The sequence below is a fragment of the Eptesicus fuscus genome, chromosome 6 (genome assembly GCF_027574615.1).
Source record: "Eptesicus fuscus isolate TK198812 chromosome 6, DD_ASM_mEF_20220401, whole genome shotgun sequence".
NCBI classification, from domain to species: domain Eukaryota; kingdom Metazoa; phylum Chordata; class Mammalia; order Chiroptera; family Vespertilionidae; genus Eptesicus; species Eptesicus fuscus.
In genome coordinates, this window is record NC_072478.1 from 27,385,808 (window position 1) to 27,668,922 (window position 283,115).

General features: G+C 50.6%; 9 protein-coding genes, 4 long non-coding RNA genes and 2 other non-coding genes across 19 annotated transcripts; 6 read left to right on the forward strand and 9 right to left on the reverse strand.

Annotated features, from left to right (window-relative positions):
* Positions 1–3,087: 3,087 nt before the first annotated feature.
* UHRF1 (ubiquitin like with PHD and ring finger domains 1) lies at positions 3,088–42,442 on the reverse strand. Its single transcript, XM_054717489.1, has 18 exons — positions 42,392–42,442; positions 41,595–41,761; positions 28,427–28,705; positions 27,587–27,719; positions 27,409–27,439; positions 25,285–25,500; positions 18,649–18,749; positions 18,363–18,549; positions 17,481–17,604; positions 17,279–17,386; positions 16,904–17,008; positions 15,772–15,878; positions 12,523–12,685; positions 12,308–12,445; positions 10,696–10,858; positions 10,478–10,620; positions 7,618–7,716; positions 3,088–3,434 (listed from the first exon to the last, which is right to left on the reverse strand). Exons 2-18 carry the CDS (start codon positions 41,745–41,747, stop codon positions 3,288–3,290), a joined length of 2,397 nt encoding a protein of 798 aa, XP_054573464.1. The 5' UTR covers positions 41,748–41,761; positions 42,392–42,442; the 3' UTR covers positions 3,088–3,287.
* A 3,735-nt stretch (positions 42,443–46,177) lies between these two features.
* LOC129149418 (uncharacterized) lies at positions 46,178–46,853 on the reverse strand. Its single transcript, XR_008556308.1, has 2 exons — positions 46,625–46,853; positions 46,178–46,459 (listed from the first exon to the last, which is right to left on the reverse strand). It is a non-coding gene; the product is annotated as an uncharacterized LOC129149418 (long non-coding RNA).
* A 67-nt stretch (positions 46,854–46,920) lies between these two features.
* On the forward strand, positions 46,921–57,284 carry ARRDC5 (arrestin domain containing 5). The gene is made up of 3 exons (XM_008150786.3): positions 46,921–47,226; positions 48,569–48,768; positions 56,714–57,284. The coding sequence occupies exons 1-3, from the start codon at positions 46,974–46,976 to the stop codon at positions 57,266–57,268; spliced, it is 1,008 nt and encodes a 335-aa protein (XP_008149008.1). The 5' UTR covers positions 46,921–46,973; the 3' UTR covers positions 57,269–57,284.
* Positions 57,285–58,892: 1,608 nt separating this feature from the next.
* On the reverse strand, positions 58,893–59,717 carry LOC129149417 (non-histone chromosomal protein HMG-17-like). Its single transcript, XM_054717488.1, has 2 exons — positions 59,426–59,717; positions 58,893–59,058 (listed from the first exon to the last, which is right to left on the reverse strand). Exon 1 carries the CDS (start codon positions 59,697–59,699, stop codon positions 59,427–59,429), a length of 273 nt encoding a protein of 90 aa, XP_054573463.1. The 5' UTR covers positions 59,700–59,717; the 3' UTR covers positions 58,893–59,058; position 59,426.
* Positions 59,718–75,028: 15,311 nt separating this feature from the next.
* PLIN3 (perilipin 3) lies at positions 75,029–96,229 on the forward strand. Of its 4 annotated transcripts, none has more exons than XM_008150594.3 (8): positions 75,029–75,119; positions 78,357–78,438; positions 80,710–80,908; positions 81,075–81,157; positions 84,920–85,205; positions 90,527–90,726; positions 92,295–92,420; positions 95,395–96,229. In XM_008150594.3, the coding sequence occupies exons 2-8, from the start codon at positions 78,373–78,375 to the stop codon at positions 95,737–95,739; spliced, it is 1,305 nt and encodes a 434-aa protein (XP_008148816.1). In that variant the 5' UTR covers positions 75,029–75,119; positions 78,357–78,372; the 3' UTR covers positions 95,740–96,229. The 4 variants fall into 4 exon arrangements, with proteins under 4 accessions (XP_008148816.1, XP_054573462.1, XP_054573461.1 ...); XM_054717487.1 differs by having other exon boundaries at positions 75,068–75,144; XM_054717486.1 differs by lacking the exon at positions 75,029–75,119 and adding an exon at positions 76,004–76,415.
* Positions 96,230–104,078: 7,849 nt separating this feature from the next.
* Positions 104,079–110,842, forward strand: TICAM1 (TIR domain containing adaptor molecule 1). Its single transcript, XM_008150787.3, has 3 exons — positions 104,079–104,221; positions 107,374–107,684; positions 108,336–110,842. The coding sequence occupies exon 3, from the start codon at positions 108,472–108,474 to the stop codon at positions 110,572–110,574; it is 2,103 nt and encodes a 700-aa protein (XP_008149009.2). The 5' UTR covers positions 104,079–104,221; positions 107,374–107,684; positions 108,336–108,471; the 3' UTR covers positions 110,575–110,842.
* Positions 110,821–119,143, reverse strand: LOC129149419 (uncharacterized). Its single transcript, XR_008556309.1, has 3 exons — positions 119,095–119,143; positions 118,429–118,580; positions 110,821–111,077 (listed from the first exon to the last, which is right to left on the reverse strand). It is a non-coding gene; the product is annotated as an uncharacterized LOC129149419 (long non-coding RNA).
* On the forward strand, positions 118,236–171,979 carry LOC129149421 (uncharacterized). The gene is made up of 3 exons (XR_008556310.1): positions 118,236–118,475; positions 119,757–120,034; positions 171,824–171,979. It is a non-coding gene; the product is annotated as an uncharacterized LOC129149421 (long non-coding RNA).
* FEM1A (fem-1 homolog A) lies at positions 121,291–125,044 on the reverse strand. Its single transcript, XM_008150597.3, has one exon. It carries the CDS (start codon positions 124,835–124,837, stop codon positions 122,849–122,851), a length of 1,989 nt encoding a protein of 662 aa, XP_008148819.1. The 5' UTR covers positions 124,838–125,044; the 3' UTR covers positions 121,291–122,848.
* On the reverse strand, positions 135,278–135,356 carry MIR7C (microRNA mir-7c). The gene has a single exon (NR_129273.2). It is a non-coding gene; the product is annotated as a microRNA mir-7c (primary transcript).
* A 301-nt stretch (positions 171,980–172,280) lies between the features above and the next one.
* Positions 172,281–172,352, reverse strand: TRNAG-UCC (transfer RNA glycine (anticodon UCC)). Its single transcript has one exon. It is a non-coding gene; the product is annotated as a tRNA-Gly (tRNA).
* A 298-nt stretch (positions 172,353–172,650) lies between these two features.
* DPP9 (dipeptidyl peptidase 9) lies at positions 172,651–211,260 on the forward strand. Of its 2 annotated transcripts, none has more exons than XM_028159413.2 (21): positions 172,651–172,762; positions 176,173–176,264; positions 179,427–179,680; positions 184,966–185,078; positions 186,502–186,675; positions 186,757–186,925; positions 187,634–187,747; positions 189,668–189,796; positions 191,500–191,561; positions 193,168–193,268; positions 194,507–194,684; positions 194,858–195,020; positions 197,496–197,575; positions 199,615–199,767; positions 200,176–200,311; positions 202,169–202,314; positions 203,237–203,383; positions 204,241–204,393; positions 205,010–205,152; positions 206,347–206,458; positions 208,183–211,260. In XM_028159413.2, exons 2-21 carry the CDS (start codon positions 176,206–176,208, stop codon positions 208,273–208,275), a joined length of 2,679 nt encoding a protein of 892 aa, XP_028015214.2. In that variant the 5' UTR covers positions 172,651–172,762; positions 176,173–176,205; the 3' UTR covers positions 208,276–211,260. The 2 variants fall into 2 exon arrangements, with proteins under 2 accessions (XP_028015214.2, XP_054573465.1); XM_054717490.1 differs by lacking the exon at positions 172,651–172,762 and adding an exon at positions 173,680–173,733.
* A 3,289-nt stretch (positions 211,261–214,549) lies between these two features.
* Positions 214,550–226,676, forward strand: MYDGF (myeloid derived growth factor). Its single transcript, XM_008150601.3, has 6 exons — positions 214,550–214,771; positions 215,802–215,852; positions 219,754–219,815; positions 223,133–223,214; positions 224,433–224,505; positions 226,046–226,676. The coding sequence occupies exons 1-6, from the start codon at positions 214,595–214,597 to the stop codon at positions 226,123–226,125; spliced, it is 525 nt and encodes a 174-aa protein (XP_008148823.2). The 5' UTR covers positions 214,550–214,594; the 3' UTR covers positions 226,126–226,676.
* Positions 222,295–224,434, reverse strand: LOC129149422 (uncharacterized). Its single transcript, XR_008556312.1, has 3 exons — positions 224,219–224,434; positions 222,906–223,022; positions 222,295–222,509 (listed from the first exon to the last, which is right to left on the reverse strand). It is a non-coding gene; the product is annotated as an uncharacterized LOC129149422 (long non-coding RNA).
* A 7,491-nt stretch (positions 226,677–234,167) lies between the features above and the next one.
* Positions 234,168–245,762, reverse strand: TNFAIP8L1 (TNF alpha induced protein 8 like 1). The gene is made up of 2 exons (XM_028159461.2): positions 245,638–245,762; positions 234,168–236,627 (listed from the first exon to the last, which is right to left on the reverse strand). The coding sequence occupies exon 2, from the start codon at positions 236,620–236,622 to the stop codon at positions 236,062–236,064; it is 561 nt and encodes a 186-aa protein (XP_028015262.1). The 5' UTR covers positions 236,623–236,627; positions 245,638–245,762; the 3' UTR covers positions 234,168–236,061.
* Positions 245,763–283,115: the final 37,353 nt, after the last annotated feature.

Sequence of the window (283,115 nt, forward strand, 5' to 3'; positions counted from 1 at the left end):
GAGTTCAATTCCGGTCAAGGGCACATGCCCGGGTTGCGGGCTCCATTCCCAGTAGGGGGCGTGCAGGAGGCAGCTGATAAATGATTCATCATTGATGTTTCTATCTCTCCCTTTCCCTTCCTCTCTTTTTTTTTTTTTTAAGAAGTGAGCGCTGACCCATTGTCACGTGGTGCCCTTTATATTTTATTTTTTTAATATATTTTATTGATTTTTTACAGAGAGGAAGAGAGAGGGATAGAGAGTTAGAAACACCGATGAGAGAGAAACATCGATCAGCTGCCTCCTGCACACCCCCTACTGGGGATGTGCCCGCAACCAAGGTACATGCCCTAAAAGCAGCCACGTCAAAACTGTATCAGAGCCGAAACCGGTTTGGCTCGGTGGATGGAGCGTCGGTCTGCGGACTGAAGGGTCCCGGGTTCGATTCCGGTCAAGGGCATGTACATTGGTTGCGGGCACATCCCCGGTGGGGGGGGTGTAGGAGGCAGCTGGTCGATGTTTCTCTCTCATCGATGTTTCTGGCTCTCTATCCCTCTCCCTTCCTCTCTGTAAAAAATCAATAAAAATATAAAAAAAAAAAAAAAAAAAAAACTGTATCAGAGGGTTGTTCTGAGGTTAAATATTACAATACTAATACACATACATGTACAAAGCTTGAAAATTGTAATCTGCTAGGTGGCAGGATTATGTACTTTGACTTTTTCTTCATGTAGTCAAGTTTCCAAGTTGTTCTAAAGGGATTGTGTATGAATTTTGTAATCCGGGATGAAGGAAAAGGAAATTTTACATTAAAAAGTCAACCGGATTGAAATATGTGGCCCACCCACACAGTGGAATATGAGCCACGAAAAGAAATGAAGCACTGACCCTCGCTATATGGATGAACCTTGGAAACACGAGACCACAAAAGTATTTCATGATTCCATTCATATGAAGTGTTCAGAACAGACAAATCCAGAGAGTGGATTTGTGGTTGTGGGGCTGGAGGATTATGTGAGGTTGCTTTTGGGGTGATGGAAACCTTCTGGAACTAGAAAATGGTGATGGTCACACAAGGTCGTGAACATGCTAAAAAACCAATGAACTGTACACTTCAAATAGGTGAACTTTATGGCAGCATGAACTATATTTCAATAAAGCCATTTTTTATATTTTTATAAATCTACCAGGAAAGAAATATACCCAATATTGCGATTATTTCTGCATAGTGGTTCCACAAATATACTTTTTGTTGTATGTGTTAACTTTGAAAATGAGAGAATCACCCCAAAATTCCAGTCTTGACAATGAACCCACCTCAGTGTGTTCTGTCCCGTGTCAGGCCCACCCAGGGACACACTAATCTGTCTCTATGGATTCCTATATTAGAGATTTCATGTGAAATCATATACGACCACTGTGACTGTCTTCTTGCACTTAGTATGTTTTCAAGGGCACTCATGACACATTTTTAAGGACCAAAGAGGCAGTACTCTCTTATTAAATCTGCCCATGTCATTACCTAGCTGTCAATAAAAGGCACCGGGTAATAGGTCAATGTAAATAAAAGCCTCTTCAGAATTCAGCACTAGTACCTTCCCTCATCCTTGTCCTGAATTCTGTTGGAATTAGCATTTCAGGTCATCAGTCCCCACACACCCGGTATACCCAAATTTCCCCAGGCCTGCAGACTCCCAGAGACCACTGAAGCCTAGGTTCCTCAAATGTAAATGGAGACAGAAGCACATTTGTGAGAATAAGTAACCACCCCCATTCCAAGCTGTAGTTTGCTGACCCCTTAAAGGTCAAAGCCAAACCCCTCCTGAGCAGGAGTTAGAACCACTGCCCATCACTTTGGGGCTCTGTTTTCTCATCGGCCAAGTGAGGACGATGCTACCCTGCCTAGTCTGTCTCCTGGGGTTTTTGTGAAAATAAAATAATAGGAACAGAAGTACCCGGTGGGCTACAAAGCAATTTGCAAACAGGAGAAGACAACCAAAATGCATCTGTAAAAGACATTTATTCTGAAAATCTAAAATCTGGACAAAGAATATTGAACTTTTTAGAAAATGCCTACACAGGATTTTGTCATTTCTTCCTAATACATTAACAGCCTAATAAAGAGAGAGAAAAAACTTCCAACAATATTGTTCCAGTTTTTCTGTAGTTATGTGATTTAAAATATCCCTGTTCTGTTGAGGTATGAGCTGCAAACTTTGGTCAAGTTTGTAGAAAAATTAACAAATAATTCCAAAAAATAAAAAAATAAAAAATAAATCCCTAAGTTATAGATTTCTTGGCACATATACAGTAACTACAAAAAAATTCATTTAGAAAAAGTATTTATTTTAAAAACAAATTCCCTCTTATAATTCTCAATTGGTGAGTTGAAAATTCAATGTAAAGGAAGAACAAAACTCAACCTATCCCCAAACACTCACCCAGATTTGGAAAGAACTGGTTGGCAATCTGAGAATCTGGTTGGCATTTTCAATAATTCAGTGCTAAAAAAAGAGCCCCGTGTTTAGAAAGAAAGAACCAAAGGCACTTGAACATGGCTTAGTGCATCTACTTCTGCGGCGTTCCAGATTGGACAGCGTTTGGCTGCACACCCAGCTCCACATACAGGACAGTCCAGCGGAGGTAGCTTCTGTGTGGCCTCAACTCTGTTCAAGGGACACAGGTCTCTGCTTGTGGGTCTTAACCACGGAAGCCGGCTGGTGGCAGATGGCTTTGAGGCCAGAGTTTAAACTGGGCTGAATGGGATCTTTTCCTTTTTCCCTTTCAACAGGTCCTGATGAATGACTCCTGGGCCATGCCACACCCAGGGCCACCACCAAGTACCACCCTGCTGAGTTCTGGCGATGAAATGCTGTCAGGAGGTGTGCTCGCTTTCAGCTTTGGGGCCAAGCCCACACACCTGGAAAAGATTGTTCTAGGCAGTCGATGCCTTCCTGCAGGAGCCTCTGAGAACTCGATGTTGGCAACATAGCGGCCTTCAGGCCAAGTAATTTCTAATTTCATCTTCAGAAAAAACATGTGTGTTTTTGCTCATACACTGCAGGCTTTATACTTTTTAAAAAAACCAAGATAAAACACTGAGCAGTCTAACTTTCCTTCTTTCTTTCTTTGAGCCATAATACAAATTCCTATAAATTTATAGATTAAAAAAACAAAACCAGGAAGACAAGGCTTTTTAGGAAGTAGAGGAAAAACTACATACTTAAGTTAAGCCCACTAAAAACAAGAGGGGCCGAGGACGCCTCTGGTGCGTTTTTTAAAAACGCCCGGCAAGAAGTGCTTGTGGATCACCGTCCATTGCCATAACCGGGGAAGAGCTGGGTGAGGATTGCCTGCAGCGGCTGGTTCACCTTCATGGAGTAGTTTCGGCCCAGTTCACAGCGGCAGGCGGGGCAGCTGAACACCTGGGCTCTGAAGGATCTATCCAGGCAATTCTATAAGAGAGAGCAGGAAGGTGAGACCTTCTGTCCATGTCAGCGGAGCCACTCCTGGCCACCCACTGTCCCCCCTGACAGAGTTGAGAGCAATTACTGACTTCTCATGGGGTCCAGAGGGCCCCTCCTAGTCCTCAGTCTCACTTTCTACCACTCACTGCCCATTGCCAGCCTGACCTCCCAAGGACCCCTCAAAGTCTCTTAAATTTATCCTGGCCCCCAGGCCTTGGCACTTACAGATTACACAACCTAGCAGGTCTGTCCTCTGGCTCTCCCGTCACTCATGCCTTGGCTCAAGTCACCTCCTCAGAGGACCCTTCCCTGACAGCCCTTGAGCATCATCGTAAGCAGCCCCACCAGAGCCAGTCCTATCATCTCCCCAGGCTGTCTTAAAACAGCACCTTTTTTGCCTTCTGGCATCGTGTTATTTACTAACGTTTGTCTCTAACAGGCCAGATGCTCCCTGTGATATGGAGCTGTATCTTATTGACTTTCCCAGCACCAAGCATAGGTCAAAACACATAGGTGATAAATATGCATCAATGAGAATAAAGGAAGAAAGGAAGGAATTCTGGCACTGAGTCAAACTTCTGGGCTCAAACTAAGCCAGGTGGAGACAGAGTTATGACTCGGACAGGCCCTGGAGAGCCAACTTCCCAATCAGAGAAACAGGGAAGACACCACCCACCTGGGCAGAGACAATGCACACATGTATGCAGACACCTGCATAGGTGTGCACACATGAAGGATGACATCAGGCAACTGGGTAAATGTGAACACGATGGAAAGCCTGCTGACGCCATGGCACGTTCCACCACGAATGCATGCTGAGGCTTTTGTTTGACATTCTTTCAATTCCTAAATTCCTTTTTCAATAAAAAGTTTATAGCCTTGATTCTGGGGACAAAAGGTAATTCTTTCTGCTCAAAACAACTAAGATTTGGGACTATGTTCAAAAACCAGGTTCTGGATCACTGCCCCCAAAAGGTGGGAACAACTCAAGTGTCCATCAACAGATGAATGATACAGAGAGTGTGATCCATCCAGACAAAGGACTAGTATTTGGCCTTAAAAAGGAAATTCTGACACTCACTACAGTGTAGATAAGTCTTGAGGACATTATGCTCAGTGAGAGAAGGCAGACACAAAAGGACAAACATTGCAGGAGGTTCAGTCATAGGAGGTCCCTAGAAGAGTCAGATCCACAGAGAGAGAAAGTAGATGGTGGTCAGTAGATGAGTGGATAAAAAAGCTGTGGTACATTTACACCATGGCATACTATGCAGCAGTAAAAAAGAAGAATCTCTTACCCTTTGAGACAGCCAGGAGGGACCTGGAGAGTATCATGCTAAGTGAAATAAGCCAGTCAGAGAAAGACAAGTATCATATGATCGCACTCATATATAGAATCTAATAAAAAATAAATAAACTGATGAATGGAGTGGATCCAGAGACATGGAACAGAGTGCAGGAACTCAGAGGGAAGGCGGGGGAGGGTGGGTGAGTGGGAGGGGAGGTAATCAACCAAAGACCTTGTATGCATATATGCATGGCTCATGGTGGAGATGGTTCCACAACAATATGAATGTACTTAATACTACTGGACTACACACTTAAAATGGTTAGGATGCCCTAGCTGGTTTGGCTCATTGGATAGAGCGTTAGCCTGTGGACTGAAGGATCCCGGGTTCGATTCCGGTCAAGGGCATTACCTTGGTTGCAGGCTCCTCCCCAGCCCAGGCCCTGGTTAGGGTGCATGTAGGAGGCAACCAATCAATGTGTTTCTTCATGCATCGATATTTCTCTCTGTCTTTTCCTTTCCTTCCACTCTCTCTAAAATCAATGGGAAAATATCCTCGGGTGAGGATTTTTTAAAAATGGTTAGGATGGTAAATTTTATGTTATGTGTATTTTACTATAATACAATGATTTAATAAAATAAAAAACAGGTGCTGGGACATCAAGGTGGAGGATCATTTTCCCATAACCCTCACATGCTGATGTTCTGGGACATTGGTTGGCAAACTGCAGCTCATGAGCCACATGCAGCTCGCGAGCCGCGGTTTGCCGCTCTGTTGACTAATGAGTTTGCCGACCACTGTTCTGGGAGATGTAACTACAGTTGCATGGACAGCTGGGGCTGACACATAAATGTCGGTACCCTCTTTCTTCATAGCCTCGGCACTTTGTTGTTTTTGGAGAGAGAGGAAAGGAGAGGGAGAGAAACATTAATGTGAGAGAGAAACATCAATCTGCTGCCTCCTCCACAATCCCATTAAGGATCCAGCCCACAATCCAGGCATGTGCCCTGACCAGGAATCGAACTGGTGACCTTTTGGTTGGTGCATGGGACGACACTCAACCGAGCCACAATGGCCAGGGCAGCCTTGGCACTTTAATGACACATATGACTGACCCTTGAGACGCTTGGTCCCTGAAACCCCATCAATGCAGTCCATTTCTGCAGTGCTATCCAGGACTGACGTTTTGTAAGCTCCCCCTGCATCACATGGCCCGCTCTGCCTGCTTGCCTAAAGCACTTTAGCATGTGTCACCTACAGCTAGAAGCAGGCCAGAAAGGCACTGCTACACCCCTTTTCACTGAGGGGCAACTAAGGCTTGGAGAGTTGGGTGGCTTTCCAAGGATTGGAGGGGCAGAGCTGGGTGGAGGGGCAGACCCTGGCTGCTGGCTCCAAAGCCTTTATCTCATCCCCAATCCCAAGCCGCTTCTCCAAGTCACAGAGGTGAAGGAACACCATCAGCCCATGAGACACGGTGGCAGAGCCCAAGAGCAGAAAAGTGGAGGCCTGGCTCTGCCGGCCCAACGACCACGCTGCTTCATGTTCTCTGAGCCCCTCCCCGAGGGTGACAGCCGAGGGACTGTGACAGCCTCAAGGCAAGGAAGGGGGCCAGATCGGAGAACCAAAGAGCCAGGAGCTCAGAGACCAAGGGTGACCAGGGGGTGGGGACAGTCACTTCTAACACCATCTGCCTATACTGCCCATAAGTTCCTATTGACAGACTTTGGCTAAAAAACCAGTTCCACAGGCCAGTGCTTCCCACCTGGACAACTCTGCCCCCAGGGGACACTGGGCCATGTCTGGGGATATCTGGTTGTCATGACTGGAGAAGCAAGAGGATGGGGGTCAGGGAAGTTGTTCAATCTCCCCCCAGCCCAGTGTCCAAAATGCCCCCCTCCCGCCCCCCGAGAATGTTCTGGCCCCAATGTCCACAGTGCAAGGGGGAGGGGAGACCCTGGTCTAATAAGATCTCAGCTCCCCATCTCTCTTCAATCATACTGTTTCTCTCCTGAAACTGACCCTCCTCCCAGCCCTACATCCCCTCCAGGCTCCAGCTGTTCAGGCACGCCTGCCTGTCCAAACTTCTGCACATGCCATCCTGCCTGTCTGGAATGCTTCCCGGAGGCCCTCTTCAGGTAACAGGTAACAAGCTAAGGAGCTAAGGCCCCCTCCTCCAGGAAGCCTTCCTCCTGGCTTCTCTAGGAGACAAGCACCTCATGCCTCTACAGCCTGCTCTTTTTAAAAATATGTTTTTACTGATTTGAGAGAGAGAGGAAGGGAGAGATAGAAACACCAATGCCTCAACATGGATCAGCTGCCTCCTCCACAACCCCCACTGGGATTGAGCCTGAAACCCAGCCATGCGCCCTGACCAGGAATTGAACCGGGGACCTCTTGATACATGGGTCAACGCTCAACCACTGAGCACACCAGCTGGACTCTACCGCCTGCTTTACAGACATTTATTATGACAAGACCTCAGGCCAGGACTGCCGACTATGCTCTCCCACCCTGGACCCCAGGTACATGAGAGGCCTGGGGAGAGTGTTCCACAGGGAGGAGAGAACCAGCCAACACACAGCAGAGAGAATCATGAGAAGAGGTAACACTGGAGTGCCAGGCGGCCCAGGTGGGCTCAGTGACTGGGGCAAGGATTTGGCATTTGATTCCACAGCACCAGGGGAGCACAGGAGGGTGGGAAGTGGGAAAGTGGGGCGATGGGATCCCTTGATGAAGGCCGGAAGACAACTATAACCAAGGCTATTGGAAAACAGACAGTGAGGCCCTGCAAAGGGAGCCAAGAGTGTGCAGAAGCCAAGCCAACAAGCCCATTCTATGTGCTGGGTGTGTGGCAGCCCAGCTCCCATGCCCACACCTCTCACCTTGCACACGTTGTGTTGGCACCCGGTGGTGATCGGGCGGAATACCAGTTCCTGGCAGCAAATACACTGGAATGTTTCTTCTACTTTATTCAGGAATTTCTGAAACCAGAAAAGACGATGCATGAGACCAGCAGAACCTTACACCGAAATGAACCACCATGTTGATGGAATCCTCAGAAAACAGGGCTCCCTACTAGAGCCTGGCCCTGGTTCCCTAATTTAATCCTCCTCCTAACCCTACCCCAGGAGACAGGAGTGGCTGTGATCCCCATTAGGATGAGAAAGCAGAGGCCCAACAGGTGCAGGCCCTGCCCAGGACCTGGAGATGGGCATAGCCTGCCAGGGTCACAGCCTCCATAGTGCCAAGCAGGACACCCAGGGTTGGGATCAAGAGCAGCCTTAATCTGAGGGCATGAATCTAGCTCACTCTGTAATAAGGCTGAGTGTCTTCGATGTGCTGCCTGGGCATGGGGCCCAGCAGGGGATTAAACAGAAGAACCCTATGCCTTCATGGAGCTTGGAGCCCTGTTGGGGGTGGGGAGGGGGCAAAGATAAAACAGGGAAAGACAGAAAAGTCACAAAAGTGCTAGGAAAGATAACAGGGAGCCTGGAGGGGCCAATCCAAAGTGCAGGTGGTCAGAGAACACTGTAGAGAAGGTGACCTGAAGGACGTGTGCCCCGCTAAATCATGGCCCCTAAAATACCACATCTGAACCCCAGGATCAGGTTATACGTTCCCTTCCATAGCAAAAGAAACCGCAAACAGAATTAAACTGAGGACCCTGAGGATGAGACTACATTAAACTAAAAAAGGTTTTAGCCCAGCCCGGTGTGGCTCAGTGGTTGAACGTCAACCCAGGAACCAAGAGGTCACAGGTTCAATTTCTGGTCAGGGCATATGCCTGGGGGGCGTGCGGGACGCAGCTGATAAGTGATTCCCTCTCATCATTTTTTTTTAAATATATTTTATTGATGTTTTACAGAGAGGAAGAGAGAGGGATAGAGAGTTAGAAATATCGATGAGAGAGAAACATGAATCAGCTGCCTCCTGCACACCCCGCACTGGGGATGTGCCTGCAACGAAGGTACATGCCCTTGACCAGAATCGAACCTAGGACCCTTCAGTTCGCAGGCTCTATCCACTGAGCCAAACCGATTAGGGCTCCCTCTCATCATTGATGTTTCTATCTCTCTCTCTCCCTCTCCCTTCCTTTCTGAAGTTAATAAAAATACATTTTAAAAAGGTTTTTGCATAACAAAGGAAACTATCATCAAAACAAAAAGATCACCTACTGAATGTGAGAAGATATTCACTAATGAAACATGATAAGGGATTAATATCCAAGACATATATATAAAGAACTCAGACAATTTAACACCAAAAGACAAACAATCTGGTTTAAAAATGGACAGAGAACCTAAGTAGACATTTCTCTAAAGAGGACTACAGAAGGCCAATAGACATGTGGGAAAAAATACTCAATATCACTAATCACCAGAAATGCAAATTAATCATTTCACACCTGTGAGAATGTTTATCATCAATATATCAACAAAAACAAGGGTTGGTGAGAATTTAGAGAAAAGGGAACCCTTGTGCATCGTTGGTAAAAATGCAGACTGGTATAACCACTGTGGAAAACAGTATGGAGTTTCCTCAAAAAATTTTAAAACTAGAACTGCCATATGACCCAGCAATCCCACTTCTGGGTACAGACAGCCCCAACTTACGATGGTTCAACTTACAATTTTTCAACTTTGCAATAGTGTGTAAGTGATACCCATTTAGTAAAAACCATATTTCAATTTTGAATTTTGATCCTGTCCTGGGCTAGTGATACGCAGTCTGATACTGACCTGTGGTGCTGAGCAGTGGCAGAGAGAGGCTGTTGCCCAAGTGGAGGTTAATGTACGTGCCTGAGCACATTCACAGTGGGCTGAGCTAAACTGTGATATTCAGTAGGTTAGATGCATCAAATGCATGTGATTTACGATATATTTATTGGGACAAAGCCCCATGGTAAATTGAGGAACAACTATATATATATCCAAGAGAATTGGAAGCCAGGACTCCCAGAGATGGCTGCACACCCATGTACATAGCAGCATGATTCACGCTGGCCAAAAAATGGAAACAACCCAACTGTCCACTGACAAACGACAGATAAAGAGAATGTAGTTTTTCCAGACCATGGAGTATGATTCAGCCTCAAAAAGGCCATTCTGACACCTGCTACAAAGTGGATGAACCTGAGGACATTATGCTTAGTGAAATAAGCCAGGCACAAAAGAACAAATACTGTGATTCCACTTTCAGGAGGTCCCTGGAGGAGTCATTCAGACAGGCGGTAGATGGTGGATGCCACGGGCTAGGGGAGGTCATGGGCAGTTAGTGTATAATGGGGACTGAGTTTCAGTTTGGGAAGATGAGAAATTTCTGGAGATGAATGATGGGGTGAATGCATGATGATGTGAATATCTTTTAATGCCACTGAGCTGTACACTGAAAAATGGTTAAGATATGCACTTTATGTTATCTCTATTTTGTTATAATAAAAAAAAAAATGCCGAAACCGGTTTGGCTCAGTGGATAGAGCGTCGGCCTGTGGACTGAAGGGTCCCAGGTTCGATTCCGGTCAAGGGCATGTACCTTGGTTGCGGGCACATCCCCAGTAGGGAGTGTGCAAGAGGCAGCTGATCGATGTTTCTCTCTCATCGATGTTTCTAACTCTCTATCCCTCTCTCTTCCTCTCTGTAAAAAATCAATAAAATATATATTTTAAAAAAAAATGGTGGGGAAAGGGGGTAGGGGTGCAAGCTAAGGGTTCAGGAAGGCCGCTCAGGCCATATGGGTGCTCACCGGCCCATCCTTGAGTGACTTGAGGATCTCGGTCCACAACTTAGTGTTGCTCTGGTCCTGCTTGATGAGGCTTTTCTGCTGGGCTGTGAGGCTGTAAGGCTCCACCTTGGTTTTCTTGGGTGTAACTCTTGGGGAGCAGGTACCTGAGACAGAGCAGAGTGGTAAGGGCGGGAAAGCCCAAGAGCACATGGGCAGGCTGCCCATGGAGAGAGACCTACCTTCTGACTTACTCCTCCGTTTGCCCTTCCTGGGGGACGTGAAATCTTCCTCCTCTTCCTCCTCTTCCTCTTTCTCCTCTTCCTCTTCAGTCGGCCTCTTTCTGTTCTCTTTCTCCTTCTCCTTCTCCTTCTTGGCCAGGGCCTCAAGGTAGCCTTCTGGATACTGCGAAAGGGCAAAGGCACCGGCTGGAGAACAGGCTGGAGCGGTGGGACTCCTGGGTGATCCAGACTCCCTATGGGGTTGGGGACCGGCGACTGCCCCCACTTTGACAACTGCCACACTGGCTCCACACTTCCTGCCATCTCCCATCTCCCCTCACCTCAAAGTCACTCCCTCCCCTGGCCCCTTACCAGCCTTAAAAGCCTAAACTCCATCTACTTTTACAGCCTCAGATCTGAGGCCTCCCCTCAACTCAGGAGCCTGGAGCAGCAATCTCATCACCGCACTTACAAAGAATGCAGGGCTAACCTGCCCTGGCAGGGTGAGAGTGACGCATTAAATGAGACCGTGCAGGTAAAATGCTTAGGATCAGATCCAGCCAACATGATAATTTTATTACCTTTATTATTTCCTTTAAGGGGTAGGCAAACTTTCCCAAAGAGGTCGGGTGGTAAATATATTTCCAGCTCTGCTGTGGTTGCACCCTGAGAAAACTTTTTTGCTAAAAACTGCCCCAGGCGACCTTACTGACATCCAACCTCATTTCGATGGCCCTTGGGCTCCAGGTCCGCACAAGCATTACTTTGTTATAACCCTAGATCTAAGGCACCTAGAGTCACGTCTGATTCGGAAATATTTCATCAGGAAACTTCCAACCTTTTTTAAAAGAAACACTAAGTTGCAATGGAAACTGAAATCATAAATAAAAACCCTACTCCCATCAGAAGCTGATGTTCCCGTCCCACAGCTATTTTTCTCCCCAGTTCCTCAGCTTCTGAAATTACCCACGTACACACGTTATGTTCAAAAGACAACTCTTGTGACGCTCCCCAGAGGGTAGGCGCTATCAGATTTCTCAGTGACAAGTAAGGCTCCTTAAATAGTCCCAAAACAGTTATCAGCTGTTAGAGCACCTCACAATAATAAACAGAAAACACCATAATTATAGTGCCAAAAGCCCTATTCCAGCACAGGGTGAATTCTTGGAAAATAGAAGATTCCATTTCTGTAAAGAGGCAAGCGATGGCCGGGAGGGACCAATCCTCCTTATCTTTAGAACTGACTTCTCTACATTCCACCAGTTCTGTTGGGTTTTGTTTTGTTTTGTTGTTTTGTGTGTGTGTGTGTGTGTGTGTGTGTGTGTTGTTGTTGTTGTTTTCAGATAAACCCATCTACTAACACAGGTAAGACAAGTCTGGATCTCAACTCTAAAACTATGAACACAATCTGCCCATCCCCAATCTCCCCTGGCTGCAGCAAGGTGTGGCCAGCTCGGCTCCTAGACATCATTTAGGATGAAAGAGAAACCCCGAGAGCTTCCAGGCCAAGAAGGCAGGCTCTGGCTAGCTGAGCACTCACAGCCCAGTTCTCCTGCCATGATCCCAAGTGACTGACCAGGAAGATGATGCTCAAAGCAGGACTGGGGGCCAGGTGAGCACGGCCTGCACGCACCTGCATGGTCAGTCCCAGCTGCTTGATCCGGTTCTTCCCTTTCTTCGTCCAGGGGCCAGGTTCATCGTCGTCCCTCCGCAGAAGATATCGCCATACCAGGAAGCCGGATTTCCCCTTCTCAGGCCAGTACCTCACAACCTGTGGGAAGTGAGAGCCCACATCAGTGTCATCTGGGACTGGAGGTGGCGCCGGTGGGGGCAGGGAGGACCGCTCACCTTGTAGATGCCGTCGTACCGGTTGCCCTCAGTGGGGGCATATTTGCTGTGCTTGCGGCCCTTGACGTTGCGCACTACCCGGACCGGCTTCCCTGAGCGCCAGTCCTTGGCCTCGGCCCCTTTGCGTTCGTTGATGGGGGCACTACAGTTGAGAGCCAGTGCCCTGCAGAGGGAGTGGGGGGTCACATGCTATAGTATGGACGGTATCCCCCAAAAAGAAAGGGCATCCTAACCCATGGAACCTATGAATGTGACCTTCTTTGGAAAAAGGGTGCTTGCAGATAAAGTCAAGTTCAGAGGAAGTCAGAATGAATGAGGGGAACCCTAAATCCAATAACTAGTGTCCCTAGAAGAAAAGGAAATTAAGACACAGACACACAGAAGACACCATGTAAAGACGGAGGCAGGGGTTGGGGTGATGCCGCCACAAGCTAAGAGACCAAGGATTGCTGGTAGCCACCAGCTGAAGAGGCAAGAAGGACCCTCCCACAGAAATTTCAGGGGGATCATGGCCCTGTAACACCTTGATTTTGACTTTGGGCTTCCAGAAATATGTGAGAATTTCTGTTGTTTTAAACGACCCAGTTCGTGGTATTTCATTACTGGAGCCACAAGCTACTAGCACAGCATGTGGGGAGGACATCATCAAGAAAAAGAGGAGGACCTAACTGGTTTGGCTCAGTGGATAGAGCGTCGGCCTGTGGACTGGAGGGTGCCAGGTTCGATTCCGGTCAAGGGCATGAACCTTGGTTGTGGGCACATCCCCAGTGGGAGGTGTGTAGGAGGCAGCTAATGGATGTTTCTCTCTCATCGATGTTTCTGACTCTCTCTCTCTCCCTTCCTCTCTGTGAAAAATCAATAAAATATATTTTTAAAAAAAAAAAGAAAGAAAGAAAAAGAGGAGGCAGCAAACAAGGGCTGGCCAGGCAGGTCTGTCTAGCCCAAGGGCACAGGGGCCAGGACAAGCCAACCAGAGGTCAGGCTCATCACTTTGACCTCTTTATTGGGTGTGAAAGAAAAAAGAGCTGCAACTATGTAACTGTTTTCTAGATGCAAACAGTAATTTTTAAACAAGTTTCTTAGTTTGTGTGCAGCAAGTATCACTTAATGTTAGCTTACGGGCAGTTCCTCATATTAAATCTTTTCTGAAAACATGATTTTTAACAGCTACTGAAATTAAAATATTCCACTAAACAAATGTACAACAAACCCCTCCCTTGAAAAAAAAAAGAATTCAGGTACTAATACTTTGCTATTTTACATATTGATAAGATAAATATTACTGCTTACAAGATTTTCCCCTCCCCATGTCTCATCATACACTTTCGAAGTAGAATTGGTATCATAAGATCATTTTCAACACCTTTCCAGAAAGAAGGTACTCATTTGTATTTCTACCAATAAGGGAACACCAGTCTATGCCTTGGCATTTCACAGGGGAAATAAATAGTATTTCACCATCACTTCAATTTGTATTTCTTTGATTACTAAAGTTGAACAATTTTTCATGGTCATTAGAGATTTCCATTTCTTTTGTGAATGATCTCCATGGCCTTTTTTTAAATTAGTTTTTCTTGTTGATTTGCAACAGCTCTTTGCATAACAATCATGTGTCATGTCTGTTGCAGATTTTCTCCCAAAGAATCATCTGCCTCTTCTTTTACTTATGGGTTTACTAATGCAATTTCTAATATTTAGGTCATCAAATCTATCTTTTTCTTTGGGCTTTATGATACATTTTTTTTAAATATTTTAAAATTGATTTTAGAGGGAAAGGAAAGGAAAGGAAAAGGAAAGGAAAAGTAAAGAGGATAAAACATCGATGTGAGAAACATCCATCAGCTGCCTCCTGCACACCCCTTAATGGGGATGGGGCCCGCAACCCAGATATGTGCTCTGACCTGAATCAAAGTGGCCAGGGCAAGGCTTTATGATACTTTTTATGCTTACAAAGACTTTCCCTCCCTGGCCAGCTTGGCTCAGTGGATAGAGCACCGGTCCTCGGAATGAAGGATCCCAGGTTTGATTCGGGTGAGGGCACATTGCAGCACCTCAGTTGCAGGCTCGTTCGCATACAGGAGGCAAACAATTGATGTAACTCTGTCACATCAGATGTTTCTCTCTCTCTTTCCCCCTTTCAATCTCTCTCTCAAAAAAAAAAAAAAAAAAGGAAAAATATTCTGGGACGAGGATTAACAACAACAACAAAATACCTTTCCCTATCCTACAATTGAGGGGTCAGCAAACTTCAGCCTCTGATTGGCTTTTCAGATCAAGTTTTATTAGACCACAGCCATGCATGTTTATTTATGTAAGTTCTGCAGATGCTTTTGTGCTATGATGGCAGAGGTGACTGGCTGCAACAGAGACCATGCAGTTCAAAAAGCCAAAAGATTATCTGGCCTCTTCAGGGAAAAATTCACTCTAATGCAAGCATGTCAAACTCAAAGGCTAACATGGGCCAAATAAGTTTAAGTTTATGTGGGCCACAAAAAAAAACCAAAAGCTTCAACTTTCCTAGAAACGTAGGTTTATTTCAATAGAGACATGCTGAATACAAAGGGCTGAAATAAATGAATAATCATTAACATAAAATAGAACATTTTAATAAAAATTAATATTTTTCTTGAACATTAACTTACCAGTCACTGAATAACTGCACAAATTAATAAGCGTAACACAAATAAACCTATTTCTCTTGTTTTCCCAAAGTGAAATATTTCCTGTTATGCACACCAAACAAGTCAGTCCAAGACTAATAACATGGCAATCAGCTGCTAAAATATTCGCTGCTAGAATTAGTGGAGAGAAATGGTGCGCCTGCGTGTAAGACGCTTAAGGGAAATGAATGCAACACGATTATAGTGATCAGTCATTAGCGAACTTTGTAGTTTGTTATTAATAATTATGTTATTATCATATTATCCCCATTAATATTAATTATTAAAATGTTTCTTACATACCGTTATATTGGCTGGGCCGAAAAAATATTCGTTGTGGGCCACATGTGGCCCATGGGCCTTGAGTTTGACATGCTTGCTCTAATGCACTGAATGACTCACAAGTCTTTAGCAGACAGAGACAGAAAGATGTGGATTTTCAGCATCCATATGTTCTACTACACTCTTAGAGGGAATCTTCCTGGACGTGACACCCTAAAACAGAACCAACCCCTTTGCCTGGGTAGCAGCTAGAGGATGTGGCAGAAGTGAGTTGGTGAAAAAATAAGAAAATCTTGTTTCTACAAACCTGTTGGTGTTGGTGAGTTTCTGATCACAGGACTGTTCTGCAGTCCGCTTGTTGCCTGAAAGATCTCGACCACCGCTACCAGTATACGTGAAAGACTCCCCATTGTCCTGCAACAGGGAAGGGCAAGCTGAATCCTCCACAGAGGAAAGACTCCACTAAAAACAAACCCACAACACCCCTAGAATGTCAACTGTCAAAGAAACAGAAAATAACCAGTGATGAGGAGGAGGAGGATGTGGAGAAATTGGAACCCTGTGCACTGCTGGTGGGAATGGAAAATGGGGCAGCTGCTGTGGAAATGCTATGGAGGTCCCTCAAAAAACGAAATGTGATTCAGCAACGCCACTTCTGGGTCTGTCTCTACCCAAAAGAATGGAAAGAAGGGCATTTCAGAGATATCTGTACACTCATGTTCACAGCGGCGTTATTCACAATATCCAAGAGGCGAAAGCAACCCAAGTACCCATTGATGGATACACACAATATGGTCTGTTCAGACAATGGAATATTATTCAGCCTTTAAAAAGGAAGGAAATTCTGCAATATGCTCAGCATAGATGAACCTTGAGGACATTATGCTCAGTGAAATAACCCAGTCACAAAAGGACAAATACTGTGTGATTCCACTCATAGGAGGTCCCTAGAGGATTCATTGAGACAGAAAGTAAGATGGTGGGAGCCAGGGGCTGGGAGAGAGGGATTGGGAGTTATCATTTAATGGGGACAGAGTTTCAGTTTGGGAAGATGAGCAAGTTCTAGAGATAAATGCTGGTGATGGTTACACAACAATGTTAATGTATTTAAATTCCATTGAGATGTGTACGCTTAAAAATTGTTAAGCCGAAACCGGTTTGGCTCAGTGGATAGAGCATCGGTCTGCGGACTGAAAAGGTCCCAGGTTCGATTCCGGTCAAGGGCATGTACATTGGTTGCGGGCACATCCCCAGTAGGGGGTGTGCAGGAGGCAGCTGGTCGTTGTTTCTCTCTCATCGATGTTTCTAGCTCTCTATCCCTCTCCCTTCCTCTCTGTAAAAAATCAATAAAATATATATTTTTAAAAATTGTTAATATGGCACATCTTATGTTATGTTTATTTTACATTTAAAAAATAAAGAAAACAACCCCTACTCACCACATCGTCCTCATACCCCCCAGATAGGACCAGGGAGTACGCCCCATCATTGCTCCGGCCATGGATGCCTGCCACATGCGGGCGATGGACTCCTGACTCACTGACCTGTGAAAACCACCGAGAAACAAATGGCACCTTCTGGACTGGCTGCTGTAGAAAGCTCACCCCCACCCGCCTGCTGCTGCTGCAGAGCCAGGGGCCTGACTTTCGCTCTGAATGTAACACGCCTGTGATGAGAACCCTGGTCTGGGCCACAGCACAGGAGGAGCTGGCTTTAATTCGAGCCATGCCACCTGCTCGAAGGGTGGCCCTCTCCGGCGAAGGGGCTTCTGGAAGACCAGTGCCTGAGGCCGAACTCCAGGTGTTTACACGTACCTGGACTCTGAACCTCCACATGGTGCCCACAGGGATCCCTGGGATGGGTCCGTAGTGGTTGGATGGAACGATGGTGCACTCCTTGGTGCGCCCCACGCACGCCATGCCCTGTCCAGTCCAGAAAGAGATGGAAGACAGTGTGAGTGAGCACAGGAGGGCGGGCAGAGCTGCTGGGGGTGTACAGAGCAGGGGGCCACCTCACCTTGCCCCAGTCCCGCTGCGAGGACGATGTGGCCGATGCCATTTTCGATTTCTTTTTACTCTCTTTCAGCTTCTCCCCTGCCAACACCACCTCGCTGGAGTCATTTCGACATTTAGGGCAGAACCTGTGACAACAGGGACATCACCCTCTGTCCTTAGCCCGCCCCACTCCTATTAGCCCTGCAGACACAGCCAGCTCCTTCCAGCTCCCAACCTCCTGAGCTGTCCGAAATGGGAAATCTTTTACATTTAAATTAATTAAAATTAAACAAGAAATCCAGTTCCTCGGTCATACGTGCCACATCTGAAGTGGTCAGTAGCTATGTGTGGAGTGTCAACCGTCGTGGAAGGTGCAGAGTGAGAACCTTGCCATCATCACAGAACATTCTACTGAACAGACTCTTGTCCCTCTCCTGCTGGGAATTTCACAGCACCTCCCCAAGGGAAATTCCATGGGCACCTCCTCACTGCCATAGACTCAGTTTCCCATTCTCCACAAAGAGGGGTTATAAACAACAGCCACCTCCAAGTTATAGCGACAACAGTTAACAGGTTAGGGTGCTAACACCAGAGCCTGGTGTAACCCCACCTTTCGATGACGTCAGCCGTTACTAGTCTGTGCCAAGAGCATCATGGCCAACAAACCTGCTCTTGGGCAATGCAGAGATGCCCGGCTCTCTGCCTCCCCTCAGTTACCCAGAGGCCTAGGCCACACCTGGGTCACAGGATGTTCCCTCACCCCATTTCTCTCACTGCCCCTCGTGCGTTTACCAGGGACAGACAACATTCGTGTTATTTATTGGCACCCGCCAGCCCCCTCTCCTGGATAGCTCAGCACCACGGCCCCAAGCCCGCCACTGGAGCATTCAAGTCATCCACTCACCACTCCGTCTCCGTGGGAACACTGCTGAGAGGCGGGCTGAGACAGTATAAGTGAAAGGCGTGGTCGCAATCATCACACATGAGCTGCTTGTCAGGATCCTGCTTGCTCCCACACAGGCTGCAGGAACACTCATGGCAGGGCTTGCTCGGGTTATCCTTGCATTTATTGCAGAAGGGCTTGTTCTTCCCTGGACACAGCAGCTGGGGTCAGCTTAGGCAGAGCCAGCCAAAGAAACAGGAGCCCCACCCCCCATGCGGGAGACAGAGGGGGCAGAATCAGAACTCACTTTTCACTGGGTTTTCAACCATGGGGCTTCCCTCGCCCGGACGCTCAATCTTGAAAACTTCATCCACGAACATGATCCGACAGTTGCTGAGAGAACCACTCCTGTGAGAGACAAGCCATTAGAACATTCCAGCTGGCCAGCCCTGCTAAGGCACCTCCAAGAGGACTTGGCCACCCAGCACATTCTCGGAGCATATGAGCACCTCTCTAATGACACTGAATAAGAGTCTCCTCAGGGCCCTAGTGCATTCACGTAGCTACTGCCCTTGCCAATTCAAGTCCTACTAAATCAAACACAAGATAAAAGAAAGCAGAGTATAACACAGTTTCATTACGTGATACAATGAGAGTAAGTTCTAACCTTCGGGCCAGGAGAGGCCGATTGAACAGGGCCCATCATGCAGGAATCACCAAGGTAAAGTCTGATCAACTTGCTGTCATCAAAATACAAAAGCTCCTCTAAGTTAAAATGACCCCACAGACAGTCAAACCTGTTTCTCGGATGTGGCTGCCTAGACCAAAACTTCAGTTTTCAATCTGACAACCCTTTCATGTTGATACCTCAGCATGACAAAAAGCATCTCTCAGGGAACAAAGGAGAGAATGCTTTTGTTGCTGGTGAAATCAATGATTAGCACAATTTTAAAACATAAAGAAACCAGCAAGAGTGCTAATGTTGCTAAGGATGTGAAAGTGCTCACAAAACAACAATCACAGGCAATTGAATAGGTAGAAAAACTGTTGTTGATTGGATAACTGATAAGCAGTTAACCAGTGATTGCATTTCAGAGGCAGCAATACATTAAAAATTCGTTTAAGGCTAGTGGGAGGTGCTTTGATAAATTTGAGTCTTTATAGATTAAACAGTGCATTAGACATGTGCTGTATATAAGAAAGGTTAAAACGGAAGCATTTGGGGGTCTGGAACGGATTAATCCCATTTACATTATTTTTGATGGGGAAAAATGATTCGGTTTTCGAACAAATTGCTTCTCAAATAGCCTTTCGGAACCAATTAAGTTCAAGAACTGAGGTTCCATAGTACATCCACAAAGTCCAACAGAAATGACCACAAGCCACGAACAGGTGCCACATGGGTAATTCCACATTTCCTAGGAACTACGTTCAAAAAGTTAAGAACAGATGAAATTCATGTGAATATGTTTTATGTAACCCAATGTACACAAAAGAATATTTCAATATGTAATGAATAGTAAAGAATTATTAATAGCCTTTTTTTAAATAGTAGACTTTATTTTTTAGAGCAGTATTTGGTTCACAGCCAAATTCAACAGAAAGTACAAATTAATAGCTTTTTTTCAAAATACAGTCAGTGTTGCATACTCAGGGCACATCTCAGTGTGCACGGGCCACACTGCAAGAGCTTGGCAGCTCGCCGAAACCGGTTTGGCTCAGTGATAGAGCGTTGGCCTGCAGACTGGAAGGTCTAAGGACATGTACCCTGGTTGCGGGCACATCCCCAATAGGGCGTGTGCAGGAGGCAGCTGATCGATGTTTCTCTCTCATCGATGTTTCTAACACTCTATACCTCTCCCTTCCTCTCTGTAAAAAAGCAATAAAATATATATTTTTTTTAAAAAGAGCTCGGCAGCTCGTAGCCCATGGCTGTGGGACTAGACAGCATAGGTCCAGCTCTACCTGCCAGTTCACAGGAAATGACAACATGCAGACTGCAGAAGTTCTATGGGAAAGACCACCAGGAAAAGTGAAAATAAAGGGAAAACAGAAAGCCTAAAGATAAAAGATTTAAAACATACATATCGACCTAACTGAAATCTCTACACATTACTTAGATTCTAATCAAAGAAATGGTTAAAAAAACAAGTGAGCCCTAGCCGGTTTGACTCAGTAGGCAGAGTGTCAGCCTGCAGACTGAAGGGTCCTGGGTTTGATTCCGGTCAAGGGCACATGCCAGGGTTGCGGGCTCAATCCCCAGTGTGGGCCATGCAGGAGGCAGCCGATCAATGATTCTCTGTCATCATTGATGTTTCTCTCTCTCCTTCTCCCTTCCTCTCTGAAATCAATAAAATAATATTTTTAAAAAAATGAAAGGCAAAGACTGGCAAATTGGATTAAAAAGTAACCCAATTAGCCATGGCTGGTATTCTCAGTGGTTAGAGCATTGGCCCTCACATCCAAGGGTCATAAAAGGCAAAGACTGGCAAATTGGATTAAAAAGTAACCCAATTTGCCATGGCTGGTGTTCTCAGTGGTTAGAGCATTGGCCCTCACATCCAAGGGTCATGGGTTCAATTCCCAGTCAAGGACATGTACCAGGGTTGCAGGTTCAATTCCTGGCCCTGGTAAGGACACGTACAGGAGGCTTGAGTCTCTCTCACATCCATGTTTCTCTCTCTCCTCCCCCCCCCCATTCTTCCCTTCCTTCGGCTCTCTTTAAAAAAATAAAATAGCCGAAGCCGGTTTGGCTCAGTGGATAGAGCGTCGGCCTTTGGACTGAGGGGTCCCAGGTTCAATTCTGGTCAAGGGCATGTGCGTTGGTTGCGGGCACATTCCCAGTAGGGGGTGTGCAGGAGGCAGCTGGTCTATGTTTCTCTCTCATCGATGTTTCTAACTCTGTCCCTCTCTCTTCCTCTCTGTGAAAAATCAATAAAATATAAAATAATAAAAAAAGAATCTCTTTCTGTCTTGATCCATCTTTAAAAAAAATAAATAAAATAAAAAAAAAAAAATAGCCCTAACCGGTTTGGCTCAGTGGATAGAGCGTCGGCCTTCGGACTGAAGGGTCCCAGGTTCAATTCTGGTCAAGGGCATGTGCCTTGGTTGCAGGCATATCCCCAGTAGGGGGTGTGCAGGAGGCAGCTGATCAATGTTTCTCTCTCATTGATGTTTCTAACTCTCTATCCCTCTCCCTTTCTCTCTGTAAAAAATCAATAAAATATATATTTAAAAAATAAATAAAATGGAAAAAAATATCCTTGAGTGAGGATTAACAAAACAAAGTATCCAATTAATTATATGATGTTTACAAGAAAATCATTCAAACTCAACTACATAGGTTGAAATAAAAGAATAAAAAGATACACCATGCAAACAGTAACTTTTTTTAAAAAAGCAGGTGTATTCAATACATACACATACCTTAGATAGACTTCAGAGCAAAGAAAATTACTAGAGACAAAGAGGGACATTACATAATGATAAAAAGATCAATTAACCAGGAAGAGATAACTATCCCAAATGTGTATACATCAAACAACAGTCTCTTAATTATGAAGCTCAAAGGAGAAATAGACAAATCCACAATTATATAGCTGAGGACTTCCATCAGTTGATGAGGTACTAGACAGAAAATCAGAAAGAATTAGAAGATGCAAACAACAAACTCAACCAATACAATCTAACTTGATATATAGGTCATTCTACCCAACGACAGAAATACTTTTCCCCCAAAAACCATGGATTATTCACCAACATAGAACCTCAAGAAATTTATAAGAACTCAAATCACACAGAGTATGTTCTTTAGACATAATGAAATAAAATATAAATTAATGAGAGGGTCCTAACCGGTTTGGCTCAGTGGACAGAGCGTCGGCCTGTGGACTCAAGGGTCCCAGATTCGATTTCAGTCAAGGGCATGTACCTTGGTTGCGGGCACATACCCAGTGTGGAGTGTGCAGGAGGCAGCTGATCGATGTTTCTAACTCTCTATCCCTCTCCCTTCCTCTCTGTAAAAAAATCAATAAAATATATTTTTAAAAAATTAATGAGAGAATTCGTGCACCTGTGGTGTCTCTTGGCCAGGCCTGGGCCCTCTTGCAATCTGGGACCCCTCAGGGGATGTTGGAGAGCAGATTTCGGCCCAATCCCCGCAGGCCAGGCCGAGAGACCCCACTGGGGCACGAATCTAGTATGCATATAAGATCTTTGGTTAATCTCTTCCCACCCTTCCCCTCCTCCCTTCCCTCTGAGATTCATCAGTCTGTTCCATGTTTCCATGCCTGTGCATTGAGCATCTGCCCTCTGGTGGTCAGTGCACATCATAGCTATCAGTCAGACGGTCGGATGGTCACTTAGGCTTTTATATATATAGATAACAGAAAAACAATGCAAAAATCTCTAAATATTTGTCAATTAAACACCTTACTTCTAAGTAAGCCAGGAGTCAAAGGGGAAGTCTCAAAGGAAATAAAATAGAGCCCAACCAGCATGGCTCAGTGATTGACCTTTGAACCAGGAGGTAATGGTTCGATTCTCAGTCAGGGCACATGCCCGGGTTGTAGGCTCAGTCCCCAGTTGGGGGATATGCAGGAGGTAGCCGATCAATGATTCTCTCATCATTGATGTTTCTCTGTCTCTCCCTCTCCTTTCCTCTCCGAAATTAATAAAAGTATATATTCTTAAAAAAAGAGAGAACTGAATAAAAATAAAAATATAACATAGCAGAATGTGTGGAAAGCAGTTAAGGCGCTGCTTAGAGGGGAATTTATAGCACTACAATGCTTATAATAGAAAAATTTCTCAAGATCATTAGTCTAAGTTGCTACCTCATGACACTAGAAAAAGAAGAGGAAAATCAATCCAAGGAAAGGAGAAAAGTAAAAGAATGAGAGAAAACCAATGAAATTGGAAACAAGAAAACAATAGAGAAAAGCAGTGAAACAATAACATCACTGCAGCCTCCTCCCTGGTGTCCTGGCTGCCATGCTGCCCCCCTCAGTCCATTCCCTGCTTGGCTGCCAGAGTGATGGTTCTCAATTATAGGTCAAAGCATGTGGTTCCCAGGCTCAACATGCCCCAATGACTGCCAGCAATAGAGACTAAACACCAGTTCTGTAGCACTCCTGGCCATACTCTGAACATCCAAACTCATGGAGGGTTCTAGTCTCCACTCCTCACTCCCTCCCTCCCTCCACTCCAGCCCACTGGCCTCCTCGCTAGGCCACAAGTGGACCAGGAATGGGCCTGTTCCAGAACCTTTGCACCTATCTGTTTGGGACACGGTTGTCCAGGTATGTGTCTATAGTAACTATATACAATGAAATATTATCCAGTCACCAAAAGGAAGGTCTGACACAAGTTACTACGTGGATGAGATTTGAGGACATTATGCTGAGTTAAATAAGCCAGATGCAAAAAGACAAATGCTGTATGACTTCATTCATATGAAGTCCCTGGAGGAGGGACAGAAAGAAGATGGTGGGTGTTAGGCTGGGAGAGGGGGATTGGGAGTTATTGTTTAATGAAAATAGTTTCTGTTTGGGATGATGAAAAAGTTCTGGAAATGGGAAAGTGTTGATGGTCACACGACAATGTGAATGTTCTTAACGTCCCTAAACTGTACACTTAAAAATGGTTAGGATGGCCCTGGCTGGTTGCTCAATGGTTAGTGTCGACCCAGAGACTGAAGGGTCGCAGGTTTTATTCCAGTCAAGGGCATATACCTTGATTGTGGGCTCAATCCCCATTCCCACCGCTCCACTCCCGCCTGGCCAGAGCTCATGCGGGAGGCAACCAATTGATGTCTCTCTCTCACACTGATGTGTGCCTTTGTCTTTCTCCTCCCTTTCACTCTAAAAAGAAAAAATCAATGGAAAAAATATCCTCAGATGAAGATTAACAACAAAAAAACACTGGTGTGGTTCAATTGGTTGAACACCAAAAGGTTGCTGGTTCAATTCCCGGTGAGGGCACATGCCCAGGTTTCAGGCTCCATCCCCAGAAGGGGGCATGCAGGAGGCATCCATCCTATCACATGGATGTTTCTCTCCCCCCCCCCAAAATCAATAAAAACATATTTTTTAAAATGATTAGGATAGTAAGTTTTCCATTATATACTGTTTTAACACACACATAAGAAAGGCAAAGTAGGACAGAGCCTGGCAAATATTTCCTGCAAAAAAGTCAAGCAGTACATGTTTTCTGTCTCTTTCCCAACTACTCAGATGTGCACTTCCAACACAAAAGGAGCCACAGATAATCAGCAAACAGATGGGTGTGGCTGTGTGCCAATAAAACTTTATTTGCCAAAACAGGCGAAGGGCCAGCTCTGGCCTGCAGTTTGCTGACCCTGGATATAGAGCACACCACTATGTGGGTTGGTGTGTTTGTATATGTTTATGCTTGTTTATGCACAGAATGTTCCTGGAAGTTCACGGGAATTTTTTTTTATTTTTTTTGTGATCTTCCCTGAGGATATTTTTTTCCATTGCTTTCCAGACAGTGGAAGGGAGGGAGGGAGGGAGGAAAGAGAGATGGAAACATCGATATGAGAGACCATCCCACAGGCACCCCGACAGGGTGAGGAGCAAACCCACAACCCAGGTATGTGCCCTTGTCAGGGAATCAAATCCGAGACCCTCTGGTGCACAGGCTGACGCTCTAACCTCTGAGAGACACCAGCCAGGGCAGTACCTTCTGACTTGGATGCATTTTAAGTTCTTACCTCTTTGCCAAATCTAAAACAACAAATAAAAGAGAACAAGGTAGGCCGACTTTCCACCTGAGCTCAGAGATGGTTCCCAAGCAGGGGCAGGAAGGGTCAGTCTCAGAAGATCACCAGTAAACAGCAGGAAGTTGGAGCGGAGCCCCAGAGGGGAGGACAGGTGGAGGCTGAGGGCCTTGCCCACAGAGCGCTGGCTGGATAGCCACTCACCCGAGCCTGATGTTAGCATACAGCTCCCGTGATGTCCGGGTCTGGTTCTTCCGCATGATCACTGCATCGTACCAGAAGCCCCGCTCCTTCGGCTTGTCAGGGTTGTAGTTGAGCATGACCTCCTGGCCCTCCTTCAGGTCCTGCCATCTGATGATTTGTCGGGCTCGGGCCCGGACGTTCTGTGAACTCATCTGGACCACACCGTATTCCGGGTAACTAGGAGGCAAACCCCACACTCAGATCCCAGGGCAACACCAGACCCCTTTCCCTCCAAAGAAGAGAGAAGCGAGGAGGAGAAAGCCACACACAACAGAGGTGTGGGTTATCTCATCGAAGAAGCAAGTAAATTCCCCTCTGCTGGTGTCGAAAATACACAGGTGCAGAAGACAGGTTTCAGTTACAGAAGGTGTTGTGGGTTGACCTTGTGTCCCCCAAAAAGATATGCTGGTGGTCTAACCCTTGGCACCTGGGAATGGCACCTAATTTGGAAATAGGGTCTTTGCAGATGTAATCAAGCTAAGTCACACGGCCTTAATCCATTATAATGGTGTCCTTATAAGAGGGAGCAAGTCAGACACAGAGAATGACACATGAAGCGGGAGACAGAGACTAGAACAATATGGTCACCAGCCAAGGACTGCCGGCCACAAGCAGAAGCTGGAGAGGCGAGGAGGAGTCTCTCCTACAGGTTTCGGGAAAATCATGGCCTGGCTGACACCTTGATTTTGGCCTCTGGAACTGTAAACTAACTTTTTTTCACATTCTGAAAATGATTTTTGCAGAGGGACATGCATTAACTCATTTATATAAATATAATGCATTGGCTATTAGGATACAATAGGAAGTCATTAGGCTGTATATACAGAAATATTCCAGCAGCCTCATAAAAGGCATAAAATAATTGGTCTGAAAGAAACAAATTCTACCAGAAACAAATTTAAACCTCACCTGTGGGGGACAATTCCAAATCTATTATGAGTAGCTATATGCCTGGCGCTCATTATTTTCGCTAGTAAACCACCAAAGGCAAGTGTTGCCAAACTTTTCCTGTAAAGGGCCAGATAGTTAAATACAGTAAAACCTCGATATAACAGACTAATTTGAGCAAGGGGGTATCCATTAAAGCTGAAAGCCCGTTATATAATAGAGTATGTTTTCCGAATATGTACGTTAAAAAATGTGTTGTGTTTTTCAATACAGCTTCATTGGCCCTCGGGCCTTAGGATGGGAATCTTATGTCTACTGTGATTCATTATTCAATTACTTCAATAATTTTTATAGAGCTAATAAGCTTAGTATGTGCCAGAAACTGGGATAAGCAGTGGGACCCAGCAGAGAACCAAAGGAAGCTCTTGTGCCCTTTGGAATGTGAACTCCCTATAGGCAGGCATGCTTGCCCTATTATGGACTGAATTGTAACCCTCCCCATACAATGTGACTATCATTCGGAGATGGGGCCTTTCGGGAGATCACTGAAGTTAAATGAGGTCATACAATTGGGTCCCTAATCTGATGAGGTTAGTGTCCTTATAAGAGGAGACCAGAGCTCGCTCTCTTTCCATGTGAGAACACAGTGAGAAGATAGTCAAGAAGGAAGCAACCCTACCAATACTTTGATCTTGGACTTCCCACCTCCAAAACTGTGAGAACATAAATGTCTGCTGTTTAAGCCGCCCAGCATGTGGTATGTTGTTATGGAGCCCAAGCCTACTAAGATACCCTCTGGGTTAACAGACAAGAATTCCCTGTGGCCAGCACAGGGCCTGACACACAGTAAATGCTCAATAAATATGCATTACAGTGAGGGAGAGGACAAACACGTAAGATGGTTTCATGTGGTACCAATGATACGTGGTATGAATAAAATAGAACAGGAAATAGGGAAGGGGGGGGGTCTGACTGGAAGGTCAGAGCAGAGTTCTCCAAGGAGACCTGAGGAGGGGTTGGCCTAGCTTTGGGTCCCCGTGACACTAGTCTTCTAGGTGTGGCCTCCTGTGTTGTTTGGGAGCATGAGGGTGGGAGCCTCGAATCCTGACCATCATCCCCAAGGCTGTACCAAACTCCAGGTTCTATATACACAGAACCAACAGTGTAGGCCCACCACCTCCCTGCATTGACACTCACTCATCATATGTCACATGATAAATGACGTCTTCTTCTTCTTCCAACGTGGAGGCGGAGCTACAGGGTGCCTCCTGGGACGAGGCGGAGCTACAGGGTGCATCCTGGGACGAGGCAGAGCTACAGGGTGCGTCCTGGGATGAGGTGGAGCTACAGGGTGCGTCCTGGGACGAGGTGGAGCTAGAGGGTGCATCCTGGGATGAGGTAGAGCTACAAGGCGTGTCCTGGGATGGTGGCTTCTTTGTCACCCTGACAACCTTCGCCTCAAACCAACTTCCCACATCCGTGTCCCGAGCATCAACGTACTCATTGACCTGCAAGGTAAAAGGAAACTCTCTTATCCAACCCAGGGAAGGAATTCTGATCAGCAACACTCACTCCTCATAGGTCAGGGCCTGTTTTGATCCTTGGCACTGGCTGTTTCAGGCCTGGGACGCAAATCCAAATGCCGGAATCGGGTTTCTTGAATGCAGCACTTTGGACATTGGGACCCCTCTGTGAGGGACCATCCTGGCCATTGTTGGGTGTTGAGAATCTCTGTCCCCCATGACTGGGGATACTTGATGTCAGCAGTATCCCCAGTCATGATATCCACAGATGTCCTAAGATTTTGCCAATGTCCCTGGAAGCAGAATCAGCCTAGAGAGGCCAGAACTGTCCCATTTCTCAAGAAAAGCTGAGAATTCAGATCATTATATGAAATTTCATGATCTTAGAAGGTGGCAGAGAATTCAGAAATTTTACAGCCACTACAAAGGCCATAGCAGACACCTGTAGGCCAGGCCCAGGATTCTGTTTCAGGGATCAGAAAGAAATCTGGAGTAGCGCATGTTTCTGCCAAAGAAACTTCAGGTTTTCACGGCAGGACTGTGGGTGCCCAGCCACCGGGATGGAGGGGAGTTGACCCGCCTTCATGAGCTCGTGGCTGGGTGGTGGGGAAGCCAAAGTCAGTGGAGCATGAGGAATGATCCTCAGGGGTGCAGAGATCGGCCAGACCCCAAACCTTCTGCAGGAGCCTCACCTTGTACAGGCCCAGCTCCGTCTCATCATACACTGCCTCCTCTGTTAAGCCTGAATTTCTGTCCGCCTCCGCAGCCACCTCACCGCTAGTAGATGACTTGTCCGACTCGCTCTGGCCCAGGCAGTAGCCAGAATCCGTGTCAGAAAGCTCAGAGTCTCTCTCCTGGTTGTTGCTGCTGCTGCTGCTACTAGGGGGAGGCATGAGATTCTGCCGAACCAGTAGCTGGATGGTGTCATTCAGGCGAACATCGTAGTCAAAGAGGGTGTGGCCATCCTCCATCTGCAGAGATACCAAGACAGAGGTCACTTACCTGCCTGTATTTAGTGTGTCTTCTGGGTGCCAGGCACAGGAACATGCTGTGAGCTAAGGATGGAATCTGCCCTCAGATTATGGGACAATAAAACCTGTTCCCTCCTGGGCATGCACACTGATACCCCTTCCCCAGGGTCCCCGGACCCTCTCAAATGAGGACTCCCGGTGTCATCAGGTAAGTGTCCCCATGAGCACAGCATAATCCTGCTGTGCTGCGGACACACATCAGATGTCAGGGGAAGTTCCCTTAGTACTTCATGTGTTAACGTGCTTTGCAACTTTTGTTACAATAAACACACATTGTCATTCTCAATTGAGGGCAATCCAGCACACAGGTGCCACTGGCACACAATGTTTGGGGACACCTATGGTTGTCACGATGGAGTGCATAGGGCCAGAAATACTGCAAAACCTTCCCAGACAATGACCTGGCCCCAATGTCAGCAGTGCGCAGGGAGGAGACCCAGCCTATGTGAGCCCAAGGAGACATACACCCCAACATCCACAAGTCTCCTTTGTAAAGCTCTAGCTCAGGTCTTATCCACACAGGGCAAGTTCTCAGATCCATTAACTCTGCCACTCTCTATTAACTCCTTGAGGCTAATTCCACCCACACTAGACACCTGCTAACAGGACACTGTGGCCAGCACAGCTCAGCAAGCTACACCTCTGGGTGTGACTCCGCAGGTGTGAAGGAGTTTTGTCTTCTGAGTTGCATCCTGATGGCATAAGGCCAAGGAGTTACCTTTTATTAGAAACTATCCCACAGCACTCGGCCAACATCCAACAAGGACCCGCAAGCGCACCTTGTTCTATCCAGATGCCCCTAAGGCAGGTCTGTGTAACACTGGGGCTGGATCCTTCTCTGTGGAGGGCCATCCTGAGCACTGCAAGGTGTTGAGCAGCACACCTGGCCCCTACCCCCAATGCCAGGAGCTCCCCCAGTCATGCCAACCACAGATGTCTCCAAACTTCCACTGTCCCCTTGGGGCAGAACAACTCTAAAGAAAAGGGAAAAGAGAGGAAAACATACACTTCCCTCCTTCCAAATTTTTACCAAAAGCTGATGTTTCAAAGGGTTGGTTGCAATTAATATGCAAACAGCATCAGGGGTCACAGTGGAGGCAAGTTCCAGGGTCCAAGGTCATCCTTCAGTCCAGTGGTTGTTATTCTTTCTTCATCACAAACCTCAGAATTTGATGGATGATGACCCCTCCCCAAAAAAATGCATCTGAACACACCATCACTTGCTTACAGCTGCAGAGATTGCCAGGGCTCCTCTGAAATCCCCCTCGATGTCACAATGTTTATCCATTCACACGATGGAATATTATTCAGCCATGAAAAGGAGTGAAGCACTGACACTCACTACAACGTGAATGGACCTTGAACACAGAATGCTCAGTGAGAAGCCAGACACAAAAGGCCACACAGTATGTGCTTTCATCTACGTGAAATGTCCAGAACAGGCAAATCCACAGGGACAAGAAGTGGGTGACGGTTGCCAGGGGCTGGGGGAGGAAGATGGGGAATAAGGCAGTGATCATTAAAAGGTGTAGTTTCCTTTGGATGAAAATTTCCTAAAATTTACTGTGATGACAGTTGCAAATCTATATATAGAAAGTAGAATACTGAATTGCATATGTTAAAGAGGAGATTTGTATGTTATGAGTTCAATCTCAAACAAGCTGCTTTTTTTTTCCTTAAAAAAAAAAAAAGAAAGAAAAGACCCTAGATGGTTTGGCTCAGTGGATAGAGCATCAGCCTGCGGACTGAAGGGTCCCGGGTTCGATTCCGGTCAATGGTACATGCCTGGGTTGTGAGCTCGATCCCTAGTAGGGGGCATGTAGGAGGCAGCTGATCGATGATTCTCTCTCATCATTGATGTTTCTATCTCTCTCTCCCTCTCCCTTCCTCTCTGAAATCAATAAAAATATATTTTAAAAAAAGAAAAAGAAAGCTACATATATATAATCCCATCCACAGATGGTCCTCGACTTACAATGGCTCAACTTGCAATTATTTCGACTTTTCGATGGTGCAAAAGCAATACGCATTCAGTAGTAGCTATACTTCGAATTTTGAATTTGGATCTTGTTCCAGGCTGACGATATTCAGTCTAATACTCTCAGGTGGTGCTGGGCAGCTGCATCAAGAGGATTTTGCCCAACTGTAGGCGAATATAAGTGTTCTATCACAACGGGCTGGGTTAAACTGTGTTCAGCAGGTTAGGTATACTAAGTACGTCTTGTTTTATTTTTAATCCTCACCTAAGATATTTTTTCCATTGACTTTTAGAGAGAGTAGGAGGGTGAGAGAAGAGAGAGAGGGAGCAGGAGAGGGAGAGGAAGAGAGAGAGAGAGAAAGAAAACATCAATGTGAGAGAGACACATCGATTGGTTGCCTCCTGCACACACCCTGACCGGGGTGAGGATAAACTTACAACCAAGTCAAGTGCCCTTGATCAGGAATCGACTCTTAGGTCCTCAGGCCAACGCGCTAACCACTGGCTAAATATGTTTTTCACTTACAATATTTCAACTTCTCAGGATATAACAACCCATCACAAGTCGAAGGGCATCTGTGTATGATATTCTGGAAAAGGCAAAACTATGGAGACAGTGAAAGGATCAGTGGCTGCCAGAAAGTGGAGGGAGGATAAATAGGTATAGCACAGAGTATTTTTAAGGCAGTGAAACTACTCTGTGTAGTTTCCAACCCTATGGAATTTATGACACCAAGAGTGAACCCTAAGGTAGCCTATGGACTCTGGGTGACTATGATATGCCGATCTAGGTTCATGGATTATAACAAATGCACCATCTGGTGCCCGATGCTGACAGTAGGCTGTGTGACTACACAGGAAATCTCTGAACCTGCCTCATCATTTTGCTGAGAAGTTAAGATTGCTCTCAAAAATAAAGTTTATTAATTAAAAAAAAAAAAAAGATGAAGGACAAATGCCCCCAGTGTAACTGTGACAAGGAAACCAGCAGAGGGCAAGCCAAATGGCCTTAAAAAGGATAAACAAAAGACATTCACACCTAGGGCCCAGCACCTCCATGGTTAGGCAGACATCCCTCATCCGCCTGGTCATTCTGTGGGGAGGGGCCATCCTGGGCACTTCTGAGCAGCATCCCTGGCCTCCACCCACACCTAATTCCATGAGCACCCCCAGTCATGACAACCACAAATGTCCCCAGACATGGCCCAGTGTCTCCCGGGGGAGTTGCCCTCAGTAAGAACCAGTAAGCTAGAGAGACCCTCACATGTGCTTGAGGAACATGGACACCAATGTTCCTACCTGGTATATTCACAGAGGCATTATTTGCAAGCAAAACTATGGCTTATGCATGCAAAGGAGTATTCCACAGCTGCATGTGACAATGAAACACAGCAAAAGTAGATGTGTCTCCCAAACACACATCAAGGGAAACGAGGACAACTTCGGTGGACGAGAAATAAACCTATCCCCTATCCGCCTGGGCAACAGAGAGGCAGTGGTAGGGCCGAGCCAGAAGGGAACACGTGATCAGATTTCTGTTTCACAACGAGCACCGGACAGAGGCCAAGTTGGAGAGGAGAGAGGCCAAGCTGGGAGGCTGAGGTAAGAGAGGAGGTAGAATGTACCAGAATGGCTACTGGGGGTGCAGAGGAGGGGTGGAAAGGGTCACACAGACACTGAGGCAGGGGGAATCCTGATTTGGGTTCAACACTCACACCACTCCTCTCTCATGGTATTTTTCTGACATCTTCCACAGGTTGAGCCCCACACGGGGCCTGACCTGGCCCCTCACCTCCATGACAGGTCAGGACCGACAGAAGCCCACTGACTTGCTCAGGGCCTGAGCTCCCTGGAGGAGGCAACCTGCGTGCCCGCACAAGGGTGCAGACAGAGGCACAAACAGGGCAGGACGTGGGCAGGAAAGGGGGCACTCGGGTTGGGCCAGGCTGGCACGAAGCTCTGCCTGCAGGACACGATTCACAAGCTAGTCTGGCTGCGTCCAGAGGCTCTTTCTGGAACTTTCCAGAAGGGTCCTACAGTCAGCAGGAAGCAGCTTGCACAACTGTTTGCTACAGTGAGGAGGTGTATTGTGTGTCCCTCTGGCCCCACGTGCTTCCCCAAAGCTGTGCAGAAACGTTCAGGAACCACAGGGAGAGAGGCTGGGCCCAGGCCTACCTCATGCTAACATGTCCGCATGAGGTGACCAAACAGTCTAAGATTTGGGTTCGTTATCGAGATCCTTAATTCCAACCAAGGCTAACAGCATTAATAAAAGCAATAGCTTTTTCCGCCAGAAACTAAATCTGCTGGCACCTTGATCTTGGACTTCCAGCCTCCAGAACTGTAAGAAATAAAATTCTGATGTTTATTTAAAAAATAAAAATAAATAAAAGCTATAAAAACTGAATGACAAGTGAGCACCACCTTCCATTAGAGCAGTGGTTCTCAACCTTCTTAATGCCGCGACCCTTTAATACAGTTCCTCATGTTGTGGTGACCCCCAACCATAAAATTATTTTCGTTGCTACTTCATAACTGTAATTTTGCTACTGTTAATGAATTGTAATGTAAATATCTATGTTTTCTGATGGTCTTAGGCTCTACAGCAGCAGTTCTCAACCTGTGGGTCGCGACCCACAGGGTCGCCTAAGACTATCGGAAAACACAGATATTTACATTACGATTCATTAACAGTAGCAAAATTACAGTTATGAAGTAGCAACGAAAATAATTTTATGGTTGGGGGTCACCACAACAGGAGGAACTGTATTAAGGGTCATGGCATTAGGAAGGTTGAGAACCACTGCGTTAGAGGTTCTAATGTTAAAATTAAACCTGAAGTTAAAATCCTGAATAACCGCCCTAACCGGTTTGGCTCAGTGGATAGAGCGGTGGCCTTCGGACTCAAGGGTCCCAGGTTCGATTCCGGTCAAGGGCACGTACCTTGGTTGCAGGCACATCCCCAGTAGAGGGTGTGCAGGAGACAGCTGATTGATGTTTCTCTATCATTGATGTTTCTAACTCTCTCTCCCTCTCCCTTCCTCTCTGTAAAAAAATAAAATCCTGAATAACCAAAATTTCCACTGACAACCCCTTAAATTGCCTGTTTAAAATATACAGTTGTACCTAGATATCTGCAGGGCAGGGGGTCCTGAACCCCCAAGGACACCCAAATCATGAGATGCTCAAGTCCCTTATAGAAAACTAGTGTCCCAGTGCACAGATTCGTGCACATTGAAAGGAAACTAATTAGAAGAAATATTTTAATGTCGCTATTCACCCTTTCTCTACAATAGAAGTGTCAACCAAATTCACAATCAACAATGACAGATCGAAATATAAGCATGCAATTGGTGCCGAGAGCTTTATATGTATTGTGCATGCACAAATCAACTCAGCCTTTTATATATAGAGAGTAAATTTGCTTAATTAGACCTGGTTTCTGATTTAGCTAAACTTTTTTCCAGCCCAGTAAAACACCCCAACTTCTCTTTCAGGTAATTGTCAGCAACACAGCAGTAAATATCAACACGAAGCAGATTATTATTGTAGATCATGCAGGGAGAACAAAGGATAAAATTTTTAACTGCAGCAGTGTTTGACTATATTCTGAGCAGTGAAAAAACCTGGAGTCATTTTCAAGGTCCACCATTTCTTACTTCTTTTCAGTCGGGTCAAGTTTCTAAACTTTCTAAATCTCCATTTTTCAGCAAATGAAAAGAAAATAGGATTCTGAGTCTCCTACCTACCTACTCCAGGACTTCTGTGAGTATCAAATGAGATGAGGCATGAGAAAACGTTTCAGACATCTGGTTAAAGTGTAAAATGTTTGCACCTGGCTATAAAGCAAGTCGTGTCCCTGAGCTGAAGAAACTGCAAGGAGGCTAGTCCCTAGGGAGAGGAAGCCAGACGTTGCTATGTGACATCATTACCTGGCACCCACAGCTACCATTTCTGGGCTGGGCTGGGCTGTGGGCCACATTTTGCACCATGGGGTCTGAGCAGCATTGGCTGTGATTTGGTGGGCTGTCGCTCCAGGGTGGTGGCGGGGCCTGTGTCCCATTTGGGGGAGGCCAAGTGTTGCTTTGTCAGCGCCAGGTCCACAGTGTCATTTCTTTGTAAATGACTAGTGTGTGTCACAGCAGCTCCTGCGTTGAGCATCTGCCCCTGGTTGTCAGTGTGCATCATAGCGACTGGTCGGACAGTAGGAGGGACACTTAACATATTAGCCTTATCTATATCTATAAAAGGCTAAGCAACTGTCTGACCGGTAGCTATGACGCTCAATGACCACCAGGGGGCAGACGCTCAGGGCAGGAACTGCCGAGCTGCAGTGACTTGGCAGTAGTGGTTCTCTGGTGATGCACCCCAGAACCAGAGAGGAGGGAGCCTGATTTCGGGGTGCCTCACCCGAGAACCACCCTCTCGCAATCTGGGACCCCGCAGGGAATGTCAGAGAGCTGGTTTCGGCCCGATCCCCGTAGGCCAGGCCGAAGGACCCCATCTGCCAGAGGCACCCTGCTCACTCCGCAGATGCCCTTCGAGCCACGGTGCCGCCCCAGGTGTGGCCCATCTCTCCCAGTCCCACCCCACCAGCCACCTTCTAATTAATTTCCTTTCAATATGCACAAATCTGGGCCACTAGTATATAGATAGCATATTTGCACATAATAACCTACATTTACATGATCCCCAGGGACACCCAAATGGTTAGATGCTCAAGTCCCTTATAGAAAATGGTGTAGTATTTGCACAGAACCTATACGTGCATACAGGCTACAGCAGAGCAACATACAGCAGGGCACCTTACACATCCCTTCAATTGCGTGGATTCAGCGTAGTGCTTGGCATGCAGCAAATTCAAGTTCTGCTTTTTTAAACTTTCTGGGATTTTCCCTCCTAAATAGTTTTTATCTGTGGTTGATCAAATCTGCGAATACAAAACAAAACCTGCAGAGATGGAGGACTGACTGTGTGTTTGGAGGCACATAACCCTGTACTGCAGATTCAGGTCTGACGGCAAAACTGCAAACAGTATTTTTTAAATTGATTTGAGAGAGAAAGGAACGGGGGAGGGAGGGAAGGAGAGGGAGAAAGAGAGAGAAACATCAATTTGTTGTTCCACTTATTTATGCACTCATTGGTTGATTCTTGTATGTGTCCTGACTCGGGGATCAAACCCACAACCTAGGCACATCAGGACAACACGCTAACCAACTGAGCTATCTGGCCAGGACCAACTTGCCTACAATATTTAAATTATGTCTCTCTCTCTCTTTTAAACCAAGTATGCTTCCTGGACATTTGGAATTTTATGCCATGGGCATCATGTAAATCTAAATAAACACATATACAATTTAACAACTAAGCACCTGGTTCCTTTTGGAAACTTGTATTAAAAGCTCACCATGCCCTAGCCCAGTGGTCGGCAAACTCATTAGTCAACAGAGCCAAATATCAACAGTACAACAATTGAAATTTCTTTTGAGAGCCGAAAACTGACTTCTGCGCATGGGCCACGAAGTTTCAGTCACACTGTACGTGCGCGCCCGCCGCATGTGGTATTTTGTGGAAGAGCCACACTCAAGGGGCCAAAGAGCCGCATGTGGCTCGCGAGCCACTTTGCCGACCACTGCCCTAGCCTGTTTGGCTCAGTGGATAGAGCGTCAGCCTGTGGACCAATGGGTCCCAGGTTCAATTCCGGTCAAAGGCACGTACCTCAGTTGCAGGCTCCTCCCTGGCCCTGGTGGGGGCGAATGCAGGAGGCAACCAATTGATGTGTTTCTCTCACATTGATATTTCTTTCTGTCTTTCCCTCTCTTTTCCACTCTCTCTAAAAATCAATGGAAAAATATTCTCGGGTGAGAAGTAAAAAAATTAAAGGAGCCCTCGCCGGTTTGGCTCAGTGGCTAGAGCGTCGGCATGTGGACTGAAAGGTCCCAGGTTTGATTCCAGTCAAGGGCACATGCCTGGGTTGCAGGCTTGATCCCCAGTAGGGGGCATGCAGGAAGCAGCCAGTCAATGATCCTCTCTCATCATTGATGTTTCCATCTCTCCCTCTCCCTTACTCCCTGAAATCAATAAAAATACTTTTTTTTTTAAATTAAAGGAGATGCTCTTTAAAAAAAAAAAGCTCACCGTGTTGTCTGGCCAGGGTAGCTCAGTGGTTGAACGTCAACCCATGAACCAAGAGGTCACCAGGTTCAATTCCTGGTCAGGGCACATGCCGGGGTTTCAGGCTCAATCCCCAGTAAGGGTGCACAAGAAGCAGCCGATCAATGTTTCTCTCATCCATGTTTCTATCGCTCTATCCCTCTCCCTTCTCCACTCTCTAAAATCAATAAAATACAGAAAAATAAAAAGAACCATGCTTTCTGCCCTTCCTGACACTTTGGGGGGATACTTTTCAGGATGCCGTTTGCTGCCCCAAAACACAAGAGAGCAGGAAATAAATGTCACCAGGTTTGGCACGTGGTGGCAATTTGGGTGAGAAGTGGAGAGGACATAAACCAGACTGCGGGGTCTTAATGAGGGTGGTGTGAGCCTGGTACCAAGAGGGACCCAGAGCTGGAGGAGAAAAGGGAACTTGGAGACAGGAAGTTAAGAAACTGCTCTGCCCCTCTTCCAGGGGATGCGGCTTACTCCACCCCCATCTTCCCATCTCAGCCTCCAGGCCTCCGCAGAGCAACCTAAGGTGCAGGCCAGACAGAGGGGTGGAGCGGCGGAAGAAGAAAACACAGGGGGCAGGGTCCCAGATGTGGCAGAGGTGACACAACTGCCCACTCGGGAAGGAATAAGCAGAGTGAGCGCCTCAAGCACGACCCTTCCCTCACATCCTAGCCCCTCTCAGACATGGAGAAGGCAAATCAGGCACAACAACTGAACTCTGTCCTTTGACCCTGCAGGGCCACAGCTGACCATATGCCCTGGAGCAACATTTCAGTGGTCTTTAAGGCCAAAACTCTTGTGATGTCTCCACGCTGACACTGGCCATTTTCACTCCTGTAGTCTCCCAGGGGTAGAGGAGCCTTCATAACGCAGGATGATGCTACCATTCTGATGACCACGGAAACGTGCACACATGAATTCTAATTTCTAATTTCTACCACACAAAAAACGATGGAAATAATACCATCAGAAGCTCTTCGGGGTCCTCAACCACTCTAGAGGGTGGAAAGGGGGCCTGAGACCAAACAGCCTGAGCACCCCTGCCCTGGAAAAACTCCTGCAACCAAGTGCCCTGACACATTCCACAGCAATGCTGTTCCTGAGAATAAAACCTGGCTTCACCAACCCGGAGCCTGATCACAGCACAGGGTGACTGGCACACCACCGCCCTCGTGACAGTTCTGTCCCGCATTTGGTTTTGTAAACAAAATGTATTGTGACTCCTACCGAAACATGTCCATTCGTTTACATACTGTCTATGGCTGCTGTCCTGCTCGTGGTGGAGGTGAGCAGTCCCCAGAGAGACAAATATTTACTATCAGGCTCTTTACATACAGAACCTACCGACCCCCGGCTTAGAGGGCATGCCCTCTAGCTGGGAGCTCTCCATGGGAAAAGGGACCTTCCCTCCAGCAGCCCGAAGAACAAGTCTCTATTTGCTGCCTGACCCTGCCCTTCAGAAAGACAGGTAGCGTTCTGGAAAGGCCACTACAGCAGGGACACTTGGTAGGTTACTGTGACATGAGTGACCCTTGCAAGGCCATTCCCAGGATATCATTTCAATTGATCTTTAAGACTGACCTTAACAGAGCCTTTGAGCCCAGCAAGGCCAAGTTAGCTGTTTTCCTAAATTATCTACAAAACTACTAGGGGTGATTTTGTCCCCAAGAGGACACTTGGTGATGCTGGGGACATTTGTGGTTATCACAACTTGGGGTGCTCCTAGCATTGAGTGGGTGGGGCCAGGAATGCTGCTCAACACAGCACAGCCCCCCCACAGAGAAAGACCAAGCCCCTCACAAAGAATGACCGGCCCCCATGTCAGGGGTGGCCAGCGGGACAGACCCTGAGCGATTTATTGCACCTTTATTGTGAGCCAGACATGGGCTCATTCCTTCACGTCTATTACCTCACTGAATTCTTACCATGCCACAAAGTCGTGGGTCCACAATTAGCTCCGTCTGAACAGAGTCAATGGCCAAGACGCTGGGACAGGGGACTTGGGAAGATTATGTAAAGCACAAAACAAAGCATTGTACCTGAGCTTGTTCAAGGCTATGGCACAAATAACAGCTATTATTAATTTTATGGGCAGCAAAAAAACAGGCGCCAGATGCCTCTCTCCTTGCCCAGGCTGGGCCTGCCGCCGAGGTCCCATCCCCCCATGCTCCCTGTATTTCCGCCAATCAAGCGACATAACCGCCAACCTATTCAGCCTAAATCAGCTGCCACAAAACCCTCCCATATCCTGAAGAAAGACTCAGCTATGTTCTGCTTTATGGTCTCAGTCAACCTCACTGCAGAACTTGGACTGCTAGGCCATATTTCTCTAAAGGGCAGGGCGGGAGATTGTGTAGACTCTCTAGAACATTCTGGAAAACAACAGCTCTCTTGCACCCACTGGAAATTGCACCGCTTCCTATCACTATTAGTCCAGTCTGTTTGCAGACTTGACTTGCTTTGAGCCGCTGCTTGTGAGCTTTTGTCACCCACCCTCCTGTCAATGTCCACACCTCCTAGCCACCAGGCCAATTCCTGGGCAGGCAACCTTGGGGAAATTGCATCAGGCTCTGAGGCCTGGCTTCCTTACCCGGAAGACAGAAACAACTACACAAAGCTGCTGAGTAGCGCAGCAGGAAGGAGAATGGGCCACACTTCGGTAACTATAAAAGCTGCACTGTGAGAAAGCAGTGTTAAGAGCCCTGTATCTCATCGCCAGCAGCCTTAAGACTAAAGGCACTACGTACGGGTCTAACGCACCTTGGTGTTGCTGTCATCATGCTTTATACTGACACAGATGTTAGCAAGACTTTTGAATGGATCAAATATTATATGATGAGTAAAGGGAGATAGGGGCTTGGTTATGTGGGTATAGACATTTGTCAGAACTCCAAATGGTCTGCTTAAGACGTGCCTCGATATATACAAATCTTACCTAAAAAGACAATGAGAACCCCAATTGTGAACTCCTGTTCATGACAGGCATGCTGAGTGTTTAAAGGTGATATGAACTAGTGTCTGCAAACTTACTTTGAAATGCATCCCAGAAAACAAGACATATTGGTGGATCGATAGAACAAGACAGAGCTGAGTGATAAAAGTGACTACACAAAATATTAGTGGTAAAACCTAGGGGTAGGTGTTCATGTGTTCATGGGTCTTTCAATTGTTCTGCATGTTTGCAATGTAAAAATTGAAATGAACAGTGTTTAATAGAATATAAACCCACTGATGTTAAAAAAAAAAAGTGCTTGGCACACAACAGGCAAATAAACATAGTGCTTCCTTGAACTTTGTGAGGACTCCATTCAACCTGCTTTTGAACTACACCATGAACTAACTGCTTGCTTAGTAGGCACATGCGAGAGGTTTTCAGAAAGGACCTTCGCTGAACAAACAGACTGAGTGGCAAATCATAACCAGCGTAGATGCCACAAAATGAGGCACTCTTAAGAGGCAGGAGATAGCAGCCCAGCGGAGCTCGCCTCAAGCCCTGCCTTTTCTCAACACGAACGCGACTGCACAGTTAAATCGCGAAGTTTGCAGGATCGGCTTTCCCTCCCCAGGCAGGGCGGGTTAACTCAGATTCTTAAGACGTTCAAGTCATCCTATCTCTCACAGGAAGGAGGCTAAAGGTCTTCCAGGGCGCTGCAAGCCCAAGAAATTAATCATCAGGTCTCATTTCAAGTAAGCACACAGGATCCTCCCAACCCCCAAAAAATCATGCCCAGGCGCGGACGCGGAGTGTTTATTTTTCAATCTAGACACCAGATGGCGGCAGGATCCAGTTCAAAACGCGACAACAACAAAGTCCGGCGCGCAGCCCAGTTGAAGACTTTTAATCCAGTACAATCGCTACACCGCTGTCCCTACGGTCCACCCAACTCCAGGATGGTCCCGGCAGACAGGACCAACACCTCCTTACACCATCTCCCACTCAGGGAAATTTCATTCCCAGCAGTACAATCCGCCATGCCCTCAAGGACAACTACAAAACTGGAAACCTCCCCCAGTGCCACTGGAGAAAGCGTCCCAACTGCGAGCAACCACTAGAGCCAGGGTGGCCATTTTAACTGCTACAAGGGTCTGAGGACAGAGCGCAAAGGAGAGAGAGGAGCAAGGCCGCCGACCACCGCACCAGGCCCCGTTCACAGGCAGCCCCCACAAGAGCAGGCCCAGAGTGGCAGAAATTCCAGACTGGCAAGCACCATCTCCCGCCTCCGAATACGCTGATCCAAATTTCTAGAAAACACACCCTCTGGGGACAAACTCTAAATGGGTGCAGGCCGTGGGCCACGGTGTGCGTTTCAAAGAACAACGCGGTCCCTTCTGCCCTAGTGTTGGAGGAATGATTCTAGGCTCGTCCTTGAAATTCATCAGCTCTCATTCAGCCACCTCCCAACTTCTTTTCCTAGAAATTACTTTGAGGGGCTTCAAAAACAATAAAATAAAAGGGGAGTTTAAGAGCCCCAGTGCTACAGATTTGAGTGCCAGCTGCCTGCCCAGGGTGTCAGTCCGTGAGTTGGGCCTTTGTTCCTGGCTCAGGCATTTTGAGTTTTCTGTGGAGACACGAAGCGGACCGGATGAGGGGGGAGACTGAGTGTGCTGGCGGCGGAGGAGCGAAGCCTGGACGAGACAAGAACAAAGGTGCTGGGCGGCGGGCAGCCTGCAGGGCGGGTTTACCTGCTTGCCCCTGTAGAAGAGCCTCTGTCGGCCTGGCTCCACGTGGAACAGCTCCTGGATCTTCTCCCTCAGATCTTCCACCTTGGTCAGCCTGGAGAGCGAGCCCACGCTGTGGGCCACCTTCCCATCCATGGTGCGAACCTGGATCCACATGATGCCTGCTGGTGCTGAGAGAGCCAAGAGGGGATCCTTCGGTCAGCACTGCCACTGCCATACTTGGGTCATCCTTGCTTTGTCCAGTCTGTGGACACCCACAAACTCCCTTAACGCCCTCTCTGAGCCCCTAGTCCCCACAGACTGCCAGGCTCGCCCCGGGCCTGGCAGAGTAAATTAAAGGAGTTAACGCGTAAATGACTAACACCAGTGTGGCGTTTAGGAGGAAGGGGAAATTAGGGAAGGCAAACGGCATCTTGAACCACTCAGTCCAACCCACACACCCCCTCGGAGGAAAAAGACACCAACGTCCAGAGGAGGAAGGACACAGCCAAAAGGTGAGGGGTCGAGTTTGTTCGTTCGTTCATTCATTCATTCATTCACTGAATTAATACTGACGCCAGAGGGAAATCCAAAAGTCCGGCGCGGGTCGAAACTTCAGAAGTCCCTGGGAACTCAACCAAGTGCAAAGGGGAAGAACTCCCCCACCCCCACCCCCGAGACACGCGAGGCTCTGACCCCTCGGTGTCCGCGACCCCCGCCGCCCACCCCCCGCGCGCGTGCGCGACGCGGCTGGCCCCCGCGGTGGCCATGGCAACCAACCGCCCCGTCCCGGCCACCCCCGCACACGCCGAGCGTCTCACCTCAGCCCCACACCGTCCACGCGCGCCGGCTCCCGCTGCCCGGACTCTGACTCACGTCCTCGGAGCCCCTCTTATCCTCCTCCCTCCCGCCGGAGTGGGCCACGCCAGCGAGCCCACGCCCACCCCCACCGCCGGACCGACGGAGGGGCCCCCTCGCTCGAGCCGCCTCGCTCATTGGCTCCACCGCTCCAGGCCGCCCCGCCCCGCCCGCTCCCCATTGGCCCAGACGTGCCCGGGGAACGAAGGGCGCGCGAAACCGGGCTCCGGCGCGACAATTGAATCGCGGGGCGCCCCGCGCGCAGGCGCGGAGCCTGACATGCTCCCCCGCGGCCTTCCCGGCCCTCCCCCACCCAGCTGGCGAGACCCCCGCGGTGCTCCGGGGACGTTCCGCCCGCCCGTGCCTAAGTCCGGAATTCCGAAGGCGACCGCCCAGGGCGGACCGAGGTTGGGGCAGAGCCGAGTCCGCGTACAGGACAGCCCGGTGCCGGCGTGGGCGCGGGCACGCCGGCACCGGTGCTGACCGCGCCTCTCAGGCCGCTCCTGAAAGTTTTGCAAAGTCTCAGCGCCCGGTGCGCTGGGTTTCCCACCTCCCCTCTCCCCCCCCCCCACCCCCGCCTCCCCCCCCCCATACACACACACATCGGCCCGGGCTGGTGCCCCAATTCGCCTGGCCACTCACCTCTCCGGCCACCCCACCACGCTCCTGCCTGCGCGCTTGGCCCTGAAAATGGCGATAGAGCGGCGTGTGTGGCCCAGACCCCGCGCGGACGTGCGTGCGACCCGGAGCGCCCAGTCTGCCCACGCTGCCAGCTGCTCTGATTTTTTTCCCGCGAAAACTCGGCGTTTAGAAGTTGTGGGAGGCCACGCAGGAGGCGGGCGCCTGCATGGTGATTGGCCGCTGCAGTGGCGCGAAGCAAGAAAGGGGGTGGGGGGGGCGCCCCCGCTTCAATCCACCCCCCCTTCTTCCAGCGGGCCACGGCCCCGCCCAGGCCTGCGCGCTCTGCTGGTGTGCCCAGCGTATATGGGGCCCAGGGTCCCCCCACATGCTGCCCTCCAAAGAGCCCTAGGGACACCCAGAGTAGAGACCCCCTTGACCTACTAAGTCGGTTCCTGCAGCCCCCCCACCCCCCTCTACCGCCACCCCGACCTGGGCACGCATTGACCAGTAGGGCAAGGAAGGCTGGAATCAATGTCAACACTGCAGGAGAATGTGGGGGCCAACCGGATGGACAGGCTGATTGCCCCCAGTCCCATTTCCTAGTGTCAGGGCCCGCCAGCACTCCCACTCTACCCACCCGTGAGACTTGTTTATTTGCTGGTTCCCCCCCGCTCCCGCCCCCCCCCCCCCCGCCTCTTTTTCCCGCCTTTTCCGGGCTGTCCAGGCGGAAAGGGCTGCCCTGCCTGCTCCGCTCTGGCCAGTTTTGGCGGGCATCCATGCTGGGCACCTACAAAGCGTCTAGACGGAGGGCTCAGAGCTCGGGGCCCAGCAAGTGGGCAAGGCTGGCCCTGTGGGTGGTCTCCAGGAGGGGACATTTTTATCTGAGGAGACAGGCAAGAACTGAATAAATGAAGCAAATCATTTCCGACACTACATGCAACAGCTGGAGAGTGACCAGTGGCCATGAGGGGGTGGGGAAAGAGGATATTCTGGTGGAGGTGGAGAGGTGGGCCCCTCTTGGAACATGACATTTGAGCTGAGATCTGAGAAGAGAAACCAAGGCCAGATGGGTTCAGGAAGGGAGGGCAAGCTCCGAAACAGGAAAAGGCTGAGAGGTGTAGGGGGAGCAGCAAGGAGGCCAAAGCAGCTGAACAGACGCCGCAGAAGGGAGGTTAGGAGAGGGTGAGATCAGAGGGGTGTCAGATAAGACCTCACAGGCCTCTCACAGGACTTTGGTCTTTCTCTTGGGAGCAGCAAGTAGCATGGGAGGGCTGTGAGGAGAGAAGTGAGGAGTTACCATTTATGCTTTTACAAGGTTTCTCTGACACGGTGTAGAGTCCGTCCCATCTTAGCATTGATACTTCTGCTTTGATTTTCCCAGTGTGGACAGAATCCTGCCTCCCCAAAGACGCCCACATCCTAATCCCTGGAGCCTGTGACTAGGATACCTTCCATGGTAAAAGGGACTTTACAGCTGGGATTAAATGAAAACTCCTGAGATGGGGAAATATCCTAGTTTGTCTGGGCTGGCCCAATGTCATCACAAGGGTCCTGATAAGTGGAGGAGAGAGGGTCAGAGTCAGAGAAGGAGATGTGACAACAGAAGTGGGGGCGTGGAATGATGAGACCAAGAGGCAAAGAAGGTGGGAAGCCTCTAAAAGCTAGAAAAGGCAAGGAACAGATTCTCTCCCAGATCCCTAGAACACAGTCCTCTCAACTCCTTGATTTAGCTCCTGAAAACCCGTTTTAGACTTCTTACCTCCAGCACTGGAAGAGAATTAAGTTGTGTTGTTTCAAGCCACTAAATGTGGGGTAATTTGTTATAGCAGCCATAGAAAACTAATACACTCCAATACACGAAGTCCAGATGCTAACTTTCTCTAACATCAAGACTATTACCAAATGCACTTCTGAGTGCTCAGCATTCAGCCACGAATAGACCATGTCACAGGTGTGAGCAGGTCTCAATCAGGCCTACTGGAGCCTGTGAAGCAAATGAGACCTTCCAAATTGAGAACGCCTGCTGCAGGAACCTGGCCTGTTCCTGCTGCGCACATATCATCTGTTGAACCTGCTGTTGCAGAAACTCAGCATGGCCCGAAGGGGTAATACATTCTTTCTGTACATTAATACAGGGCACAGTCCAGGCTCCTTGGAAATCTGAAGTTAAGTAACACGGAAAGAAGCATCTGGCTTTTCCTGCAGAAATGTTCACAAGAACTGGTGACACAGGTCCCCATTTCTCTAGTCATTTCGAGACAGAGGGGCTGCTTGGGTTAATTAACAAACATGGATAAGCTCTTGCCAGTGTTGCTCAGTGATTAGAGGGTCAGCCTGCGGAACAATTGGTCTCAGGTTCAATTCCCCATCAAGGGCACATTCCTTGGTTGCAGGTTCCCCAGACCCAGTAGGGGTGGGTGCAGGAGGCAACCAATCACTGTGTCTGTGGGTGGTTTCTGTTGATGTTTCTCTCTCTCTCCCCTCTCTCTCTCTCTATCCCTCTCTCTCTCTCTCCCTCTCCTTCTCTCTCTCCCTCTCCCTCTCTCCCTCTCTCCCTCTTTCTCCCTCTCTCCCTCCCTCCCCACCTCCCCACCTCCCCACTCCTCCCTTCCATCTTCCCCCCTCTCTCTGGACACCAATGGGGAAAATATCCTCAGATAAGGATTAAAATTAATAAATAAATAAACATGAGTAAGATACAGGCCAGGTGGCTCAGCTGGTTAGTGCTGTCCCGATGCACCAAGGTTGTGTGTTCCATCTCCGGTCAGGGCACATACAGGAGTCAACCAACGAATGTGTAGATGAGTGGAACAACAAACTGATGTTTCTCGCTTTCTCCCTTTCTCTTTCTCTTTAAAACACATTTTTTTAAAAAGATACTATGCCACATTTCTCCAAAAGACACTTACAAACCGTTTAGGGTGACAATATGTCGATGTCCACAAAAGAGATCATGTAAACTAAAACAGCTAAGATGATGAATGAGACCCTCCCAGAGTCTGGGGAATGGACACTTTCCAATGCCTCTTTTGCTTTAGTGTCACTCCCACTTAGGCACCAGGAATAACCACTAGGGCACAAAGGACCTCAATTTCCCTTTTGCAAAATGATACACTCTTGAAGGTCAGTAAGATGTTCGGCAAACTTTTATTGATCTCCCTGGTGCAATCAGGTCCTGGATCCAGCAGACATTGGTGGACACAAAGCTTACTGAGACGAAGTCCCGCCCTGGAGGCACTTCCCATCCAATGGGGCAGACACGGGCATAAAGAGAAATGTCAGTGGTGCAGGGAGATGGTCCTTCATGGTGGCATCCACGTGTAGGTAGGACCACACAGACCTCTGAGCAGCTTCAGTTCACATCAGATTTCATGTCCTGGCCACATCTTTAATCTTTTTTCTAACACAGACTGGGAAGAATATAGAACCATTAAAATGAAAATGATTGTGTCTGACCCCAAAACAATGTGTGAATCCTGAGGGGCACACATAGCAAATTTGGGGGCCATCTGATGGGGCAAAAAATACCTCTGGGCTCATTTGCTCCATCTGCACATAGAGCTCACAACACCTACCTCAGCAGAGTGGTTGGACGAATTCTTCCCACCCAAGGCCCCTAAACCTCTGGCATGGTGACAAGTGTTCCCTGGGTGGCAGGAAGGTTGGCGTCTTAGGGTTGTTTTTGTTCACTTGCTTGTCATTTTCTAGGAAAGGGTGTTCTTTCCCAGGCTTCCATTTTACAAACCAGGGAGGACTCCGGGATTCCCAAGCTGCTGCCTCCCTTCCTCCTGGTCATTGGGGATCCCTTCCCAGAACCCTGGCTGGATGATGTCACAGACAGGTGACCTCACTGAGGCCAAGGAACCCGGCATCTCAGTGGCATGGAGGAGGGGGGAGGATGTGTCTCCACCCGCCCAACGCTCCATGTCTGTGGTGAAGTCGATCGAATTAGTGCTGCCCAAGGATGCGGTCTACCTGGCCGGCTCCTGCATAAAAGGGCAGGTGGTTCTCACCCTGAACAGCACCCTGGTGGACCCCATTGTGAAGGTGGAGCTCGTGGGAAGGGGTTACGTGGAGTGGAGCGAAGAAACCGGGGCATCCCGTGATTATAGCAGAGATATTATTTGCAACAACAAGGCCGACTATGTACACAAGTCAAAGATGTTCCCAGTGAAGGGTAAGGATGAGGCCAGCAGCCAACCCTAAACGTAATAGGAACCTGGGTCTGGAAGGTAAACACATGTTAGTCAGTCAACAAACCCCAGGGATATCAGAAATGGGCAGAGATGTGGCTTCTCCCTAAGAGGGAATCCATGTAAAACAATGACCATCAGATACACGAAAATAAGATATAAGGAGCTGGTCATGGAGGTCTTTCCAAAGAGGTGACAGCAGAGCACAAATATGAGTGATGGGAGGGTCAGGAGCCATGCAGACGTCTAGGGGAGGAACAGCAAGATGCCACCTCTTAATACTCAGCAATTATGTGGCCTCTCTGTGTCCCAGTTTAGCCATCTGGAAAGTGGAAATAACAAGTCCTGCCTCGTGGGATTTCTTTGAGGACTTAATGACTTAGTGGCTTAGATCGTGCGGGGTATACAGTAAGTGCTTGATAAATGTTAATGTTTTTCAACCAAAACTCTCACCTGCCCAGTACCACCCCAGCATTAGGCACCACCCGCCCTTCCCCGTTTCCGAGAGACTGTATTCCCCCACAAAAGCATCAACCTTAAGCCTGCAATAGGTTCATTCATTTATTTCACCAACATTTAGTGAGCACCTGCTGTACACAACACTGTGCCAGGTGCTGGGGATACAGCAGCGAAGAAAACACACATGGTCCCTGCTGTCATTTGGTTGCCTTCAGGCGGGAAAAACACAACCATAAGAGGGTTTTTGGAGAAATGCAAAAAATAAACAGTAAGGTCACAGAAATGGGGACAGAGTGAGTTTCTCCCTGGTCCTCAGTGTCCACTCAATCAACAGATATTAAGCACCTACTGTATGCTGCTGTTTACAGTGCACTGAAGACTGAGCTCTGTGAGGGCAAGGAGATGTGGCTGCCTTGATCACTGCTGCAAACACTGCCTAAAAGAGCCTCTGGCATACAGCAGGGGCTCAAGATGTGTTTGTTGAATGAATCCCTCTAATTCCCAGTAGCGGGATTCAGAAGCCATGTCCTCCTGGGGACGGAATCATGAGGACCAGTTCCTCGGACCCAAGGCAGAACTGAGTGAATCCTGCCATTGTTTTGGAGCAACCACACCAGCCGTGTCACCCACCTGGGGCACCCCCTTCCAGCCCCCCTGAAGCCAAGGCCTAATGTTAATGGGCCATTCAGGTCCCTAAAAGCACCTAGCTCAGCCGAGCTCTGGGACAGGCAGGCCAGGTCCAGAACAACCTCCCCAACCAAAGCAATAACTAAAGAGGAAAACAAAATGGAAGAAAAAAAAAAAAAAAAGAAAAGGGAAAAAAAGCTTCTAGAACCTTCTGATGGCATCGGTGTGTTTTGCTTTCAGATAATTGGTTAAGTGCAGGCAGCCACACCTTTGATTTCCATTTCAACTTACCTCCCAGGCTTCCTTCTACCTTTACCAGCAAAATTGGCCATGTCTTCTACTACGTGCAAGCCTCCTGCATGGGCCGGGAGCACATTCTAGCAAAGAAGAGAATGTACTTGTGGGTTCAAGGGACTTCGGACTTCCGCAGAGAAAACCAGGTAGTAATGGGGAAGGAGCCGTGGTGGGGCTTGTTCCTCAAAGCTCCAGGGAGGCAGGGGGCATGTGTGCGACTGAGAAGGCCCTGGCAGGGGAGAAGGGAATGGTGGTGGAGGCTCCCCAGGCCCAGTGAGTGCACAAGTGTGAATCAGAAACCAGGGCAGGAGCTACGCCGTGGGTCTCAACCGGGGTGATTCAACTGGGCAATGTCTGGGGACATCTGCGGTTGTCACCATTGGGTGTGCTCCTGGCTTTGGTGGATGGCACCCCACAGAGAACGATCAGGCCCCAATGTCCTGGACCCTACAGTAAGTGAAGACTGAGCCGAGGTCCCCTCGTCACCCCCTGGGTTAGAGAGAGACTTGGACACGCAGTGCCTCTTCTTGGGCTTTGAGCCCTCAGACAATGCAGGTGGTGTCCCCCCCCCCCCCGCTCCCCCCGAGAAGGAAGGGAAGGCCGTGGCCTCCATCCCAGGGGAAGGAAGGGCATGTGGCATCCGTCGGCCTGAGCGGAGAAGGATTTCTGGGTGGTTTCTGGAGGCCCAGGTGCAGAGGCGGAAGTTGGGCGGGTAGAGGAACGTTGACCACAGTCACTTCACCTTCCTGGGGACTCATTTGCTATCAGTGTGGTGGCTCAGGGAGCTGGCATTTTCATTTTTGAGGCCCTGATTAAAATCCCAGACACCCACCCACCCCCTTTCCTGCTGTGTGACCCTCTAGAAGTGACCTTGCCTCTCGGTGTCTCCTTGTCCTCGTCTGGGAAATGAGCAGAGAGCCAGTGCCTGCCTCCTAGGTCAGTGGTCGGCAAACTCATTAGTCAACAGAGCCAAATATCAACAGTACAACAATTGAAATTTCTTTTCAGAGCCGAAAACCGACTTCTGCGCATGGGCCACGAAGTTTCAGTCGCACTGTACGTGCGCTCCCGCACGTGGTATTTTGTGGAAGAGCCACACTCAAGAGGCCAAAGAGCCGCGTGTGGCTCGCGAGCCGTGGTTTGCCGACCACTGTCCTAGGTCATGGAGGGAGTAATGAGTGGAGTTAATGCACGTCAGTCCGGGGCTTCACAGAGTGCCTGGCAAGGGGCAGGAAATCTTGTCACTGTTGCCAGCACCTATATTTGTTACCTGTGTGACAAGGAGGTCCTTTCTAGTCCAGCCAATCTCATGGGATGGTTTGGGGAGGCTGCCAGGAGAGGTAGATGCTTGGAGGGGTGGATCAGCCCTGGGATGAGCAGATCTAAGCTCAAGGCCTGCTTAGCCGCCTGCTCCCTGTGTGACCTTGAGCAGGCCATGTCTCTTCTCTGGGCTCCTCAGAGGCAGTCTGGGGCACCAAGGGCACAAGGCAGGAGCTGGGGACAAAACACTGGTGTTGGGTCCGACCCTGCTTTATATCTCCGCCACCAGACTCTTTGTGAGCCAGATAGCCTTACCAGCACCTTGCAGGGCCTATATTTTCCCGATCTGTGCCATGGGAATAATGAATAACAATAATAACAGCAACACTTTCCTCAGTGGGTGCCTGTGTGGACTGCTATGCACCCAGCACGATGTCTACACGTGGGAGGCACCCAGAAAGTGGGAAGAGCTAAAATCGCTGTCATAGCAGCAAAGAGAGTTATCACAGATAGGTTTTGAGAGTATGAAAATACCGTTTTTCCAACTACTCAGGACTGTTTTAACCAAACTGGTCAAGGGAGGCCTCTTGGAGGAGGTGACATTTTAGTAGAGAATTGAAAGAGGAAGGGGGAAGCCATGGCGGTAGAGTGTTTTAGGCAGAGCGCACAACACGTGCAAAAGTCCCGAGGCAGGATAGAGGCAGGGTGAGGGCAGGAGCTGGGGGGCCAGGGCAGAGGCAGCTACTCTGATTCAAGTAGAGGCATAGTCTTAACCCCCAACAGTCTGTCCTTCTCAGAGCAGACTGAGGAAGTCAGGTGATGACCTTCCTCTGCCCACAGCCCTCCAGGGTGCCTACCTTCCTGGGGGGAAAAGCCCAAGTCTTCCCCACGGCCCACAAGGTCCTGCATGACCAGCCTCCATTTCCTCTGTACCTTCATGTCCTCCCTCTCGCTCGGCACCGCCCCCCTCACTCTGCTCCAGCCACACGGGCCTCCTCACTGTTCCTCCAACACACCAGGCACAGTCCTGCCCCAGGACCTTTGCACAAGTTGTTCCCTCAGCTTGGAACACTATAATGTGACCTTCCTACCCTTCTGATCTTTGCTCAGAAGCCATGTCTTCATCCACCTGCATTGCCGATGACCGAATAAACGGCCACAAGCCCATGCAGGGCAACTTAGCTGCATCTATCCATATTAAAACAAACATGCACTTTGCCCCAGTCGTTCCCCTTCTAGAAATTTCTCCTAATGATGTTCTTTCACATGTGTGACATGACTCCCCACAGCACTGTCTCTAGTGGCAAAAAAAATTGGAAAGTCTAATGTTTGTTGCTTAGGAAATTGTTTTCGTAGGAATACCCAGTCAAAAAGACATATTCTATGCGGTAAAGCAGAAGGGACAGACAGACAGGGATGGAATGAGGCAGCTCCCCTTGTCAGGATCTCCAAGCCCCTGGGATGAATGAAGAAAGCAAAGTTCAGAGCAGCAGGCCTCGCCTGCCGCTGTTGGTGGTGAAAACAAATTGCTTCCTTGCAGGAAGGAGAGCAGAGCAACTGGCCACAAACGCTGCCTCTTGGGAGGGGGGAGGGGAGCTGGAAGCAAAGAAACTTTCCCCTTCCACTTTTTATTTCTAACAGCTTTATTGAGATGTAACTCTCATGCCTTATAACTCACCCACTTAAAGTGTACACAGAGTTAGGCAACCATCACCACCGTCGATTTTAGACCATTTCATCACCCCCAAAAGAAATGTTTGCACCCCCTAGCTGTCACACCCAGCCTCCCTTTGCCCGGACCCCAGCCTCCTGACAACCACTAACCCACTCTGTCTCTGTGGATGTGCCTGTTCTGAACATTTCACATCAGTGGAATCACACACGGGGTGGCCTTTGGTGTCTGGCTTCTCTCACTGAGCGTCCTGTGTTCAAGGCCCATCCGTGGTGTAGCGAGTGGCAGTGCTTCACTCCTTTTTAAGGCTACCTCAGTGCACGGGTGGGCTGCATTTCGTGTATCTGTTCCCCCACTGACAGACACTTGGGCTGCTTCCTTGGTTATGGTGAATCATGCTGCTGTGAACATTCAGGTACCGGTGTTTGTGTGGGCGTGAGCCTTCCCTTCTCTGGGTGGATTCCTGGAGTGGAATTGCTGGGACAGACGGTAAGGCTGTTGCACCTTTTGAGGAACTGCCTGTTTTCCACGGCGCCATCTTACCTTGCCACCAGCAATGCACAGGGTTCCAATATCTCCACATCCCCTCCACTCTTTGTACCGTTAGGGTTTGGAAGACATGACTCATCCCGTCTTCCAACACTCAGTACCATTTGGGAGAGGAGCTTGTCCTAGAGTCCCTTCCCAACTAGCAACTCTAAGGGCGCCCCCATTCCAGCTCCCCTTATCTCATTATTTCCCCCATTTGCATCCCATCACAGCCTCATCACGGTCTCAACCAGAAATGACCTGGTGTGTTTCACACGTACCATTTATGTCCATCTCCTCAACCAGAGCAGGTCTTCATTGCTATGCGTTTTCCCTAAACTTGGCACCAAGTAGATGCAAATAAAAACCAGTTGAATGAATGAACCCACCTCCCAAAGTTTCATATATGCCGAAGAAATACAGGGTCCCAAAAAAACTCTCAGGCCTAAGAACTCCAATGTTGGCTTTGCATTGGAAATGTTACTGGTCAGACGTGGAGGTCTCCTGGGCCTCCGCTGGTTGCTCTCCACACCACCTTCAGGGCCAGGACAGAACTACAGCCTATGCTGCTTTGAGTTAGAGCAGGGAGTTCCTTAACACGCGCAGGGTCCTAACGCATGCCACGCAATTTCGAATAACAGTAGAGGGATTTAGAACCTAAACTCCCTGCAACCAGCCTTCCTAGAGAAAGGGAAGCACGTGAAGGCTAAAGAGAAGTAGGGGCCACAGGCAGAGGACAGGAGCTGAGGTCCAAAGGGGTCGGGGGTCACCCGAGGTCTCCAAGGGAAACACAGTGGACCTAGAGCAGTGCTTTTCAAGTCTCAGATCATGACCCATTAGTGGTTTGCAAAATCAATTCAGCCGGTTGCAAACACGTTTCTGTAAAATGAAAGAATAGGCAAGACCAAAATAAGAAAATATCAATGTTGTGGGTTGCAAACACACACACACACACACACACACACACACACACACACACACACACACATACATACAGTGTATATATAGTATATATATTTATAAAATCATTTCTATATTTTTATATATGAAGAAAGAATAGAGAATAAAATAAGTAGAATAGAAATATCAGAAAAAGTCAGTTTGGTGGGTTGCAATAGACTTTAAGTGAAAGAATAGAATAGAGTTTTCCAGGAAAAAAAAAAAACTTGGTGGATTACAACTAGCTAATTTTTATAAAATTTTTGTTTTATATATAACAAAATTATAGGCTAGAGTAAATAGACTAGAAATAACAAAAATAAATCCGGAGGATTGCAACCAACATTTTTAAAATAAATCAAATAAATAGAGTAGAACAGGAAATATCAGCAGGCATGTAACAAGGATAAACAGAAGTTCATAAACTTGCTTCTCCTTCACGGACCTAGGTGAAGATGTACATACAGATTTGTATTCTTTGCCTCAATGTTAAAATCTATGTTTTAACTGTGTGGGTTTTTTTAAAAAGGAATAATATAAATACTGTATATGGCTTGCAAAATCTAAACTATAATTATTATCAGTTCCTTTACAGAAAAAGTTTGCCAATTCATGCCCTAGAGAAACTCGTGGTGTAAGCCCAAGAAAATTGTCTTCAGGCTGCTCCTTCTAGCATTTTTATGATATCAAACTCATGGAAAAATATAAATGTCCATCATAAGAGATGAATAAATTATTTTGCAACATGCTCAGTTGCATTCCTGAAGACTAATGAGCCAGAATGGCAGGCACCAATGTGAATGCATTTCAAACACAGAATATTGAGCTGGAAAAAGCAACTTGCTAGGAGACATATGCAGTTTGACTTATTTAAAATATGGGGGGGGGGGGGAGATGTATTCCTAAATAATGTGAAAATTCTCTGAGAATCACAAATGCCAAATTCAGATTATGGCTGGCTGTGCAGAGAGAAGAGAGGGAGCAGTGAGGGGAAGCCCACAGAACACAGGAGATTTCAGTATAATAGGTAATGTTTTATTTCTCAAACGTATTGGAAGATACATTTTAGGTTTTTATATTATTCTTTTACGATTATTATTCTTTACATGCTTTTTTCCTAAAACAATATATCTTAGTTAGGACCCTACACATACACATGAGCAGGTAAAAGAAAGTGATTACTATAAAATTCAGAATTGGCCCTCGCCGGTTTGGTTCAGTGGATAGAGCATCAGCCTGCAGACTAAAGGGTCCCAGGTTTGATTCCAGTCAAAGGCACATGCTGGGTTGCAGACTCAATCCCCCCCCCAATAGGGGACGTGCAGGAGGCAGCCAATCATTGCTGCTCTCATCATTTATGTTTCTATCTATCTCTCTCCCTTCCTCTCTGAAATCAATAAATATATATATATAAATAAATAAATAAATAAAATTCAGAATTATTGTGCCCTGGCCAGTGTGGCTCAGTTGGTTGGGCATTGTGCCATGCACCAAAAGATTGCCAGTTCGGTTCTGGTTCAATTCCAGTCAGGGCACATGCCCAGGTTGTGCACTCAATCCCCGATGGGCAGGAGGCAGCCAATTGATGTTTCTCTCTCTCTCTCTCTCTCTCTCTCTCTCTCTCTCTCTCTCTATAGAAATCAATTTTTGAAAACTTAAATAAATATCATAAAATTCAGGATAGTTGCATTTTGGGCATATATGAGGAAGTTTTTTTGGGGGGGAGGGGGAAACAGGCAAATTCCTACTTCTTGACTTGGGTGGCTGTTATAAGAGGGTTGGCCATATAATAATTCACAGGGTTATACATTTGTTTTGTGAAGTTTTCTGTATCTGAGTTGTATTTTTTAATAATGTTTGGGGTTTTTAAAAATGCATAGATATAATAAACCCCAAATTCAAGATAATGCTTACCTCTAGGGAAAGAAAAGGTGATGCATTGGGGAGGGGTCCACAGGGGCTTCAATGAGATGGCTGATGTTTTATTTATTTATTTGTTAATCCTCATCAGAGGTTATGTTTTTTTTTCTATTAACTTTTAGAGAGGGGGGAGTGGCAAAGAAAGAGAGAGAGAAACATTGATGTGGCAGAGACATATTAATTGGTTGCCTCCTGAAAGCGCCGCACTGGGGCCAAGGATCATACCTGCAACCCAGGTACATGCCCTTGATCAGAATCCAACCACGACCCTTTGGTGCAGGGGCTGATGCTTTAACCACTGATCCCACCAGCCAGGGCTATTTTTATTTTAAATTGTGGTAATAATACATAACATAAAATTTGCCATCTTAACCATTTTTAAGTGTATAGTTTACATAGTTGTGCAATACTGATGTTTTATTTCTTTTTTTTATTATTGATTTCAGAGAGGAAGGGAGAGAGAGAGATCGAAACATTGGTGATGAGGGAGAATCATTGATCAGTTGGACACACCAGGGATTGAGCATGGCAACCTGGGCACGTGCCCTGACGGGAATTAAACCGTGACCTCCTGGTTCACAGGATGACGCTCAACCACTGAGCCATGCCCACCAAGCCTGATGTTTTATTTCTTAAGTGAATAGAGCTCTGAAACAAATTGGGAGAAGTCCTACCTGCTGATAAAGCAGGACGAGGCAGTGCTGTTCTAGTAAATGATTAACAACCTGCTCTGGTGCAAAACAGCCCTAATATGTAATGTTTGCCAATTTCCATGGTGTAAATACTCCCATCATAGTCAATTTCAAGTTACTAACCTCATGTCACTAATGGAAAGTTTGAGGGGACTTTGCAGCATTTGTAACACTATTCTCTATCACTCTGATGCTTAAAGGGAATAAGCATGCAGGCAAATTCTAAGCCCACCCACATTACATCAAGTCTTTTAAATATTATCCACAAATAAAAAAAAAATGTAACTCAAGCCACACATTAAATATAATGTATATGTGACTTTATTTGCAATCCAGCAGCTGACTAGTAGATATAAAGGCTGCATTTTGAAGCATTTATTTTAACACATTACGTAATTTCAACCCTACAGTTTTCTTTTCATGATTCAGAGCCCATCATAGTTCCTCCTTAAATCTGAGCAACTTGGGTAAACCTTAGTCTTGGGCTTAGATTGTAAGACATTCCCTTTTTCCCAGAAAACCAAGGCTCAGAGAATTCAAGCCATTTGTTCAAGTTCACACAGCAAATGAGTAAGGGAGCTAGGGATAAAGCTAGGATCTTGTGGATTTCTTAGCCCTATCTATATATATAAAAGGCTAATATGCAAAGTGTCCCCTCGGAAGTTTGACCAGGAGACTGGGAGTTCGATTGCTCCCTATGATGTGTGCTGACCACCAGGGGGTGGCGTAGAATGAAGGAAGGCCCCCGCTGGAAGGCCCCAGTCGGCCCTGATCACCGGCCAGGCCTAGGGACCCTACCCATGCACAAATTTGTGGCACCGGGCCTGTCGTTTTACATATAAGGAAATTGATACTTAGAATGGCAAAGGGCTTTGATTAAAGGAAGCTGGGAGGTGACTCCAGGCTTTTGGCTACAAAATCCTCAAGATTCTAGATTCCATCTCCATGCCTTTTACTAGGAATGTCCCAAAAGGCTCAAGCCTTACAAGTGCTAAAATAGTGGGATGTTAGGCAGATGAGTGGATCTCGTGGTCACAGTGCCTCACAATTGTTCATTTCCTCCAACCCCATCCCTTCTAGAGTCCGCTGTTTGTGGAGACTGAGAAGAAGGTCTCCTACAACTGCTGCAGCCAGGGCACCATCTGCGTCCAGATCCAGATGGAAAATAACACCTTCATGCCAGGGGAGAGGGTCCTCTTCACCACGGAGATCAACAACCAGACCAGCAAGTGCATCAAGACTGTCATCTTCGCCCTCTACACCCACGTGCAGTACGAGGGCTTCACACCCAAGACGGAGCGGCGGTCACGGGTGGAGAGCTGTGAGCTGCTCCGGCAGGAGGCCAACACCCAAATCGTACCTTTCAACACCACCAAGATCGTCAGCATCTTCAACCTCCCACCGGTTTTGTCTGTGAGCAGCGACATGCAGGAAGGCGAGATCATGAGCACCCAGTACGAGCTGGTCAGCACAGTGCACCTGCCCTGGTCCCTGACCAGCGTGAAGGCCAAGATTCCCATCATCATCACCAGCACCCTCCTGGACTCAGACAGCTGCCAGATGCAGGAGGGGGCAGGCAGTGTTAGCCATGAGCAAGGATTGCCAAAATTAAGTGCCCAAACTTCTAAATATTAAGAGCTTTATCCCTCTACCAGCAGCCCTTGCTTTGTCTTGCACAGATGGGTTTCACATGAGTCTGGTGTGGGGAGCACACTATCTAAACCTCCCCAAGCTCCAGCCTTTTGGGCACCCACTAAGGAATAATATAAATATTATCCCCAGAAAGTTCACCGTCAGGAGGGGACAAAGGGAACTGACAAGACTTCCAGGACCCCAGCTCCAGACCCATCTGGAGTCTTTCTTTTTTAAATATATATTATTTTTTAAAAATATATTTTATTGATTTTTTACAGAGAGGAAGGGAGAGGGATAGAGAGTTAGAAATATCAATGAGAGAGAAATATCCATCAGCTGCCTACTGCACACCCCCTATTGGGGATGTGCCCGCAACCAAGGTACATGCCCTTGACCGGAATTGAACCTGGGACCCTTCAGTCCACAGGCCGACTCTCTATCCACTGAGCCAAACCGGTTAGGGCTAAAATATATATTATTGATTTCAGAGAGGGAGAGATAGAAACATTAATGATGAGAAAGAATCATTGATAGGCTGCCTCCTGCACGCACCCACACTGGAGATGGAGCCCGCAACCCAGGCATGTGACCTGACCTGGAATCAAACCCCAACCTCCTGGGTCATAGGTTGATGCTCAACCACTGAGCCACGCTGGTCAGGCCTCACTGGGGTCTTTTGGTGCCTGGACCAGGGGTCCTCAGCCAGGGGTGGTTCTGTCTTCCAGGGGACACGGGACCATCACTTGGGGAGGGGGTGCTTCTGGCACTAAGTCATTGGGACTTGGGGATGCTGCTCAACACCCATCGTATCCAGGAAGGCCCCAACCCAAAGACTGACTCACACCCAAATGTCAGGAGTGTGGAGGGAGAGACCCTGGGCTGGAGCAATTCAGAGGGGAAGGTGGTTGTTGAGTCCCAGGACTGCATCTGCAGGCCTCTTACCCACATCAGCTCCTGCCCCTCCTCTACTCAGCCCACCTGGGCTCCAGGGCTCCCCATAACCGAAGTCCCCCCAGCCAAGGGCATGCTTATCTGCATGTCCAATCCATCAGCAAGACATAGGGGCTCCTTCTCCTAAATCTACCCAGAATCCTCCCATTTCTCTCCACCTTGCTTCCATCCATCCATCCATCATTGCTCACCTGGACCAGTGCAGTGACCTGCACCTGGATCTCCTGCCTCCTGACCATGTCTCCCTCCCTGCAAATAAAATCCAGGATGCCCACTTAAATTTGAATTTCAAAGGGACAAAAAAATTTTTTAGCATAAGTACGTCCCACACCATTCCTGGGATATACCTTTATTTTATTTTATTTTATTTTATTTTATTTTATAATTTTAAAAACTGTATCCAGCTTTATTAAAGATACTTTTCATAAACAATCATGGTATTTCAGGCAGAACATGGGTAGACAATCGTGAACAGTATACAACAATTTTCAAACTCCCTTCTTCAATGAACTACCAAAATCAGAAAGCCACTAAAAAACCCAATGAAGTCTTAATCTGATGCTCTGAACAGGGAAAGTTTAGAGTGAGGGTTGACATTTCACATTAAGCATGTTGTTTAACAACTTTTCACTAGCCGACCCTGACTTTCAGGAAATGAAATGAAAATGGCAGAGAATATCCATCGGTAGATCCACAATCTAAAAAGGAACTGCTGCTCTTTTGAGGAATGCCATCTCAATGGTGACACTGGGAAGTCCAGATTGCCCAACATACTGGAAATCAATTTTTTGGGGTCAGGTCCCAATAGGTCTCTGGGCTTAAGACAGCCAAAGTCTATGCTTCAAGTGGAGAGGGAGAAAAGGACATAAAAACGAATTTTGGTTTTCCCACACGACAAGGTGTTTGTGCCAAGATGGCTAATGTGTGTCAACATCAAGAGATGCCTCCTCCCAGGAACCAAGAGGAAGTTTCTCAAAACTAGAAGGGAAATGTATTTCCCCCTCATGTCAGTCCAGCTTTGGAGACATTCTATTAGTACTATATGTCCTTCCCCCACAAAATAACAAGGAAGTGTTCTGTGTGCTAACAACATAGCTTAAAAAAAAAAAGTAAAACAAAATTCTGCATTTTTATAAAACTTGATAAAAAATAGTATTTCAAACTGTACAGTCACCAGAAATACACAGTTATCAAATATGTGCACACTTCACCTGGCATCTCCAGCACCTTCAGCTTTCTGTGCCTGGTCTGTTTTGGCATCTCCATTTCCTGCAGGGTTATTCCCATCTTTGCCAGCATCAGCTTTCCTCTTTTTCCCTTTCGGTACCTTCTGTCCCTTCTTTGCAGGGGCCTTTTTAGGCTTGGGCTCTGGCTTTGGAGGAGCAGGTTTAGCTGATAACCTGGCGGATCTTCTCTGTGGTTCGTCCTTCACCTTGGCTTTATCTCCTTTAGCATCCCCTTCAGCCTTTCTCTTGGGCATGATGGCGATGGTGGCAGGACGTCCCAGCGGGACACAGGGATGCAGCAGTGCGCGGACCTTGCTCAGTCCGGGGGTCGATCTCGTCTCCTCCAAAACCTTTATTTTAAAAACCTCACTCAGCACTAACCGGTTTGGCTCAGTGGATAGAGCATCGGCCTGTGGACTGAAGGGTCCCAGGTTCGATTCCAGTCAAGGGCACATGCCTGGGTTGCAGGCTCGATCCCAGTAGGGGGTGTGTAGGAGGCAGCCAATCAATGATTCTCTCTCATCATTCATGTTTCTCTCTCCCTCTTCCTTCCTCTCTGAAATCAGTAAAAATACATTTTAAAACTTCATTCATCCCTGGCCGGCGTTTCTCCGTGGTTGGAACATCGGCCACACACCGAAGGGTCTTGGGTTCAATTCCCAGTCAAGGGCATATACCTGGGTTGCAGGTTAGATCCTCTCCCTGGTTGGGGGGTTGGGGTGCAGCTAGGGGGTTGGGGTGTGTGCAGGAAGCAACCAATCAATGTGTTTCTCTCACATTGATGCTTCTCTCTCTCTCTCTCTCTCTCTCTCTCTCTCTCTCTCTCTCCGCCCCCTCCCTTCCACTCTCTAAAAATCAATGGGAAAATTATCCTTGGGTGAGGATTAACAGAAAAAAAAAAAAACAACTTCATTCATTATTTGTCTGATATTCCAATTTAACTGGGCAGCCTGGATTTTATCTGACAATCCTATTCCCCAAGCAACTCCAGGACTCTCCACACAAATCAGGCCACCTCACCCCTTGACTTAAAACCTCCATCAGGTCCTCACAGCAACTGCCTTGGCCAACAAGGCCCTGCACAGTCAGGAACAGAGGAGTGGACCAGAGTGTGTTCCCTTTGGCTAAGGACTCTGAAATATTTCTCCAGGCAACCACAGGCTGCAAAATACCCACACTTGCCTCACCCATGATTCAGGCAGGAGGCATATACACTTGAATAGCAGCCCTCCTCCCCAGCCCTTGGAAGATTCCAGAAGAGAAAGTGGGTAGCTCCAACTGAGCCACTGTTTTAAATAAAACTTTGTGTGTGTGTGGGGGGTGGGGGGGGGGGGGGGAGACAGAGTGAACAGGATGTACAGATTTAATTATTTTATCTTTCGGGGAGGTCGAGGGAGAGGCCCTTCATAACCACATTCTTAGGACATCTGCAAATGAGCTAGTTGGGGGGGGGGGGGCTGGCTCCCGGTGCTGCTGGGCTGGGTGGGATGTACCCCTGCTGGCTCGGGTCTGTGATCTTCCCTCTGCAGAGGACAAAAGGGTCCACCCCTAGGGTGGCATCATCTGTCTGTTCCGCTTCCCGGAAACTCACAAAAACTTTTGTGGGGGCAGGAAGGGGAGATGGGGATGGCCTTGCTTGCCCTCATGTCCTCAGCCCCGGCCTGAGCATCCTCGAGGCTCCGAGGCCAAGTCTGGGCCATCCCCATATCCTCGAACCATGTCCAGAAGGGCTGTGTTCTTCAGCGCTGCAGAGCCGAGGCCCCGTCCCCTTCCTGCACCTAATCCTGACCGCGTGCACTGCAAAGGCCGTGTGTTGCGCTGCTCTATGCCTGGGGGAAACTGAGCTGGCGGAGCCATGCAGAGGCCTTCTCAGGGCCCCAGCACCACCCAGCCCCCAAGTGTTTGTAGAATGAAATACAGTTGCCCCTTGAACAACACGGGTTTGGACTATGTGGGTCAATTGAAACAATCTGGGTATAAGTGGACCCTTGAAGTTCAGACCGCGTTGTTCAGGGGTCAAGTGTATAACGACGGCGTTCAGGACAGGCAGCATTTCAGACACCAGAGGTAGGTCCTAAGTCAGCTGGTGAGTGCCCCTCACAGGGGGTGGCATCACTCAGGAGGGGGCACTTTTGAACCAGGAGCAGGCCTCAGATTTCGTTCGGGGTTGTTTCACCTCACTATACCATCCCTACTTCTGCTGTAGGGCAAGTGATTTCTCCTCTCTGGGCCTCAGTTTCCCGATCTGTAAAATGGAGAGAACAGGAATATTCACCTCTAGGGTTTGGAGGACCTTGTCGCCTCGCTGTCCTTGTCTTCTTATTATCTTGGGCTTTTTATTTGGAAAAATTCCAATCCTAAGGAAAAGAGTTGCAAGACCGATAAAATAGACACGTGATCTTCCCCCCCTCTGTTCTCCAAAGGTTGATATTGACCATTTTCCCTCTTCCTCTCTCTCCCTAACTGCTTTGAAGTTGCAGCATCATAGTCCTTTGTTGCGATGCTTTGCGCTCCACCCCGTATGCTAAGAATCAGAAGTCTCTCCGAGGAAAGGACAGTACCACGATCACACTCTGGCTTTCACAGAGGCAGCACGGCCATCTCAGGTCTGTGCTCCATATTCCAATTCCCCACTGTCCCACGTATCTTTATTATTTTAGTAAAATACACAATACATAAAATTTACCATTTTAATCATTTTCAAGTGCACCGTTCAGAGGCAGTAAGCACATCCACATTATTCTTTTTTGTCATTGTTCTTGTTAATCCTCACCCGAGGATATTTTTCCCATTGATTTTTAGAGAGAGTGGGAGGGCGGGGGAGAGACAGAGAGAGAGAAAAACATTGATGTGAGAGAGACACATCGATTGGTTGCCTTGACCGGAATCGAACCTGGGACCCTTCAGTCCACAGGCCTTTGCTCTATCCACTGAGCAAACCGGCTAGGGCCACATTGTTCTTTAACCATCACCACCATCCATCCCCAGAACTTTCTCATCTTCCCAAACTGACTCTTCATTCTCCTCCCCCTCCCCACCTTCCCGCCCCTGCCTCCCACCATCTACTTCCTGTGTCTATGGATCTGACTCCTCTAGGGACCTCTTGTGAGTGGAATCACACAGTATTTGTACTTCACTGCGCATAAAGTCCTCAAGGTTCATCCACGTTGCAGCATTAGTCAGAATATTATTCTTTCCCTTTAAGGCTGAATAATATTCCAGTGTGAGATGGGGACCACATTGCGTTTATCCATTCATCCATCCATAGACATTTAAGTTGCTCCATCTTTTGGCTCTTGTGAATAATGCTGCTGCTATGAACATGGGTGCACAAATAAATAATCTGGGGTCCCTGCTTTTAATTCTTTTGTGTGTGTACCCAGAGTGAAATGCTGGCCCATGTGGTAATTCTATGTTTAATTGTTGGAGGAACTGCTTTGCCATTTGCTACATCAGCTACATTATTTTACATTCTCTTTGAATGTATCTTTTTTAAAAATATATATATTTTATTGATCCTTCACAGAGAGGAAGGGAGAGGGATAGAGAGCTAGAAACATCAATGAGAGAGAAACATCGACCAGCTGCCTCCTGCACTCCCCGCACCGGGGATGTGCCCGCAACCAATGTACATGCCCTTGACCGGAATCGAATCTGGGACCCCTCAGTCCGCAGGCCGATGCTCCATCCACAGAGCCAAACTGAATGTTTTGGCTGAATGTATCTGTTATAGTTGGGACTTTTGTGGGGGGAGGAGTGGCAAGGAGGTGGAGACAAATCCAGGCTCCAATAGGGTTCACACATTGCTTTTTTTTGGTCACGTCTCTTTGGCTCTTTCTTCATCAGAACACTCCCCTTGCCTTGCTTGTGTGCTTCACAACTGTCGTCGTTCAGGGGTCTGGGCCAGTTGTCTTAGAGAGTCACCCACCATTTGGTGTTTCCTCCTGATTAGGTTCAGGCTGAGATTTCAGAAGTGATACTGCGTTCCCCTCAGTGCATGGTACCAGGAGGCACACGATGCTGCTTTGTCACGTGACCAGTGATGTCACCCTTGACCACTTGGTTCCAGTGGTGTCAACCGGATCTCCCCATTGTAGGTTCCTCTTGCCTTTATAATTATAATTAATAAGCAGTGTGTGACCACCTTGTCTCCTACAACCTTTCACCCGGTGGGTTTTGCCTCCATGGGTGCCCTTTGCTTGAATCAGTTATTTCATTGGTGGTTGCCAAACAATGATTTTTCTAAACCTATAGATTTCCTTCTACATCTGCTACCTGAATTGTTCTGCAAAGAGGAGCTTTCCCTCTACCACCTCACCCCACAACCCCGCCCCGTCATCTTTCTAATCTCTGCCCAGCATTCCTTAGAGCTGATCATGTCCTTTTTCCTCAATCATCCTCTTCCCTTGACTTTCCTGATGCCACACCCTTCTCATTCTCCCACATCTCAGATTTTGGATTTTGGGCTTCCGCTTTCTTCAAAGACACAGCATCAAGGACTCCTCTTTCAGGAAGCCTTCCAGACATGACTGGCAGAGCCACTCCCCTTCCTCTCCTAGGACCTGAAATACAGATGACCTTCAAGGTTTATTTCCACAGGCACCCATATTCCACTGTTTGATCAACATTTTGAACTCTGGAAACGCTAGGCCAAGGGCACTGAACTTGGCTTGAAATATTTGAAGTGTTTTTCTTTCTTGAAGGGATAGAGAGTGAGGATTTCATAAGATAGGTTTGAAAATCACTCCACTGATCCTGTGGATGGAATAGAGTTGAGAAAAAACATGGGAGTAGAAATGTGTTCAGGAAGCTGCTAGGTCTGAATAATAACAGAAATAACTAGGACAATAATAATACTGTGGCACCACCCTAGCTGGTTTGGCTCAGTGGATAGAGCATCAGCCTGCGGACCAGAGAGTCCCAGGTTTGATTCCAGTCAAGGGCACATGCCCAGGGTTGCAGGCTCGATCCCCAGTAGGAGGCAGCCAATCAATGATTCTCTTTTCTATCTCTCTCCCTCTCGCTTCCTCTCTGAAATCAATAAAAATATATTTTAAAAAATAATAATACTGTGGCACCAACAGGTTCAATGTCAAAATATTTCCTTCTGGGCACAGGGCTAGACTACATTTCCCAGCATCCCTTGCAGTTAGGTGAGGCCATGTGACTAACTTGGCCTCTGACTTGGAATGCAAGAGGAAGTGATGTAACTCCCAGTCAGATCCATTAAAAACTTTCCAGAGGTGTCTTGTTCTTTCTTTCCCCTTTTGCCAAATGCTTGGAAAGGACTGGAAGAGAGCTGCCCAGGAAACTTGATCTGCACTTGATTGTCACATACAACAAGAAATAAAACTTTATTGAGTAAACAAACTCCACTGAAACTGAGATTTGCTTATTCCAGCCATTGGTCTACCCTAGGATTTCTCCACACATGACATTTGGGGTCAGATGATTATTTTTATAGGGGAAAGTCCTGTGCATTGTAGGATATTGACCACCATCTCTTACTTTTTAAAAAAATATATATTTTATTGATTTTTTTACAGAGAGGAAGGGAGAGGGATAGAGAGTTAGAAACATCGATGCGAGAGAAACATCAATCAGCTGCCTCCTGCACACCCCCTACTGGGGATGTGCCTGCAACCAAGGTACATGCCCTTGACCGGAATCAAACCTGGGACCCTTCAGTCCACAGGCCAACGCACTATCCACTGAGCCAAACCAGTTAGGGCAGCCACCATCTCTCACTTTTACCCACAAGATGCCAACAGCAATTCCCTGCTCCACCGCCCCACCCCAGTTGTGACAACCAAAAATGTCTCCATACATTGCCAAGTGTCCCCTGGGTGGGCAGAATCACCCCCAGTTGACAGCCTCTAATCTATTCTTATAGCTACATTTATGGAAGCCCTTGGACATGTTGGGGACATGAACTCAATGTGGCCACAGCTTAGCCTGTCACCCCATCTTCTCCCATCCCTACTTCTACCTGCTTCAACCTCAGCCCTCAGCTCTCCATTGCACTGAAGCCCCCACCTAAGGGTTATTACTGACCTTTTATTCTCCTAAGTTCTGTTTGTGTTACTTCTTATATAATAATAATAATTTTAAAAAAATATTTTTTACTGATTTCAGAGAGGAAGGGAGAGGGAAAGAGAAATAGAAACATCAATGATGAAAGAGAATCATTGATCAGCTGCCTCCTGCACGCCCCACACTGGGGATCGAGCCTGCAACCCGGGCATGTGCCCTGACCGGGAATCGAACCATGACCTCCTGGTTCGTAGGTTGATGCTCAACCATTAAGTCATGCCAGCCCAGCTATTATTATTATTATTAATATTATTAATTAATTTTAATTAATTATTTTTTTTTTTTAGAGAGAGAGGAAGGGAGAGGGAGAGAGACATCAATTGGTTGCTTCACACACTCACCACAACCAGGGATGGAACCTGCACCTGGGTATGTACCCTGACCAGGAATCTAAACAGCAACCTTTTGGTACATGGACAACAACTAACTTGAGCCACACTGACCAGGGCCTAAATAATTCTTAAACCTATTTCTTTCCACCTCCTCTGCCACTACCTGAATCCAGGCTACCCTCAATGCATGCCTGGACCTTTCAGGTAGCCTCCCCTAGGTGGCCCTGCTTTCACTCCTTCCCTCTACAGTCAAGTCTCCAAAATGCATTTACAGGCTTGGCTGGGGCTGCAGGAGCCGCTTCCAAGATAGCGCCCTCACATGGCTGTGGTGGGAAGCCTCCATTTCTTACCAGGGGGGCTTCTTGGGTGTCCTCACCACAGGGTAGCTGGCTTCCTCTGGAGGAAGTGATCCAAGCAGAGAGAAAGGAGGCCAGGAATCAAATGCCTTTTATGACCTGATCTCAGAAGTGACAAACTCTATCACTTCTACCATATTTTGTTTGTGAGACACAATTCACTACATTCAGCTCACGTGCCTGAGGAGGAGAATTAACCTCCACCTTTAAAAAAATTTGTGGATCAAAAATTTAAAAAATAATAATAATAAAAATTTGTGGATCTATTTTTTTCTTACTATTATTTTTTAATCCTTACCTAAGGATATTTTTCCATTGATCTTTAGAGAGAGAATGGAAGGGAGGGAGAGGGGGAGAGAGAGAGAGAAACATTGATGTGAGAGAGCTACATCGACTGGTTGACTCTGGCACGTGTCCTGACTGGGGCCAGGGATTGAACCTACAACCAAAGTATGGGACCTTGACGGGGAATCGAACCCACGACCCTTCAGTCTGCGGGCCGATGCTCTAACCACTGAGAAACTGGCCAGGGCTGTGGATCTATTTTTAAAAAACACATTTCCCAACCAATTTCTTGTCATAACCCATTGGATCCACCTTCAAAATTCTTTCAGATTTTCAACCTTTACATTGTTATTACCCTGGTCCAGCAACCTGAGTGTCCACTGATGGATGAAAAGATACACACAATGTGGTCCATCCAGACAATGGAATATTACTCAGCCTTAAAAAGGAAGGAAGTTCTGACACCTGCTACAACACGAACGAACCTCGAGGCCATTATGCTCAGTGAAACAACTCAGACACAAAAGGACAAATACTGTGTGATTCCACTCACAGGAGGTCCCTACAGGAGTCAGATCCAGAGACAGAAAGTAGATGGTGGGAGAGGAATGGGGAGTTAGTGTTTAATGGGGACAGAGTTTTAATTTGGGAAGATAGAAAAGTTCTGGGAATGGGTGATGGAGATGGTTGCATAACAATATGAATGGTACCGTTAAAAATGGTTAAGTTACATTTTATGATGTGTGTATTTTACCACAATTTTTAAAAATTTAAATAATAATAGCATCCAACCATTATATGGTACTTACTGTGTCCCAGGCACTGTGCTGAGATATGTATTGCCTCATTTAATTCTCTCCATTGTCTTTGAATTCAGGACAACAATCATCACTCCCATTTTACAGATGGGGCAACTGAGACATGCAATGATTTGCCCAAGTCCTCACAGCCGGAATTAGACCCCCTAGCCACGGTACTACCACTTGTGAACCACAGAGCCTCTTACTGTTACTGCTTCAGCTAAAAAGGAAGGGAAATGCAATGCTGAGGCAGGTGACATCGCTGGCTCGGGTCCCTCGGCATCAGTTCCGAGCTGGGATGGGGACCCAACAGTGTGTCCGAGCCAGCACAGCCACTGCAGGCTTGAGGTGTGAAAAGGGACTTCTACACCAATAGAGCAGAGGAGCTTGTGCTGATGTTGTAGGTTCGAGCCTTCATTTAGAGCTTCGCTCTGGGCCTCAGTTTCCCTTACTGCAAAGCTTTAAAAAGTGCTACGGAAGCAGCTAAGGATAGTGGGTACCTGGGGAGACCCAGAAGTCTAAATAAAGGCTTTTTGAATCTCATTTTCCTCATCTGCAACATGGATATAATATTTAATAAAAATAACTATTACTATTAATGTTATTACTTTTTCACCTCTGCAAGACACTACATTTGGGGCTGGATTATTTCCTGGGTGGGGCCATCCTGGGCACTGTGGGGTGTTGAACAGCATTCCCTGACCCCATTCACTTGATGACAGGAGCACCCCCTCGTCAGGACAACCAAAAATGTCTCCAGACACCCCCAGGGCGCCAAGGATCGCCTTGGCTGGGACTCCTGTTCACGCCATAGGGTTGGGAGCCTGTTGAGTTAGAAGATCTGAGAGCAAATGCTAATGAGAATCCCAGCTCTGTCCATTTGCTGTGTGACCTTGGGCGTGTCACTTGTTTCTGAGCTTCATCAATAGCCCATTCCTCCTGAAGAACGTGGGATTAAGTGAGCCAAAGTCTATAAACCTTATCAGCCAAAGTAAGTGGTCACTGCACTTACCACAGCGGGGGTCTTCTGGAAGATTCGGACCCACAGTCTCGGCCCCTGCACCCGCCCCGCTGGCCGCCACTCCAGGCCCCAGGTTCAGGGCACCACACAGGCGGGCGTTGGGAACACTTCCTGTGCGGCGGTCCGTGGTGCCCGCAGGACCAGGTGGGCCAACCAGAGAACACAGCTGGGGCCGTCCTACTTCCTGCCCGGGAGGTATGTCTCACGCTCCCTTGCCTCCACCCTCAAAATAACATATCCCACCCATCCACCCCTCCCCCTCCCCAACCAAAGCGACCGCCACCAGCTGCAGCCAGGGCACACAGATCAGGCAGGGCCCGCAGCTGCCACCACAAAGCCTGCCCACTGGGAATGGCCTCCCCTTCACCAGTCTCCAGGGGTGACCTGGCCTCCCCCTGGTCTGAGCCTCATGAGCTCTGAGCAGACAGGCTGGCTGGAGGAGGGGCCTCCTTTGCCACCCTGGGGGACAGGGGACCCTCTCTGGCCAGAACTCCCAGGTCCCAGGTGCCTCCAGTCTTCACCTCAAGACACTCTTTGGTGTAGGGGGGGAGGGCTGGTTGCCAGGACAACAGCCCCCCATCTCTTCCTGGGAACAAAGGGGCAGCCAGGAGAGCCAAGAACTGCGTGTTCTTCCCCTGCCAACGTGACTGGCACGTCCCGGCAGCTGGCACTGGGAGAGCCGTGTCCTGAGTCTCCGGGCCTGGCCACCCTAGACAAGGCCTTCAGTGTGGGGGTGGTGGCTGTAGCCTGGAGGGACCTAGTTCCTGGTGAGCGGCCCCCAGGCCTCTGTCCTTCCGGTGCCTTCTGACGAGGAAGTCCGCCCGCTCTGCCTCCCGAACTTCACTTTAAGGCCGGGGGGCCTCAGATGTCTGGCTGGGAGCTGGAGGGGCCACCAAGGCCAGGAAAGCAGGGTGGGTGAGGGGAGAGGGAACAAAAGCCCTGTGGAGACGTCCCTGCGGCCAGACCCCTGGCCTGGCGTGCTGGGGCTGAGGGTGCCCAGCGGGACCCGCCTAGCCTGGAATGGGCTGGCCCAGGGACAGTGTGTCTTAGCACATGTCCCCTCCCCCTCCTCCAACCCAGGTGACCAGGCAGGAGGCTTTGGACAGCTGGCGCCATGAGGGAGGGGCAGGGTGGGGGGAGGGGCTCGGAGGTGGCGCAGGACACAGGCCAGGCCAGGGCCCGCCTGTTAAAAGACCCCCAGCTTCCTTGGCTAGCGGGCCAGAGGAGACAAAACCTTGCCTTCTGGCCGTGGGGCAGCCGCACCCGGTCAGGCCGTCCCCCACTGGCTGGTTCTGTGGCTCAGGGGAAGACATGGGCAGGCCTGTAATGGCGGGGTTTGGGCCACCAGAAGAAAATACAGGACACATGGGTAAACAAGTCATTTCTTAGCATTCATATGTCCTTTGCAATATTTAGGACAAACTTGTGCTTACAAGTATTTTTTGTGTATCTGGAATTCACATTTTAACTGTGTGTCGCATATTTTTATTCGATAAGCCTGCCATCCTAGGCCAGGGGCTCTGGGAGAGGCAAAATTGGGCTCACCAACATCCCCCCAAACTTGCTCTTCAGCTGGTTCCAGCCTCAGAGATGGCCCTGCTGTCCCCCCTCCCATACCCAAGGGCCCCCAGCCAGAGGCCCACGTTAACCTCACCTTCTGAACCATGGCCTTGTCCACTCTTTCTCTGCAGTCTCTCTCCCATCTGCCCTCTCTCCCTGCACACACTGCTAGGGGACATGAGCTCCCACCTGCCCCCCACTCTACTGCTCTTCCTTGCTTTGCTCTGCTGTCTCAAAAGCTTTCTGTCCTCTCAGGACCCCAGGCATGGCCCATGGCCCCAACCTGAGTCAGGTCCTGTCCCTCCATCCTCAGACCTCCAGTACTCCCATCTTCCTCCTGGTAGAAGCCCAAGTCCTCCCTGCTCTCCCAAGGCTCTGTAGGACCTACCCCAACTCCTCCCTGGCCTCCCCTCTTCTCCCCCTCCCCTTCACTCACTCTGCTCCATCCGCCCGGCCTCCTCCCTGTCCCTGCAACAGGGCAGAGTCCTACCCCAGGACCTTTGCACCAGTTGTTGCTGCTGCCTGATGCACACCTCATCCAGAGAGCCACTTAGGTAGTTCAACCACCTCCCTCCTGTAGGTCTCAGCTCAAATGCCACCACCTCAGTGAGGTCTCCCTTGTCCACCTTATTTAAAAATCACAGACTGGCCCTGGCTGGTTTGGCTCAGCGGATAGAGCGTCAGCCTGCAGACTCAAGGGTCCCGGGTTCGATTCCGGTCAAGGGCATGTACCTTGGTTGCGGGTACATCCCCAGTAGGGGGTGTGCAGGAGGCAGCTGATCGATGTTTCTCTCCCATCGATGTTTCTAACTCTCTCTCTCTCTATCTCTCTCTCTCTCTTCTCTCCCTTCCTCTTTGTAAAAAATCAATAAAATATATATTTTTTAAAAATCACAGACCGCCCCGACTCTCCATCCTCCTTTCTGCTATAGTTTTCTCCATAGCTCACACCACCTTCCAATAGACTCTATAATGTGTACTTTGTAGTTTTGTATTTCCATCTCCCTCCAAGAGGGCAGGGGGTTTTCTCTTCCTGGTTCACTGCCACCATATCCCCAGAAGGGCACACAGGAGGCACTTAATAAATACTTCCTCAAAGAATCAACATCGTGGCATCTGGAATGTCCTCCTACACCCCCCTTCCACCTTCCTAAGTACTACCCTTTCTTCAAGCCTCGCCTACAAAAGGTGGGCATGCTCTAGCCAATTTGGTTCAGTCGATAGAGCATAGGCCTGTGGACTGTAGGGTCCCAGGTTCGATTCCGGTCAGGAGCACATGCCCGGGTTGTGGGCTCGATCCCCAGTAGGGGACGTGCAGGAGGCAGCCGATCAATGATTCTCTCTCATCATTGATGATTCTATCTCTCCCTCTCCCTTCCTCTCTGAAATCAATAAAAATATATTTTAATAAATAAAAATTAAAAAGGTGGGCTTGTTTTCCTTTTCCAGGTCTTTCCTTTTGCAGGGCCTCCACAGGGAGGCCCAAGGGATCTTTCGAATGTTCCAACCTGTCTTCCTGACTCTGCTCTAGAGTCTTCTGTGGCTCCCCAGTGCCCTCAGGACTCTGTCAGTCTGGCCCTTGCCAACCTAACTCTGACTCCATCTCTCCTCCTTACACCCCGACCCCCACAACCTTCTACCCTCCAGCCTCACCTGTACCTTCACTGAAGGCACTGATCCCTCTGCCTGGAACAGTTCTCCAATCCTTCACCTGCCTGAGGCCCTATTCTTGTCTTGGGCCTCAGCTTAGACATCACCTCCTCCTGGAAGCCTTCCAGGACCCCCCATGCCCCACCCAACTGGGTCCAGCCCCTCCTTTGGGCTCCACCATGCCTGTGCACCCCCTTCGCAGTCCTGATCACTCTCTATTTCATCCACCTGGTCACCAGAGCCAACTCATCCATCAGACACAGGAGACTCAGTTCCGCAACACTTTTAGGGATGAACAAAATGGTTTTATTTCAGTTTCTCTGAAAATCAGGAGAGGAAAAAATTAATTAAAATGATACCAAGGCAGCTGTAAAAGATCATTTGTAGCATTTTTTTTCATGGAGGGAGGGACCTGTGTTGGCAAAAGTGCCCTGGGCCTGGGAAGGTCTTAGTGTGGTCCTGCTGGTGGCACGTGTGTCTCCCTGCTGGACTCCGAGTGCCGGGAAGGCTGAGGTGGACCCAGGTCCCCAGGGCTGCCTAGCAAGGGCCTGGCACACAGCAGGTGCTTAATAATTGTCTGTTGAATGGAGGAAAATCCAATGATTACTGGGTCCTCAAGGCCAGGCCTGGTATGGCTTACACATAATAGGAGATGCTTGATAAATGGATGAATGGACGAGGCAAGGGTCAGAGGGCAGACAAAGGACACCTGGACCAGGCAGAGACCAACCTGGGGCCAGCAGCACCACCTTGTGGCACACTGCTGGCCTGCTTCTCCCTCCACTGCACTCAGTTGAAAAGAACCGAAGAGTCTTCAGAGTCCTCCCCTGGAAGTGGTGGAGTGGAGGAAGAAGGGAAAGGAGGGAGGAGGAGGAGGAAGAGGAAGAAGGAGAGAGGGAAGAGAGAGAAGGGGGGGGGGAGGGACGAGGGAGGGAGAAAGAGAAGGAGGAACTGGAAGAGGGGGAGGAGGGGAGGAGGCAAAGGAGGCAGCAGGCAACAATCTCAGAAACGATGACCTGGAAGACAGACAACTCTGGGTCCAAACAGAGGTATGACATCACCTTTCCTTGAGGGCAGTGCCTGTCCAGGAGCTCCCCAAGACTGGGAGGTGACAGATTTTCCATGAAGACATGGCCGGGGCAGAGAAAGGGAAATGGGTTTAGGGGTAGAGTTGTCAGATTTCTCAAAACCAACAAAATAAAAAGGATCAACAATGAATAAGTTTTTAGTATAAGTATATCCCAAATATCACATGTGATATACTTATAGCCCCAAAAGGTCTTCCTTCTGAATTTGAAGTGGACTGGGCGTCCTGTGTCTTATCTGGCAACCCCAACGTCGGGGAGGCTGGGGAGGCGGGCAGGAAGGCTCGCAGGAGGACTGGGCAGTGGTGGTGAAAGCGGTGGTGCAGCCGCCTTTTCCTCCCCCTCCTCCACCACACGTGCACGCGCCCAACAGCAAACGTCCTTGACTTCGCTCACTGGGGACTGGAGGGTGGGGGTTGAGCCCCACACCGAGGAAGGAGATGAGCAAGACTCCTCTTTCTGTTCAGAAGGAGGTGGGGCGAAATCACTAGGACATTATTTTCAAATCAGAACTGGGTTACAACCCCCTGACCAAGGACATTTTGGCCACGTCCCGGCGCTGAAGGCCACTCAGAAGCGGAAGACTACCAATTACTTATTTATTTATTAAGAAACACAATTTTATTTTTTTAATTTAAAAAAATATATTTTATTGACTTTTTACAGAGAGGAAGGGAGAGTCAGAAACATCGATGAGAGAGAAACATTGATCAGCTGCCTCCTGCACACTCCCCACTGGGGATGTGCCCGCAACCAAGGTACATGCCCTTGACCGGAATAGAACCTGCGACCCTTCAGTCCGCAGGCCAATGCTCTATCCACTGAGCCAAACCGGCTAGGGCTATTTAAAAAAATTTTTTTGTCTTTTTTAAAAAATAAATCTTTATTGTTCAGATTATTACAATTGTTCCTCTTTCCCCCCCCATACCTCCCCTCCACCAGGTTCCCACCCTACCCTCTGCCCTTACCACTGCCCCATTTTTTTAATTTTTAAAATATGTTTTTTTTGTTGTTGTTTTTAGAGAGGAAGAGAGAGATAGAAACACCAATGAAAAAGAAACATTGATCAGCTGCCTCTTGCATACTCCCTACTGGGGATCCAGCCTGAAACCCAGGCATGTGCCCTGACCAGAAAGCAAACCTTTGACCTCTTGGTTCATGGGTCGACGCTCAACCACTGCACCACACTGTCAGGGCTACCAGTGACTTCAGAGTTATATAACTTTAGAACTGTGTGACTTTGTGTGTGTGTGTGTGTGTGTGTGTGTGTGTGTGTGTTTAAATATATTTTTATTGATTTCAGAGAGTAAGGGAGAGGGAGAGAGAGATAGAAATATCAATGATGAGAGAAAATCATTGATTGGCTGCCTCCTGCAGACCTCACACTGGAGATCTCACCCACAACCCAGGCATGTGCCATGATGACCAGAATCGAACCTGGGACCCTTCAGTCCGCAGGCTGATGCTCTATCCATTGAGCCAAACTGGCCAGGGTTCCATATTCTTTCTGGAAGTTCCAGAAGTCTCACCTCAACCCACATAAGTTAGCAGAGGTGGCAAACGGGTGGCCCCTGACGGGGTGTTATTTGGTCCGGTAGTTTTCTAAAAGGCAGGGCAGTGCTTGTACAGCCTGGAATTCCCGAGGACCTACCATCCCTAGGTGGTTCTCCGCAGGACAATGCTCTGCCCTGTCTAGGCAGGGCATGCTGCCACCCTATTTACCTCCCGCCGCCCCTGGGGACATTTGAGCCGAGAACTTGGTTTATAGACCAAGAGGACAGTTATTTTGGAGGGGGAGGAAACCCAAATGGGTGTGGCTTCAGGAAGGGATTGATCCAAAAGTCATGCCCAGGACTTCCTCCCTGCATTGCCTAGGCGGGCGGTCTCTGAGCCTCAGTTTTCTCCCCTGTAAAATGGGGACATGGGGACACAGGTGCTGAAGAAGTAGGTGGCGCTCTACAGCTCAGGGAGGGCAGAAGGCACTAGATATCTGCTCACCGTTGTGGTTAAAACTGTTAAAATGTTGGGTCGGGTTTGGCTCCCTCACTCTTGTGCCCACGGTGGGGACGTGGTCCCTGACACACAGAGTTCTTACAGCCTCGGTTTGGCCACCGGAGAAAGGGGGGCCCGGGGGACACCTGGACAGCGCTCCCCGCCCAGGGCCAAGTTCTTCGGGTGTCTCGATGGGGCTGGGGCGCCCTTGGCTGGATCCGGCGTCGTACGGGGTCTCCCCAACCCCCGGCACGTGCAGAGGGCGCGTGCCCGCCCCCACCCCCCAAGTCCGGCCCTTCCCGGACTTCACTAGGGGCTCCAACGTCCCGGTGCGAAGGGGGGCGTGGCCCGGGCGGCCCCCAACCGGATTGGTCCTTCGGACCGTCACTCCCGGGCGCCCGGCCCCCGGTATAAAAGCCCTCCCTAGGGCCGGCCCCGGACGGTTTTGGAGTTAGCCTCCAAGTCCTGGTCGCTGCGCCCCGGACGTCCCGCTGACCGCGGTGAGAGGCGGGGTGCCCGGTTAAGGTGGGGGACGGGGCCCGCCGAGTCTTGGGGCGCCCTAGGGTTGGAAGCAGCGGGGAGGGCCTTCCTCGGGGCCCTGCTGGCCTCTGCGGCCTGGGGGAGGGGTCTCCGGGGGCTGGGGGCACCCCGCCCCCCATCCAACTTCTGGACCGGGCTCAGACTTTCAAACGCTCCCCTCCTCATTCCTGGGACTTCCGCTCTCCTCCTCATTCCTGGAACTTTCGGGGGGAGTTGCGAAAGAGCCCCCTAGAAGTGGCAGTATTAAGGGGTGGGGGACAAACCCCCCGTCCCAAACCACATCCTCGCCACATTTGAAGTGAATCTGCCTTCCAAACGCCGTTTGGAGGCGAGCCGCAGCCCGTCCTGCCCCGGAATTCCGCCCCCTCTGGGACTTCCGAGCCCAGCCCGCCCTCCGCCTCTCCCCGGGGAGCACAGCCCCCGCCCCCGCAGATGGTCTGGCCCCCCGCTTCTGACCCCAGAGGACAGTGACACACCCGCCCCTTCCCCCCTGGGTGGGTGCGGCCAGCGGGTTGCACAAGGGGGCGGGGGGAGCGCTGGGGAGGGAAGGCCTACCCCTTATCTGAGGCCTGGAGACCTACGTCAGGACGGAGAGGAGAGGCTGGGCCTGGAACCTCGGTCTCCGGGAACTTTGGATCTTGGCGATCCTGGCTGCCGCTGGACGGCTGTGCGACTCCACTCCGTTCCAGCCAGCTGCAGGCAGGTTGTAGACCCCGAGGACCCTAATGGGGTGCTGGCTGCTGCTGCAGTGGTCGTCCTTGGCTACACCGGTTCCAGCGGGTGGGAAGGAGGACCTCTAAGCTGCCTAGGGGAGCTCAGGGGAAGGTGAGGGGGACTCAGGTGACGACCAACAGGGACAGTGTGTCTCCTCACCCCATGTCCCAGTTGGGTGAGGGCCTCTGTAACAAGCAGGAATCTCATTTCTGATGGTTTCCCCTTGCACACCGCAGCCAGAGTGGTGTGACAGGGATCTGTTTATTGAGCACCTCCTATGTATGTGGCAGGCTAAGCCCCACAGGTGCAGCATCTCCTCCAATCTGTGGGGACTCTGAGCTAGGAAAGGTTGTCCAAGCTAATAGGTATAGCTGTGGAAAGCGAGGCTCCACGGAGGGGTGCTGCCTTTCCCAGCTCCCACTGCTGGTGAGGAGCAGAGCTAGGATCAGAACCCGGTTTTGCCCTGGCTCAGTTGGTTAGAGCGTCATCCTGATACACCAAGGTTGCAGGGCACATACAAGAATCAACCAACCTATGGACAAGTAAGTGGAACAACAAATCGATGTTTCTCTGCCCCCTCCCCCATCTCTCTCTCTCTCAAAATCAATACAACTTTTTTAAAAAGCAAACCGGGTTACGACTCCAGAACCGGTGCTCTCAAAACATCAAGTTGGCCCAGCCGGCTTGGCTCAGTGGTTGAGCGTCGCAAACTTTAAAAAATGCTAGATTATGCCCTCGCTCAGTGGTCGGCAAACCGCGGCTCGCGATTGAAACTTCGTGGCCCATGCGCAGGAGTCGGTTTTCGGGCCGGGCGAGTCTATTTTGAAGAAGTGGTTCTAACGCTGAGCCACACTCAAGGGACCAAAGAGCCGCATGTGGCTCACGAGCCGAGGTTTGCCGACCCCTGAACTAGGGGGTCACAGTTGGATTCCTGGTCAGGGCATATGCCCGGCTTGTGGGCTCAATCCCCAGTGTGGGCATGCAGGAGACAGTCCATCAATGATTCTCATTATTGATGTTTCTATTTCTCTCCCTCTCCCTTCCTCTCTGAAATCAATAAAAAGGTAAATACTTTAAAAACACACAAACATCAGTTGCACTTTGGGGATGGTGAAACACATCTGGGCTTCTTTCCTCTAGAAGGAAACTCAGAATCCAGGTCAGGCGTTCTCAGCAGGCTCACTCCAGAATTGCCGTGGGACCAGCCTTTATACCGTTAGCCCCGTTTTACGGGCAGAGGACTGAGGCGAGCGGAGGGGAAGCTCCTTGCCCAACACATGAGCACAGACAGCAGTGTGGGCAGAGCTGAGGCTCCTGGAGTCTATGTGAGGATATTCTATCCATCTCGTCTCACCGGGCCCGGAAAATGAAGCACATCTGTGGCTCCCGTCTCACCTGCAAATGTGTGATTAGACTCGTCTGAGGAGCCCCCCTCGCCCTTCACACACCCGAGTCTGACCTGCAGTGGAGCCAGGCATGGTCTTTCTAATAGCTTCTTTTACCTTTTTTTTTTATAAGCTTAAATTTAAAAAAAAAGTAATATTATCTACCTGGCTCCAAAGTCAGAAGCCTGCTGCAGCTACCCGATCTTCCTCCCTGAAAGGTGGCCACCTTGAACAGTTAGCTGTGTCTCTTTAAAGATTCTGTGCAGCCTGGCCGGGTGGCTCAGTTGTTTGGAGCCATGTCCTGTGCACTAAAGGGTCTCAGGTTGGATTCCTGGTCACGGCATGTACTGGAGGCAACTGATCGATGTTTCTCTCCCTCCCCCTCCCCCTCCCCCTCCCCCTCCCCTTCCCCCTCACCCTCCTCCTCCCCCTCTCCCTCTCCCTCTCCCTCTCCCTTCCTCTGTCTCTCTAGAATCAATGAAAAACATCCTTGGGTGATGATTTAAAAAAAAAAAAAAAGATTCTGTACAAATGCAAGTAAACTCTTATTACCCCATTCAAACCTTTGTCTCTTTGCAGTATCTTGGTCCATGTCAATTATATGTAAATACCCTTTTTTTCCCAGACACTGGGCTAATCTGGTATTTTCTTTAGTCCCCTTCTGCTGGGCAAACAGGTTAGCAGTGTCTTGTTGTGGACAACACATGTACACCCGTCTCTGCCCACTTGGCAGTCCGAGTGTGGGACTGTCCTCACAGTGAGGTTTCTGGGTCAGAGGGGAGAGGCGTCTTGAAACTTGGTAGCTGCTGGCAAATTGCGGTCCACAGAAGTTTTGCTCCATAGGTGTCTCTGGAGTAATGATACAGGTGAGCCCTCGGGGGGCTGCACCCTGGCCGTACCCTTCAAGCGAAAGCCCTGGGTCAGCTGCAGCACAGCACCTGCTGAGTCATCACCCACAGGTGCCTGTTAATGACCGAAAGGCAGGGCTCTCAGAATTGGGGTGTGTTGGGGTTGTCAGAGTGCAGGTGTGAACTTCCTGCTGGAGGGAGGGAGGGGTGGGCCGGACTGTACCTGACTAGTCCGTCCATCTGTCCACAGTGCGTGCTTCTGAGAAATGTCTACCAATGAGACAGAAGCCCCTGCCAACACCCAGGTGACGGCTGAGGAACCTGTACAGCAGGTGAGGAAGGTCCGCGACTACTGGTGAGGCTTGCCACATCCTGATACCGTGGAAGGGAGCCAGGGCGCTGCTGGCAGCACGTGGGGCTTAAGAGAGACTTTCTGACTGGGTGGGGAGAGCCAGCCGACAGACCTCTAACAGATGCCCCACTAACAGCTGGGGGCAGGAGAACTGGGAATCTCAGGGGCTCTTGGGAGAACAGGGGTACAGTTTGAAACTGCCTGGCTCCCCACCACCCAGAAAAATGTTCTCTGCCTCTGGAGGTTCTCTTCGGGTCCCCCTTCCAAGAAGTCAGTCCCTGACCTCCTCCCTCCCCCCGCCCCCAGTTTAAATAAAAGCCCCCCCCCCTTTTTTAAAATATATTTTTACAGAGAGGAAGAGAGAGGGATAGAGAGTTAGAAACATCGATGAGAGAGAAACATCGATCAGCTGTCTCCTACACACCCCCTTCTGGGGATGTGCCCGCAACCAAGGTACATGCCCTTGACCGGAATCGAACCCAGGACCTTTCAGTCCACAGGCCGACGCTCTATCCATTGAGCCAAGCCGGTTTTGGCATAAAAGCCCCTTTTAATAGACTATTGCGGTATCACCCACATAGCATTAAATTCACCCTTTGAAGGGTGCTACTCAGTGACTTTTAGTGAACTATGAAGTTCTGCAGCCATCACCACCATACAGTTTTAGAACATCTTGCCCCAAAGAGACCCAATACCCAGTAGTAGTCACCCCCACCCCACTCTCCTTCCCCCTCGGCAACCACTCTAGTTTCAGTCTCTATGAGACCCTTGGTGTCTGCCTTCTTTTACTGAGTGTGATGTTTTAGGGGTTCATCCATGCGGTGTGTGTCAGCGCTTCATTCCTTTTTTTAAAACTGGTAAAATACACAACATAAAAATATGCCATTTTAACCATTTCAAAGAGTATCCAGTGCAGTGGCATTAAGTACACTTACAAAGTGCAGCCATCCCCACTCTCTAATCCCAGAACTTTTTCATCAGCCCAAATGGAAATCCCATCCCCATTAATAGTCACTCCCATTTCCTCCCCCCCGCCCCAACTCCCTCTCCCACCCCCGGCCTCTGGCAGCCACCACTCTGCTTCCTCTCTGTGGATTTACCTATTCTGGCGTGGCTGTGCACCAGTAAAACTTTACTTACAAAACCAGGCAGCAGTGGAATGGTATTTCGCCATATAAAGGAATACAGTTCTGACATGTCCTGCAACATAGATGAACCTTAAAGATATGCTCAGTGAAATAAGCCAGACCAGAAAGGGCAAGCACTGTGTGATTCCACTTACATGAGGTTCCCAGGGGAGTCAGGTCCACAGAGACGAAAGTAGATGGTGGGACCCAGGGGCCGGGGAGCTGGTGTTTAATGGGGACAGAGTTTTAGTTTGGGAGGATGAGAAAGTTCTGGAGACGGATGGTGGTGGTGGTTGTGCAACAGTGTGAATGTACTGAATGCACAACAATGTGAATGCTGCTGAACTATACACTTAAAAATGGTTAAAATGGTCAATTTGATGTTGTCTACATTTTCCCACAATTTAAAAAAAAATGAAGCATTCATGTATGCCACTACATAGATGAACCTTGAAAACATCACTCAGTGAAAGCAGTCAGATACAAAAGGCCACAAAGGATATGATTTTGTTTATGTGAAATGTTCAGAATAGGCACATTCACAGAGACAGAACGCAGACTAGTAGTAGCCAGGGCTGGAGGGAGGGGAGAATGAGTGGCTGTTAATGGGTACAGGGTTCCTTTTTGGGGTGATGGAAAAGTTCTAGAATGAGTGGTGATGACGGCACAACCTTGTGAGTCTACTAAAAACCACTGAATTGTGCACTTTAAAAACAGTGAAATTTATGATGCGTGAACTTGATCTCAATAAAGCTATTAGGAAAAAAACAGACTAGAATAAAAGTATCAGGTGGTGGGACGACTTGGCCTGTGGGCCTAGTTTGCAGACCCAGCTTTCGACCGTAAGCTCTGCGAGAGTAGGGCTCTTGTCTCTTGTCACTACCTGGCGCACACTGGGTGCCAGAGACACATTCACACACATGGGCCGCAGAGCTAAGACAAAGGAAGCTCAGAGTGCAGCCCTGAAGTTCCGGGTTGGGCAGCTTCGTGGATCAACCTCCAGGGTGAGCTGAGCTGTTTCCTTGGCCGTGAGTGAGAGGGAAAGTGCTGGTGCCCGAGTTTCGGGCCCAGCACCCCCACCTCGCCACGCCCGGCCCGGCCCACCTCAGCTGCTTCTCCCGTAGCCCAGCGTGGTGGACCGAGTGGCCAACATGCCCCTCATCAGCACCACCTGCAACATGGTGTCGGCAGCCTACACCTCCACCAAGGAGAGTCACCCCCACGTCAAGACAGTCTGCGACGCGGCGGAGAAAGGCGTAAAGACCCTCACGGCGGCTGCCGTCAGTGGGGCCCAGCCCATCCTGTCCAAGCTGGAGCCCCAGAGTGAGTGAAGCCCCGAGAACATGGAACCTCCCTTCCTGGCTGTTTTGGGAGGGTCTGCCCCACCCTTGGCCCTGTTCCCCCAAACCAGTGGCTGACCTTCCCGGGACCCCTTGGGATGCTCACGTGCAGTAACCATCATATTTCTGTCTTGTTTCACCTCCTGTAGTCACATCAGCCAGTGGATATGCCCATAAGGGGCTGGATAAGCTGGAAGAGAACCTGCCCATCCTCCAGCAGCAGACGGGGAAGGTATAGACTTCCGCCACCGCGAGCCCCGTGGGCACAGGGACCTACCTGGGTATTGAGTCTGTGGTCCACCTGAACTACCAGTGAAAGAGACAGTGTGACAGCTTACTTCCTGACCCCTCTTCTGCATGCCCCTCACACCCCAAATCTATTCCCCACTGAGCAGGTGGATGAATGACCTCAATGCCAGCCAGATCTGCTCAGAACCCCCTCATATTCCCACCTGCCCAGAGAAAAAGCCAAAGCTCCCCCCACACACATACACACACATCCCACATGGCCCCCCACACACACACAGCCCACATGGCCCCCCCACACACACACACAGCCCACTTGGGCCCCCCCCCACACACACACAGCCCACATGCCCCCCACACACACACATCCCACATGGCCCCCCACACACACACAGCCCACATGGCCCCCCCCCCACACACACACACAGCCCACTTGGCCCCCCACACACACACACACAGCCCACATGCCCCCACACACACACACAGCCCACATGGCCCCCCCACACACACACAGCCCACATGGCCCCCCCACACACAACACAGCCCACATGGCCCCACCTGATCTGGCCCCACCACCTCCCTGCCCTCATCACCCACCTCCCTTGCTCCATTCCAGCCACATTGCCTTCATACTCAGTGTTCAGTAACATCAGTGCCTGTGTATACCAGACACAATGGTGGGACACTTGTTGCCCTCATGGAACTCACTCTGGGGAGGTGAGGGAAGCAACGACAATGAACACCTGCTCAGGCCTAGCCCACGACCTTTGCACATGCAGTACCGTCTTTGTGGACCAGGTTTTTCGATTTTATTGTTATTTTTAAAAATATATCTTTATTGAGCCCTAACTGGTTTGGCTCAGTGATAGAGTGTCGGCCTGTGGACTCAAGGGTCCCAGGTTTGATTCCGGTCAAGGGCATATACCTTGGTTGTAGGCACATCCCCAGAAGGAGGTGTGTAGGAGGCAGCTGATCGATGTTATATATATATATATATATATATATATATATATATATATATATATATATCTTTATTGATTTCAGAGAGGAAGAGAGAAGAAAAGAGAGATGGAAACATCAATGATGAGAGAGAATCATTGATTGGCTGCCTCCTGCATGTCCCCTACTGGGGATCAAGCCCGCAACCCAGGCATATATGCCCTTGACTGGAATTGAACCTGGGACCCTCTGTCCACAGGCCAACACTCTATCCATTGAGCCAAACCAGCCAGGGCCTTCCTTTCCCTCTTAAAGATTCTAGCTCCGCACTGCCTAGTAGAACTTTCTCTGAGGTATATGTACTTTCTCTTCACTGTCCAATATGAAAACCACCAGCCGTATGAGGCTATTGAGTCTTTAGACTGTCTAGTGCAGTGGTCGGCAAACTGCGGCTCGTGAGCCACATGTGGCTCGTTTGCCGCTCTGTTGACTAATGAGTTTGCCGACCACTGGTCTAGTGTGATTGAAGAACTCAGTTACTAACTTTAATTATTGTAAATTTAAAGTTACTTTTGTTGTTGTTAATCTTCACCCAATGATATTTTTTCTCATTGATTTTTAAAATATATGTTTTTATTGATTTTTAGAAAGAGACGAAGGGACAGAGAGATAGAAACATCCATGAGAGAGAAAATCAATTGGCTGCCTCCTGCATAGCCCCCACTGGGGATCGAGCCTGAAACCTGGGCATGTGCCCTGACTGGGAATAGAACCGGTGACCTCTTGGTGCATGGGTCAACACTCAACCACTAAGCCACACCAGCCAGACTTTCCCATTGATTTTTATAGAGAATGGAAGAGAGGAAGGGAGTGGGAGAGAGAGAGAAACAGTGATGTGAGAGACACATCGATCGGTTGCCTCCCCCAGGAACCCGCCCAGGGCCGGAAGCAAGCCCAAAATCCAGGTAACGTGCCCTTGACTAGGAATCAAACCCACAACCCTTCAGTGCTTGGGTTGACACTAATCACTGAACACACCGGCCAGAGCTTAAATAGCTACTTTTATTTTTTATTTATTTATTGTTAAACCTTACTTAAGGATATTTTCCCATTGATTTTTAGAGCAGAAAGGAGGGGAAGAGACAGAAACATCGACGTGAGAGAGGCACATCTATTGGTTGCCTCCTCCTGCATGCGCCTCAACCAGGGCCAGGGATTAAGCCTGCAATGGGTATGTGCCCTTGACCGGAATTGAACCTGGGACCTTTCAGTCCGCAGGCCAAAGCTCTATCCACTGAGCCAAACTGGCGAGGGCTTAAATAGCTACTTTTAATTTATAACCATCACCATCCATTTTAGAACATTTCGTCACCTGAAAAAGAAACTTCACACCCCTTAGCTGTTATTCTCCTTCCCATCAAACATCCCAACCCCTGGCAACCACTAATTTACTTCTTATCTCTATGGATTTGCCTGTTCTGGACATTTCGTATAAATGAAATCATATAACATGTGACCTTTGGCGTCTGGCTTCTCTCACTGAGCATCGTGTTCAAGGTTCATCCACGTTGCAGTGAGTGTCAGAGCTTCTCTCCTTTTCATGGCGGAGTAACACTGCAGTGCGGGTGGACCACGTTTTGTCTGTCGTCTGTTGATGGACATTTTAGGTTGCTTCTCCTTCTTGGTTATTAAGAATAATACTGCCATGAACATTTGGGTACAAGTTCTGTTAATTTTTTTACAACATGAAATTTTCCATCTTAACCACTTCTAAGTGTACAGCTCAGTGGCATTAAGCACATCGACATTGTTGTGCAGCCATCACTTACCATCCATCTCCAGAACTTTCTATCTTTCCAACTCTGTCCCCATTAAACACTACCCCTCCCTCTCCCCCAGCCTGTGGCACCCACCATCCACTCTCTGTCTCTATGGATCTGACTCCTCTAGGGCCCTCCTATGAGTGGAATCACATAGTATCTGTCCTTTGTGTCTGGTTGATTTCACTGAGTGTAATGTATTCAAGGTTCATCCATGTGGTAGCATGTGTTAGAATGTTCTCCCTTTTCTTTTTTGTCCTCTCCTGAGGCTATGTCCACTGATTTCAGAGAGAGAGGAAGGGGGAGAGAGAGAAACATAAATTGGCAACCTCACATATGTATCCCAACCCCACAACCTAGGCATGTGTTCCCGCATGCACCAAACCCCCAACCGTTGGGTGCATGGGACCAGGAATAGAACCCACAACCCTTTGGTGCATGGGATGATGCTCCAACCAACTGAGCCACTGACCAGAGCTGTTCTTTCTTCTTAAGGCTGAATAATACTCCATTGTCTGGATGGACCACATTGTGTTTGCCCATTTATCTGTCAATGGATTGTTTGGGTTGTCTTTATGTTTTGACTCCTGTGAATAATGCTTCTATGAACATGGGTGTACGAATATCTCTTTCAGACCATGCTTTCAATCAAATTTTGTGGTGTTTTAATTATTTTAAATATAAATAGCCACATATAGCTAGTGGCTACTGCATTAGACAGTGTGGCTCTGGAAGGATTGAGGCACAGAGAAGTGGAGCGACTTGCCTGAGGCCACACAGCTAAGACATATCAAGCCAGAGATTCTAACCAGGCCAGCTGGCTCCTGAGCAGGTGGTCTTAACTGCAATACTGGATTCAATGTTGACCTTTTGGGATCACCCAGGAGCTGGAACTCCTCCCTTGGGCCTCCGTGGAGGTTGGGGTGCAGGCGTGGGGCTACCTAGGTACAGAGGGAGTGCAGAGATGCTGATGCTGGCCTGCCTTGTAGGTCCTGGCGGATACCAAGGAGCTCGTGTCGTCTAAGGTGTCCGGGGCCCGAGAAGCAGTGGCCAGCGCCAAGGACACAGTGGCCACCAGAGTGACAGAGGCAGTGGATGTGACCCGGGGAGCTGTGCAGAGCGGCGTGGACAAGACCAAGTCCGTGGTGACCAGCAGCGTCCAGTCGGTCATGGGGTCCCGAATGGGCCAGATGGTGCTGAGTGGGGTGGACACAGTGTTGGGCAAGTCGGAGGAATGGATGGATAACCACCTGCCTATGACAGACGCGGAGCTGGGTGAGTGTGGCCCATGGGCCTGAGACCCCTCCCTGGACTTTCCAACCTGGGCCCCTCTCAGCTACCTGGAGTCTGTCCACTTGAATGAACATTTAAAAGAACAAACAAATGCCAGAGGGGGGGGTGGTGGTGGTGGTGGTGGTGGTGGTGGTGGTGGTGAGGGAACAACAGAGGAGAGTCTGGGTGATTTCATTCAGGATTTAAGCACCTGCTGAGCACCAGGCCCTGTTCTAGACACAGGGACACAATCAGTGAGCAAGATGGAAGCCTCCTTGCAGAATTGATAATAGAACCATGACCAGTGTTCGAGAGAGAAAAAAACAGCGTGCCAGGAGGGGGTGGGAGAGGGTTTCGGGACACAATATGGATGAGGAAGTTTACATTGTTAGAGGCCCCATGGGAAGGCAGCATTTGAGCACAGAGCTGGAGGCAGAAGGGAGCTAGCCATCTGATGTCTAGTTTGAGAATGGTCCCAGGAAAGGGAACAGTCCATGCAAAGGCCAGGAAGCAGGACCTTGCCTGGTGTGTTGGAAAAACAGCCATGAGGAGAGAGAGAAAGTGAGGGCAGGGGGAGGGACAGGAGCAGGTCTTGCAGCGCAGTGTAGGCCAAAGTGAGGAACAAGGGTCTGACCCTGAGGAAGGAGCCTTGGGGATGGAGCTGGGGGGTGAGGGCAGAGGAGCGACTGGACCTGAGGAAGGTGCTTACAGGCACCCTCTGGTGGCTGCTTCTGGGAGGACAGGCTGGGAGGCAAGGGGGGAGGTGGGAGAAGGGGTGGGCGGGCGAACGGAGCTGAGAGACCAGGGTAGATGCAGCTGTCCTGGTTCAGGCCCCATTTTCACGGGGGTAGAGATGAAGACACAAATAGACAAACTGGGGATAAAACCATTGGAGACCAAGCAGCCAGTCCTGCTCATGGGCTGTACTTGTCCTCTCATGCCCATGGCTCTTGCGGTGGCTCTTGCTGCCACATTGGAAAGATGGCCTCCTTTGGCACATGCCTAGGACTTTCGTGTGCCAGTCTGTCAGCTTCCAACGCCCATGCAGCGAGGCCCATGAGGGCTGCAGGTAACAAGGCCCCATGCTCCTTCCAAGGGCAGCTTGGCCCGGCCCACTGGCCAGAGCTGGTTTGTTTGAATGAGGAGCCAGATATTTGGGAGAAAAAAAAAAGTTGAAGATGGGCCACATCAGGGTTTCCCAACTGCTGCGCTGCTAACACTGGGGCCGGGTCGCTCTCTGAGCGGCCATCCTGGGCACTGTGGCAGCCTAAGCAGCATTTCTGGTCCCCACCTACTCGATGCCAGGAGCACCCCCAGTTGTGACAACCACAAATGTCCCAAGACATTGCCCAGTGTCCCCTGGGGGGCAGAATTGCCCCCAGATGAGAATGGCTGCATTGCCTGTTCTGGAACTTCATAGACAGCATGTGGAATCATGTGAGTCCCTGATGGGTGAACAGCCAATCTTTATCTCCAGCTCTTTTTCCATTTGGGATTACCACAGATCGCTCGTAAAAGTGTCGCTTCTTTCTCTGTAGCTGGAACACTTCCGTGGAGAAAGTTCTCTCTAATTTTGATTACCCCGAGGTACAGCTTATTGAGGAAGAGCAGGGAAAATGGCATGATGGGTGGGCTCACCAGCGCCCTCCATGGGTCCGTAGTGGTTTTTGCGTTAAAGGTTTGAACACATGGATTAGCACGACATATTCCAGTCTGGAGTGTTAATTTGTTGACACTTCACTTGTCCCATTATTTGCGGCCAATGGGAGCCCTCTTCCTGAGAACTCAGTGGGAGGGCAGTCCCTTGTGTTCCGGAGGCACCCCAGGAGGGCTGGCGAGCTTCAGTCCTGCAGCATGTGGCTTGAGCGTGGCATGTCACTTGTCCTTTGGGTTTCCAAAACCCAACTCTGAACCTCTTGAAGGATGGGACCTGGCTGATGTTTTCCCTGCTGAACCCCAGGTCAGTGCCTGCTGCCCTAGTAGGAGCTCAGCCTCTTGGCCCCTGAAGGCAGGAGGAGGAAGCAGGGTCTGCTGGAGGAAGGTCTTGAGCCAGGCCTGAAGCCACAGCAGAGAACAGAACCGTCTGAGCAGCTTTGATTTTTTGCATCCATCCACTAAGGATGAAATCACTGTGCACACCGTGCTTAAGGTACTAGGTCGCCTGTAGGTATGAGGGTATGAGGAGCTGTTGCAGTGTCTTATTAGAACTAGGTGTGTCCGGGTGCGGTGGCTCAGTGGTTGAGCATCAACCTATGAACCAGGTCAGGGTACATGCCCAATTGCAGGCTCAGTCCCCAGTAGGGGGTGTACAGGAGGCAGCTGATCAGTGATTCTCATCATTGATGTTTCTGTCTCTCCCTGTCACTTCCTCTCTGAAATCAATTAAAAAAAAATTTTTTTTTTTAAGAAGAACTAGGCGTGTTAGTCTGGAGTTCGGGTTAGGAGAACAGCCCTCCCCCCCGCCCCCAGGATTCTTCCCTTTGCCCAGGGCACCCGCCCCCTCCATGGGCTCTTGCCAGCTTCCTCAGACATGCCAGGACTTTGCCAGATATACTTGGCCTAAATGACAAAGCTGCTTTCACTTCCAAGGGCAGAGCTCAGGGGCGCCCAGAGAGCCATGGAGAAGTTCTAGACATCAGTAGAGTTCAACGTGGTGCTAGTTTTGGTTAGTCTTTGCAAACCCCCTTTGGTGAGAGAATAGGGAGGAATCCATTTTTCTCACAACACAGGCTTTTATTTTTGCTACCTCAAATTGTCGCATGTCTTTTTTGTTCAGGTTTTTAAATGTCAGCATGAAATAATTCTTCTAGGACATCCTTTCCCAAGCTGACTATGAAGCCCATCTACTCTACCACCTGCTTTTATAAATGAAATTTTATTGGCACATAGCCACACCCATTTGTTTACATTCTTGTCTATGGCTTCTTTGTCATGGTAAAGGTAGATCTGAGTAATTGAGGCATAGTATAGGCTACAAAACCAAAAATATTGACTGTCTGGCCCCGCACATTAAAAGTTTGCCAATTCCTGGATTACAGTATGTTTCTTCCAGAATTTCATGTTTATAAAAACAACTGAATTCCTCTGATTGAAGGCTTACCTTTTTTAAAAAATATATATTTTATTGATTTTTTACAGAGAGGAAGGGAGAGGGATAGAGAGTTAGAAACATCGATCAGCTGCCTCCTGCACACCCCCTACTGGGGATGTGCCCGCAACCAAGGTACATGCCCTTGACCAGAATCGAACCTGGGACCTTTCAGTCCACAGGCCGATGCTCTATCCACTGAGCCAAACCGGTTTCGGCTGAAGGCTTACCTTGATCACACAACAGGTCAACATAGGATTTCATTGCTTTATTTTCCACTGTCTTTCACTTCTGAAACAGTGCCTGACCCAGAGGATCTGCACAAATATGTGGCTAAATGGAGGTTTCACTTTATCATCAGAACAGCTCTGCTGTCCGGTCTGACCAGAGCACCTCTCTCGTGTTATCTTGGTCATATGTTTGTGTTCCCTGTATAGTTTATTTTATAATCTTTTTTAAAATCCGCATCTGAGGATTTTTTTTCCCATTGATTTTTAGAGAGAGTGAAAGGAAGGGGAAAGAGAGAAACATCAGTGTGAGAGAGAGGCAAATCGATTGGTTGCCTCCTGCATGTGCCCCAAACTGGACCAGGAATGAACCTGCAACCCAGGTACGTGCCCTTGACTGGAAATTGAACCCGCGACCCTTTGTGCCAATGCTCTACCACTGAGCCACACTGGCCAGGTCTATTTGATCATCTTTACATCAATTTTTCCTGATTGTTTTAGAATCTTTATCACTTACTATAAATAAAAAGCCATATAATCGGCTGTAAATAATAAAAATAGCTAAACTTTAATTTGTGTGCCTCTTTTGAGTACAGGATAGTCCAAATTTCACACTTCAGGTGATTCTGGCTTAGGTGGTGGTACAGAAGGAGAAACTGAGGCTTACTGGCAAAATGGCTTCTGCATAGACTATGGGATAGCAAACATTTTCTTAACAGGCCAGGTAGTAAATATTTTTTGGCTTTTTGAGCCACACAGTCTTTGTTACAACTGCTCAACTCTGACATCATAGCATGAAAGCATAGATGACAGGTAGATGAATGTGTGTGACTATGTGCCAATAAAACTTTATAAGGGCAGGTGGCATTTGGCCCAGGCCATAGTTTGTGGCTCCCTGCCATAGGTCTTTACAAAGCAAGTGAGTTAGTAAGTCTGGATTTAAACCCCAATCAGGTTACTTAAAATATGCGAAGTTGTGTTTTGTTTTAAGATATGTTTTTATTGATTTCAGAGAGAGGAAAGGAGAGAGAGCTAGAAACATCAGTGATGAAAGAGAATCATTGAAGGCCTGTCTCTTGCATGCCCCCTACGGGGGACTGAGCCTGCCACCCGGGCTTGCGCCCTGACTGGGAATGGAGTCGTGACCTCCTGGTCACTAAGTGCAAACTTTTCACTGCGATGTTCAAGTTTAAAGGAGCAGGATAACATCACCAGGAAAGGCAGTTTCCATCCTCTGTCTTATACCCACATGAGCACTTTCTGGACTAGTTATCACTGCTTATTAAGAAGCTTCTCGTGTAGCTCAAACTTCTCTCATCAAGTATGGTGGAGAACACGGGGTCAAATGGCTGAGCTCCAAGTCCCGATGTGCTCCTTTCAAGCTGTGTGACCTTGAGCAAGTCGATTTACCCCTCTGGGCTCCAGTTTTCTCAACTGTAAAAGTGGGAGAACAGTGCCTTCCTCACAGAGCTGTTAAGATTTGACAAGAATTCATAGGAAGCACCTAGAACATTGTGAAAGATTGGCCACTATTAATATATTCCAGGCACTAGCACTGGGTCAGCTGACATTTTCTATGAAGGACTCGATAATAATTATTTTAGTCTCTGTTGGGCAAGAGCCCACGTACTCCACTGTTGTAGTTTGAAAGTAGCCAAAGACAATATATGTATAATGAACATGCATAATAGTATTCACTGATTGTACAAAACAGGAAACAATTTGGATGTGTCCCGCATGCTGTAGTTTGCAGACCCTCATGCTAGCCTAAGGTCTCTTAATCCTGGGAAGTTTGGTTCTCATCATACCCATTTTGCAGGTGGGGAAAAGTAAGGCAAGGAAATCCTTCACTCTGAGGCCTCAAAGCTTGCAAGCATCAGACCCGCATACACTTTTGGGCAGGCCGTGCGAGACCAAGGCCCATACTGAAGTGTGCACCAGGGGAGCCTGAGCTGCTTGCTCTGTCTGCATCCCAGCCTTCCTAATGCTTCTCCTGCCTCCCCCTGCAGCCCACCTGGCCACATCTCTGGAGGGCGCCGACGTCGCCTCGGTGCAGCAGCAGCGGCAGGAGCAGAGCTATTTCGTGCGCCTGGGCTCCCTGTCGGAGCGGCTGCGCCAGCAGGCCTACAAACACTCGCTGGGCAAACTGCAGCACACCAGGCAGAGGGCCCAGGAGGCCCTGCTGCAGCTGGCGCAGGCCCTCAGCCTGGTGAGACCCCGCCCACGGCATGGGGGCACGGCACAGCAGCATCCGCTTTCACACACCTTCCCCAAACCCAGTGGCCAACGCTCACCATTCTCCACGTCCCCCTGGGCTGGTTCATGGGGCTGTGGTCCTGCGTGAGTTTGCAGGGGCCGCCGTAACAAAGTCCCATAGTCTGGGCAGCTGAAACAACAGACATTTCTTATTCATTGTCCCAGTTCTGGGGGCTGGAAGTCCAAGTTCAGGTGTTGCCAGCATTGGTTTTTCCTGAGGTCTGTCTGTTTCGCTGCAGATAGCCATCTTCTTCCTGTGTCCTCACATGGTTTTCCCTCTGTGAGTGCCTGGTCTTTTCTTCTAAGGACACCAGACACACTGGAGTAAGGCCCACCCTCTTTAGGCAACCCGACCTGCAAATATAGTCACATCCTGAGGGCCAGGGGGTTAGGGCTTCAGCATGTGCATGTGGATGGGACAGAGTTCAGCCCCTGACAGGCCGGCTGGAGGCTGGGCCTCTTGTGGGCTCCTCCTTCAAGACAGCTCTTCCCCTGGAAGTGGTCTGAGGGACCCACGTGCGGTGAGAGCACATAAGCACTTTTCCTTGTTGTGTTTTGTTGAAAGTCAGTTTCATAGACGTGTAATTGACGCACATTAAAAACCACCCCTTTCAAAGTGTAGCACTTGAGGAGTTTTATAAATACAAATGGCCATATCACTGCCACCGAAATCGAGATTTGGAATATTTCCATCACCCCATACAGTTCCCCTGCCTCTTTACAATCAAATCCCCCACCCAGGTCTTTTATTTTTCTGTTCCCTAAAGAGCTAAATTGCTGTTATTAACTTCCTCTGCTAACTATGTCTCCTTTCTTTTAAAATATTTTTAATTGTGGTAAACCACACGCAACTCAAAAGTTTACCATCCTAACCATTTGTAAGTACAGCTCCGTGGCATTAAGCACATTCAAACTGTTGTGCAGCCATCACCACCTTCCATCTCTAGAATTTTCTCATCTTCCCAAACTGACACTCCGTCCCCATTAAACACTAACTCCCATCTCCCCTCCCTCAGCCCCGGTCCCCACCATCTACTTTCTGTTTGTGGATCTGACGCCTCTCGGGTCCTCCTGTGAGTGGAATCACAGTACTGTCCTGTTGTGACTGGCTTATGTCACTGAGCATAATGCCCTCCAGGTTCATCCCCACTGTAGCAGTTGTCAGCATTTCCTTCCTTTTTAAGGCTGAATAATGTTTCATCACAAGCACTTTTAAGCCTCTGCTCTTCCATCTGCACATGACCTGTTGGCCACAGCCTGCCAGGCAGCCAGGCCTGGTGCAAGGGGAGGGGGAAACAGACAAAATGGGAGGAGCTGCAGAAAATTTGTGGCCACCTGGTAGCTATGGAAACAGCGTGTAAAAACAGCACCCTCCTCCCTTACCTCCCCATCTTAGATAAAAGGAGGAAGGAGGGCTCCCCAGGTTCCTGTGGAAACCCCCTCCCCCGGAATGTGCAGGGGCCCTGCTGAGCTTGGCCAGGCACCGGAGGCAGCCTCTCACTGCTCTCTGTCCTACTCCAGATGGAAAGTGTCAAGCAGGGCGTCGATCAGAAGCTGGTGGAAGGTCAGGAGAAACTACACCAGATGTGGCTCAACTGGAACCAGAAGCAGCTCCAGGGCACAGAGAGGAGCCCAGCGAAGCCAGAGGTATCCATTGTGGGGTGGGGCATGGTGCTTGGGGCCCTGACTTCCCTCTCCACACCTGTGTTTGATGGACCAACTGCCTGAAATGCTTCCCCAGCCTCACCTCCCATTAACTGCTTTCAGGACTCACCGACACCTCCCCTGGGAAGCCTGCCTGGTTTCCTGCTCTTGGGTGTGGGTGTTGCTTCTCAACCTGGGATGTGTCTCAACCTAAATTCTAAGCTGTGTCTTAAAACTTTTGTAACCTTCCCTCCCTTATCTCAGTGTCCCATCGGATCTTCATTTCACCCGCCTGGCTCCTAGTAACTGGTTCCTCCAGTCTAGCCCAAGCATTGGCCCCTTGTACCCTGCTCTGACTTTTGCCACCTGTACCATCATTCATCTCAGCTTTCATTGAGTCAACAACACCTAACAGTTCTCACGCCTCATTCTGAACCATAACCCCCCAGTCTTAGGCCTGTACTGACATTAGAGCCTCTCAGCTGTAAACGGACATAGGATCTTCTGCAGGGTTGTTAAGGTGAAATTAGCTCAACTTGTACTTGGATGTTCAGAGCAGCATTATCCACAGTGGCCACAACGTGGAAACAGCCAACAGATAGATGGATGGATGGATGGATGGATGAATGAATGGATGGACAAAATGTGGCCCATTCATGCAATGGAATGTTACTCAGACATAAAAAGGAATGAGGCACTGATACACACTAGGACATGAATGAACTGTGAAGACAATAGGCTCAATCAAAGAAACCAGACAAAAACAAACAAAAAACACCCACTGTATGATTTCATTTATGTGAAATGTCCAGAACAGGCAAATTCACAGAGAGAAAGTGAATTAGTGGTTGCAGGGGCTGAGGAGAGAGTTCCTTTTGGAGGTGATGGAATGTCCTGTAATTAGAGGTGGTGGTTGCACAACCTCATGATTATACTAAAAACCACTTAAAAGGGTGAATTTTCTGATATATGAAGTGTATATATATATGTATATGTATATATGTGTATATATATATATATGTATGTATATATATGATTAAATGAGTTCATAAGTGAAGCACATACTGCTATAAAAGTGACATTTATAAAAACTCCATGACTATCTCTATAAATGCATAGCTGCTCAGCATTCAGACCCAAACTGCCGAAACCGTGTCCCTTCCCCCCACGGCTGAATGCAGCAGCAGAAGATGCAGATTTTGACTCTTGTCAGCACCTCCCTTGCAGGTTCAAGTCCAGAGCCCTCAGCTGACAGCGCTCAGGGCAATCCTGCTCTATCTCCTTCCTGGTTGGGAAACTTCTGCCTAGAACATTCTTCTAGACCTTCTCTTTTTTTTTAACTGTTAAAAAATCAATTTTGAGATATAAAAATGTTTTGTTCTTTTTAAAAAATATTGTAATTATTGAAATATAGTGCACATACTGTACAATTCACCCCTTTAAAGTATTCAGTGGTTTTTAGTATACAGATGCTCCTCGACTTACAATGGGCTACTTCCTGATAAATCCATGGTAAGTGGAAAATATTGTCAGTCGAAAATGTATTTGATACATCTAACCTACCGAACATCACAGCTAAGCCCAGCCCACCACAAACATGCTCAAAGCACATACATTAGCCTTTGGTTGGGCAAAATCCTCTGACGGCCACTGCCCGGCACCACGGGACAGTAGTGGACCACACATTGCTAGCCCAGAACAAGATCCAAATTCAAAATTAAAAGTATGCATATCGCTTTTGCACCGTCCTGAAGTGGAAATCTCAGAACCATCCTAAGTTGGGGACTCTTACTGGGGACAACATCCTCACCTAGTTTGCTTCCCACTTCTCTGACTGGGCCTTCCCAGTCCCCCTTTTTTTAGTCCCCTTTTCTGATTTCTCCTCATCTCCCTAAGTTCAGAATGTTGGAGCGACCCAGCGCCCAGGCCTCGGATCTCTCTTTCTTTTTTCTTTAATATGCACGCACCCCAACCAGGCATCCAGCTCACAGCCTGGGTTTGTGCCCGGCCTGGACCGGAACTGCCGCCTTATTGGTGTTCAGGACAGCGCTCCCACCAACTGAGCCACGTCGGCCAGGGCAGCACTTCACTCCTTCCCGTAGCTGAGGAATATTCCTGCGAGGGGCCACACTGTGTGGGTCTGTTCACCAGATGGTCGGCCTCCGGCTTGTTCCCGCTTTGGGCTGTTGTGAATGGTGCTCCTATGAACACGGGGGTACAGGTTTTTGTGTGGATGTATGTTTTCATTTCTCTTGGGTAGTTACGAGGCGGAGTACTGCTGGGTTACGTGGTAACTGTGGTTTAACGTCTTGAGGAACCACCAGTCTGTTTTCCACAGTGACTGCACCACTGGCTCCCCGTCCTTTCCCCATCCTGCGGACTCTTACTGCCCCCCGTCTTGGGGTCCTAGCTGTCCCAGTCAGCGTGAAGTGGTGTTTTATTGTGGGTTTGAGCTGCATCTCCCTAATGGCTAAGGAAGTTGAACATCTTGTGCTTATTGGCCTTCTGTGTGTCTTCTTTGGGGAAATGTCTGTGCCTGTTTGTCAGTCTGACCTGTGTATATCTCACGGTTCAAAACTCTTAAGAGCCGGCCCTGGCTGGTGTGGCTCAGTTGTTTGAAACATTGTCCCATACCCCAAAAGGTGGAGGGTTCAATTCCCGGTCAGGGCACATCCCCAGGTTGTGGGCTTGATCACCAGTCGGGCGCGTGCAGAAAGTGGCCAGTTGAAGTTTCTCTCTCGCATAGATGTTTCTCTCTTTCTCTCCCTTCCTCTCTCTAAATCAACAAAATTTATTTTTTTAAAAACCCAAAACTCTAAGAACCGGTATTCCGAACGATAGTGCTAGGCGGTCTCCCTGTGGAAGGTTTTCCTAAAGGTGGGCGCTAGAACCCCCGTTTCCTTTTTCCCTGGCTTTGGGCCCAGTTTTCCCCAAAGCAGTGATCCTGATCGCCCCCCGCCCCACTCTCCCTTCTCAGCAGGTGGAGTCCCAGACGCTCAGCATGTTGCGTGACATTGCCCAGCAGCTGCAGGCCACCTGCACCTCGCTGGGGTCCAGCATCCAGGGGCTGCCCACCCACGTGAAGGACCAGGTGCAGCAGGCTCGCCGCCAGGTGGAGGACCTCCAGGCCACCTTTTCCGGCCTTCATTCCTTCCAGGACCTGTCCAGCTCCATCCTGACTCAGAGCCGCGAGCGCGTTGCCAAGGCCCGGGAGGCCCTTGACCACATAGTGGAGTATGTGTCCCAGAACACGCCCATCACATGGGTGGTGGGACCCTTCGCCCCTGGAGTCACTGAGAAAGCCCCAGAAGAGAAGAAGTAGGATGAGCAGGAAGGGGGTTCAGGGTCTCAATCCGTTCCCGAGCAGTCAGCAAGGAGCACTGGACCCCCTTGCCCCCCAGCTCATCTCAGCTACTGCCTTGGGAAGCTGGGATCCTCCAAACAGACCATTTTGAGCCTGGAGGAAGAATGTTCTGAGCCTTAACTCATCAGTCATTGATGTGAGGTTTCTGAAAAATTGTTCTCTAGAAGGTTTTAAATTGTTTTAGAAGAAGGTTTCAAAAAAGTATTTTTTTTCTTCCCTAAAAGCCAGGGATCTAGCTCTTCTACCCCACTTTTTCTACATCAAGGGCCACAGACCTCAGTCTTTGGGTCCCGGACGTGGACTTCTGGTCTGTGAAGTGGGCCTCCTGCGGCAGGGAGGGGCTGCCTGGGTGCATTGTAGAGCAGGAGGGGGCGAGGCCTGCCTGGCAAGCCGTAGGTGCCTGGAGCTTCAGTGTTGCCTTAATAAATTTTATCTGCAGCTGAGTACAGGCATGTGTGTGTGTCTCTGTGTGTTCCCAGCAGCTGAGCAATTCTGGCCGGAGTTTTTGCGTTGCTCACAAGGGTGGGATAGGGATGGACTTGCTATCGAACTTGAAGTTTGGCGCTCGGTGCCTCAGACAGGGCCCATAATGATTATCAGCCATGTGCCCACCACCCTTGCTTGGCCTGAGTCATCAAATGTCCTGGATGTTGCTGAGAAGAGCCAGTGCAGGGGCCTTTCATCCCTGCCCTGGCGTGCGGGATCTTGCCCGCGTCGACGTATTGTAGGTGTGTGGGGGAACAGTGTGGCAGGATGGCCCCCCCCCCCGCAAATGTCCACATCCTAATCCCCAGGACCTTCCATGGCAAAGGGACTTTGCAAATGGGATTCAGTTAAGGATCTGGAGATGAGAGATGACCCAGGATTATCCAGGTGGGCCTCAGCGTCATCACGAGGGTCCTATGTGAGCGGGAGGCTGGAGGGTCAGAGTTGGAGGAGATGTGAGGACAGAAGCGGAGATGGGAAGATGCTCTGCTGTTCACCTTGAAGATGGACGAGGCCACGAGCCAAGGATGCAGGTGTCTTTAGAAGCTGGAAAAGGCAGGACACTGATTCTTCCTTGAACGTTTCTTCTGGAGGAACCAAAAGGAACCAGCCCTGCCAACACCCTGATTTTTGCCCCATGAGTCTCATTTTGGACTTCTGACCTTCAGAACTGTAAGATGAATTGCTGTTGTTCTTTCAGCCTCTATGTTTGTGTTCATTGGTTACAGCAGCCTCAGGGAACTCCCACCAGGTGCAAAGAGTAAATGTTGCCAATGAACCTGGCTGCAGTGGCTCAATGGTTGTGTCGACCTATGAACCAGGAGGTCACAGTTTGATACCCAGTCAGGGCATATGCCTGGGTTGTGGGCTCGGTCCCCAGTAGGGGGCGTGCAGGAGGCAGCCGATCAGTGATTCTCTCTCATGGTTGATGTTTCTATCTCTCCCTCTCCCTCTCTGAAATCAATAAAAGTATTTCTTTTAAAACGTTACCAATGAATAGAACTCCGCTTGTCCACTTGTATCACTGGCTGTGTTCCCACTGACCTTTGCCTACAACACTGAAGCCGAATCCTCTCATTTCTCACTCTGGCCCCGGGCTGTTCCGTTCACTCCACGCACAAACACCTCAGCCTTGCAGTTTAGGTGCCCCCACTTTACAGATGACAAAATGGAAGCGCACAGCTGGGGAGCAGGGTTGCCTACTCTCAGCCACGTCCGCAAAGCAACAAATCAGCTCGTTCTCTTTGCTGCCCGGTCCTGAGGGCCAGGCAGTCTGCTCCGCGGTGCTGTCTGGGCGATGCCTGCCCCCAGCTCAGTGGTGGACATGGGTCCCTGGTGTGGGACACAGGCGGGGGCCTTTCCCTCTCTGTCCCACAGTGTCATCCCCTGAGACCCAGCTTCAGGTGCAAAGATGGTGTAGTAACCGAGCCTGATGCTTAGGTTATCTCAGGGTCACGTCGCACATTTGAGTCTGGGTCATTCTCAGTGGGGGGCCATCTTGGGCACTGTGGGGTGTTGAGTAGCATCCTTGACCCCCATTCATTCGATGCCAGGAAAACCCCTCCACAGGCGGGACCCCACAGGTGCCCTCAGAAATTGCCCAGTCACCCCTGGGTGAGAACTACTGAGTTAGTTTCATTCCAAACACTTATTTTCCTGCCTTTTGCTTAAATGAATCACTGGGGTTTCCCAAAGTGGGCTGTAAATCTGGCAGGGAGCAAATCTCTTCGTACTAATGATGCTAAGCTAGTATTGGGCATAGTCCCGAGTCAGGTGCTGTCTGAGCACTTGGTGGATGTCAGCCTCATCCGCATCTCAGCCCTCTGGGGAAGCCGCCACTAATCTTCCCATTTTACAGGTGGGAAACTGAGGCAGATGGAAAACACATAACTTGCTCAAAGTCTCCTGGTCAATAAGTGGACCTGGGTCTCAGACCAGGGCAGCTGGCTGGCCCTGGAGCCCATGAGGGCCTGGCAAGCAAGTTGGGGTTTTTCTTTCTGCATGCACCCCAACTTGCTGGAAGAGCTTGGCTGACCAGCTTCCCCTTTCTGCCCATCGTTGCTCCCTCCCCTCTGCAAAATGGGATGTATTAATTAGCTATTGCCATGTGAGAAGTTAACATTAACTCGGTGGCTTTCAACACATTTTCCCACATTATTTCATAAAGTCAGTTGTGATGTAGTTAGAGGGCTGTTTCTTCATCACAGGCAGCAGCCAGTCTGCTCTTTTGTGTTCATTCCTGTTCTGATAAGCGATTGTAGGCTTTTCTTTTCTCTCTTTTTTTAATTTAAGAGAGAGAGAAACATCGATGTGCTATTCCACTTATTTATGCATTCATTAGTTGCTTCTTGTGTGTGCCCTGACTGGGGATTGAACCCGCAACATTGGAGTATTAGGACAAGGCTCTAACCAACTGAGCTACCCAGCCAGAGCCTGAAGGCTTTTCTTTTTAAAAATCTATCTTTTTTATTGATTTCAGAGAGGAAGGGAGAGGAAGAGAGAGAGAAACATCAATGATGAGAATCACCGACAGGCTGCCTCCTGCACGCCCCCTACTGGGGATCATGCCCGCAACCGGGACATGTGCCCTTGACCAGAATGGAACCCGGGACCCTTCAGGCCGAAGGCCAAGGCTCTATCCACTGAGCCAAACCTGCTAGGGCAATCCCCTCTATCTTAAAGAGTGGGATGGGAAGAGGGAAGATCTCTTTTGCCAAGTCCATGGCCCACAAAGCCAAAAATGTTTACTATCCCATTCTTTGTAGGAGAAGCTTGCCAACCTCTGCTTGAGACCCCTCTGCTGTACTTCCTGTTACATCTTGCTGCTTAGATTAACTATTCCAAGATTGAAAAGCTGAAATGTGTTTTGCTATAGTAACTGTAATCATCGTGCCACACTAAAGGCTAATGGTGTGGCACATCTCCAGCAGTGGATGGCAATGGTGATGTTGGGGGCCAGGATAGCAGATGCTTGATGCTGGAGCAATGGGATGAACCAGCATGATGTCTGTCCACAACTGAGGCATGGAAGTGAGAGGGGGCCTTTGCTCCCCCCTCCCCCGGCACCCCCCTACCCCACCCCACCCAGGCCCAGGCCCACTAAAAAGCTGAAATGACCTTCATGCTTTCTCATTAGCAAGGACAGGGCAATGTCGCTTCCTCCTCAGGGCTCTGGGTCTGATGGGCAAGGATTTACAAAGCCTATTTAAAAAGCAACTGGGACACCTCCCCTATGTTCAGTTTTCTCACCTATAAAATGGGCACATTCAAACCTACCTGGAAAGGTTAAGACATGAATCAGATGTGTTTGGCTTGGGGGCAGGTACCAAAAGTTGGTGATGGTGGGGCAGGGGGGAGAGAGACATGGGAAAGTGGGTTTAATGCACCTTCCCTTTCCAGCTCCAGAAGCCCCAAAGGCAGGCACCACTTCTTTCTTCCTGATGTATCCCCAAAGCCAGCCCATGCCTAGCACACAGTAGGTGTTCAATAAAACTTCTCCCTTACCAGAGTCGGGCACTAAGTAAGGGCCCCATGGGGAGTTTGCATCCATATAACTTCCTTGCAGCCTCGCCCCTGCCCCCATTCCTGTATTTGTAGCCAAGTTCTATGCAAATGTCCACACAAAAACTTGCCCCCCAAATGTTCTCAGCCGCTTTATTCCTAACAGCTCCCAACTGGGGCACAACCCAAGTGTGCACCCAGAAGAGAATAGATAAGCCAAACAGGGTGGGTTCATTATGTGGAATACTATGCAGCGAGGAACAAGGCTACATTTTCCACATTTGTAACCGTATGGATGAAACTCACAGGCATGATATTGAGTGAAAGAAGCCAGACAGAGAATCCATACTCTGGTCCCATTGCAGTGAAGTTTCAAGACAAGGTGACACTAAATCCGCGCAGTGGTTGCCCAGTGGGTAATGATGAAGAAGGGGTGGATAGGGACTTCTTTTTTTAAAAATTTTAATATATTTTTATTGATTTCAGAGAGAGGAAGGGAGAGGGAGCGAGAGATAGAAACATGATGATGAGAGGGAATCATTGATTGGCTGCCTCCTGCTCGCCCCACACTAGGGGTTGAGCCCACAACCCAGGCATATGCCCTGACCAGGAATCGAACCGGTGACCTTTTGGTTCCTGGGTCAACGCTCAACCGCTGAGCCACACCGGCTGGGCGTTGGGGACTTCTTGAGGCTGAAATGACCCCTACATCACGATCTGGGTGTTGGCTACAGGGAGGAGTGTGTACATATGCAAAAATCCACTGAGCTGCTCATTTAAGGTTTATATACTTCAGCACCTATGAATTAAACTTCAACACACATTAAGAAAGTGAAAGCAACACGCAGCAGTGGATGGAGGAAATGAGCCCTTTCGTTCCCGTCCAGTGGGAGTGCAAACAGGGCGCACCGATTTGGAGAACCATCAGCAGTGTTTAGTAAGAGCGAGAATGTGTCTTTTCCACTTCGGAGGAGAAGTCCCAGAAGTTCCCCTTCCCACAGCTGCCCTACCGAAACCCTGTTGATAGGTACAGTGATCACCTCCAGGCACAACCCGGAGGGCTGGCCCTTGGCCCATCTCACAGCTCGTTAGTGTCAGAGTAAGGATTTGGACTCAGCACTCAGATCCCCCCACCCTGACCCAGCACTGTGTTCATAACCTCCACCTTGTAAGGTAGCAATGCCTGTTATTGGGGAATAGCAGAAACAACAGCATGTCCAATGATAGGGGACTCAATAAACTGTGACACAGCCATGCTTAGTGAGACCATAACACTTCAAAAGAACAAGATTGGGCTACATATAGTGGATTAGAAAAATGTTAGAGATGTCAATGGAATAAAGCTAAATATTGATGCCGTCTATGTCCAGAGTCAGTGAACTACAGCCTCTGTCCAGCCTGCTGCCTGGTTTCGTAAATAAAGTTTTATTGGCACACAGCCACCCTCACTTATTGATACATCTGTGACTGCTACTACGGCAGCGTCAGATGGTTGTAACAAAGATGGTCTGGTCAGTAATGCTGACAATTACTATCTGGTCCAAAAAGTTTGCTGGCTTCTGGAAGATATGAATTATAAAGCCAAACCAGACTGAAGAATACTAAATATCACACTTATCAGCCCTGGCCAGGTAGCTCAGTTGATTAGAGCATTGTCCCCGTATACCAAGGTTGCAGGTTCAATCCCCTGTCAGGGTACATATAAGAAACAACCAATGAATGCATAAATAAGTGGAACAACAAATCTATGTTTCTCTCTCAAAATAAAAATTTTAAAAATCATTGTTCATTATTAAAAATAAGTATAACATCAATGGATATGCATATACGCAAGCAAAACTAAAGGAATGGGCACCCAAGTGGAGGGCCACCTTTCTGGTGCAGGAAGAAGAAAAGCTGGGTGGGAACCTAGACCACAACTGGAATGTGTTTTTTCTTTCATTGAAGCAGGGAAGCAGGCAACCTGTCTGTAGGTGGTAGATTTATCCATCTGGAGCCCAGGGTTTCACCTGGAAGCCAGCGTGCTCCAGCCCTGTTAGTTCCTCAGAGTCTCAGTTTTCCCACCTATTAAATGGGCACATTCAGCCGAAACCGGTTTGGCTCAGTGGATAGAGCATCAGCCTGCGGACTCAAGGGTACCGGGTTCGATTCTGGTCAAGGGCATGTACCTTGGTTGCAGGCACATCCCCAGTAGGGAGTGTGTAGGAGGCAGCTGATTGATGTTTCTCTCTCATCGATGTTTCTAACTCTCTATCCCTCTCTGTAAAAAATCAATAAAATATATAATCTTTAAAAAATGGGCACATTCAAACCTACCTGGAAAGGTTAAGACATGAATCAGATGTGTTTGGCTTGGGGGCAGGTACCAAAAGTTGGTGATGGTGGGGAAAGGGGGAGAGAGACATGGGAAGGTGGGTTTAATGCACCCTCCCTCTCCAGCTCCAGAAGCCCCAAAGGCAGGCACCACTTCTTTCTTCCTGATGTATCCCCAAAGCCAGCCCATGCCTAGCACACAGTAGGTGTTCAATAAAACTTCTCCCTCACCAGAGTCGGGCACTAAGTAAGGGCCCCATGGGGAGTTTGCGTCCATAGAACTTCCTTTGCAGTCCCGCCCCCTGCCCCAACCTTTAGGTGAACTTTTTTGTCCTGAGATCCATGGACCTCTTGGGGGACCTGATGATGGAATTCAGGGTGTCCATAAACTGCTGGGCGGTGTGGGGGGGGGGTTGCACATCTTTATTTTCACTGACTCTAACCGCTATTTATCATTTCCTTAATTATGAAAGAAGACAACAGCAGGCGTGTGACTTTGTCCCTAATTGAAAACCACAGGTATTTTCACATCAGCTTGCACTGCTGCAGATGGCTCGACATTCAGCGGACCCTCCTCACCCCCGAAAAGGCACTGCAGTCATCAGCTCTTCCCAGTGAACACGGGGATAGAGGCGTATCCCTAAGTGTTGTGTGTTTCAGTATAGCTCTATTTCAAAAGTATTTTTAAAGTGAATGTCTTACACGTTTTTTTAAGTTTTAAAATTGTAGTAAAATACACTTAACATAAAACTTACCATCTTACTGTTTTTAAGTGCACAGCTCAGTACATTGACATTGTTGTGCAACCATCCCTATCACTCATCTCTGGAGCTTTTCCATCTTCCAAACCGAAACTCTGCCCCCGTTAAACTCTGACTCCCCCTCCTCCTCCCCAAGCCCCTGGCTAGCACCGTCTACTTCCTGTCTCTATGGGTCTGACTCCTCTAGGGACCTCCTATGAGTGGAATCACACGGTATCTGTCCTTCTGTGTCTGGCTTATGTCACTGAGCATAATATCCTCAAGTTTCATTCATGTTGTAGCAGATGTCAGAACTTCCTTTTTGAGGCTGAACAACACATAGTTCATTGAATTGATATACCACATTTTGTTTATCCATTCATCTGATGACAGATTACTAATTTGTTTTTAAAAAATATTTTAGTAAATGCATTTCAACATAATGTCCTTTGTCCCTCCTGTATTTTGTTTTATGAATCTACAAATGTTACTTTGAGAAGAGGCCCCTAGATTCTCCAGGCAGACAAAGAGGCCCAGACAAAGGCAATTATAATTTTGTGGGCCCCTTTCTTCATTTAAACAAACAAACAAATAATAAATGACATGTTACAAAAGCACTGGTATAAAGACAAATACAATCCAGGCTGCAAGTCTATTCATTTTTTTTTTTTCTGATTTTAAAAGAAATGAAAAGTATGTGCCCCTAAAAGTATGATAGCCCTGAGTACACGTCTTCGCTATACCCCATGGATCTGTCTGCTCTGGGTACAGGACACCCAAAAGGTTAGGATCCCTGCGAATTCTTAAAAGTCGTGTTTGCAGCTTCAAGGTATGGCATCTTGCTTCCCCTCTCCCCAACACATAGGTTTCCCCAAACTCCTCCAGGATGGCCACGATTCCCTTCCTCCTAATTTTGGGGCGCCCCCACCCACAACTTTCCCAGCCCCTGTTTTATTTCCTGGACAGTCCTGATCACTAATGTCGAAGACCTAATTTTAAATTGTGGTTCTTTTCTCACCAGACTGTCCCCCCTTCCCCAGGGCAGGACTTTGTCCCTCTTGTCCCCGTGTTGTGGGCCCCAGGGCGCCGCGTAACGGAAGTGCCCAGACTGCCGTCGGGGCAGCGCACCGAGCGGAGGGGAGGAGGGGGCGCGGCGGGGCGTCTCGGGGACTTTCCCGGTTCCGCTGGGAAAGCGTGACTTCACCTCCTTCCCTCCCTCCCTCTCCCGCCCCGGAAAGGGCGGGCAGAGGCCACGAAGGCGGACCCATTCCCGCGCCCTCCGTGCTCGGCTCCCCGCGGGCACCGCCGACAGGCCCACCGGCCACAGACCCTGGCCCCGAAGACGCGAGCGGCGCGCCCGGCCGCCCCGGAAAGTGAGGCCGGGGTGAGGGCCGCTCCGGGTAAGGGGAGAGGGGGCGAGGGCCGGCTGGGGAAGAGCGGGGCGGGGCGTGTGTCGGGGCGCCAGCTGGTGGCTGCGCGCCTTGAAGGCTGGACGCCCGGGCTCCTCGCTTAGGTTCCTGGTCCGCTGCCCGCGCCCCCGCCCCCCCCCCCCCCGTCCCCACCTCAGAGCTTCTGGCGTCCCCACCTTCCCACCCGCCAAGGCTCCGGCTCTCCTCCCGGTGACTCAGGGCCTCCCCAATCCCCCATTTCTTCCACACCCTGAATTTCTTTCCAACTCCCCTACTTTCTTCCCACCCCCCCCAGATCTCTTCCTAGCCTTCCAGATCTCCCCCAACTCCCCATTTCTCCCCCAAGTTTCTGATTTCTTCCGAAATCTCAGAGCTTTCTCGGTCCCAGCCTCTGTACCTCCTGCCCCAGGAACGCTGGCCCTCCTCTCAGCCCCTTCTGAGCCCTGAATCCCCACCTTTCCCAGGGACCCCAGAACCCCCTCCCACGGTAGATCCCGTGGCCCACCCTGGGTCAGCTGAGATGGGGAATCTCCAGGCCCTCACCTCTCATCCTTTCCCGTGGGGCATGCGGGATTGGTACTAGGAGCCGCTGCAAGTCTGCCCTGTACTGGCACTGAAGTCAGAGCCCAGGTGGCCCCAGCTGGACAGGTCTGTCTTCCTTCTCAGGTGGCTGAGGCAGGGGGTGGGGGAGGGGGTACCAGTGTGACAGGCAGGCTGGAGGTCTCCGAGTGGCTTCCACAGTTTGGGGGTGGATAGGTGAGTGGGGCAAGTTCCCGAAACTGCCCGGGTCTCTGTTTACTCCTCTGATAAAGGGGCAAACATTAAATCTCCAACAAACGGTTATGAGGTACCCGCTGTATGCCAGGAGACACTGTTCAGTATGTTGGGCACACAGTAGGGACCAAGTAGTGCCCTCATGGAGATCACAGTCAAGACAATAAGCAAAAACTGAGAGGTCACAGGAGTGTGTGCCAAATGTAGATATCAGATACCTTCCCCACTGGCCTGGCGTGAGGATTCCTCTGAGCCGGGCGTGGGAAGGGGTCAGCACGTAGTAGGTGCTCAGTAAACACTTATGAATAACTGTCCCTTCGGTTTCCTATACATCTTTCTGAGGCAGTCTGGTTATGTTTTGCCTCCCAGGTCTTGTAACATTTCTTTTTAAATATATACTAGAGGCCCAAAGCACAGAATTCGTGCAAGAGTAGGCCTTCCTTCCCCTGGCTGCCGGCACCAGCTTCCCTCTGGCCACTGGCAGGTACTTGGGACCCGGGCTTCCCTCGCAGCCCCAGCTTTTGTCCGGAAGGTTGTCCGGAAGGACGTCTGGTCTAATTAGCATATTACACTGTTATTATAGATTTGCTTGCTTATTTATTTATTTATTTATTTATTTTTAATCTTCACCCAAGGATATGTTTCCATTGATTTTTAGGGAGAGTGGGAGAGAGAGGGAAAGACAGAGAGAAACATTGATGTGAGAGAAATGCATTGATTGGTTGCCTTCTGCATTCGCCCTGACCAAGGCCCGGCCGGGGAGGAGCCTGCAACTGAGGTACATGCCCCTGACAGGAATCGAACCCGGGACCCTTTGGTCTGAAGTCGGACGCTCTATCCACTGAGCCAAACCAGCTAGGGCTTCTAACATTTCTTAATTAGCCAAAAGGAGTGACTTGTGCCCCTACTATGCACCAGTCCTGGTGGTCACAGACCAGGCTCACTGTTGATTGTCCCCCACACTAGGAAGTCAGCTCCACTGTTTGGGTCTCTGCTATTTCCTTCTCCCCATCAGCATTTCAACATGTGAGGCTATTTCCATTTTTGAAACAGCCAGGCAGCCACGTACTTCCTTACATCCTCTCCCCAGCGCTGCCTTTCTCCTCTGCACCAGTCCTGTCTCTGCTCAGTCATGCCCCCTTGTGCCCCCACTTCCTGAGGCCGGCACTCCCCATGCTCTCTCTGCCCTGCGCTGACCTTCCTGGATACACCGACCTTGGCCCTGGTGCCCCAGTGGGGACATATGACATCTGCTTAAAGTGAATTTTTAAGAAATCCTGAATCATAGACTGGGATCCCTCAAAATCAGCACTTAGCGACATTTGGGGCCAGATCATTCTCTGTGGAGGGCTGTGCTGGGTACTGTGGGGTGTTGAGCAGCCTCCACCCCCTTGATGATTCTCGGACACTTTCTCCATAGTCATGACAACCAGAAATGTCCTCAGACATCGCCCAGTGCCCCCTGGGGGAAGGGGTTGTTCCCAGTTGAGAAGCACTGCTCTAGGCTGTAGATTCTCACCGTGGGGACTAGGGAGAGACAGACTGGTATGGGAGCTTAAGTGATGCTGGAGGGCTCCACTGTACCTGAGGTGATGCCATGGGACCTGAGAGTGGGTTTTGAGAGTAAGGTCACCCAGGCAGAGGTCTGGGGATAAGGTGCTCCAAGCAGAGAAAACAGCACCTACAAAGAGTCTGAAGTGGGGATCAGCATGGCATTTTTTAAGAAATAGAGAGAAGAGGACATGGCCTCCATATGGAATGGCAATGCTGTTAGGCATAGAGCCAGCATGCAGTAATGGTTAGTGCACCATTTTAACAATGCTACTTGTATCAGTTAGCTACATACAGCCGTGTAACAAACCACCCCAGAACTCTGTGGCTTAAAATAAACAAACACATATCATCTCGCACAGTTTCTGAGGGTCAAGCATCTAGGGGCAGATAGGTGAGTGGTTCTGTCTTGGATTCTTTCATGAGGTCACAGTCAAGCTGTCAGCTGGGCTGCTTCATCTGAAGACTTGCCTGCGGCTGGAGTCGATGGGGCTGGAGTCCAGGCCGGCTCCCCGTGTGGCTGGTGGCAGGGGGCCTCAGTTCCTTTCCACATAGGCCCCTCCACAGGTCTGCTCACAGCATGGCTTACCCCTGACACATGACAGAGAAAGAAAGTGACTGAGCCCAGCTGGTGTGGCTTAATGGTTAAGCATTGACTCATGAACTAAGAGGTCCCTGGTTTGATCACATGCTGGGGTTGCTGGCTTGATCTCCAGTAGGGGGAGTGCAGTAGGCAGTCCATCAATGTTGCTCTCTCATGGATATTTCTCTCTCTTTCTCTCCCTTGCTCTCTCTCTAAAATCAATAAAAACATATAGAGAGTGAAAAGAAGAAGAAAGCCAGTGTGTTTTATAACTTAACTAGAGGCCCATTGCATGAAGATTCGTGTAATAAACCTTCCTTCCCCTGGCTGCCGGCACCAGTTTTCCTCTGGCACCTTGGACCCAGGCCTTTGCTCCAGCTGCAGCGGAGAAGCCAAGCCTCTTTAGTCTTCAGTCTTCAGTCTTCAGTCTTCGCTTGGGCTGGAGCCTTCAGTCTTCGCTCCGCACCTGCGTATGCAAATTAACCCACCATCTTTGTTGGGTTAATTTGCATGCTCACTCCTGATTGGCTGGTGGGTGTCACGGAGGTACGGTCAATTTGCATATTTCTCTTTTATTAGCGTAGATGTCATGAGTGACACCCCATCCAGGCTGCTGTTTTCTCTCGATCAAAGATCAGCTCTGGCAGTGTTGGAAGGACTACCTACAGCTAGGAAAGCCAGGGTGTGGGGCTCATGGGGGGCCATCCAGGAGGTGGACTGCTTTCTTTTCAAACATGTGTTGAGCCCCTGCTGACTTCCAGTCAACGGACCCAGAACTTTCCATACAAGAACACAACTCAGTTCCTTGAGACAATCTATAAGTGGGTTTATCCTCATCTTAGGCAGTGGAGTCTTGTGGTCAGGCACACACCCTGTGGAGCCAGACTGCTGGGGTTTCGATCCCAGCTCTGTCACTCACTGGCTGTATGACTTGGGCAAGGGAGTCCACCCGTCTGGCTCACTTCCTTCATTTGCAAATGGGGGAATAGCAGCATCTACCTCTAGGGTGACACCAGGCAAGTGTCAGCTGAGATCCTCTCGCAGAGGAGGAAACGCGTTGGGGGAGGGGACACATCTTGCCCAGGGTCCTCCTGATGCGAGAGGTCATGGTGGCCTCTGCAGGCAGGTGGGTGTCTGGGCTGCTTCCCAGGCCCCCCTCCCCCCTTGGTGATGACCATGTGTTTCCTGCTCCCACAGGTCTGCTCCCGGAGTTCCCTGGAGTCCGGTATGGTGAGCGGGTAGGGGACGCCGGGCGTGCAGGAGGCAGGGGTGTGGAACATGCCTCCACCAGCCAGTGCTTCTCCTGCCACTGGAGGCCGCACCCAGCCTGCCCATGGCCTGCACGGGCCCGTCGCTCTCCAGCGCCTTTCGCATTCTAGGCAGCGCAGGCCAGGACAAGCTCCTGTATCTTAAGCACAAGCTGAAGACCCTGCGCCCCGGCTGGCGGGGGGCGGACCTCCTGCACGCCATGGTGCTCCTGACCCTGGGCCAGGAAACCGAGGCCAGGATCTCCCTGGAGGCCCTGCAGGCAGACGCGGTGGCCCGGCTTGTGGCCCGCCAGTGGGCTGGCATGGACAGCGGTGCCGAGGCCACGGAGGAGCCCCCCGACGTCTCCTGGGCCGTGGCCCGGCTGTACCACCTGCTCGCCGAGGAGAAGCTGTGCCCGGCCCCAATGCGGGACGTGGCCTACCGGGCAGCCCTCTGCGTTTTCAGCTCCAGGGATGACCCCCAGCTCGGGGAGCTCCAGGAGGAGGCCCGGGACCGGTGCGGGTGGGACATGGTTGGGGACCTGGGACACTTCCAGCCGCTCCACTCTGCCCTGGGCTGCCTCCCGCCCTCCTCCGCATCACCCTCTGGGACGCGCAGCCAGCCTCAGCCCATCGAGGACCCCTCGGGCTGGAGCAGAGGATGCTCCCTCAGGTCCACCGGCAGCCCGGTTTCCCTGGCCAGCAACTTGGAAATCAGCCAGTCGCCCACCATGGCCCTCCTCAGCCAGCACCGCAGCCCCCCTGGCCCCAGCAAGCTGTGTGAGGAGCCCCCGGTGCCCGAGCCCGTCCCCGCAGCCTTCCAGGAGCCCGAGGAGATGAGCTGGCCCACGTCGGAGGAGATGGCTGACACCCTGGTGCCATCAACTAGCCCAGCCCCCAGGCTTCCTGAGGTGACCTTGGATGCAAGCCCTGCTGGCCTGTCCAACGCCGCTGAGGCCCCAGGCACCAGCACCCACTACCCAGTGGAATGTACGGAAGTGTCACCAGCCCCCAAATCTCTCCCCTCGCCCCCCAGAAACACCTGCCCTGTCGAGGACCAGGTGCCACTACAAATTCCCGTTGAAGGTACTACTTCCCCAGCAGCCCAGCCGTGCCCACCAACCTCCTCAGCCCCCAAGACGTCCCCTCCCAATCCTTCCCTCCCGACTCCTCCTTCCGCTCACCCGGCCTCCTCCAGCCCGTGTCCCCCTTCTCCCGAGCTCGAGTTCGAGCCGTCCGAGCAGAAATTCTACAACTTCGTGGTCCTGCACGCCAAGGCGGACGAGCACATTGCCCTGCGTGTCCGGGAGAAGTTCGAGGCCCTGGGTGTGCCCGACGGAGCCACCTTCTGCGAGGATTTCCAGGTGCCCGGGCGCAGCAGTCTGTGCTGCCTGCAGGACGCCATCGACCACTCGGCCTTCACCATCCTGCTGCTCACGGCCAACTTCGACTGCTGCCTGAGCCAGCACCAGCTGAGCCAGTCGCTGATGAGCAGCCTCACGCGGCCAGGGTGGCAAGACTGCGTGGTCCCTTTCCTGCCCCTGGAGAGCTCCCGGTCCCAGCTCAGTCCCCACGCGGCCAGCCTGCTCGCCGGGCTGGTGTGGCTGGACGAGCACTCCCCGATCTTTGCCAGAAGGGTGGCCAACACCTTCAAGCCTCATAAGCTCCGGGCTCGCAAGGCCAACTGGAGGAAGGAGCAGGATGCCCGGGCCCTGCGGGAGCGGCGCCAGCACCTGGAGGGGGAGCGGCAGCGGGCGGCCGCGGTGAGCGCCGCGTACTCGACCTGCGTCCAGGCCTACGCGTCCTGGCAGGCGCAGATGGAGCAGCTCCAGGCAGCTTTCAGGAACCACATGACATTTGGGACTCAGTTGCCCTCTGGGGCTCAGGGGCCCTATGGGGGCCCGGGGCCCCTGGGAGCCCAGCCACCCTTTCCCACCTGGCCCAGCTATCCGCCACCACCCACCCTGCCTCCCTGGCTGGTTGGCACCCCCAGCCCAACCTTCCCGCAGCCTCCGGCCTTCGCGCCGGCCTCGCCTGTGCCCCCTCAGAGCCCCGGGCTGCAGCCCCTCATCATCCACCACGCACAGATGGTGCAGCTGGGGCTCAACAACCACATGTGGAGCCAGAGGGGGGCCCCGGCGCCCGAGGATCAGACACGGGAGGCGGAATGGCCGAGTGACAAAGCCTGACGGCCTGGACCCCAGACCCCCTTCGGGCTGGATCTTGGAGACCCCCCGAAGTTCAGGGGGTGCAGTAGAAGATGGGGTTCCTCTGCTGTTTTCAGGACATTGCTGGGGGCACCTTGGTGTCTCAGGAAATGGTGCAAAATGGGCCCCAGTGACTTCCTGGCTCTTGGGGAGGCCGGGATTGGACACGGTGTTGACAAACTGTGTGGATGGTGGTGGTAGGGAATGGCCCGGGGACAGGAGCGCCGTGTTTCACTTATAATAATTATTTATTGAGTGCTTCTCTAGCACTGTTCTCTGCTAGGCGATTGGTAAAGATAAAAACATGCCTACTGAACAAGAAAGGGAAACTGAAGAGAAAAACACGCTTCTCCTCATGAATGGCGTGAACCGGAAATTTCCGGTATTTGCAGATTTCATTGGGCTTGGCTCCTCTCCGGCTGCAAGGGTAACTGGGAAGTGCAGTCTTCTGATGGGCCATGTGCTTTCCTAAAACACTTCTAATCCTAGAGGAGATGGAGAGGAAAGAGATTGGGGATGTTTAGCAGTTCCTGCGGCGGCTCTTTTGGGGGCGGGGGAGGGCGGGGTGGCGGGGGGGGGGGGGGTGTGGCGAGTGTGCCCTGATGCCCTCAGCAAGGCTGGGCTCAGATCCCACTGTGTGATTTGGGGCAAGTGTCTTCACCTCTGAGCCTCTGCTTTCTCAGGAGTGGCATTAGGATTCCTGTGTTTCAAGGTCATCAGTAAGGTGTCCCTAACACTGCAACACCAGGGTCAGTGTAAGGGCTTATTAGCTGCATACGTGACAGGGAGGGGATTCATCTTTTCTTGAGAACAGGATTTGTTGAGCACTGACCACTTAACGATTCTGGAGGCTTTAAAAATCTAAGCATATGTTAATCTCCCCAGATGACTTCCTGAGGTAGAAGTTTCTATGGTTGGGCCCATTGTCCAGATGGGGGAAACTGAGGCCTAAAGAGGTGAATTCTGGATTGGAACCGGGGAGATTACAATGGAAGAAGCCAAACTTCCAAGGGAGGAGATGATGGGAGAGCCCAGGAAGGCGAATTTGGGGGGGGGGGGCCTGAGCCAAATAACTGGAGGCCCCCTTCACCCACTGTCTGATTTGCATAGTTACTTTGCATGGCCTTTCCTTCAGAGCTTGCCGCCCCGAGGGCAGGCCTGGTATGATTCACCCGGGCTGTCATCCCCACTTGCTTTTAGTGGCTGACTCAGATTTAGTGAAGGCTCTGCGCCCAGCCTCCAGAAAGGTGAAGTGAAACCTGGGGGAGGAAAGCCTGCGATAGGGTTCTGGGGTGGGAGGGGCAGACGGGGTTTTGGAGGTGAGAGCCAGCTGCAAATAACGACAGTGGCAGGGAGTATTTGGCTCCTCTGACCAACATTGAGTGCCTGCCAGGATTTTCCCAGGCTGTGGGGTGCAGTTGGAGGTGGAGGAGTGGGGAGTAGTGAGTGAGTCATCAAATAAGGAAGCAAGATAACAGGGCCAGGTGATGGGAGTGTCTCGGAGAGGGACCTTTGGCCCAGGTGCCAGAGAGGCCTCCCTGAGGACGTGGTGTTGGAGCCAAGATCTGGAGGAAGAGAAGGAACTGGCTATGGAAAAGTCGGGTGGGCTGGGGTGGGGATGATCTGGGCAGAAGATACAGCCAGTGCAAAGGTCCTAGGGTAAGCCATGTCTGACCTGTTGGAGGAACAGCTCGGAGGCCCTTCTGGCTGGAGGGGAGGGAGGGAGTGGGGGAGGGAGGGAAGGAAGGAGGAGTCTAGGAGAGGCAGGTCGTGTACAGCCTTGTGGCCTTGTGGGCTACAGGGAGGACTTGGATCCCGCTGCTCCCCACCCCCGACCCCACCAAGGGAGGTGGCAGCCCTGGAGAGCTGTGTGCTGAGAAGAGCCGGACCTGACAAAGGCGCTCACAGGCGCCCTCTGGGGGCTGCTGTGGGAAGGACAGACGGGGCCAGGGTGGCAGCTAGAGGACAAGGGCAGATGGGCTTATTTCATCCTCCCAACAGCCCCAGGAACTGGAGACTATCATTGTCCCCCATTTACAGATGAGGAGACAGGCCCAGAGAGGTCAGGTTCCTTGCACAAGGTCACACAGCACATAAGTAACCTTCAGGAGCAGGAGAAAGAGCCAGAGGTCTCTCTTAAACTCTAGCCCCTACAGGAACCGAGCAGCCTGTTAATTCATTGTGCTGATTTTTAACTTCTTTGAACTATTCTTGTTCATTTCATTATTTGTTAACTCACGGTTTCTCCACCACACCGTGCCCACCCTGAGAGGGCCGGGACCGATCTGTCTTGGTCTCTGTGGTGTTTTCAGAAGCCAGTACAGGGCATGGTACATATTAAGTGGGTGGTAATTTTGATAGTTATTGAGCACCTGCTGAGTGTGAGCCTGTGGGGGACTGTGGGTACACAGACCTGTTACCTGCAGTGAGGGAGGAGAATGTCGATTCATCTGGCCACGTAGCCAGCCAACATGTATTGGGGTCCTGCGTGTGCGGGCCCTGTGGGCACAGTGATGACTGAGTGGTCACCCTGGAGGTGACCCGGGACGATGCTGTTCTGTCCGTTCAGTGTATATGGCCCAATGCCAGAGACAGAGACTGTTATGGGGTAATGGGGGCTGTGATGGGGAAACGCAGAGGGCTGCTGGAGCCCAAAAGGGGCCCTTGGTCAGCCTCGGGGAATTGAGAAGCTTCTGGAAGGAGGAAGTTAGCTAAGACCTGAGGAACGGGCCGTGGGGTTGGGAAAAGAGCACAGCAAAAGCCTGCAGGGGCGGCTGTGTAGAATATGGCGACTCCAGCCAGGAGGGCCACGGTTTCCCAGAGGTGGGGGCTCAGCTATAATCCCTGTTGCACCAGCGCCCCCTGGTGGCCACCATGGGCCTGGGTGTTTCCTGGGGGACATCCCATGTCCCCTCTAGGCCAAACAGCCTTAAAGAAAAATAGGGAAATTCTCTTGAAATTTTTCCCCTTTAAAAACTGTGAGATGTGAATAAGTAACAGATATTTGGTTCTGGAGGTCAGTAGGGTGTCCCTGCTTGGAACGATGTCTTTCTGAGATGGATAGATAGTTTACAGATGCTCTCCCACCTCTGGGCCGCAGAAGCTAGTGCTTTACCCAGTGTCACAGCACATGCGCAGCTGTGGCTTGGCTCGGGCAGAACGGGGTGGGGGCGGGGGGGGGGGGCGGGGGGGAGAGGAGGTAGGCTGCATCTGAATCTCACAAATGTACGTATTCAAGTCTGGTTGTCCCACTGCCTGGTGAGACACAGAGGAGGTGACAGACCTCCGCCGATCCCCACCCACAAGCCTCCCCAATCATCAATGTAGCACTACACACAAATGCACAATCAACAGATGTGTATCTAAGTTTACATTCTGTTGAACAAGGAATACATTCTCATGGTTCAAAATTCAAAAGGCACCAAAGAGGAATCTGGATAAAGTTGCCCCCACTTCCCTGCCCCCAGCCACCCACCTTCCCATTTCGGAGGCTCTATCTATTGATTTGTATCCAATCCCTGCCCTAGCAGCGTGTTCTCCCTGCAGCAGCCAGAGGACCCCTCTGAGCACCCAAGTCGGGTCATTTCTCCCCTCTGCCCACAGCCCTCCAGGGACCCCAACTCCCTCCCTCAGGATACAAGCCCAAACCTTGCCCTAGCCCAGTGGTCGGCAAACCGCGGCTCGCGAGCCACATGTGGTTCTTTGGCCCCTTGAGTGTGGCTCGGCATTAGAATCACTTCTTCTAAATAGACTCGCCCAGGCCAAAAACTGACTTCTGCGCATGGGCCACGAAGTTTCAATTGCACTGTACATGCGCGCCCGCACGTGGTATTTTGTGGAAGAGCCACACTCAAGGGGCCAAAGAGCCGCATGTGGCTCGCGAGCCGCGGCTTGCCGACCACTGCCCTAGCCGATTTGGCTCGGTGGATAGAGCATCAGCCTGCGGACTGAAGGGTCCCAGGTTCACCTCTGGTCAAGGCCACATGCCTGGGTGTGGGCCCAAACTCCAGTGTGGGGTGTGCAGGAGGCAGCTGGTCAATGATTCTCTCTTATCATTGATGTTTCTATCTCTCCCTCTCCCTTCCCCTCTGAGATAAATGAAAAAAAAAAAAAAAAATATATATATATATATATATATATATATATATATATATATATATATATATATAAAATATTTTTTTTAAAAAAAAGCCCTACAAAACAAACAAACAAAAAAGCCCAATCCTTCCCAGAGGCCCACAAGACCCTGCAGGACCTGCCCCCATCCCCTCCCTGCCCTTACTTTCTCCCTCTCTACCCCTCGCTCACTCCACTCCAGCCACACAGGCTTCCTCACTAATCCTCCAACCTGCAAGGCCTGGTCCTGCCCCAGGGCCTTTGCACAGGCTGTTCCCTCTGCTTGGAATGTCCTTCCGCCAGAAACCTCCATAGCTCCCTCCTCACCTCCTCCAGATCTTTGCTCAAATGCCACCCTCTCAATGGGGGCTTCTCTGAGCACCCCATTTAAAATTCATTTACAGTCGCACCCACCAGATCCCCCTGACTCTGTTCTATTTTCCCATAACACTCAGCACATTTGGACAAAGTAAGTCACATATTCATTGCCCACATTGTCACCTGCCTTCTCCATGAGGATGTGAGTTTTGTCTGTTGACTGCACTGCTGGATCCCAGGGCCTGGCACACAGGAGGGGCTCAATAAATGAATGCGAATTACGTTTAAGTCTGTTTTTATCTTTAAAACACCCTCTTGCTCCCATGTTTCCTTCCTGCCTGCTGGCAAGCAGTTCGTTCATTTATTTATTAAACGGTATATACTGAGCACCTACTGTATACCAGGTTGGCTTCAGACTCAGGGGATACAGTGTTGACTAAAGCAGACTCTGTTCCTGCCCTCTTGGGGCTCACAGCTCTGTGAGGGAGTCAGACATAAGACCTGGTGGTTACAACTTGGGTAGTCCTGGGTGTGATGGGGCACACAGAGGTTTCAGGGGTGTCAGGGAGGGTTCCTGGAGGGGGCAGTCCAAAGCCCTGTGGACGGAGAGGAGCCAGTGTGGTTGACCTGGGTACAGGACGGGTGTCTCCCTGGCCCAGACAAGAACAGGATGCTTCCTTTGTGTGGACTCAGTTGAGGCGATGAGCACTCATGGCCACCAGGTGGCGCTGACGGCCAGTGTGTCCAGCCTCTCCTGCTCAGCGCTGGGGTGGGAATATCCTCCCAAGAGAACCCTGAGGGACAGGGACCCCCAGAGAGTGCCCCCTCTCCTGGCTTACAGCCTCCTTAAGGCAGCAGCCCAGCCATATAAATCTCCCCACTAACTGGGTCTTTGGAAATCGTCAGTCTAGTGCTGTTGGGGACCAGAGACCAGAGAGGGCAGACACATGCCTTAAGTCACAGAGCAGGTCCTACCCCTGCCCAGCCTACACGGTACCTCCGCCCAGCCCAGAGTGCCCCTGGGTGGGGATCTTTTATTTTTAACTTGGTCAATGGACACGGCCTTATTATAGCCCTGGGAGGCGTCCAGGGTTTCCAATTTCCAAGGGAAGTTACTAGTGAAAAAATATTCTTCCCAAGAAAAGGAGCTGCCTGAGACCTCTCAGCTGCCCTGGCCCAACCACCTCTCCTCTCCAAGGCTTCCCTGGGGCCCCTCAGACCCCCCTCACTGGGCTCTGTGCCCATCCCCACCCTGTAAACACTGCCTCTGAGCCTGACTCATCCCTGGCAGAGTCCCCTTTTGTCATGTGGAGTGTTGATGCTCCGTGGCATCCTCCTGCTGATCCCCAAACTGTGCTTACCTGTCTACTGTCCTCTTATTAATTTTTTCCTACTCCTTGAGTTGTTTGATAATCTTCTTTAAATGAATCTCCCCCCCCCCCCCCGCCCCAGAATTAGATAGTGGTGATGTTACACAACCTTGCAACTATACTAAAAGCCACTGAACTGTACACTTTACAATGGTAAATTTTATCTCAGTAAAAAAAAAAAAATTGTATAAAATACGAACTAGCCTTTATTTTTCTTTTTAAATATGTTTTCATTGATTTTTGAGAAAGAGGGAGAGAGAGAAACATTGATTGGCTGGCTGCCTTCTGCATGCCCTCCATTGGGGATTGAGCTTGCAACCCAGGCATGTGCACTGACCTGGAATGGAACCGTGACCTCCTGGTTCATAGGTGGACGCCCAACCACTAAGCCACTCCAGCTAAGCTCATCTTTATTTTTAAACTTGGGTCATTTGCAGTATTAACATCTGTGAACTCACATGTGGGGGGGAGCTAGCTATGCTTTGTTCCTTAAGACACATTCAAATAAATACATAACTATTTAAAAAATTTAAAACTTTGTCCATGTATTAATGTACAAATGGGTGTGCATATAGGTGCCCTATAACTATGAGAGTGCTACTGAGTACTTACTGTGTGCCAGGACGTTTTCATGGGTAAACTCATTTAATCCTTCATACAACGCCAGGAGGCAGCTGCTTACCATTACCCCATTTTACAGATGAGGAGACTGAGACACAAGGAAGGGAAATGAGGATACCAAGGTTATGTGGCCTGTGCACTAACCACTACTCCACACTGCCCAATGAGCATGCCCATTCTCTGAAAGAGGAAACAGCTAAATCAGAGAAATGATTGGTGGGCTGAGGACCGAATCTGGACCCCCCCACCCTCACCATGTGTTTTCATTTAATTTAAACTTTTTTTTTTTTTTTTTTTTTTAAGAAAAGCCCTGGTGGGGTAGCTCATTTGGTTAGGGCCCCAAGGTTGTGGGTTTGATCCCCCGACAGGGCACATACAAGAAGCAACCAATGAATGCATAAAGAAGTGGGACAGCAAATTGATGTTTTTTCCTTTCTCCCTTCTCTATTTCTCAAATCAATAAACAACTGAAAAAGAATTTAAGCAGCTTTTGGTTTCAATTAAACCTTATTTAAAAAAGGAGGCTGGATTTGGCCCAGGGACCAAAGCTTGCAGACTCCTGCCGTAGATCATGGATTCTCCATTTTCACTCTCTTCCAAGCATTCAGAGCCCAGTTCTCTCTAGCACCGCTTCAGCTGCGGCAGTCCACACATTTCATGTGTTGTGTTTTATCTCAGTTTAAAAGATTTTCTAGTTTTGTTTTCTTCTTTGACTGAAGCTGGGCCACAGGTGCCCACCCACCTGTGTTACCTTCCTGTCCCAAATGACATCGGAGGTTGAGGTCCTTTTAGAAGTCAACGCTAAGCCACTTCAGCAACTCACAGGCCTACCTTCCCTGGACTGAGAGCCTCTTATTGGTCACCAAAGACTGAGTGCCGCTATGCACCAAGCACTATCCTGTGGTAAACAAGGCAGCTACGTGTGGCTCCCGGGAGGCCCTAGAGCCACCTCGGGTCCAGACCTCTGCTCCGTTTCTCTCCAGCCCATTAAACAGCTCCACCATCCATCCACCTCCTGGCTCTGGCTCAAGACCTAATCCATTTGGACTCCTCTTGATCCCTATTCTCCATCCTAGATCATCTGCCAGCCAACTTTAAAGTAGACCTGACATCTGTCCACCCAGGGCATGACTTGGTCCGGCCCTCTTCTCCCCAGTGCTCCCTGGGACACCTGCATAGCTCACCCTTCCACACCCCGCCCCCCGCCCCTGGTCTCTAGATCCACCCCAAACGTTCCTCCAGCCTCACCCACAGGGATCTCAAAATTGAAAGCAGGTCACTCCTCTCCTTGGCTTGAAACTGCCACGGCTGCCTGTCTCCCTACGGATATCACACCAAAAGCTCCCTGGGGCCTAAAGGCCCTGCACCATCTGCCCGCACCCCCCAGCTCCTCCTGCTCCCCCTCACTCACTCTGATCCGGCCGCACAGGCCTCCCTGCTCTTCTCAGAAGGAACCGTGTGAGTTCATTTATTCATTCAGCGAATACTTAAAGAGCTCCTCTGCGTCAGGCCTTCCCTCACGCACTGGGAACACAGCCGGGATGAGCCTGTGTAGTGGACGTTCTAGGGGAGGGACATGATGAAGAAAGGACGCTTGTAAAGGAGAAGACGGTTCTAGGAGTTAAGGCTATAAGGGTTGAGAAGGAAATGCTAGCACACGAGGGGGACGTGGTGGAAGGCGGCGGGGGCTGTGCCTCCGACAACCTGGGAGGGCTTCGCAAAGGAGGTGACGTTGCTCGGTGGGCTGTAGGAGAGCACATTGGGGCATAAGGCAGGGGAGAGGGTGGCCTGGGGGGTCTCAGATGTCCTGTTCAAAGCCTAAGTTCAAAGTCTCTTCTGTGACCTATGAGAACCACAGGGGCTGGGCCGGGGAGGGAAGGCTTCTCCCCCAGCCCTGCAAGAGGGGCTGCTGCTTGAGTTTGGACTGGGAACTGCCTCACACATGTTGGGACAACCACTGGCTGGAACCACCCTCCCTGTCCAGCCCTCACAGCACCTCCCACAGGAATCCACACCCCACCCATCCTTTCCCCGGGCACATGTAGTGCCCTTCGGTGCCAGCGGTTGGTCATCTCACCTTTCCAGCCTGTGATGTGATTCGGAGCTGTGCTATCTTTAACTTCGGGCCAGGACGATCTGATCCGCTCCCCGCCCCTCCCCTCTGGTAAACACTGCTCAGATGACAGTGCTGGAATCCCGTGGGGGTGGCGGGTTCTGTGCGTGACCAAGCCATCGGGGCCTGCCCCCCGTGTCCCCTGCTGCTGCCTCAAGTAGTCCAAGGACTGGGATTTCGGGAGTTGACAGGCATTCATCCATTTCCTTACTCAACACATGGGTGCTAAGGGCCGGGCAGTGACTAAGACAGACCCTCACAGGGATCTGGAAGGTCTGGGAAAGGCATTATTAAGCAAGCAAATGAGCAAATGAGCAGAATTTCAGTTCTATGGAGGCAGGAAGTAAGGTGGGAAGTGACAGTGAGTGGGGGTAGTGGCTTCCACTGGTGAGGCGGGCTGCATGCTTCCTGGCTGAGTGAACTTGGGCAAATCCCTACCCCTCACTGAGCCTCCATTTGCTCAGCTATCAGTGAAGTGGGTCATTATCCTGGCTGTGTGGCCTTGAGCAGGCCACTTGGTCTCTCTGAACTTGTTTCTTCACTGATAAATTACAGGTAATAATTTTATCATGTGCTTTCTTGTTTTGTTTTTTGCCTTCCTCCATCAAACCTGTTCCATTTTACAGAACCCCAATGTCACTTGGAGTACAGATGTTTTGGGGCGGCGGGCTCCTCCTCCACCCCCCATTTCTGGGCTACTGATTGTTCCAATCCAAGTGAACGTGAACGCTGGGTCTTTGGCAGAAAGGTGCCTTCCATTCTGTTGGCTGCCATATCAGGACACCCGGAGTAAGCAGGGCATCCCCGTTTTGAGCTGCTGAAACCACCCTCACCTGACCCGGGGAAGGCTTTGACTGGGAAGTCTGTAAGGACAGCATTTGGCACAGATCCGTTTTCCTTTTCGGTGAGCCTCCTAACACCCTTTGTCACCTCAAAATAGAAAGAATGATACCTACTTGACCGGGCTGTGGTGAGCAGTTAAGGAGGCAGCCCACTAAAGCACGTAGAATGGTGCCAGCACAGTCAGGGCTCCATAAATGCTTCTGCAGTTATGTGTCTCCCAGGACACGGCTCGGAGAGCACCTGTTGATTTGAAATCCACTCCTTTAAGGCAAGGATATATTCATGTTGTACCTGAGTGGGTATTAGCTATTGAGGGTTGTTGGGCACCCAGTGAAATCAGGAGAGGGAGAACCCTCCAGCCCAATGAACTACTGGAGGCAAAATGTCACCAGGGCACAGGAGGCGAGAACATGGAAATCATCAACCTCAGGAATAACAGCTCAAGCCTTCCCCCTAAGGGAACTGGCAAACAGTGGGTGCTTGGGAAAACCCAGTCGGGCGGTGCTTTGGGTAGGAGTTTGTGCTAATGTGGAAAAACACAGAATTTCACAACTGAGATGGCAGTAAAAAAAATAAATAAATAAAAAATAAGAGGGGAGGCCTGGATTTTCCTAAGCTGGAAGCAGCTCCAGGAAACCCACCAAGTTCATGAACAGACCTCTGGGGCCACAGCCCCCCACCGGTTCTACCTATGGGTCTCATTGAGTTGGCAGGCTTTCCTGTTTCCTAGCCTTTCAGAAGGGTCAAGCCCACCCTCTTTTCCATGCAAAGGGAGGGGTTTGAACTAAGGCAGGTGGTGTTCACTTTTCCTTTTTGTGCAGTAATACTCCATTTCTGAATGAAATCTTACACAGAGCCCTAGCACATAAAGAAAAACTCCTGCATGGAGGCATGGAACAGACAGACATACTTTGATGTGGGGATGGAGGGGGGGGATGGGAAGAGATAAACGAAATAACTTATATACTTATATGCACAGCCCATGGAGACACAGGCAATAGGGTGGTGAAGACCTGGGGGGCCGAGTAGGGGCTGGGAGGAGAGGCGTAAGGGGGGGGGGGGTAAAATGGGAAATATCTGTAATACCATCAACAATAAAATGTGTGTGTGTGTATATACACACACACACACACACACACACACACACATACATATAAAAACTCGTTAGAGATGGCAGCAGCCTGAGGCATCTCCTTTAAGTGGACTTTTACTCTCAGGGGCACCCTTTTCCTCCCTTCTCCCCACCTACCCCAGCAAGGAACTGTTGGGTGGTTCTCTTCTAATGTTCTTTTTAATGACAAACACCAGCATCAGGACTCACAATTTAATGGCCTCATTTCTTTATTCTGTGCTGTTTCCCACCTCCACGGAGGGTAAAACCTGGTCTTGTGAATAAATAACATCCTTAGTAACACTGCAAATCCACACGAGGCCTAGTCTTCTCAGAGGGCAGAGTATCCATGGACCTGCTGTGGTGTCCGAGGCCTCCGTGTAGCTGCCATTTGACAAGGCTGCAGGAGAGGTGTGGGTAAGGATGCTGCTGTCCCCTTCTGCTATTCACTCTTGTTCAAATAGGCCAGGAAGAGTCCCCTATTGCCTGTCAGGGCATAAGCAGTACTACCCAAGAAAAACCTCCCTGCAGCAGGTTCTCGAACACAGGCACTTTATACCCTGAGTGATGGAAAGCCAAGATTTTGTATCATCTCAGCTCTCAGCATTCACTGTCTCATCCAGCTGATTTATGGAGTTAATGCTGCACTTAGGATTTCCTTAGGAAGACCTGAGCAGTGGTAAGAGTAGCTGGAGCCACTTAGGGTGGCTATACCCACAATACTGTGCACTTGTATATGATTTGTGGGGCTGACGTGGCCTTCCATTCTAACTCGGAATCTGTGAAAAACCAAGCCCCAAACCACCCTGCTAGTTCTCCCTCAGTGAGAAACACATCAAGCTCAGCTCCTTGGGTGTTTGGCCTGAACCTTCTCTAATGAGGATGGAAACACGAGAGGCTCAAGTAAAAGGCAAGTGAGTGAAGTTTTAAGAAACGTACAGCCACCTGCATTTTAGGAACCGATACTGTGGTCTTCTACCTCCTCCACCGAATTCTTCACACAACAAAGCTTGCTCCTGAGGGCCTTGGGAACCTCAGGCATGACAAAACCCTTGGTGCACAAAAGTAACCTGTCAAGTCTTAAAAGAAAATTTCAAATTCTTAAGAAAAAAAAAATATGGCAGCAAAACCTCAGAACTCCTGTGATGCCTGTAGCCTGCCCACCTACTAAATAAACAGAACACCAAACCAGCCCAAGCTATGCAAGCAGCAGGCTACCCTAAACAGAGAGTCCTTGCCTGTGTGGGATAGCTATGGCGACGTGGGAGGAAGTGGGGTGCAACTGTGCTGTAAGAAGTGAGAAATGGTCTTGCTTCTTGAGTCCCCAACTTTCCACTTTGGGAACCCCCATTCCTAACACTGCATTTTGTGGCTGGGTTTATCCAGCCACATAAGGGGCAAAGGACAGACCCAATTTTCAGTTTCTGCTTGTTTCTAGTACAGGAAAACAATGGCTTCGATCCCTCTGCCTCTCAGGAAGCAAAATCTTCCTAGACCCAGGCAGATGGGATGTGCAGAAAGTAGTGCATCTTCTCCCAATGAAGGACGGGTGCATGTCCTCCTGGAGAAAGACAGTTCTCCAAGCACATGATCCTGAAGGCTTCTAGCACCAATAGCGAACTCCTTTCCCCACTTTCTGCTGGGTGAAAGGCCGTGGGGTTGGGAGAGCCCTTCTTCCTGTTTCACGCCACCTGAAGTGCTCACCAAGAGATGGCAAGGACTGGTGTGGGCACCTCTCCAGGTTTCTCCCCTCTCAGAAGCCTCTCAGTGCAGTTCAATGAAAGCCTCCAGCTCCTCAGGGATGAAGCCTTTGTAGGGGATTTTATTCTTGTCCAGGGTGCGGGCTGCAAGGCACTGCAGGGTTACATAGTTGAAGGGCTGGATGGTGCTCTTAGCCAGCAGCTTCTCATCCAGCAGTTCGTAGGCTGTTTTCTTGAAGGCATTGGTGGCATCCATGTGGGCCCCCGCTTCAATCAGGGCATTCATAATCCCCGGACAATTGTTCTGGGCAGCTATGTGCAACGGGGTGTTGTTGTCAAAGTCCCGACTGTCTGGGTCGGCCCCACAGTCAAGCAGTACCTTGACCACCTGGAGGGAGGGGAATCTGCCCACTGGGTATCGGCCCACATTTGTGGTGTCCTTGTCCACGGCCATGTGCAAAGGAGTGAAGCCATTCTTGCCCCGGGGGGCACACTTCAACAGCCGGTAGACGGTCTGATGCTTCAGATGCTCCTGGTCAGGCGTGCATTCCACTTTCTCCAACAGATAGAGCAGGTGGAGGATGATGGCCAGGGCCTTGGTGAACTGGACAGAGTCCCCAGGCTCCTTGGGCAGTTGCAGGGCCCGTTCCACTTCCCGGACCCCCTTGCAGAGCACCCCCATGAGGTCAGCAAAGCCAATTTGTGTGCCCAGGCTGCCCTTGGCTGCCCGGTCCTGAAGTACATAAGAGAAGAGTTCCGCAAATGAAAGGAAGCTGCTGGCCGTCATGGGGCTCAGAGGCTCCAGGTTGTTCTGTTGCATGTCTAGGGCATATTTCCACAAGCGGATACAGCGCTCAAAATTGCCCGAGTCGGCATACACGGCACCCCTATAACGGATATAATAAGAAGTGTCTGGGTGAGAGGGCCCCAGGATGCGCTCTCGGATCAGCAGGGCCTGCATGCGCATCTCGTCCGGGTCGGTTATAAGTGCTTCCAATTCCTCGGCAGTGCTCACCTCCCTGGAATAATCATAGGCCAGGACCAGCTGCGGGGGCTCGGGTTTGGGCAGATACTCGCCCCCCTGGTGCCGCAGCTCCATAGCCCGTCTCCAATGTTTCAGGGCCCCAAGCAGATCACGCTTCTTATCCACATATGTGGCTCCCAGCAATTCCAAGGCCTCCACAGCAGCTTCCCGGCTGGTGGGGCAGCAGCTCTCATAAGTTTCACTAGGTGGTTCCTCTGGGGAGGAATTGCAACAGCTGGCCCCCTGGGACTTCACGCATCCCAGACTGGAGGGACCTTCTTGGGCCAGCCCTGGCTGCACCTCCATCCCAGCAGGCTGCTCCTGGATAAGGTATTCCACGATGTTGGTGTGGCCGGTCACACTGGCAGCCAGCAACGGGGTCATGCCGTAGCCATCGCGTTCCATGCGAGCGTTGCACCCGAGCAGCAGCTGCAGGATCTCCAGGCTGCCGGATTCGGCGCAGTCGTGCAGGGCGGTGTTACCCTTGGCGCTGCGCCGGTTCACCTGGGCGCCCTGCTCCAGCAGGTAGCGGGCGATCTCACGGTGGCCCTTGTAACAGGAGATCATGAGGCACGTGTGCCCGTGCCGGTTAGCCACCTCCAGGTCGGCCTGGTGCTCGCCCACCAGGTAGCGCACCACTTCCAGGTGCCCGTCGAAGCAGGCGGCGCGCAGGGGCGTGGAGTTGGTGCGCGTGGTGCGGTTCACCGAGGCCCCGCGGCGCAGCAGGCTCTGCACCACGTCCAGGTGGCCGGCGGCCGAGGCAGCCCACAGCGGCGGCGCGCCCTCGATGGTCTCGCCATCGAAGTGCACCGAGCCGCTCGCCTCCACGCTCGCGCCGCACCGGTCCACCAGGTACTCGACCACGTCCAGGTGGCCGTAGCGGGAGGCGATGAGCAGCGGCGTCCCCTCGCCGGCCACCTCGCCCGTCAGCTCGTCCAGTTCCTCCCGGCTCCGGCCGCTGAGCAGCTTTTGAAGCAGCTGAAGCTTGCCGTCGCGGGCGGCATTGTACACGACGGTGCGGAGGTCCATGGTCCGGACCTCTGCCAGGCCATGGGCTGGCCGCCGGGAGACGGGGAGACGGCGGGCTAGAGCCCGGAGGGTCCGGCTGCAACCTTCACCGTCTCCCCCGCCGCCATCTTAGGGGCTCCTTGGGCGGAACAAAATGGTTGCCGCTGCCGGGAGCCGTGGTCTAATGGGAGCTCATAGAGAAATGTAGTCCTCGGAGCCGGCCTGCTCTATAGGATAGGGAAGGAACTGTGAGGTTTGAGAACTATATCTCCCAGAAGTTCGCGGGCTAGCCCCAAGCGAACTTTTAGCACGGCGCATGGTGGGAATTGTCGTTCCATTTGCCGCCGATTGTAGCGGAAACTGTCAACGGAGGACTACAATTCCCGAGATGCAATGCCATCGCGATAGCTTATGGGACCCAAGGAAGTTTTGTGACTGTCTCACTGCCGAAGCCAACAGGAAACGCAAGCAAGCGCCAAAGACTACATTCCCCAGAAGTCATCGGGAGCAACTCGGCGCCTATTACCGAGAGGGAAAGCTGGCTTAGCCGGCCGAGCAGTCTGATTTGGGCTGCTGACAGACAGGGGGCGCTCGGAAAGGCAGGAAAGCCGGCAGGGCGAGGATATTAGGGGTGCAGTAAGTACAGGTGGCCCTACGGGTCAATCTCGTGCATTCACTTCTCATGCATTTATTCTTTCAGTCACTCACCCTTTACTACTGTCAACTGAAGGTGGTGGCCACCAAGGCAGTACCCCCAGAAATTCTCGGGGTGCAGTAATGAGGGGAGGCTTTAGTGATACAGCTTCTGTGTGCACCGGCTGGGCTGTGAGACAGCTTAGGTGTGAGGCCGCTCAGTCCATTCAGCTCCAGTGAGGGTCTCTCACTGCTTCAGTGCTGGTGTCCCAGGTCCTGCTGAGGGAACGCAGTCTTGGAGGGAAACTGAAAGGGAACTCTGTTGAGGCCGAGGTGAAGCTGGCACATTGAGCGGGCTCATTCGTGTGTGTTTTTGGTGTTTTGTTTTGTTTTGTTTAATTGTTTGTTTTAAGGTTCTGAAGGAATTTTTTATCCAATTGGATTATAGGAAAGTCTTTCTCTCAATTTTGGTACTAATTATCCACTATCCTCTGGGGAAGCCAGCCCCCTTGAAAGAAGTCAAGACCGTCATGCTGGCTAGACCAGTGCAGACCCTCTTGTTCGCCTTACCACCAAGCTGAGCCCTGCCCAAATTCCCGACCTACCGACTCCAGGACATGTAAGAAAATGGTTGTTTTAAGATCGTATGTTCTGGAGTAGTTTGTGATGCAGCATTAGTAACTGGAACCGGGTTCAATGTAGCCTGTGGCTTTAATTTTACTGTCTATACTTACTAACCAAATCACACAGTTCCCTAAGAGTTTGTTTACTATGTCTGTTTCCTCTCTGGGGGACTGCCTGCTCAATGGGAAAATATGCCTTGGTTTAGATTCTAATAAACAGTCTCACTCTGTTCTTGAAGGGACTGGATAGATCCATGCTGCTTCCCTCAGCCTGAGGTATTGTTATATGTCTTTATATAATTAGTTCAGCCACGTTTATTGATATTCTAAGCACCGACTATGTTTTGGGTTCCTTGCCACAAGCTGGGGGTGCCGCAGTGAGCAGGCAGACAAGTGTTCTCAAGAACCCAGAATCTAATCAAGGGAGGGAGGCTAAGTCAGGGTGTGTAGTCAGGGATGTGGGAACCCAGAGGAGGAATAGGTTAGACCTGGCTGGGAGGGAAGGAAGAAGTTGGGAGGTGTTTCACTGATAGGGAGTTTTTCAGGTAACGTTGTTGAAAGAAGCAGTGTTTCATATCATTCTAGTTATCTGTTTGGCTTAATACATTACCTCAGGCTTGGTGACTGCTGTGGACTGAATTGCGTCCTCCCAAAATTCGTAGGTTGAAGCCCTAACTCCCAATGCGACCGCATTTGCAGACAGAGGCTTTAGGGGGTGTCACCGAGCCTTGACAGTCATCCAGGGGCACTTCCACCCCATGCCATTTTCTGGGAGAAGCTCGCTAAGTCTGACCCACTTCAAGGGGAGAGAATTAGACACCACTCTCTCAAGGGAAGGGAGTTAGATGTGGGAGGGATGTCAATAAGTTTGGAGATATGTTTTAAAACCATACACAGGCCCTAGCTGGTGTTTCTCAGTGGTTAGAGCGTCAGCCCGTGCACCAAAGGGTTGTGGAGTCAATTCCTGGTCAAGGGCACGTACCTGGATTGCAGGTTTGATCACTGGACCACTCAGGGTGCATGTGAGAGGCAGCCAATCAATGTGTCTCTCTCACATCAATGCTTCTCTCTCTCTCTCCTCCCCCTTTCCTCCCTTCCACTCTCTCTAAAAATTTAATGGGAAAAAAAAATCTTCCATGAAGATTGGCAAAAAAAAACCCACAACAAACAAATAAAAAAAGACCACACACAGAGCACAGACCCAGGGGATAGACCCTAGCATAGGCACGATGCAGTCAGAACCTCATTGACTCTCTCACTCCATGCCTACAAGACAGCCTTTCAGGGGAATTCTTCGACAGCTCGAGGGCACAGTCCCTTCTCTGTAAAAGTGCCTAAATCAATTATGCAATTGGTTCTTTTTATAACATACTGGATAAAACATTCAGAGCTAAGCACATCTATCAAAAGGACATTTCATCAAGTCCTCTTGATTTTTTCTACAAGATAAGACATTGCTGAATAAAAAACAGACATTGTCCACACTACTTTCTTAGCTGTCTCTGGTGAAGTGTACTTTTCTTTTTTTTATAGCAGAAGTCTGACTTGTGAAGATACCCATGCACACATGAAGTTTGGGGAAAGAGGGAGGAGTCTACCATGGGGAAATTACGTGGGGGCATTTTATTCATTTATTTTTTATTTATTTTTTATTGATATCAGAGAGGAAGGGAGAGAGAGTTAGGAACATAATGATGAGAGAGAATCATTGATCGGCTCCCTCCTGCACACCCACACTGGGGATCGAGCCCGCAACCCGGGCATTTGCCCTGACTGGGAATTGAACCATGACCCTGGTTCATAGGTCGACACTCAACCACTGAGCCACACCGGCCTGGCTATGGGGGACATTTTAGTCACCACTTCTCAAGCAGAGATGACTGATATAGGTGGCACTCAATATGTATATTTTCTTTCTCATTGAGGGCCTTAAAGGTGACCTTTGCTCATTTCTAATAGAAATGTTGTTGAGTAGCAGGAGTGCATGGTTCCCTGTGACAACAAGCAAGAGAGAAGCTTTTCTTTGAGTATGTAATTTAAAAAATTGAAATAAGATTATCCCTGTTAACATGTGCAACTCATCGCATTTAGGACATTCACAATGTTGTACAACCATCACCTCTGTCTAGTTCCAAAATACAGGGGTGGGCAAAAGTAGGTTTATAGTTGTGAGTATGCAAAACAGTTTATTTTTGTATTATTATTTATTGTATTATTTTTCCATATGAACAACTCTAAACCGACTTTTGCCCACTGCTGTATTTTTGTTACCCCAAAAAGAAACCCCTTCCCCATGAGCAGTCACCCCCCCAATCTATATATTTATTATATATTAGAGGCCCGGTGCATGAAATTTGTGCCATGGGGGTGGGGGCCCCTCAGCCCAGCCTGCACCCTCTCCAATCTGTGACCCCTTGGGGGATGTCCAACTGCCTCTCGCAATTCAGGACTGCTGGCTCATAACCACTCACCTGCCTGCCTGCCTGCCTGATGGCTCCTAACCCCTCTGCCTGCCTGCCTGATCGCCCCGAACTGCTTCCCTGCTAGCCTGATCGCCTCTAACTGCCTCTGCCTTGCCCCGCACCCAGGACCCAGGATTCCCTCCTCTGGCCAGTCACAGGCACCTGGGACCCAGGCTTCCCTCCCTCTGGCCGGCCGCAGGCACCCAGGACCGGGCTGGCTTCGCCCAGGCCGGCCGCAGCTGCAGGGGACTGTGGGTGGGCTTGTCCCTCTCCCAGGCCATAGATGCGGACACTGGTGCCCGGGACCATGGGGCGAGCGGCTTGTCCCTCTCCTGGGCCGCAGCCTGGCTGGTCCCCATTCCTCTCTCAGAGCTCATTTGTGCCTGGCTGGTCCCCATTCCTCTCTCGAGAGCTCATTTGTGCCTGGCTGGTCCCCATTCCTCTCTTCCCAGTGTTGAGTGTCTGAGCAGTTAAGGTGTGATGGCATGAGGGCGTGATGACCATTTACATATTAGCTCTTTATTATATAGGATTATATATGTACATAAATGTGATATATAAGTATATATGATACATGTTTATATTATATTAGAGGCCCAGTGCATGACATTCATGCATGGGTACGGTCCCTGGCCAGCAATCAGGGCTAATCAGGTTCCCAGGTTCCCCGCCTCTCCGCCTCCCCACCTCCCTGTCTCCTCCTTCCCTCATTTCCTCAACACCCTGCCTCTGCTGCTGATCACCTGCCATGTTCCATGCTGCCCCCTGGTGGTCAGGGCACATCATAGCATGTGATTGAACTCCCAGTCTCCTGGTCGAACTCCCAAGGGGACACTTTGCATATTAGAGAGAGAGAGGGAGAGAGAGAGAGAGAGAGAGAGAGAGAGAGAGAGAGAGAGACTAGAGGCCCAGTGCACAAATTCATGCACGGGTGGGGTCCGGCCAGCCCGCCCCTATGGGGTTTGATTGGGCTGGGCCAGTGGGGGGGAGGGGCCACAGGCAGTTGGCCAGCCGGTCCTGCCCCCTGGTCGAACTCCCAGTCAAACTCATGGTGGAGACGACAATTTGCATATTAATTAGCCTTTTATTATATAGGATAATGATATATCTATAATATAATTTATAACAAAATATAATGTATTATAAATATCACATATATGTATAAGATACATAAAATATAATGCATATGTATATATACACACACATATAATGTATATATAATGTTTTCTGAATAATTTGGGGAAGTAATTTGGAGTCTTTACAACCTGTACTCTTAAATACTTCAGTGAGCATTTCCAAAGAACAAGGACATTCTCTCACAGACCCACAGTGTAATGATCAACATTGGAAATGTCACACTGATAAGCCCGATCATCTAAGCCACCATCCAGATTCCAAGACTTTCCATTGTGCCAACAGTGTCCTTTCTAGCTGCCCCCATGGAAGTCAGAGATGTTCACAACCCTTTCCTGCTTCCCTTCCCCTGACCCAGGCTGGTTTGTCACTGAGTCTGGGCCAGGTGGGATCAAACGAGGATGATTTTTTTCTCCAATTATTGCCTCCCCTGCTCTCTTGTCAAATCTCCCTTCTCTGCCCTGAGGAGCACATTCTGTAACGTGACTGATCACTGTCAGTGAAAAAGTCTTGCCCTGTCCTGTCCTGTCCTGTTAGCAATTTCCATCTCAGAGCTTTCTTCAACCCCTTGCTGATTCGTGATGCTACCGGGAAAACTTGGGGCAGCTCCCTGCTCTGCCTAATCCCTTCTGCCTCACTTCGCACATGTGCCAGTGTGTTCTGTTTCTGTCCACCCCTCTGCCGCTCGGCTGAGGCAGGGCGGTCTCTGAGAGCACCAGCAGGTGTGAGCTCTGACCACCCACACAGCTGCTCTCTCCGGGTCCAGAAAGGCAGGCATGGAGAGCACAGATTCCTGAGGCAGATATGGGTTGGGGGAGGAAACTCAGCTATCTCCTTGTGATGCTGCCTGCCTGTTGTCATGGAAACCCAAGCCACTCTCTTGAAGGACCCATTAAGGTGCAGGATATAATCAGCACCCTCTCTGGCAGACCCCCACCCTCCCTGGACAATGCAGCATCTGAGTTCTGCCCTCACCACCCCTCTCCAGCCCTGTCTGGGGATGACTCGCTATGTGACCACAAGTCTCCTTTCCTGTCCACATCTTGGCCTCCTCCCCCATGGAAATGACTGAGGGACATGTCGCAATTGCCACATTGTCTCTGTGTATCAAACTATGAGAAGGGTGTAAGATAGTGGCTGAAAATGCAGATACTGTATGCAAACTGCCAACAGTCAAGTCCTGGCTCTGTCACCCACAAGCTGTGCAACCTTGAGCAACTTGCTTCAGCTCTCTGAGCCTCGGTTTCCTCTCCTATAAAATGGGGAATGATAATGGTACCTACCTCATAGGAGCTAATATATCTATAGCTGTTAAAATAGTATCTGGTTGTTTTAAAACCCTAATATATCTATCTGATGTACTATTATTCAGCTACACAAAAGGAATGAACCATGGACACAAGCTATAGCATGATGAACCTTGAAAACATGCTGCTCCGTGAAGGAAACCAGACACAAAAGGCCACCTAGTGTGATTTCATTGATATGAAATGCCCAGAACAGGCAAACCCACAGAGACAGAAAACACATTAATGTTGCCAGGGGCTGCAGGAAGAGGGGGGTGGGGAGTGACTGCTTAACAGAAACTGTGTTCTTTTGGGGGGCGATGGAATGTTCTGGAATTAATCAGGTAGTGGTGATGGTCGCAGGACTTTGTGAAGTATGAAATGTCACGAAATTGTCACTTTAAAAAGGTTACATGCAAATTTTATGCTCTGTGTACTTGCAAGGTTTAAATATTGTTCTGATGGAGGGACACAACACAATGACACTCACATAGAAGAAAGGCAGAACCCTTTGTCACTTGGAGCTCCAAAGAAGAGGACGTAAGCCTTACACCAGGGACAGGGTGACAGTAAACTGGAGCTGTAGGGGGCAGCCCATACAGGGCAAGCCATTGGGGTTAGCTAGGTTTCCCCGGCTTCCTGAAATGGGCTCATTTGAATAATTTTCCAAACTCCAGGACAATAGGGCTGTCCCTAGTTGCCTGGTTCCTAGCTCTTGGACAATTGAAGGAGGTGTCTAGTGGCCCTTGAGTATGAGAGTGGATAAGGGAAATAGTCCAGATGTGGACTTAATCAATTGCTCAAGAGGACCTGATCGGCCTCTGAAATGGGTCCTTCCCTCTCTCCTTTCCTTCCTTCGTTCTGTGGAAGTAGATATTAATTTCTCATCTGTGAAAGTCTAGGCACAGAATTGCTGAGTCAAAGGGAAAAAAAATAAACGTCTCTTTTGTTTAAGCCACTGTTATTTTGAGTCTGCTAGAGTAATTGGACCATATCCCCATACATTGGCAATCCCCGCTTCTTTGCCTCACTCTCTGGCACCTTTGCTCCTGGAATCACCATCTTGTCTGAGACTCCACTTTCATGAAATCCCAAATGAAAATAATTGGACAGTGACCGATGTAATAAGAAAGTTGAATGGGTGGTCCCTTCAGTTCAGATGCCTTAAGCTCCATTGCAAATGATGGCTCATCTTTAAAGTGCATGTGGCTTTCATATTTGTGTCTGACAAAGGGGCTCAGACACCAGCATTTATGTCAACTGAATACTTATCAGGTGCTAACACTGATCTGGGCATGGACGGGAGAAGGATGAAACTGATGAGATTAAAGGAGGTGCCCCCTCCCAGAGGTCTGTGGGAGAAATGAAAGCTTGGTGGGTTTTATGTACTTTTATTTTTATTTTATTTTTTTTTGCTAGAGGCCTGGTGCATGAATTCATGCACAGGTGGGGTCCCTCAGGGTGGCCTGCAGGGATCGGGCCCCAGCTCATGCCCTCAGGCTCACAGCCCCGCAGTTCCTGCCTGGAACCCCGCTGTGGCCTGGCACTGCCCCCTCACCTGCTCCACCATCCTGCTGCCGCCGTCCAGCTGTCCAACTCTCGCCATCCAGCTCTCCTTGGGGCCCATCAGCGTCAGCAGCACCTCCACTACCACCTGCTGCCAGCGCAGCATCACAGACTCCCGCGATGTTCCACCCTGCCCCCTGGTGGTCAGCGCACGTCATAGTGAGCGGTCGAACTCCCCGTCAAACAATTTGTATATTAGGCTTTTATTATATAAGAAGATTGATTTCAAAGAGGAAGGGAGAGGGACAGAGAGATAGAAACATCAATGATAAGAGAGAACCATTGATTGGTTGCCTCCTGCACATCCCACACTGGGGACTGAGCTTGTAACCCGAGCATGTGCCCTGACTAGGAGTCGAACCATGACCTCCTGATTCATAGGTCGATGCTCAACCACTGAGCCACACCAGCTGGGCTATTTTGTTTTTTATATCTAAGGAAGGATTCCCCTAAATAAGAATCAGTGCAGCCATGGCCGGTGTGGGTCAGTGGTTAGAGTGTCGGCCCACACATCAGAGGATTGTGGGTTTGATTCCTGGTCAAGGGCACAAGCCTGGGTTGGGGATTCACTCCCCTCCTCCACTGAGGGCCCATACGGGAGGCAACCAGTTGATATGTCTCTCCCACATCAATGTCTCTCTCTCTCTCTTTCATTCCCTCCCTCCCTCCCTCCCACTCTCTCTGAAGAGCAATGGAAAAAATATCCTCGGGTGAGGATTAACAACAACAAAACAGAATCAGTGGGGAAGCTCATCAAAATGCAGATGCTGGGGCCCGCCCCCCTCTGGCTTATTCAAATTGGTAGGGTCCTAGGAGTCTGCATTCTCTATGAGCTTCCTAGAGGAATCCAAGGTGCTTCTGGGTGGGCCAGTTGTTCAGGGCAGCTGGTGGGGAAATGACAGGCAATACTCTCAACAGGATGAGCCAGGCTGTGTTTTGAAATTTGAATTTCATCCTTCAGTCAATGGGAGTCTTGGAAGGGTTAAAGGCAAAGGTGGGACTTGATCAGATCTGTGTTCTAGAACAACCCCTCACTGTATGTGGAGAATAAATGGACGGTTGTGTGTATTTGGGGGAGGGAAGAGACAACCACGCAGTGATTGCGGCAGAGGGCTGGGGAAGAGGCTGGATTTGCCCAGAATGACTTGCCTTGGCAAATACCGGGTTGGGGAAATGGATGACAAGGGGAGGGACCCTGGGATGTGTAGAGGTTGCCACATTGATGGGGACACGGAAGGAGGGGAGGTGGGGGCTGGGTGGGCTGGGTGTTCCGTGTGAAATGATTAATGTAGAGTGGCTGTGAGAGACCCAGGGGGAGACATTTGTAGAAATACCGGGGCAGAAACTCCTCTTTCCTAGGGGTCCCTAAAAGGCAGTATCCGGGTGCCTTTTTTAAAAATCCAAAAGCTCTTCCATTCCCAAAGGGAGATCTATATATAACACAAAAACTCTCACAATTAGCCTTGATCCAGACATTGAACCCCTCTCCCCACCCCATTCTCAAAGTGCCTCTGGCATGTAGGTGTCTTGTAATCATATTTCCTCTGCTTGTTAATGAACTCACTGAGGCAGTACTCCTGGAGAGAGAAAGATTTCATTTGTCTGGGGCTGAGAAGGGAGACGGGGTTGCCAGAGCTAATGAGGAATCAATGCCTCGTAATTGCTAATTAAATGAGCTTGGCTCTCTCCTGGGGCTATTAGTTGGCTGGCTGGCCCTTGAGTGTCCACAAATTTAATTATACTCCCCAATAAACACCCACAGCACCCACCACCCCCCGGTATCTCTGTGGGGGAAACCAAGGAGAAGCAGGATCTTCATGTGTGTGCTGAAACCATCAGTTCATTTGTTAATACATTGATTTATTCTCTGATGCCTTTATTGATTCAACCAATGTTTATTGAGCACCTGCTGTGTGCCAGGCCCTGGTTAGGTGCTGGGGCCACAGCAGTGAAAAATACAAGTGCAGTCTCTGCCCTCATGGAGCTCACAGTGTAATGGGGGTGACAGACAGTCCTGTAAACAGTTAACAATAATCGGAGTAAGTGCTGGAGGGAAGACACCCCAGGTCTATGAGAGTGTATAACACAGACTTGATAAGGTGGGTGTGAGGCAACAAGAGAGGTTTCCCTTGGTGAAATAAGGCTGGGATAAGAAAGGAGAGGGAGCTCGGGGGGAGCTCTGGGAGGCAGAGCTCTGGGAGCAGCAAAGACCAAGACTCTGAGGCTGGAATGACTTATTCCTGGAATTTTTATTGACAAATCTCCAGTAGTGTCCGTGACTTGATTAGGATGTCGAGAAGAACTGGGGGTGAGCCTCACTGATGCCACCACTCACCTACACAAGTTTACACCTGTCCTGTAGTTGGTCCATGGAACTGATGGTGAGGTGTGGGAGAAAATAAATGATTCCTGGAATTTTTATTGACAAATCTTTTTTTTTCTTTTTTTTTTTCTTTTTTTATTGACAAATCTTAGTAGAATCCTGGTCTAGAGAGACCATCCCCTCATTGATTCCCAAGGCCCTGGGTTCAGTCAGATATTTTGTATTTTCAGGCCTGTGGGCGGCATATGAGTGACATGGCCAACACCATGCATGGCACATTGCTATGTGATCATGGGGTGCATGCCCCTCTTTTAGTCCCTTCCTTGCTCTTGTCCCATGGAATTGGCCAGCTCACTCCCCTGGGTGGAAGTGATTCCTTCCTGGCCTCCCCTGCCCCACAGTTACTTGTCCATCTCAGGTAGAGGTTGATGGGAGTCCGCGCTATGAGGAAGCTGTGACTTGTTGTCATAGTACACCAGAACAACAAAATCACTAGTCTTCCACACAGCACTAGACCACAACTGCTCCAGTCTTCTTTGCCACCCTTTGCCCTGTGTCTGCAACCCCCCAGCCCAGCTCTTTCCCTTCACCTGAGCCAAGTTGTAATATATGGGCTTCTTGCTTCTCCACCACCTCCTGTCTTCCATTCCTGGTCCTCCTGGGGAGAGGACGGGTCTGGTCTGGAAGGGCCCAACTCCCACCCACGAAACATGGAATTTGTAGTTGAAAGGATGTGGGGTTGACTTGCAGATTCACCCTTGGCCTGAGACCCCTTGACCTGTCCCTCTCTGGGTCTCAGTTTCCTCAACTGTCACCTGGATGTAATAAATCCCATGTCCCGAAGTTGAAGATGGCATGTATAATGTATGTAAAACGACTGACACAATGTTTCTCAAAGAAGTCTGGAAAGAGCACATTAATGTCATCTTGGCAGGCACCCCTTTTGCCCCACAATCCTACAGATGGATCATTGTACTTGTTGGGAATTACAGACTTCTGTGTGCTGTTTCATCTCATCTAGAAAATAATGCATTGGAAAAAATCTATTAAGCGAGGGGGCAAGTCTCCAGAAGCGTCAGACACCCCAGACCACCACCCTCTGTTCCCCCATCAAGGTACAAGGCTCTCCTTTAACCTGGGAAGCTGCCGGTGTCCTGCTGCTGAAATGAAGTCGGCCCGGACCTGCTGGGAGCTGTCCAGAAGCGGGTGCTGAAGCAGGTCGCGGTTCCCCCTCTGGACCCCGAGAGGCGCTGTCCGGAGTCTCCGTGCTGAAATAAATAGCAATTTTCTTCCGTGGTCCTCGAAGAGCTGTCTCCAGCCTCGGTGCTGAAGAAAACTTAACTTTCCTCTCTTTCAGGCTCAACCCACTCCCCTGCCTTCTCTGTTCCTCTGACATTGGGGAACCCGCCTTCCAAACATTTCTTTCCTCTCCGACCCTCTTTCCCGGGCGCTTCAGAATGGCAAGGGGGCCACTTGGAGAGGTCGCAACTAGGACTCATACCGGCTCCTCACCTCACGGCACGTCCCCAGGACTTACCTCCCAGGTAGTCAGCCTGGTTGGTCTCTGCTTTCCAGACCGTCAAACTTCGCCCGCCGTCTTTGTCGCTTTCTGGGAAGATGTTCATGCGCTGACCTGCAAACCCGCCCCATCCCCGAGGTACCGGGTCCCCAACCACCCCTCCTTCCACGCAGCTTAAGTCCTTCCCCTGTGCCCTTCCCCTGTGCGTCTCACCTGCTCCCAGTCTTGTAGGCAGATGCAGGTGTCCAGTGACTGCCGAGGCAGTGACTGCGCTTTTATGGGCTTTGGGGAAGGCGGGGCACCGGGAACCCGGGGAGGGGCTTTGCCAGCCGGCCAATGGGACTCCGCCTCGAATGCAGCTCCAAAGATTACCTCATGGGTTGTGGCCTCAGCTTCAGAATAAAAGACTGGCATCTGCCCAAAATCTAGGTTGGGGTTTTCTGGAGGGGGAGGGGCCACTCATTGTAGTCCCCAGGATCTACCCACTCGGCCCAACCCCCTCCTGGGTCTCTGAGCTCCCCACCAGTTTAGCAGCTCTGGCTCAGTCAGTACTTGTTTCTCCAGCTTGTGCTGTTGCTAGATCAGGAGAGATAAAGCTGGTAAATTCTGTTGTAAAGCTGGTAAATTCTGTTGCGGGGAGCAGAGGGGGGACAGGGCAGGTTCAGAATATTTAAATCTAGTTTCAGATTGAGAAACTGAGGTCTGTGTGAATGTAGGGCTCAGAGGAGCCTGGAGCAGAGGTGGGACTCAAGCCTAGGCCTTCTGATTCCTTGACTCACAACCCAACTCATAACTTAGTTTATTGTTTTACTTTACTGAGTAGACTCTGAGCCAAAAAACACACAAACTTGGGTTCAAGTCCAGATTTTCCTCCTCCTTGCTGTGGGACTTTGGGCACAGTTGAACCTCTCTGGGCTTCAGTTTCCTCAACTGTGAAATGGTGATGACTGTAGTATCTTCTCAGAGCGTTGTGATGAGGCATTAATGCTATGGTGTGGATTGCATGTTGGAAATAAATAATTAGGGCTAGGACTAAGGTGAGGGAGGCACTTGCCTCAGGTACAAAATTTAAGGGAGCACCCAAAAAAACCTCAGTAATTAAAGTAAACCATATTTCAATGCAATGTGTTTTTTTTAAAAAATCAAAATTAATGAAAAATCCACAATAAGCAAAATATCATTTTAAATAAAAAATAGCATTCCTGATTTTTTCCTTTAGCCTCAGGCTCCAATGCAGCTTGGCATGACATTAGAAAAAATGTCTGGACCTGGTAATTTTTCCAATAATGTAGCTATTGTTATTTCCCAAGATGTTCCATCCATTTTCTCAAAACACCTTTACTGTATTATGCACAGCGTTGGGGGAGGGGCACATTCATGAATTCAGCAACTAACCTTCCTTTAGGGAGGGTGAAGACATGAAAAAGTAACTCTTCTCCAATATAGCATGCATGGCAATAAAGGGATTTGTGTTCTGGCTTGTGCTTTTCCTAGTATGAAAGTCCCCTAAAAGAGCTGCTTATTTTGTGCAATGTGAGCTCACAAATGAGCTACCTGCAGATCACCCTTGGATCCAGGAACGTCAGATAAGGTTTGTCAACCAAGATACCCAAACCAAGGTTTAACTCCATAGATGCACCGGGGGAAAGTTCGGTCACACCCAGGGGGAGTGGACACAGAAGCTGTTTGGAATTCTGACACATAGTAGGTACTCAACAAATTCACTGTCAAGTGCAATACTCATCTGAAACACTCTAACTTCTGCATTATGTCTCCACTCAGAGGCTCGTCCCCAGGACTCCTTCACAGTTCCAAAAGAGGAGCAAGGAACTTGCTACCAAAGGAAGAAGAAATGGGAATGTAGCCTAGAAATGGCTGCTTTATTTATTTGCTTCCTTGCTTTTCCTTTTCACCTTTTTATTTTGGGGAAAAAAAATTCAAACCCACAGGCAAATAGCAAGATAGTGCAATGCACTTCTGAACATAATCGTCTTTACCTAGATTCACCCACCCATTGTTAACATTTTGCCACATTCACTTTATCTTTGTCTTTGTCTCTCTTCCAACCATATAAGTGGCAGACACAGTGGCCCCTTCATTCCTAAATACTTCAGCATGCTTCCCCCATGGTCAAGGACAGTTTCCTATGTAACCATAATGTGATCATCACAACCACAAAGTTAAAATTGTGACAATACTATTTATTATCTAATCTCTAGGTCATGTTCCAGTTTGACCAGTTGCCTCAATACTGTCCTTTATGACGTTTATTTCCAAGTTGGGATCCAATTCAGGATTGTGCAATGTATTTCATTGTCCTGTGTTTCCCATCTCTTTTGCAAAGAGGTGAGCTTTGTAGTAGCTCTATCTTGTTAGACCCCAGGGTTCTCCTCTCAACTAGAGATCTGACTGCCTTCAATGAGAATGTGCACTACACACAGTGCCTGGCACCCCTTCGTTACAACACAATTTTATTTAGAGGATTTTAAAAGTCACTTCCTCCTTCAACATTCTAGAAAGACATGGCCAGAAATACACACCTCAAACCTACTTTATGCATTCACTTCACAATGAAAATATTTGCACTGGGGATTCAGCAGGGAACAAAGCCAATCTCATTTTTGTATTCCATTTAGTGTAGAAGATAGACAGTAAACAAATATATAAAGGAACAAAATAACCTCACACAATAATGACAGCTAGAAGAAACAGACTTGGGGGGGGGGGTGAGGTGGGGTATGATAGAGTAGGAGTCTGCTAACTTTTCTGTAAAGAGCCAGAAAGTAAATATTTTCTGTTTTGCAGGCCAGCTGGTTTCTTTCCTGGCTATTCTGTTGATGTAGCTCAAAGGCAGTCTTGGAGGATATATATGGGTGTGACTGTGTTCCAATAAAACTTTATTTACAAAAATAGTGGCAGCTTTGCCTTGGCTGATGTGCTCAGTGGTTAGAGCATCCGCCCTTGCACTGAAGGGTCGCAGGTTTGATTCCCAGTTAAGGGCAAGTAGCAGGGTTGCAGGTTGGGTCCCTGCCCCATGGGGTGTGTGCGGGAGGCAACTAATCAATGTGTCTCTCTTACATGTTTTTTTTTCCCCTTTCTCTCTTCCCCTCCCTCCCTCCCTTCCACTCTCTCTAAAAATAAATTGAAAAAATATCCTAGGGTGTGGATTAACAGCAACAAAAAAATAGTGGTAGCTCATTTGGCCCAAGGGACATAGTTTCTAGTCCCTGCCGAGTTAGTGACTGGCTGGGGTAAGACACATAGCTTTAGGCTGGATGGTTGGGGCAGGGCTCTCTGAGGTGGACTCATCTGAGCTGAGACCTGAAAGGTGAGAAGAAGACAACCATGGGAAAATTTAAAGGACAAATATCAGGCTGAACAGTGAGTTTGTTGGGTTACTGTTTGTAGGAACAGTTAGTTCCTAGAAACTGTGTGTGTGTGTGTGTGTGTGTGTGTGTGTGTGTGTGTGTGTGTGAGAGAGAGAGAGAGAGAGAGAGAGAGAGGCCCTGAAGTGTGTCTTGGAGGGGACTCTCAGGAGTTATACTCAGAAAGAGGTGGCCAGGCTTTGGTCATTCAGGCCAGGAGCAGATCATACAGGAAAACCTCCCCCCTTTCTTTCTCTCCCTTCTTGAGCTTTTACTTTGTGTTGGGCTTGGTGCCAAACACTTCACATGCCAAGTGTTCCGAAGGCTTCAGGACAACCCCATACAATTGCTGTCATTGTTGTGCCCATTTTGCAGATGAGGAAACTGAGGATCTAAGGAACGGTCCAAGGCCACCAAAGCAAGAGGCAGAGCTGGGATTTGAACACAGCTCTTGCTTGGCTGGCGTGGCTCAGTGGTTGAGCGTTGACCTAGGAACCATTGGGTCACAGTTCTATTCCGGGTCGGGGCACATGCTTAAGTTGCGGCTCGATCCCCAGGTGTGGGTTGTGCAGGGGGCAGCTGTTTGGCGATTCTCTCTCATTATTGATGTTTCTATCTCTCTCCCTCTCCCTTCCTCTCTGAAATCAATAAACATTAAAAATAAATAAGTAAACATAGCCCTGTCTCTTGGCTCCAAAGCCCGTGCTCCTCAGCACTCTCCCTCCCCAACATTGCCTTCATTTGTGGTCTCCTTCAGACCTTCTGGACAGAGAAACCCTCTTCACTGGGATTCGGAGGCTTTTCCATTCTAAACCGCGGAGCAGATGTGAAATGCCCTGCTTTAAGGACGTGGCAGAGGCAAACCGCTTCCCCCACAGACCACAATAATTGGGGGCTGGAGCTGGGATGGGGACCCCCGTCTGCTGACTCCAAGATCTAAATTCTTGTTAACTGTCCATTCCTTCCCCTGTCCTCTTCTAGAGTCCTCATACATATATAACCTTATCCACTATTCTCCGCACACACAACCTTTTATTTATTTACTTACTTTTTAGAGAATTCCGCTTTAAAGCCAGGTGTATTGAGGTATAATTTCTATACAGCAAGATTCATATTTTTAGGTGCGCAGTTCTGTAAATTTTGACAATTGCAGTTATGTATCCACCACCATAGTCAAGAAACAGAACAGTTCCCTCACCCCAAAAACGTTCTCTCCTGCCCCCTGTATAGTCTATCCCTACCCTGATCGCTAATCCCTGGAAACTGCTGATCTGATCTCCATCATTATAGTTTTGCCTTTTCCAGAACATCATTTAAATGGGATCACATGGCGTGCAGCTTTCGATGTCTGGCTTCTTTCATCTTCACAATGCATTGGAGATCCATCCCTGTTGTTGTGTGTCTCGGGAAGTAGCTTCTTCTCATTAACGAGTAGCATTCCATTGTGTGGGTGGAGTAGGGCTTGTTGAGTCACTAGTGCAGGGACCCTGGGTTCAAGGACATCTCTAGGTTTGGGGGATTATGAATAAAGCTGCTAGAAAGGTTCACGTGCAGGTGTTTGTGTGGACAATATGTTTTCATTTCTCTCTGGAAATACCTAGGAGTGGGATGTCTGGGCCATATGGTCAGGGTATTTTTGACTTTTGAGAAGCTGCCCAACTTTTTTCTCAAAGTGACCACACTATCTTGCATTCCCGTGAGCGGTGGATAAGCGTTTCTGTTGCTCCGCATCTTCATCAGCACTTGGTATTGTCAGCTTTTTTTTTTTTTTTTTTTTGAGCCACCTAAGCAGTGTGCAGTGTCTTTTTCTTTCTTCAGTGTCTTCTTTTAATACATAAGATAGCATTCTATATATTCCGTACAGAACGTGCTGTTTTTCACTTAACAGTATCTATAGGAGAACACAATCCTATGTAATCATCAGCAAAAAGTCTAGTTGGAGAGACAGACACTCCCAGGTCATTACAGCTCAGAGTGGACAAAGCTGTGAGGGAAGAAACTCAGGGTACTGTGGGAACCCAAGGAAGTCACCTGCCCCAGTCCAGGAAGATGGGGGATAAACCAAAGAGGGCTTCCTGGAAGAGGCACCACTGTAGAAATTGAGACCTAAGTCTGAGAAGGAGTGAGCTGGGTGAAGTTGCAGGAGTGTGTCCCTGATAGAAGGAACATCATATACAAAGGCCCAGGAGAAAACTCTGGATTTTGGCACGTTTAGATTCAGGACCCACTTGGCTGCAGAGTCCTTCCTCCTCTTGCCTCTTCTGCCTACTTTGGGGTCTAACTGGCCCATTTAAACAGAGGCAGCAACTTTCCCTTGCAAACACTGGCACCTTACAAGGCTCCATTCTGCCTTCCAGAATAATCATAGCTGGTGTTTTTTAATCACTTACTGTGCCCTTGCTAATTTTGCTCTGCCCTTGTCATCTCCCTGGGAATCTCAGCTTCATAAACAGTCCCCTTTGACTGTTTTCTCCCCTTTGGGTCCCTAGGATCTGCAACATTTGCCTATGTCCCAGGAGACAGGCAGGTGCAGGTGGACAGAAATGAATGAGTCTCATTAGAGAATGTCCCCCACGAGGCTCCAGTTAGGAACAGTAGCTAATTATCTCCGGGGATAATAAGCCAACAATGAGTATTAATTAATAGCTCATCACAGTAGAAAAGAAGGTTTAGGAATAAGGGTCTCCAGTGATTCTTCCTCCCTGTTCCCTGCCTGACACACACACATGCACAGCCCCTTCCTCAACCGTTACTATAGAGACCTCTTTCCTGCCACCCTCATGAGCATTCATAAATCAAGACTGCACAGATGGTGGCCTCAGCAAGCCTGTTGTTCTCTCTTCTAAGGACAGTTTCTGGAGCCCTGAGGATTAAGGAAACAGGGCTACTCTGGACAACATCTGCCTGGTTCTGAAACCTGACCCTCCAGCCCAGGCAGGAGGAGATTAATGGAGGCATTTGCTTGGAAGGGGCAGAACACACAAACAGGACCACACATAGGCCAACCTCCTCACCTGAGGCCTCCGGGGAATCCCTAATGAAGGTCTCAGCCCCCCCTCCCCCGCCCCCAGTGAGAATCACCCCAGGCACTTTAACACTTCAGACCTGGGGGAAGAGGAGACTCTTGCAGTGTGTATCCTGGAATTATTGCAATAATACCAGCTAGTGTTTCCTGAGCATCTATTTCGTGCCCATCACTGCACATTTTATGTATATTAAGTGCACACTGAAACACTATATATAATAATTATAATGCTGATGCTCATTTATTTGTCTAAGAGCTTTATGTATCGTACAAGGGCAAGGATCTTGCCCATTTTAATCCCACTGTATTTCCCAATGCCTGGAATGGATAGTCATTGAATGAATGAATGATTTCATTTACTTCTCACAGCCACCCTGCAGCATAAGTACTAAATCCCATTTTTTGGGACATGGGAACCAAAGCTCAGAGAAGTGGAGACATACCCCCCAGGACACCCAGCAAGTAGGGGGCAGAGAGGTATCTGAAAGGAGGTCTTCCTATTACAGAGCTCCCTCACCCTCGTTTGGATGAGGTCCAGAGAGGGAAAGTAACTTTCTGCAGTTCACAAAGCATGTCAGGGACCAGCCAGGACTAGAATACAGCTTTCCCACCCCTCTCTCTGGCCCTCTTTCCCTTGGCTCTTCCCTATTCCCTTGCAGCCTTAGCAACAAGCACAACATCTCACAAACATTGTTTCTCAAAAGTAGATATTAGTGGATGATGCTGTATGTACCAGAGTCAGGCCTTTAAGAGGCTTCTGGAGCCCTTTTCAGGTTATCTGCTGCAATCTCACATCTGTCTAAGAGGCCAAGACATAGAGTTTTGTCCCTGAGGGGAAAAGGGAAGCACACCAAGGCCAGATTGCTAGCTGATGGTCACACCAAGAGAGGGTGGCTGTCTGGGACTGGATGTCCCCTCCCCCCATGCCATCCTGCTGCTCCCCTGAATGACTCCTCTCTCACACCTGCCAGTTTCCAAAACCGATTTTGTGGCTTTTGTGTTGCTTCTCTGACCCTCACAACATCCTTTCAATAAAACCCTTTTCTGTTTAAGCAATACTGCCAGCTACCATTTATTGAGCACCTACTAGGTGAGGGCTCTCTCTACCTTGTCTCATCCTTACATTAACTTCCCAAGCTTGATGCGATTAGCCCTGTTTCTTGGAGTTGTAAGTGGGCACAGAGAGGTTGGGACACTTGCCCAGGCTCACACAGCAGGGAAGCAGGGAGAGCTGTTGTTCGAAACCAGAGCCCCCACTCGTAGCCGCGGTGTGTGGTTGGTGTCTGTGTTCTGAGAGGGACCAGCTCCCAGTCTGCCAGGGGTGGTTCTCAGGCTGCAGAGTCTATGAGGAAAGCCACGCCTCTCGGGACCTGGTTTCCTGTCCAGCCCTGAGTCCTGGAAGAACCGTGAACACACACCGAACAGCGTGTTCTCCTTTCTCAGCTTTTGGAAGTGCTTCATGTATTGACAAAATTCCTGGTACAACCCTCCCCAGCAACGGTCCTTCCTTTGACTGCACATCCTAGCAGTGGGGGATGGGGCAGGAACAGAATTCTTGGTAGCCACAGAGGTGGAAGGGAATAAGATGGGTGTGGGTCAGGGAGGCCGCTCGGAGGCTGTGCCATTTGTGTAGAGACAGGAAAGGCGAGAAAGAGCCAATCAGTGACAGGAACCTGCCAGGCAGCGGGAATAATAGGTGCAGAGGGAGCAGCAGAGGCAAAGGCCTGCAGGTGGGAAGCAGTTTTGGAGAATCTGAAAGAAGTCCAGGTCCACCCTCCTGTCCACTGGGATCCCGGCCATTCACTGTGGTCAGTGATAAAGTTGGTCCTTGGAGCCTGTGTTCTCTATAAGGAGGCTGAAGACTCAGACCCAGCGCAAGCCAGGGTCACAGTACGTGCTCAATTAATGTTTGTTGATGAAAGAATGAACAAAGCAAAAAACTGGTAGGGATTTAAGAGATCAGACAGTCCAGGAATCACAAACTCAAATTCAAGCAGAGGTGTTTCATGTTAACATCCCAGTTTGGGCTCTTTAAAAAAAAATAAAATAAAAATTGCCCTAATCAGTTTGGCTCAGTGGATAGAGCATCGGCCTTCGGACTGAAAGGTCGCAGGTTCGATTCCGGTCAAGGGCGTGTACCTTGATTGTGGGCACATCCCCAGTAGGAGGTGTGCAGGAGGCAGCTGATTGATGTTTCTCTCTCATCGATGTTTCGAACTCTCTATCCCTCGCCCTTCCTCTCTGTAAAAAATCAATAAAATATATTTAAAAAAAATTTTTTTATTGTTGACAGTATTATAGATGTCTCCCATTTTCTCTCTTTTTGTCCCCCTCCACCCAGTCTCCCCAATTTGGGCTCTAAAAAAAATCATGCAAGGAAACAGACCCCAATGGCTGCCAGTCGGAATGCCTACCCAATCTCTTCATTTGATCTGTGGGAGAAACTGAGTTCAGAGCCATCACATAACACTTGAAAGTCTCACAGCTCATAACTAAGAGCTGGGACCATGATGATAATGAGCTTCTATTTATCGAATGCTTACTGTATGCTTCACATACATTCTCTCAATAAATACAACTCCTGTGAAAAAATACTGAGATCCCCTATTTGTTTGTTTAATTTTTACTTATTAATTTTAGAAAGAGGAAAGAGAGAGAGAGAAACTTGGATTTGTTGTTCTACTTATTTATGCCTTCATTGGTTGTTTCTTTTATGTACTCTGACCGGAGCTCGAACCCACAAGCTTGGTGTATGCAGACTACGCTCTAATCAACCTGGCCAGGGCCTTTTTGTTTTGTGTTTGTTTGTTTGTTTAATATATTTTTATTGATTTCAGAGAGGAAGGGCGAGGGAGAGAGAGACAGAAACATCAATGATAAGAGAGAATCGTTGATTGGCTGCCTCCTGCACACCCCATACTGGGGATGGAGCCCACAACCCGGGCATGTGCCCTGGAATCCAAAGATGACCTTCTGGTTCATAGGTCGACCCTCAACCACTGAGCAACACCGGTCAGCCCCCCCCCCCCCTTTTTTTTTAATTGATGAGGAATCGAGGAGGGTAAAGGACTCATCTAGAATCCCAGGGCAGTAAATGGCAGAGACTGGATTCTAACTCAATCTGCTTAGAGCTAAGTCTTTGTATATACTCCCTTCAAGAGTGCATTTTCCCTATATTTGTACAGGAGGAAACTGGGGCAGTGGAATGTGGTGTGTGTGTGTGTGTGTGTGTGTGTGTGTGTGTGTGTGTGTGATTCAATACAGCCAACAGTGATTGAGCCAATCCTTTGAAACCCCAAAAGTTAAGAATTAACCCATTGATTTGATTCGCGCCCCCAACTCCAGATTTACCCACGCCCGAGGCTGCGGTTTCCCACTCCCACAGCAAGTGCTCCAACCTTCCTCCCCTACAATAAGTGTACGCAATAGGCGCTTAATGAGCTCTCTGATGGAGGTTGTGGAAGCAGCGGCGAAGCTGCAGGAGGGAGAGGGTTCTGCTTCCCCGCCCTCCCCCCTCAACTCCTCGGGGTCTGCCCAGCCCCCAGCCCCAGCCCCAGCCCCAGCGCACCCGGAGCTCTCCCACTGCAATTACGGTAATTAGCTCCGAGCCTCCAGCCCCGGCGGGAGGAGGTAGGGAGGCGGACTTTGGCCCAGACTGACCTGCTTCCAGGCGGGCCCTCGGATTGGTCCACTCTGAGCACGTGATGCGCATAGTGGACTTGTTGCTGGGCATCCCAGCGTTGCCCAGGCAACGCCTGCCGCGCGTCCTCTCTGCCAAGTGCCTGAGAGAAGTGGCTGTGCAGAGGGTCTGGAGACTTGGCAGGAGAGAGAGGAGGAGGAATCGGGAGAGGGAGGCAAGCTGCTTCCCTTCCCTAGCTTTCCCAGGCCCCAGCCCCCCAAACCCCTGGCCATGAGGCCCCATAGACTTGACATCCAGGTGGGTGCACACAGCAGGTTCAAGGTCACAGACCTGGCCAGGGGGAACGCAGCCCGCCAACACAGACAGGACCCATGCCAGGGACTATCCCATGAGCAGACAGGGTGTATAGACAGAACACAGATATACAGATCTTGCATTAACAAGTAGTTGCTGAAAAGCCCACCAGGCTCAGAGCTTGTGTTCAGAAAGGTATGATATTAAACAAGACGGAGATGAGACAGTCCCTGTCCTTGAAATCATCACCCTCATCACAGTTGCTTCTACACCTGATCACTTCCACATGCAGTGCCTCAGCCAAGCACTTGACCTGCATTTCATCTTCATTACATCCCATTTTACAGATGAGGAAACTGAGGCTCAGAGTGGGGCCAGCTAGGAGGCAGGGACCTAACTAGAAGGTAGGGACTCCACCCTCCAGGAGTGTCTATTAAAGCCCACATTCTTATTCACTTTATAATACTTGCTATATTAATCATAATAATGATAATAGTGTATTAGTTAGCTATTGCTGTGTAACAAATTACTCCAAAGATTAGTGGCTTAAAAACAACAATATTGAACATGATAATATATACACCTTGTTGTCACCTTAAAAGATGCTACCTCTAAGAAAAAGGTTGGTGTGTTTTTTTTTACATAATTAGAATACAACAAATGCATGAAATTGAACACTGATTCAATGTTATTATCCAATATATAAGACCTATTCAAATTTTGGTGACCATCCACATCATGTTCTTCATAGTACTTTTTTTTTTTTTTTAATCTGGGATATAATCAGAATCATATGTTGCATTTGGTGTTCCTGTCTGAGTTCATTCTCTTTGACTTCCATACATTTGGAGAGAGCAGAGAAGTTGTTTCATAGATGCTTTTGGTTTGGATTTGTCCTATGGTCTCTCTAATTCATTTCATTCATTCCACAAGCACTTATTGAGCTCCTACTGCATGCCAGATGCTGGCATCTCAACAGCTAAGAGGATTTCCTGGTTGTGCGATAAAGCCATCAAGTGGGTGGGTAGTAGTGATGGCTTTGATATGTCCAGCCCTTCCTGGCCAAATATCCAGCTCTATTATACACTGGCTGTGTGACCTTGCATTGGACACTTTCCCTCTCTGGGCTTTAGTTTTGCCACTTGGAAAATGTTGCCAATGCTAGCCTTAACTACTTATGGGGGTTCTGAAAATTGAATGGCACCACACATGGCTAGACTGGTAAATACCAAATGCACAATAAACAAAGTTAACTCTTATGATTTTATTATTCTGTGAATCTAGTTCACAGTTTCGCCTTCTCCTTGGCTCTGCTGACATCGGGGCCAGATAGTTCGCTGTGGCGGGTCGTCCTGTGCACTGTAGGATGCAGAACACATCTCCACCTACTTCGTGCCAGTAACAGACTCCCCTAAGTTGTGACAACCACAAGTGTCCCCAGATATTGCCTGGTGTCCCTGGCGGAAGAGAATCACCCCCTAGGTGAGGATATGTGATATATGATATATGACTTTAAAGACGATAATTGAGGCAATCTATAACTAGGAGATCAAGCACTCCATTCCCACACAACTAAGGGTTGCGAGATGCTAATGAGTCTAAAGTCCCTTTCTAAGCATCTTTGAGCTTAAGATGTCTGGTTTCACAAGGGTAAGATTTCCCACGCTGTGGTCAGACACTTCACTTGCCACCCAGCCTGCCTGGGCCCCTGGACACCTCCCCTGGCCTATTCCCTGTGTCTCTGTGGATCTGAGTGCGCCTACCCACCCAGCCATGAGAACAGGGACTCAGGTTTCGGCTTAGGACAGCTGCTGGGAGGCCCTTCTAGGCAGGTGAGGGGCTTGGGAGTGAGGCCTCTCTGATGAAGACTGAGCCTGATAATCCTTGTGTCACTCTTGCCCCCAATGTCAATAGTGCTGAGGTAGAGGAACCCTGGTTTATATTAGGAAAGGGATCAGGACTACACCTCCACACACATACCCATCTTCATCCATGCACATACACACACAACCATTTACCATTGCATTCATTTCATCTTTTCAAAAACAATTTTATTTGTTGTCTTTTTTTTTTTTTTTACTACATGCGTGCATATTCCCTGCAGACAGTTTAAAAATTAGAGAAAAAAACCAATGAAGATCAAAGTCACACACTACGACCCCATGCAGAGGAAATTGCTGCTAACAGTTTTTAATATCCTCCCCCGCCTTTTCCCCAATGTGGCTGTGTTCTCATTCATATATTTACAACAATGGAATCATCCAGCACGTTATTTCACTTAATAGATGGGAAACACTTTTTCATGTTTTGAAATTCTCTCCTACGTTGTATTTCCTGATACAGCTGCCCCACATTTTTAGTAACAAGTGCCCCAACATTGGAATTGCTGGTTGTTCACAGTTTAGGGCTAAAGCAACTTTGTGGTAGAGCTCTTTGGGATTAAATCTTTGTACATGTTCACATTTATTTCCTTAAGATAAGTGGTAGGAGGCAAAATGGCCATATCAACAAGGGAGCCATTTTAAAGTATTTTTTAATGACAACTAATGAAATTGCATTATCAACTACAATGCAATTTGAAAATGCAGCTTGTGAAAGAACTGAAAGAAGGACATGAAGAGGAAAAGTGTTTTATTTATTCCATCACTTAGTTCAATGTCTCTTGACAGTTTGGAGCACACCCTGCCAGAGGTTTTTCCATACGGACACAAACCTATGTTCATAAATTTCACTTTTCAAAATATGAGATCACCCGTTCTTAACCATAAAATCCTCTTTAAAATGAGTAAGATCGCCCGGTTGGCGTGGCTCAGTGGTTGAGTGTTGACCTATGAACCAGGAGGTCATGGTTAGATTCCTGGTCAGGGTGTATGCCCCATTGCAGGCTTGATCCCTGGTAAGGGGAATTCGGGAGGCAGCTGATCAATAATTCTCTCTCATCATTGATGTGGGTTTTTTTTTTAATATATTTTTATTGATCCCAGTGAGGAAGGGAAAAGGAGAGACAGAAACATCAATGATGAGAGAGAATCATTGATCGGCTGCCTCCTACACGCCCCACACTGGGGACCGAGCCCGCAACCCAGGCATGTGCCCTGACCGGGATCGAACCATGACCTGCCGGTTCAGAGGTTGATGCTCAACCACTGAGCCACGCCAGCTGGGCTCATCATTGATGTTTTTATCTCTCCCTCTCCCTTCCTTTCTGAAATATATATAAAATGGGTAAGATCATCTCTGTTCCCTCCTTTTTTTTTTTTAGTTCTAATTACTTCAAAAGCCTGGACCCACCTGACTCATTTTTCTGTTGGTTGTGTGACCTCAGGGTTAAAAATGTCCTCATTCATTTGTTCATTCAGCACATATTCATTGAACATCTGCTGTATGTCATACATTTTTCTAGATGAGCGATGAAGACAGACAGACATCCTTGCCTTATGGAGTTTGTAACCTGAAAAGAAAGAAAGACAGACACTAACTAAACAAGGAAGCATTATAACACAGGGTGTTGGAGAAAAGCATAGGGCCACATGAGAGAACATATAGCAGGTGACTAGGGTAGGCTTTCCTACAAACATGTGAGCTGAGACCGAAGGATGGATTGGCACAACTAAGAGACACAGAGAGGAAAGAATGTTCTGGGAAGTGGGCACAGCATGTGCAAAGGCCCTGAGGTGCAAGGGAACACGGCCCATTCTAGGCACTAGGTCTGTGTGGAAAAAAGTGAGGATGGAGATGTCCCTGCAAGGGTCCTGATTCTGATGCTGGCTGGGACTAAGCTGGGTGTGAGGAGGTGGGATTTGGGTTAGGAGCAGAGAAAGTGTCAAGGAGACTCCCCATAATTATGGCCTGTAAGACAGGATGGATGGTGTGAGGCTTGGTGAGGGTCAGGTTTATAAGGGATGGATCATGAGTTCAGGTTTGGATGCATCAAGGTATCTGTTAGTGTTAGAAGTTTTTGGGGGTGGTCAAGAAGTCAGGTGGGAAATAAGTGGGGGCAAGCACAGATAAGGGGCAAGGTATCCTAATGGCCCAAGCACCTGCTATCAGACCCAGTAAGCCAGCCCCAAGTTACCCACCCCCACCACCAGGACCCCCTTCTCCAATACTAGAATAAGGCAGAGCTTGGGGAAGGGTCTGTGAGGGTTACAATTGCAGGCAGTCCTTGGTACAGCCTCCTTCCTCTCCCCTTCTAGAACTTTGAATATATTTCTATGATTATTAAATCCAAAGCCAGAAAAACTTATACCAATGTAAGCAAGTCTTTTATTCCAACAGAGAGAGAGAAAGAGAGAGAAAAGTGTGGGGAAGGAAGGGGAGAAAGAGAGAGAGAAACTGGCAAGGGCAGACAACATCCTCCTGAAACCATGGTGACCAGTACGACTTAGGAGGGGGGTGCTGATGATATTAATAATAATCTATGTAGACTTTTCCAGCATGAGTTATTATATGTGTAAGGCAACATGTGTGCGTATGCACATGCGAGTGCATGCATGAGCGTGGCTGTGTGTGTGCATATTTGCAGAGGTGTCTGAATATGTATGTGTGAGTGACTGCATGCATGGGTTGCAGGTGTGAATCTGCATGTGTGTGTTGTGCGTGGGTGTGACTGCAGTGGTGTGCAGTTTTCTATACCAGTTTAGAGCTCCTTATGGGCAGATGGTGAGTCCCATGTGTGTCCCAAGTGTTGCTTTACATGCATTTGTGCAATCAGCTCTGTGCACCTGTGCATGTGCCCACGTTCGTGCAGGTATTTGAGTCCGCTTGTACATATATGTGCATGCAATGCTGGATGTGAGCGACTTGTGCACTTGGATGCAGGTGAGTGCTCCCATGCGTGCCTGTGTTGGTCATGTGTGTGTTATTCCAGAAGTGTGTATGCACACATTTAGGTGCATGTGCATGATGGGAGCTTAAGGTAAAAATGGGGAAATGAACATCTATAGTCTAAATAATACCATTGTAACAATGTTAATTTCCTGATTTTGATAATATTTCTAGAGTTTCGTAAGATGGGGAATTTGCAACTTCCTGTAAAACCTATAATTACGTTTAAAATAAAATGTTTTAAAATCTGGAACTAAGAAACACCAATTTCACACATTTTTGTGTCTCCTCAAAACAAGCAGGAGAAAATGCAAAATATCTGGGCAGCCAACCTATGATTTTTTAAAAAGTAAGATTTCTAACTGAGAACATGGTTGATTTTCTAAGTCTCCCAGGCTCCATGGGTGTTGTGAAACAGGGGGGTGCAGGGGGGTGGGGTGAGGAGACTCAGACCCAACCCAGACAGGTGCAGCCATGTGGCCAACTGGTGACTCAGGAGGACCTGGGAGGGGACTGGGAACATATAGAGTGAAACACAGGATCAGGTGCATTAGCAAATGCACGGCGCTTCACAGGTGACGACGAGGAAATTTAATCAAGGTGGAGTGGAAAAGCCAGTGGCATTAAATCTCTTGGGGGTATCAGGGGAATGAGAGGCAGAGCAGCTAATCCCCAGGGGTGTCAGGTTGTCTGACCACCTGCTGCTATGGGGGTCCTCCCCAAATCCCAGGGTTTGGAGTTGAAAGGGGGTGGAGAGGCAGAGACACGGAGATGCAGAGAGAATAAGGCAAGAAGGGAGAGAGACAGAGGCCAGGAGGAACACACACACACACACACACACACACACACACACACACAGAGAGACTGAGACAGAAACAGTGAGAGACACAGAGGCAGGCAGATAGAAAGACATAGAGAAACACACACACACACAGAGACAAAGGGAGACATAGAGACAGAGAGGGAGAGACATAAAGAAATGATTTAAACATTTGCTGCCTCTATTAAGCCACTGTCTGCTTGCTTAAAAGGATGGCTCGATTAATGGTGCATTCAACAGTCTTCTCTCAGCAGGCCAGTAATGTATCACTTACATATTGCTGTGTGACAAAACACCCCAAAACGTAAAGGCTTAAACAACTTCTGATTCCTCATGGTTCTGTGGTTTGGCTGAGCAGTACTAGCCTGGGCACATTCACGCAGCCGCATACAGAGGGTGACTGAGCTGGTCTAGAAGGTCAAAGATGATCACATCTACATGTCTGGGGCCTTGAGGGTGGCCTGAAAGTGGGGATCTCTCTCAACATGCTGTACTGCTGAGGCTGGAGGCCTCCAAACTGCATTTCCCAGAATTCCTTGCAGCTAAGCTCTGGATGCAGTCAAGTTCTGTTGATGAATATCTATATATATAAAAGCCTTAAGCGGCCATTATGACCGGATGACCAGATGACTGGATGACCAGCAGGTAGCTATGATGTGCCCTTACCACCAGGGGGCAGATGCTGGAGCTGCCCCCTGGTGGTCAGTGCGCTCCCATAGCCAACCTCCCATGGTCGGCCAACCTCCCGCAGTCCCTTCCCCAGCAGCTGGCCCGATCGATCGGGAGGGACCCCACCTGTGCAAGAATTCGTGCACCGGGCCTCTAGTAGTCATATAATGGTCTATGCAGAGGCTGTGTTTGTGGCACACCTGCTCTGTATTTCTTGGCAAACACGGTGGTGACATGGTGTAAATAAAGGTGTGAGGGTATCATTTTTTGGAGGACATTAAAAGGCAGGGCATGGGGGATCCAGTTTTGTTGCTGTCCTCAGCAGTTGTCCACCAGTTAAATCTGCTTAACATCTGTTTTCTGCCACTTGCAACCCAAAGAGTCCTAACTGAAGGTAAAGTCTTCATGGATGGATATTTTACACTGAAGAAAGCAGAGAATTTAGTTTAAGGAAAGGAATTTCTGTGAGCAAAAAAGGCAATAACGCTGGAGCCATGCCAGAGTAGCCCTCAGAAAAAAACATTGCTTGAACCACAGTGAGGTAAACTGAGTCCAGCAGGCACAGAAGGGTTTGCCCAGCATCACACCATGGTCCCTGATGCAGCTCTTTTCCTCCCGGTGGCCGGGTGGCGGGGGGGGGGGGGGGATGCGGGGAGGGGAAAAGGTGTGGGAGGGGTTGGGGGAAATTTCTGGGTGTTCAGGATTGCAACTAGAACAGGAATAAAAAAATGAGTCATCAACAAGACGGTGAGGCAGAGTCTTAAATTGTCACTGGTCTGAAAAGGGCCAGCTCAAGAGAGGATGCAGAAATGTGCAGACATCAGGGGACAATGTGGCACGGACGATGCTTTTTAAAACCCTCCACTCAGTCTGAATTTCCGAACAAAGAGCACACAGTGGCTGATGTTGCCAGGGTCAGAGGGCACAAAAATTACCTCTGCTCAAATGTTTACTTTTCTGTGAGGCCTACTTTGGGCACATTAAGATTTTTTTTACACCCTCTTACCCTACAGTCACCACCCCTTTTCCCTGCTTTATTTATCTCCTTAGTATTTAGCACCATCTAACATGATACAGGTTATATACTGCTACTGTTTCCTAACTACCTCTCCACTACAGGGTGAACTCCAGCAGGGCAGTGATTTTTTTAAAAATATATATTTTATTGATTTTTTACAGAGAGGAAGGGAGAGAGATAGTTAGAAACATCGATGAGAGAGAAATATTGATCAGCTGCCTCTTGCACACCATCCACCGGGGATGTGCCCGCAACCAAGGTATGTGCCCTTGACCGGAATCGAACCTGGGACCCTTGAGCCCGCAGGCCGACACTCTATTCACTGAGCCAAACCGGTTAGGGCAGGGCAGTGATTTTTAATTGCTTTGTGTATTGCTGTATCCCCCATAACAGTATCTGGTACACAGCAGGCACTCAATAAATATTGATTAAATGAGTGAGTGGATTCTATATGTGTATATATATAATTATAATTATATATATATAATTATATATATAATCTGGGGGGTGGAGGGGATTGGAGAGATGTTGTTTGAGGTCACAAGCTTGCAGCCAGTAGCAACTAACTCCTGCAGATCTAATGCACGGACGGCAGGGTGGGTACAGACAACAATGCTGTGCTGTAAACTTCAAAGTTGCTAAGAGACTAGATCTTAATTGTTCTCAGCACAAAAAAGAAATGGTAATGATGTGCCAGGGTGGAGGTGTTAGCTAACTACGGTGGTCATCATACTGCAATACATAAATGTATCAAGTCAACACATTGTACACCTTAAACTTATACAATGTTACTTGTCAATTATATATCGCAATAAAATTTGTTTAAAAATAGTTTATTCATAGAAACACCAATCAGAAAGGATATATGCACCCCTATATTTATAGCAGCACAATTCACCATAGCTAAGATTTGGAACAGCCCAAGTGCCCATCAGCAGATAAGTGGATTAGAAAACTATGGTACATCTACACAATGGAATACTACGCTGCTATAAAAAAGAAGGAATTCTTACCATTTGCAGCAGCATGGATGGACCTGGAGTGCATTATGTTAAGTGAAATAAGCGAGTTAATAAAAGAAAAATACCACATGATCTCACTCATTTATGGAAAATAAAGAACATTATAACCTGATGAACAAAATGATAGATACAGAGGCAGTAAAGCACCAAACAGACTGTTAAATTACAGCAGGAAGGCTGGGGAGTGTTGGGGAAAGAGGGAAAGAGATCAACCAAAGGACTTGTAATGCATGCACAACCAATGGACACAAGACACTGGGGGGCGGAGGGGGATGAGGGCACGCGACAGGGGGTAGGGGAGGCTGGGGGAAGGTCAATGGGGAAAAAAAGGAGATATATGTACTACTATATGTAATACTTTAAACAATAAAAAATAAAAAAAAATAAAAAGAAACTAAAAAAAAATAGTTTATTCAACTTTCACTAACTGTCCTATTAATGTCTGGCACAATACCTTCCCCCCCCCAGATAGGCAGGTTTTAACAAGTAAGGGAACTTATATACAAGGCTCATCTTGGGCAGCTGAACGATGAGTAGATCTCTGCACCACCCACCAGAATCTCTTTTTTTTTCTCCCCATTTTAAATTCTTTATTGTTGAAAGTATTACATATGTCTCCCTTTTCCCCCATTGACCTCTCCCCAGCCACTCCCACCCCCCAGCACATGCCCTCACCGCCCCCCCCACACACACACACTGTCTGTGTCCATTGGTTATGCTTATGTGCATGCATACAATTCCTTTGGTTGTTCTCTTTCCTCCTAGCCCCCTGCCTTCCCTCTGAGGTTGGACAGTCTGTTCCATGTTTCAAGGACTCTGGATCTATTCTTGTTCATCAGTTTATGCTGTTCATTATATTCCATAAATGAGTGAGATCATGTGAAACTTACCTTTATCTGACTGGCTTATTTCGCTTAGCATAATGCTCTCCAGGTCCATCCATGCTGTTTTGAATGGTAAGAGTTCCTTCTTTTTTACTGCAGCATAGTATTCCATTGTGTAGATGTACCACAGGTTTTTAATCCACTCATCTGCTGATGAGCATTTAGGCTGTTTCCAAATCTTAGCTATTGTAAATTGTGCTGCTATGAACATAGGGGTGCATATATCCTTCCTGATTGGTGTTTCTGAGTTCTTGGAATATATTCCTAGGAGTGGGATTACTGGGTCAAATGGGAGTTCCATTTTTAATTTTTTGAGGAAACTCCATACTACTGTTCACCACAGTGGCAGCACCAGTCTGCATTCCCACCAGCAGTGCACGAGGGTTCCTTTTTCTCTGCATCCTCGCCAGCACTTGTCGTTTGCTGATTTGTTGATGATAGCCATTCTGACAGGTGTGAGATGGCAGCGCATTGTCGTTTTGATTTGCATCTCTCAGATGATTAGTGACTTTGAGCATGTTTTCATATGTCTCTCGGCCTTCTGTATGTCCACTTTTGAGAAGTGTCTCTATAGATCCTTTGGCACAATACATCTTAACTATATACACCGAATTCAAATTTCACCAGTTTTTCCTCTTAATGGAATGAATAGTGTTAAATTACTAATCCTTTTATTAAATTAAATTAAATTTATGAAATTAATCCTGTTACCTATTAATAGGATTCTGGCCTAGGCTCCCACAAAGCATTTAGTCTCCTCCAATCTGAGACCGTTCCTCAGTCTTCCCCTGTCTTTCATGACCTTGACACCTTTGAAGAGAACTGGTGAGGTATTCCTCAATTTAGGTTTGTCTGCTATTTGCTCATAATTAGATGGAGGTTATGCGTTTTTGGGAAGGAAACCATAGAAGTCATGTGTTTTCAGTGCATCGTATCAGGAGGTACATGATGGTCATATGTCTCATCATCGCTGATGTTAACCTTGATCCCTAGGGCAGGGTTGCAGACGGAGCACCTCCACTGGGAAGCTACCATTCCCCCCTTAGTTATTCATAACCAAGTGTCTTGGGGAAGGTACTTTTGGGACCATGCATGTGTGTGCATGCTCAAACTTCTGCTCACTGATCTGAGCATATGATAGATTTGGAAGGTAAAGCCAACAGATGATTCTCAAGTTTCTAATTTAGGTGCTGAGGGTGCCCCACCCATGTCCCCTCAGGCCACCCCAGAGGTCACCTGCTATCAGTTCTTGAATCCTGCAAGGTGAAGGTGTTCTCTGGTCAAGGTACTGAGCTTGGCTAGGATGTGTGTGTCTGGGGGAGCGGATGCCCCAGGAGGGACACAGCAATGGATGGATAAAGGGAGGGACAACTCCGAGAACCCACGATGTAGTCTTCCTGTCGCCCATGGTGATCACGTCCTGCTTCACCCCTTCCCTGCCTCGTCTCACTCCCCACCTTCTCTTGGCGGGGGGATTCCTCTGCTCCCACATCAACTATTTGTCCCCAGACCTCTGTCTCAGGGGCTGCTGCAAGGGCTGGTATGGAGGGCACGCTCATGAGTTCTAGTTTGGGTTTGGGGATTTTAAAAAACAGCTTTATTGAGATATAATTCACATAGCATATAATTTACCTCTCTAACGTACTGGTATGTTTTTCTGTCTGTTTTCAGTATGCTCACAGAGTTGTGCAACTATGGCCACAACCTAATTTACTTATTTATTTTTTTAATGTAACATTTTAAAAATGTTTTATTGATTTCAGAGAGGAAGGGAGAGGGAAAGAGAGATAGAAACATCAATGACGCCCTGACCGGTTTGGCTCAGTGGATAGAGCATCGGCCTGCGGACTGAAGGGTCCCAGGTTCGATTCTGGTCAGGGGTGTGTACCTTGGTTGCGGGCACATCCCCAGCGGGAGGTGTGCAGGAGGCAGCTGATAGATGTTTCTCTCTCATCGATGTTCCTGACTCTCTGTCCCTCTCCCTTCCTCTCTGTAAAAAATCAATAAAATATATTTTTAAAAGAAAAGAAAAGAAACATCAATGATGAGAAAGAACCATTGATTGGCTGCCTCCTGCACACTCCCTACTGGGAGTTGAGCCCACAACCCAGGCATGTGCCCTTGACCAGAATCGAACCTGAGACCCATCAGTCCACAGGCTGACGCTCTATCCACTGAGCAAAACCAGCTAGGGCAGCCACACTCTAATTTAGAACGTTTCATCTTCCTGGAAGAGATCCCGTCCCCATTGGCAGTCACTTCCCATCCCTCTCCCCCGGCCCCTGGCAACTACTAACTCACTTCCTGTCTCTGTGGACTTTTCTATTCTGGACATTTCATGTAAATGGAACTACACACACACTGTGTGGCCTTTGGTGTCTGGCTTCTCTCACTGAGCATCATGTGTTCAAGGTCCATCCACCCGGTAGTGAGTGTCAGTGCTTAGCTCCTTTTCATGGGTGAGTAATATTCCAGTGTGTGGGTGGACCACATTCATGTGCTGATGGACATCTGGATTGCTTGCACTTTTTGGCTGTTGTGAATAGTGCTCCTATGAATATGGTTGTACACATTTTCATGTAGGCTAGGGCCATGGACACAGTCATTCCCTGAGAAGTGCCTGAGGCCATGTGCAAAGGTCTTTGCACAGGATCTGACACAGAAAAGCAACACCCATTTTCTTTTGTCTTGGGTCTAGACAGGAGTGGAATGGCTGGATCACCTGGCAACTTCACATTTAATTCGTAGAGGAGGGAGATGCTCTGAGCCCCTCACCCCCCGCCTCCGGGTGTAACCACTGTCTCTCATTACCTGTTTCTTGTAGAATTGCTGGTTCGCCTTTCCCACTGGAAGGTCAGCCCCAAGAAGGCAGGGACTTCTCTCGGTTTTTTCATTGCTGTGTCCCCTTTGCCTAGCGCTGTGCCCAGCAGGCAGCAGGTGCTGGATAAATATTTCTTAAGTTAAAGAAAGGAAGTGCGCATGGCTGGCATGGCTCAGTGCTTCAGTGTTGACCCACTCAATTCCCATTTAATTCCTGGTCAGGGCACTTGCCCGGGTTGTGGGCTCGATCCCCAGTAGGGGGTGTGCAGGTGGCAGCCGATTAATTATTCTCTCTCATCATTGATGTTTCTATCTCCCTCTCCCTCTCTCTTCCTCTCTGAAATCAATAAAAAATACATATTTTAAAAGTTTCTTTTTATAGAAAGGATGCGAGACCTGTGGAGAGCTTAGCACAGTGCCTCGTACACCCTGTTAGACAGACGCGAGCGGAGCACGGACGATGGGCCAAGCACCGAAACTCACCAGGGCAGAACGTCCTGATGCCCCGCGGTAACCTGGGAAAATGAGAACCTCACCCCCAGGTAACCTATCCTCCCCCAGCATCTCTCTAGTCATGTGGTTTATTTTTTAAAAATATATATTTTATTTATTTTTTACAGAGAAGAAAGGAGAGGGACAGAGAGCTAGAAACATCGATGAGAGAGAAACATCGACCAGCTGCCTCTTGCACACCTCCTACCAGGGATGTGACTGCAACCAGTGTACATGCCCTTGACCGGAATCGAAACTGGGACCTTTCAGTCCCCAGGCCGACGCTCTATCCACTGAGCCAAACCGGTTTTGGCTAGTCATGTGGTTTAGACCCCCTGACCTTTTCCTCTCTAAGGATAGCATCTAGGCCTCAGTTGCATTTCAGCTCCAGGCCCAGAAAAGCAGCAAAACCAGAAAAGTGACACTGTGGCTGCCTCAGGCCTAGCTACATTGACTAATGACCCCCTGCCCTGGCGCCCACCCGTCAGTGGAGACCATAACCCTTAAGGAGCACACCTGGAAAGCCGATGAACGTTCTACTGAGACCCTCCCTGGATACCTCCCCTAAGATTTCCACCTGCAAGAACGAGATAAATATGCTCGGGATGAAGGACCCAGTGCGTGCTCGTCCTCTAAGGAGCACCGCCATGCCACTCCCTCCCCCACCCCCTTCCCCACAGGCACCTACCCCTAACCTCTAAGGGACCCCCTGAGACTTGCAACCAGGGGAGCAATGGGCAGCGAACCCCCTGAACCTGTCTCCAAGGGCCCCTTCTCTCTGGCTTCTCAGTGAGCCAAACCAGCCAGCCCAGCCCAGCTCTCCTGTTGCTTCTCTCTGCCCTTCCTTGTTTCACGATTCCAAGTATATTTTTGCTGCCATCATGGACCCAGTACCGCTTGGCTCAGTGCTGTGCAGCCCTTCCCTTGGGATATCCCCACGCCCCATCCCCTTTCCTTAAATAAATTCAATTTTCTTTATTTACCGTCTTCGGTGGCTATGTAGCCTGCCCACACGCCATGCACCACCGACTTTAACCTTTCACACCCAACACCTGTAGCTACTGATTTTACTGCCGATGCCCTGGGCCCCAGGGCCTGGGGGTGGGGAGGGTGGGGTGCCTGGGCCAGGGCCTGGGCTGGGCCTGGACCGCTTTCTCTTTGTATGCTTGGTTGTTTGGGTCTTTCTGTCTCTGCTTCCCTCCCTCTCCTTTCCCACTGCCACCTTCCTTTCTCTGTCTCGGCCTCTGTCCGGCTGCCTCTCTCTCTCTTGCTGTCTCGGTCCTGTCTCAGTTCTCCCTGACTCCCTCTGGGCGACTCTGTGCCTACGCTTATCTGTTCAGTCTCTTTCCCTTTCTGTCTCATTTCCCTCCCTCCCTCCTCTCTTGACGTTCTGTCTGTCTGTCTGTCTTGAGCTCGATCTTGTTCCCTCCGTCCTCCTTCTATGGTTAGCTCCCTTTCTGTCCCTCTGTGTCTCTGTCCCTTCGGATCTGTCTCTGCCTCTCGGGGGCAGGGGGGGTGGGTCTCACTCTCCACTCCCTGCTCACCTCCAGGCCCTGTAGGTGCAAGCCCAGGGACCTGCAGCCTATAGGTCTGGGGACACCCTCCACCCTCCACCCCCCTCTTGGTTGCCAGGGCACTGGGGCCAGGGAGGAGCCTCGGGTTCATTACCCTAATGGTGTCTGCCAAGGGCACCCAGCTGGCCCAGGAAATGGGCCACTTAAGCCCTTTGGAGCTAATGGCAGTCCATGGCCATATCTCCTGACCGCTTTTTGGGGTGTAAGAGGGGAGAGACGAGGGGAGGAGGAGGAAAGATGGGGGAGATGAGGGATAGGAAGTGAGATGGAGAGGGAGGAGGAGAAGCGAGGAAGGTAAAGTGGGAGGGGTTGCAGCTCCACTTCAGGACTGGGGTGTCTTTGGAAAATGCAGAGATGGCTGGAGGGGTGGGAGGCTGGATCCTGGACCCCAGGATCAGGCCACCCCCCTACACTTACACACCACAAATTCCCACTCGGAGGCACCTCAGAGCCACACAGGCCCTTAATCACAGGCAGTTCTTGGGACCCCCAGGATCCTAGGACACTGTCCCAGAGTCACACAGGTATACCCCCAGAGCCACAGAGATGCAGGCTGGGGCCATGGACACAGTGATCCTAGAGAAGTCCCTGAGGCCGCGTGCATAGGTCTTTGCAAGGATCCAACACAGAGAAGCAGTATACATGAGACAGCTCAGCCAAGCACACACATAGCACAGACAATGGACACGTATCCACACACGTGCACATACTCACAACCACAGACACACAAAGTACAAGCAAACTGTGCGTCACACACACACTGCACAAGAGGCACGGAGAACTCCCAGGACACGCACTCACCAGTAAGTAAGCGGTCGCACACACAGCCACACACACAGTACACTGCATGTGCACCGGAAGCACACAGCTACCAAACACCAGGGCATGTGGGCTGGGACGGCACCTTCACACACTTTCACACCCATGATCAGGTGCAACCTGTCATGAGGACATGCACAGACTCAGGTTCACAGACACGCAGACACACGCAGAAACAGACCCGGCAGCTCCAGTGACAGACGAAGCCGCAGCCAGCGGTTTACTAGATCCTCTCCGCCTCCCGCAGGGCCACATGCTGCTGGCGGGAAAGCCAGCCCAGCTCAGCCCGAGCCACCGATTTTTTCTGAAGAAGCGAGCCTTCTGGATGTTTCTGTGAAACCAGTTACATAAAAAAAGAAAGAAAGAGAAATGAACCAAGAAGTTATATGCATATATGCATAATAATAGACAAACATGTAAATAGACCGTACCTTCACTACGCCCATAGCCAATCAGGGTGACTATGCAAATTAACCCAAAAATGGATGGCGGTTAATTTGCATACATAGGCGCCCAGCGCCTGTGTCCCAGGAACATCCTGGCACCCAGGTCACTCTGAGGTAAGGCCTGGTGCGGGAGCAGACCCCCAGTGATCGATCGCAGGGAGCTGGGGCTCCGCTCCTGCACAAGGCCGAAAGCGGACCCCCTGCAATCGATCGGCCTGGTGCAGGAGCAGACGCCCCTGAGATCGATTGCAGGGAGCTGGGGGTCTGCTCCTGCTCCAGGCGAAATCCGGAGGCTTTCAGCCTGGGGCAGGAGCAGACCCCCAGAGATCGATGGCAGGGGGCTGGGGCTCCGCTACTACCCTAGAGGCTTTTGGCCTGGGCAGGCCTGGGCAGGGGCAGAGCCTGTGATCAGAGGGAGCTGGAGGGCCCCTGCCCAGGCCTAAAGCTTCGGCCAGAGGGCCCAGCCCGCGATTGGTGTGAACTACAAAGGAAACACCTTTTCTGACTACTGATTGGCTAAGCTCCTGTATGCCACTGGTAATATTCTTAGTAACTTGGGTAATAAGAATCCAAAAAGGTGATCTAGGGTTTTTCCACCACACTTCTGGGGGAAAAAACGAAGGTCCGCTGCTGGAGGGCTAAGAAATGCCATATCCTGCCCTAGCCGGTTTGACTCAGTGGATAATGCCTCGGCCTGCCGACAGCAGGGTCTGGGTTTGATTCTGATCAAGGGCATGTACCTAGGTTGCAGGCTCCTCCTTGGCCGGGGCCCAGATCAGGGCTCATGCAGGAGGCAACCAACCAAAGTGTTCCTCTCACTTTGATGTTTCTCTCTGTCTTTCCCTTTCTATTCCACATTCTCTAAAAATCAATGGAAACATATCCTCAGGCGAGGATAAAAAAAAAAGAAAGAAAGAAATGCATATCCTATGAAAGACACATCTTGAAAATGCCTAAAGAAAGTTGTCATTTTTTCTTGGTGAAGAGACTGGAGTCCGTGTTGATGAAAACACCCTGGTGGCTGTGGTGACTGGCAGTGGCTGCAGCAGTGGGGTGATGGGGCTGGTGCCTTCCCCTGATCAGCCCGGTTGCCTCCCACAAAGGGGAGTATGACATCCCCTGAGGGCTCCCAGTATGTGAGAGGGAGCAGGATGGGCTGAGGGACACCCCACCCCCAGTGCATGAATTTCGTGCACCGGGCCCCTAGTATATGCATAACCCATGAACACAGACAACAGTATATGGTGAAGGCCCGGGTGGGTGTGGGGGTGGGCTAGAAGGGGTCATGGTAGGGGAAAAGGGACATCTGTAATACTTTCAACAATAAAGATAAGTTATAAATAAATAAATAATAAGCCTGTAATATGCTAATTAGACCAGACGTCCTTCCGGACGACCTTCCAGACGAAGCCAGGGCTGCGAGAGAAGCCCGGGTCCCGGGTGCCAGAGGGAAGCCGGTGCCGGCAGCTGGGGGAAGGAAGGCCTACTCTTGCACGAACTTTGTGCATCGGGCCTCTAGTAAATAAATAAATAAATACAGTGTGTAGCCCAAACCGGCAGAACTGATGGTCTAGATCCCAGCCTCCAATGTGCAGAGGAACTCCAGCCGCCAGTTGGGCAACCTCTTGGCCTCTCTGAGCCTTCATCTTCTCTTTTAGGACATTTCCATCGTAGCAGGCCTGTTTGGAGGGCTGTGGTATGATGCCAGCTCAGCTAGGGAGCAGAGGTGGGGGGCTCCTGCCCGCCCCATCTCCCCATGTCTGCCGGCCTCTGTCCCTGGATTTCTCTGCCCTTCTTTGCCGTGGTCTTACCCCATCCCAGTCTTTCTGTCACACGCGCACACACCAGCCAGGAGAAGGCAGGGAGGCCTTTTGGCCGAGCTGAGTTCTCACAGGTGCTTTGATTTTGAAGAATCAGAAGTGGAGTGTGTGTGTGTGCACTTCTGTGTGTGTGTGCACCTGGCGGACCTGGGTGCTGGGGGAGGGTCTAGGTTTGAGACTAGCCTCCACTATCCCAGGAAACTGAACGCTTCATTCCTCTAAGTGGCCTTTTGTGTTGAGCTAGAACTGAGGCGTCTTCATCCGTCTTCCGCGTGTGGAACCCCCATGCAGGAGCCCCCACCCCCTTTATTATCCTCTGTGGTCACATTGCCTTGACTTCCAGTCCCGGCTGCCACTTGTTCTTGTTCTGTGACGTTGGGCCAGTCACTGCCCTCTCAGTGCCTCAGTTTCCTCATCTGTATTCTCCTAATAGTCCCTATCAGGCAGGATGGTCACCTTCCTCCCCCCTCCCCTTCCCCCCTCCCTCGTGACCCACTCGGTCCCCTATCGTCTTTAATTGGCTCTTATGGTCCTGAATTCACTGGGCCTCTGCACAGCCCTGCAAGGTGGGACCGGGCCACAGCTTCCCCCACCGCCTCCTGCCTAGCCCATCGAGGGTTCCTTCGTGGAGAGGTGGCCCCCAGGCCCTGCCCCCTCCCTGCCCCTGCCAGCTTGCTCGGCAGACAACCCCGGAGCCCATTGTCCTTAAGGGCTGCTGTAATTTTGTCTAATTCAGCCTGGGAGACCGCAATTAGAGCTAATAAACAGACCCCAGACCCCTGCTCCCCCGAGTCTCCATCCCAACCCTGCTCCCCTCCCTGTCACCCAGCTCCTCCACCTCCCTCCAAAACAGGGGAGGGCCGAAAGAGCAGAAAAGCCCTCTGAGCCTCAGTTTTGTCCTCTAGGAAGTGGCTATAGAATGGGTCCCCAGACTGTGCCCACCTGTCTGTCCTGCTCTATTGAGCTGGATGGCCTGCCGCTCAAATCAGCCTTTCCCCATAGCCTTGAGACACCAGCCGGCCCCATCCTCCCTCTGGTCACCCTGCCTTCTCTCCCCCCAGCCCAGTCTCCCTTTACTCTGCCTCAAGCTCAAGGTCATGGTTTGTGATGAGGTTGGGGGTGTATTCCACGCGGGGCAGGGTCCTGGCAGGGGAGATGGCATGCTCTAAATGGGGACCGGAAGAGAATGCCACACGGGGCTCCTGGACTTAGCGGTGTGGGCGGGGCTGAGGGGAACCTACAATCGGGTGGGGGTCACAGGAGTGAGGAGAGGGAGGGAGCAGATAGCGAATCTCCAGAGAGAAGCCTAGGAAAGGCCTGCGCGCCACCAGGTGCCTGGGCATCCCATGGCCCAGTCGAGCTGACACAAGAATAACCCTTACATCAAGTCACTGTTCATGCAGACGAGCTCATTCAACTCTTCACAACACCCAGACTTGACCAAGGAGAACCGGAAGCACAGAGAGGGCTGGTAGTTTATCTGATGTCGTACAGCTATTAAGTGGCAAGCCTTAGATTTGAACCCAGGTGCCAGTGCCTGTATGCCTAACCACTAGGCTATAGTGCCTTACTTTTATAGTATGGACTGGAGGCCTGGTGCATGAAATTCGTGCAAGGGCCTTGGCCCCGGCCCCCACCTGCCACCACCACCGGGGCTTCTGCCTCCTCTGCCTCGGCTCCCACCTTCTGTGGCTTTGTCCAGAAGGAAGGACGGACGTCTGGTCTAATTAGCATATTACGTTTTTATTATTATAGATATTTTCTAAAATATGTTTTTATTGATTTTTAGAGAGAGAGGAGGGAGAGGGATAGAGAGATAGAAACATCGATGAGAGAGAAACATCATTAATCTGCTGCCTCCTGCATGCACCCCTACTGGGGACTGAGCCCCCAACCCCGGCATGTGTCCTGACCAGGAACTGAACCCACCACCTCTTGGTTCCTGGGTCGATGCTCAACCACTGAGCCACGCTGGCTGGGCTGGTACGAATAGTGAGCAAATGTAGTAGACTCTTAGGCAAGTCAGCCTTACGTCTTCAAACAAAGGAAAAGGATTTCTAGAAGGGAGTCGAGAAACTTCATTCATTCATTCATTCATTCATTCATACAATTAATGTCTTTCCTGAATACCACATTGTGTTCTGTGGACAGACCGATGGCTAAGGCACATGCGCCTGGCTTGGGGAAAAGCAGAAATAGCAAGAAGATTTCTGAAAGGAAGGTCATGGAACTTAGTGTTTCTCTGTCTGAGGGGGGACAAGTCGGGGGCAATTGGGGAGAGGACCAGGCTGAGCAACAGGTGAAAGGGCACATCTGCAGCACCACTGCCTTGCTTGGCGCCAGGTGCCTGCCCAGGGCAACCCTCCTGGGCATCGTTGCCCACTTAGAGCTCACGACAACCCCAGGAGGAGGTGCTGTCCAAACCCCCACTTTGTAGATGAGAAAACGGAGGTCAGCACCAGACGCTGCGATGCAGTGGCGCCAGCTGTGATTGCTGGGATGTCCATCCTCTTGATTTGCTGCACGGCTCTCCAGTGGAGTGGCAGGGGAAAGGGGGCGCGCAGCGGTCTGGTGCGCAGATATCCTGCAGCAAAGGAATTGGAAAATGGGGCTGGTGATTTAGAACGTGAGTTGGGGCATGACACAGCGGTTCGGTGTCAGAGTCTTTTTCCTCATGGACTCCAGGAGGGCATCAAGGGTGAGAATCCCACGTTGGATCTGAAGCACCGAGAAGTGTCCGTGGGTGACACAGTCAATGGCAGAACCCACTCTAGTGTCCTCACCCAGAGGAGCCCCGGTGCCAAATAAAACTCACCAGGAATGCTCTGTGTTGGGCCAAGCCCCAGGGTTAGCCCTTCTTTTGTTTAATCCTCCCACTACCCTCCATGAGATAGCACTGTGGTCCCCATTTTACAGATGAGGAAGTTAAGGCTTAGACGGGGACAGCTTCCTGCCCAGCACCACACCGTGAGGCTGAGTTTGTGAGGACAACCAAGAGAGAATGAGAGAGAGACCCAGTCCTGGGGGAATTCCAGTAGGTTGGGGGGGGGGCGTGCATGGAAGGAGTGGGGGTGGATTCAGATGGGGAATAAGAAGAGTTTTCTCATGCCCCCCCATCACTCCCCCTCTGAGGTCCCATCTCTCCCTACATCTAGCCTTCAGATGGGTGATGGTTGGATTGTGCAGAGCTAAGAATACCATGCAGAGTGGTCCTGAGAAGCAGGGAGGTGAGCAGCTGGAGAAGGAAGGAGACAGGGAGGGAGGAAAGTCTCACTCCTCATGCATGCCCCCCCCCCCCCCGCCCAATCTCCCTTCTGTAGCTTCTGCCAACTGCCTGCTTTATCTACCATTCCTGCACCCCCACAGCAAAAATAACAAGACTACTTTGTTGCCACCTCTTGCTTGAGAAAGCCATTTCTTGAATTTATAGGCCCTGGGTTACCTGTGGCGAGGTTTAGAAATGTGTGTTCCCGAGTCAGAATGCTAGCGTGAACATCCCCACTCGCCTGCCCTGGCCAGGTGGCTCGGTTGGTTAGAGCAGTGGTCCGCAAACTGCGGCTCGCGAGCCACATGCGGCTCTTTGGCCCCTTGAGTGTGGCTCTTCCACAAAATACCACGTGCGGGCGCGCACGTACAGTGCGATTGAAACTTCGTGGCCCATGCGCAGAAGTCGGTTTTCGGCTCTCAAAAGAAATTTCAGTCGTTGTACTGTTGATATTTGGCTCTGTTGACTAATGAGTTTGCAGACCACTGGGTTAGAGCGTCCTCCCCATATACCCAGGTGGTGGGTTTGGTCCCTGGTCAGGGCACATACAAGAATCAACCAATAAATGTGTAAATGAGTGGAATGACAAATCTCTCTCTCTCTCTCTCTCTCTCTCAAATAAAAAAAAATCAATAAAATAAAAAAATAAAAAATAAAATTCTGGCTTTCCAGCTAGCCAATTGTGTGGCTTCACTTCTTTGGGCCTCAGTTTTACCATCTGTATAATGGAATTCATAATCACACCTCATAGGGTAGTTGTGAGGATAAAATGCATTAGAAGAGTGCCCACTGTCCAGCAGGTCTTCAATAGATGCTATCTGTTATTGTGGATATGGTGATTGAGGTCTGTGAGATAGAATTTAAGGATCTACAAATGGCAAGAATGGGGGCAGACTCCACATGGCCTCAGACACAAGGCATCGTTTTATAAATCAATGAAAATGACAAAGATATGGTGGAGTTGGGAGTTCCCAGCTACTGCAAACCTCGCCTGGTAATCAATCAAAGAATTGTCACCATGGCATTGAGAATAAACATGATTATTGTCTTTTTGACACTAAGGGAACAGATCATTTAACTTAAAAGGAGTTGTCAATCGCAAAAAGTACTCTTATTTGGCGTAGGCCAGTGACGTGAATGAGATTGTTTATGAAATCTGCTCTCGCTCTCTCCAGTACACAGCTCCTAGAGGAACTTAAATCTGAGCCTTAATTTCCCCAACTGCAAAATGGGCATGAGCATCTCAACCCCCATAGCGTCTGTCATAGTAAAGAAGTGATTGAAACACGTAGTAGGGACCTGGCTCCTACTGTCATCATCTTACTACTACTCAACTAAACTCGTTATCATTATTTTATATTTATTTATTTGTTTGTTTGTTTGTTTATTTTTAATCCTCACCAGAGGTTATTTTTTCCCCCATTGATTTTCAGACAGAATGAGAGGAAGGGAGGAGGGGGAGAGAAAGAGAGAAACATCAACCTAAGAGAGACCATCTGCCCGGCCGATGTGGCTCAGTAGTTGAGTGTCGACCTATGAACCAGGAGGTCACAGTTTGATTCCCCGTCAGGGCACATGCCCAGGTTGTGGGCTCCATCCCTATTGTGGGGTGTGCAGGAGGCAGCTGGTCAATGACTCTCATCATTGATGTTTCTATCTCTCTCTCCCTCTCCCTTTCTCTCTGTAATAAATAAAAATATTAAAAAAAAAAGGGGGGGGGATGGAAGATGCTGATAGAACCTGTACCATGGGATTGTTAGGAGGATTCAATGAGTTAAAAAAGTGACGTTTTCTTAGAACAGTCCCAAGCATGCATTTCTAGTATTCCATGCATGTTATTCTCAGACACACACAGGGGTCTGAAGCAGCGAGCCTCTGAGAAAGCTCCCCGGACTGGAGTCATTGAAAGTCTAGGCATTGACCTTCCTTCCTTCCTCTTTCCCCTTTCTCCCTCCAATGTTTGCTGGAGGCTCCTCGATTGGCTTGACACCTGCTGGGAAAGGCCAGCACCCCTGCCTGCTTGGGGACAGACACTTCTGCAAATACCGAGATGTGTGTTGGGGGAGGGAAGTGCCTGACTTTGAGATGCTGAGGTCTGGGCTCAGAGTGGAGATGGAAGGGAGGAAGGGGTGGGCAGCAGAGAGGGGTTAGAGTTGGGGGTGGGAGCACTGGGCCATGCTCTGCCAGCCGTGCTCCTGCTGACACCTAGTGGCAGGACAGGATTATCATCGTTTTCATCCCAGCTACCTGAGTGTGTAGCCTCCACCAGAATATCTGACATCCTGAGCCACCACATCGTGTCCATCCGTGGGCTCTGGTGAATCATGCTGCTGTGAATTCTATGGGAAAGTTTTTGTGGGGATGTATGCCTTCTATTTTCTTGGGTAGATAGGAGTGCACTTGCTGGGTCAGATGGTCATTCTACATGTAACCTTTTGAGGTATCGCAAACTGTTTTGTTTTGTTTTATTTTTTGGTCCTCACCCGAGGATATTTTTCCATCGATTTTTAGGGGGAGTGGAAGAGAGAGGGGAAGACAGAGAGAAACATCGATGTGAGAGAGACACATTGACTAGTTGCCTCCTGCATGAGCCCTGACCAGGGCCCGGGCTGGGGAGGAGCCTGCAACCGAGTTATGTGCCCTTGACCAGAATTGAACCTGGGACCCTTTGGTCCACTGGCCAATGCTCTATCCACTGAGTCAAACCGGCTAGGGCTGTCTTCTTGATTCTAGTTATCCGGGTGGGTGTGAAGTAGTAAGTCCGGTCAATATTAGGTTCTAAATAACCCTAAGAATAGTCCCCTCATCACCAGTCCCAGCTTGAACTTCTGCCCTTCTTGCCCCCTCTACCACTCCCAAGTTCACCAAGTAGATGGTCAGTAAATTCTTGTTCAATGAACAAATGATAGCCCTAGCCGGTTTGGCTCAGTGGATAGAGCGTCGACCTGTGAACTTAAAGGTCCCAGGTTCGATTCCGGTCAAGGGCACATGCCCGGGGTTGCAGGCTCTATCCGAAGTAGGGGGCATGCGGGAGGCAGCTGATCAATGATTCTCTCTCATCATTGATGTTTCTCTCATCATTGATGTTTCTCTCCCTCTTCCTTCCTCTCTGAAGTCAATAAAAACATATTTTTAAAAAATCACAAATGGATAGATGGGTGGATGGGCAGATGGAAAGTTACTTTAGCTGTCAAAAATAATGTTACAGAAGGATGTTTAATGAGGAGGGAAGTTGTGGTTGGCAGAATAACGCCACTTCCCCAAATCCACATCCTAATCTCCGGGACCTGTGACTATGCCTCCTTATATGGAAAAAAAAGACCTTTGCAGATGGAATGAAGTTTAGGACCTGGAGATGGGGAAAATTATTTTACATTATCTGGGTGGGCCTAATATAATCACAGAGGTCCTTGTAAGAGGAAGGCAAGAGAGTCAAAATCAAAGAATGAGATGTGACAGTAAGACCAGAAACTGGAAAGGTGCAGGACCATGAGCCAGGGATGCAGTGGCCTCTAGAAGCCGGAACAGGTGGGACCAGATGCTCCCCTGGAGCCTCCAGGAGGAGCCAGCCCTGCCCACACCTGGTCTGTAGCCCCCTAAGACCCATTTTTGGATTTCTGACGCCCAGAACTGCAAGATAACAAACTTGTGTTGTTTCCACACAAGTATTTGTGGTAAATTGTCACAGCAGCAGTAGGAAATGAATACAGAAGGATTAGTATATATTCCTACGTGATTGCCCTGCTGGGTCGTACTGGGCTCTGAGACAAAAGGGAAAATGTGTGCCTCTCAACATATGTGTTATGTAATTTTTAATTTCCCCCCAGAAGTAGATTTTGAACATGTTATAAAGTGTTAGCTTCCAATACACACAGGAAAGTAAAATTATAATAAGTTCTTAACATTGTGCATTTCAATATACCTACTTTTAAGTTTCAATCTATTTTTAATAATGTTCTGGGGAGAAATAGCCATTAAAATACATAAAAAGAGGTATAAAGAGGCACACAGTTTTGCACTGATTTCAGACTCCAATATATGGGTTGGCAAGGCATTGCCAACACCTGTCTTGATGAAAACTTGATATTTTATTCATTATGGAGTTATTTTGCCATTAATTTGATATTTTATAGTAGTGCATTAAAATATTTATCTCGATTGAGTTTTTTGGAGCCCCCTTAATTTTTGCACCTGAGGCCAGTGTCTTACTCTCCTCACCCTAATTCTGGCCCTTCGGAGGGAGAGAGGGAGGGCGGAAAGATTTTACAGCAGTCTGACCTTAAATTCTTGCCATAACCTCCCTCCCCTCTACTATCTTAAAAAAGAGAATGCAAACAAGTTAGCTAGCTATGGGTTATGAGATGAAAAGTCATTTTAATTAACTTCTATGTCTAACTTTTTTTTTTCTCCTTCAAAATTTCCTGAACGTAGTGTGTAGACAATAAAAGTACTTTACAGAAAGTTCTTGTAGAAAGTGGTTTGGGCTGAAGCAACATTGTAAATATCTGTAGACACTTAGGTGATATTTTCAATAAAGATTCTAGGAGACGAACATTGGTTTCAGTATGGGTTTGTGAGCAATTTTTGTCTTTGTTTTAATGGGACGTGTGTTGACGATAAACTAATAAAGATGTGTTTATTGGATGTTTTCCTCTTCCCAGCTTCCATTGCATCAAGCAAGTGAGATGAGCATTTAGGAAAAGCGGAAATCATCTCCGACGACCGCCACCAAATGATACAGTATTCATTTCAGAAACTATAATGTAACAACTTTTGTAACATCGGCTCTGAATAATCATCATAAAAGGTCTTGCCTCCGATGGTTTCCGTATTGTAACTGTTACCACGTTCGCCTCACACGCGAAAGATCTCCTCCCAGGCGGAAACACGCTAACTTTGTTTCTTTATTACAGAATTTTAAAATTTACTTCAAAGTAACTTCATGGAAATTCTGACTCAGTGATTTTTTTTTCCTTCTGTATCCCTGTCTTTTTAGAAATGACAGTAGAATTCTAAAAATCATTTCAAAGTCAAAGCAATTGAAATTCTAGCTTTTTTATTTTACCATAAAACTTTAGATGGAGAGTAAAGGGGAAAGAAAAATGTGATTAACTGGGTTGCGTTGGCCGGGAATCGAACCCGGGTCAACTGCTTGGAAGGCAGCTATGCTAACCACTATACCACCAACGCCCCGGCAAGCTACGCTCCTCCAAGAATCTTTAATAGGAAACACATTGGATTGGCTGCCATACCAAATAATGGGATGTCTCTCCCACGCGTCCCTCCGCGCATCGGAGGACACCGCCCTCGGATGTTCCACGCCGCCGTCCGCCCAGCCGCGCCGCACGTCCCCCCCAGCGCCGCGGAAGCCTGGGTGCCGGCGCCGGCCGTGGCCAATCCCGGGCCGCCGCCTGGGCCGCTCGACTTCCGGGTCAAAGGGTCCCGAGCCTCGGAGTACCCCGTGCTCGCCTCCTCCGCTGTCCCCCGCGCCCGCCACTTCCGGGGCCTCAGTCCCGGGCACGGAGCCGCGAGTCTGAGGCGCTCCGGCCCCGGGACGACCCGGCCAGCCCGGCCGCCGCCCGCGCCGGCCCCGAGCCCTGGTGAGCAGCGCCCCGCGCCCCATCCCGCTCGGCCGCGACCCTGAATCGCCGTGACGGGCCCGTACCCTCCGCCCCCGCTTCTCTGCCCCCGCCCCGCCGCGGACCGCACTCTTGGTCTCTCCAGCCCCTGGTCGGTTTCCTCTCCGCTCCGGCCTCTCCTTCCCCTTCATCCCCGCCCGCCCTCCTCTGCTGGGCCCCCTCTCCGCCTCTGCCTGGCCGGCCTCCTCCCCACCCATCCCGGCGCTGCACGCCACCTGGCTGCTCGGGCCCCTTCCGAGGGGCCTTACCCGAGCACGCCTCCTTCCTCGCAGGCTCTGGAGGTCCCCACTTTCTCCATCTCCCACGCAAATATGAGAGTGGAGGCCACCTCTCTGACCCGCGTGCTGCCCCCTGCCCAGCGCTGGGCCCTCCGCTTCCACGTCCCCGCAGGGTCGAGCCCCTCCTCAGCTCCCCCCAACCCCCATCGCCAGGCCCCTCCGGCCGCCACCTTCCTCCCACACCGTCTCAGACCAGCCTGGACACTTCCCGACCTCGATGCTGCCCCTGAGCCCTCCGCTGAGCCCTCCGCAGCAGCCCTTCCCTTTGCCTCCACTCCTGTCAACCCTCCCTTCCCCCTCCGTGAGGAAGTCCCTGGGCTCCGTAAAAAAAAGCCTGCTTTCGAGGAGCTGGGACTAGAGCCCAGATGTGCACTGTGGTCACCAATCCCTGTCGTCCCTGGCTGGGTCCTGGGGGACTGGGCCCTGGGGGACTGGGCCCTGGGAGGACTTGTCTCCTAGGCGTGGTTCAGGACCACAGGGCTGTGCGGCTGGCTGGAAACAGCCCCGGTAGAGAGAATCAGGCAGACAGTCGGGACTCCCCAGTGATTAGTCAGTCCCTCCGTTAACCCACTGTGTTCTTGACACATTCACTCTGTCAAGGTCTTGTGTCCCACACCTGCAGCTGGAATGGAGGCTTTCTGGACCCTTTAGAAGGTCAGTTGTGCGGAGGTGGGGCGGCCAGGCAGGCTGGGTGTGGGCGAGTGGGATTCATCTGCCTGTTCCAGGATATAGAAGTTGGCAGGAAGTGGTTTTCTACAACCCTGGGGTCACCGCCCGCAGGGACAGTTGGCTGGGACCCAGGCCAGTAGCTGCGGTTTTGTGTGCTTTTGCTGGAGGCTTTTCTTTCCATCCAGCATCCCGGTCCAGCTGCCCCACCCACCACCCCGTATGTACCCCCTGAAAGACCAGGGATGAGAAAGTGGAGAGTGCTGATTGCAGCCGAATTTGGCAGAGGTTTGGCTGCAGTCTCCCACACCTAACATAGTGCCTGGTATTTGGTCAGTGAATGGTGGGAACTCTGGCTCTGAAAGGGATGTGATTTTAAATAACTTGCTTAGTCAACAATATTAGCTGTCATGTAGTTTCTGCTATGCCAGGCCTTTCCCTGTGCAATCCCATTTAATCCTCACAGTAGCCCCACTGCAGTCCCATTTTATCGCTGGGGAAATTGGGGCCCAGAGAAGTTAAGTGACTTCCCCAGGGTCACACAGCCTGGCTGTGGCAGAGCCAGGATTTGGACCCATACCTTTCTGATGCCCAGAGCCCACTCTTCACACTGTACTGAGAGTGAAACCAGTGCTTCTTGTGGTGACATGTTGCTTCACCTCCTGCATGATCTCTGTCCTGCTTTTTCTTTAAGTATCTGGGCACCTGCCTGTTGTCCTGGGACCCAGCTTGTCGAGAAGGTTGTTGGGTGCCAACCAAACCAGAGGTCCCTTTGACTTTAGGCAGTGTTCAGGTGAGGACAGGGACAAGCTCACCCAACCCAAAATGCTTACTGAGTGCTTCCTATGTCCTGAGGCATGGCTGGGCTCAGGACACAGCAGGAACAGGACAGCTGTCCTGCCCTCGTGGAGCGGCCATCCCAGTAAGGAGTGCTCACTCGCTCAGAGCAGGGGTTCTCAGCCTCAGAACTAGTGCTATTTGGGGCCAGGTCATTCTTTGTGGGGTGGAGGGAGAGGGCCATCCTGTGCATCGTGGAATTGTGTCTCCACCAATCAGATTGCTAGTAGCATGCCTTCCAGCAGTGACAACCAAAAATGCCCCCTGGGGGCCAGAATTGTCCCTGGTTGAGACACCCTGGATTAGGGGATCCCATTTACCCCTCCCCCCAGGAGATACTGCGTTCTCTAGTCATTTGGTTTGCTGGGGTCCTAGGATGCTGCACACATTTAAGTACGTGAACTGAGTTGGGAGGGAGAGAGAGTGACTCACAGCCACTGGGGGGTCATTCTGGTTTATACCATCAGGGTTTTATTTTATTTATTTATTTTTTCAAATATATTTTATTGAGTTTTTACAGAGAAGAAGGGAGAGGGAGAGAGAGTTAGAAACATCAATGAGAGAGAAACATCGATCAGCTGCCTCCTGCACACCCTCTACTGGGGATGTGCCCACAACCAAGGTACATGCCCTTGACTAGAATCGAACCTGGGACCCTTGAGTCCGATGCTCTATCCACTGAGCCAAACCGGTTAGGGCAGGGATCTTATTCTGGTGTCTATTGTGAGCCTAAGGATCTAACTCAAACTTTTTCCCCAAATAATGAATGCAGTGTTTTCCCCTTAGCACTGGGGGCAGATCATTCTCTGTTGTGGGGACAGTCCTGGGCATTGCGGGGTATTGAGTCTCATTCCTGACCTTCACCCCCTTGATACCAGTAGCACCCCCACCCCCATCTATGGTGACAACCAGAAAATGTCTCCAGACATCACCAAGGGTCCCCTCGTGAGGCAGAGTTGTCCCCTTTGTGAACCACTGTCCTAGAGCAAGTGCTGTGCAGGAAGACCAGGTGTTTTGATGGGGGTGACAAGTTAGCAACTTTGGATTCAGTGCCTGGAAAGACCTCTGAAGAGGTGACATTGAGACCCAAAGGATAAGAGCAAGCAGGTCATACGAAAAGGAGGGAAAGGGTATCCCAGGCAGAGGGACTGGCAAGTGCAAAGGGCCTGGAGTGGGAACGAGAGTGGTGTGTTTAGGGAAGAGTAAGGCCAATGTGCTGGAGATCATGGTCAAGGGCAGGGGAGCAGGGGAGGTCAGGCGGGCCATCAGGGAGCATCCACAGTGGGGAATTTGGCTTTATTCCATTTCTGGCCAGTGTGTGGGTGGGATCCTCGCAGTCATTTGATACTCTCATCTTCTCAGGGACTTCTCACCTTGGGAGAGCTGCTAGGCAAAGAGATGCTGTTTTCTGGCAAATGTCAGGCACCCTCTCGAATGTCAGGCCAGGGCATCAGAATGGCCTTGGCATTGAGTGTTCCCCAGAGGCATGGAGGGCTGCCCGAGGAAGTGAGAAGCGGGAGAAGCAGGGGAGAGCTTGCACCCCTGGATTGCCTGCTGGGAGTTGCAGCCCTGTGGTCTCTCCCTTTGCAGGCTCCCCCACCTTCCTGATCAGCCAAGTGGTTAATGCGGACGGTTAAGAAGCTACGCCTGGACAACAACTCAAACACAGGAAGTTGGAGGAGGTGAGGTGCATGGCTTTGGGAGCTCTGATTGCTGGGGATGTTGCAGAATCTTAGGTCTGGGAAGATTCCTTTGCACCCTCACCCCCCTACATTTCTGCATTTCTCTAAGGTGAAGTTCTGGCTATTTTGCGTGAGGTGACAGTGTGGGCTAGCGCAGGGTTTCTTAGCCCTGGCACTGCTGGCATTGGGGCCAGATCACTCTCTGTGAGGCTGTCCTGGGCAGTGTGGGTTGTTGAACAGCCATCCTGGCCCCAACCCACTTGATGTCAGGAACACCCCCAGTCATGGCAACCACACAAGTCGCCAGAGATTGCCCAGTGTCCCCTGGGGACGAGATCAGCCCTAGTTGAGCACTGCTGGCCTTGTGGTCAGGATGTGAGTTTTGAGTCCAACAGACTTGGGCTCCCCTCCCCTGGGGGTGACATTGGTCAGGCCATTTGACCTCTTTGAGCCACTTTGCAGGCTCTCAGATGGAGCTGAGCCTGAAACTCACCTCCCAAGCTTACAGTGAGGACTAAAGGTAATTACACACACAAGATTCATGAGTTTGGTATATTCCACGTGTGGAGCCTGGCGTGAACTGAAGAAACTGTAGGAATTTCTCGACCAAGTTGACCTATGTCAGTCTCAGTTTTCTAACAATCTCAGGCTCATTTGCTTTTGGGGAGGCAGGAAGGTATCAAAGATGATTCTGGAAGACGCTAAACATGGTGATTCGTTCCCAAGAAGCAGGCTCTGAGAACATGCAGTCCCCATGTCTGCTGGGTGAACGTGTCAGGTGTCAGATAATGATGGGAACCCATGTCTCTCTTCTCGTGTGCCTTAGGTCCCGGGTGGGCACAGGCTGGACTGCACACTGACTCTGTGTGAGACTGGTCCTAAGAGCTGGGGGCCTCAGTGGTGCTGGGCAGAGAGTAGCCTGCTGCTTCCTGGGAACCCCCCGCTTCAGGGACATAGGGAGTGACCTGAACGCCACTCCCGCGGGAGTATGCCCTGCCCTTGCCCCGGCTCCTCACCTACCCTTGCCCAGCACCTGCCTCCCTTCCTGCCTTATCGGTGGTTGGCCTGAACTTTCCCAGAGCTCAGGATCCATGGTTTCTTCTTGCCTTCCACCTGCTTCCCTCATCACAGGCCCCACTCGGGTCTCTGGTTGATGCCGGGTGGTGGCCCCAGCTCTTGGAGCACCAGCTCAGGCAGAGATCACAGAGCTCCCGTCAGGCCTTGACAGTGGCTGAACCGGATGTCCTGCACTGTTTGCCGGTGGTGTCACAGGCTGTGGAGGCGCCCTACCGATTGGCAGAAAGAAAGTGGAGGTGGACATGGCCTAAGAGGCTTGCGGTCCACTTTCATTTCCCAGCTGTGTAAACCCTTGACTCAAGAAGGCCAGCACAGGCTGGCGCTGGATGGCGAAGGGCCGGCACAGACTTGCTTCACCGGGGCCCCATTTCGTCCACCTGTCCCTCTTCCCCGGCCTCTTCCTGCAGTCAGGGCTGTGCCTCCGGGGAGAAGAGAGGCGAGTGGAGAGCCTGACTTAGCACCACGCCTTCGCCTGTCTGGGAGCTCGGGCTGCCCCACTGCATCTAGAAGATTCTTAGAAGTTTCTCCGATGTTTCATTTCATTTCTCATCTCCTGGATCGCATTTTCGCTCCTTGGACTCTCTGTAGCGATTGGAGGCAAGATCTTTTTTATCACTCTTTGCTGTGGAGATAAGCCATTCGACTTTGTGAGTGCTCTCTCCAGGCTCTTTGCTTCTGGGGTTCCCTTTGGGGACCCTGGAGGTCACGATCTGTTTTTCTGCTGTGAACAAGGCTTGAGTTGTGGTAGCAGAGTTTGGGAGGGCTGGATGGTGAGAGGAGTCCCCCTGGCTTGGTTTTCTGGGCTTGTTGCTGGCGGTGCTTGGGTCCTTGTGGGTTCTGGAATGCTCAGCCGGTTCCACCTATCACCTCTCAGTGAGTCTCCCGCCATCTCTGGGTTTGGTTTGTTTGACCCGAGGGCCCTGAAGGCTCTGCTGGCCTGTGGTCTGTGTCCTCAGAGCCAGTCTAGGAGGAGCTGAACTGACTGCTCCTTCTGACTAAGGGGCAGGACACCCCAGCTCATTGCGCTCGTTTTGGATGGCCTCATGAGATGGCCCTGGCTCTTCCACAACTGGGTCACCATGTTTGTGTTTAGATTTCTCTAAAACAAATATTTGCCTGGCCAGGCCAGTCTGGTCAAGAAGTGTGCTCAGCAGCGTGGGTGGGAGAGGGAGGGAGGGGGCCTCTGCACGGTCACAGCTGCTCTGGAGTGGAATGGCCTCTGAGGGGAGGGTGTGCACATGCACTCTCTCACCGAGTTCTCACGGTCCCGGGGAATATCTGCCTGCTTCTCTGAGCGCCTCCGGTGAGGCGCAAGTTTTCCCTGCTGGCCAGCAAGCTGATTAATTCTCTGTGCTCAGGCTTCTGTGCACGGGCCAGTGGTCTTCCATGGCTCTCTGTGGAATGCCCGCTGTGCCAGGGCCACGTGAGGTTCTGGGGACTCAGCCATGAATAGGACAGACATGGGGGAGCCAGGCGATTGACAGGCCATCATTGTGACGCATTCTCTGTGGGTGGCATGTGAAAGATTAACGGAGAGGCCAGCTTTGGTATGATGGTCATAGAAAGTTTCTAAGGACCTGACAGATATTTAAGCTGCGATCTGATTTGATGTTACTTGAGCAAAGAGAGGAGTTTAAAAAGTGTTCCGGCAGAAGGAACAGCATGAGCAAAGGCCCTGGGGTGGGAAGGAGTCTGGGCTGTTTGAGGAGCTGAGAGAAGGCCAGTTCGCCTGGGGCATAGTGATGACAGGGAATGAGGTTCAAGAGTGGCTGAGGCAGAGGACAGAGCTCTGAAGGCCAATATGAGGACTGGCTTTCACTGAAGGGAAAACCCCCAAGAAAGGGTTTTGAGTTGGTAGACAGTTACCATCATTCAGCGGAGAAGTGATGGTGGCTTGGATCTTAGCCGACATGGTGTTGGAGAGAAGTGTAGCAATTTAAGAAATATTTAGGGAACAGGGAAAGTTGCACAGTGTGGGGTTTGGCAGGGGGAATTGGAGTGTCTGATGAGGAGGCAGATTGTAAATGGAACTCGGGTACCACTTCCCTTCTCATCTTCTTCCTGCCTGTCCCTTCCTCCTCATAGCTTCTCGCTGAATTCTGAGAGGGCGGAGAGGATGGCCACTGGGGTGCCGATGTCCGACCCAGGCGACACGGTCGAGATGGAGGACCCGGCAACCCACTTCCAGGTGCAGAAGCACTCGTGGGAAGGGCTCCGGAACATCATCCACGGCAGCCGCAAGAACTCGGGCCTGATCGTCAACAAGGCTCCTCATGACTTCCAGTTTGTGCAGAAGACAGATGAGTCAAGCCCCCACTCGCACCGCCTCTACTACCTCGGTAAGCCTCCCGTGTCCCTGCGGGCACTCTGGCTCCTTTGGGCCCGGGGGCTGCCCTGGAGCAGGACAGTGTTTCTGGGATGGCTGTTACTAAGGCCTCTAGTGTCCACACGTCAGCTGGCCCTCGTAGTTAGAAGGTCCAAATAGATGGGCCTGGCCCTGCGCAGTCTGCCATGCCCTCCACAGACATCTGTTCACAATGAAGGTCTGGCCCAGGGTCCTCAAGAGGGTCAGCTGTGCAGGTGAGGGGGGCAGAGGCCAGTGCCACCCCATCTGTGCTGCAGGGTGCTATGGTTCGGGCCTGGAACATGGGCCTGAGCCACTGAGATGGTTTCTGTACCAGTCAGTTGGGCCTGCTCCTGGGCTGGGCTTGGGAGCTGTGGGACTCCCTCCGCGGCGGGAGCCACAAGTAACTCCAGTAGGCTCTGGCTGTGGAGTGAAGTGTTAAGAAGGCCCATGGAAAGCCCTGGCCGGGTGGCTCAGCTGGTTGGAGCATCATCCCATACACCAAAAAGGTTCCCAGTTCGATTCTCACATTCCTAGGTTGTGGGTTCGGTCCCCGGTCAGGGAGAGTATGAGAGGCAAACAATCGATGTCTGTGTCTCTCTCTTTCTAAAAATCAGTAAAACCATATCCTTGGCTGGAGAGATAGATAGATAGAGAGATAGATAGATAGATAGATAGATAGATAAAAGAAGGGTCATGAAAGCTCTGTGATTGCACAGTCATGTGCCCTGTGGTCTCAACAACAGAGTACGGCCTGCCACATTTTTGCGCGGCTGCCCCAGATACCTGGATAAGCATGTTAACAATAATCACTTCCTTCTCCTCCGGTTGTGCGCCTGTGGAGCAGCATTCTACACATCTGCAGTTGTTCACGTGTGTGTGTTCCCTGCCGGGCCAGGTGGGAAGCTTCAGGGTACCCTCGGCAGCCAAGCCCTAGCCTGGCTCCTAGGAGGTAGACAGTTAATATCTGCTGAGCAAGTGAATGTTGCCCAACTTTACCTAAAGGTGTCACAGAGCAGATACAGTTCCAAGTGTGTTTGAAAGCAGCGTGACACGTGATTGTTGACCCAAGGCAGGTTTCCGTGCTCAGCACTCTCAGCTTCCGGGGCCCGGATCAGTCTCTCTGTATCCTCAGCCCCTAGGACAGTGCCCATTCCTAGTCATGCCCTCCGCCCTCAGTCAGTATCGGAGTGAGTGATGGAATGGACGAATGAAGGTCATTCTGCCTGAGGTTAACCCCATGCTAATGATTGTGACTGTGACCTAGATGGACATCTGATGGCTCGCCGCTGCCCGCAGTCGATGCGGGCCCTCCTCATAGAGACCCACATGGAACCCGATGGCGGTTGGCAAGCACAGGGTCAGAAAGGAGAGTGGACTAGCATGGGGGTCATCAAGTGACAGCTGGCTGCTTTTGGAAATCTAGTTTTACTGATGCCCAGCATGCCCACTCGTTTATTTCTGTCGATGGCTGCTTTTGAATACAGGTGTAACAAAGGTCAGATGGCCTGCAAAGTTGAAAATATTTACTGTACGGCCCTTTATAGAAAACAGTTTGCCAGGTCTAGCCTAGGAGAAATTAGGGCTGGCTGTGTGTGTGCTTCAAGCTTCATTTAGCCAAGGAGGAGCTTGGCTGTTAGGACTGAAAGTGGCCAAGATTCAGGGAGTCTGGTGAGCTGTTGCCTCTTTTCCCTGCAGTTTCCTGGCCCCCCTCAATCCCTTTTTCCACTTTCTTGGTCACTCACTCAAGTTCAGATTCCATCCAGGTCAAGGTACTTATATGAGTTTCCTAGGGCTGCTGCTGTAACAAAATACCACCAAGTAAGTAGGTGGCTTAAAACAACCAAGATTTACCCTCTCACAGTCAGGGCATCAGAACTCTAACATCAGTTTCTCTGGGCTGAAATCAAGGTGTTGGCAGGGCTACATGGGGCTCCCTGCAGAGGCTCTAAGGGAGAATCGTTTCTGGCCTCTTTCAGCTGCTGGTGGCTGCTGCCATTCCCTGGCTTGTAGCTACATCGCCACAGTCTTTGCCTCCATGGTCATATCGCTGCCTCCTCTGTGTCTGAAGGCTCTCTCTGCCTCCTTATAAGGCATGATTACATGTAGATAATCCACCCTAATCTCCCCAGTTTAAGATTCTTAACTTAATCCCATTTGCAAAATCCCTTTTGCTATAGAATGTTACATATTCACAGGTTCTGGGGATTAGGGTGTGGACATCTTTGAGAGCCATCTACAGAGCTGCTGGAAGGGACAGAAATCCTCTGAGCTCCTTTGAGCCACCCAGGCGTCCTCAAACTACGGCCCGTGGGCCACATGCGGGTGTTTTTGCTGTTTTGTTTTTTTACTTCAAAATAAGATATGTGCAGTGTGCATAGGAATTTGTTCATAGTTTTTTTTTAAACTATAGTCCGGCCCTCCAGCGGTCTGAGGGACAGTGAACTGGCCCCCTGTTTAAAAAGTTTGAGGACCCCTGAAGTACACCTTGTAGTCAGGTTGCAGGGGCATCTCTGGGTACACGCCCCCCCCAGCCCCCTGCGTGTGTTCTTCTCCATGGGTCCACTTTTACTGCCCTGCCATAAAAGGATTACTCGTCTAGGGTTCTAGCCAACAACAGAAATGGGTTTCTGGGAGAAGGAATCAGATCGGCTCAACATAGGTCAGATGTCCACTTGTCCAATTGGTCACGGCCTGTGGGTATGTCTGTAGCTGGGGTGGGCCGGTACCCAAAGTCTCTGAAGGCTCTGAGGGCCCATCCCAGTGAGTAGGGTTGGCTCGAGACAAGGGCTGTGGGCCCGGCAAAGACACCGAAGTGTGCCTAGAACAGTTCAGATCTGTACTGCCTCTTTCAGGGTGACACTGCTCACCCTTGAGCTGATCCAGTCTGAATCACTCAATATCCTCAGGGTACCCTTGGCTTCACTTCATGTCCAGGTTTCTGGGGCAGCCCTCTCCAGAGCCCCCCAAGTATTTATAACATGGCTTTGCAATAGCCCAGCACCTGAGCATGCTGGCAGTCAGCGACTCTGTGGATGGAACAGAAGGGGCCTCCAAGGGCGATGCCTCGCCTGCTGCTCTAAGCGCCACCTCCCCCTGCTTTCCCTGGGACCCCTGCCTCCTCGGTGGGCACCAGGCTTTGCCAGTCAGGGCATGTGGAGCCAATCACTGAGTCCTCAGGGAAGGCTCTTTCAGATGCGCCTGATGAAGCCCAGTGCACTCAAGATGGATCAGAGAAGGGACTGTGGCGGCTGCTGCTGCCAGGAGGATGGGGTGGCGGTGGCTCAGGTTCCAGGGCTCAAACTGCAGCGTCAGGAAAGCCTCTCCTGGCTCTCCTGTCCCTCCCAGGGGCACATGAGCCTCTCATATAGGACAGGGAGGGTGCAGGGCCGCAGGCAGCTTTGGGGGCCCTTTAGGCAGGAAATACAAGACCACTGTGTCCTTGTGTCCTATGTCCAGATCCAGGGTCCTATGCCCCACCAGGCCAGTCACCCAGGCCACAGTGCATGGTGGTAGAGATGGTGGTTGCATTGGAGATGGGGTGCTGTTCCTAAAGAGGGGACAGAGCTGGAATGAGAAGGCAGAGGAGGGGCAGTGAAGGCAGAAATCAGCGGTAGTCGTTGGTCATCTCAGACCCCTGCCTTGCACGCCGATCATCACCGACACTGGTGCTGAGGGCAGCTCATCCAGGGAATGTGCTAGCTTAGACCATCAGCTGGGGAGAAGGTGGTCCCAGTATCCTTGGCAAGGCCACACCCTGGACTTCCCATTTGGAAAGCTCCAGCTGTCCCACAGAACTCTGCAGACAGAGGTTGTCCAGAGCATGTGCTGTGGGCAGCGTGGCCGGGCAGTGTCATGTCTGCGCCTCCAGCTGGGGATGAAACAAATGGAAGCAGCTTAAAGGCTCCTTAGGCATCGAACTGTGAGTGCTACCCACCTGCCCATCTAAGTTAACTTCGTGTTTTCCTTAAATCTACTTTTAAAGGAACCCTATTAACCTAATAATTCTCTTTAAATATGCTTTTATTTTGCTAACTATACTTGGTGAGCAACTTTATCATAAGTGGAAAACCCATGTCACTTGCCGTATCGAGAAGCTACCTATAAAGATAACTGTCAACAGAACAATTATTTTTATTATTTTCGTTAATTCTCCCCCAATGATATTTTTTCCATTGATTTTTAAAGAGAGTGGAAGGGAGGAAGGGAAGGGGAGAGAGAGGAGGGGAGAGGGGAGGAGAAACATTTATGTGAAAGACATACATCAATTGGTTGCCTCCCGCACACACCCCAATGGGGACCCAGAGATCAAACCTGCAACCCAGGGGTGTGCCCTTGACTGGGAATCAAACCTGTGACTCTTCAGTGCACGGGCAGCACTATAACCACTGAGCTGCTGGCCAGGGCTCTGCCGTTAACTTTATTAACAGCAATTGTATTGTCATCCATCCAAAGTAAAGACATTAGCGGTTGGAAGATCTGCCATTGTTTTATTTGCCACTAAGAACAGGACAGCACCTTCAACAATAAGACACATCTCAACATCAGAGATGTGAGAATATGAAAAACTGCAACTTACTGGAATTAGGTTGATGTCTCTGAGTGACATATGCTAAGTGCTTTGTATTTCTTACCTCATTTAATGCACACAGAATCCTCACTGTGCAGCTGCTGCAATTTTATAGAGAAGGTTAGGTCAGTGGTTCTGTCGGGGAGGTTCTGCCCTCCAGGGGACACTGGGCAACATCTGGGGACATCTATAGTCACCACGACTAGGGGTACTCCTGGTGGGGCCAGGGATGCTGCTCCACATGCCACAGTGCCCAGGACGTCCCCCACAGAGAGTGACCAGGTCCCAGTGTCACCAGTGCCAAGGGAAGAGATGCTTGACTAGACACACACTTGCTCTAATCCTAGAGCAATTCCTGGCCTTTGCAAAAGCTTTTAATAAAGGACATTGAAGACCAGAGCCTCGTCTGTTGAGAGCTGGATAGCCCTGACCAGCCTTTTTTTGTTCTATTGTGTGTGTGCTGTTTCTTCAATAACTTAGTCCAAGAAATTCAGCACAAACATCTCAGCCGTGGAGGATCTGGTACTACTGCTGACATGCTTAAACCTGGGTTCGTAGCTTCTCTGGGGAGGGGTGTGCAGCCAGGTTGTGCTGGCAGGATGACATAGAAGCAGAAGGAACCAGCTGGGCCCAGGCACGGAGAGCCTGAGGCTGGCCTGGCCCTGTGCTGGGCCAAGTCACCCATTCTGTTTTTCTCCTCTTCCCCCAAGGGATGCCTTATGGCAGCCGAGAGAACTCCCTCCTCTACTCTGAGATCCCCAGGAAGGTCCGGAAAGAGGCTTTGCTGCTCCTGTCTTGGAAGCAGATGCTGGACCATTTCCAGGTGAGCTGCACCTGTTGGGTCCTGCCTGTGGGCGAGGGAGGTGACCAGGTCCTCAGACTGACACCATTTCCGTGGGTCCTCAACTCCCGAGGGGCCCAGGCCAGCCACATAGTTCACGCACACTGCAGAGCAGAGCTTCCCGCTCACCGCAGCCCTCCCCTCTCCCCCCTTCCTCTTCCCCCCTTTCTTTTTCCCCTCCCCCTCCCCTCTTTCCCCTCCCCCTCCCCTCTCCCCTCACCCTTCCCCTCTCCCTCCTCCCCTCTCCGCTCTCCCCTCTCTGCCAGTCTGTGCTCAGCCCCAGAGTCTAGGCTTCTGATAAGAGTGCTTATCAAAGCATCTCTTCCTTTTAAATGCCTCACCAAAGACTTGAACTGACTTGGGCCCAGGCCTTTTTATGGAGACTTGGCTAATAATTAATGTCATCCAGAGTTGACTCGGTTCCAGGGAGAGAGAAGGATGGCGGGTGAAGAACGAGAGCGCCTTTTTCATTGGTTGGTTTAGTTCTGTAAAAGGAAGTTGACAGTAGGGTGTGGGGGATGACACACTGAGTTTCTCCATGCCAACGCAACAGCTCTGCCTTTTGCCTGCCGCATTTAGTCCCCAAGCCAAGGAGCTGTATTCACATAGCTTTTGTCTCAGCATGGGGGTAATTTTGCTTTGGGTTCTGCTTTTTTATTTTATTTAAGTTTTTTTTTAATTGATTTCAGAGAGAAGGAAGAGGGAGAGATAGAAACATCAATGATGAGAGAATCATTGATTGGCTGCCTCCTGCTCACCCCCTAGTGGGAATTGAGCCTGCAACCTGGACATGTGCCCTTGACTGAAATCGAACCTGAGTCCCTTCAGTCCACAGGCTGATGCTCTATAGGGCTTGGGTTCTGCTCTTTTTAAAAGGCATTTCTTATCATTAATGTTCCTCTCCATCTCCATGTCATCTTCAGAACTCTCCTTGCCCACAATATTTTAGCTGCCCAGACCCGCCAGGGTTGGATGTGTGGGTGGTCTGGAATTTGCCCCGCCCCCCATCTGGGCAGAAAGTATGACTGATGTTAGGTGGGTTCAGATCCAATGCTCTTGGCAGGAAGAGGGGGTGAAGAGGGTGGAGGCGTCTGTAGGGTTGGCCTTGGGGACCTGGGAAGAGCAGTCCAGCAGTGCCTCTCCATGCTGTGGGGCAGAGGACAGTCCTCTCTGCCTTGGAGGTTCCGTGGGGGAGAGGCACAGGGAAGCCCAGAGGTGGGCAAGAGGGGAGGAGCTCCACGTAAGACCTGGAAAGGACTCTACCACCGTTCTCGGTGCAGCGCTGCTCATCAGAACGTTCTCTCTAGCGTGGACCCAGGTCAGATAGTCAGGTCCCTCCTGGTAGTGCCCAGGTGCCAGGGCCTCTGGCTGCTGACACTGGCATCTGTCTCCCGTGTGTCCCCAGGCCACGCCCCACCACGGGGTCTACTCTCGCGAGGAGGAGCTGCTGCGGGAGCGGAAGCGCCTGGGCGTCTTCGGCATCACCTCCTATGACTTCCACAGCGAGAGCGGCCTCTTCCTCTTCCAGGCCAGCAACAGCCTCTTCCACTGTCGGGACGGGGGCAAGAATGGCTTCATGGTCAGCGCTGGTCCCTCGCTGCAGTGGGATGGGCAGGTGGGCGGCATCCTGCCCCCCTGAGCCAGGCCTCTCTGTCTCCAGGTGTCCCCCATGAAGCCATTGGAAATCAAGACCCAGTGTTCTGGGCCCCGGATGGACCCCAAGATCTGCCCTGCCGACCCCGCCTTCTTTTCCTTCATCAACAACAGTGACCTGTGGGTGGCCAACATTGAGACAGGCGAAGAGCAGCGGCTGACTTTCTGCCACAGGGGTAAAGCGGCAGAGGGCGCCAAGTCCTGGCCCGGGTGGACAGGAACCTGCACCCAGGGGTGTGGTCTGTTGGGCCAGGCCCAGGCCAGCACTTTCCAGGCACAGTCATCAAAGGCACCAGTCCAGCTTCTAGAAAATACCCTGCCCCCACTCCACCCTCCCAGACCCCAGGCACCTTCCTGAACCCGGCTCTCACAAGCCACCCTCCTGTGTGGCCCTCTGTGGCCTCCCTCCACCAGACACTAATTCACCTCTGCTCACTCGGCCCCTCCCACTTCTGCTCTCCTTTCTGACTCCATGGTTCAAGCTCAGCTCTCACCTGCTCCCCGAGTTTTCCCTCATGCCCCTCCTCATTGGAAGGTGAACTTCCCCTTCTAAAGATGTTTTTGGAACTCTGCACCTGGCATGGCCTCAGACCTGCCCCCTGTCCTGCCCCACAAGCCCTCGTGCCCTCGCTCTAACCCTGAGCAGCTCAGCCGGGGGCAACTCGGACACTGGCCATGTCCAGGGACACTTTTAGTTGTCATAGCTGGGTGGGGATGTCCTGGGATCGAGTGGGTAGGAGTTCAGAGATGCAACTCAATACCCCGCAGTGCTCAGGACAGCCCCCCACAGAGAATGTGCTGACCCCAATGTTAGCAGTGCCGAGGGGGAGAAACCTGCTTTAAATAAGACTCCTCACCTCTCGTCCTGCTTTCTCCTCCTCCAGGCTTATCCAATGTTCTCGAGGACCCCAAATCTGCAGGCGTGGCCACCTTCGTCATCCAGGAAGAATTCGACCGCTTCACCGGCTACTGGTGGTGTCCCACAGCCTCCTGGGAAGGTAGGTCCCTTTCCATTTAAAAAAAATGCTTCTATTGTCCTGGCCAGTGGTTAAGTGGTTTGAGCATTGGCCCGTGCACTGAAGAGTTGTGGGTTCGATTCCAGGTCAAGGGGATGTACCTGGGTTGCAGGTTTGATCCCTGGCCCAGAGCGGGTGCTAGAGGCAACTAATCGATGTGGCTCTCTCCAATTGATGTTTCTCTTTCTCTCTCTTCTTTCTCCCCCTCCCTCCCTTCAATTCTCTCTAAAAATCAATGGAAAAAATATTCTTGGTTGAGCATCAACAACAAAAATGCTCTGTGTACACTTCTTTTATTAATAGACTCTATGTGCTTTTCTGCTCTTTGCACTTTTCACTTTAAAGAAACCTCAGCAACCTTTCTATTGATATCAGTGTCTCGGTCCATTTGGGCTGCTATAACCACACTGCTGTTTGGGGGGCTTATAAACAGCACTTACTTACATCTCATGGTTCTCAAGGCTGGGAGTTCAAGGTAAAGGCGCCAGGAGATTCAGTGTCTGGTGAGAACCTCTTCCTGGTTCACAGATGGCACCTTCTTGCTGTGTCCTCATGTCGTGGGGTCTCTTTCATGAGGACACTTACCCCGCTCATGAGGGCTCCACCCTTATGACCTAATCACCTCCCAAAGGCCCCATCATGTAATGCCATTACATCGGGGACAGGCTTTAACATTTGAATTTGGGGCGACACAATCCATTGCAGTCAGCACACAAAGAACTCTTTGGAGCATGAATGTGCCATGGTTTATTGAGCTAGTTCTTTGGTTGTTTCTAGTTGTGGGTTTTGGTTTTATTTTGGTGTCATAATCAATACTCCTATGAATACCTTTATACTCCGATCCTGGCGGGTGATCTTCTGGGCGTATATCAGTCGTTCTCAGCTGGGGTGAACCTGCCTTTAGGGGACATTGCACAATGTCGGGAGACACCTGTTTGTCACAGCTGAGTCGGAAGCACATGCTGCCACTCCCAAGCCGCATGGCCTCGAGCCAGCCACTCAGCCTCTTGGGCATCCAGTGGTCCGCCCTAACGCAGGTGTGGAGCAGGCGGGGTGCTTCTGGAGACATCTTTGGTCTGTCCACAGTGGGTCTTAGGGGAGAAACAGAAAGCAGCTGGAGAACCTTCTCAGTGGCTAAGGAAGGAAAGGGCCTGCTGAGGAAGGAGCGGCCACGGGCTCTGTCCCTGTGACGTCAGCTTGGCCAGTCACCCCACTCCTTTCTCAGCTGTTACCACCCAGTGATCTACCTATTCTCACAATGATCTTTATTATAATTCTTCTTCTGGAGACAGGTGTTAATTAACTTGGGCTGCTGAACCTGCTCCCACAGACTGAGGGCCTACCCGACAGACATTTGTTGTCTCTCAGTGCTGGAGTCTGCAAGTCCGAGGTCAAGGTGTCAGCACCTTGGCCCCTCTCCTTGGCTTGTTCTCCCTGTCTCCTCACCGGTCTTCCCTCCGTGCATGTCTGTTCTTAATCTCTTCTTATAAGGACTCCAGCCGTATTGGATTAGGGCCCAACCTAATGACCTCTTTTTACCTTAACCACCTCTTTAAAGACCCCATCTCCAAATACAGTCACATTAAGAGGTCCTGCAGTTTGGGCTTCAACATAGGGATTTGACAGGAACATAGACACTTCAGCACACAAACCCCCTCCGTAGCCATTTCCCACACCGTTTTGTGCTGGGAATAGTTCAGGCCTTGTCCCCATTGTGCAGTAAGGGAACTGAGGCCCCAAGAGGAGGTATGACTGGCTGAAGGTCTAGTAAAAGGCAGCCTCGGGTTCCAGCCCAAAGGCTCATGCTCTTGCCTGGGCCCAGCTGTGGCACAGCAGTCCCTCATGTGCACGGGATGGGGTGGCCTCCTGGCACCCTCAGTGGTGTCCCCTGCCTCCTCCCAGGTTCAGAAGGCCACAAGACACTGCGAATCCTGTATGAGGAAGTCGATGAGTCCGAGGTGGAGGTCATTCACGTGCCTTCTCCTGCACTAGAAGAAAGGAAGACAGACTCGTACCGATACCCCCGGACAGGTGAGTGCCCGGGACAGGTGGGGATGGCTGGGCAGTGGTCTGAGTCCTCATAGAGCAAGGTGAGGCACCAACTAGGATGGGCCCCCAGGACTCAGGAGCAGGCCAGGCTCAGGAACAACAGCAGGGCCAGCACCGCTTCGGGGCCCTGGAGACAGAAGGAGCTAGGGCGAGATTGTGCCGGGGTGTGGGCCCCAACCTGGGACGCATCAGACATTCACCACTTTGTGAGGATACGGACTCAAGATTGCCTGTTTCTCAAGAGAAACTGTAAATCCAGACTCATTTGAGAAATCACCCAGTTCTTTTTTAAAAATATATTTTTATTGATTTCAAAGAGAAGAAGGGAGAGGGAAAGAGAGAGAGAAACATCAGTGATGAGAGAATATCATCAATCGATTTCCTCCTGCACACCTGAGAATCGAGCCCGAAACCTGGGCTGTACCCTGACCAGGAATCAAACCATGACCTCCTGATTCATAGGTCGATCCTCAACCACTGAGCAACACTGGCTGGGCAGAAATCTCCCAGTTCTTAAATGTTGCTCGAATTATTTAAAAATACTTAGTAAGCCCAGCCGGGTGTGGCTCAGTGGTTGAGCATCGACCTATGAACCAGGAGGTCATGGTTTGATTCCAGTCAGGGCATATGCTTGGGTTGCAGGTTTGATCCCTGGTGAGGGGTGTGCAGGAGGCAGCCAATTGATGATTCTCTCTCATCATTGATGTTTCTATCTCTCTGTCACTTTCCCTTCCTCTCAAAATTAATACAAATATATTTTAAAAAGATAAAAATAAAAATACTTGGACGAAAAACTCTGGGGAGTGAGGGCATGTATGGGTGTGGGGTGGCGGGGGGCAATGGTAAGATATGTACACATATAATACCTCAATTAAATAAATAAATAAATAAATAAATAAATAAATAAATAAATAAAACCTAGTAAGCCAAACAAAATACGTGGCGGGCCAGGTTCAGCCTGCAGGCCTCTTGTTTGCCGCCTCCAAGGAAGCAAATAGAAGAGTTGTTCTCGCTACCTGCAGCGAATAGCCCCTCCTGTCTGCCATGCTGGCAGAGCCTCCTGGAGGATATTTCCCACCCCCAGTGCAAATGGGAAAAGTCAGTCTCCTCCCTCCCCATTTGACAGATGAGAGCACTGAGGCTCAGAGACATCCCTGCCTGGGGTGCTAGAGCTCTGAGTGCCAGAGTTGAGATTCATCATAGAAATACCTGGAGCCTGAACCAAATCCCACCTCTGGAAGCACGCCTTAGTGCCAGTCTATAAGCCACCTGCCTCCCCCTGGGTTGGAGCCTGACGTGTCACATGGGATATGGGCCACCTTTCTGCATTGTCGGTGGTTTTATCATGGGTCTGTCCCGTCTTCACAGCCAGATTTCAAGCTCCAAAGGCAGCAGGTGTCTTCCTCGTGTATGTTCCACCATGACCTCCCCATGAGCTAGAGGTTGTACATCACTCTGTCTGGAGTGAGGTCCTGGCCCAAAGTCAGAAAGTCCTGCTCAAGGACTTTGTGCCTGGACCAGAGAGGGAGATCTGCCCATGGAGAGACCTTTGGACACCCTTCCTCCCCCGCCCCCCATGCCAACTGTGTCACCTTTCTGTGTCCCCCTGCACCCTCCACCCCAACACCTGCTCTCACCCTACATGGGCGACACCTGCCAGGCTCGCCTCACTTTCATTTCTGTAGGTAGCAAGAATCCAAAGATCGCCTTGAAGCTGGCCGAGTTTCAGACTGACAGTCAAGGCAAGGTAAGAGGGCCAGAGAGCCCCGAGGAGCTCCTGGATGAGAAGAGTGGTCAGGGTGTGTGTTTTGAGCTGGGTAGGTAGTTGGGGAGCATCAGCAGGCTGCTCGCCCCCTTCCCACGGCAGGTGCTCCTCTTGGCCAACTGAACGCAAAACAGCACCGTCCAGAGCTCTGCTTCCAGGCGGGGCCCTGCTGCCCCGTCACTCTGCACCTCACTCTGAAATGACAAGAGGCCCTCATCCCTTAGGGAGTTGTTGCTCAGGCCTCCTTAGTCAGGAGGGCAAGAGCAGCTGTGACTGAGAAGGGCTGTGGGACGTCAGGCCCCGCACGTCGGAGGTTAGAGTTCAGACAAGCTGAGAAAGCCCTTGCATATTTTTGCCAAAATGCATCCTTGTGTAATGTTTCAGAAGAAAGCGTATGATAAACTACACTTACTCTAGTAATTGAGGAGTCAGTTTTTGTTCTGGGCAAAATTCGGCCCTAACCAGACCCCTTCTCCACTCTTGACCAGAGTATTCGTGCAGATTTAACACAGATCAGCCCCAAGTGGCTTTGTTTGAAACAGTCCCTGGCTCTGTCAGACAAACAGGGTCCTGCAGGGGTACGGGTTATACCAACTGAACAGGCAGTTGGGGATGTTTAGGGGGTGGCCCGCTGGGGTGTGGGGCATGCTAAGGCCCTGCCTGCCTTTTCCTCCTGGGGAAATGCCATGCCAGCCCCATTTAGGCTCCAGGAAACTGTGGCATCCGAAGACTGTCTTGCCCAAGGCCACCTGGCTTTGCAGTGACAGTCTGAACCAGAACCCTGGTTTTCCAGCCAGTGAATGGGCTATCATAATAAAGTCCCACAGACGGGGTGGCTTAAACAACAGAAGTTTATTGTCTCACAGTTGTGGAGGCTAAGTCAGAAATCAAGGTGTCGGCAGTGCTGGTTTCTCCTGAGGCCACGAGAAAGGACCTGTCAGGCCTCTCTCCTTGCCTTGTAAATGGTCGCCTTCTCCCTGTGTCTCGTCACAAGACACTCTACCCATGTGATACCTGTGTCCACATTTCCAACACTAGTGCTGTTGGATTGGGCCACCCTACTCTTGTATGACCCCATCTTAACTAATGACATCTGTAGCCACTTTATTTCCAAACTAGTAGCCCATTTGCAGGAAAAATCCTGCAAGCGGCCGCTGCGGCCGCATACGCTGCGGCTGCTGCGCCTGCACTCGCAGGCCGCTGCCGCCCGCCCTGCCCCACCCCGCCCCGCCCAGGCTTTCCCTCTGGCAGCCACCTTGCTTTCCGCTTTTCCTCCCTCTTCCTTCTAAGTTGTTTTCAGTCCACTCCTCCCTCCCTCAGCGTATGCAAATTAACCACCATCTTTGTTGGGTAATTTGCATACTCGCCCTGATTGGCTGGTGGGCGTGGCTTGGGCGTAGCAAAGGTGCGGTCAATTTGCATATTACTGTTTTATTAGGTAGATAAGGCCCCATTCGGAGGTACTAGGGGTGAGGACTTCAACATGTGGATTTGAGGGGGGCACACAGTGTGCCCCTAACAGTGACTGTCTACTCCTGGGTAGCATGTAATGAGGCCGGAGTGTGACCCGAGTCTGTTTTCCCTTTAGATCGTCTCGACCCAAGAGAAGGAGCTGGTGCAGCCCTTCAGCATGCTCTTCCCCAAGGCGGAATACATCGCCCGGGCCGGGTGGACCCAAGACGGCAAATAGTGAGTCTCTGTGTCAGACAGGATCTAAGTTATTTATATTCAGGACCTGGGTGGGCCACTCCTCTACCCCCTACCTCCACCCCTATCGTAAGAACCATGGAGTCACCAAATAGAAGGATTCCCGTTTCACTGGCTTCCTAGCCCTTCTGCTCAGATCACAGACAAACATCTCTAACCGGGTCCTAAAGCATGGCCCGGAGGCTCAATCCTCACCACACCACCCACCTTTTTTTGTGAGGCCCAGGAGCCAAGAATGGTTTTTACGATTTTAAATGATTTGAGGGCTGGGGGATCTAAAGAATAATATTTTATCATACATGAAAGTGACATGAAACCCACAATTCAGTGTGTTTAAATAAAGTTTTATTGGCACAGGGCCACACTCATTCATCTACAGCTTGTCTGTGGCTGCTTTCACATTACAAGAGCAGGGTTGAATAGTTGTGAAGGACACCTGTGGCCCACAGAATTGAAATACTGACTCACTGGCCCCTTTACAGAAAGGGTGTGCATCCCCCGCTCCAAACACTTGCCAGACTCCCTTCGTAACAGAAACAGCTAGACTCAGACCATGGGCTCTCGCTGGAACCTCCCATCCCTATCATGTTGCTCTTTTTTAATATATATATATGTGTGTATTTTTAAATTTATTTTATTTTATTGATTTCAGAGAGGAAGGGAGAGGGAGAGAGAGATAGAAACATCAGTGATGAAAAAGAATCATTGATCAGCTGCCTCCTGCATGCCCCACACTAGGGATCGAGGCTACAACCTGGGCATGTGCCCTGACCAGGAATGTAACTGTGACCTCCTGGTTCAACTGCTGAGCCACGCCGGCCAGGCTGAAATTGCTCTTTCATTTGGTTTTAGTCGCTTCCTGTTTATTTTGAGATGTTGCCTTTCCACTTACCGTACGGATAGGTCCCCATTTAAAATACATTTAAGTTAAAAATTGTCACGTTACAGCAAAGTAGGAAATTAAGGATGGTGTGTGTAGGTGAGGATTTGGCAGAAATTATGGCTTTCTCACAACTGCTCTTTGATTTAATGATGTAAGACGTTTCCAGAAGTCAGGTTGTGGAGTTCTGTCAGCCCTCCTGAGCATGCATCCCAGCCAGGAAACTGTGTGTCATGGGGTTACTTGGTCGGGTATCGGCGATGTTGACAAAAGGGGGCGTTAGTCAGCAGTTTCCACCTGCTGGCCCCTGAGGCCCCTGGCTTCTCTTTCGCCCTCTCAGCGCCTGGGCCATGCTCCTGGATCGGCCCCAGCAGCAGCTCCAGCTCGTCCTCCTGCCCCCAGCCCTGTTCATCCCCACCACCGAGAATGAGGAGCAGCGGGAGGCCTTCGCCAGAGCCGTGCCCAGTAATGTCCAGCCGTACGTGGTGTACGAGGAGGTCACCAACGTGTGGATCAATGTAAGGGTGGGGAGGTGCTGGGTGTGCATCCCGGGTCCCCCACGTGGAGAAGTGAGCTCAGGCAGGCCTCCCCCTGGCCAGGGAGGGAGAGTCCACAGGGGCTGGGTTTGGCCTCACCTTCCTCGGCAGGGTGTGCCCTCACCTGACGTGTCTTCTCTCTTCTGCCCGGACAGGTTCATGACATCTTCTACCCCTTCCCCCAATCAGAGGGTGAGGACGAGCTCTGCTTCATCCGCGCCAACGAAAGCAAGACCGGCTTCTGCCACTTGTACAAGGTCACCACCACGTTACAGCCTAATGGGTACGACTGGAGCGAGCCCTTCAGCCCCGGGGAAGGTGAGCACAGCCTGACTAACGCCGTGCTCATCAAGGCTGCGGCTGAGGTTCAATGCACCTTTGTTCACTGACCCCACCCTTTGACTAAGCCGCCCACGGCAAAGGAGCGTAGCCTTTGCTACCCGTCATTCCCACCTGGCAGGCGTTACCATAGCTGCCTGTTCATTCAGTCAGTCAACAGTAGTTATTGAGCACCTGCCAGGTGCCAGGCCCTTCTTACATCAGGGGTCGGCAACTATAGCTGCAGGTCAATCCCAGCCCCTCTGCCTGTTTCTGTAGTTTTTTTTGACACATAGTCACGCCCAGTCACTTATATGTCCTCTGCGGCTGTTTTTGTGCCACGATGGTAGAGTTAAGTAGTAATCCAAAAACTATGAAAGATGCTGTCCCGGGAGTGATGTGCATGAGGGGCTTTCTTTCTAGAACTGGTGGTTAGGAGAACGTCTCTGGATAATGTGCCATGGAGCAGGGACCTGGAGATGTGGTAAAAATGGCAGAGGCAGCCACACAGAGCTCCAGGCCTCATGAGCAGCCCATGCAAAGGTCCTGGGGCAGGACCATGTCTGCATGTTAAGGGAACAGCAAGGAAGCCTGTGTGACTGGAGCAGAGTGAGTGAGGGGAGAGAGGGAGCAGGTGAGGGCAGAGAGGGGGTGGGGCAGGTCGTGTAGGGCCTTGTGAGTCTCAGAGAGAACTTGGGCTTTTACATTGGTCTTCCACCAGTTTAAAATGATTCCTGAGGTTGCCGTGTGGAACGTAGCCTGAGGGGTGAGAAGAGGGACAGGAACGGGTCAGGCGGTGGGGCTGGGCTGACCCAGGTGATTCGATGCACTCTGCACTTTGACCACTAGCTGACATGGTTTGCCTGTGGATTTGGATGTGGAGCCTGAGAGAGAGCGGACGGCACAGACACCATTTGTTCCGTCACAGGTCTGTTCTGAGATGGAAAGACTCTGAAAGGGACAGTTTTAGGAGAGAACAATCCAGAGGTGGGTTTTGGACGTATCCAAGGTGAAGAGCTCAGTAGTGGGAATGCTGCGAGGGCAGGTTCGTGTGCTCGGAGTTCTGGGGAGAGAACGTATTGTGATGGGAGTGTGGCCATCCTCGAACTTGGATGGCATCTCGGCCCCTGGACAGGACAGAGTGCCACAGGGCTGAGCCTGGGTGGGGAAGCAGTGTGGCCTGTGAGTTAAGCCGGGCTCCTCAGCTTGGAGCAGGGTCTCTCCTGTGGGCACTGCTGACCTCAGGGCCAGGTCATTCTCTGCATGGTCATCCTGGGCACTGGGGGGAGTTCAGCAGCATCCCTGACCCCCACCCACTCGCCAGTTGTGATAACCGTAGATGTTCCCAGGTGTCACCCAGTGTGTGGCTGCCTCCGCCAGGATTGCCCTACAGTTCAGAGGTAGAGCCTACAAATGAGCCTCAAGCAGCCACCTGCACAGGGGACAGAGACCCAAGTGAGGAGGTGTTCAGGGTGCCAGGAGCCGAGGGGGGCCCTAGTGTTAAGAGGCACAGCCACAAGCTCCGAGGGGTTGGGTAAGGCAGGGACTGAGGAGTGACTGCTGTCTCAGGCACTGTCACTCGGGGTTTGATGCGGCCCCACATGCTGCCTGAGCCATCTCCAAGGAGAGTTTTCTTCAGCTCATTGGTGTTGCTGCTTTTGGGCTTGTCTGTTGACTTACTGACCCCACCTGGCTTTGGGAAATGTCACTTGAAAAGTCCTCATTTCTGCCTCTTGAAATGGGCCAGCTGAGCTCGATTCTCACCTGGTGGTGGAGTGGAGCTCAAAGCAGGTGCCTCTCAGGAGACCTGCTTCTGAGTTGGGCACAGCCGGTTTCCCATGCACCGTGTGTGGGTCCTCCGCTGCAGCCCCAGCTCACACTCTTGTCACATGTCTTCCACCTGCTCGATGGCAGCTGGACAGATGAGAGGCCATGGCCTCATTCACTTTAGATCAGAAGGAATGAGTTCTTTAAAGGCAACCCCCAGGCGTCCTGTGCAGTCGAGTGAGGCCAGCAGCCTGTTGGAATGCACGAGCGGCAGGACAGTGATGGCGCTGGCACCGAAGTGTCCGTGTGACACATGCTTTCACAGAGGACAGTCCTGCTGGAGAGGCCCAGCAGGCGTGCTTGGCAGGGCCCTCTGGGCCAAGAGAAACATGGGCTTGAATTTGGATGGCCAAGAAGACTCCAGAGCGAGAGCAGGGCACAGGGCTCAGAATGGGTTGGAGTGAGACAGGGGGACCAGCCAGCTGCGCCATAGTCCGTGCCTCAGCGGGAAGCCTCAGGGGTGGCTGGAGAATTGAGAAGGGGCAAGGCTGGCCTGGGACGCAGAGACTGTAGACTGGCATTTGGCAAGTTGGTGGGGACCGGCCTGGACAGTGTAAGTCTGCTGTGGTGCAGGTGGGTCTCGGTGCTTTGTGTCCCCATCACAGCTTCCTAGGGCCCCTTCACCTCTTTTCCTTTCCTTATTTCCAGATGAATTTAAGTGCCCTGTCAAGGAGGAGATTGCGCTGACCAGCGGTGAATGGGAGGTTTTGGCCAGGCATGGCTCTAAGGTACCAGCGTCTCCATGCACACTTGTACATGCACAGGCTCATAGACACACACTTCTGGTCCCTCTCAAGACCTCTTGTGCTTGTGGCTCCCTGCCCCCACCTGACCACTCCTCCCTCTGCCCTGCCCCCTCCACAGCCCCAGCGTGCCCAAGGCCAAGGCTGGAGGCACACTGGGTCCAGGATCAGGGCCCCTGCTGAGCACATTCTCAGGGCCACAGGGAGCTTTCTGTTATCCTCCTTCCACTCCATGAAACCACTCAACCCTGGAAGAACAGTTTGTGGGACACTTGGGGTGTCCGCTGTGGGATCGTCTTGCAGCTTCCAACCAGGGCCCACCCCCACGCTAGCCCGAGGGGAGGTTCAGGAGCAAAGGATGCGGCCACAGGGAAGATCAGAGGCATATGTTCTATTCCCCCCAAACACACCTCTTAAAAACACAGCGCGACTTTGCCTCTGGCTACAGCATCTTCACAGGGTCCAGGTCTACAAAACTCCTTATTTTACAAAGGGTACCCTTAATCAGACTTCCTGGTCCCTACTTCACACCAGCATAAATGCCTCGTGGACCAAAGACAGACATGTTAGCATACGTGTGTCCCTCACTGTGCTCTTCATACGTGAGAAGTAGCAGTCAGTAAACACGGGAGTGAGCCAGCGGTGACAGGTAGGTCCAGGCTCCGTAGGGAACCGTGTTGGTTACAGCAGAACCACACCTGACGGAAAGCCCTGTCACTGACTTATGAAGCCATCACTGCAAATAGTTGGGAAAGAAGTAAAACCATGGAGCACAGTCCCAACTCGATCAGATTTTACATTGTCATCTTTACGTGAGGCAAGAGGGCCAGAAAGTTGGGCACCCAGAGGTTAAAGGACAGTCACCTACTCTTAGTGGCTGTGCTTGGTTTCAGTCAGTTTTGCTGGAGATGTTCCCCCACCCTATCCCCCGACCCCAGCTCTTAGCCTAGCCCTGCCCCCCAGGAGTAGCTGGATACTAAGACTCCGTTTCCTCATCTGTGAAATGGAACTATCTAGTAGCTCTAATTCTTTCATCTTGACAGCTGGTCTCTCCCCCTTGTTATTGCTGACTTCGGGGCCAGATGATTCTCTGTGGGGGCGTCCTGGGCACTGTAGGGTGTTGAGCAGCCTCCCTGGCTCCCACCAGAAGTACTCCCAGTTGTGACAACCACAGCTGTCCCCAGACGTAGCCAGTGTCCCCTGGGGGAGAACCACCCTGGTTGAGGACCCTGCTTTAAAGCACTTGGAAGCCCTTGGCATACATGGTTTGGCTCACACATAAGCCCGCATCATCCCTTTCTCTGTCACTGAACATTACTGGCCATGCCTTATCTCTTTACCCAGAAATTAAAAAACAAAAGGAGCTAGAGTGACCCTCTCACATCTCTGCCTGAGGTCATGTGCCCCCTGGACGTGGCTCCCTCACCTGGAGAATGCTGATTTCCCCATTTGTTTGCGTTTTCCAAGGACATCCTCCATTTCTAGAAAACCTTTATTTAAGAAGTATGGTAACAATGAACACGTCAGTGTTGGTTATAGTAACCTGTTCCCATCCCCAGAGCAGGGTTTTCCCTCTCCTCCTGAGGACGCCACCTAAGAACCCCACAGGGATATAGGTGGGGCAGGGAGTGCCACCTCTTCACCCCACGCATCTGAGTCACAGAGGTGGGCTGACCCCACCCCGGACCAGGGCCTGGGGCTGGCAGGCCCTTGGGCCGGGGATGGCCCCTCCCTCAGCCTCTGTGGGAGGCTCTGGGCATGCCCAGAGTAACTGTCCAGGGTTCTGACTCTAAGTTGCCCCTGGATGTGCAGCCAGCCCAGCTAGATGGAGATCTGCTCCCGCCCCACAGGGTCTGAGAAGTGCGTCTCTTCCAGACACTTCTCCGGCCAACTTGGGGGATAACAGGTCCCCTGCTCACAGAACACTGGCCCTCCCTGTGGGGGTTGGGAGATGGGCGGGGTCATGGGAAAGCAGACCTGGGAAGCGTTGGGCAGCCTCACAAGGAGCCCCTGTGTCCCCACAGATCTGGGTCAACGAGGAGACGAAGCTGGTGTACTTCCAGGGCACGAAGGACACGCCCCTGGAGCACCACCTCTACGTGGTCAGCTACGAGTCCGCCGGTGAGATTGTGCGCCTCACCACGCCCGGCTTCTCCCACAGCTGCTCCATGAGCCAGGTGGGCACTCCCCTGAGTCCGGATGCACTTGATGGCACTATCCCTGTACCTGCCTTAGCCTCTCAGAACATTCTAGAACATCAGGCAGCAGCCAAGCACAGGGCCACTTCCCATCCAGGGAAAACAGTTGGTAGCAGTTTGCTAACTATAGAACCAGAGAGATGGCATAGGAAGGATCTGAGTCTCACCACCTGGGACCCCTGGCCAGGGGACAGAGTCCTCTGGGCCTCAGTTTGCTTATCTGAAAAATGGGGGTAACAATAATAGTAGCCACCCCAAATGGGTGGAGTATGAGTAGTTATACCGGGTAAGGATGGTCAGTATCAGTGAAGGTTGGTCAGTGATGGAACAAAGGGTGCAGAATTGGGGGGTGGGGAGAGGTGCTCAGCGCCCCCGTCCTACCCGCAGAATTTCGACATGTTCATCAGCCACTACAGCAGTGTGAGCACACCACCCTGTGTGCATGTCTACAAGCTGACCGGCCCCGATGATGACCCTCTACACAAGCAGCCTCAGTTCTGGGCCAGCATGATGGAGGCAGCCAGTAAGTAGCCCCAGATCCTCTGGGACTTGACCCAGACTTTCCCCCTGGGAGCCTCACCTTGCCTGTCTATAAAATGGATTGGGGTCCCATCAGATAACACTGGTGAGAGGAGGGTGTGAGGCAGTGAGCAGCCTGGAGCCCTGCCTGCTAGGCCTCCCCAGTGCCAGCCTCTCCCGGCAGCCCTGAGAGCTCCTCTTGAACATGACCACTGGCCCCAGCTGTCCTGTGGGCTCTGCCCCTGGGACAGTCTCTCATTTCTGAGCTGCAGTTAAGGCCTGCACCTCACAGAGCAGACTCGGTTCAGGAGCCGACTGCCTGCCAGCGAGTCCCTGAGGCATCCTTGTCCTCAGGGGCAGCGTCTCCAGGGCGCAGAGCAGATGCTTGGAAGCCTTTGTAGAAGAAGGCCTGGAGGTCAGGCACGGGCGGAGCCTCGGGAAACTGGAAGCAGCTGTCAGTTTGCCCAAGAGCCAGGAGGGCGGCCTTCACGCTGCGGGGGGTGACCCCAGGTTCCAATTCTGGCTGCAGAACCAAGGGCAAGTCAGCTTGTCTCCCTAAAATGTTCCTTTATCTGCAAAGTGATGCAATGTCTATTCTTAGGATGAAAATCAAACCCTTCCAAACACACAAGAATCTCTCCCTATGAAGGACGCCCTTCCCTGACCCAGACCTGCCACTTGCTAGATTTCCCTAGGAAATGAGAAGCCCTGGCATTTGTAAAGCATTTTATGAGCTAGAAATACCTTCTTATATCATCACCCCCTGGAACCTTAATAGGTAAAAGGCCTCTCCACCTAATAGCTCAGTCCATGACTCTCTGCACGCCACCCACCACAGGACATGACGGAGCAGGACCCTCAGCCCTGGTTTCACAGATGAGGAAGGGTCTTGCACAGCAGCAGGGGAGCAGCGATGGGAACTTGGGTGTCCTGGTACCCAGCCCTGGACCTGCAGGCAGGAGGACTAGGGTACTGTTTTCCAAAACTGCTGATCTTGCCATGTTTGCAGACAACCTCTGTGAGCAGTTGGCCAGCTGTAGCCAAATCCCACCACACTCCATCATTTGCATTGTCTGTGTCCTCCTCAGGGCCACACAGCAAAGCTTAGTTGTTACTCCAGAGACACAGAAAGTCTCCTCGGCACTTAAAGCCAAAAATACTCTCCACCCCTTTCCAGTAAACACTCCACAACTCCTGACCTACATTACCACTTACTTATTTAACTTTTAAAAGGTATTTTCTTATTGATGAGAGAGAGAGAGGAAGGAAGCGGGGGAGAGAGAGAGAGAAACATTGATCAGTTGCCTTCCATACACACTCCATACTCTGATTGGGGGTCAAACCTACAACCTGGGCACGTGCACTGACCAGGAATTCCAACTGGCGACCTTTCAGTACACAGGACGATGCTCAGTCAGCTGAGCCACACCGGCCAGGGCACCTTATTTAACTTTCAAATCTGCACCCTGTTTGCCTGAATAAAATCATCTTAGAGACTTTCTTCACCATCACGATCCAAACACCAGTGCTGCTTTGCAAAAATGAAAGCAATTATAAAAATTTGAGAGAAACAGACCATGAAATTGTCTGTCAAGTCCCAGAAGTGATGTCACCTTCCTCGGGGAATCAGCTAGCGTCAGGGGCTGCTGGAGCCGGTTCTGGGCCAGGCTGCAGCCTGGTGCGCGCGTGCGCGTCCACAGCGTGCAGAGTCACTCCTGGCCCTCTGATTTAAAAAACCTTAGAAAAGCAGAGGATGGGGTGCCTCCAGCTCACCCTCGGCGGGGGAGGCCAGGCAGTGGAGTGTGGGTGTCAGCCGGCTCTGGGCTCCTGTCTTGAGTAGCCACGGCTTCTCTGTCTGTAGGCTGCCCCCCCGATTATGTGCCCCCGGAAATCTTTGACTTCCACACGCGGTCTGATGTGCGGCTCTACGGCATGATCTACAAGCCGCATGCTGTGCAGCCAGGGAAGAAGCACCCCACTGTCCTCTTCGTGTACGGAGGCCCCCAGGTGGGTGCTGGCCCCGTTCCCCGCACCCCCTCCCTCCATGCCAGGACACAAGGTTCTGGGGTCCCTCAAGCTTCTGCCTCTGGCTTTCTGTACACTTTATCCTCCCTGATGACCACCGCTCCCCCTTCTCCTGCTGATGCTCCCTTGTCCCTTTGGGAAGCCCCCCTCACCCTATGTGTTCCTTTGGGCCACCTGCCCAATAGTGATCCACTCTCACCCATGGTCACCAGCGTGGGGACAGAGGTGGCCATGGGCCCTGGGCCCTGGGCCCAGTTCTCTGAGAAGCAGACATCTAAGGCAGTGGTTCTCACTTGGGGGAGTCCTGTCCTTCAGGGGATACTGGATGGTATCTGGGGACATTCACAATTATCACAACTCAGGGGAAAGCACTCCTGGCATCGATGAGTGGAGGCCAGTCTACACGCTCCAGCGCCCACTACGCACCCCTCCCCCCCACACACACACGGAATGATAAGGCCCCGAATAGTAACAGCACCGGAGTGAGGAGCTGGTTTAAGTCAAGTTCCTCAGAAAGCAACTGCGGCCACACCAGCCATTCCCCCACCAGCATTTGTGTCTGCTTTTTAGAGATAACTGAGGGTAGAAGAGGCAGAACATGGCTGAAGCAAGAAGAGAAGATTCCAGGGAGGGCGTAGCTGAGAAGAGAGCTTGGCTGGGGCCTTCCTCTCTCTAGCACGCTGTAGGAACAAGGCTTGGTGCAGCATGGGCCCCTCTCCCTGTCCACTCCCCCACGTCCAGAACCCTTCCGGGCCATTCATAGTCTTTACAGTAAAGTGCAGGAAGGCCCCCGCCCCTGTCCCTCTGGCATCAGGGCCATCTAGCCCATTCTGTCTCGCATCTCATGCTGGATTTCTTACCACTTGCCCAAAGCCCCACGTCCTCGCTTTGCCTTCCCCCTCAGGTGCAGCTGGTCAATAACTCCTTCAAGGGAATCAAGTATTTGCGGCTCAACACGCTGGCGTCCCTGGGCTACGCTGTGGTTGTGATTGATGGCAGGGGCTCATGTCAGCGAGGTCTTCGGTTTGAAGGGGCCCTGAAAAACCAAATGGTAACTTTTCTTCCCAGGCCCTCCGGGCCCTTCCTGTGTAGCAAAGGGAGGGCTGGGTTTTGTTGGCTCAGGGTTTGGGGCGGCTCCACGTCACCTCCTTCAAGGACCGTCATAAGTAGAGTGGCCTTTTGGAACCAAGGGGACATCTGCTTTGCTGCTCAGCTCTGAGTTTCGTCTCATGGGGACACAGGTATACACCCATCCCACCTGGTGCCTGAAACCAGACACAGCCAGGCACATCAGTACAGGCCCAGGTGGCAGGAGGTGCCAAGGGCTGGGCTGGACAGGGACTGGTGGCTGCCGAAGTGGGGCTCACGGTGATGGTGGTGACCGTGATGGGGATATGGTGGTGATGATGATGGTGATGATGACAGATGTGATAATGATGGTGAGGGTTGTGTTGATGATGTGATGATGATGATGATGGTGGTGATGGTGGTGATGATGATGGTGGTGGTAACAGTAGTGGTTGTGGTGATGATGGTGGTGGTGGTGGTGGTAGTGGAGATGTTGACACCAACTATTCATTGAGCCCTAGCATGTGCCATACCTCTGAGTGTAGGACACTCACCATCTCATGTTATCCTCATGTCCAGTGTAAAGTGGGTCCTATTCAGGTTAACACCCTCATTTTGGGGTGGGAAAACTGAGGCCCAGAGAGAGGATGTGACTTTCTCAAAGTAACAGCCAGGGGGTAGCAGGGCAGGGTTGGTGCCAGGCCTGTCTGACCACTGCCTCGGAGAGCAGGGAGAGTGTGAATGGAGCTTTGATCCGAGAGGGAGAGGGCTCCTCACAAGGGGCAGAGGGGGGACAGCAGTAGGAGGAGCCACTGAGAGGTTCCCGGCCTCGTCCCCCAGGGCCAGGTGGAGATTGAGGACCAGGTGGAGGGCCTGCAGTTCGTGGCCCAGAAGTATGGCTTCATCGACCTGAGCCGGGTGGCCATCCACGGCTGGTCCTACGGAGGCTTCCTCTCGCTCATGGGGCTGATCCACAAGCCTCAAGTGTTCAAGGTGGGTCCTGCCCGCGCGCCCTCCCTCTTGTCTGCTAGCACCCGCCCGTGCCCCTTGGAGCCCTTGGGGGAGGCATCTCGGCAGGGGCTTTGCCACGTGGCTGTTTCTCCCCGCAGCAGCCCCACGGGGCCGAGCCCCCCTCCTCATTGCCCGCCACTGCTGACCCCAGGATGGCATCCGGCTGCACAAAACCCCGCCAGCAGCTCTCTGTGGGAGGCTGAGCCTGGGACCCCGGCCTCGGATGGGCAGAGGTGGGGCATGGTGTGAAGAGCATCGGGGGAGGGGCCCCCAGGCCGGCAGCACTGTCCGGGCACCGCGGGGCGGCGATGAGGAGGAGGAGGCAGAAAGGCAGTGGGACCAGGGAGGAGCTGATCCCGGCCTAAACATGCCCGTTCAATTCACCCTCCCTCGACAGCACACAGGCCACGGGGGACACACGGTCTGAGGGCCCCTCCCTGCCAGCCCCTGTCCCGTGTGCATGCCCACTCCTCATGTCCTCCGGGGGAGGCCCCGGGACAGCCAGTTGAACGAGGGCTCCTGAAACCTGACCCATGTGCATGTGTCTCTCCTCTTCTCTGTCTCTCTCTCTGCCCTGTCCATCCACTGTGGCCCTCAGGTGGCCATCGCAGGTGCCCCGGTCACAGTCTGGATGGCCTATGACACAGGGTACACGGAACGTTACATGGACGTCCCGGAGAACAACCAACTTGGCTATGAGGCGGGCTCCGTGGCCCTGCACGTGGAGAAGCTGCCCAACGAGTAAGGCCCCTCCCTGCCCCGGCAGTTCTGAGTCACTGGGCGCTCCTGCCTCTGACACTGCTCCTGGCTTCCGCTCCTCCCTCTCCCTGCTTCAGCCTCACGTCCCCGCCCGCAGCCCAGTCTCCTCTCCGCTCCTCCCAGGAGGTGGGTGTCTGGGTGCTCTGGGAGGGAGGCCCCTGGCCCTGCCCTCAGAATGCTCTAAGCAAAGTTGTAGGCTTGTACCACTGCACGTGTGGACACCCTCCTTACCCAAGCACGTGGCCCGCCAGAGGCCCATCAGTTGGTCTGCAACATGAACAGCCTTTGTCTTGTGGGTTTTGGCACTCTGTGGTTTGGAACCCAGGTCCACATGGTTGTAACACTGGATCCGTCGGACCAGCTCAGATGTCCCATGGCATGCCATGGGCATTGGCATCTGATTCTCTGATTAAAGAAATCAGTGTTGCCACTTTCAGCGGTGGCTCTGTCTGAACATATGCCCGGCTCCCATGCCTTCCATGGTGGGGTTCCCTTTGCCTCTAACCCCGCCTGGGCTCCCTGGGGAGGCCAACAGGCAGCCAAACGCAGAACCCCCTGCTCTAGACCTGTGCCATCTACTTAAGATCATATTCACGCACATCCACTGAGATAATCCATCCATCGAGACAGACGCAGATTGCTGGTTGCCAGGGTGTGGAAATGACTGATGATGGCCGTGGGGTTTTGCTTTGGGGTGTTGGAGTGTTCTGGGACTAGATAGAGGTGATGGTTGTACAACCTTGTGAATACACAAAATGCCCCTGAAATTTTGCTTTAAAATGAGTTAACTTCAGGCTATGTGAATTTCACCCCAGTAAATTACTTTTTAAAATCAAATGTGGCCACTTTTGCCACTTTTCAAGTGCTCAGTAGCCATGTGTGGCAGGTCTGTAACCTTCCGCCATCCCAGAGTGCCTCGGGGCAGCACTGCCCTCAAAGCTCTCCTGTAGCTCAGGCCATTGCATAGCCAAGAACACCCTTCTCCCCTCCTTGCCCGGAAGTGAGGTCTCCCTGACCCACCAGTTAGTCCAGTGTGTTCCCCTCCCCCCAACCCTCTCCCTCCACTACCTGTTACTTCCGCCCTCGCTGCCCCTGGGCTGGAGAAGGACACTGGGACTGCCTCTGGGCGAGAGAGGAGGGTCCCACCTCAGACCCTCACCCCACCTTGTCTTCCAGGCCCAACCGCCTGCTCATCCTGCACGGCTTCCTGGATGAGAACGTGCACTTTTTTCACACAAACTTTCTCGTCTCCCAGCTGATTCGAGCCGGAAAACCTTACCAGCTCCAGGTGGGTGGCTCCTGGATGCTTTGGGTCCCTCCCGGGCAGTGGCAATCCGGGTGGCAGCACCTCTCACTGCACTTGCTACCTCTCCCTGGGCTCCCTGTAGCCAATGTCCATTTGTCCTTGATGCAGCAGTCCTGGGTTGATCGCTCCGGGTTCATGCTGCCCCAGTGCTGGGAACACAGCTAGACTCACCCCAGCCCAGAGCCTGGTGGAGGGTGGTCATGCAGCTGAAATTATCACACAGACATAGGTTTTAAACCAAGAAACTTGGAGGAACTGTCCAGGGTTCTGCAAACATCTAGGTGGGGTATTGGCTGGGATGTCAGAAAATTCCCTAAAGCGGTGGCATTTAAGGGAACTAAAGACTAAGTGGGGTGTCAGCCAGGCCCCAGGGTGGGGGAGGTGTGTGGAGGACACCAGACCCAGGAAACCAGTTGGATGGAGCAGCTTGGACAGGAGACGAGGGTGGCTGGGGGAGTAAGCTGGAGAGGAGTTGGAGACCAGGGCAGGCCCAGGTGACTGGGGCCTCAGGTGAAAAGTGGGGTATTGGGAAAGGAATGGTGCTTTAGTAATAAGGGGTGGGTCTTGGGGAGGGGGCGGGGGGGGCGGCTAACCGCTGGCATTTAGGGGGTGAGTCTTGGTTGAGGGGGCATGGCCTTGTCTGGATTTTGTTCTAAGGAAGAGAAGCGGTATCCAGCCCTGAGAGCAGGACTCTTAACTGTTTTGCTTGCTATGTGACCAGCATCCCTCTGGCTGCCCTGTAGACAGGGGCCAGTAGGACATGAGCCATAGTCAGTTGTCCTGGCAGGAAAGGGGTCAACAGTGGGGAGCAAGAAGCCCAGTGGGTTGTGGAGGAATTCTGGAGGCAAGAGGGACAGATTTGATCACATGCTGCCACAATGTCTTTCTGCTTCCCAGACACCTCCATTCGCTCTGTCCTATCAAACTTGGCAGGATGGAAGCAGGCAGAGTTGTTTTTGTTTTTTTTTAATCCTCACCTAAGGGTAGGTTTATTGATTTTAGAGAGAAAGGAAGGGTGGGAAAGAGAAACATTGATCAGTTATCTCCCTTATGCATCTCATCTGGGGATCGAACCCATAACCTGGGTATGTGCCCTGACCAGGAATTGAACCCGCAACCTTTTGGTGTACATGACAACGCTCTAACCAACTAAGCCTCCTGGCCAAGGCAAGGGCAGAGCTTCTGTGGAGGTGAAGAACTGTTAGAGTGCCTCTCGGCAACCCCACCCCCAGCCACACATGCTTCTCACAAATAGGCCAGAGGCAGCTGCAGATCAGGACAAAAGTCAGGCGGGCCCAGGATGGAATCTCAAATGTCCCTCTGAGCCTGAAATCAGGACCAGGTAGCTGGGATAGTTGTTCCCTCCTATGTGATCATAGGTGGCAGGTCTGTTAGCCTTGGGCCTCACTTCCTCATCTGTGAAATGGGCACAAGTACCCCCTGCCACCCATGAGGCTGTGAGAGCCAAATGAATTTTCTCATGGGAAGCATTTAGACCCGCCTCCCCAGGAGAAACTGGAAGTGAGATAACACTCTGTTGGGGGTGGGAGCTTGGCTCACGCTCTTTTGTCTCCATGCAGGAGTGGGTGGTAGCACAGGCCCTGAGGGGTGATGCCCTGAGCCAGAAAGGGGGAGGGGCTCCAGAGTGCCAGGGTAGACCAGCAGGGTCGCTCGGTGCCACCAGCCTGCCTTCTCTGTCCACCCAGATCTACCCCAACGAGAGACACAGCATCCGCTGCCCTGAGTCCGGCGAGCACTATGAAGTCACGCTGCTGCACTTTCTACAAGAATACCTCTGAGGGCCATGGCCCTCGGCTGCACACTTAGAGCACAAGTGGTTTCTCCGCCGCTGCCACCACCACCACCACCACCACCACCAGTGAGACCAGGCGGGAGGACCGAGTGGCCTTGCAGCCCCCACCCTGCAGTGCCCTCGCCGCAGCCCCTGCTGGACCGCCCAGGCCCCAGAGCCACCGCCTTCATGTCCCGACGTCTTTTATCAGTTTAAAAAATGCTCCTGGGTTCTTTGCCAGTTGCTTCTTGGTTGCCAAGACGGAGAGATATGGCTGACACCCCCAGGGCACTTCCTGAAGCCATCCCCTCTCCCCGCTGTCTGGGAGCAGGACGCCTGAACTCCGCTGGGCACTGGAGCCGTTGGGTCTGCCTCCTGCGCCCTGGCCCACCACCGCGTCCAGCCCAGAAGCATGCGATTGGTTGCCTTTTCTCCTAACCAGCCCCATTTCCTACTTGTGTTTTGTTTTTGGGGACATTTTTCATAATTATTTAAAAGACAGAAAGCAAGGGGTGCTGAAATCTAGAATTGGGGTCTGCCGCTGAGTAACGGGGTCCAGCCCAGCCAGCACCCGCCTCTTTCGAAGCCCAGAGTGGGGAGCGGTGGCCAGCAGGTATGAGCAATGCACACGGTGCAGGGCAGCCTCCTGGGCCCGCCTTTCCCCAGCTTTTAGGCAGGCTCCGACCTTGTTCAGCTTCGGTCTCTGCTGGCCAGCGGCTGCTGCCCACCCCGTCCCTCCAGCCACGTGTCTGCCTGGCCCACACAGACCAGATTCCGGGGTTGGGAGGGGAACCATCCCCACCTCAGGGTTATCTTTACTCCTTCCTTTCCCTCCCTGCCAAGAGTTCTGCCAGGGGCGGGCAAAAAAACAAAACAAAAAAAACCCAGAAACAAACCACCTCTACATATTAAGGAAAGAAAATATTTTTGTCAATTCTTATTCTTTTATAATTATGCGTGTAAGAAGTAGGCTCATTAAACGATTCCAGATGGAAGCGTTGCCACCTGCCTGCGTTTCCTTCTAAGCCCTGGGGATGGGGATGAGGGCCTTTTGGAGTGTGCAGGGTCTCGGAGGTGGCAGAGCCAAAGGCATGGCGGTCTTTGTAGTGAGCCCTGGACGCCTTGGCACAAAAGAGGGAGGGACACCATGCCCTGGCTGGAAGGTGCCCTGCTCCTCAGAGTGGTCCAGTGAGGACAGTCCCCACAGTCCTGATATGTCACTCAGGATCAGCATAGGATGTGGAGGGCGGTATAGCCAGCCCCCCAGGCTTTCCCAGGGCAACAGCACAACCCAAGGTACAGCATCCTTCTGGCTGAATGCTCTGTGGGCCACCATTACTTCCTTTTGCACTGTGCTTGTCCAGAGACGTGAGCCCGTGTTTCAGGCATCAGGAAACCCCCCCTTCATGTTTGTGCCGACAGCAGAGAGATCCAGGGGGAGACGGTGCCTGTGGATGTGGCACGCAGGGTGTTTGAGTTTCTGACAGCAGAATGGCCTTGCCGAGTGCAGTCATCCTCTCCATCCTTTGGGAAGCTCTGCCTTTATTTTTAATTGCTTAAAAAATAAGTACAAAAGGCTATAGGGAGGAAAGATGCCCTTCGTCCCAAGTCTCTATTTTTAATAGCTGCATTCTATTCAGCTTTGTGAATGGTCTATAAGTTATTTTGCTAGGAACCTATCAAGGAATAATAAAAGTTATTCTGGACTTTTTATATTAATCAGTGTAAGGGTCAGCTGGCCTCCTCTGTAAAGAGCCAGGTAGTAAATATTTTGGGCTTTATAGACCAGATAGTCAGTGTTCCAACTACTCAACTTCACCCTTGTAGTTCAAAAGCAGCCACCAATGATATGTAAAGTGTAGGTATAGCTGTGTGCCAATAAAACTTTATTTACAAAACCAGGCATGTAGCCAGATTCAACCCACAGGCTGTAATTGAACAACTCCTGGTATAAATGATACCGTAACCAATAGCTTTGTACATATTTTGGGCATATGTTTGAATTTATTGGGTAAATTCCTAGGTTTATAAAAGGCATATTCATTTTTAATTTTTGAAGAATACTGCCAACTTGCCTTCCAAAGAGAACGCCTCAGTGTGCACTTTGCCAAGAGGAAGAAGAGTGTCAGTTTCTCCACTCCTTCACCAGTATTACGTGTTTTCAAACATTTTTATCTTGAATCTTAAGAGGTAAAACATGGCATCTCACTGTAACTTGAACTAAAAAATTTTTTATGTGTGGGAATATTTTCATGTTTTAAAGACACTAATTTACTAGTAATAATTTGCCCCCTTTTTATCAACCTCATTGATTTGTAGACACTACATATGAAGAAAATTAGTTCATTGTCATACAGGTTGAAAATTGAACTATGTTGCTGACTTCAAAATGTTTTACGGGTAAGATGGCTAAAATCATCTCAGGAACAAGATGTCTTTACTTAACCCACTGTGAAATAAAATGGAGAGGAAACCAGTCATAAGTCACAGAATGATAGAAACTAGTGAGAAAGAGGACTCTGGGGTTGCCCCAGGAGACTTGGCAGCTGGCAACCCTCAATCATGTCAAAGCAGGAACTCTTCATCATAACCTCCTACCCCTGCCTCACCCAGTCAACATTCAGATTGTCACGAGACAGCATCTGATGGCCAGACTTCAGTTAGTCACATTCCTGCCCTGATAATGAGGTCTGGAAACAAGTGAGGTGCCAACAGGAAGGGGGAATGAATGGTAGGCAGCTACAAAAGGACAAGTCTGACAGAAGGTCTCAGTATCTCGAGGTGGCAGGTTAGAGATGTCTGTTTCTTCCTGTTGATACGTGGCCACCGTTTCCTCCACCTGATGGGGATTCCATGAGCAGGAGGATCCCTGATGCTATTTGAGGTTACCTGTGCACGTGCTTGATTCCTTTCCCAGTATAACTGCTCATCTCTTCCCTAATTGGCAAGAACCCATATGTGGTAGACATAAAACCCTGTCATATCAATTGCAGATATTTTCCTGGTTTGTCATTTTCTTTTCAAACATGTTTATGGTATTTTTCAAAAATAACTAGACACAGCCCAGCCAGTGTGGCTTGGTGGCTGAGCATCAATCTATGAACAAGGAGGTCACGGTTTGATTCCTCAATAGGGCACATACCTGGGTTGCAGGCTCAATCCCCAGTCAGGGATGTGCAGGAGGCAGCCGATCAGTAATTCTCATCATTGATGTTTCTATCCCTTTCTCCCTCTCCCTTTCTCTGAAATTAATTTAAAAAAAAACCATTTTCGCCGAAACCGGTTTGGCTCAGTGGATAGAGCATCGACCTGTGGACTCAAGGGTCGCAGGTTCGATCCGGTCAAGGGCATGTACCTTGGTTGCGGGCACATCCCCAGTAGGGGGTGTGCAAGAGGCAGCTGATCGATGTTTCTCTCTCATCGATGTTTCTAACTCTCTATCCCTCTCTCTTCCTCTCTGTAAAAAATCAATAAAATATAAAAAAAAAAAAAACATTTTAAACAAATAATATATAGGAAATTGCAAAAATAGCACAGAGTCCCATGTACTCATCACCCAGATTACATCTTACATCTTAACCATAGTACATTGTCAAACCAGGGAATTGACAGTACAATGCAATTAACTAGACTAAACCTTACATTTTAACATCTTTCACATGTACTCATTTGTATGTGTGTGTGTGTGTGTGTGTGTGTGTGTGTGTGTGTAGTTCCGTTCCACTTTGTCACCTGAGCAGATTCCTGTAACTACCACCACAATCAAAACAGAATTGTTTATTCATCACCACGGAGCCCCTTCGCCTGATCCCTTTATATCCACACCTACCCAGTTTATGGTGTCCTGACAGAAGTCTGTGATATCTGAGTCATCAGTTGTTTCTTTTAGAACTGCTAGGTTTCATGTCATGGCTAGAAAGCTGGACCTTTGGAATGATGGCTTTTTCTTTAAACTCCTTTAGTGTGTGTGTTGTGTATGTGTGTTTTGAGGCAAAAAGGAAAGAGTCTTGGGGCTCAGTCTTTATAAACACACACACACACACACACACACACACACACACACACACACACTCTACCCCTCTTTAGTAGGATACCCAATCAGCTCATAATTGAAATACAAGGTGTTGTTAACAACAGCTCTTGGCCACTAATTAAATTCTTCACAGTGACAGGCTGAAGGTCAGACGCAGGTGAGAATAGGAAAGACATGAATGGAACCATGCTGTGTAAAACACCAAAAAAACAGGACAGCAGAACCAATGTATGGAACCAATTTCCAATGAATCTAGGAGGAAATTTCTCAACATAAGCAGGTATCACTATTTAGGACAGGCTGCCACTGCCAAGGAGCGTGAATTCTGAAGTCAAGGTTATCTGCGGAGCAGTCAGCTTTCTATAGGAGCCTCCTGACCTCCGGAAACTGACCTTCATCCTCCGGGAGGGATGGGGGGAGGAGGGGCTGCAGTAGAGATTTGAGTGTAATACAGCCCAGCTTAAGGGTTACCTGTGACATTTTTTTTTCTTCATTCTGTTCTTTCAAGTCAGGAAAAACTAGGAAAAGAGGCTTAATTCTGGACACTCCTGGCCATCGGGGGTTTCTTGAAATCCTAAGCAATTTGTGACCAGTTCCCCCCCACCACCACCTCACCCCATCCCCCCCACCCCCACCATACACAGACACAAAATGATTCCTTCTGTACTTGAAAATCTGGGATTTCTTCATTGGCATCTAATGCTAGTAGCACCGAGAATTTAGAGTTTTTACCTGTGGTCCCTCCCATCAGTCCTCCTGGCAACTCCTGAGGTAAGGATTATTTTCTCTTAGATTTTTTATTTTGAAATAGAATTCTCTAATGTCCCTTGCTCATCTTCCCCTAATGTTAACATGGCACAAGCCAGGTATTGAAGCCAGGAAATTAACATCAACACAATCCTATCATATACATAGACATATACAGACCTTATTTGAATTTCAACATTTCTCCCTGTAAAGTCATTTTTCTGGTCCAGGACTGTTATGCTTATGTCTCCCCAAATTCGAGTTGAAACATGACCTCCAACGTGATAGTATTGGACGGGGAAGTTGGGGGTTGATTAGGTCATGAGGGTGGAGCCCCATGAATGGGATCAGTGTCCTTACACAAGAGACCCCAGAGAACGGGGGCACCCCTTCCCGCTGTGAGGACAGGCAGGAGAGAGCCGTCTGCGAACCAGGAGTGGGCCCTCAGACGTGCAAAGCTGCCAAAGCCTTGACCTTGCCCTTGCCCGCCTCCCGAAGTGTGAGAGGAAATGTGCTTTTCGCCCCGCAGTCTGTGATATTGTTGGGAAGCAGCGGGAATCAAGACAAGCATCCAAGCCAGGACCCTCGTTGCAGCTCCGAGGTCTTGATCTCCTTTTTTTTTTTTTTTTTTTTTTTTTTCAAAATATATTTTATTGATTTTCTACAGAGAGGAAGGGAGAGGGATAGACAGCTAGAAACATCGATGAGAGAGAAACATCGACCAGCTGCCTCCTGCACATCCCCCGGGGATGTGCCCGCAACCAAGGTACATGCCCTTGACCGGAATTGAACCCAGGACCCTTCAGTCCACAGACCGACGCTCTATCCACCGAGCCAAACCGGTTTTGGCATTGATCTCCTTCTTCTGTGATGGCTCCTCAGCTGTCTTTCATGACATTTCTGAAGAGTACCGCTGGTTATCTTGTAAAACATCCCTCAACTAAGGTTTGCCTGATGTTTGCTTATAATTAGATTGAGATCCAGCATTTGGGGCAGGAATTCCAGAGGCGCATCCTGTGGGGTGGCTCCATGACGTAACCGTCTCATTTTTGGTGATGTTAACTTTGATCATTGGGCTAAGGTGGTGTGTCTACTGTAAAATTACTCTTTTTCTCATTGTAATTAATAAGTATCTTGGGGGGGAATACTTTAAGATTATGCAAATATCCTGTTTCTCATCATAACTTTCCACCACCAATTTTTAGGATCTTGGCTGAAACAATTATGAGGTATTTTCCCAGTGGTCATCCTCCATTTCCCTCACACAGCTTACGTTCATTCTTTTAAATTTTAGTGGCTATCTTTCCTTTCCCGCATTCCTTGTACATTCACTAACTGGAGAAGCTGAGTTTAGTTAGGGACAACCGCCACTCACCGCGCGGACTCTCCCGTACTCCCAAGCCCCGCCCCAAGATGGCGGTCAGGGCGGGCCAGGGCGCTCCTCGTCACGTGATCGCGCCGCCGCTGACGTGGCCTCCGGGGGACGCCCAACGTGTCCCTCGCCGCGCCCCGTCCGACGTCCAGGCCCAGCGGGCCCGATCTCAAGATGGCGGCGCCCAGCGGAAGGAGGAACGGCGGCGACGGGGCGAGCTTGTGGGCTGCGCTGCTCCTGGCGGCCGTGGCGCTGAGGCCAGCAGAAGCGGTGTCCGAGCCCACGACGGTGGCGTTTGACGTGCAGCCCGGCGGCGTCGTGCACACCTTCTCCCAGAACGTGGGCCCCGGGGTAACTGCCGCCGCTGAGCCGGAGGCTTGAGCGAAGTGCCCGCGGGGACGGGTTCTGGGGCGGGGTTGCTGCCTGAGGAGAAGGCTCAGACTTCGGGGGTGGAGCCTCAATATGAGTGCGGACTTGGGGGGACTGGCGACTTTGAGGGAGCTGGGTCACTGTCCTCGGTCCCTGCCTCCTCTCACATGCCCAGCGTGCGCAAGCAGCCCTATCCCCCAGACCCAGGCGAGTTCCCAGCCATTGGAGGCAGGGCGGACACAGGTGGGGAGAGGGGAGTTGGAGCCTTCGGCGGCTCCAGGTCCCGCAGAAGGTCGGTCCCCTTGCAGCTATGACTAGGAAGTGGACAGACGTTGCTCTTCCTGCCATTGCACAAGGTCCCCCATCTTTCGTATCACTGAAGGGTGAGGCCAGGCCCTCCTTTCCTGAGGCCGCAGGCCTACGTCTAGCCCAGCCTTGTCCCCAACCTGTTGGAGAAGTCGCTGCTTCTTTCATCCTCCTCCTCCATGTCTGTGATAGTATCGATGGCAGCTGTTTGTTGAATGCTAACCTACAGCCTGGTACTGTGCCGAATGCTTTATGTTAGGCCTATTTTGCAGATGAACGAACAGAGGCTCAGAGAGGTTTGCACCTGTCCAAGAGCCACAGCAGCGCAGATACGGGTCCCCAGGTGTTTCAGCTTCCAGAGGGGGCCTGCGGGTGTCCCAAAGCCCTAGCTCCTAGAGGGGTGGGTGTTAGAGGGGGTGTGACCGCCTCCTTCCCGTTCTTTATTCCCAAGAAGCCACATGGGTTGTTTGTCTTGACCCAGGCGCTCACTAGTAGGGAGGCAGGAAGGGGAATTCTGGGTTGTCAGTCACTGGGAGGCCTTGCAGGGCTGGCTTCCAGGGACACCCACCAGAGGTATCTGCCTCTGCCTCCTTCCCCTTTAATGTAGATTTTCAAAAACAGGATCTTCTTAGACATCCCAAGATCCTGCCCCTTAAGAACTAAGGATTACATCCTACCAAGCCTTCTTTTCTATTCCATTTTCTAGGACAAATATACTTGTATATTCACCTATGCTTCTCAAGGAGGGACCAATGAGGTGAGTTGTACAAAATTCTATGTAATTTAGTATAACAGTACCTGTTGTCATACAGAGATGCTCTCCCAGGATAATGGGGTTGTCATGGGTGGGTTAACTTACACTCATTGAATTCTTTGTAACCAATAAACGCGAGAGTGCTCATGTTAAATAGTGGGGTAGTTCCACTCATAATTCCACAGAGTGAACGAATGTCGGGACAGAAGGAGGGACATGAGCTGTGAATCTGCCATTCTCAAGAGGCTCTATTAGAGGTGTTGCATTTGTTTTCTGTGCTGACTAACAAATCACCATAAACTTAGCAGCTTAAAACAACACCCATTTATCATCCCTCAGTTCTGGAGGTCAGAAGTCCTGGGGCTCAGGTGGGTGCTTCATAAGCTAAAATCAAGGTGTCAGGCAGTCTGGCCTTTCATCTTCCAGGCTTGATTTGTTGTCAGAATTCAGTTCCTCACAATGTAGGACTGAGGTCCCCCTTTCCTTGCTGGCCATTTTCTCCATCTGATGGCAGAAGAGGAAGTGAAATAGATTCTAAGCACCAGAAGGGCGCATTGCACAAGAGGTGCCCGTGGCCTTTAGACCAGCAGTCGCCAACCTTTCGGACCTCGCGGACCATCGGTCAGCGACTGCTGCTTTAGACGGTGAGAGCGGCCTCTGCTGGCAGCAAGGACACAAGGGCTTCAGTCCTACAATCACAAAGAACTGATTCTGCCACCACCAGTAGAGTTGGAAGAAGACCCCAAACTCCAATGGGAATACGGTCTGGCCTTCACCTTGATTTTGCTTGTGAGAGAGCAAAGGAGCAGCCCCACCATATCCAGACTTCCTCCCCCCCCCCCCCCCATGTACCTCATCCCCTCCCCTTTGGTAACCATCAGCTCGTTCTCTATGTCTATGGGTCTGTTTCTGTTTTGTTTTTAGATTGCACATATAAGTGAAACCATATGGTATTTGTCTTTCTCTTTCTGACTTATTTCACTTAGCACAATTACACTCTAGGTCCATCCTTATTGTTGCAAGTGGCAAGATTTCATTCCTTTCTAGTGCTGAGTAATATTCCATAGTGTATACGTACCACATCTTCATGAGGCAGCCTTGTGTGAGTACGCAGCCGCACATTGCTAGTTCTGCACCTTCTCTGGGTGGGGCACACCCACATACACAGCACTGCCCCACTCACTCCGCATGGGGCAGTCCTGTGTGGTTACCACAGCATTTTGTTAACTCCGAATTTTCATTGGGTGGAGAAGCCCCATGTGAGCACACAGTAGCGCTTCACTATCTCTGTACTTTCTCTGGCCAGGGTAGCCCTATAGGCAGGTACTACAATATTTTGCTAGCTTTGCGCTTTCCCCGGGGAAGGGGGCTCCACGTGCACACACAGCCCAGTGGGACACCCTGTCATACCTGCTGGGTCAATCTCAGGGTGGAGGGGCCTCTTGTATGCATGCTATGGCACCCTCCTCTTCCTGCTGGAGCTAGCTGGAACTGGCTGAGAACCTGCTACAACACCCTACAGTTTGGCCAGAGAACCTGGATGGAGAGGGAAAACATAAATAACTAGAGGCCTGGTGCATGAAATCTGTGCGTGGTATAGTCCCTAGGCCTGGTCTGCGATCAGGGCCATCTTCCCCAGCTGCATGAAGCCGGCCCCGCCCCCCGTCCCCACCCCCTCCCCTACTACCACCCACCTCATCAGGAGATAGGTGCCTTACGGCCAGCGGGGGTGGGGGGGGGGGAAGAATGGGGGGACTGAGAGGTCTGCTGTCCCCTCCCCGCCCCCACCGCGGGTGGCCATCAGGCGATCGGAGCCTGCTAGCTGGGGAAAGGGACCAAGAAATGGTCAGTGCGTCTCACAGTGACTGGTTCAGTGGTCGCTCTGCCGTGAGGTTTTGAGAATCTCAATTTGTATATTACCCTTTTATTATATAGGATGGCGCTCACTGGTTCCTCTGGTTCTGTGCTTCTCAGCTTGCAGAGAGCTTTCTCAGCCTTCTCTGTGTGGTTTCTATACCTTGGTTGTGCAGAAGCTGTATAATTGGCTCACAGTTGTCTCTCAGGAGGAAGTACGCTAAGTATTTTATGTGCTCTTAGGAGGGACGAGCTCTGTCCACCTACACCGCCATCTTGGACCTGTTTTTTTTTTTTTTTAATATATTTTATTGATTTTTTACAGAGAGGAAGAGAGAGGGATAGAGAGTTAGAAACATCGATGAGAGAGAAACATCGATCAGCTGCCTCTTGCACACCCCCTACTGGGGATGTGCCCGCAACCAAGGTACATGCCCTTGACCGGAATCGAACCCGGGACCTTTGAGTCCGCGGGCCGACGCTCTATCCACTAAACCAAACCGGTTTCGGCTTGGACCTGCTTTTTGAATTACACACTTTAAAAGGGTGAATTGTACAGTATGTGTAAACTAGTCATTTGTTCCTACATGGGTGCTCCAGGCAAAAGGCATCTAAGTGACCATTTACTCCCATTTAATTAACCTAAAAATGGCCTTGTTCCCATTAATGAAAAAGCTTTGATGTTAAATGGGGAGTACCAGTAATCTGAGTCCATTATTACTCTTGGGAGGGACTGTAAACTCATTTTACTAACACTATGAAAGTAAGTGCCTTAGGCAGCCTGGAACATAAGAGTGCGTTTTCCATTTCCTTTTGGCCAGGTTTCCAGAGGCCATAAAAATTAGAATACACAGGTAGTGGGGTGTTTTGGAACCAGTTTAAATTTTAAATTTTTCAAAATATACACTGAGTGGCCAGATTATTATGATCTCTGAACGCATAATAATCTGGCCACTCAGTGTGTGTGTGTGTGTGTGTGTGTGTGTGTGTGTGTGTGTGTGTGTATTAGAGGCCTGGTGCATGAATTCATGCATGGGTGGGGTCCGGCCAGCCTGGCCAGAGGGAGGGGACATGGGCAGTTGGCCAGCCTGCCTGCGGGTCAAACTTCTGGTGGAGCAGACAATTTCATATTAGCCTTTTACTATATAGGATATACACTGAGTGGCCAGATTATTATGCGTTCAGAGATCAGAATAATCTGGCCACTCAGTGTATACTTTTACTGATTTCCGAGAGGAAGGGAGAGGGAAAGAGAGAGATAGAAACATAAGTGATAAGAGAGAATCATTGATCGGCTGCCTCTTGCACACCCCACACTGGGGATCGAGCCTGCAACCCAGGCATGTGCCCGACGGAATCGAACCTGACCACCTGGTTCATAGGTTGATGCTCAACCACTGAGCCACTCTGGCCAGGCTAAAATTTTAATTTTTATATAGCTAATACATTCACATCATCCAAAAAGAAAAACATATAAAAGATTGACAGTGTCTTCTAGTCTAGTTCCTGCCCACATCCTACAGGTATCCACAATTATTAAAATCTTGTGTCTTTTCTGAGAACTATGCCTCTGCAAGCAGGCATGAATGTATTGTCTTTTCTTTCTTTTTTTTTTCTTAATAGACATTATTTTTCAGGGCAGTTTTAGGTTCACAGCAAAATTGAGCAGAAAGCATAGAGATTTTGATATATCTTCTTGCCCCTTCCCACATGCACAGGCTCCCCTATTGTCAGCATCCCCCACCAGAGTAGTGAACCTACATTGACACATCACTGTCACCCCAAGTTCATAGTTGACGTTAGGGCTTACTCTTGGTGTGCATTTTGTGGGTTTGATCAAATGTATAATGGTGTGTATCCACAATTGTATCACGTATAGTTTCACTGCCCTGAGCAGAGCGTGGGGCACCTGGAAGCCCGGCTCCGGCGGGGGGTCCAGGAAAGGCTCACTCACTTTGCAGAGCTGGAAGTAGTCGGGCAGCTCTCAGAGCCACCCTGCGCCCGCCAGGCTGTGTGTTCTGGACTGACCCACGTCTTCTCCTCTCCCCAGAAGTGGCAGATGAGCCTGGGGATCAGCGAGGACCAGCAGCACTTCACCTGCACCATCTGGAGGTGAGCTGTGGGTCCCAGCAGTGGGTCTCCTGGGCCGAGTTGCCTTGGCTCAGGCTGCTGGGGGTGAGTGCACTGCTGCTCTGGGCAGCAGGGAAAGAGAGGGGCAGACACACCAATAGGGTCTGCACCCCTGGAGGGGCACACAGGGAGTGCCACAGAGGGAGGACTTCTTTATGCTTCTGCCAGCAGGCATGAATGTACTGTCTTACCTTCTTTTTTGTTTTTCTTGTAGACTTTTTTTAGAGCAGTTTTAGGTTCACAGCAAAATTGAGCAGAAAGCAGAGAGATTTTGATGTATCTTCTTGCCCCTCCCCACATGCACGGGCTCCCCTATTGTCAGCATCCCCCTCCAGAGTGAGACATTTGTTGGCAGGGACCGGAGGGTTCCCCAGGGAAGCGCACTGATACTGAGGCCAAGAGGAGGTTATAGGGATTGAGGAACTGCAGTCTAGGCCAGTGATGGGCAACCTTTTGAGCTTGGTGTGTCAAACTTCGCCAAAAAACTGAGCATAACTCGGGTAGTGTGTCACTTTGAGGAAAAAACATTATTTTGCAAATGTTTCATCCTCGGCATGCGGCCGCCTTAGCGGCCGCGTGTCATCAGAAATGGCTACGCGTGTCAGTGCTGACACGCGTGTCATAGGTTCGCCATCACTGGTCTAGGCAGTAGCCACAGCACCAGAGAGGGGGATCAGGCTCCCCAGATGCTCACCTGCCACTGTCACCCTCAGTCACACTCATAGTTCATGGGCTCAATCTCCCTGCCAGGGACTGATGTCTTGTTACCCCACTGCTGGTGCCCAGCTTGAGCGAGTGGTAAGCCAGAGAAGGGATGGGAGAAAGGGAGTGCATAGCCCTGGGTGGGGAGGAGGAGGATGGGACATCATGGAATTGTGTCCCTTCTGCCCCAAATGTGTCACCTCAAGCAGAGCCAAGTTCTCAAACATTTATTGTGTGCCCGACAGAAAGGCCAAGCTGTGGCTTCACCCTCAGTAGACCAGGGTCCACACAGGACAGATGAACAAATTGGACACAGTGGGAGAGCAGGGACTTGCCATTAATGAAAGGAAGTGGCACATTTTTAAAAAAATATATTTTATTGATTTTTAACAGAGAGGAAGGGAGAGGGATAGAGAGCCAGAAACATCGATGAGAGAGAAACATCAATCAGCTGCCTTCTGCACACCCCCCACTGGGGATGTGCCCGCAACCAAGGTACATGCCCTTGACCGGAATCGAACCTGGGACCCTTGAGTCCGCAGGCCGACGCTCTATCCACTGAGCCAAACCGGTTTCGGTGAAAGTGGCGCATTTTTAAGTTGGACATATACAATAAAGACACAACACTTTTTTAATGCATTTTTAAATGTTTTTATTGATTTTTAGAGAGAGGAAAAGAGAGGGACAGATAGAAACATGGATGTATCATCAGTCAGCTGCCTCCTGTATGCTCCCTAATGGGGACCGTGCCTGCAACCCGGGCATGTGCCCTGACCAGGACTGGAACCAGGGACCTCTTGGCATATGGGTCAATGCTCAACCACTGAGCAACACTGGCCAGGCTTAATGCATTCTTTTTTAATCCTCACCCAATGATATGTGTTATTGATTTTTAGAGGAGAGAGAGAGGGGAACATTGATCATTTGCCTCCCGTACGTGCCCCATTCGGGGATTGAACCGACAACCTTTTTTTGGTGTACAGGATGATGCTCCAGCCAACTGAGCCACCCAGCTAGGGCGACACAGCGCGTTTTAGTCACACTTGCAGTGTGATCTCACAGTCTCAGTGCTAAGCAAGCAGCCGGTACTTACTAAGTGCTATTGGGAAGATTCTTGCCTTTCTGCTGCACTGTCTGCCCTAGGGGCCAGGAGCCCAGCACCCTCATCAGGTCAGACCCTGCCTGAGCCACAGTTGTCTCTCAGGAGGAAGCGCGCTAAGTATTTCATGTGCTCTTAGGAGGGACGAGCTCTGTGTCCACCTACACCGCCATCTTGGACCTGCTTTTTGAGTTACACACTTTAAAAGGGTGAATTGTACAGTATGTGTAAACTAGTCATTTGTTCCTACATGGGTGCTCCAGGAAAAGGCATCTAAGTGACCATTTACTCCATTTAATTAACATAAAAATGGGGGTGGGGTGGGGGTGGGGTTCTCAGAAGTATCACAAGGAAGGAGCCTGGGATGCCCTCATTATGGGGAAGGCTCGTTACAGGGTTGCATTAACCGTGTGCAGACCGCTGCCTCTCACAGGGAATCTGAGCCACCAGCCCTCAGGGGCACAGACCCAGGCCATGAAGGCCCAAGGACTCACTGAGCCCGACACCTGCTCACCATGGGGCCACCTGCTCAGCCAAGGTCCAGCCTAAATGGGCCCCAGCCTCCAGATTTCAGACATGGACTGACCCTCTATCCATGCAGAGGTTTTGAGAATCTGGGAGACTCCCTGGATGCCACCTCTTTATCCCTACCACCTCCTCCCCTCACACCCCCATCCCACCATCTCCTCCCCCCACACCCATCCCTAACACCCTCTCCCTGGCCTCCCTGCTGCCTTCTCTATTCCCCACCCCGTTACGCCTGCTTTTCACACATGGCCAGTTGGAGCTCTTCACACTGCAGACATCATCATCCCCTTGTTGGCACCAGTCCTCCTCTCTTTTCTTGTGTGTGTTCATCCTCACCCGATATTTTTCTATAGATTTTTAGAGAAGGGGAGAGACGGAGAGAGAAACATTGATGTCAGAGATCACATCGATCAGTTGCCTCCCATACATGCCCTGACCAGGGCCAGGGATCGGACCTGCAACTGAGGTACGTGCCCTTGACCGGAATCGAACCTGGAACCCTTTAATCCGCGGGCTGACACTCTATCCACTGAGCCAAACTGGCTAGGGCACCAGACCTCCTCCCTTGGCTCCTCTCTCTGCTCTGGCCAGACTGACCTCATGTTTATCAAATGCCCCACTTGCACCCTCTGAGGGCTCTTTGTAGCAACCATTTCCTCTGCCTGGGCCAGCCCTCTCCCTCCCCTTCCTAGTTCACTCCTATATTTCTCACCCTCCAGGATGCTGCGGCCCCCATGACATACCTGATGTCGTTGGCACTCGATAAGCATTTGGTGAATGAGCATGAGGGTCCCTGCCCTAGAACAGCTTGCCTTCAGAAGGGGACAGAGGCTTGTCAGTAAACCAGCCAGAAGAACGTTCTGGAAAAGGAAAGGGAATGATGTTGAGGGGCCCCGTCCACACTTCCCAGTCAGCAGTGCTTGGAAACACGCGACCCTGGGCTGATCCCTCGCCTGACCTTTCTCTGCAGGCCCCAGGGCAAGTCCTACCTGTACTTCACACAGTTCAAGGCAGAGGTGCGGGGTGCCGAGATCGAGTACGGCATGGCCTATGTGAGTATCAGCTGTGCACTTTGGGGTGGTTGCCTGAGGTGTCCCCTGCAGGAGGAGGAGGTGAAAATAACTTGAAGAACATGGGACACTGCCGACCCCAGGTTTGGGGGCGCAGGGAAAGAGGCGGTGGTGGTACCCAAAGCAGGACCCTGCTGACCTCCAGAGACGGCAGGCAGGTGGGACAGGAAGTGGACGCTGGGCATCACTCTCCTGCTGCCTGCCCGTCTCCTGCTGGTGCCCCCATTGGAAAAGCCAGCAGGAAGCTAGAGGGCAGGGTGGCCTGGATGCTCAGCTCTGAGACATGAAGAGGGACAGCAAGGGTGGCAGTGGCCCTGAGGCAGGTGTGTGGCTCACTGGTATGTGTGTGGGGTGTCATATCCCTTGGCCCCAGAGACCTGTGGTTCACGGGCTGGGCAGTGCCTTCTGCGCACTCCTGACCCCCACAGCCCTTTCCAGAGGCTGGCCACACTGCAGAGCCTACTGTGTTCCTACCACTTTCATCATTCAGGTTCAACCAAGAAGCACAACCAGTAGGAGACGGGCAGCCAGGTAGAGATTGTTTGCCAGGAATTGGCTTCTGCCACGGGGACTGACCAAGCAGCCCTGGAGTCCAGAGGCCAGGCAGGCTGGAGGCAGGGCTGGCTCTGCCGTCCCGGGTGTGATTTCCTTAGGGAAGCCACACTCTGTTCTGAAGATCACTCCCGGTAACTGAGTCGGGGCCGCCCAGGTCATCAAGGAGAAGAACCCTCTCAGGATGGGCTTTTATCACATGCACAGAACACTTCACACAGCACCTAGCGACAGTCATTGCGTAACTGCAGACATGGCTGCTCCACGGTGACACATCAGACAGTCACACTTTGAACTAATGACTCTCCAGGGTCCCTTTAAAACTCTATTTTAGCTCATTTGAGAGCACAATTCTAATTTTTAAAAATTACATTCAAGAGACTGCTGTGCTTGTCCCATTTCCATAAATTAAGAAAAAAAATTGAATTAAATACCTTCTTACTAGGATTTGCAGTGAAAGCACGAAGTTTTAAGCCAGTTGACAATCTCTTAAGTAGATTAGCCAGCCACTTCTCCTGGATTCTCTTATGTGCTCAGAAAAGTGTCACCCAGCTCTTCAGTAAATGCACAGGGTTTTAGTCTGCCTCTTGGGAAAGCAAACCAAATCGTGTTTCCTGATTAGGGAAGTTTCCATTTTTTCCCTTTCAGTCTAAAGCTGCGTTTGAAAAAGAGAGTGACGTTACCCTGAAAGATGAGGAATTTGAAGTGACCAAAACAGCAGGTGTGTAAGAGTGGATTGTGGACATGGAACCCAGATACCGGGGGAGGCGGGGGAGTGGTGACAACAGAGGGCCATCAGGGGGCCAAGCGGTGAGGGAGGACAGTGGCAGGGCACATCCGGACTACGGGCCAGGCATCCGCACACTGTTCCTGTAAAGGGCCCCATAGTAAATATTTTCAGTTTTGTGGGACCGATGGCCTCTGTTGCAACTGCTCAACCTGCCCCCATCAGGCAAAGGGCACACCACGTGTCAGTGAATAGATGTGGCTAAGTTCTAACAAAACTTTCATACTTTATGAACTTGGAAATGTGAATGCCATGTCACTTTCCCATGTCACAGAATACCATTTTCTTCAGATTTTTGTTAAAATGCCCTTAGCTCAAGAGTGGCGGGCCACACTGCCAATCCCTGATGGATAGCTCGTGGTCCATGGGAGCGCTATGATCTCCCTATGGCCTGGCTGTCCTGGGCTCTTTGACCAGGAACAGCTTCAAGATTGGGACCTCCAGCCCTGGCCGGTGTTCTCAGTGGGTAGAGCGTTGGCCTGCACACCAAAGGCTCACAGGTTTGATTCCTGATCAAGGGCAAGTACCTGGGTTGCAGGTTGCATCCTCGGTCCCAGTTGGGGCATATGCAGGAGGCAGCCAATCGATCTTTTTCTCTCTCTCTGTGTCTTCCCCCCTCTCACTCTCTCAGATGAGGATTAACAAAACAAAACAAAAGATTGGGACCTCCTGAGCTCCTGAAAGCCACCCACCCCAGTCCTCTGAGCCATGTTTAGCCACAAAGGGCAGATGCTGAACAGAAAGGGGTGGGGAGCTCTGAAGTTGGGGCTTGGTGTTCCAGAGCAAGGGTGGACAAGTGAGTGGTTAGGACAATGGACATGGGAGCTAGCCAAGAGGGGAAGCCCTGAGGGTCCTGGGTTTCAGGGGAAAGATGAGGTGAAGGAACCCATGTGGCTATGGATGTCACTAGGCATGAAACCCTGGGAAGAAGATGGCATGGGCAGTGCTTTAGGGAGGAAGCGCCTGAGTCTGGATGGAGCCCTGTTTGCAGGCCCTTGAGGACATGGGGACCATACAGAGTAGACCAAGGACAGAGGATGTTAGGTTTTGGGCAGACCCTGAGCCCCAGGGCACACAGTAGCATTGCACAGGGAGTCAGGGTCTGGCTAGGTGAGGCGGATGGCGTTTGCAGATTCCCTGGCCCTGCTGTAAAAGCATCAGATGGTCCTTGAACAAGTTTGCCAGTGTGAGCAGGAGGTGATACAGCCATTCATTTTCAGTGTGGCAAAAATGACCATGATTTTCCCCATCTTGAACTTCCCTGTGGACTCCCACTGCCCTCAGGAAAGGCCCACCAACCTCTTCACGTTTTTTCTGTCTCTCACCCATAAGACTTTCAGGGCTGGGGTTCTTTCCACATGCGGTTAGCTTTGGGGACTGCTCCCCTGCTCTGCCAGACCCCACTGGCCCCTACCCTGACCCAAGAGCATCTGGGCAGTCTCAAGGGCACTACCGTGCATTTCTTATTTTGCAGTGTCCCACAGGCCGGGGGCGTTCAAGGCTGAGCTGTCCAAGCTGGTGATCGTGGCCAAGGCGTCACGCAGTGAGCTGTGACCAGCAGCCCCATCGAGGGCGGCTTTCATCTCTACTAAAAGGGCGGCGCCCTGTGAGATCTGGTGCATTATTGGTTTTCTAGGGGGCACTGTTGGTTTTCTGCCTGGCTGATGTTGCCCTCCTCAGAGGGGTTCCCAGGGTGGCTGAGGCCCTGGGACAAAGTCCAGGGGGCCAGGAGGTTGAGCGGTACTGTCTCTCCCCCCTGACCCCCCGCCAGTTCCCCATCTTCCCCAACACCACCACCACACCCCCCTGCCCCGCTCTTCTGAACACAGAGTGTGGGTCTGAGCCCGCTGCTGCTTGTCTTACCAGGAGAGGCATCAGCACAAGGTGGGGGGTCGCAGCTTTCCTAGCGCCAGCACGTCCCCCTTGGGATCAGGCCAGACTCCGGATGCTCGGGGAAGAGTAGTCCTGCTGTCCTTTGACCTCAAGTTGACTGTTTTCTTACAATTTCCCCAGGAGGCCACCTTCCAGACTAACTGGGAAGAAATGAAATGTCCTTTTGTATTTAAATAAATAAGAGTTAAAAAGGAACTGCATAGACTGGCTGTCTGGTGCTGGTGCCCGCCTGGCAGGGCTTGAGGGGCAGGGCCAGGAGTGACAACAGTAGGAGGCTGGCTGCCCTCCCCTTCTCTGCTGGAAACAGGTGGGCTGTGTCCCCCAGGACACGGGGTTTTAGGCACAGCGTTTCTGTAGGAACAAAGGCAACGAGATCTGAGGGAGGCAGCGTGAGCCTGCTCCGAGGCCCGGGCACGGCAACTCCCTGAACACGTCGGGCAGACCCCGCCACACCCAGCAGTCACACAGGTGGCCCTGGTGGGGGTGAGCGCGCACGGCCGACCTGCTCTTTTGACCCAGGTGGTGACTGCTTAGTTTTCTAAAGCCAGGTTGTAGTAGGGTGATTTTAAAAAAAAAAATCACAGGCAAACAAAAATAAGTGAAACCCAAATCAGAGGTGCCTTGGTCTCCCGGCTGTGGGGGCACTGGGAGCCTGACCTGAGCCTAACTTCTGACCGTGTCTTCACGAGCAAACAGGAAAAGAAACCGTGTGGCCGTGAAGCAGGTCCTTCCTAATTGGAATCACCATGTTGGATCAACAGAGGCCTCTCTGTACCTTTCGCTCACCTGTGCCAACCGGAGGCCTGGACACTGTGTGCCCCACTTGCCAGAGCAGCAGTGGGCTGGGAGCATTTGGGGTCCTGTCCAAAGTCTCACCTGTAGGCAGCAGAGCAAGGCTCTCACCTGTCCACACCCCCGGCGGGCCTGCAGTCAGACAGTTTCAGATTGGGGTCTGCATGAGCGTGAAGAATAACTGTTCTCTGAACAAATAACCATCGAAGAGGGACTGTGGGCCCTGACGATGTTCGGGGAAAGAATCAGCCATCCTTGGCTTCTCCGCCTCAGGAGAGACGTTCTGAAGGCTGCACACCACAGGGAGGGTCCGCGTCCAATGACGGCCCAGCTTCACTCTGGTGAGCACAGCCAACCCCAGGTCACCACAGCCCAAGAGATGATCGTCCAGGGCCTCCTGCCACACTGGACAGTTGGACACGGCCCTGCGGTGTCAGTAGAGGGAAGGGGATTTTTCCAGCCAGCCTAGTCTCACCGCTACCAAATCCCTGGGCGTCTCCAAGGATGCGGAACAGTGGGTGCCAGGCACCAGGACACGGGAGGGCATCTCTGGACACACAGAAGCTTCCCCTTGCCCCATGTGACACATGCGTGCATCTTTATGTAGCTTTTAGGTGCTTTCAAGAACAAAGCCACACAGGCACCAGGACCTTCCATCAGGAGGAGGGGCTCAACTAAACCCTAGTTTACGTGTGCAGAGCCAAGCTCTGCCACTCCACCGCACCATCATCACAGCACAAGGTGCAGCAGAGATCACACCTCTCGGCAAGGGCCACAGATGCGCCACCTTCACCTCCAACCTCGATTTAAAAGGCAAAAACTGGCCCTGGCTGGTGTGGCTCCGTTGGTAGGAGCTTTGTCCTGTGTACCAAAAGGTCACAGAGTCAATCCCCAGTGGGGACGTGCAAGAGGCAGCCTATCCATGCTTCTCTCCTCCCTCCCCTCGCTCTAAAAATCAATGAAAATGTCCTTGAATGAGGATTTTAAAAATAAATGAGGCAAAAACTGGTCAAACTTCTGATCAAGATGGCAGAATAGGAAAACACTACTCACCTCCCACGACCACATCAAAGTTGTAACTAAATTACAGAACAGCCATTCTTGAGAACCACCTGCAGACCAGTTGAACAAAACTATAACTAAGACTATAAAGAAGCCATGCTGAGACTGGTAGGGAGGGCGGAGCTGAGGAATGGGCAGGTTCCACACTTGTGTGTAGCAATTAAGAATTGGGAGGGCCAAAACCGGTTTGGCTCAGTGGATGGAGCGTCGGTCTGCGGACTGAGGGGTCCCAGGTTCGATTCCAGTCAAGGGCATGTGCATTGGTTGCGGGCACATCCCCGGTGGGGGGTGTGCAGGAGGCAGCTGGTCAATGTTTCTCTCTCATCGATGTTTCTGGCTCTCTATCCCTCTTCCTTCCTCTCTGTAAAAAAATCAATAAAATATATTTTTTTTAAAAATAATTGGGAGGGCCTCAGCCAGTGTTCTCAGTGGTTAGAGCACTGGCCCATGCACCGAAGTGTCGCAGGTTTGATTCTTGGTCAAAGGCACGTACCTGGATTGCACGTTCTATCCCTGGCCTGTGTGGGAGGCAACCAATCGATGTGTCTCTATCACATTGATGTTTCTCTCTCCCCTCCCTTCTCCCCTCCCTCCCACTTTCTAAAAGTCATTGGAAAAATATCCTCTGGTGAGGATTAACAAAAATAATAATAATTGGGTGCCCCCTCGCAGCGGGCACCAGTGTTTTTACATCTGGCTGTGAAACCAGCAGGGATTGCCTCCGGGAGAGACGAAGAGACTGCTAGGAACTGAGGCACTGCTCTTACAGGGCTTGAGAACAGTCATTGCTCACAAACTCACTCAGCCCCAGCACAGGGGCAACAGTTCAAAAAGCACCGGGGACTACGGGATAGAACTGAGTTGATTAGTTCCCGGCAAGGACTCCAGGGGCAGGGAGTGGGGCGACGAGACAAAAGTGTCGGCAGACACCATTGCTTCTTTGTTGAGCCTCCCCAACCCCACTCACAGGCCCAGGCAGGCACCAAATCTGTGTTCTCCGTTAACCTGGCTACCGTCACCCCCTCCCATAACACTCAGACCTTTCCCCACTAACTCGCTCACCCAGCCTGAGCTGCTGCTAGCGGCTTTTCCACACAAGCAGCCTGCCTCAGTTCATGCTGCAGAGTCCCCCCTGAATCCACACACCTCACACGAGTGATGGCTGCCCTAAGGCTTGTGCTGTAGACTTCGCAAAGTCCCCCAAATCCCAAACAAGCAGTGGCCAGCCTAGCGCACATCATAGCAATTGCCCAGTGGCCCCAATCCCAGCACACGTCATGATCAGTCTCAATTTGAGTTTTAACTCCCATCAGGTAGCTGCAAGCCTGGCATAGATGGCAGCCAGGCCAGGCTTGGAATGTAGCTTCCACTCAGCAGTCACAAACCTGACAAGTGGCGCTGGCCTCAGCTCACACTGTAACGCCCTCCAAAGGGTCCCAAGCCGGCACAGGTAGCAGCCAGCCTCCATTCATAGCATAACCTCTCCCAAGGGCCTCTAAGGCCAGCACAAGCGGCAACCAACCACAGATCACTTGGCAGATCCCACCAAATAGCCCAAAGCCTGGCCTAAGTCACAACTGAACTTGGTCTGTGCTAGCGTCCCTCTCAAGAGGCTCCAGAACCAACACACCCAGTGGCTGGCTTCAGACGACACCAATGCCCTGCAAGTAACTCCTGCTCCATGGGGTCGTCCCACACACAGCTCGTCAGCTGTACTTGAGAACAGTCCTCAGAGTCCATCAGTCTAAAGGGCAACTCCACCCACTGACATGCCAGCAGCAGTCAAGGCCCAGCTACAACAGGAGGGCGCGCTCAACCCACTCAGGACAGCCCAGAGCACTCCGTTCAGGTGACCAAGGAGACTGCCACTGGGCCCACAGGACACCTACTGCATAAGGCCACTCTGTCAAGAACAGGAGACATGGCAGATCTACAGAATACATAGAAATGGACACGGAGGCAGCCAGGCTGAGACGATGAAGACGCATCCCGAATGCAAGGGCAGGACAAAACTCCAGAACAAGAACTAAGTGAAATGGAGGCAATCTATCAATACAGAATTCAAAACACTGGTTATAAGGATGCTCAGTAAACTTAGGGGAAGAACAGACAAACACAGAACTTCTAACAAAGAGACTGGAAACATTAAAAGGGGGTTGAAAACAAAAGAACCAATTAGAATGAAGAATGTAACAGCTGAAGTGAATACACTAGAGCAGCAATTATCAACCAACCAGTGTGCCACAATAATTTTTTAAAAATATATTTTATTGCCGAAACCAGTTTGGCTCAGTGGATAGAGCGTCTGCCTGTGGACTGAAGGGTCCCAGGTTCGATTCCGGTCAAGGGCATGTACCTTGGTTGTGGGCTCATCCCCAGTGGGGGGTGTGCGGGAGGCAGCTGATTGATGTTTCTCTCTCATCGATGTTTCTGACTGTGTCTCTCCCTTCCTCTCTGTAAAAAAATCAATAAAATATATTTAAATAAATAAATAAAAAAATATATTTTATTGAGCCCTAGCCGGTTTGGCTCAGTGGATAGAGCGTTGGCCTGCGGACTGAAGGGTCCCGGGTTCGATTCCGGTCAAGGGTATGTACCTTGGTTGTGGGCACATCCCCAGTAGGGGGTGTGCAGGAGGTAGCTAGTCGATGTTTCTCTCATCGATGTTTCTAGCTCTCTCTCCCTCTCCCTTCCTCTCTGTAAAAAGAATCAATAAAATATATTAAAATAAATAAATAAAATATATTTTATTGAGTTTTTACAGAGAAGAAGGGAGAGGATAGAGAGTTAGAAACATAGATGACAGAGAAACATCGATCAGCTGCTTCCTGCACGCCTCCTACTGGGAATGTGCCCGCAACCAAGGTACATGCCCTTGACCGGAATCGAACCTGGGAACCTTTCAGTCCACAGGCCAACCCTCTATCCACCGAGCCAAACGGGTCAGTGCCACAATAATTTTTTAAAAATCAATAAAATATATTAAAAATAAATAAATAAATAAAACATGCAATACCTGACTATTTAGTAAGGGGCACTGACCTCTTTTCCCTTCAATTGTAAAAAGAAAACAACAACAGCCAACACAAACAATAGCTGTCTGGTGTGAGTGAATCAAAATTACACTTTTTTTTTATTGGTAAAAATATATTTTTTTGGAGTGCCACAGAATTTTAGTAATTAGTTTATGTGCCATGAGATGAAAAAGGTTGAAAATCACTGCACTAGGGGGAATCAACAGCAGATTAGATGAAGCAGAGGATCAAGTCAGTGAATGGTAGTGGAAACTACCCAAGGTAGTGGAAAATACCCAATTAGAACAGCAAAAAGAGAAAAATCTTTTAAAATGAAGGTAGTTTGCCCTAGCTGGTTTGGCTCAATGGATAGAGAATCATCCTGCAGACTAAGGATCTCAGGTTCGATTCTGGTCAAGGGCACATGCCCGGGTTGCGGGCTTGATCCCTCGTAGGGGGCATATAGGAGGCAACCAATCAGTGATCCTCTCTTATCATTGATGTTTCTATCTATCTCCCTCTCCCATCCTCTCTGAAATCAATAAAAATATATTTTTAAAAATAATTTTAAAAAATGAAGATAGTTTAAGGGACCTCTGGGACAACCTCAGGCATACCGACATTGTATCATCAGGGTATCAGAAAGGGAGCAAGGGATTGAAAACCTATTTGAGCCCTAGCCAGTTGGGCTCAGTGATAGAGTGTTGGGCCGCTGACTGAAGGGTCCCAGGTTCTATTCCAGTCAAAGGCACATACCTGGGTTGCAGGCTTGATCCCTGGCCCTGGTCAGGGCATGTGAGGGAGCAACCAATCGATGTGTCTCTCTCACATCGATGTTTCTGTCTCTCCCCTTCCCTCCCCTTCTCTCCAGAAATCAATAGAAAAATATCCTCTGGTGAGGATTTAAAAAGGAAAAGAAAAGAAAACCTACTTGAAGAAGTAATGATGGGAAACTTCCCTACCCTGGCAAAGGAAGCAGACATACAATGCCAGGAAGTGCTGAGTCTCAAAGAGGCCCACACTAAGACACATAATAATTAAAATGCCAAATGTTGAAGACAAAGAATCTTAAAAGCAGGAAGTTACCTACAAGGGAGCTCCCACAAAACTGTCAGCTGAGCCCAGCTGGTGTGACTCAATGGTTGAGCGTTGACCTATGAACCAGCAAGTCTTGGTTCGATTCCCAGTCAGGGTGCATGCCCAGGTTTCAGGTTCCATCCCCAATAGGGCACGATGTGCAGGAGGCAGCCAATCGATAATTCTCTCTCATCATTGATGTTTCTCTCTCCCTCTCCCTTCCTTCCTGAAATCAATAAAAAAACATCTGTTTTTTAAAAAACTACAATGAGATCTCATCTCACACCTGTCAGAATGGCTGTCATCAATAAATCAACAAAGAACAAGTGTTGGCGAGGATGTGGGGAAAGGAAACCCTCATGCACTGTTGATGGAATTGAAAATTGGTGCAACCACTATGGAAAGCAGTATGGAGGTTCCTCAAAAGATTAAAAATAGAGCAGTCATACCATCTAGCAATTGCACTTCTGGGTATTTATCCAAAGAAAACAAAAACACTAATTCAAAAAGATATATGCTGCCCGGCCAGCGTGGCGCACTGGTTGAGCATTGACCTTTGAATCAGGAGGTCATAGTTCAATTCCCAGTCAGGACACATACCTGGGTTGCTGGCTCGATCCCCAGTGTGGGGCATGCAGGAGGCATCCAATCAATGATTCTCTTTCATCACTGATGTTTCTATCTCTCCTCTCCCTTCCTCTCTGAAATCAATAATAATAAAAAAATATATGTACTTCTCTATGTTCACTGAAGCATTATGTACAGTTGCCAAGATATGGAAGCAGTCTAAGAGCCGATCAATAGACAAATGGATAAAGGTGTGATAGATATATACAATGGAAAAAGAATGAAATCTTACCATTTACAACAACATGGATGGACCTAGAGGGAATTATGCTAAGTCAGACAGAGAAAGACAAATACCATATGATTTCACTGATATGTGGAATGTAAAAGACAATATGACCTGGCTGCTGGGGCTTGGTTGAGCATCGTCCCTTGCACCGAAAGGTTGCCTGGGAGTTGCCCGTTCGATTCCCCATCAGGGCATATATCCAGGCTGTGGGAGGCAACCAATCGATGTTTCTGTCTCATCCAAGTTTCTCTCTTCCCCTCTCCCTTCCTATAAATAAATAAATAAATAAAGATTAAAAAACAAAATGAACAAACTCATAGATACAGAGAACAAACTGAAGGCTGCCAGATGGGAGGAGGTGGGAGGCCAGGTAAAAAAGGTGAAGGGATTAAGAAACACAAATTGCCAGTTATAGTAGTCACAGGGGTATAAAATACAGCCTGGGGAATATAGTCATAATATTGTAATAACTGTGTATGGTGCCAGGTGAGTACTAGACTTATCGGAGTGATCACTCTACAAGGTACATAAGTGTCTAACTACTATGCAGTACACCTGAAACTAATATAATATTGTATGTCAACTGGAATCGAAAAAATATTTTTTAAAGATTTTTTTTCCCTTCCAATCCTCACGGAGGACATGCCTATTGATTGGGAAGAAAGGAGGGAGGGCGGGACGTGAATGTGAGAGAGAAACATAGATCAGTTGCCTCCCGTATGCTCCCCAACCAGAGACCAAACCCACAACCTAGGCATGTGCCTGACCCAGAATTGAACCCACAACCCTTCAGTGCATGGGATGATGTCCCAACCAACTGAGCCACACCAGCCAGGGAGGGCTCAAGAAAAATTGTTTTTTAAAAGGCAAAAACCCCAAGGAGAAAACTCAGCACCAAGCAATTCAAGTCAGTTTCACATAATGACATGTGCTTTTATTTAAATTGTTCTGTAGTGCTCTTTGGTTTTTCAAAATTAAATCCCAAACTTATAAAGAGTCAAGAGGCAGAACAGCCCATCAAGGAACAAGTACAAGCATTATGCATATTGATAAATTCAGCAGAGCTGAGGGCAAAGAATTTCATCTGGGGCTTCTCAGGAATGCACGTTTGCTCTTGAATATGAAGATCTGTCTCTTGACTGGAGAGATAAGTGGGGAAGTTGGCCTTAGAGCGGTGACGTAGGAGGTAGGAATAGCTGACTCTCAGGTGAAAGGCTTTGGCTTCTTCAAGGAAGCAGAAACCAAACCACAGAAAGGCTGACCTGAATCTGGGGGCATAATCTTATCAGCCAGCACCACAGGCCAGGGAGAGGCAAAAGGGAGAGGTGGAGACTGTAGCAAAGCAGAGAGGGGCAACCTCTACGCAGCTTCACCAGCAGGCAGTTCAGGCTTAGCCGGGTTTTTGAGAGAGACTCCAAATCTAGATTGGCACGTGCAATTCCCTTTTTAAATGTTGTCCACTGATTTCAGATGGCTCAAACACGGGATGGGGCAAGCAAACCCATCTTCTCACCAAATGCGGCCTGCAGGCTTCCTGTTTGCAACCTTTGCCCCGAACGAACTAGACCGAGCTCCGTGATCTGTCACAGATCATTCCCCCTCTCCCTTGGCACCCAGAACAACCTTCCTGGCATGGCGGGACCTGTAGCCCTGTTTTGCAATCTATGCCCCCTTCTGACAAAATTTGCAAATGCGCTCCCACACCCCACCTATCTGTCAACGCCCCGAGTTGAAAATCACTGCATCTTGTGGGTGTCCCCAAGGCCAAGATTTGGGAGCTTTGCTTTCAGAGGTCTGAAAAACATTTGTCAGTGTGTTTTTCAAACATGAAATGATCGTTGGACAATGCATGCCTCTCAGATGTCTTTTTCCTGGTGCCCGGCATGGAGAAGGCACTCTGTCCCCTCCACGTGGGAGTCAGAGCTGAGATCCCGAGCAAATCGAGGTGTCCTCACCCACACACCAGCGCCCGGCAGCCCTCTTCATGGCTCCCTGTGCCCACTCCCTGGGCTGGGCGGCTGGAAGGAGACTTGTTTCCTCTCAGTCATGGAGGCCAGAAGTCTGAGGTCCAGGCTTCCGCCAGGCGGCTCCTTCTCAAGGCTGTCCCAAGCCTCCCTCCCAGCGCTGCGGGTTGCTGGCCATCCTTGGTGTTCCTCACATTGCAGCACATCCCTCAATGTCTGCCCCACCTTCACATGGCATTCTCCTCTTGTTCAAATGTCTCCCTTTTAGAAGTGTCCCGGTCACACTGGGTTAGGGGCCCACTGTGCGCCACTGTGATCTCATCTCAACCAATTATGTCAGCAGCGACCCTGTTTTCCAAATTTGGGTCACACTCGGAAGTCCTGGGGGTTAGAACTTACACAAAGCGGGGGAGACTGCTCACCCCATTACTTCCTTCCAGTTCAGTGTGACTCCTTTCTGAAGGGATTAAAAAGCCCGGGTTACAACATGCAGTAGGCAGCACCAGCTGTCAGATGGCATCCAGTGACTGAGGGGTGCCATCGGTCATCACATTCAGGACAGGTGGACCTGAGCAGAGCGCGGTCTCGAGGTGCGTGAGGAGGCCACTGGCCTCGCAGGCTGTGCCCGTTTCCACGCTGAGTTCCTCTCCAGAGAGATGAGGTGGGAGAGGTGACAAGGGTCCATAAAACTGCTGCTTTAAACGGTTCAGCAACCTCTGAAAGGGGGCAGGCCACCTGTCCGGGGAGTTTGGCTAGAACCAGACCGGGGATAAAGGTCATAAAATAGGATAAACCCACCCCCCCAGGCCCCAGCAGGAGAGCTGGAGACGGGTCATATGCTGTCCTCGTCCAGCATCCTGGTGAGCCCCTCGCAGATGCGGCGCAGGTGGGAGCAGTAGGGCTCGGCCGGCCCGTAGAGCACGGCCAGGAAATCGCAGTTGGCAAAGTGGCCGAAGACGTGGTTGATGCGGCCGTGGGACTTGGCGGTCAGGTGCGGGCCCACGGCCTGGTGCAGCAGATCCCGGCACTCGAGGAGGGCGGTGGCCAGCACACGCCGGTCGAAGGTGAAGTCCACCTGGTGGAAGCTGACGGCCGTCATGGCCAGGCGGCGCGCCCTCTGGCGGAAGCGCTGCAGCAGCGCCAGCTCCTCCCCGGCCAGCTGGCCGCTGCGGAGCAGGAGGCCCAGCTTCACTGCCACCTTGATGAGGTTCTTGAGCACCTTCTGGGCCTCCTTGCGGCTGCGGGTGAACTCCTTGGTGGCGCGGTACAGCTCGTCCAGCACTTCGCTGCTCGTGTCGTCGATGAACACGGCCACTGTCGCCTTGGACGCCACCTTGCTCAGGAGCTTCTTCTGGGCCTGCAGGGCCAGGCTCTTGGTGCTGAAGGTGTCCATTAGCCCTGCCGAGGACAGACGGACCAGCATCAGTTCCCGCGGCCCCCGGGCCCCGCCCCTTTCCTGGTGGCCTCCTATACGTCCCGCAATGCCCTGGCCCCTCAGCACCTGCCTCTCCCCTGGTAGACTCATCCCTCAGCTCAGCCTGGATACCACCTCCTCCAGAAAACTATCCGGACCGTCAAACCGAGGGGGGCACCTCCTCTGGGCCACACATGCCCCAGGCACCCCCATCCCTGCTCTGCTCCCCCGGCTTTGCTTCCCCACTGGTCTGCCCCGCCCCAGGCCACAGTGGGGGCAAAAGGCCTGATTCCTTACCCGCTGTGTCCTTGGAGATCCAGAAACATCTGCCGAATGAGTAAGAGGAACCCGAGACCCACCCCCAGCCTTCATCCGCTGCCCCAGGCCCTGGTCAGAATCCACCCCCACCCTGGCCCCAGGCTGGCCAGACCAGGAATGTCCTGTGGGCTCCCACTCACACCCAAGGGCTCCTACAAAGCCTGCCTTTGTGGGAGCTCAGACCCCGGGAGAAGGCCAACCCTCCCTCAGCCGCCCTCGCAGAGGTTAGGGCGCGCACAGGGATTCCTGGAGCAGCCTTCCCTGCCCCCCACACCAGTCACCAGACCGCGGGGCGACACAGGCCGGGGCCACAGCGAGGGTACCACTGACTCAGCACCGTGTGGCAGGCCCTGCGCGGGCACATGTGCCCGTTTTGTCATTCCACCGGGTATTGGGCAGGTTGCCCATTCTGCAAAAGAAAGCACAGAGGCTGAGCCACTTCCCCAGGCCACACAGGAACACAGGGCTCCCCAGCGCCCTGCTCGTCAGCCCCTCCACCTTTCCCAGCTGACACCGCAAGTCACCCCGAGTCCTGGCGTGTCGGGGCTGTCCCCCATGACAAAACCAGCCCTCTGACCACTGGGTCAAGAGACATAACTGCCGATGCCTCAGTCTCCCCACTTATAAAATGGGGAAGAACTAACTCTGCCGGAGCAGAAGCTCGTGGCCAAGCCCAATGCCCACCAGACTGTGCCTGTCCCCTGGGCAAGAGGCTGGACCTCGAAGCCATCCAGCCACCTGGATGCGAAGGCCTCTGTAACAGCAGCAGCGTCAGGCTGGCCACTGGGCACAAGTCCCCATGCCCTCCCCCCAGTTTCTCTAGAACATTCTATTCCATTCCCTTTACTCTTCCTATAAACTGCTGCTCATCCTTCAGGTCTCAGCAGCACTGTCACCCGCTCCTGGAACCCTTCCCAGAGGCCCCAGGCTGGGCCAGGTGCCCCTTGGCTCCCACGTCGCCCTGGGCATCCTCCGCTGTGGCCCCGAGACCTTGGTGGCCATGTCCGCCTCGCTGACCCAATGGCACGTGCAGGGGCTGTTCACGCCGCGTCTCCAGGGGCCAGCCCAGGGCCTGGTACTACAGAGCAGTGGCCCATGTTTGTTGACTGTATGAGGGAAAGGATGTCTGCAAACATTGGAATGAGATTGTACTCCCAAGGCCTGGGTCTAATCTCCCCAGTTTACAGATGGGCAAACTGAGGCTCAGAGAGGAACTTCCTCTGAGTCCAGGGATGAGGCCCAGGCTCTGGACCCCAAGGGCCCTGGAGCCCAGTTCCTTCTGCCTATTTTGGTTGCTGTGTGAGCCCAGGCAGGGCTCTGCCCTCCTCTGGCCTTGACCTTCCCATCTGTAGGTCCTGGGGTGAGGCGTGCTGGTTCTAGAGGAGAGTTGGGCCTATTGACAGTCTTTAGAAAGGGCCTGGGCCACCACAGCACCCCCTCCCCAAGCCAGAAAGAAAAGGGGTGGGAGTGGAGGCAACTACAGCCTCCCTCCCCAGCCTCCACACTTCTAGCCCCTCCAGCTAGTCCCCAGATCCCTGGGCCAGCCCGGCTGCACGCCCACCCCTCCTCCCGGCCCATTGTTCTGCCAGAAACACTGCAAACAGCTGGGAGCAGGTCATGGCCTTCCTTCCTGCCTGCTGTGCTCACAGGTCCCAGAACAAGCCAGGAGATGGCCAGGCTGTGCCACGCCAGCCCTTCTGAGTCAGGGTCTTTCCAGGAACTGCCCAGAAGTTCAGGGACCAGATGGCTAGTGTCCCTGGCCCCTGCCCACCAAATGCCATAACCCCACTATCATTACAGCCAAAAAAGCCCACTCACGTTTTAGAGCCGTGGTTCTCAACCTTTCTAAGGCCGCGACCCTTTAATACAGTTCCTCATGTTGTGGTGACCCCAACCATAAAATTATTTTCGTTGCTGCTTCATAACTATAATTTTGCTACTGTTATGAATCGTACTGTAAATATCTGTGTTTTCCGATGGTCTTAGGCTCTACAGCAGCGGTTCTCAACCTGTGGGTCGAGACTGTAGAGCCTAAGACCATCGGAAAACAATTTTATGTGAGAAATGTGAGAGAGATACACCGATTGGTTGCCTCCTGCACATGCCCTGACTGGGGGCTGGGTATCGAACCTCTCACACACACATCTCTCTCTCTCTCTCTTTCCTTCCTTCCTTCCTTCCTTCCTTCCTTCCTTCCTTCCTTCCTTCCTTCCTTCTTTCCTTCCTCCTCACTTCCTCCTACCTCCTTACCTCCCTTCTACTCTCTCTAAAAATCAATGGAATAGCGTGGCTCAGTGGTTGAACGTTGACCTATGAACTAGGAGGTCATGGTTCAATTCCCGGCCAGGGCACATGTCCTGGTTGTGTGCTCTGTCCCCAGTGCGGGAGGTGCAGGAGGCAGCCGATCAATGATTCTCTCTCATCATTGATGTTCCTATCTCTCTCTCCCTCTACCTTCTTCTCTGAAATCAATAAAAAAATATATTTTTTAAAAATCAATGGAAAAAATATCCTTGGGTGAGAATTAACAACAAAAGACAGTATCCAGTGCTGGTGAGGCTGTGGAGACACTGGAACCCTCAAACGTACAGATGGTATGAAAATGGAAAACAGTGCAGCTGCTGTGGAAATCAGTATTGGCAGTTCCGCAAACACAGTTACTGCATGACCCAGCAATTCCACTCACAAACATCGACTCCCCCAAAATGGAGACACACGTCCACACAGAAACTCATACGCGCATGTTCAGAGCAGCACAATTCATGTACCCAAAAGTGAAAACCCCAATGCCATCAACAGATGAGTAAACAAAATGTGGCCCACACAGTGGAATGTCGCTCAGCCACGAAAAGGGGTGACGCGCTGACGCCCACTACAGTGTGGATGGGCCTTGAGCACAGGGTGCTCAGTGAGAAGCCAGACCCCAAAGGCCACACAGTGTGATTCCATTCATGTGGAATGTCCAGGACCGGCACATCCACAGGGACAGGAAGAGGCTGCCAGGGGCTGGAGGGAGGTGAGGACTGACTGCTGATGGAGATAGGGCTTCTTTTAGGGGTGGTGGAATGTTCTGGAATTTGAATACTTTGAAATTCTCTGAGTTTATATCTCATCAAGCGGAGCACTTACTATTAAGAGTATATACCCATATCTCTATGCCCCTCACTATATATTTTATAGCTCATTTTTTATAATGCTAAATGAATTTAAAAATGGGATTTGGCCCAAACTTTAATACAAACAGAAAGTAAGATAATGCCATAAGATTTTTAAATCACTTTCACATTGACAGGCACTCAGTAGGTACTCAGGACAGGTCTGTTTGTTTTTTTAATTGATTTTAGAGAAAGAGAAAAAGGGAGAGGGAGATTTGTTGTTCTACTTATTTGTGCATTATTGATTGATTCTTGTATGTGCCCTGACTGGGGATCGAAGGTGAAACCTTGGCGTATTGGGATGACTTTCTTTTTTTTAAATATATTTTATTGATTTTTTTACAGAGAGGAAGGGAGAGGGAGAGAGAGTTAGAAACATCGATGAGAGAGAAACATCGGTCAGCTGCCTCCTGCACACCCTCTACTGGGCATGTGCCCGCAACCAAGGTACATACCCTTGACTGGAATCGAACCTGGGACCCTTGAGTCCACAGGCCAACACTCTATCCACTGAGCCAAACCGGTTAGGGCTTGGGATGACTTTCTAACCAACTGAGTTGCCTGGCCAGGGTGAGACATGTTAGATTAAAAAGAATTTCCCTCCTTAAAAGCTCGAGCTCACTGCACTCAAGGATGGAGCAAATCTATCAGAGGTTTGCCCATATGGTGAACATCCTATATAATAAAAGGCTAATATGCAAATAGACTGAATGGCGGAACAACTGGTCTCTATGACATGCACTGACCACCTGGGGGCAGGCACTCAACACAGGAGCTGCCCCCTGGTGGTCAGTGCACTCCCACAGGGGAGTGCCGCTCAGCCAGAAGCCCTGAGCTGGGCTCACGGCTGGTGAGTGCAGCAGTGGTCTAAGCCAGCAGGTGGACATCCCTCTGAGGGGTCCCAGACTGCAAGAGGGCGCAGGCCGGGCTGAGGGACCCTGCCTCCCTAGTGCATGAATGTCATGTACCTGGCCTCTAGTCCTATATAATAAAAGCCTAATATGTTAAGTGTCCGTTCATTCAACCGATCGCTATGACGCTCACTGACCACCAGGGGGCAGACACTCCAGTAGGTTAGTTTGCTGTTGAGGTCTGGCCAATTGGGACTGGGTGAGACAGGCTGGACATGCCCTGGATCCCTCCTGCGGTCCCTCCCTAGCCCCAATCGTGCACCAACTGTGGGGTCCCTCGGCCTGGCCTGCGCCCTCTTGCAATCCGGGACCCCTCGGGAGATGTCCACCTGCTGGCTTAGGTCCATGCACTGGGCCTCTAGTATAGTTATAAATGCCTATCGAAAAAAAACCACCCCCACTCATCAGCTTATGTTTTTGGCAGGACATTAGGAAGTGGAGGCCAAGGGCTGCCCTGAGCATGGCTGGACACCTAGTGTCCCTGGTCCCTGCCCCCAAACACTAGAACATCCTGCTATTATCAGAAGCAAAAAAAAAAAAATAGAAGTTTTCCAAATTTCCAAAATGGCCCCCTAAGAGATGTCGCCCACACTGGAAGGAGGTGCCAGAAATCAATGAACATGGAAATAAACAGGGTAATTTCAGGGCCACGGGGGCAGGGAGGGAAGTGACAGGGACAGGCAGGTGACATGGGCTGGGGTTGCTGGGAAGGCCTTTCTGAGGTGGCGCCCCTGGGGCTGGGACTGAAAGGACAAGGTCTGGGGGAAGGTGAGCCGGGCAGAGGGAGCAGCCCGTACAGCGGTCCTGGGGCAGGACCTGTCCGCTGTGAGAGGAACAGCAAGGCCACAGGCCGTTCACAACCCCTCACAGGCCACAGTGGCTACAGACAAGACCCATGCCCCAGGGGCAGCTCTCCCTTCTGTGAACTGGGTGTCCAGACCCCCAATGGCTCTGTTGACTCCTACCCTGCCACCCACACTCTTCCCCAAAACAATGGAGCCTGGTCCACGCTTCGGACTTTTGCTCTCTGCCAACCCCATTTCAGGTTTTGGACTCCAACCTTTGTCCCCATTCCCATTTTGGACACGCCAACTCCCACTATTCCTGGGAGTCACTCCCCATCCCCCTCCTCTCCTCCCCCAGGCAACCACAGAGCCACTTCTTGCCTCTGGATCGGCCTGTCCTGGGCATTCCACACAAAGGGAATCACACGCTGTGCGGCCTTGTGTGTCCGGCTTCTCTCTCTGAGCACCATGTGGTCCAGGTCCATCCACACTGTAGTGAGTGTCAGTGAGTGCTTCCCTCCTTTTTATGGCTGAATAATATTCCACACCTTATTTCTAATATAATGTAATTAACCACAAGTTCATAGTCTGTCATTTTTAATAAATGGCAAAACTGAAAATACAGCAAGGGGCTCTCATGAGCTGGGGTGAGACTGCTCCAGCATGCCACCGGCCATGGGCAGCCTGCCCCCACCACATGAATTCTTCATGCCCCACACAAAGGGTGTCAATAATTGATGCACCCGCTTGGCAGGTCCACACCAGCCACTCCTTCTCTCCTCTCTGTCCTGGCTGCAATGGCCAAGGATGGCCTCAGGGGGCCCCCGCCTCTGCCCACTGTGCAATAGACCTTGCTCCCACACAACATCAGGTACCCACTACATGGAGCCCTTTAGTAACCATTGCTCACACTGCTCAGTCAGTGCTCATTTTAAATATGGCCAAAGGGAAAGGGGAATCGGCCTGTCTGAGGTTGGGGAGACACCAGTGGTTATCAAACTGGGTTTCCTAGAGCCCTTGGGGGCCACCCCAAGGACAAGCAGGGTCTGGCCACCTGCCAGGCTGCAGGGAAAGCCAGGACACTTTCAACTGTGGTCAGATTTCTACCGAGGAAGAGTTGGGGGGCCAAACAGGAATGTTGGAAGAGTACTGCCAAAACCCATGCGAGGAAGCACAGGACCGGCGGGGGCTAGGCTGGGCAAAATATGTTTAACAGCAAGTGGAGGCTTCAGGGCCACGTGGCAGGAAAGTGGATGCAGCCCCTAAATGAGTTCTGGATTTGCACCTTTCTCACCTACCCAAGGGCTCATCCCTGGTCCCGGGCATCCCATGCTGTCCTCCCTGAAGCAGCCACCAGAGGGCGCCAGTAAACACCTAAGTGGGGCCCCAGCCCTCCTTTGCTCACTTCCCTCCAGGCTATCCACCTCCTCTATCATCTCCCTGCCCTCACCTCCTCCTCCTTCTTCTTCTGCTCTTCTTCCTCCTCCTCCTCTTCCTTCTCTTCCCCCTCTTCTCCATTCCCCTCCCCCTCCTCCTCCTCTTCTAGCTCACTCTGCCCAACAGGCTTCCTCCCTGTTACTCCACACACCAGGCAAGGTCCTGCCCTAGGGCCATTGCTGGGTCTGTGCCCTGGGCCAGGAATGCCCTTCCCCCCAGGTCTCCACGTAGCTGTTTCTTCCTTGTCGTTCAAGGCTTAGATCAAATGCTGCCTCCTCAGGAGGCCGTCTCAGAACCCCCATTTAAACTAACTTCCCCATCCACCTGACTCCCCATTATCTTCATGCAGTTACTACTAAGTGTAATGATTTTCTGGCTGAAAAGTACATGTCTTCCAACCCTGAAGCTTGGCTCACAGTAGGTGCTCAGAATCAGTTTGTTGAATGAATAAATGACCTCTCAGAGGGTCATAGAGATCTCATTCGTGGACCCCACTGTTCAGCCAGGAAAACTGAGACCAGAGACAGAGTTATCCCAAGGTTACATAGTAGCACAGCACGAGCCCCTCTGGAGGGGGGCTTCCCCGGGTGGATGCTCCCAACCTCCACCATCGCACTGGACGTAAGGGGAAACTGAGGCCTGGAGGACAAGGCCTTAGAAGCTCTCAAGGACTCAGCCTGTGGTCCCTCCATGAAAGCTCAGGGGGGTGGGATTCCAGGGGGGGTCGTCTCACGGAGGGGTGTAGAGGCATCCCGAAGGAGGTGGGTATGCTGTGGGCCTGCGCCGGTCCTGCCACCTCTGGGCCCCCCCACCTCTCGGTGTATAATACCTGGGGCCGAACCCAGACAAGCATGAGTTATTACTCAGCATCTGCCTCTAAGTGTGGCTGCTTCCATGCCAACAGCTGGTTTTTCCCAGGCACCGTCGTGTGGCCCCATTTGACAGACAGAGACACTGAGGCCCCCTAAATCCACCTCATTAGACCACCAAGCAACCAAAAGGTCCCTTACCTGCCCAGGCCTCAGAGGAGGAAATTGAGGCTCAGGGCCTCAGACACACCCAAGGCTACACAGCAGGAGGCAGCAGGAGGGGACACAACAGCATGGGGCCTCAAATCTACACCTGCCTAATTTCTTCTCTTAGGGACCCCCTGCCCTGCTCCCCATCAGAATGGGATTCAAGACCCCCATGGGCCGGGGCACTCACCTACCGCCGGTGTCCCAGGCCACGGAGCCTGCCAAGTGGGAGAAGGCAGCCCAGGTGTCTGTGTGGCTGGGGCTACAGCTCTTTGTTATGGTTTCCATAGGTACGGCGTCCCTGCCCTCCTCCGCCCTCCCAGCGGCCCAGCCCTTGGCCCAGCCCATCTAGGCAACTTGTTATGTTTTAAAATTGACTTTGTGGACCTGGCAAGGCGGTGGAGGAAACAGCGGTACACAGGCCCTGAGGCAAGACGATGCCTGGGTGTGAACGTGGAGGCTGTGCGCCGGGACAGTTACAGAGAGGGAAAGTGGGAGGGTATGAGGGCCAGGAGAAATGCCTCTTTACTCCATTTTGGAGGGGGAAACTGAGGCCCAGAGAAGGGAAGGGAACTGCCTGAGGACCTGAAGGAGACTCACATTCCTGCATTTAATCCTGGAAGCAGCACTGAGCCCCAGGAGTTATGTTCCTTCCATTATACAGACAGGAAACTGAGGCTGGGAGAACGGAATCATCTGTGAGTGGCAGAGTGGGAACGCAGGTTTGTCAAATTCCAAGATCTGAACTCCCTCACCACTTGCACAACTGCTCTCACCCATCTGCAGCCCCTCAGGGCCTTCACCTCCTTCAGCTGGGCTGAGACATACTCAGGAGGTAACCATGGAGACCTGTTTACACCTGGGGCTGCCCCGCCTCCAGGAGGGGCCCCAGAATAGAGGAGGTAGTGAAGCCCGCAGATCTGGGTCAGCTCACCTGCCAGTTACCCCAGCGGGTGACAGTCCCAGTTCACAGCTGGCAAAACTGAGGCCAAGGCTTCAGGCCACTGGGGAGCTCCTAGGTGGCCAGTGTAGTGGGCCTGGCCTTGGCTCTCCCAACAGCCTGGAATCTGGCCCCGGCACCTGGCGCCAGGTGAAAGGAGTAGAGTCCATCAGAGTCCCCATGGGGGTTAGTGGGGGGCTCTCTGGTGCCAGAGCACCGCCCCATGCCAGTGGGGGCAGTTCAGACCCACTGCCTTCTCCTAACACATGTAGCAAAAGAGGGTCAGAGACCGAGGGAAAGCAAGAGCGAGAGGGAAACTCCGGCAGGAACACAGGCCGACGGGGAAGCCGGGTTTGCAGGGGCACGACGTGGCGGGAGAGACGGAGGGCGGCCAGGTAGCCCCCGAACTACGCCCCGGCATCGCTCTCTCACCTGCTCTTCGGGGCCCGTCGTGGATCCGACAGCCGGGATCCGGTCCCACCGCCTCCGAGGGGCCGAAGCGCCCGCCGCGGAACTCGCGCTTGTTAACTCAGCGGGTGGGGCGCGAAGCTCTTGCCCTCCGGTCGCCAGGCCCCTCGTGGGCCCCGCCCCCGCCCTGCCCCGCCCCCGCCCTGCCCCGCCCTCTCGGAGGGGGTTGGGCCAAGGACACGGACTCAGCCAATAGCAGTGCGGGCGGCGTACAAAAAAGCCAATAGAAGCAGGTCACCGCCGCGGGAGGGGCGGGGCTAGAGGCGGGGCCAGGCGGCTCGGGGGATTCCTCCGGAATCGCGAAACCGGCCGGATGCTGGGGGCGCCGCGGCTCGGGGCCCGTCGGAAGAAAGGGGAGGAAGGGGACCGAGTCAGAAACAAAGAGACCCAAGGGGAGAGAGGAAGGCTCAGAGTCCAAGAGAAAAACATCCACCGTGCAGTTCTGGACAGGACCCTTCCTCCCTACGGGACTCAGTTTACCCACCTGGGTAACAGACATTTGGGTAGAAGCTTGTTTCTTAAAGTACAACCAGGGAACCCTTTACATCAGAATCACCTGGGAGCCCCTTAAAAAGGCAGATTCCAGTACCCCCAGACGGGCTGCCTCTGACCCAGGGCCGAAGATCTATGGTTCCGGGCTGCTCATAAACCCTCTAGGTGAGGTTTGGGCAGTGGCTGGGGGGACAGGCCCTGGAGATCCCACCGGGGGACTCCCAGAGCCAGCCTCAGTTTCCGTGGGAATGAGCCTCCTGGCCGCCAGCAGGTGGGGCGGCAGGGCCAGCTGGGCATCCCCCCACCCCCGTGAGGATGCAGCTGTGAGTCCTGGGAACTGGGCCCTGGAGCGGCTCCCAGCTCCCTTGCTCCTGTTTCCTCTCTGCAGCCCCAGCCCAGGGCCCAGTTGCAGCTAGAGCCAGGGGAGGCCAGGGCAGGCCAGATAACAAACGTTTGTTGAGTGCCTAGTCCTGTCCTGCACAGTGGGGGGTGGGGGACAGGAAACTATGGCACAGATGCCTGAGGCCCAAATAAACGAAATGCTTCTTTAGTCCATTTTGGAGGGGGAAACTGAGGCCCAGAGAGGGGACGTGAACTGCCTGAGGACATGCAGGCACAAGTGGCAGGAACGTGATTTAAAACCGAGGACTGCTTGTCCTACCTCTTCTCACCCCCAGCTAGGTCCCACTCTCTCTCTAAGCCATGGTTTCTCATCCTCAGCACTACTGACATTTGGGGCGGTAATTCCTGCCGGAGGGGGTGGAGGGAGGCATCATGTGCTCTGTGGAATGTTGAGCAGCATCTCTGGCTTCCACCCACTCCATGCCAAGGTAGCCCCTTCCCCCCAAGTCATTGCCAAGCATTTCCTGGGGGGTCAGACTGGCCCCTGGTTAAGACCTAAATCCATCTTTTCATGTCCCTGAGCCCCAAATTATGGAGACCCCTTCTTTGGATCCGGGTAGCTAATGGAAGTTCCAGAGGCAGAGGGAGCCATTCTAGCACCTCATCAAACCACAGCAGAGTGTTTCAATGAGTGCTGCGTGGGCATGAGCAGGTGTGGAGTGTGACTGAGGTGGGTTCAGTCCCAGCTTTGTCAATATCTGCCTACAAGTGTTCATCTCTCTGAGCCTCCATTTTCCACATCTGTGACATGAGGCTAATAAAGCCTACAGGTCCACAAATAAGAGAATGAATAAAAAATGCAGGTTCTGCCCTGGCTGGTTTGGCTCAGACTGAAGGGTCCTGGGTTCAATTCCGGTCAAGGGCACATGCCTGGGTTGCAAGCTCGATCCCCAGTAGGGGACATGCAGGAGTCAGCCAATCAATGGTTCTCATCATTGGTGTTTCTATCTCTCTCCCCCTCTCCCTTCCTCTCTGAAATCAATAAAAAATATATATTTTTAAATGCAGGTTCTGCCCAGCTAGTGTGGCTCAGTGGTTGAGAGTTGACCTATCAACCAGGAGGTCATGATTCGATTCCCAGTCAGGGCACATGCCCGGGTTGCAGATTTGATTCCTGGGTGGGATGGGTATGGGAGGTAACTGATAGATGTTTCTCTCTCACATCAATGTTTCTCTCTCTCTCTAAAATCAATAAACATATCCTCTGGTGAGGATTTTTTTTTTAAATGCTCACAAGAATGTGAAGAAATTAGAACTTTGAACATTGATGGTGGTGGGGGGATGTAAAATGGTGCAGCTGTTGTGGAAAAGTTTGGCGGTTCCTTAAAAATTAATCATAGACTTAGCATATGACTGAGCAATTCTACTCACAGGTATCTACCCAATGAAGTTGAAAGCAGGGACGCAAATAGGTAGTTTCACAGCAGCATTATTCACAATAGTCAAAAGGTGGAAACAACCTGTGTCGATCAACAGATGATGAATAAGCACAGTGTGGCTCATCTGTAGTATACAATGGAATATTATTCAGGTCCCCAGTCCAAGTTACCCAAACCCTGAAGAAGGAAGAAAATTCTGACACCTGCTCTAACTTGGATGAACCTTGAGGACATGATACTGAGTGAAATAAGTCAGGCACAAAAGGATAAATACTGTGCGATTCTGCTCATAGGAGGTCCCTAGCGGAGTCAAATACATAGAGACAGAGAGTGGGTGGTGGGAGCCACGGCTGGGGAAGGTGGGTGAGGAGTGTGTGTTTAATGGGGACGGAGTTTCAGTTTGGGAAGATGAGAAAGTTCTGGAGATAGACGGTGGTGACAATTACACAACAATGTGAATGTATTTAATACCACTGAACTGTACACTTAAAATGGTTAAAGTGATAAACATTATGTTATATATTTACCATAATTTTAGAAATGAACAGTGTAATATACCAAAACACTGAGTTGTATACTTTAGATGAGTGAATTGCATGGTATATAAATTATGTCTCAATAAAACTGTTTTTTTTTTTAAATATATTTTATTGATTCTTCACAGAGAGGAAGGGAGAGGGATAGAGAGCTAGAAACATCAATGAGAGAGAAACATCGAGCAGCTGCCTCCTGCACACCTCCCACTGGGGATGTGCCCGCAACCAAGGTACATGCCCTTGACCGGAATCAAACCTGGGACCCTTGAGTCCTCAGGCCGACGCTCTATCCACTGAGCCAAACCGGCTAGGGCTGTTTTGTTTTGTTTTTTAAGAAAGGGCCCAGTGTCACATCTGGTAATAATAGCAACACTAGTATAACTAATATTTATTGAGCTCCTATTATGTGCCAGTCGCTTATTAGCACTTTACATAAATTAGCTCATCAAATCCTCACAGCAACCCTGCAAAGGGCTACAAGTGTTCCATTTCACAGATGATGAAACTGAGGCTCAGAAGAAGCAGGTCGTGACAGAGGTGGGATTAGAACCTGGGGCAGTCTGAGTTGGGTGTAATATGTACAGCTCTTCTGAGTGGCCTGGACATCCTTGGGGTTGTTCCCAGAAGGCCAGGGAACTGGGGGGTGGGGAGAGGAAGGGGCTCCTGAGCCTAATGAAGAACAGGCCAGGGGCTCTATCTGGGGTTAGAGTCTCAGCTCAGGTCTTAAGATCATGGCTGTGCCGCTTCCGGCCATGCACAGCAGGGGGCGTGCGTTGCCCACAGCTGCCCCAGGAGCGACCTCTCTCACAGGAATAGGTGGCTAAAGTGGTCTGGATCTGCATGTGGGGAAGGGTCCCAAGTCCAAGTTACCCAAACCCTAAACCCATGCAGTGTCACCTGCACCCCAGAATCAGGCCTTGCACCCTGCCGGACTGTGTGACCCCGAGAAAGAGATCCTTTTCTCTGCGCCTCTGCCTCGTCCCTGTGCAATGAGACCTCCGTGTGGAGAGGAGGATTTTCTCCGGGATCCTCCGGGAGTCCCTTGCCTGGCGGCTTCCACCACTGCCCAGGAGCTTTGGGGGACCAGTGGTGGCAGTGGCCACAACAACCCCCCTCCTCTGCTCCAAGCCCAGTGTAACTCCCCCATGCCCTTAATCCATCTGTCCCCAGCCCATCTTATCTGCGGGGCGAGACCCCTCCCAAGGCCACTTAAGAACGAGAGTGGGCCCAGCCAGCTTGGCTCAGAGGTTGAGTGTCGACCTATGAACCAGGAGGTCATGGTTCGATTCCCCGTCAGGGCACATGCCTGGGTTGTGGGCTTGATCCCCAGGGGCATGCAGGAGGCAGCTGATCAATGATTCTCTCTCATCATTGATGTTTCTATTTCTCCCTTCCTCTCTAAAATCAATAAAAATGTATTTAAAAAGAAAAGGAAAGAAAGAGTGGGTGGGCGGACCCAAACGGGGACAGGATGAGGAGGGTGGGAGCTTGCTGGAGCCCCCACAGGCCAGGAGGTCTCACAGAACTTCCCCAAGAGCACTGGGTGGTGGTGGGGGGGAGCTGTCATCATCTCTGAGGTCACTGTCTCAGCCAGAGGTCAGGGTCACAGGCCAGGTGACCCCTCTCTTCCCCTCTGCTAACAGGAGGCAGAAGAAAAGTGGGGTGGGAAGGTCCTAAAACAGCCTCAGTCCTGTGCCTCCATTGCCCATTCCCTACACCTTCCTCCCCGCCGAACGCTGAGCTAAACGCTGAGCAAAGGAGCAAGCTGGGCCTCAGCGGGAGGATGCATTTATGAGTGTCCGCGGAGCAGCCACCTGCTGGCTGCCTGCGTGTGGGAGGCCCGTGTCTGGGGAGATAAACTCCCGTCGGGGCCTGTGTGCACGTGTGTATGTGGGGGGGTGTGGTTGGGAGGGGTGGCCTGATCTGCGGCTGCTGTTGTGGGTAGGGAGCCCCACAGCATTCCTGGCAGGAGAAAACTTCATTTTTTGGAGCCTCGGTTCCTTTATCTGGAAAGTGGGTGCAGTCACAGCACCAGCTTCAGAGACTTGTAAACCTCTGAGGACACAGCAGGCTCAGCAGAGGCCCGACACATACGCAGGCCGCCGAGTCAGGGCTGTGACAGGCACTCACAGGCAGCTGTGGGAGACCGGACTAGTCACTTGGCCACGGCTGGGGCCCAGGGAAGCTTCCAGGGGGAGGTGACAACTGAGCTAAAACTTGAAGCAAGAGCAGGAGTCAGCCATGGGGGGAAGCAGGAAGGAGGGCCCTTTCTATTCTTGGCTTGCTGGCCTCGGTCAAAGCACTGATACCCACCTTGCAGGGCAGTTGCGGGGGGCGGGGGGGGGGGGGGCGCTGAGCGGATGCAGGAGAGTGCTGAACTGAGAGTGAGTGCCCAGTGAGGACTGGGTTATTAGCATTGGGGGCTTTTTGTTTGCTGCTCCCAGGAGCCCCCAGGCTATGGGAAGGAGGCAAAAGGATCCTGTGAAAGGGTGAAGTGTTGAATGTTCTCCTGGTGAGCTGTTCCCTCCACCCTGGAACCCTCCTCGCACTCCCAGACGCAGCTGGTGAGATGGCTCCATGAGGGAGCAAGTCGGCTCCTGAATCAGTTTCTGGTTTGTGCCCAAGCGGTTTTGTCTGTCAGCCTCAGCGTCTTCTCTCCGTCCGCTGGGGCTGATTGTCCCCACCACGCTGAACTGCAGGGCATTGTGGGTCTGGGAGGGCCAACCCGTGTGGACTATCACCTGTCCAAAGTCGCCAAGTGTCCATGGGAACAGAGGTGAGGAATTCGAGCTCTGGCCTGTCCCACCCCACGTACTCATGCATCCCACGTGTGTTTAGTGAGCACTTACTTTATACCAGGTGCTGTTCCAGGCACTGAGCACCCATCGGGGAACACAGCAGACCAAGTGCACTGCCTTCATGGAGCTGACTTTCCGGTGAAGCACGAAGCAGGAATTATGCAAATTATTTAAAAATTACAATCGTGCTATTCTAATGGGCAGTGGGACACTCAGAGCAAAGTGGGATCCTGGGTTGGACCCTGGGACAGAAAAAAAAGGTCATTAGTGGAAAAACAAGAGAAATCCACACCCAGCGTTGGGAATCAAACCCAGACCTGCCATCCTCTCTGTCCAGCTCAGTGCTTTCCTTCACCCTGGGAGTACTTCTGTCCTCTTCTCTGACTGTCCTTCCCTCCCATAGCTCAGTCTGGTCAGCCTCTCTGGGGTCCCTGACTATTTCCCCTGACCCTCCCTCCACCAGGTTCCTGCAAGCCCCCAGAGGGTCAAGGCAATCCAGGAGGGCTTCCTGCGGGAGAGGGCTCCTGGGCAGCAGGGTGTGCTGAAGATTAGGCCCAACAGCCTGTGATGTCCTGGTGGGTTTGCTCATCCTCACCTCCCGGGGACACAGGGCTTAGGGGGGAAATCTGTTTCCTCCGCAGTCCTCACACCTGCCTATCTGTCTGGATGACTTCATCTGGGCCCGAGCAGGGGGCGCTGCTGACCTCATCCTCCCACCTCGGAGAGGTGTGTTAGCCAAACCCTGACATGATAACTCAGCAGCTCCACACCCGCCAGAATCTGGGGCAACAAGCGTCTTCTTTTTAAAAAAAAAAAAATATTTTATTGATTTTTTACAGAGAGGAAGGGAGAGAGATAGAGAGTTAGAAACATCGATGAAGAGAAACATCAATCAGCTGCCTCCTGCACACCCTCTACTGGGGATGTGCCCGCAACCAAGGTACATGCCCTTGACCAGAATCGAACCTGGGACCCTTCAGTCCGCAGGCCGACGCTCCATCCACTGAGCCAAACCGGTTTCAGCAACAAGCGTCTTCTACACATTATCTCAGAGGCCCTGCTGTGGCCACAGGCTCCCTTAAGCAGATAAAGAAACTTACCCCAGAGAAGGAATTCCCGTGCCTGGGGAGACACAGCTGCTCACCTCTCAGCCACTCAGGCACTGCGCTCTGCCTTCAATTCATTCTCCCTGCAGCAGCTAGGGAGTGCCTGTGAGCAGGAGAGTCAGGTCAGGCCCCTCCTCTGCCCACTGCCCTTCAGGGCTCCCACCTCCCTAGTAGTAAAAGCCCAAATCCTCCCCCACAAGGTCCTACAGAACCTGCCTGTGTCCCCTCTCTGCCCTCCCTCTCTCCCCTCACTCACTGTTCCAGACATACGGGCATCTTGGATGTTCCTTAAATACTCTAAGCAGGGTCCTGCCCCCGGGCCTTTGCACGGGCTGTTCCCTCTGCCAGGGATGCTGTTTCTGAAGATCTTTATAGAGAATCTCCTTCACATCCGCTGAGGGTGTGGAGGGAGGAGTCTCCTGCTGACAGATGGCTGAGGGGGTGGAGATGGTGGAATGCCGTCTGCCCGCTTCACCACCACCCCCACTGGAGTTCTCCCCTTTCCCTGGGCCTCTGTTCCCCATCTGTAAACGGACAGGTAACATTTCCAAATCTATGCCAACGATATCTTACGTTTTCCATTTTCCTCATATCCATAATTGTTTAATATTTCCCTCTAAACCTGCTCACATTGGGAACATCAATAAATAAATGTAGCCCAGCCAGTGTGGCTCAGTGGTTGAATGTCGACCTATAAACCACAGGCGGTGGTCATGGTTCGATTCCAGGTCAGGGCACATGCCCGGTTGTGGGCTCGATCCCCGGTGTGGGGAGTGCAGGAGGCACCGATCAATGATTCTCTCTCATCGTTGATGTTTCTCTCTCTCTCTCCCTCTCCCTTCCTCTCTGAAATCAATTTTTTAAAAATTATATAAATAAATAAATAAATAAATAAATAAATAAATAAATGTATTCGTTTTTTAAAGTCTCTTCTTTATCACAAAGGTGAAAATATCAGCATCTCCTGCCATAGGTGGCAGCAACTGGAAATGCAGTTTAATCTGAATCTCACTGGCGACGGCGGCCTTCAGGAGCACTGACCCTGTGGCGTGGAGTGGGGTTAGCAGGCGGAAAAGTGTTGCAGACCCCGCCCCCCAGGACCCAACTGAGGCTTGAAAAGATGGAGATGACATTTAAGAGGGGTCTCTTTGCACCTGGAGTTCGATATTATTTCCTGCCACGTCCATCACCCCCTAAAGTCATGTTTTTTTTTCTGAACTAAAAGCACACAGATTCTAGGACCGGGTACTGAGACTCCACCCCCCAGGCCGACCCTCCCTGACAGTCCACTTCAGATATCGTCTGTTTCATCCATCGTGTCTCCTGTCTGTCTCTCTCACTATGTTCCATGAAAGCCAGAATATTGTCTCCCTCAGTGGTCGGCAAACTCATTAGTCCACAGAGCCAAACATCAACAGTACAATGATTGAAATTTCTTTTGAGAACCCAATTTTTTAAACTTAAACTTCTAACGCCACTTCTTCAAAATAGACTCGCCCAGGCTGTGGTATTTTGTGGAAGAGCCACACTCAAGGAGCCAAAGAGCCGCATGTGGCTCGCGAGCCGCAGTTTGCCGACCACTCTACCTCATTCCCTGCCGTGTCTCCAGCACCTAGATCAGGTCGGCATACAATAGGCACTCAGTAAGTGTTTAGAGAATGAATGAATGTATCCATGTCCGCATCTGCTTGTGGTTGGCAGAATAATGATTGCTCCCCGCCCCCCCACCCCCCAAAAAAATATGTCACGTCCTAATCTCCAGAACCTGTGCGCGACACTTGACATGGCGGAAGTGACTTTGCAGGAGCGGTTAAGTTAAGGATGTGGAGCTAGGGAAGGGTCCTGGGTTACCTGGGCGAGCTCAATGTCATCGCAGGGTTGTCACGAGAGGGAGGCATGAGTACCAGCGTCTGAAACGTGACCACAGAAGCCAAGAGCCACAGTGACACCGTTTGAGAAAGACTTGACCCACCTGTGCCGGCTTTGGATCGGAGAGAGAGGCCGAGGGCCCAGCCATGCGGGAAGCCTGTAGGGGCTGGAAAAGGCAAGGGCGTGGGGTCCCCCCTAGAGCCCCCAGAAGGACTGCAGTCCTGCTGAACCTTGATTTTAGCTCAGGGGAGAGCAGGGTGGAACCCAAGGGGGAGAGCGAAGGTGTCAGGACCCTGGAGAGCTCTACCCAGCCCTGATGCCCGCTCAACCAACATTTACTGAATGCCTACTGTGTGCCAGGCCCTGTTCTGGCTTCTGGGGAGGTAGCAGTAGAGGAAATTGACAAAATTCCTTGTCCTCGTGGAACTGACATTCCAGCGGGAAAGATGCACAATAAACAATCGAATAAAATGCACAATACAGTGGCAGGTGTAAATCCTCTCATCAATAAAGAAGCAGGTTACCAGAGGAACAGAGTGCTTGTTCATAAAGGCATCTCTGAGGTGACATTTGAGCAGAGACCTAAAGGAGGTGAGGAGGGAACAGGCAGACTTCTGTGGGAAGAGTGTTCCACGCAGAGGGAACAGCACGTGCAAAGGCTCTGAGGCATTTGCACATGCTGTTGAGCTGTTGTTTTGGGGACAGATGGAGAGATGATGGAGGAGGATTGATGCTTCTGAGGGCACATATCCAGTGCCCCAGCGATTCCATTTTTAGCCATACTCCTTAGAGGAAATACTTTGCCAAGTGCATAAAGAGACGTGTAAAAGCTGTTCACAGCAGCAGCACAATATCAAAAACCAAGAATTAGCCTAAAAATGCATCAACCAGCCCACCCAGTGTGCCTCGGTGGTTGAGTGTCAACCTCCGAACGAGGACAGTGGTCGGCAAACTGCGGCTCGAGAGCCACGGTTTGCCGCTCTGTTGACTAATGAGTTTGCCCACCACTGACCTAGACTCTTGATTCCAATAATTACAGGCTGTTGTTGTTCCTTGTGATTAAGCCCCTATCCCAGTGGTCGGCACACGCATTAGTCAACAGAGCGGCAAACCGTGGCTCTCGAGCCGCAGTTTGCCGACCACTGAACTAGGAGGTTGCGGTTCAATTCCCAGTCAAGGCACATGCCCAGGGTTGCAGATTTGATCCCCAGTGGGAGGGGAGAGGGTGGGGAATGCAGGAGGCAGTGGATCAATAGTTCTCTCTCATCATTGATGTTTTTATCTCTCTTTCCCTCTCCCTTCTTCTCTGAAATCAATAAAAATATATTTTTAAAAAATACACCAACAAGAGAACAGATAAGTGAATGAAAGCATATTCAAATGATGGAATAGTGTGGGAATTAATTAGATTAATACAATAATTTCTTTTTTATTTTACAAATATGTTTTTTTTAATATATTTTTACTGATTTCAGAGGAAGAGAGAGGGAGAGAGACATAGAAACATCAATGATGAGAAGGAATCATTGATCTGCTGCCTCCTGCACGCCCCCTACCGGGGACTGAGCCCGCAACCTGTGGACGTGCCCTGTCTGGGAATCCAACCCTGACCTCCTGGTTCATGGGTTGACACTCAAGCACTGAGCACACTGACTGAGCACAATAATACTTTCTAACATTAACTGAGCACCTGCTGTGTGCCAGGCCCTGCACGTAGCACTTTCTGTGACAACATGCATCATCCCTTGAAAAAACACCCTAAAAATTAGGGAGTATTCGTATTTATGTTTCTCACATGTGGCAGCTTTAACATGTCCATTGAACTCGACAATTTCTCCCGGCGGTGGAGCCGATTGCCCCTCCTTGAGGGTGGGCTGGACTTGGTGCTTTGCTTTTCATGCCCAGAATAAGGCAGCAGCGACCATGTGTGCCTTTAAGACTAGGGCCGTGGTCGGCAAACGGCGGCTCGCGAGCCACATGCGGCTCTTTGGCCCCTTGAGTGTGTCTCTTCCACAAAATACCATGTACCCTAATTAAGTTAATAACAATGTACCTACCTGTATAGTTTAAGTTTAAAAAATTTGGCTCTCAAAAGAAATTTCAATCGTTGTACTGTTGATATTTGGCTCTGTTGACTAATGAGTTTGCCGACCACTGGACTAGGCAATAGAAGGCACTCCGGCTCCCTTCGTGAGCACTCCACTGGGGCGAGGGGCACGGGAGCCAGTTGCCACACGGGAAGGGTGTTCACGCCTCACTCTGGCGAAGTCCACGTGGACAGGAACGGGGCCTCCTGCCAACAGCCACGTGCGTGCACCCCCTTGGAAACGGCTCCTCCAGGCCCAGCTGGGTGCCTGCCATGCCCCGGCCCAGAACATCCACACAAACCACTCTCGGATTCCTGCCCCTGGAAGTTGAGGAGGTAACACATATCTGTTGTTTCAAACTGTTAAGTTTCAGAATACTCTGTTACTCCACAATAGTGAATACTGTACCAGATGAGGCAACCGAGGCACCGGGAGATTAAGTGACTCTCCCCAAATCAGAGCCCAGGCCCGGCTGAGCTTGGATTTGAAGGCAGCTGTTACTGGCGAGATGAGACCTGGGCTCTGGTCTTCGTGAAGGAGAGATTTCAGTCAAGAGACTCAGGGCAGCAGAGCAAGCCGGAACGTATTGGCCGCAGCCAAAGCACGCTCAGGCTCCGGGCCGTGAGACAGGACGGAAGAAGCAACAGGAGAGCCTGGCTGGGCTGCCACGCTCACAGGGAAGTCGGAGGAAAGGGGGCGTTAGCCTGGGATGAGCTGCCGGTGCCCGTGGCTCCCCCGGCCCCTGAGGGTCTATGAGATGCGTGCCTGTGGGGGGAGAAGAGGAGGAAGGGAACAGCGGGTGTGGGGATGTGCTCCCCAGAGGGAGAGCTGGAGCTGGGTCCTCTGCGCTGAGGGTGTTTATATCTTTCTTGGAGGCGAGACTCTCCGGGGAGGCCTCAGGGGAGGATCTCAATGGAAGATTCGCCAGCTTTTCAGGGCTGTGGTCTGCACTCATCGTCAGGGGCAGGGCAGGGCTCCGTCAGTGCAGCTGGTCCTGATGTGGGTCATGGCATCGCTGGTCTGGTTTTGCTGCTTTTCTGGGCCTGGAGCTGAAACACAGCGGAGGCCTAGATGTTACCCTTACAGAGGATTACACCTGCTCAACAACAGTGACCGCTGGATCAGATGAGGCCACCGAGCATCGAGAGAGGAGCTTTCAGGTCAGGGGGTCTAAACGGCAGGACCAGCGGCACGCTAGGGGAGGAGAGGTGCCCTGGGTGCGAGGGCCTTGTTTTCCCAGTTTTGTCCACTGCTAGGCACCCTGGGACCTTCTGCACCTGCCCCATCATCATCCTCGCCCTGCTCATGTCTGTCTAACTGCCTAGTACACAGGGAGTGAAAATTAAATACTGAGTGGAAAAAAAGTTGCAGAATTATATGCCACGTGAGTATATTAATGTCTGTTTTTATGCACAAAATAATCCTATTTGCTGTTCATGGGTATAAAAATGTACAAAAATGTGGGAATGGAGCTGGGGATCAAATGAGACTTCATATTTAGTTCTAATGTTTTGTTTCTTTTTTCTTTTTAATCCTCACCTGAGGATATTTTTTCCATTGCTTTTTCACAGAGTAGAAGGGAGGAGGGAGAGAGAGAAACACTGATGTGAGACACATTGACTGGTTGCCTCCTGCGCACACCCTGATGGGTGGGGTTTGGGGTGGCGGGGGTGGGGGGTCGGGGAGCAAACCCGCAACCAAGGTACATGCCTTTGACCAGGAATCGAATTCGCGACCCTTTGATGGGCAGGCCTGAGCTCTAACCACTGTTCCACACCAGCCAGGGCTTGTTTGGGTTTTTTTAAATGAAAAAGATCTGAAGCAAACCCGCCAAGTGTTAACCATTCACTGTCAGTCCTGATGGGAGAGGCACAGGTGTGTGCTGTATTTGTCTTCACACTTTCAGTTTTCTCAAAATTAAAATTAACTGATTATGACGAAGAGAGAGCCGCGGAGGATTTAAACGGGCGCAGCAGGAGCAGAAGGGCCTCCAGGCAGAGGCACCGGCTTCACCAAGGCCTGGAGGCAGCCGTGGGAAATGAGGAAACCTAGCAAAGTCATTCTACACCCCGCGGGCACAAGGCAGGCACCAGCCCCCACGCCAGGCCGGTTAGGACGTGGGGGGAGGGTAGGAGTTAACGGGTCCCCAGGTGGCAGGGCTGGGAACTGCTGGGTACATGGTTCAGGGCAGTAGCCACTGAAAACATGTTTTCTGAGTGATAAGTGAATCATCTGGGGAGAATAACACAGAAGGCGAGGGGCATGGGCAGGTCCCCACAAGCCTGTAGTTTGGAGCTGGGATTGTTTGGGCGGCCAGGATCCGGTTCCTTCCATTGTACTCAATCAACTGCCATCACAAGCCTCAGTGATTCCAGGGGAGGACGAGCCCTGTAAGGAAAACGCAGGAAGATAATGGCACGGAGAGCCCCTAGGCAGCTTTTGGAGCTGGGGGCGTTGGGAGGGCTTCCCAGAGGAGGTGGCATTTGAGCTGCCACCTAAAGGGTAAGCCAGCCCTAGACTTGTGTGGGAAAGGTGTGCGGGCAGAGGGAACAGCAAGCGTGACGGCCCTGAGGAGGCGACACACAAACAGGTGTTTCCAGCACGGGGTGACCAGGGCTGTGATGGAGGACCCAGAGGTGGCGCTGATGGGGGAGGGTCGGGGTCAGGCTTCAGGGAACAGGCAACTAGGATTCGGGTATGAAATTCCCATTTCAGTGCTGTCACTCAGCAAAGGCCCCGCCCACCCCTGTGCTCCTCAGCGAAGCAGCACCTGAATGGAGGCTTTATCTCCCCCACGGGGAGCGAGTGAACACCATCACCCCACATTCTTCCGGCTTTAAATTTAGCCCAGTGCACACGGAACGTGGTGCAGGAAAAACAAGAAGTTATTAAAATATAATTCCGTTCCCGTCTCCAGCAGCAGAGGGACCTGCAGAGAGAGAGGAGGGATTTAGAGAACGGGGAGATGGCAACTCACAGGGAGTCAGGGCCGCTGGAACAGGGGACTTCTGGGGTCCCAGACCTGGCCCCCCACCTCCTCCAGTCCTGCTCCCCGACAGCCTGGTTCCCACACAGCCACGACCAGAACGGCCAATCTGAACCCAGGTCATCCCATCCCACCTGCCCCAGACCCCTGGTTCCCACTGTCCTGCCAGCAAAGCCCAAACTCCACCCTCCCCGCCCCACGTGGTGCCCCAGCCAGAGGAAACCCGCCTCACCTCTGAGCCTTCGCCGGGGCGTGCCCTCTGCCTCTCTGCCCTTTCTAGAAACAGACAGAGGAAGAAGTCATCCAGGTTGTCTTAGTCATCCTGGCTGCGTAAGAAATGACCCCAAAATTAGAGGCTTCAAGCAAGACATGACTACCACAGTTTCTGGGGATCAAGAATACAGGCTTGGCCCTGGCCGGTGTGGCTCATTGGGTAGAGCGCCGGACCACAAACGAACGAACGAACGAAGGGCTGTGGTTTCGATTCTGTGCCAGGTCGGGGCGTGTGCAAGAGGCAACTAATCGGTGTGCTCTCTCGTGCCAATGTTTCTCTCTCTCCCCCCCTCCCTCCCTCCCTCCCTTCCACTCTCTTTAAAACTCAATGGAAAAAAATACCCTTGGGTGAAGATGAACAACAACAACAAAAGAACACAGGCATGGCTTAGCCAGGCGCCCTGCTTCAGGGTCTCATAGACCGCATCCATGGAGACAGCCGGGTGGTGTTCTCCTCTGAAGGCTGGGCTTCCAGTCTGCGAGCGGCATTCGGCCCTTCCAGGGCTGCCCTCAGCCCTGCCAGGGGGCCTTCTTTGCCAGGGCAGGCACGAGGTGAGCCACAGAGAGGAGAGAGAGAAGGAGGAAGGGTGGGGAGAGGAGGGAAAGAGAGAGAACCAGCAAAACCGAAGCTGCAGTCTTATGTAACCTAATTTCTCTCAGAAGTAACATTCCACCACTTGCTAAATTCTATTGGTTAGAAATGAGTCATTGGCCCCACTCACACCCAGTTGGAGGGGATTGCACAAGGATAAGGAATTGGGGCTTCATTAAAGATACCCCTTTATGCACATGCTTGGATTACTACACAGCTGTTAAAAGTGATAGGGGACCCCTAGCCGGCTTGGCTCAGTGGATAGAGCATCAGCCTTCAGACTGAAGGGTCCCAGGTTCAATTCTGGCCAAGGGCACATGCCTGGGTTGTGAGCTCGATCCCCAGTAGGGGGCGTGCAGGAGGCAGCCAATCAATGATTCTCTCTCATCATTAATGGTTCTATCTCTCGCTCCTTCTCCCTTCCTCTCTGAAATCAATAAAAAAATATATTTGTGATAGGGGAGCCCTAGCCCAGTGGTTGGCAAACTCATTAGTCAACAGAGCCAAATATAAACAGTACAACGATTGAAATTTCTTTTTTAAAAAATATTTTTTATTGATTTTTTACAGAGAGGAAGAGAGAGGGATAGAGAGTTAGAAACATCGATGAGAGAGAAACATTGATCAGCTGCCTCCTGCACACCCTCTGCTGGGGATGTGCCCGCAACCAAGGTGCATGCCCTTGACCGGAATCAAACCTGGGACCCTTCAGTCCGCAGGCCGATGCTCTATCCACTGAGCCAAACTGGTTTCGGCTGAAATTTCTTTTGAGAGCCAAATTTTTTAAACTTAAACTTCTTCTAACGCCACTTCTTCAAAATAGACTCGCCCAGGCCGTGGTATTTTGTGGAAGAGCCACACTCAAGGGGCCAAAGAGCCACATGTGGCTCGCGAGCCGTGGTTTGCGGACCACTGCCCTAACCGGTTTGGTTCAGTGGCTAGAGCGTTGGCCTGTGGACTGAAGGGTTCCGGGTTCAGTCCCGGTCAAGAGCATGTACCTCAGTTGCAGGCTCAATCCCCAGCCCTGGTCGAGGCACATACAGGAGGCAACCAATTGATGTGTCTCTCTCACATCAATGTTTCTCTCTCTGTGTCTCTCCCCCTCCCTTCCACTCTCTCTAAAAATCAATGGGAAAATACCCTCGGGTCAGAATTAACAACAACAACAACAAAAGTGATGGAGGAGTTTTACTTTATATTGTCCTGTTACTGTTGAATAAAACATATCTATACTAGAGGCCCGGTGCACGAAATCCGTGCACGGGGGTGTGTGTCCCTCAGCCCAGCCTGCACCCTCTCTAATCTGGGACCCCTCAAGGGATGTCCGACTGCCCGTTTAGGCCCGATCCCGGTAGGATCGGGCCTAAACGGGCAGTCGGACATCCCTCTCACAATCCAGGACTGCTGGCTCCCACCTGCTCACCTGCCTGCCTTCCTGATTGCTCCTAACCACTTCTGCCTGCCAGCCTGATCACCCCCTAACCACTCCCCTGCCAGCCTGATTGATGCCTAATTGCTCCCCTGCCAGCCTGTGTGTCCCTAACTGCCCTCCCCTGCAGGCCTGGTCACCCCTAACTGCTCTCCCCTACAGGCCTGATCACCCCTAACTGCCCTCCCCTGCAGGCCTGGCCCCCCCAACTGCTCTCCCCTGCAGGCCTGGGTCCCCCGCAACTGCCCTTCCCTACAGGACCAGTCGCCCCAAACTTCCCTCCTCTGCCAGCCGGGTCACCCCTATCTGCCCTCTCCTGCAGGCTTGATCACCCCCAACTGCCCTTCCCTGCAGGCCCAGTCACCCCCAACTTCCCTCCCTGCAGGCTTGATCACCCACAATTGCCCTCCCTTGCACTCCTGGTCTCTCCCAACTGCCCTCCCCTGCTGGCCATCTTGTGTCCACATGGGGGCAGCCATCTTTGACCACATGGGGGCAGCCATCTTGTGTGTTGGAGTGATGGCCAATTTGCATATTACTCTTTTATTAGATAGGATATACTTACAAACATCCCTCGTAATCCAGTGATGGTCCCGACTCAGTGCTGTGCCCAACACCTGGACTGCTCTTCCTACAGCTCCCAGCGCTCTGCTTGACTTCCTCCCTCATCTTCAAGTCGATACACAAATGTCGCCTCTTCAGAGAGGGCCTCCCTGACCGCTCTGTCAAAAATAGCCATCTCCCTCCCTGACCCCTCCTTTGTTTTGTCCACAGCACTGCTCACTGCTCGACCTTCTAGTTACCTTATGAACCTCCGCCACGACTGGACAGCAGCTCTAAGAGTGGGCTTTCCTGTTTGTTTGCTGCTGTTTCCATTGCCTCGCACATAGGACATGCTCAGTAAAGATGGATTGAACAAGGAAATTCACACACACACACATTCTTTGATTAATGTCTGGTTCTCTCCACCCCTGCAAAAAATCCTGAATGTCTATTTTTTTAAATAAAAATAATTCAAGTTTACTATTAAACATTTAGAAATTCACAGAATTATAAAGAAAGATCACAAAATCTGATCACTCAGAGACAAAGACATTTAATCTATTGATGTAGAAACGAGTTACTATTATTTACATGGATCAAAACATATTCACTACATTATTTATAGCTTAAAAAATAAAGAGATTTTTATTCCGTGTTGTCTTTATCTTTTTTTCTGGCTTACTCTCTTTAAATGTAGAGGAAGTTGGCAAATTATTTCATCAAAGATGGTGTTCAATTCAGATCAACTAGCCCAGTGGTTGCGCGTTGACCTGTGAACCAGGCGGTCCCTGTCAGGGCGCATGCCCGAGTTTCGGGCTGGATCCCCAGTAGGGGGCGTGCAGGAGGCAGTCGATCAATAGTTCCCTCTCATCATTGATGTTTCTCTCTCTCCTTCTCCTTTCCTCTCTGAAATCAATAAAAATATATTTTAAAAATTCATATCAACTAGAATTGAGCTTTCTCTAAACATGTATATCTGTCCTGTTTACTCTACCTGATATTTTTAGGTGATTGACCAGTCCTGCTATTACCATTTTTCTTAAGTAGTTCCTGAGGAAATCCGTTTTATTTTTTTACTTTTTATTTTGAAATACTTTTTTTATCTTATTGGGGTGACATTAGTCAACATGAACATATAGGTTCCATGTGTGGATTACTAATTTACAAAATGTGTATCTAGGACCATGTGCCCACCACCCAGACTCAAATCTCCTGCCACCTCATATTAGGTCCCCTTTCTTCCCCCACCCCCTCCCTCTGGCAACCACCACACCGCTGTTTGTGTTCATAAGTTTCAGTTTTATATTCCACATATGAGTGAAATCATATAGTTCTTAGCTTTTTTTGTTTGACTTATTTCACTTCACATAATGTTCTCAAAGTCCATCCGTGTTGTAAGTGATGCTATTTCATCCTTTCTCATGGCCGTGTAGAAGAAACCGTTTTAAACAAAAAGGTATGTCAGTAAACACAAGAGGAGACATACATTTATCTTTATATATAAAAGGCTAACATGCAAAGTTTCCCCTCGGGAGTTCGATCACTTGCTATGATGTGTGCTGACCACCAGGGGGTGGCGCAGAACATGGTGGGCAACCAGTGGCAGTGGGGCAATGAGGGAGCGAGGGAAGAAGGAGGCGGGGCGGGGAGGCAGGGAGGGAGGGTGCAGAGCCTGATTGGCCCTGATCCCTGGCCAGGCCTAGGGACCCTAACTGTGGAAGAATTTCGTGCACCGGGCCTCTAGTTTTCTATAATCCTACCTAATAATAGACAAATATGCAAATTGACCGTACCTTCGCTATACCCGCGATTGGCCAGGAGGCGCGGGGGGGCGTGACTCCGGGGGATCGGTGGGGGGGGCCGATTGGACCGGCGGGCAGCTCGAGCTCAGCGTCTGCACCATGGCTGTGCTGCGGCACAGAAGGGGCCTCTGGGGCAGCGAGCTCACGTCCCACCGGGCACCATTAAAAGCGGGGGAGCTGGGTGCCTGTCCGCTCAGGCACCAGTGGACAGGCACCCAGCTCCCCCGTGATCTAAAGCGAAAGCATGTAGGGGACCCTACACATGCATGATTCAATCATGCACTGGGCCTCTAGTATTATATAACACATTCAAAATTCTCCCAGGACTCACAACCGACCATTTACAAACTGTTAAACACAGGCAGGTCATCTTCAGGATTTTTTCAAGCCATCATTTTAAGAGCATTCTAGAGATGTTCTAGACCAGGGGTCCTCAAACTACGGCCCGCGGGCCACATGCGGCCCGCCGAGGACATTTATCCGGCCCGCCGGGTGTTTTTGCCGCCGCTGCCTGTCCTGCTTAGCAGCCGACTCGTCCCGGGCCCGCAGTGCACATGTGTGGAATGTGCGCCGCACTCTCCGACTCCCCTCCTTCTCTCTGAGGGACAGTGAACTGGCCCCCTGTTTAAAAAGTTTGAGGACCCCTGTTCTAGACTCTAGAGATAAAGAGTGGACGTCGATAACAATTCTAGAGGGTACACCCACGGGACATCAGGACAGAAAGAATCACTTGCTATCATCTGATCCAGTGCCCACCCTCCTTTCCAACTTTTACTTTATTTCAGAAACTCTAAAGCCAGGAAGATGAATGCACTTGACCAAGCTCACCTCTTGGTCAGTCCTGAGATTAGAGCCTGTGACGCAGTGTGCGACTCCCAGGACTTACGGTCTCTACAGAACCCCAGCCCTGCTGAGAGAGCTCCTGTTTGGCAGAACTAGAAGAATATACTGATCAGCCGGGAAGTCAGCACACAGAGCCTCCCCCACAGGGGTAAGGCCTCACTGTCCAAGGCCACTGCTCTGTGGCCGATCTCCCAGGAAGCTGTCCGTATCGGACGGAGCCTTTGACGCAATAAGAGTTTAGATGCCCTGGCCGGCGTGGCGCGGTTGGTTGGAGCGTCTTCCCATGCATGGGGAAGTCATGGTCTGATTCCCATCAGGACAGGTGCCCGGGTTGCCGGTTCAATTTCTGGCTGGGGCATACGATCAGTTGTTTCTTTCTCACGTTTCCCTCTCCTCTCCTCTTTCTCCAAAATCAAAATTGTAAAAAAGATTTTAGAAAACAGACAGTGAGTTCCACCACAGGACCAAGTAGCATCAGCCGAAGCCGCAAGGCTCAGGCCCGGCTCCCAGGCCTGCCGTGGGCGGGGCTGGTGCTCCTTCAGTCACAGAGCTTCGGAGCCCCACTGCCAAGGACCGGGGTTCCCGCCTCGGCCTGGCCGGGTTAGGTCCCCGCACGCTCCCCCGAGGGCAGTGAACAAAGAGGATCCTGTCCTCCTGCTCAACCAATAAGGCCCACTGTCCGCTCTTAGGTCATCTGCCTTCACAGCCTGACTCCCCACAAGGGAACCTTCCCATTCAACACCCCCAACATGCCCTGCAGGCCCCCTTCTGTTGAGAAGGAACCATTCCTGTCGTAAAAAGCACAAGTGCCCGGATCTCTCCTCATCCGAATGGAATAGTCATCAGGACATAAAGGGGCAGTCTGTCTGACATCGGGCTGCTACCCTCCACTTGTCCTTCTGGGCCACTCTCTACACTTCTCCACCCATAGATGTCCTCCCCAATCCTAAGGACACAGAGAGCTCACCTGTTCTCAGGCTTCCGGTGAGGTTTGACCGACGGGGAGTTGATCAGAGAGAAGATGAAAGAACAAAGCGAGTGAGTGAGGAGAGAGGCTGTACCCTCCCACCGGCTCCTGCGAGTTTGCCTCTCGCGGGCTGAGTGTCCGCACAGGGCCTGCTCCTCTCGGTCTGACCTTCGCGGAAGGACTCTCCTGCCACAGGCAACAACCTCTCCCTCTTCCAGACCCATCAAGGGCAGTGTGCCCTCTACTGCTTCATATTCCTGCACCGACCTGTGTGGGTCCCTACCCTTACCCCTCCTTGGTCATTATTTCCTTTGCCAATGAAACGTGTTCAATACATCTTTTTTTATTATTATTATTGTTGATTTCAGAGAAAGGAAGGGAGAGGGAGAGAGAGATAGAAACATCAATGATGAGAGAGAATCATGGACCGGCTGCCTCCCGCACGGCTACCACTGGCGATCGAGCTCGCCACCCCAGCAAGTGCCCTTGGCTGGAATCGAACCCGGGACCCTTCAGTCCACAGGCCGACACAGGCCGACGCTCTATCCACTGAGCAAACCGGCTGGGGCTCAGTACATCTTAATGTCAGGGTGCCGTCTCTTGCCTCCTGACTGAGGCAGATGTCCGGGTGCAGGTCCCCTTCACCAGGGAATGCTGAGGCCCATCAGTCTTCAGTGGGACATAAACATATTTGTGTTTGGTTCCTTGTTTGGAAGGGGGCCATTCCTCTTTCCTTTCTTTTTTTAAATGATTTTTTTAAAATAGATTTGTATTGATTTTCAGAGAGAGAAAGGGAGAGAGAAACACCCATGTAAGAGCAGCACATGGACCGGCTGTCCCAGACTGGCCCTCCCAGGGATCAAGCCCGAAACCTAGGCCCGTGCCCCAACTGGGGATGAAATGGGCAGCTCTTAGGTGCTCAGGGGCCACACCGACCAACGGAGTCGCACCAGCCAGCACGGCCCCCTTTCCTTAAATGCTCCCCTCACCCCAGACACTAGGAAGAAGTGGTCTTGACCCTGTCGGTCAGTTTCATCCTCGTTGCTAGGCAACCCCCAATGCTCTTGACTCCCCCAGCCCCCAACTCATATTCCTTTCTTGGGTATAAGCTGTTCCCTCCTCCCCCTCCCCCCTGCCCATGCACCAAGCTACCCTTTCTGAACCAAGCCATCCTCGGGATGAGGGTCCCAAAGCAAGCCGGCCCTCCCCGCTTCCCCGTCCACCGTGGGAACGGCCGTGTCTCCTGGATCCGCCTTCTCACGGTCTAAGTGCCTCCCCTGTGCTGGTTTGTCTCCCTGTCACCCAGTGAAGTGGCTCTCCCATCATCTGTCCTCTCACACTCGAGGCTGAGGGGCCCAGGTCACACAGCTAGTGGTGGCCTGAGGGGACGCTCACCGGCAGCGGCAGGGGTCCCAGGCCAGGTGCTGTGGGACTTTGGGGAGGCCCCTTCCCTCCGTGTTCCCCCCACCCCCACTCCCCGGCTGAGCTGGGAGAGGGGAGGTCACAGGATACATTTCCATTCTGCTTCCCAGCGGAGTTGAGTAGCCGGGGAAGCAGGGAGCAGATGGAGGGCCCAGAAATAGAGGGGCCCCACCCAGGAGAAAAGGAGAGCGTGGAGCTCAGAGAAGGGCCGCGCTAGGGGAGGCGCCCAGCACATCTTAGATCCCTGCTACCGGAGATGGAAACGGAAAGTCAGGGGAGAGAGGAGAGGTAAGGAGAGGGGGGTGGGGTGGGAACTGATGGAGGGAGGGGTCAGGTAGGGGGGAGCTGATAGAGGAGGGAGGGTACAGGGAGGAGTGATGGCGGGAGGCCAGACCATCCCCCCCATCCTGGGGCTAGTCCCAGAAGGATACAGGAGTCCACAGGGTTTCCTGGGGGAGGGGAGGAGGAGTGAAGGAGGTATCCTGGGGAAGAGAGTTAGGGGGAGGGGGAGAGGGAGAGAGCCAGGAAGTTGAGAGAGGAGGAGGGAGGCAGTAAATGAAGCAGATGCCCCACGGGAGAAGCAGGGACAGAGAGAGGGAGGGGGTGCACACACAGTGCACACAGGGATCAGAGATGTGCACAGAGGAGGAGATGGGGAGACAGTCATGAGATCAGGGAGAGACTCAGCGGCATTCGGATCGTAATTGTCTAGGTTGCTGGTTTCCGTTCTTTCAGCCGTTACCTTTGGGTACCCAGGAGGTCCCCCTTAGGCCGCCTCCTACCCCTTGTGGTCAGGCTGGGGTGGGAAGAGTGGAGCTGGAGGGGAGCAGGGAGGGGAGACCCGGTGTGGGTGGGAGAATTAAGGCTGTAGAGAAGAGGGGCTTGGAGCTGGGGCACTAAAGGATTAATAGGCAACCAATCACTAGTAAGGAATGACTTTGGTTGAAAGGCCTTACTAGGACAGGCAGTGGGCAGAGCCTGTGCAAAGGTCCTGGGGTAGGATGGTGCCTGGTGTGCTGGAGGAATATTGAGGAGGCCCAGGTGGCTGAGGCAGAGGGAGTGAGAGGGAGAAAGGGCAGGCATAAGGGCAGAGAGGGGCCGGGGCAGGTTGTGCAGGGCTTTGTGGGAAGACTTGGGCTTGTACCCTTGAGGGAAGTGGGAGTCCTGGGGGCGCTGTGGGCAGCACAGATCTGACTTAGATTTTAAATGGATCGTTCTGAATTCTTCCCTATAAGAGGAAAAGCAAAAATCTCAGGCAAAAGTGACAACACTGTCACTGTCGCAGGCAACACTGTCCATCAACTAAGGTTGGTCCTTATGTGGTATTACCCCCAGCATTTTGTTACTTAAGATGCTCTCCAAACATAAGTCAACTAGTGACTGAACAATGATAGGCTGAACCCAATTGGTGGGTCTCCAGCTCCAGCCCCAGCTGAACCCACTGACTTTGGGGCTTCCAGGCCTCCCTCTGAGGCGCATTTAACCCTCTGCCGGGCGGGGACCCGACGGCTGCCCCTCACCTGGAGCCTCTGGCAGGAGCTTGGATTCTTCCCTGAACTTGTCCACGGATGCCTCAGCTCTGAAGGTCTAATTGTGCGCGAAATCCAATCGAATTACCAGGCCCCGATGAGCAGTTTCCAGGATTATTTAGTTCAGTGAAGTAAGTAATGACATTAGCGTTCTCCTGCAAGCCCCTCGCCCCTGCGCCCCCCCCCCCCCATTTCAGTGCTGGTTGGCTGCACAGTCTTTGGCCTGAGGGGTGGGAACAAAGGAGAGCGTGAGGGGCACAAAATCTTCAGATGTGAGCAGCGGAGGGACTCTGCTCTTTCCTAAGCAGGACCTGCCTGAAGCCACAGAGAGTTAGGGCCTCTGGAATCCATTTCCACCTCTTCTGCTTCCCTACAGGCAAATGATGACCGTGGCCCGCCCCCCACCCCCACCCCCCACCCCCCCCCCCCCCGCCCCGACCCCATCTCCATCCTTGGTGCGTCAAGGCAGAACTCAAATACCAGACAAGGGTAGTGACATGCAGAGTGGTGGGGTGATGGGGGATTCTGGTGAGCATGAATCCTAAGATCTTGTTTTGTTAGGAAATGCAAAGAGACATTGATTAACTTTCTGCTGTGATAGGCTAAGTACGCATGTTAAAAACTACAAGGGTGGCCCTGGCCTGTGTGGCTCAGTTGGTTGGGTAAAAGGCATTCCAGGCAGTGGGCACAGCCTATGCAAAGGTCCTGGGGCAGGACTGTGCCTGGTGCACCAAAAGGTTGCCAGTTTGATTCCTGGTCAGGGTTGGCTGGCTCGAGTCCCAGTTGAGGAGCATGCAGGGAGCAGCCAATCTCAATGTTTCATTCTCACATCGATATTTCTCTTCCTCTCTCTCTCTCTCTCTCTCTCTCTCTAAAAATCAATAAAAATATTTTTTAAAAATGAATGGCCTACCTTATAAAAATGTTTTTAAAAAGTATGAGGGTAAAAAACAAAAAGTATGAGGGTGACTACGCAGAGGACAAGAATAGAAAGAATAATTTTCAAATCCCTAGAGGGAATAAGAAAGGGAAAAACAAAAATCTAACAAATTCAGCAGAAGGTTGAAAAGAGGTAAAAAGGAAGTAATGGGGGAAAGAACATAGAACAGAAAACCCAATAAAAGGTGACAGAAATATACCCAAGTACGCCTGTAAATACAATACATATAAATGGGTTAAACTTACCACCTGAAAGGCACAGAGCTCGGATTAGATGCCTAGAAACAAGAACAAACAAAACCCACCTCTACGGCATGTTCTTTTGAGGACACATGCCTCTAACAGAATGCTGCACCAGCAAATGAACAGCCAGGAAAAGAGGAGACTGAAGGGAACCTGTGGACTAAGAGACGTAGATGTACCAACTATTTATGTGCGTGGATCTAATCTGGATCCTGCTTTAGACAGTAGAAGGATGCAAGGGCTGTTCAACATCCACAAAACCATGTGATTTACCACATCAACAAAACCGAGGATTAAAATCACATGATTATCTCCATAGATGCAGAAAAAGCATTTGACAAAATTCAACATCCACTTGTGATAAAAACTCTCAATAACAAAAGTGTTACAGGATTCCAGGGCAGGAGGACGAGAGAAACGGAGAGAAGAGAGTTAAAACAAGGCCAGACCGTGTGGGCCATGTGCAGTCAGCTTGTAACTAACAAACCATTATCTTCTCCGGCCAAGGACACAGAGGTTAGAAAACCTCCCTACTGAGAGAATGCAGAAAGGGAGGGGGCGGGGGGGGGGGAGGGGAAAAGGGCCCTTTCACTCCCTAAGCAGAGAAGCCAGCAGTCTCAAGGCTTGGCGAGGTAAGGTTGCCAGGTGCTTCTCATGATTTCTGGGAAAGCCACAACAAAGTTAAAAAAAAAAAAAAAAAAAAGGGGGGGGGGGGGGGGGAGGGACCTGAAGAATTAATCTGCACCAAAATATTCAGTGGAGGAGTTTTGAGACCTATGGACAGAAGGATATATAATATCTCAGACCCCCACCCAACGTGCCCTTCAGATTAGCTGAGAGCCCGTCTGTGCTTCATAAGCCAGATGCATAGGATTGCTTGCTTTGCCTTTTCAATAAAGGGGCGTGCTTTAATTACTTTACTAAATTGGCTTTTCACAACGCAGTCAAGCTCTCTCATATAAATTCATTTATATGAGAAGACAAGGATCAAGGTTAGGGACAGCCCTCTCCACTGACTCTGGGGGGAGGGGGGCGTTCGTGTCCGGTGACAACTCTCTGGTGTTGGTAAGAGGTGCCTATAACAGAAGGAATTTATCGCAACATAATAAAGACCATAGACGACAAGTCCACTTGTCATACTCAGTGGTGAAAAGCTGGAAGATTTTCCTCTAGGATGAGGATCAAGTCAAGGATGCCCACTCTTCACCACTATTATTCAACATCATATTGAAGTGCTAGCCACAGCAATAAGACAAGAATAAAAAAAAAGGTCCAAATTGAAAAGGAAAAAGGAAAATTGTCACTATTTGCATATGATATGATACTATATATAGAAAACTTCAAAGAATCCATAAAAAAATAAATAGACTTAATAAAAGAAATCAGTAAAGTAGCAGAATACAAAATTAATATACAGAAATCTGTTGTGTTCCTATACACTAATCATGAGCAATCAGAAGAATTTAAGAAAACAATCCCATTCACAATTGCATAAAAAAGAATAAAATATCTAGGAATATATTTAACCAAGGAGTTAAAAGACCTGTACTCAGAAAACTATAAGATATTGAGGAAAGAAATGGAAGAGGATACAAATAAATGGAAGCATATACTGTGCCCATGGATTGAAAGGAGTGACATCAGTAAAGTTAAAATGACCATACTACTGCAAGCAATCTATAGATTCAATGCAATCCCTATCAAAATACCAATGACATTTTTCTCAGAACTAGAATAATCCTAAAATTTATATAGAACCGCAAGAGACCACGAATAGCCAAAGCAATTCTGAAAAAGAGCAAAGTTAGAGGTATCACACTCCCCGATATCAAACTATACCACAAGGCTATAATAATCAAAACAGATGGTACCGACACATAGATCAAAAGCACAGAGTAGAGGGCCGAAATAAGCCCACACCTGTACAGTCAATTAATCTACAACAAAGGAGGCAGGAATATACAATGGGGTAAAGACAGTCTCTTCAATAAACAGTGTTGGGAAAACTGGACAGATACATGCCAAAAAATGGAACTGGGCCACTTTTTTTTACACCAGATATAAAAATACACTCAATATGGATGAAAGACTTAAATGTTACACCTGAAACCATAAAATTCCTAGAAGAAAACATAGGTAGTAAACTCTTTGACATCAGCCTGAGTAACATTTTCTTGGATATGTCCCCTAGAGCAAGGGAAGCAAAAGCAAACATAAACAAATGGGCTTCCTCGAGCTAAAAAGCTTCTGCACAGCAAAGGAAACCTTCAACAAAACAAAAGACAACCTACTGAATGAGAGAAGATATTTCTAAACTAGAGGCTCAGTGCACGAAATTCATGAATGGGTAGAGTCCCTAGGCCTGGCCAGAGATCAGAGCCAATCAGGGCCTTCCAGCTGCCGGCCAGGGCCTCTCTTCCCCAAATGCAGGCCGAGGCTTTGGCCTTCTTTCGTTCCACACTGCCCCCTGGTGGTCAGCGCACGTCATAGCGAGTGATCGAACTCCCAGTCTCCCAGTCGAATGCCCAAGGGGACACTTTGCATATTAGCCATATATATATATATATATATATATATATATATATATATATATATGTATGTATGTATATATGATACATCTGATAAAAGATTGATATCCAAAATATATAGTGAACTCATACAACTCATACAACTCGATAACAAAAAAAATTTAACAATCTGATAAAAAAATAAAATAGGTAGTGGATGCCCAGCCAGTGTGCTCAGTGGTTGAGTGTCGTTGTCCCAGGCACCAAGAAGTTGCTGGTTCGATACCTGGTCAGGGCACGTGCCTGGGTTGCAGGCTCAATCCCCAGTAGGGGGCGTGCAGGAGGCAGTTGATCAATGTTTCTCTCTCACTGATGTTTCTAGCTCCCTCTTCCTTCTTTCCTTTTTAAAAAAGATCAATAAAAACATACTCAAAACCAAAAAAGAATTGGGCAGAGGCCATGAAGAGACATTTCTCCAAAGAGGACATACAAATGACCAACAGACATAAAAAGATGGTCAATATCACTAATCTTCAGGGAAATACAAATCAAAACCACAATGAAATCCCTCCTCACACCGGTATCATCAATAAGTCAATAAACAGCCCTAGCCAGTTTGGCTCAGTGGATAGAGCGTCAGCCTGTGAACTGAAGAGTCCCAGGTTCGGTTCCGGACAGGGGCACATGCCCGGGTTGTGGGCCTGATCCCCAGTTGGGGGCGTGCAGGAGGCAGCCGATCAATGATTCTCTCTCATCATTGATGTTTCTATCTCTCTCTCCCTTTCCCTTCCTCTCTGAAATCAATAAAAATATATTAAAAACAAAAAAAGAAATACCTCCTCATACCAGTATCATCAATAAGTCAATAAACGGCCCTCGCCGGTTTGGCTCAGTGGATAGAGTGTTGGCCTGAAGGGTCCAGGGTTCGATTCCGGTCAAGGGCACATGCCTTGGTTGTAGGCTCCCAGCCCTGGTTGGGGGCATGTGGGAGGCAGCCAATCAATGTGTCTCCCTCACATCCGTGTTTCTCTCTGTCTCTCCCTCTCCCTTCCACTCTCTTTGAAAATTGGTAGAAACGTATCCTCGGGTGAGGATTTTAAAAAAAAGTCAATTGCCCTGACCGGTTTGGCTGAAGGGTCCCGGGTTCGATTCTGGTCGAGGGTACATACCTTGGTTGCGGGCACATCCCCAGTGGGGGGCGTGCAGGAGGCAGCTGATCGATGTTTCTCTCTCATCGATGTTTCCAACTCTATCCCTCTCCCTTCTTCTCTGTAAAAAATCAATAAAATATATTTTAAAAATAAAAAAAGTCAAAGTCAATAAACGCTCTTTCTCTTCAACGAGGCAGCCGAACAGCCTCCCCAGCAGACACAGAAAAGATTTTTGTGAAGAATCTGATAGGCAAGACCATCACCCTTAAGGTCGAGCCCAGTGACATCACTGAAAATGTCAAAGCTAAAGCCTAAGACAGAGAGGGCATCCCACCTGACCAGCAGCGTCTGATTTTGGGGGACCAACAGCTGCAGGGCGGCCACTCTCTCTCAGACCACAGGATCCAGAGAGAGCCCACTCTGTGCTTGGCACTTCCTCTGTGAAGAGGCATCATCGGGCCCTCCCTCTGCCAGCTCGCCCCGAAGTGCACTGCACGTGCAACAAGATGATCCGATGCAAGTGTTACACCCACCGGCACCCCCGGGCTGTCAGCTGCTGCAGGAAGAGCAGCCACACCCACAGCCTGTGCGCCACGGAGAAGGTCCGATACGGCCCCTCCATCACCTCGGCCTGCAGGGCGGCCTCCTGCCGAACCCCATGGCCCTGGGTCCTCCACAAAATGTCCCTCTCATTGACTGGAAAAAAATAAAATAAATCAACCAACAAGTGTTGGCAAGGATGTGGAGAAAAGGCAACCCTAGTGCACTGTTGGTGGGACTGCCAATCGGTGCAGCCCCTGTGGAAAACAGTATGGAAATTCCACACACACACAACAACTAAAAATAGAGCTATCATAAGATCCAGCAATTCTACTTCTGCACATTTATCAAAAGAAAATGAAACATTGACTTGAAAAGATATATGCACCCTCGAGTTCACTGCAGCATTATTTACAATAACAAGATATGGAAGCAACCTAAGTGTACCCTGGTAGATGATTGGATAAAGAAGCTGTGGTACATATATACAATAGAATTTTATATATATATATATATATATATATATATATATATGAAAGCCTAATATGCTGTGTCCATACGACTATTTGACCAGTCTCTATGACGCGCACTGACCACCAGGGAGCAGACGCTCCAACCGGTAGGTTAGCTTGCTGCTGGGGTCTGGCCGATCAGGACTGGGTGAGATGGGCTGGACACGCCTTGGAGCCCTCCCGCAGTCCCTCCGAAGCCTGGCCTGCGCCCTCTCGCAATCCAGGACCCGTGGGGGGATGTCAGAGAGCCGGTTTTGGCCCGGTCCCCACAGGACAGGCCGAGGGACCCCACCAGTGCACAAATCCATGCACCAGGCCTCTAGTGCAGCAATAAAAAAGAATGAAATCTTACCATTTGTGTCAACGTGGATGGACCTAGAGGGTATTGTGCTAAGGGAAATAAGTCAGACAGAAAAAGAGAAATATTACATGGTTTCACTTATATGTGGAATTTAAAAAACAAATGAACGAACAAAACAAAACAAACTCAGACTCACAGAAACAGAGACCAAATGGATAGGGAGGATGAGTGATAAAGGTGAAGGGAAATATAGTCAATAGTATTTTGGTAATTTTTTATGGTGACAGAAGATTGCTAGAATTAATGGGTGGTCACATTGTCAGATACAAAAATGTTGAATTACTATATTATACACCTGAAACTAATATAACCAATAGAATATTGCATACCAACTATACTTAAATTTAAAAAATGTAAAGACTGATGGGTTATTTGGTGATGTTAGGCAAGTATTGTTAAATTTTTAATTATGAGTCCTTATTTTTTAGAGATACAAACTGATCTATGTAAATTATATGGTTCTGGAATTTTCTTCAAAATAATACCAAAAGAGATGAAACAAGATCAATCATAAACTAATAAATGTTGACATGGATGATGGAGTACATGGGGGTTTGTTATATAGGGTTGTGCAAAAGTAGGTTTACAGTTGTTCATATGGAAAATAATACAATAATCCTATACAGGCAGTCCTCAGGTTACATTGGATTCGACTTATGCCATTTCGTGGTTACGTCACCATCTCCCAGTTATTTATAAAGAAAAAAAGTTTCGTCATTTCAACGTATGTACATATATGCTTTATGTTTTTTATTATTTATTTACCACAAGTAAAGGTCAGGAACTGTTATCTTTATTTTAATTTTTTTTTACTGTTTCACTTCATTACTGCTGTGTATGTGCTCCATGTGAGTGACGTAGGTGCTTATGTAGGTGGGTTCCAACTTACAGCGAAAATCGTGCCGAAACCGGTCTGGCTCAGTGGATAGAGCGTTGGCCTGTGGAGTCAAGGGTCCCAGGTTCGATTCCGGTCAAGGGCATGTACCTTGGTTGCAGGGCACATCCCCAGTAGGGGGTGTGCAAGAGGCAGCGGATCGATGTTTCTCTCTCATCGATGTTTCTAACTCTCTATCCCTCTCTCTTCCTCTCTGTAAAAAATCAATAAAAAAAAGAAAAAGAAAAAGAAAATCGTGTGCATCATGCTGTAGGAATGGATCTCCGACATAACCCGAGGACCTACTGTATAATAAAGGGGTAATATGCAAATCAACCGAACGGCAGAATGACCGGTCGCTATGACACACATTGACCACCAGGGGGCAGACGCTCAATGCAGGAGCTGCCCCCTCGTGGTCAGTGCGCTACCACAGGGGGAGCGCAGCTCAGCCACAAGCCGACTGACAGCTGGCGAGCAGAGCAGTGGTGGTGGGAACCTCTCCCGCCTCCGCGGCAGCACAAAGGATATCCGACTGTGGCTTAGGCCTGCTCCCCGAGGAGGAACAGGCCTAAGCCGTCAGTCGGACATCCCCCAAAGGCTCCCAGACTGCTAAAGGGCTCAGGCTGGGCTGAGGGACCCCCCCACCCCAGTGCACAAATGTCGTGCATTGGGCCTCTAGTTAATAAATAATAATATAAGATAAACTCTGTTTTGCATATTCACAACTGTAAATCTACTTTTGCTCCACCCTGTATTATTTTCTCTACTTTTATATATGTTTGAAATTTCCCATAATAAAACGTTAAAAAATGGTGCAGATAAGCTTAAAAGTCAAGGAATATAAAAAGATTTACCAGGCAAATATAAACCCCCAAAAGACCTCAAAATAATAAACCAGACCCACCCCTGCAGGGTTGACTGTTACCAACATTATGCACCTTCATATTCCTTTCCTCAGGTCTTAAAAAGAATCCTTTTGCCCAACCATGGTGGCTCAGTAGATGAACATTGACCTATGAACCAGGAGGTCATGGTTCAATTCCATCAGGGCACAGGCCTGGGTTGCAGGCTTGATCCCCAGTATGGGGGCATGCAAAAGGCAGCCAATTAATGATTCTCTCTCATCATTGATGTTTCTATCTCTCCTTCTCCCTTCCTCTCTGAAATCAATTTTTAAAAAAAGAGAGAGAGAGAGAGAGCCCTAACTGGTTTGGCTCAGTGGATAGAGCGTCGGCCTGCAGACTGAAGGGTCCCAGGTTCAATTCCGGTCAAGGGCATGTACCTTGGTTGTGGGCACATCCCCAGTAGGAGGTATGTAGGAGGCTGCTGATCAATGTTTCTCTCTCATTGATGTTTCTAACTCTCTATCCCTCTCCCTTCCTCTCTGTAAAAAATCAATAAAATATATATATTTTTTAAAAGAATCCTTTCTCTGGTTCCCACCCCAGGCCCTTTGCACATGCTATACCCCCTGCCTGGACCATGTTTTCTCCACTTACGATTCTCACTGGGCCTTCAATATCTCAAATTCAATGGTCCCTGATCTGAAAAGCCTTCTCTGTTTTTAATGTTTTTATTGATTTCTTTCTTTCTTTTTAAATAGAGAGGAAAGGAGAGGTATAGAGAAAGAAAAACATCCATGAGAGAAAAACATCCCCCTGGTAGGATCCAGCCTGCACGCATGTGCCCTGACCAGGAATCGAACTTTCCCTGACAGGAATAGAATAGTATTTTATTGGTTCCCGGGTCGACGCTCAACCACTGAGCCACACTGGCTGGGCTCAACTTATCTTAATGTCAATTGTTAGCAACCTTTAAACAACCAAAATATGTTGTTACCATGCCACAGCAGTCCTCCCTTTCCTCCTTCCAGACTGGCTTCTATTAATCATTCCCTGCTTGTGTGGCACCTCCTTCAGGAAGCCCACCCTGATTCCCCTCTGGTCCCCGCTGCTGTCTGTGTGTCCCCATCAGAGCCCTTACCACCCTGTGTGGGTCACCTGGTGACGTGCCTATCACCCATGATGGACTGCAAGGCCCCAGGAGCTGTGTCTTGTCCCTGCTGTGTCCCCGAACCCAGTACAGGGCCTAGCAAACAGTTGGTGCCCAATAAATGCCTGTGGCCAGCAGGAATTGGGTCTGTAATTAGCCAGCCTAATGGCAATAAACATAATAAGAGCAAACACAGACATTCACGAACTAGGCAGTTGCGGGGGCACTGGTGGCCTGGGGAACCCCTTAGCCCCTGGCCCTGCCTGGCCCAGCCTGGCTCTGCCTGGCTAAGCCGGTGCCTGCCACCCACAGCAGCTCCTTCTGGAGTCATTAAAGCAAGGCTTTTACTTAGGCAGGTGCTGCCAATCCTAATTGATTGCCTATATCCCAGGGGTGGGAGGCTGAAGGAGATGGGGGTGGAGGAGTCGACTCAAGTTCCTCAGGTCAGCAGCTGGCTCTGGGCCAGGCCATGACAGGTGGGAGGGGCCCCTCGAGGAGAGGGAAACAAGGCCGGAAGGTTGGCCTCTGCCTTGCTGGAGGGGGCCCTGCTGACCACTTGCCCTCCCCTCTCTGGCCCCCAGGTCTGGGGCACCCACCAACCTGCAGGCGCATGAACACATGCAGATGAACCCACAACCCACAGGTTGGGCGGAGAGGCAGTGTAGCATGGTGGTGAGATGACTGGGCACCTAACAGCTCTGTGCCTCAGTCTTCCCACCTGCACAATGGGATTGTAACAGTACTCCTGACACACACACACACACACACACACACACACACACACACACCAATGGGGCTTCTAGAAGAATGAAATGATAGAAAATGCTTAAACTGGGGCCCAGAATATGCTCAGTGTTCTCCAATGCTTATTATTTACCTGTTCACCAAGCATTACCTACTGCATGGCAGACCTAACAGTTACACAGCGAACAGGGTATGCACAGATTCCTGTCCCGGGGAGCTGACATCTGAATGGGGAGGGACAGAGTAAGACTAATAACAGGCACACACACCACCTGGAGAGGCAGTTTCTACAGGTTCTGCAATTCTTCCCATTTCACAGGTGGGATAAATGAGGCTCTGAGATGAGAAGGAAGTGGGATTGTTCGTGACCACACAGTTTCTGCAACATTCCACGTTCTGTGTGCCCCAGAACATTCGCTCTTGCTGTTCCATTGCCAGGCTCCCTCCCCCCTGCTCTTACTTCTCTTCTCAGATCAAGCATCACTTCCTCAGGACACCCCTTCTGCTCCTCACTCACATGGAGTCTCTGATGAAACTCTCTGAGAGCTTCTTTCATTAACATCTGTTACAGATGCCACTATGTTCCCGGAGCCTAGAACACAGTGGGTGCTCAATAAATGCCTTTTCACTGACAGCACCAGCCTTCAGGCCCAGCTCTGGGGTGCAGCCCTTCCCAGACAATCTGCCAACTGGCCGCTGGGGAAGGCCAGCCGGGGGTCCTCCCACCTCCCCGCGGGGACTCAGGCTCTCTGCCTTGGCCGCCATGCGTCTAGAAGCTGTTTCCAGCTTCTCCTCCTCCCTGGAGAGGCCTCATTACTGCTCCCTGACAGCCTGGGAGGCAGAACGCTGCAGCCTCCTGGGCTTTGAAACGACACATTAAATCAAAACCAAGGCCTCCTCCACCCGGACACCTGGGCTCAGACCTGGGGCTGGGAGCCCCTGGCCACCTGCTGTCACTTTAAGCCCTGCCTTTGTGAGTTGAAGGGATGACAGACTTGGGAGCAGTTTGGGATTTGCCCGAAGCATCGGGAACTGGTAATAACTGTCATTAGGATAATGATTTTAATTATTATTTAATAAAAGTATATTTAGCAGCATCCATTTGGTGAGCGTTTATACTGTTCAAAGCACTTTTTAAAACTCCTGTTGATCCCACATGCCTATCCAGTGACCACCCGTTTTTCCCGAGAGTCCTCTGTCCACGCTCACTGTCCCCACTCCCCCTTCTGTGTTCCCTCCAGAATCCGCTCCAATGCCTCTCTCTTGCCCCCCCCCCCAACCCCCCCCCCCGACACACACACACCAGGACACTGTGCACTGGGAAGGGTGCCGGTGGCAGGAGCACCCACCTAGGTGACCACGGGGCAGATGGAGGGGGGCTGGGCCCCTTCTCTGCACAGGGGAGAGCTGGGAGCCAGCCTGCAGCCCCTGCATCAGAAGAGTCACAAAGGGGGGCATGGGGGGCTTTGCTTCCACTCTCTAGAGACTATCCAGACAGGGTCAGAATTGGGTGGGTCTCCCAACTTCAGGGGCTCTGGGTGGCCGACACAGCCCAGGCAGAGGAGATGGAGGGGGAACCTGTCACTCAATGGGCAAGGGGAACAGTCCCAGGCACGGCTGCCTCAACCTGGGACTCCAAGTCCGGGTCCATGGCCACCGCTCACTACCCCTCTCCAACCTGGGGCAGTTAGAGCTGCCCCCTGCCTGCGTCCCCCTGCGGGAAGTGGGGGGCGGGGGGCGGGGGTAAATGGTGGAGGGGGGCGTTCACCTAAAGCCCCTGGAACCTCCCAGAAAACAGCGCTGCCTCTGTGTCCCGGGCCGAGGTTTGCCAGCGTTGCCCAGAGACGGGTGGGCAGCAGGCAGGCGACGGCTCCCCCACGCAGACCCCGCCGGCCCAGCCCCCCGGAACCCAGGTCCAGGACAATAAGCTGGCCCGGCCCGGAGCGGGGAGGGCGGGGCTGGGGCCGTGGGGGCCTGGGAACCAGGCGGCTCGGGGTTGGTGTGGAGGGAGGGGGGCCTGAGCTCAGTGGGGGCTCCAAGTGGGGGTGGCACTGGGTGGGGGTGGGGAGCACAGGGGCTCCCGGAGGAGGGGGCCTCGGCGGGGCGGGGCCTCGGAGCGGAGAGGGCGGCGCCTGACGAGGGAGGCACCTTCGCGCTCCCCCTGCGGCTGCCGACAGCGGCGCCGACCCGCTGGCCCGGGGACAGGTGTGGGGTTCTGAAGGCAGGATAAGGGCACAATCCATTTCGGAAGTGAAGTGACAGTGGTCGCACCGCTATAAATATGGGCACAGCTGACTAGGGGGCGGGGGGAGCTCTTAGAGAACCTGGAGGACCCTAGAAGAAGGGGGGAGGGGGAGAGGGGATGGGGGGCTGCTCTGAGACCTGGGGACGCGCTCCGGTTTCTGGATGGACACGAAACCCGGGGACAAGATACGCTCGGGACCCTGGTGTCCTGGGGCCCCAGGGGAGGGCAAGAAGGCTGGCGGGCCACCGGTGTCCCCCGGAGTCTCATGGAGCCCCCTCCCCTCTCTCAGCCCCTCCCTCCTCTGAGCCCCACCCCTGCCTGAGCCCCCTCCCCTTCTGAATCCTTCTCTCCCCCTTTTTCTGAGCACCCCCTCCCATCTGTCAGTCCCTTCAGAGGGGCTGGCCTGCACAGCCCTCCCCAGAGAGTCCAGATAGAGACGTGGCCCTGTGGCCGGTGGGGACCTCCCTGCACCTCCTTCGCTGTGGCAGCACCCTCATATTTTGTGATATGAAGAACGGCCTGAACTTTTGAGGTTCGGCCCTTGGGTTCCCTGCAGCTGATTACCCAGCAAATGTCTGCAGACACCACTGGCCTGGGACACGGGATCCTGGGCGAGGCTCCTCCCCGAAACCGTGCCGTCCACACCCCCACCCTTCACATCCCAGCACAGGCTTCTCAACCTCACTTCCCAACTGGAAGCCAATCTAGAAATGGGGGATGGGTAGGAATTCTGACATCATGCATTCAACCATTCATTCATTCATTCATTCATCCATCCATTCATATTATTCACCAAACATTTCATGGAGCACCTGCTGTCTGCAAGCCTGTGCTGGGGGCCCAGGATACAGTCGCACAGTAGGGGGCTCACGGTCCAGTGGGTGATGGGGGTCAGAGGGCTGTGATGGGGGCACACTGGCAGCTGTGGGGGTCAGGGAACTGGTGGGTCCAGGAAGACTTCCTGCAGAAGGTGTCATCTAAACTGAGGGCTGAAGGCATTAGGGGTTAAGGGAGGGTGTTCCTGGCAGAGAGAACAGCAAGTGCAAAGGCCCTGAGGCAGGAGTCCCTGCCTGTGGTTCCAGCTTGGCCATTCCTTTGCTGTATGATCGGGACGAGCGATCACCTCTTTCTGAGCCTCAGTGTCACAATCCTCAAGTGAAAGGCCCACCAGGGCACCCGAGGCACAGCAGGCACTCCATCAGTATCCGCCGGGTGTTGATGAAAAACTGAGGTTCTAGACGACTGACTGTCAGGAAACAGAAGGCTCACGGTCCCTGCTGGGGTGCGCAGGTTGGGGCAGCTCGTGACCTTTTCCTGGCCAAGGTGCCCCTTCCCCGGGCCCCTCTCCCCTTGGCCCACCAGAGCTCCGCCAGCTGTCCCTCCATGTGTGCGCCGGTCTGTCAAGAGCAGGCGCCTGTTCCGGAACACCTGATGCCCTGCTTCCCAGGGATTTCAGAGGAGGAGATGCACGGAAGTTCAGCTGCCACACTGGCTTAACCCTGGAGCCTGGGCGCCGGGTCCTCAGAGGCCCAATGCCGGCCCTCTTGACCCCCCAGGGAACCCTGGCATTGCTCCCAACCTTCGCTGGAAAGACCCCGCTTCAACTCCCAGCGCTGGTGGTGTCTCCCTGTGTGGCCTGGGAGAGCCAGCCAACCGCGCTAGTCCCCATCACGGCCAATAATAGCAGGAGCCAACACCTCCTCCGTGCGCACACGGGCCGGGGCCACGCTAGAGTCTTTCTATAAATAAGCTCTATCTTATGGCAGGATTCTGAGTTTCACAAGAAGTGGAAACTGAGGCACAGTGCGAGGTTATATGACTCACGGGGCGAATAATCCAATCAATAATAACAGAAATAACATATTGTGTGCCTTCTTTATATGGACCAGCTCATTTAACTCTCCCCAAAACCAAATGAGGTTGTGGGGACCGCTAATGGAGGTCTCTCTTTTTTTTTTTTTAATATATTTTATTGATTTCTTACAGAGAGGAAGAGAGAGGGATAGAGAGTTAGAAACATCAATCAGCTGCCTCCTGCACACACCCCACTGGGGATGTGCCCGCAACCAAGGTACATGCCCTCAACCGGAATCAAACCTGGGACCCTTGAGTCTGCAGGCCGACGCTCTATCCAGAGCCAAACCGGTTTCGGCTGGAGGTCTCTTTTTATCGACGTGGAGACTGAGGCCCAGAGAGGCTAAGCAACCTGCCCCAGGCCACAGCGCTGTGTAAGTGGGGCCCGCTGGGAACACTCCATGAATAGGACCGCTGTTATT

Excerpts from the sequence above, each read along its gene's own strand:
- FEM1A (XM_008150597.3), bottom strand. The coding sequence starts at position 124,837 with ATGGACCTCCGCACCGTCGTGTACAATGCCGCCCGCGACGGCAAGCTT.
- TNFAIP8L1 (XM_028159461.2), bottom strand. The coding sequence starts at position 236,622 with ATGGACACCTTCAGCACCAAGAGCCTGGCCCTGCAGGCCCAGAAGAAG.
- ARRDC5 (XM_008150786.3), top strand. The coding sequence starts at position 46,974 with ATGTCTGTGGTGAAGTCGATCGAATTAGTGCTGCCCAAGGATGCGGTC. Across the intron at positions 47,227-48,568 it reads AAAGATGTTCCCAGTGAAGG|ATAATTGGTTAAGTGCAGGC; the intron begins GTAAGGATGAGG and ends TTTTGCTTTCAG. Across the intron at positions 48,769-56,713 it reads ACTTCCGCAGAGAAAACCAG|AGTCCGCTGTTTGTGGAGAC; the intron begins GTAGTAATGGGG and ends CATCCCTTCTAG.
- PLIN3 (XM_008150594.3), top strand. The coding sequence starts at position 78,373 with ATGTCTACCAATGAGACAGAAGCCCCTGCCAACACCCAGGTGACGGCT. Across the intron at positions 78,439-80,709 it reads CTGAGGAACCTGTACAGCAG|CCCAGCGTGGTGGACCGAGT; the intron begins GTGAGGAAGGTC and ends CTTCTCCCGTAG. Across the intron at positions 80,909-81,074 it reads GTCCAAGCTGGAGCCCCAGA|TCACATCAGCCAGTGGATAT; the intron begins GTGAGTGAAGCC and ends CACCTCCTGTAG.
- MYDGF (XM_008150601.3), top strand. The coding sequence starts at position 214,595 with ATGGCGGCGCCCAGCGGAAGGAGGAACGGCGGCGACGGGGCGAGCTTG. Across the intron at positions 214,772-215,801 it reads CCCAGAACGTGGGCCCCGGG|GACAAATATACTTGTATATT; the intron begins GTAACTGCCGCC and ends TCCATTTTCTAG. Across the intron at positions 223,215-224,432 it reads TCGAGTACGGCATGGCCTAT|TCTAAAGCTGCGTTTGAAAA; the intron begins GTGAGTATCAGC and ends TTTCCCTTTCAG.
- UHRF1 (XM_054717489.1), bottom strand. The coding sequence starts at position 41,747 with ATGTGGATCCAGGTTCGCACCATGGATGGGAAGGTGGCCCACAGCGTG. Across the intron at positions 18,750-25,284 it reads TATGCTAACATCAGGCTCGG|GAGTGGTTCTCTCAGCAACT; the intron begins GTGAGTGGCTAT and ends TGTCTCTCACAG. Across the intron at positions 17,387-17,480 it reads CGCAGCGGGACTGGGGCAAG|GGCATGGCGTGCGTGGGGCG; the intron begins GTGAGGTGGCCC and ends TGGACTGGACAG.
- DPP9 (XM_028159413.2), top strand. The coding sequence starts at position 176,206 with ATGCGGACGGTTAAGAAGCTACGCCTGGACAACAACTCAAACACAGGA. Across the intron at positions 191,562-193,167 it reads AGACTGACAGTCAAGGCAAG|ATCGTCTCGACCCAAGAGAA; the intron begins GTAAGAGGGCCA and ends TTTTCCCTTTAG. Across the intron at positions 206,459-208,182 it reads GAAAACCTTACCAGCTCCAG|ATCTACCCCAACGAGAGACA; the intron begins GTGGGTGGCTCC and ends CTGTCCACCCAG.
- TICAM1 (XM_008150787.3), top strand. The coding sequence starts at position 108,472 with ATGGCCTGCACGGGCCCGTCGCTCTCCAGCGCCTTTCGCATTCTAGGC.
- LOC129149417 (XM_054717488.1), bottom strand. The coding sequence starts at position 59,699 with ATGCCCAAGAGAAAGGCTGAAGGGGATGCTAAAGGAGATAAAGCCAAG.